Source organism: Dermacentor silvarum, chromosome 9 (genome assembly GCF_013339745.2).
Source record: "Dermacentor silvarum isolate Dsil-2018 chromosome 9, BIME_Dsil_1.4, whole genome shotgun sequence".
Taxonomy (NCBI): Eukaryota; Metazoa; Arthropoda; class Arachnida; order Ixodida; family Ixodidae; genus Dermacentor; species Dermacentor silvarum.
The window spans coordinates 98,358,231-98,641,655 of record NC_051162.1 but is presented as its reverse complement, the minus strand read 5'-3'; the positions used below and the strand labels follow the sequence as shown (position 1 = coordinate 98,641,655).

Genomic DNA, 283,425 nt, shown 5'->3' with positions numbered 1-283,425 from the left:
TGCACCCTCCTCAATTTGATCTGCTCTTCGTCAATTGCTGCAAGGATGTTTCAATTTTTTCAGCATTAGAGCAGTCCAGCGCCTTTTGTCTGCACTCAGAGAGAAAGATGCCAGAGCCAGATTGTGCCTTCTTTATTATTTTTACTTTGCGGTCTGGTATGCTCTTGTTGGATGGTCTTCCATCATTAAAATGTGTGAATAACAAACTTTCTAATGGGGAGCATTCACTTCGTGTTTGCTTTCTTGCCCACTTTGTGGCTGTGTCTTGAATACAGCTTTCATGTGTGCTCTCAATGGCGAATGCGTGCCACCGTCACAAGAGTGAATTCAATTTTTTCCTCTGGTCCAGGTTGCCACCGAACTTGATGAGCTCCTTTGTATGTCTAGGAATGCAAGTAAACAAATGATAATGCCTTCGTCTTTTTGGGCGAAAATTTCGATTTTAGCCGGCAATCTAACCGTTAAGTTTAAAATCGTCCTGACTTCGCTTCCACACCTTAAACAATTACTTAGATGGGAACAACTTGCTGTCTAAGTCCAGCATGGTTCTAGGGAAGGCTTTTTGATTGTCACTCTGCTCATTACCACAAATCCTGATTTTGCCGTTTATAACAAGGAACAAATGCGATTTTTTTTACTTTGCCAAGGCCTTCGATAAAGCGCCTCGATAAATTTCTGTATGAGCTTGACGCAGTCGAAATAGACACCAAAACTTGTACTTTTTGTAAGAGCCTGCCTTGAAAACTGTGTTCAGTACGTCGAGGTCAGGAGTTGTATTTCTCAGAAACTTCCTGTTATATCAGGTGTACCACTGGGGTCAGTGGTACGGTCTTGGGATCCAGTTCTCTTTCTAATTAATGTCAATGACATAGCAAATATAGTTGATTGTGATTTGAAATAAAGCTTTTCACGGTACACATGTAGACAGTAAAGTCAAAAAGCCAACCGAAATAGCCTCAGCAATGACCTTGATAAGGTTTGCTGCTGGTGTGAATAGCGAGAAATGCACTTGAACAATGAGTGCTCTGTTATGAAGGTATGCAGCAAGAAGACACCTTTACACTTTCCCTATTTCATTGGCAACATTGTACTTAATGATGTTTCTGCCTATGATTGCCTTGGGGTAATGGTAATGGAACACATGAGGTGGAACAAGCACTTTGGAAACATTTACCGTATTTACTCGAATCTAGGCCGACTCCGATTCTAAGCCGACCCCCAAAAGTTCGAAGTCAGAAAAAAAAAACTTACCTCGAATGTAGGCCGAACGAAAAAGCGAGGACAGCATTCGCAAAATGAAACAGCATTTATTAAATATGAACATGCCGAGCTCATTCTATGTCACCATCGCTGCTAGCCTCGTCGCTATCTTCCTTACTACTGACATCTTCAAACAGTGCGCTATATTCAGTACCATCCAGCGCATTAGAGATGCTGCATTTTTGGAAGGAGCGCACGTTGCGGCGCACGCAAAAACCATCTCCCGTGGCCCCCTCCAACGACAGACCGATGCCGAAGTTCCGCCCGGCTTGAACGTTTGACGATGCCTCTACGGCTAGCACAACTACTGTATTTACTCGATTATCACGCTTCCTCGATTGTAACGCGCACCCGCGATTGTATTCTCACGCTTCCTCGATTGTAAGTCGCAGTTTCGCCCGAAAGGCGATGCATCGAATGCGGTAGCAAATTAGTAGACCGCTATTAACAAGCACGGTGTCACGCGCGCTCAAGCAAACATGAACACATCTCGCTCGTTGACCGCGGAAACGAACTGTCAAAACGCTGGAGACGAAGCGCGCCTTCGTGCTAGCATGCCTCTCGCTTCAACGCGGCGAAAACACGGCGCGCGGCGGACTTTACCCGTCGCAGATTGCTTTCAAGATAGGGCCAAGGCGATCGTATCGCCGGAGCGGATCGTCGCAGATTACGTCCTGCTTCGGTCCACTGAAACCGTTCCGCATTGCTTTGCTGGCGAAAATCCTCTCCTGTTTGCGCCAGTCCCGCTCGCAAGTTTCGGATTCTCCGAACGCCCGTGATGCGGCCCGATTTCCGTCCGTATCCGCACAGATGAGCACTTTCCTTTTAAATGCGGCATCATGATGAACTCGGTACTTCATGCTGATAGATAGAGCAGACGCTGAGAACGTGAAGACAGACGGTAGACTATTGCCTAAGCACGTGTACTGCAGCACACGGAGGAAGCTTCCGCATGCTACGGTAGCTAGGCTCGACGCGCGTGCGAGGCGGCCATTCTGAAATGCCGACGCAGATTTAGGGTCGTGTTGAACGTGCGCGTTAGACTCGAGTAAATACAGTATTCGTTTAGAAAGCGGCACTATAGTGGCATCGCCCATTTGGTGCCATTACGATAACGCCACACCGCGCGCCGATGCTACACCATACCGATACTACCGATACGACGCAGGTCAAAATGGCGACGTCGCTCGTGTATTTCATTTGGCTACTGGCGGGGCTAGTAGCGGCTGCGATACTGACTTTCTAGATGGCGCTAACTATGCACCATATTTATCAGTTTCAGTTAAAAACTAGCGCGTTTTTTAAAATCCTCGAATCTAAGCCGACCCTGGAGTTTCGTATGTGATTATTTGAAAAAAAACTATCGGCCTAGATTCGAATAAATACGGTACGTGAGCGCTATGCGAACATTATGGGACTTTTGTCGCAAGCCTTCAGGAGACCCCATAGTGGTAAAGTTTACAGCGTTCGCTAGGCGTGTCAGACCTCTCCTCAAATATGCATTAGCTTCGTGGTATCGCTAAGCAAGAAAAAAACAGCTAAATTAGAATGAGTAGAGCGAATAGCAGTTAGCTTCATCTGGTATCACTACAAAACTAATAGTGTGTCATCACAGATGCCGAGTATTCTTCACCAGCCGAGGCACACCAAAGTGACTAAAACTTGTATTTAATATCCAACATTATGAAATCATTTTCCTTGTGTCCTTTTTCTCCTGTGAATGCTCATGAAAACCTGAGACGAATGATATTGGTGCTACAAGCCATGAATGATATAGACATTCATTATTTATTAGGCAATGAATGGAATGAATTGTCTAAGAGCAATGTTCGTAGTAGAAATGTGGATGTATGTACCGTAAAATTCCGAGCAAGCGCCACCCCCCCCCCTCCCCAAGCAAGTCGAAATTGCGGCAAACTGAGGGGGGGGGGGGGGGGGGCGCTGTCCCGGAACGGCACCAAAATTCCAAGATGGGCGACGAAATTTTCACGCCAGGAAAAAAAAAAACTCAGTGTGCATGGATTTAAAATTTTAGTGCACTGAACTTTATTTAGGCCAAATATTTGTTATATATCTTAATCACTTTCAAAACCATCAAAATGCTCTTCGGAGTCAGTCGCAAAGAAAAGATTGCAGCATTCCGCTTGAAGTCCGGCCCGGTCTTCTGGCACCACTGCTCCAACATCTGCCAGTCCGCTATGCAGGTCGCCGTCCTCCGAGCCATCGAGTGCGTTGCTAATGCCGCACCCCTTGAAGGATCGTGCCACTGTCTCGTCGGGTACAGCGGCCCATGCCTCGGCAACAAAATCAAGCACTTGTTTCCGCGACGGCTTCTTCAAGTTTCCCTTTGGGGTTCGCTCTTCCTCACGCATATATTGCTCCCACAAACGCCGCAGGGTAGATTTAAATGGCTTATTCCAATAAACGTCAGCAGGCTGCAGAATGCTCGTGCACCCTGCAGGCACGTAGAGCACGTCGGTATCGTACTCCTCGAAGGCATTTTTTGCAGCTTGCGTTTTGTGAATGGGCGCTTGGTCCAGTACCAATAACCGTCGCACGTCGTCGACGTTTGGGGACCACTCTCGACAGCCATTCTTGCATCTTCACCGATGTCATCAACCCGTTCTTTGTGGCGGTGAGACGAACATTTACTGCGAGTGGGAAAAAAAGTCAGCATTGTGATAGAACGAACTCGGCGAAATTGTGACTAATCGCCCCCATCAATAAAATAAAATTATTCTCACCTGGTATGCGAAGGCTCGCAAAGGCCCTGGCTGGAATTTTCCCGCTTTGCTCCTTGAATATAATGAAGGCTGGGAGCTTGTGACCGGTGGCGCAAGCAGCTAGGCAAACCGTGAAGCCTCGCCGGGCACATCCTGTGTTAGCGATCTGTATGGTGCTTTCGCCGATCACGTTGTTGGTCTTGTTGGCCGGGTTGTCTATTTGGACCATCATCTGATCCATATTGGCCATGTTGTACAAAGTGTAGCCATAGCGTCGTCGCAGGGAGTTCGCGGAAGACCGAAAGGCACTTGCTGCCTCCGAAAATTTCTCCGGCGTCTTCTGGCTCTCGTTTGTAGCGCGGCGCATTGCAACGCCGAACCGCTGCTTCTACCGATTTATATAATGGCTTGAAGCTACGAAGTTTCCCAACTGCATGCTGCTGGCGATCTTGACGGCCTCTTCAGAAAGAAACCGGTTGCTAACGGCACGTCCTGCCCTCTCGTATCTTGCCCTTCATATCAGGTCGCCGTAGTTGGCTCTGCTCAAACCAGCAAGACCAAATATATATATATATATATATATATATATATATATATATATATTAGAAAAACCCACGGAAACTTTATTCGTGAACTGCATGTGGCGGGCCACTGTTGCCGCACGTCGGTGCGGAGCGGTGACAGGTGGGGGGGGGGGGGGGTGCTCTCCCGGAATGGCGCGTATATTTGACATTAGCAGTGAAGTAGGGGGGGGGGGGGGGCTTGCTCGGAATTTTACGGTATGAGTTGGATGGTTTAGCTACGTAATTTTCTTGTCCCATGTTCGTGTTATTTCGTTCCTTGATGTATGCATTTTCTGTATATTCACTGCTGCCTAGGCTCAAGCGAGTCTGCAGTATTGATAAATAAATTTCAAAACTGTAACAGTCTACCACACCACAAATATGGTGAATCCTAGTTCGAGACAAAATGCTGCTTTTGTTATTTTGGTCAACAGGTCCATGATTGCATTACTGAATGTTCAGGCTGTTGCACATGGCTGCAATGGCAGCTTACACTAACACAATACTCCCAGTCCTCTCACTATATTTTACAATTAAATCATGTTTTAAGCTAAATATGTGTAGTTTTCACAAACTTGATCATTGAGCAAGCATAAATATGTTGGGCAAATCAAAATGGTTTTTCTGCTGTTCTCTGATCTGATCTGGAATCACCATCAATACTTATTGAATGAAGTAAAAAATTATCTTTAGCGCTAGTTTCTTCTTTCATTCATTCGGCATTTTGTAATTACATTTTTGTTTTGAAGTGAAAGGTAACATGTCTTTTTTTTTCTTTCTGCAGCCGTGAGACATTCCAGCTGCTCAGCGACTACGGATGGTGCGGTCACATCAAGGATACACCTGCTGTAACTCCTGTGCCTATGAGACAGATAAGCGTGATCGGAAGCACACACCACATTCTATACATGCCAGCGTCTATTTGAATGCCATTTGTGACCTTGGAGCTTCTGGCGAACATTCAAGCTGAAGAAGCACCTGCAACCCACACAGACAAGAGGCTGGTTGAGTGCCCTTTATGCCCTCAGAGCTTCTCACAAAAGGTTAATCTGAAGCAACACACACATCTACACAGGTGAGATGCCATTTCATTGTCCGTTATGCCCCTGGAGCTTCATAAAAACGTCCACACTGAAAAACCATGTGCGCATCCACACAGGCGAGAGACCATTTCAGTGCCCTGCCTGCCCTGAGAGCTTCTCACGAAAGAGTTCTCTGAACCAACACCTGCGCACACACACAGGTGAGAGGCCATTTCAGTGCCCTTCGTGCCCTCGGAGCTTCTCAGACAAGTCTGGACTAAAGAAGCACGTGCGCATCCACACAGGCGAGAGGCCATTTCCGTGCCCTTTATGTCCTCGGCGCTGCTCCCAAAAGAGTCATCTGAACCGACACCTGCGCACCCACACAGGCGACAGGCCATTTCAGTGCCCTGCATGCCCTCATACCTGCTCACAAAAGAGTCATCTGAACAAACACCTGCGCACCCACACAGGTGAGAGGCCATTTCAGTGTGCTTTGTGCCCTCAACGTTTCACCGACAAATCTACAATGAAGATTCATGTGCGCACCCACACAGGCGAGAGGCCATTTCAGTGTGCTTTGTGCCCTCAACGTTTCACCGAAAAATCTACACTGAAGAATCATGTGCGCACCCACACAGGTGAGAGGCCATTTCAGTGCCCTTCATGCCCTCAGAGCTTCTCACGAAATTCTACACTGAAGGATCACCTGCGCACCCACACAGGCGAGAGGCCATTTCAGTGCCCTGCATGCCCTCATAGCTGCTCGCGAAAGAGTCATCTAGACCAACACCTGCGCACCCACACAGGCGAGAGGCCATTTCAGTGTGCTTTGTGCCCTCAGAGTTCCTCAGACAAGTCGACATTGAAGAGTCACATGCGCACCCACACAGGCGAGAAGCCATATCAGTGCCCTTCATGCCCTCGGAGCTTCTCACGCAAGTCCATACTGAAGAATCACGAGCGCATCCACACATGCAAGATGTGATTTCATTGCCCTTCATGATCTCAAAGTTTCTCCCCAAAGAATACTTTGAATTGACACCCACACAGGCAATAAACCACTTCATTGCCCTTCATGCCCTCGAAGCTTCTCGAAAAAGGCTGTACTAAAGAAAGGCTCACCTGTGCATCCACAAGTGTGAGGCTGTTTCAGTGGTTTTCGTACTTTCACGAAGCTCGGTAATGTTTATGTCGCCTAGCCAGTACACACGAGAGATTGTTGAAGCAGAAAAAATTCAATGTTTGCAGTGTTCATCTGTAAAGGTCACTTTGGTGCGCCTTTGACAAAAGAAGTTGAGTTTCCCAAGTGCACTTGCTGCAGAGTAGTGCTGAGTTGTGAGACTTATTATTTGATCGTTTTTGTGTTTTTCTTAGTTTCTTCATAAAACCTCAGTTTATATTCTCATAATATTATTATTAATATTGTTATTTCTCTTAACCCTTTAACTGCCACTACCGAGATAACTCGTGAAACCACCCTCGCACACCCCCTGCTACTCCCGAGTGTACTCGTGTTGCTTTTTAATCTCACTCCCTGCCACTCCCGAGACAACTCGTGCAAAAAAAAATTGCATTCATGTCCCACCATCTATGGAGAGGTCACCTAAAGACATAGAACTTCTAAAATAAATTTTAGACAACAGATAGTGCGCATGTGTTTACACCTGCGTCACCTCGTCTCGGCAGTGTGCAGCAGCCATGGCGAGGCACCACGCCACGTGTGTCCGTGCTTTGACGGACGAAGAAATTCAATAACTGCTGATGAATTCTGAGAAAATATCTTCACATGCCCTGTGGAGTATCATGGTGCATTACTAGCGTGAAATTTCCACTGAACCAACGTGAAAAAATACCTGGCAGGGGGTGAAGAGCAGTCAGAAAAAAATCTGGCAGTGAAAGGGTTAATAAAATACTTGGATTAGCGTTTGTCTGTCTGGTTCCCTGTCCCCTGTGTCAGTTTCGCACTTCAACTCTGCTCAAGGATTACCATCTAGCTCACACCATATTTTTGCTGAGCTTTACACTCACATTTTGTTGCCTGTAGGTTCTATACGTGTGCGAATCTTTGGAGGTCTTGTCATTAATATGTGTAAGTTTTATTTCTTGCATATAAGCGCTTCTTTACTGCATTCAAGTATTTACCTGCTAATTACAAAATCAGTTCTGTAGGTCTGTTTCAGCATACTATATACATCACTGTTTTGTGAATGCGTATTGTTAATTGTTGATATTTCAGTGCTTCCACTAATAGCGTGTGATCATTCACTTCATTACGGTTTTATGTGCTGAATGTTTCAAGATAAAGATGGCACTTGTAAAGTTGTTTATTGCCATTTAATGCAGTTATCACAAATTTTGTTCAATAATTGAAATCATTACACAAATGCTGTTATGTGCATTTTTCATTCCTAGTATGCAAAGAATTTGCTAAAGCTGTGATTAACTGATGTTCTCAAAATGTCGCCCACGTACCACACATAATATGCTCCTTATTCACTCAGAATGTTAACTTTGTGATACATTTAGTTCTTTCATGACATTGGGCAAGCTTCCCGCATCGTTTGTAAAATACACTTGTGACGCTTTCGGTACATGCCACTTATAGCAAGGCCGCCATTGTCTCCAAATTTATAATTGCTCGCGCCTTCAGTTCTTTCGGAGCAGCGGGGAAAATTGACAGGGCTTTAAGGTATGTTCGATTCGCCTGCACCACCTGAACCAGTTGAGGTACTGCACCCTTCCATTCGTTTCAGGAGGCGCTCACTGAACCAAACTGTTTGTTTCAAAAGGCTGGTTCACAATTTTGCTGCACCCACTTCACTGTCGGTGACGCCTTTGTGCAGGCGTACACGTGCGAAGCAGCAGCGCAGCAGATGACACAGCACACGGGGGCGAGTGCCGTTAAAAGCCCGCCTATGCACGTGTGGTGTATCTATGCAAGTGTGGTGTGTATTAAGGCCTTGGAAGCCGATCATACGTGCAATTCAGGACCTCTCAAACTTACACACATTGTGCACATTAGTCAGACATAACGCCTGCACCGTATCTGCACATTGGCATTTAGTTCCGAGTGTCGCACTGTGCCTGCACCTCAGAAATCGAGCTGTGCAATTGCTGAGCTTCTCTTGAGCCACTGTGAACCAGCTCACAGTGGTGCAGGCGAATCGAACGGACCTTTAATAACGCCTCTGCACAGGAAAACAAATAAAGGTTTAGAAATTGGCATTTATCCATTACTTACCCAACACACTTTGAAACATTTCTGTGCATTGCTGCTAACATTTCCATTATTGCCTTGAAGTACAACTTAGTTATAAGCAGCGTACTTGAAGAAACACAGACACGAAAAAGTGATGCAAAAAAAATTGAGCTTTGTAGGTGCCCTGATTCTTTTCTGTGCTTGTTTTGTTTGAGTGTACTGTTAACAACTAAGTTATAAATTATCAATTGGCCCATCAGTCCGCCCTAGAGGGACACTAATGAGAAACACTAAATCATTTTAGATTGATAAAGCCTCTAAATAACTTATTTCGTTTATTCCGTGTTAATACATTAACTATTATAAATGTGGTGGTATATATTGTATATTTGCTTGTTTGCACTAAACGAATTTAGATTTCCCTTTTTGAAGAGAAGGTTTTGTGTGGCGACCCAAGATCTTTTGGGTTTTGCGGGATCTGGGTATGTGGCTGCCACTTTCATTAAAATTAGACAATTTGAGACCGCTAACTGCAAGTACGACAATGAAAAAGGCTTCAACTTGAAGTTTGGAACTTAAATAATGCACCGAGTTAGTATAGAGCCACTTATGAAACATTGTGTAATTAGTGCTAGAAGGCCGAAATTAAACCCAGATGCACTCATTCATTTCTAACTGCGTGTGCATAAATCCGGAACTGGAAGTGTGGCTTTGCTGAACGTACCAGGGCTATTTTTTTACCTACATTGGCTACACGAGTGTAGCTAGTGTAGGAGGTCGCCATTTTTTTTTACTTGTAGAAAAGTGTAGCGCCGCCCACGTACACGAAGCCATTTTTTATAGCTGTAGTGTAGCATGCAAATGGATTTCTACTTGGCATTTTCGTTCAGTGTAGGCAGCGGATGACAAACAAGCAGGTTGGCATTGCAAATGCGTAGCGTGATTTTGTCTGCGACTATCGGTACTGATCTCGCAACAATAGTGAATATTCACTGCAAGGAGGGTAGCGAAGTTGGGCGTCACCATGTGTCACAGACGATGGTGGGCTAACCTTCCGTGAGGATAAAATCTTGCATATGAATGCTGCAGTTTGTTTCAGACTCACTATATTATACGCATTGAAGTTGTCTTCATGCACTGCGCATTCGCTATCCATTTCGCTGCAGTTTCTCTGGATTTACTGATATAAGGAAACTCGTACATTGGCGCTTAGTTTCAGGCAAGGGCATATAGGCAGCCAGTAAGTGCGAAGTGCGGAGTAAGACACTTTTTGTCTGCCAATGCACAAGACGATGCTCTGTCTGCTCTGATTGGCTACTGCCCAGTGAGTTAAGTGCGTAGCGTACGTAGTCAGCCTTTTCCCGGCACTACACTCATCTACACGAGCCTGCACTAAGTGCAGGTAAAAAAAAAACGCCTTAATATGGGCCTATCCCATGTAACTCAAGGCTAGCTAGACATGTAACATGAACTCAAGATAAACATGAGACATGTAACTCAAGGCTAGATAAAAACTCGTCAGACGTGACAATCATTCCTTGTGACAACCCTGAAAATACTGCAGTCTTAAAAATGTGGGCTGATGTCAATAGTAGTGCAGTCTAAACCACATCACACGCTCCTCCTGGAGAGTAGGCCTGGTCTCTACTACGGTCCCTACTGCTCCCCCAGAAAATCAGTGATCTTATTTTTAAGGTAGAGCGCCGTAAAGCGCAAGAAAGGTATAATCCACCATGACTTCGTCGTCACGAGCGCCACTGGCGAGACGAAGTCTGTCCTACGCACCTTTAGCTTCTGGGATTTGTGTACGTTTGATGTTCCTTTACACAGCAATCACCAAATGGGGCATCAGTGCCCACTGCTTCACCTGGTTCACCGCACCAGCAGGCAGCGTCGGAGCGTAAACTAACTCGTGCATGGGCATGGCCAGCGCACAATCTCACTCTACAATGCTGGCACGTGTAGGAACAAGCACATACAAAATGAGTAAAGAAACTTCTCCATAGTACCTCGGCAGAGTCTGTAGTATTCGTTTTATGTGGGAAATAATGCTTAGTAACGCAACAGCATTAAGGGCCCGTGTCGGAGAAGATTCGGCATAAGCATCAACGTCCGTAGCATCCGTGGCAGAGAAATTAGTCCCGAACCACCCCGACCATACAGGTCCGCCCTCCGCGTGGCGCAATGTGTGAGACAAAAATTTAATTTCTTAAAGTAAACTCCGTCGGAAAAATAGTAAAGTATAACTTAACCACAACCTACAGACATGATAGCGTCTGATTGTAATTTGAATATACGAGAAAAAAGCCTGATAAGCAGACAGGCATCTTTGAATGCTATCGCGTTCCATTCTTAAAGGTGAAGCTTTAGCGTCCTCCGATTCTGATGGTGCGTGGCTCAAACAAGCAACGCTCACGCAGAAATTTTTTTTCTGCAGCCCAATATAGAGCATGGCGCAGCGTCGGGAAGTGGCAGATAAAGATTAGAGGAAGGGAGGAGAAGGAGAAGCAGCAGGAGTCTCGTCAGATCATGGAGGAGGCCTGTGATGAAGGCAGTGGTTGGGGGGATGTGGGTGCTTAGAGAACCTGCATGAACATCCGGGCATCGATGCGAGAGCAAAACGCTATCATCCAGGCAACCAGTCAAAACGTAAGAAAATGTGGTCTCTGGCCCCCAGATCCTCGTGCAGGACTGCATTACATACGCTAGTTACTTACTGCCCAAACACGTTACAAAAAATATTGCTTCCCATTCTTCCTGATGTATGTTCATAGTGTCACTCAAGCTATAACTTCTTGTATGCTGAAATTTAATTTGTCATTTCCAATAGTGACGTTCAAAAGGCAGATACAGTGCACCATACACTTGATTGTGATATTTTGGCGCTGAGACAGGGTTGCCTGTACTCTTTCAACGCCAGCGGTCCGTGAGTTACGTGGCACGGGTTTTGCGCCATCTCCTTCGAGAGATGGCACCACACTGCGTGACCAGCGCCGGAGCACTGTGGATGGTTGTTCGGCCAAGACGAGACTTGAAATGGGGTTCAGTGCAAAACAGGTTTATTTCGGCTCAGTAAGCTTTCAGGACTTTGTTGCGGCACCAATCTGCTTTGCCAGTAGCTATTTCATGCTTGCATCTACTCTCGATTACGGTAGAGCTGGCAATATATATATGTATATAATATTGGTCCTTTTTCATTTAAATACACGTCCTGCAAGAATATATATGTAGAAATCGATAGGCGGGAGCCACAGAGCTAGTGAAACAGAAGTGAAGCAGGTACGTCTGACGTATCTTTAGTCTGGCACGAGGGAACATACTGCTCGATTAGGGCAGGCCCCGGTTGCAACTTTACAATTGCTAGTAGGTACAGTGGGGGCGTGGCACTGCAGGTCATGTGACTTCCGCTTAAAACGTGTTGTCATGGCAATCGTGGAGCTCCTAGGTGCCTGGGGACATAATTGCTTAGGGACTTTTGAGGCACTGGTCTGCGCGGCGGCTGCTGTTTGCATCACTGTTTTGATGATCCAAATATAATCTCACTATCAGGGAGGGAGCAGTCTACCTGACTGGAGCAGTATTTCTTTATTTGGGGTGTTGCTACGCTGCGCCTCACAACACCCCAACGACCGCCGCTTCGCGCCGGCACCCGGCACTGCGACTTCCGCCCCGGCCCCGGAGCACAAACGCGAGCAGTATCCGCTTGTTTACACCACCACAGTTCACCGAGATGGGAAGTCGTCATGCCACACCACCGCTACTGCAAGGATTTCCGCCATAAGAACAAACGCTACAATAATAAACCGTGGCTGGCATGGGCCAGACACCGCTAGACATTCAATGAGCCCTAAACGATTCGCTCCCTACGCACGTAGGAGCTGCGCTCGGCAAGGTCACTGCGCCCGGTCCCGGAGATAAGAGAGCCAAGCTCAGCGGAGACGAGTGCCTCAAAAGTACCTAAGCGATTTTGTCCCTAGGCACCTAGGAGCTCCACGCTTGCCATGACAACACGTGTTAAGCGGAAGTCTCCGCTGTACCTACTAGCAATTGTAAAGTCGCGGCCCATTCTCTAATACAGCCCCTACTGCTCCCCCGGGAAAATAAGTGATGTTATTTTGAGGGAAGAGCTCCATAAGGCATGAGATAAGTGTAATCCGGAATGACTTATTCAGCACGAGCACCGCATGCGTGAGAAAGTCTGTCCGACGTACCCTTAGGCACATCATCATCAGCCTATCTCTAAGTCCACTGCAGGACGAAGGTGATCTCCAATTGCCCCTGTGATCTCCTATTATCCCTGTCTTGCGCTCGCTGATTGCACTTTCTACCAGTAAATTTCCTAATTTCATCACCCCACCTAGTTTTCTGCCATCCTCGACTGCACTTCCCTTCTCTTGGCAGCCATTCTGTAACTGTCCCTCGATTATCTATCCTACACATTACCTAGCCTGCCCAGTTCCATTGTTTTTTCTCTTAATATCAATTAGAATATCGTTTATCCCCGTACACTCTCTGGTCCACACCGCTCTCTTCCTGTCTCTTAACGTTACGGCTAACATGGTTCGTTCCATCGCACTTTGTGGTTATATAACTTGGTCTTGAGCTTCTGTGTTAACTTCCAGGTTTCTGCCCCATATGTTAGCACCGGAAGAATGCAATGACTATACACTTGTCTCTTCAATGACACTGGTAAGCTCCCAATCAGGATTTAGGAATGCCTGCCATACGCACTCCATTCCAATATTATTCTTCTGTTCATTTCCGTCTTGCAGCGGACAGCAGACAGTTGTCCAGCAACCTTGCGCTCTCTGCCCCCCCCCCCCCCCTACCGTAGTAAGGTTATAATAAACGGGTTCTAGTGAAGTAGATGCTAGGTTTGCCACAGCGTGACTGGTCTCCCTTGTCTGGTGTGCATTTCCTGACTTGCATGGCTTAGGCCCAGTATCGGCTACATTGTGTCAGAAGTGGGATACACTGTCTAACAACCGTTTCTACAAAACACGGAAGGACTAAGCCCGCCGGACTACCTCGCCTTTTCCGGAAACATTGCTGAAAACTGGCATAAGTTTCATCAGCATTTTGAACTATATCTCAAAGCCATGGAAACGGACAAGGAACACAGTCAGAAGAAGAAGGCGGCGTTGCTACTCCATGTCGGAGGGCCGTAAGCTGTCGAAGTGTTCGACACTTTCAGTTGCACGCAGACAGAAAAGGTGCCCTGTCTGCTTCACAGTTCTGGATTACTGAAGGTGTGTTTAGTGCGTGCCTGACTGCACACGTCACGTAGTCACAGGGATGCGCATGTGCCACTCCTCGTCATCGTCTTCCACAGCTGGCGAACTTTAAAGCTATTGTTTTACGCGAAGGAGGGACGGATGCTGGGACATTTTTCTCATTGGGTAACCATAGAAATGCTTACGAATTTAAAAAGCGCTGGACTCCGCACTTCGCCTGACTTCGCATTTACTGCAGCTGCCTATATGCCCTTACCTCTAACTAAACGCCAGTGCACAGTTGAGTGCAAAAGTACAGAGACCACGAGAGCAGCGACGTAACTAAAGGGGCTTTAGACGAAACTGCATCGCTGCGCCTTTTGACGGCTGCGCACCTAAGTTGGAGAGCGCGTATTGTGCACTCGCGTCCTTTTTTACCTATGAGCCTGCTCGTTCGCTCGCTTTATCCGCGTGCACACTGGAACGGTAGAGAGAGCGCAAGGTGCCACTTCTGCAGTCGCCATGGAAACGCCCGAGCAATGATATTGTGGTGAAACTATTCCTTTGTACTGTCAGGGCTCGGAGCATGCTGCTCTCTACGCCTTGCTTCTGACGATCTGCCTTGTGGAAAACATGCTTTGCATGCGTTACTTTTTTCTGAAATCAAATTATCTGATAAGCTCAGCCAGCAGCGATGTATTTTGCGCTCTATTTCGGGGATTTTACGCATGATGCCATTATTTGTGGTACTCAGTTCAAATATCATGCATGAAACCACTGAATATCGAGCAGCCAGAGCCAGGGAAAACAACAGAGAATAAGCGCCGCTCATTTTTACAGCGAAGCTGTTAAGGACTCTGTCTTCGATGCTCGCGTCTGGATGTAGAAAAAGTCGGCAGATCCCACACCCTGTGGAAATCGATGTTATGCGAAGCAGTGTGCGGGGAGCCAACCAAGTTAACGAAACGACCATGACAGCACGAAGACATAGGTGGCTCTTTCATGACCTGCATGACACTCATGTCATGACGGATGTCATTACTCCTCAGGAGTCTCTTCAGCTACACCGAAGAGACCTTAAGGCGAAAACCTTAGTCATGCTCATAACTATGCTTTCGACCATCAACATTTAACCTTTTTCTTCACTTAGTACCACATCCGAACTCATTCCATTGGTTTTTGAGTATTAACCTTTTTTCGCCGAGTCATTGTCATTTTTGCTGAGTCATGCCCATGATTATGACTTCTACCATCATCCTTTAGCGTTTCCTTCACTTACTGGCCACGTCTGAACCAATTTCAGTGTTAAATGCAAAGCATTTCTTGGTGAACATTTGCTACTTTGACAGTATCTATCTATATATCTATCTAGCTGCCTACGTCTTTGTGCTCTCTTCGTTTTGTTAACTTGGCATGTACCAAAATTGCCATACTATGACAAGAGTATATGACGAACATAAATGATATGTCATGACATGGATTTCATGACATGCGTGTCATGTTGGTTATGAAACAGCAACCTACGTCTTGGTGCTCTCATGGCCGTTTTGTTAACTTGGTAGGTACCCAAATTGGCATAGTATTACTGGAGGGTAATATGAACACAAGTGAGAGGTCATGACAATGACCCAGCGAAATAGATTAACACTCAAAAACCACTGAAATGGGCTCGGACGTGGGTACTAAGTGAAGGAAACACTAAAGGATGCTGGTAGAAGTCATAGTCACGGGCATGACTCAGCGAAAAAAGAATAATACTCAAAAAATTTTTTTTATTTTCTGTTTCTGAGAGCAAATACTCTGCAGTTATTATTCGTTCTTCCCGCAGGGGCGTCTGCGTAAGCAGGCGTTTGGTGAGTTGCACAACCACGTACCCGAGCACACGAGGGTCGGACCCTCCCGCGTGAAGCCGTGCACGGCTGAGCCGTGTCTGGGGAAAGGGGGATCCTGGGGGTTGAGTCGATGCCGGGTTTGTGGACCTTTAAGGCCCCCCGGCAGAGGCAACACACCTCTTCAGCCTCTGCTTCACATAGACGGCACCTCCAGACTGACCCAACTGGAGAAAATCGGCAGTCGCCTTTTCCTGTCCCCCTCTTCAGTCTTTTATCTTTCCCTCTCACTATTCGATCTTTCCTGTCTTCTAGTCACTTCTTCTCACTTCCGAATTTCTGGGCGGCAAGGGTTAACCTTGTGTATTATATCCAGCCTTGGATATATATATTAGGTTATAGTGGCGTTGTATAGCTGGCGTCTGCAGGTAATCTTCAAACCTTGTACCGTCCCCTTGTTAGGCTCCATTATGGGCAGCTACCATCGCTCCCTAAATCAATAAACCTGTATGGCATTCACATCATTCCCTAAACTACCTGATTGTCCTCTCTCAAAAAGAGGGCGCACCGAAGAAACAGCTCAATTCTTTCAACGCAAAGAAACCTTCCCACGATTCCATGTCATTCATAGTGAAAACCCTGAAAAGACCGTAAGAATGATTTCACCTTTCACTGTTGCGAAAAATCTCACCAAAACAATTGGTCTCGGCTACAAAGTTAACAAAGATGGCGAGCGGTGACCTCCTTCTTGAGGTCTGCGACAAACAACAACATGACAAACTCCCAAATCTGGTCTCACTCGGTTCTGTGAAACTGACAGTGACTCCACATCGATCCATGAACACAAGCAGAGGAGTGATTTCCTATGATGATCTGCTGTACCTGACCGAGGAAGAGCTCCTAGAGGGCTGGAAGGAGCAGATTGTTACTATAGTGAAGAGAATAATAATCAAACGGGAAAACAAAGAAATTCCAACTAAACATCTGATCATCACCTTTGCGTCCAGTGTGCTGCCAGAAACGTTAGAAACAGGATACACTAAAGTCCGAGTCCGACCATACATACCGAATCCTCGAAGATGTTTCAAGCGTCAGAGGTATGGCTATGGTTCACGCTGCCGAGGCCGACAAACCTGTGTGAAGTGCGGTGAACACGATCACCCTTCAGATGACTGTGATGGCACACTCCACTGTTCAAACTGTGACGGTAGACATGCAGCTTACTCTAGAGCGTGCCCTACGTGGCAGAAAGAAAAGGATATAATCACCCTCAAAGTAAAGGAAAACATTTCATTCCAGGAAGCACGAAAGTGTGTATCATTTCTTCATACCACAAGGTATGCTGATGCGGTGCACAAGGGGCCAGTGCTGCAGCAGACTCCAGCATCTGCCCGGTCCACAAAAAGTGTGGCCGCGGAAGTGCTACCAGCCCCCCCCCGGTGAAAGCAGCCAGCACTGCTTCGCCGTCCCTAATGCAAGGCCCATCGACCTCCGGGTTGGTAGGCTCTAAGGCTTTGTCTCTTGAGGCGAGGTCTTCACGACGACCACACCGCTCACAAGAGCGAACGTCCAGCACCTCTCAAAAGGCAGTGGACACTAATCCAAGTCAGACGGCGCAGCCAGCGCCGAAGGACCACCGCGAGTCTCAGGACCGGGGCAAGAAAGACAAACTCCGCATTACGGCGCCCAGGAAGGGCTCAGTAAGCTAAGCAATCTTCTTAGACACAGAGCACAAACCTCTTATTTTTTAGACATGAATACTGAAATATTACAATGGAATGTCAGAGGTCTTCTGCGGAACCTTGATGACATCAAAGAACTACTACATAAGTTTAACCTAAAGGTGCTGTGTATCCAAGAGACACACCTTAAATCTAGACACACTGATTTTCTCCGGAAATATGCCATTTACCGCAAAGACAACGACGATGCTGCCGCATCGTTCGACGGTGTAGCAGTTATAGTAGATAAGGGAGTTGCCGCTCAGCAATTGCAGCTGCAAACGCCTCTTGAGGCAGTTGCAGTTAAAGCGGTGATATTTTAATTTAACAAGTTAGTTACAATAAGTTCCTTATATATTCCTCCTGGTTTTCAACTATTGAAAACAGACCTCTGGAACTTTATCAATGAACTTCCTGAGCCCTATATAGTTGCAGGTGATTTCAACGCGCATGGTACCCTTTGGGGAGATTGTCGTTGTGATGCAAGAGGGCGCCTAATAGAAAATTTTCTGTTTTCCTCGGGTGCCTGCTTACTTAACAAGAATGAACCTACATTCTACAGTCTTGCTCACAAAACATTTTCCTCGATAGATCTTACCATAGTGTCAAGTACTCTTATTCCGTATCTGGAGTGGAGTGTTATTAAGAACCCATATGGGAGCGACCGCTTTCCCATTGTTTTAAACTGTGCAAAACAAGATGAAAACACTCCACATGCTCCCAGGTGGAAGGTAGACTCAGCTGAATGGAAGCGATACAGAGAGCTCACGTATTTGACCTGGGATGATATCTGTACACTCAATATTGATGACGCAGTGGCATACGTAACAGCATTTCTAGTCGCTGCAGCGTGGATATGTATCCCTGAAACAAATGGGTCACCTTCAAGACGTCGTGTTCCTTGGTGGAATGACGAGTGTAGGGAAGCGCGCAGGAAGCTAAATAAGGCTTGGAATTGTCTTCGCGACTCACCATCAACAGAAAACCTCATCATCTTCAAGGCAATAAAGGCTGAGGGTAGACGAACACGCTGCCATGCTAAAAGGGACAGCTGGCAAAAATACATTTCTAGTATAAATTCTTACAGAGGCAAGAGGAAAGCTTGGAACAGAGTCAAAAAATTATAAGGCCGGCAATCTCAGCCTCTGCCTTTGGTCAATACCGAGGTAGACACACTCAAAGAACAAGCTGATACTTTAGGAGCACACTTTGAATACATTTCCAGCTCTTCCCACTACTCTGACACATTCTTGAGCTATCAGCGACACGCAGAACGAGTGCCTCTGGTTCAAAAAAGCAGACAGGCTAAACCATACAACCATCCATTCAACATGGCGGAATTTCAAGCTTCACTGAACTGCTGCAATAATTCGGCTCCAGGAACCGAACGAATACTTTATGACATGATAAAACACTTAAACTCTGAAACCCAGAAAACACTATTATCACTTTTTAACGCCATGTGGTCTGCCGGGGACATCCCTTCCTCTTGGAAAGAAGCAATCATAATCCCAATTCTCAAAGAGGGCAAGGACCCGTCTCTGGCCAGCACTTACAGGCCTATTGCTTTGACAAGTTGCTTGTGCAAACCCTTCGAGAAAATGATTAACCGACGCCTGCTTTACTATCTCGAAATTAATAAATACTAGACCCCTTACAATGTGGGTTCAGGGAACGTAGATCTTCAACAGATCACCTGGTTCGCATTGAGGCTAACATCCATGATGCCTTTGTACACAAGCAGTTTTTCCTGTTGGTATTTCTTGACATGGAGAAAGCATACGATACTACATGGCACTTCGGAATTCTCCGTGATCTGTTTGGTATGGGAGTCCGAGACAATATGATGAACGTTATTCGAAGTATCTTTCCAATCGCACGTTTCGCATTAGAGTCGGTAACGCCCTATCCCGTCCATTTACGCAGGAGACTGGTGTACCACCAGGCGGTGCGCTAAGCTGTACCCTCTTTGTCGTAAAAATGAACTTGCTGCATGTCATCGTTCCACATACATTGTTTTACTCAGTATATATGGATGATGTACCAATCGGTTGCAAATCATGAAATCTGGCTATCTGCGAGCGACAAGTACAACTTGGTTTAAATAAGCTGTCTAAGTGGGCAGACGAGAACGGATTTAAACTAAACTCTCGGAAAAGTATGTCCATTCTCTTCTCGAATAAGAAAGGTATATTACCAGACCCCGTTATTCATCTTAATGGAGGACGCCTATCTGTGAGTCGCGAACATAAATTTTTAGGTGTCATTCTAGACTCTAAACTAACATTCATATCCCATTTGAAATATTTGAAAGCGAAGTGCCTGAAGACGAAGAATCTGCTGAAGCTTCTGTCGCGCACAACCTGGCGTTCTGACAGGAGATGTCTCCTTAGCTTGTATAGGAGTCTCATACATTCGCGCCTTGACTATAGTGCCGTGGTGTACCATTCTGCAACACACAATGCCCTAAGAATCCTAGACCCAGTCCACCACCTTGGTATTCGTCTGGCCACAGGTGCCTTTAGGACAAGCTCCGTTGAAAGCCTCTATGTTGAGTCAAATGAATGGTCTCTGCATCTTCAAAGAACATATCTCAGTTTCTCCTACTACATGAAGGTAAAATCAGATACTGAACATCCATGCTATTTAACTATTCAGGACTTCTCCACTGCCACACTTCATCGTAACCGCCCAGCTATCAGAACACCTTTGTCCCTACACTTGCAAGCATTGGCAGAAGAAATAGGTATTTCACTAGCAGAAAATTCCCTTATGCCTCACTCGCCTGTCACCGCCTTGGGAATGTCAGACCATAGAGTGCGATATCTCTTTTGTCGAGATAGCAAAACGTGCACCTGAGGCACACATACGCTCGCACTTCGTTGGACTTCAGGCGAAGTATTCCCGCTCAGAATTTTATACAGATGCTTCCAAGTCATCTTCTGGTGTCGCATATGCAGCCCTCGGGACATCGTTTTCAACGTCCGGTGCTCTAAATCCAAACATAAGTATTTTCACAGCTGAAGCGTACGCAATACTTTCAGCGGTAAAGCATATCAAGCAGACAAATCTCAATAAGGCTATCATATTCACATACTCATCAAGTGTTGTAAAAGCTCTAATGAGCTTCTGAAGACACACGAACTCCGTCTTTAATGAGCTATGCACCTCACTATCCTCAGCATATGTGCAAAACCAAAGCATTGTCTTATGTTGGGTCCCCGGCCACAGAGGAATAAAAGGCAATGTAGCTGCTGATGAAAACACTTCGTTAGTTACTTTTAGTGAGACAGACGTAAATAAACCCATACCAGCTACAGACCTCAAGCCCTTCTTACGCCATAAGTTGAGGAATTATTGATATGGGCAGTGGGATGCTGAAATATTAAATAAGCTACACACCATCAAGCCAAAACTAGGGAACTGGGTTTACCCGCCGTTGTTGCTCAGTGGCTATGGTGTTGGGCTGCTGAGCACGAGGTCGCGGGATCGAATCACGGCCACGGCGGCCGCATTTCGATGGGGGCGAAATGCGAAAACACCCGTGTACTTAGATTTAGGTGCACGTTAAAGAACCCCAGGTGGTCCAAATTTCCGGAGTCCCTCACTACGGCGTGCCTTATAATCAGAACTGGTTTTGGCACGTAAAACCCCATAATGTATGTCTAGGGAACTGGATATCTAAGAGAACAGCAAGACACAAGGAAGTGCTTCTTTGTAGATTAAGAATTTGGGCATACTTACAGCACTCGCTCCTTCCTACTGACTGGAAGTGATCCTCCGACGTGTACTAAGTGTAGGAATAGTCTTACAGTCCTCCATGTTCTTGAGTGCCCTGAAGTAGAAGCAGAAAGGAAAAACTACTTCTGTTCCGCATATCGTTACCACTTACATTTACACCCTGCATTTTTTCTGAGCAATGCACCGCTTTTTGATGTTCAGACAGTACAGAAATTTTTAGCTGAAACCAACATCTTAAAAGTCATTTGGCCCCGATACTTGTAGCACGACCTCCTCTTGGAGGCTGCAGCTACAATACAGTCATATTTGTAAGCACATGCCACCAGCCCTTGCCCCCAAGGGCTCTGTGAGGTACTAGTGCTGCTGTCACCTGCACATGACATGCTAAGTATTCTCCATCGCAAATATTTTATGATCATAGCGCACATCACAAATCATTGCGATCATTTTAGTATATTTATATTCTAACTATTTTACAGCGTTTGATTTTAGGCCCCTTTACAGCCACATTTATCCACCATTCTTAACTCATTTCTTAATTTATTAACAAACCATTAATTGATTACTCATTACTACGTACATGGTGCTCTTTGGCCATATCTGGCCCTTGCACCAATAAAAACTACACATCAATCAATCAATTCGTTCTCCTCCCTGGCTCAACTCTCAGCTGCTTGATATTCAGTGGTTTCACGCATGTGTGTGGGCTCATGATATTTGGATTGAGTACCACAATGAGTACCACAATTAATTGCATCATGCGTAAGTTCCCCGAAGCAGAGCGCAAAAGACATCACTGCTGGCTGAGCTTAGCAGATAATTCTATTTTAGATTAAGTGATGCATGCAAGGCGTAGATAGCAGCACGCTTTGAGCCCTTGCAGTACAAATGAAGTAGTTTCGCCACGATTAGAGTGTACCAGACAATGGTCGAGTGGGCCGAACGGCGCTCTCCCGCTGAGGCGCCGCATGCGGAAAAATTGTGCAAGGGCGCTGCGAGCTAACTGGATTTAGTGTAGGTTCCCTAAATGGATTTAACTGGATGGGACCAGAGAGGAGCTCTGCAGCATATTCAATGTACTTTTGCTGTGGGCGCCGAGGCCGAATGCGCATTGTACGCTCTTAAAATAGTGCTTTATTTCAGCTGCAAATTTATGTTTACACCATTTTGCCGCACATATATATATATGAGGCATGGATTATGCAAACCGATGTCTTCAATTTTGCTGTCGTTGCCAAGCGCGTCGTCTGCGAGCGAGCGCGTGTTCGCTACGCGGATCCTGGCGAACGCCCAGTTTTTCTTGCAGAACGTCTGTGCAGTACATTTTTTTAACCATTTCCGGTGATGCATACATTTCATGGTGCATACATTTTACTACAATGTCTATGTACGTTATTTACCTTTTCAATCCGGAAAAAAATATGCGTCGTTCAGTTTCGGTCCAGTACTGTATTTACTCGAACCTCAGCTCATCTCGATTCAGAAGGTCAGGAGAAAAAAAAGAAACTTCCTTTGAATGTAAACAGGCCAAGAAAAACTTTGTAAACAACAGCATTAGTAAATTAAATTTATTACCAATGACATTTATACCAGCTCCAGCTTGCTCTACGCACCACTGTACTGACACCCCCTGCTCAGTGCTATCGTCACGCTCACTGTATTGGTGTACTTCACTGTAGCGGAAAGCTACTTTTTCAGTTTCGGCGGTCCGAACAGACTGATAAAGTTTGAACTAACGTTGTAGTTGTAACTCGTGCATTTTAAAAATTTGTCACACTAGATTGAAATAGCTAATGGTTTCTTTTTCACTGCAACAGCATAAGCACAGCCTGTACTGTGTTTCGTTGGCATTTTATTTATATTGGGCCATACGACAGACACCATACTATCAGCCCAGGTATGTGAAAACAGTTTTAACTCCATTGATATGACACTAATGTACTAGCGCGAAACTTGGAAAACACACACATACACTAAAGTCTGGTTTTCATTTTCTTTAGTAACAGTATACCATTTCCCACTAATTAAGTGAATGCAGAGTTTTGAGAGAATGCTAAACTAGTCCAAAGTAATTTGTTGTTGTCATTTGGTGTCCCTTTAACTGTTGTCACAATAAAAATTTAAATAACAAAATTGCGCAGTGCAAAACACTACAGCTGATCGGCTCCCATAGCTGCCTACACACTTGCCGCACGAACCTGCTCTGGCTGATCAGGTGCTGCCTGTTCTTTTGGAATCGGCAGCTGGTCTTCCTCGGCCCCTACATAACCAAGACTCACATGAGCCACACACGGTAGGCGAGCTCTCGTGATTCGTTCGTCACCTGGTTGATGGGAGTGAAAGACGTGTTGTTTAGAATTCGTCTCGTGCGTTGGCGCTCAACCGAGTCTTGCCGTCAGCTGGCGTGGTGCATTGTTCGATGGTTTCAATGAGAGGAGACGGTAGGTGAGCTCTTGCCTACCTTTGTGCTTGAAAGGTGTTTTGTTAAGAAAGTAACTGGAACACCAATGCATTTATCCGCAAAGTTAAGGAATTAATATCTCGAAACTGGTGCAATCCTGGAATTCATTCCAAGTGGATTTGCCTTGCGAACTCCATGGCTACAGTTTGGAAATTGAAATATGGGTCATAAGGTATTAGTTAAACACCTAATTAGTAAATTTTTGTCAATTACTCGATTATGCATTTCAATTTTTTTGTGCAAGTAATGCCCGCCTCTTCGAGTAGACCAGCTCATGAACTTGAATTGTGCTATCTGCCATAGGCAACATTTGAAAATTTTTGAAAGAGTTTGCTGAGACACCCTGTATATTCAGTGAAGTTCTCTGTTACGTTCTTATCAGATGTTTGAGCCGCATACAACAGCACAGCAGTGCCCTTAGATAATATTAAGGAACACTTGTATGATCCAAGACACTCCTACACTAGACACGTTTACTACAATTCTAGCATATATATAGGCTCATAGTTTCCCTCTGCTGCATGCATGACAGTCCATGTGCTGCTCGTGGTTTTAAGCATGAAATCGATCCGGACAACATTAACCAGGTTTTAACAAGGGTTTCCTCACAAGTAAGGTATAGTGAGGAACTGTTGCACCTACGAGCCATGTTCGGAATCAAACCTCCAATACCTCACTAAAAACAAATTTAGTTGCAGCAAACAGTCGCAACAGTAGTGCTACAGATGATCAGCTGTTCGGGACAGCTTGAGGGGCCACTGGCTGCAAGACGCACACTGAGCAGCATGTGGAGGTTTGGTGAGGGTAAATAAATGAAAGCAATAGCAACCTTTCATTTAGCGATTCAAAAAGTTTAGTGAAGCAGTTGAAGATATAAATTCAAATAGTACAATGAAAACCAACGTAACAATCCTTGACCTGCGGCATGCCTAGACAAAATGTGAACAAAACATCACTAAAGCCTTGACTTGAGGACATAACGTGAGCTTCTGCAGTAACACAAACAAATCCTCTTAACGGGAACTTGTGCTGGCATTTCCTCCTCAGAAATTCGACTCATCCATGGAACCATGCTGCAGGAACTAGTGATGTTAATGGGCATTACATTCAAGTCAGGGTGGAAAGATGGAAGAAAACAACTTACGAAGTCCTTGCTGCCAGCTTCCCCTCCATAACTGCAAAGTGGTGAAAGGGCAAAGTTCTCGGAGAGATTTTCATAAAGATTCAAGTCCCTGAAACTTTTTATGTGTTTTGTGACAGACCAGGTGAGTGCATGAGTGCCACATCAACATTGCTGAGTTAAGAATTTCTTCAAAATATAGATGAAGAGAGTTCGAGTTGGCACAGCACAGGAAGACAATCTTACGTGTGAAAAAGTCATCACTACTTTTATAGCCATACAAGAAAAACTAGATGAAAATAAAAGCAAGAGTTAAGCATTGGGAAGCAGGCTCTTTGGTTCGGATACTTGTGGGGAAAGGCTCGATAATCGTGAGTTATCTGAAGAACAGGCAACTGCTGGACATTCTTCGTATCTTGTGGTCTGTGCTGAGTTAAGGCAGAACCACGTACTTATTGTGCAAGAAATTTGTGGCACCAGTGCTGCCTCCTGCACCACGAGTGAGTGTGCAAGTTTAGCATAACCCTCTAATTGCACACCCAGATAGTAAAGCCTAAGGGAGAGGGGGGGCATCTAGCTATCAGTCTTGTTCCAAAGCTGGCAATCAAAGCTGTTTTTTGAAGACAACATCCAAGTCAAGAACGATGCGGGCTACTTTGGTATCCAAACAATATGGCAGCTATGCAGCCTGACTGTACATTCACCGGAAAGATTGCTTGCCTTGAGCATGTACACAAGATGCAGTAACATAATATTGTGCACTTGAAGTAAGCCCCAATGTGTTTTTTGGGGGGAGGGGGGTCACACATGCAAGGTGTTAACTACAGCAGGGCCATTTCTATTTTGTAGTTTTTTTTTTTCTAACCTGAGGTGGTGTCAAGCTATAGTGACAGGTTTCAATATTTGGGTCCACAGTTGTCTTCCAACCATCAAAGTAGACTGGCTTCAATGCTGGCAAGGATTGGAGCACACCCTTTCGTGGTGTTTCCCTAATGCTCCTAAAGGGGACACCGAAACGATCTTGACGATATTGTACAAACTTATTGAGTCATTAGAGTAGGTCCTTCTGATCATTAATTGATGCATCTAAGCACTCCATGTAAAGCGTGTAATTTATTATCAGGTTTTAAAAAGGTACATCTCTACCAATTGCAGCACCCCAATCGGCTGAGTTTTGTGACCAAGTGACACGATTTGACGATAACACTTCAGTAGGGCCAGCTATCCGATTGGCTGCCCAGGGCGCGTCATTGATAATTTTTCCAACATTATGGTGAACAAATGTTGTCTGTAGTAGTTTCGATGTTAGTTAATTTGTTTCTATAAAAAGAAAGTAACAGAAAGAGAATGCACAAGGACATGTATCACTACACTGAAAGCACTTCCAGCCCACAGCAAGTGTCATCTGCTTGTGTTAAAATGTGCTCCGTGTTGAGAGCTGGTGGTGTCAGTGTTCGTCTTGTTCTTTTCGAGAGCACCATGGTTCGCCCTTGTTGCATTGTGGGCTGCAAACGTAGTGATCGGCAACATGTCAAGCTGCAACATCTGTGCCCCGCTGCAAGGCAGCAGATGAGCGGAGTGGCTGCAGCACATCGGACTGTCGGTATCCAAACTGCCCCAGCATCTACGCGTTTACGGCGATCACTTCACGTCGAAGGATTGCCACAATAGAGTTTAGCGTGTCCAGTATTCAGGTAAATGCAAGCGCAAGTGTACTGGCCGTTTTACCATGTTTTACGTGTTGAACGGAGGTGAAAACGTGAACTGCTTGCATGGTGCAGCCACCTGGTGACACGAAGCTCAACCAAACACGTAGCTTATGTAGCAGTAACCAACTTTTTTTCTACTTTGCTGCTGGCTCAAATTTTCGGCAGGAGCGTAATCTTGAACACGTTGGCATGTTTAAAATGTTTTACACTTGGTTACAGAAATATTAGCTTTCTATTTGGCTGATTAAACTCAGCGCCACCAGATGGCTGGACTGTGCATGCCGATCAGGCCGCTCACGTACGTCTGAGAAGCTCCTTCATCACAGTGGTATGGAGGGGCTTTAGTTTATGCCTCTGCCTATCCGTCAATACACCCATCTCGCCTGTGGTTACCAGAATACCGGACACGCTCGACGCTGCAACAGAACGCTCGCAACGCACGCTGCTTGATCACTCTCGCTGGGGATCGACGGCCGGGCGGCTAGCAGGGAGGTTGGAGAGCCTTCGCGCGCTGGCTCCAAGACAAACGGAAGTAGACGATAACACGTCACAACATGACGTAGAGCCAGCAAAGGTGGAGCTTAACCACGATCATTTGGCACACAAGTTGAGGAGGAAATGCATGGCTAGGGAGGAGGGTAACTCGTAAACATTTGTAGCTCTCTTAATATGAGACACTTAGCTTAAATTGTGACGCGAATGTTTTACTGTAGCTGTACTCTACGCATCTACAAAATTTATCTGAACCACTTCAGAGACCCATTAAACGGTTCGACGGGCCAAACAAATAAAGCAGGGGATTTAGCAGTGGCAACATGAAACAGGCCTCCATGCTTTTATATATAGTATTTCATTCCAACATTATGACACGCGGCAACCCCTGCGAAATAAAAAATAAAAATAAAACAAGGAGCCAGCTGAGCGTTGTACCCACTGGCAGTTAAGGCGTGTTGCAGTGATGGCTCCCTGGCCTCTTCCAGGCTGTGTTCCTCATGAGCGGATGGCGGCTCCTGCACGGAACGAGGGCGCTGCTAAGTGCCAGTACAGCTTGCACTCATGTTGTCGGCAGTTAAACGTAGCTTCATTCTGAAGGACTGTAAGATTACAAACAAAAAGGTGCGTAAATGAAGGGAGACAGACATAAGGGCCAAATCACAGATGCGGCTTTGCAAGTCATTGCTACGTACTGGTTGCTACGGGTAAACAAATTACAACTTGCTATACCAGTCGTAACATATCTGTTGCAAGACAGGGCTTCCCTTGTGCCCTCCCCGCCTGTGCATGTTTTATTGTGCCTTAAGCCTGCGGACATGCCACAGCGAGAAGGCATATCTGGTCTTTCCAGACAGACACCAATCACAAGGCCCAGCAAATGAATCTCAAGGAAGATAATGGGAGTGAATATCAAAAGAACATCAGAAGTTCACATAGTGTCACTTAGTGCTTGCAGTTTGTCATACCACAAGCCCTGCTCTTCTGGCAGGGCATCCAGGCTACAATCAAAAGCGAGGATAAAATATAGCAATATCATGCAGATCCGACGCACTGTAGGAGTCAATGTTCTATAAAACATTTTGTTGCTGTGTCTTCCTGTGTGAACTCTTCCAATCAGCCTCATGTGTGCGTTTTTTCTGAGTGATGAGTAGCGGCACGCACAGGCAGTTTTCAGCAGTGTTTCAGATAAATGTCATAGATGTTGCCTAAGCGAATGGCAACATGGCGATTCAGTGCCACTTTGGCATTTCTGAGGTTGCTGGTGGTTGCAAAAAGGTATGCAAAAAATGGTGGGTGCAAAAAAAGGCATTGGTGGGTGCAAAAAAGAAAACTGTTGGCTTGAAAACTGAGTGTAATGTCATTGCATGTGCATCGCGCAGTGCATCCACATCATGACGACGCACTTGGCGACTTTGTGCAGGAGCTTCGTGTGGGCTTGCTACTAGTGGCAGTGCCTTTGTAATAATAAATGCATGTCACTGATTTTCTTTGCATTTGTTTTTTTCCGCTTCATCGAAAGGGGTCGACCTATATTCCAATTTATACGGTACATAAGATGAAAAAAGGAAAAACAAAATTAATACTCACAAGAAAAGTAGTTGAAAACATGGCAAGGAAAAAGGGAGTAAACAGTTATAAGACAATACTGCTGGGCAGGCGGTTTCAATGCTAGATGCCTACCAAATGAATGAATATGCAAAATTGTTTGAGCAACAAAAATAAACAACTGACCTTACGTTCACAATCAATTCAAGAAGAGTGATAAGTTATTGACAAATTTAATGCACGAAAGATGGTGGTGATAGATTTTATGGAAACAATACCCCGAGATACAAGTTTACTGCACAGGGATATACATGGTAATTACAAGCTACATGAATTCATCGCTGTCACAATATAACATACGACGACATATTGCGGCTGTTGAAATAAACATCAGAAGTAGGTAGTCGACACTGCATGTTAAATCTGTACCCAGTCTCTGCACTGTTCCTCTGCCATAACAACAACCTGTATATTCACCTGCTTTTCAAGCCTGGCTTGAGATCCCTCTTCAGCCATTTATTTGCTCAGGAACTAACTCGGACACTGGCTCTGGCTCAGTAACTGCATAACAGGAACACAACAGCGTCACTCGCCAGGTGTGAGTCGCTTTAACTGCACACTTGGTCGCAATGTCAAATGCATCTTCTGCAGCCAAGAGCGCAAGATATGCAGTGTAACCGCTTGTTGGCAAGCCCTTGAGGTATACAGTAAAGGGAGCAACATTAAACCAGTTAAGAATGGTAAAGTATTGAAATAATTTTTTTTCATTAAATTAGTAAGATAAGGTTTATTACTAGAGTAAATAAAAAAATAGAGGCCACGTGTCTCTTTCCTGAACTCCAATCTGAAACCCTAGCAGCACGAATGTGCTCGAGACTCGTTGTATGCGTGGCTCCTTTAGAATGCAATCTTGTCCATCTTACTGATAAACATTTATGTAAACTGGAGTATGGACACTGTCAGAATCTGACTTGAAGGTGGCATTACCATGTGTCATGTATCCGTTCTCTCCACCCATATACACCACATTGTACTTGCGCTCAGTGCGCGTCTGTACTCTAAAAACAGTTACTGAGAAATTCATGAAATAAGTTTGCAGCTCAGACTGTGATGCCGTGAAAATGAGCAAAGATAGCACATCTATAGTAATTCACTCCAAGTTGGACGACAGGGTATTTGCCCCTGTATTATATAGGTTGCGGTCACCCACTACACTATTCTCGGTATAATGCCATGTTTTGAGTGCTGCCTGCATCTCACCTCGGACAACAGCAGCCTTCTCGCGGTACAGTACCGAGAGCCACAGGGAGAAGCGCAGCGACCTTTGACCGTAGATGCCGTGGGTGAGCTCGTGCAGAAGTTTGTCACTGCACAAAAATACACATTCTCAGCTCACCTGAGGCAAACAATTTGACTACCAAGTGGACACGACACTGCGGCAAGAGAACTTGTCTTCATATGGCCACAACTACTGCTTTCCTTGGCTGTTTGTCCTTCACTGGCTCGCCATTGGTTTTGTCCTATCTATGGCTTTGTGAGAAACCTAATTATTTATGCAGTTCATCAATCAAGTTAACGGAAATGCACATAAAGAAGCCAAAGAAGATGCCCTAGAAAAGCACATTTACATAGAAACTAGCAGTACTGAGGGCAGTGCCTCTGAACTGTTAGCTAAGAACAAAGTCTTCTACTGGACTTAATTTAAAACCTTTTTCACTGAAACAATGTATATCAAATACAGCCAATGAAATGCAGTACAACACTTTAGTCTTCTTGTTTTTATAGATTGTAAGGGCGGTGCTATTTATTGGGCTTGTCAGTCACTTCGTGGTGGACCTTACAAGTAAAATCTCAATTGTATAATTAACACTACACAGAAGGTTACACTGTTGCATTCTGTGCTTGGCAGTATCAAAGATGCATGTATCTAAGATACCGTTTGGGTATCTTGTATCTGTATCATGATACGTCTGGCAAGACGTGTATCAGTATCTGTACTTCCAATGCAGCAATCGCAACATCACCGTGCGAAACTATGAACATTGCCCGAGCTTCGCTTGTCAACCTGATACTGCTGCCACTAAGCCACCTGGATAAAACTGTTGCAGACCACCTGTATTGGCCAACCTGTGAAACAACCTGTGACATCCTTCCACGTCATTGTATAAAATCAACCACCATGTGTTATATTAAAGAGTTCTTTCTCCACTTTCCTATTGAGCAGACATTACAATTCTTGCTTGCATGGAAGACAGTATGCTTTGGCTGCTAAGACGACAGCTTCGAGCCCAAATGCTTTCACTGGAGTGCATTCACTGTGTCTTTATTTCACCTCATGTTGAAAAGAAAAAGCCCAAGAAAATCACATGGTGATGTTGCATTTATACACCTATGTTCGTACCGGTGGAAAACAGAATGTACCTTGCATTAGGTGCCTGAGAAAACGTGACGTTTTCTTGTGCATAGTCAACGAGACTTAAGGTGGCCGGTGTCTGCTTAGCTGTCCAATGAGCCGTCAATAGTGAGTATGGGAATGCAGCCTACATCTGCTTACCCATGCGTCATCCAGCCTGCGGTGTCTTTCGCTCAGTCATTTGGGCCTCCTAGCCGGACGCGTCGGTGCCACCATATATGATACATCGTTAGAGGGAAATGCTAGCCAGTAATAAAACCGATACAACTCGGACAACACTAATTTATCAATAAAAATGGCCCATAAGGTGCACTGTACTATGTATTTCTTGAGAAATACTGTATGTGCCTTCATATTATAATTCAGCTGTAATCGGTAGTTAAAAACTGACTCGATACTGCCTTAAAAGCGGAACATACTGTTTATATATATTATATGGAAAGAACCCTGCCAGGTGTAGACAGCATTCTCCATACTTTATCTTGGAAGGACACATTAATTAGGGAGTTTGTACACTCTGCTTCCTCTCCGTCTTTTCTGCACTGCTTTATCATGATTCCTAATCACCTAGATGCTGATTCGTCCAAGCTTTGATCCTGGAAAGTGCAGTTGAATTTTCATGTATTGAACTCAAAGAAAAGAAGATAAATGAACACATTAGTGCATTAGTACATTCCGAAATTCCAGGAGATGACTGTTACCCAAGTGCTTTCGAAACACTTCTACGATTTATATAAATATTTGTCCATTTTGAAATATTCCGCTTGAGATTTTTTTTAAAGCTTTGTATGTGTTCTGTCTGTTTCAACTTAAACCTGTTTACTTAAAACATTTGAATGGTGAGGGTTATGATTGTGTCATGGCAATATTCCCTATGTGCAGCAGTGAAATTTATTCACCTACACAGGATGCCTTCCTTTAGTTTGAAGATACATTTAAAAAAATGTATGCAGCTAGCATTTCAGACTATTTAGGTAGACTATCTGAAGAGGTAGACATTACTTGCACACAAATTGCACTGTGAAGGTGCAATTTAAAGGACAGCTAATTAAAAGAAAGACTAATTAGTGTTTTAATTCACTTTCTGGCACATGTTGAAATTAAAAAACTGAAGCTGTACTGTGGTGCTAGTAGCCTCAGGGCATCTGTTAAGCACGCATGACTTCCCTAGTGTATGGCTTACAAATATAATTACATTAGCCTTGAAGTTAACAATTCAAAAGTTTGTGAATTTTTTTCATTTAGCCTGCCCGGTGGCCACAATTTCTTGTGCAAGTAATGTCCACCTTTTCAGGTTATCCACCTAAAGAGGCAAAATTGCGTTATCAGTTGCAGTCAATTTTTGAAAGAACCTGTTTGAACTAAACAAAACTAAACACTTGGTATGAGCGGCCAGAGAATTGTGTTTCTCACCAAAGCAATGCAAACTTCCCCTTACCCCGGTGAACAATTCCGTGCACATAGAACATGGTGTCTGTACGTTAGATGTGCTGACTGAAACAGAGATAGCAGTTAGAGACACGGATTAGATATGGTGGCTGCAGGTGTTACTGATGAAATGCCTTGTAGACAGTGCAAGGCGCAATTGTTCCCAAGTATTTGAACATTTGTGTAACTATGCTCTGAAGTATCCTTCTCTTATAACCAAGGGCTACTTATGCACATGCAATACGCGGGCTGTCCTGTAAAGCAACAGTGGAAATGGCTTACAGCAAACGAATGAAGATCCCAACTGGCCAAGCCCAAGAGTCTGTTTAGGGATTATAATGCAAACTAAGGTAATGACTAAGGCTAGCCAACAAGAATTTGTGACTGCGGGTCCGCCCCTGTGCAGGAGTGCAATTATTCAGAGAAAGTAAGTCACAGGAGAATCTGATTCCTGAGAACAAAATTTATAGAAATAGAAATGAGCTGGAAGCATGCAGCACGCATTATACCAAGTCATGGCTGGCAGCTAACCAAAATATACTTGAATCGAAAAGAACATCGCACTCCTGTTACAACAGCACAACAAATGAGACGTGTGTTATTCTCGCTAATCCCCAGCCATTTGTGGTAGGGAAGGCAGGCTTGTAAACACGGACACAACTAGAGTAAAATGGACCATGCAAATGCCATCCTTTTTGCTCTGTTTTTGTATGTGTTTGCATGCCTGCCCTTCCTACTGTGAATCCCTATTCCAGCTTGCTCAACAATTTCAGCTGTTGCAAGTAGTTTGTTATGTTTATTACTTTCTTGTGTGCTAATCAGCATGCTCTGCTGAGCAGCACAAATATATGCCAATAGGAGGCCTTATATTGCACAGTGCACATCCTAATGCCTTGAAAAACAAAGCAACAATGAGTTATACAGCGGAAGATTGAGGCTTAAAGGGATGAACAGCGGTCATGCAATGGATATGTCACTGCCGCCACTGTCTGGGCAAAACAAGTGCTTTCCTTGAGAGCATCTCTAGCTCACTCTACGGATGTTTCTTTGTCCAAACGTTGGCTACAGAGACGCATCCTTTGTTCGACCGCTGTTGATCACTTTTTATACGGAGATATCACAAATGACTGAACTAAAGAAAAAGGTGAGCACGAGTGTTCATAGAGCTGTTCTAACAGGACAGTGCAGTTGGCTGTCCTGCTATGGAGGAGTGGCACAAGGTTGGCGGAAATTAATGGACAAAATCTTTCACTGCTGCCGAAAATGTATGATAATGATTTAATTCTAATGGCATCCCCTTTGAAACAAGGCGGAGGCAAATAGTCACCTAGCCTGCTTGAGCTAATCAGGTTTTACTTTGTTTATTGCAGTCATGTTGTCTATTTCTATATTATTTACCTTCATTAAAATGTTTGTCTTGTAAAATTACCTACACCTGTAACGACCCTGGCTATATCGCAACCCTGCATTTTTTCCGCTAGTACTCTAGACATCTCTTGCCTGTCTTGACTGCTGACCAGTTAAAACTCTCATCAGCTTTGAATCCCAGCTTTTCTGGAAGGTGGACGTTCCGTGCGGTCTTGGCTGGGTGAACTTCTTGGCAATCCATTACAGCGATAAGAATGATCCTTCTGTATTGCTCCTTTATACAAGAAATACCTCAATGAAATAAATGGAAAATACTGTATTACAAGTTGGAGGAAAGTTCAGGTAGACACTAAGTCTGAAATGCGCCTATCAAGTAAGTAATAGTAGACTTCACTCAGCGACACCGATGGATGGATGGATGGATGGATGGATGAGGCTGAACCCTTTAAATCGGGCGGTGGCATACGCCACCTAGCCATGGCTATTAACATAATTTCTACTTTGTGGTGGGTGAAATTTCACCCCTGCCTTAATTTTATCCACCAATCAGATAACCTCTGTTTGGTTATTTCTACCCGCTTAAAGTCTATTTTGCCTTCACTGTCCCTAAACCCCAATGCTTTGAAAAAATCAGCCCCGTTGCCTTGCACTGTAGGGTTAAGCCCCTTACAGAAAAGTATGAGGTGTTCAGCCGTTTCCTCTTCTTCTCCACACGCACAGCACAACGTGTCTATACCTTGGTACTTGACTCAGTACATCTTAGTCCGCAATACTCCCGTCCTGGCTTCAAACAACAAAGAGCTTCCCCTAGAATTATCGTAGATATTTTCCTTGGCAATTTCTTGCTTGAAAGTTCGGTATGTGCCCAGTGCTGATTTCGTCTGCATCCCTGTTTTCCACAGACCCCTCTCTGTTTCCTTAACCTTTTTCTTAACCGCTGTTTCCTGGTTTGCACCCCTCCTGCAGTCCAAATATTTGATTGACAGTTTTCTGGTCAGCTTCCTCCATTTTGTATCAACATTCCTCATGTACAAATAACTGAAAACTCTCCTTGCCCACCGCTTTTCTGCCATCTCTCTCAATCGCTCCTCAAATTCTATCTTGCTGCTGGCTTCCCTGCCCTCGAATGACGTCCATCCCGATGTCACCCTGTACCCCCTGATTTGGTGTATTTCCGTGTGCTCCCAGAGCCAGTCTACCTACCCCTCGCTGCTTAACTTCCAACCTTGCTCGAACTTCTGATCTCATGCACAGGACCGCATTGCCGAAAGTCAAACTAGGGACCATCACCCCTTTCCAAATCCCTCTCACCACTTCGTACCTATTGTAATTCCACAGTGCCCTATTTTTCATCACAGCTGCATTTCTGCTACCTTTAGCCGTCACATATTTTTCATGTTCCGTTAGGTACTCAGCCCCATTGTTTATCCACACTCCAAGATATTTGTACTTATCCATCACCTCCAGCGTAACCTCCTGTATCCTATGCTCGCTGCCCTGATTATCATTAAAAGTCATGACTGCCGATTTTTCTTTACTAAACTTCAAACCTAAGCTATCTCCCTCTTTACCACAGATGTCCATTAATCTCTGCAAGTCTTCCTTGCTGTCAGCCATAAGTACAATGTCATCTGCATACATCAGTCCTGGTAATGACTGTTTAATCCATTCTCCCTGCTTGAAATAGGAAAGGTTGAAGCCAAGTCCGCTCCTCTCTAATTTTTTCTCTAATCCTTGTAAATACAGCATGAACAACAGAGGTGACAGAGGGCACCCCTGCCTAAGCCCCTGCTGTATCTCTATAGGCCCAGATACCTTGTTTTCCCATTTTATAAGCACCCTGTTACTTTTATAGATATCTTTTAAAAGATTTCTTACTCCATCTTCCACAGTTCCAAAGTTGTCGTTGATCCGCCATCTTGTGGCAGATTCTGCTTTGTTTGCAATTCTCGCCTTCGGCGCACTACCACGCCCCAGTGATCGGACCGAAGGTTTAATCGCGGCGTATACCTTTGCGATACCGTTGCCGAAGTAACTTTGTCCGAGTATTGTACTCTAGCGTTGAAAGGAGTTCATAATGAACTCCGCAAGTTAAAACTGTAAGGCCGGACCCCGGCTTTTCTGAAATTTGTGCATTCTCACTGCACTGCAATAATGCACAGGCGATGACCGGCAGCACACTTTACGCACATAGCGATCTATGGCTAGCCCCTCTGATTTTTATGAGATCACGTATGCTGGTCGTGGCTTCGTTGTGCTTTATTGAACGAGTTTCGGGCCAACGCGCGCCGCGGAGATATGACGATGTCTCAGCACGCCGACGAAGAGGCCAGCAAAGTAGAACGCCATTATGCGTTTAAGTACACCGACTGCGGCCTGAGGTATATTGTTTTCACGGTAAGTCAAGCTTCACGAAAGAAAGTTCTGCAGTGCCGAACTGCAAGCGCGTCGACCGGGCCTGCGTATGTATACGTGCATCAATTTGACGTGCGCGCAGTCGTTCCTCGTTCACTCTTGCATCGCACGCGCCAACCTTCAGTTCCCTGTGACGCTCAAGCACACAGATATCTGCGGCAAACCGCTTCTTTCTCATCTTTCTGCATGGATGTATTACGGAAGTACCCACGTTTCACAAATGCATCGTCCGTTTTCAAGAGCAGGAACACGGCACAGCTGTCACCGACCTGCAAGGTGTTTATGGTGTTTATCGTACGGAGGCATTGATCGTATAGAAGCACAGCGGTTTGTCTCTCATGACACGTTAGCATGAATCCAGCGAAGACGGGAAATATATTCCCACTATGCCCACATCGACGCCTACGTCCGTGGCGTCGTACGTGGTGCAATGCGTGGTGTACGGCTTTGCATGCGCGCTCGTTACGCGCTCTTTAGTTCTTCGACTCCCACCCACCTGACCTGCTGTTCAACCACGTGCGGTTTTTTAACGTCCAACCATGGCGAAGAAAAGTTTTTAAAGAAGTCTTTGCTTTTCTTTATGCGCAACCAATGCACGGTACCAGAGCCTCCGAGATCAGCACGTGCCTGCAGGTGCAAGCAAATCTCAGAGGCCACGAGCGTGCAGGGCAAGACAGCGTTGTTTTTGCATTCCGCTCCCATTGTAATGCGACCGGGATCGGACGCGCGACATCGAGCTCGGCAGTGGAATCCCATAGCGAGTGGTCTATCGTGCCGGGCGTGATAAAGCATGATCAAGTGAGGTCCAGTACCTGGCGTCTATGACGGGTATCCGGCTCCCGAAATCGCTTTTGCAGCATTTTACCAGCAGACGTGCATTTAAAATCTAGAGGGCGCCACCGTATGAGGCGTTGATCCATTGCCCACTAAGCGCAGCGGCTACATCATCATCATCATCGTCATCTGGCCACCATTGTTTAACGAAGACGTCTCGTTTGTTTTGTGTTCCACACGTGTCTTTAGGCGCCCGATTCGCTGTGCCGGGTGGGTTTGCTATCTCCAAGACCAATGCTCCCTACATCCTGTGGGAAATGACAAGCGTGAGTATCGGCAGTGCTAAACGCTACACCTTCTCGCATTACAGCAAGACGATAATGTTATGTTTAGCATCTTGCAAATGATCTCGGTCAGCGAGATAAAGGATGTCGCGCGCTGGTTTCGGGATACACAGAGAGCTCGCTCTCCATGATTGAAGTGGAGATATGCTACCGTCGACTCGCTGAATAAAAGGACAAGTTCCCAGCGGAGGCATGTAAAACGTTACACTTTTCGCGCAAATGGTATGTAATCGAAAAAAAACTTTATCATGCAAGTTCATGGCACGCTGGCCCGTGTTAGGGTAAACGGGGTAATGTGATATCCTCGCGCGTCTTCCGACTAAAAGAATCGGTTGGTGACAGTACTTAGCAAAAGGTTGAATTTCAGTGTAGCGAAATTTTGATATAACGACGTGCCGATTTTGCTGACTTCTTTGTGTCGAGGCTTAACTATCGTCATTCACTGCATCACATATTCATCAGATATTTAAATTTTCAACCATGTGTTAAAAGTCCATTTGCTTATTTCGTTCCTTAATTGGTTCAACTGCGGTACTGACAGTTCTGCAGCTAGCAGTGGATTATATTTTTCTAGTGACGTGTATGAGAATTCATTTTGACTAAAGCATGCTATGACAGCTGCCCTGTGCAAAATGTTATTGCGCAAGGAGATGCATAACTACCCTGGTCGTATTGATGTCTGCATATCCCTGAAACCCCAAAATATTTTGCAAGGAAATTACAAAGAAAGGAAACTTCTCATTCTGCTTGAGGATTTGAACTCACAACTAACAGATTGGCAGTCCAGGATTGTACCTCTCAACTGCTCTGGTGATGCTTCATCAGTGGAGAATATTGATCCTGGAGAGCAACATTGTGGCAGCAGCTGCTATGGTTGTCCCATTTAAAATCTATATTGACCATTTTCGCGGCGATCACGTGGGGACACGTCCATTGCTTGCCTCAACTGCCCCCATGTTTACAATGGAAGTGTATGATGCTTGCACGGATTGGAAAACCTCTGTTTTCGGAGATATTGTAGAGGGTGACTAGGTGGACGACACGAAGCTTTGATCACAGCTTCAGAGAACATGCGAAAGTGCTTTCAGAGCTGATTAAGCAATGTCCAAACGGCGCAAGCAGCGTATATGGTGCTTGTTCTATAAAAGCGGGGCTAAATATGTATTCCAAGCTTTCCGATTATGAATTCAGTCAGGATTAGTGTGTTTTGCTCTTTGTTCTTTATTCGGCAAATATTTTGAAGCAGTTGCTTGTCAGTTTCTGACTGAGTGAAGTTCCTCAGTGCGGCCACTCTGATTATTTTCTGCCTAATCGCTTGCGGGTGTGCTCAGTTCTGATAGATTTGTTCTTTCTGCGCACAAGGCTTGAAACATAGCTGTTTTGTACATTGTAATACCTTGTAGCAAAGATATATTACAGCTAGTAACTCGCTTACTCTTGTGGACCGTCCCGAAACATCCAGCTTCGACCATTCATGCGCCATAGGTGTAGTCTGTCATTTATTGTGTGTATAGACCTTTTCATCGGGCGAGGAGAAAAGGGCGCGCGACGAGCCTTTCCTCCTCTCTGGCTTGTGCGAGCCGGCGCGGCGCGGCTTGAATGTGTTGACGGTCGCGCGCTGCCGGACGATTTGGAGGTGTTTTAGCCAGTTCTGAGTGCAAATTACGGGATTTAAGTTCTTACGTGGTCGTTGAACAACCACTGTGTAGCCTTTAGGTGCAGCAGTAGCTATTGTATCTGGAAATTTCTCTTTGATGTATGCGACGCGCATCATCAGCCGCGGTGTCTGTATGTGTTGTGAACTACGTTGCATGTATCGGCTTTCACTCGACGAAGAGTTGTAAAACATTTTCATCAGCCACCGGCATCATTCTCATGCATTTTAAGTTTCGTAGACTTCAAATCACTGTCTCTGTTCAAGGCCGAAGGCATTGCTCAACACAGCGAGCTTGTGTGTACTGCGGTTGGAAACCAACATGTACACACAAGCTTCGTGCTTCGATCGGCATTGCCTTTTTGCCCTGTAAGGCACAATATACAAAGGGGATCACATAAAGAGAATCCAACAGCTATGTGTAAGGCCACAATTTCCGTATGATGGGTGAATGCATCGTAGATGACTGAACTTACGAGACAAAAAAAAAAAGAGTTCATATATGTCCTCCTTTTGCGGCAAAATAAAACAGAACCCGGGATAACGACGCAATAAGACTTCGCATGGTCGTGCCGCATGCTTGGACCACTTGGAACATGCGCTATATAGAACAGACAGATCTATAACACAGCATTTAGTACTGCTCGGACGCTCGCGCAGTCTGCAGCTAGAGCTTCGACCACTCGAAAAGTGTGATTTACACTGTACGGTATGCGGATATTATTAACCAACTTATTTTATTTGTGAGCTCAAACCTTGCCCAGCAAACAAGGCAGTCGCCCAATGTATCTACAGATAACAACTTGTACGCTTGTCAAAGTAAACAGCACGACTTATTCTCCAGCAGAACGGTACCCATGCTGTTAGGATCGTCAAATGTTTCGTAAGTACTCGTTGCAGCTAAACCAAAGCTTAGAATTACTGTACTGAGAATGCTACAGTAAGGTAACACTCGTGAAACGAATTTTCAGAAACACCTAACTGATATTCGAGGCTCATTGTAAGTTCAAACACGCACACCTCACGCTGGGTGCTCCGTCCGCCCTAACGTCTGCATTAACTCCAGCCGCTTGATTATACTTCAGACTTCCTTCACTACGCCTCACACGACCATTCCCCACGTAGAAGACGCCATTTCATGCTAAATAGACCGCGCGAGTGCGGAAAAAAAACCACCAGAAACTGCCGCCGAGCGCATACCACAGCAACAACACTTATTCTTGATACGTCGGCGATAGAGTGGGCATAAGTTTTCCTGCCATTTGGGACAGATGTGTATGGATAACGTGCACGAACTTACTATGACAGGAAGCGGCGCTACTACCTTTGTCATTGTTTAACGAGTGGTACTCACTCTTGCCAATGTTCTGGGGATGAAGCCCCTTCTTTGAAGGTTAGCAAGGCTGCGGGATGAGCAAATTTCTGTATCCTCGAGGAAATCCGTACATCTGGAAGTGCCGGTTACACGTTCGGACAGTTGCAGCAGCGGTTCGGGAACTTGGCCACACAGATTCATTCTATTCCTGAACATTCCAGTCACTATTTTTGCAGCCAACTACTGCACATGTCTTCAATCCACATGATTCAATCTAGCATGATTGGACCACAGTGTGTTAGCGAAAACTCAGTTGCATTTCCGACAGTTGATCGCACAGAAGCAAGGCAAAAGCGGTAATGGTTTCGTATTCCTGCACGGTCGCTGAGGAGAGGTATGGCGCGCCGCCCTGAGCACCATCTTGTTTTTCTAAAACCAAACTGCTCCGCGAAAAGGGTCAATACTGGAAGAGCTGGTGTGGGTGTATGCTTTCTTCGTGCTTTCACATAGCCTTCCCTGCCGTGGAGGTGGTTCTGAATTATCTTCATTTACATGTAATGACAATTATTGAGTGCATTTACTTCGTCTTCATGTTCTAATTTTTACTAGATGGAACTGACATCTTTGTCTTCAACGTTAGCATGAGGCCTGTTAATGGGGTATCCCAAATATAAACTTTCGAAAAGCTGGACGAATCCAGAAGAAGCTAATGTCTAGTTTTAGTCGAGAGCAGTGGCTATGTCTGGCCAGGAAAGAAGAGGAAAAAAAGCCGAGTCTTTCGACTTCACCACCAAGATGTAAAAATTCCACAAATGAATATAAGACCCAAACTTCTTTTACTTGTTAGGAGATTGCTCGCTGGTATCTGCGAATGGGTGACTTTTGACGCTGCTCGAAACACTTTAAGGCTTACTACAAATAATCTTTGACCAGCTGTCACATCACTGCTTTGCCTAATGGACGAAACAAATGTTTTCTTCTGTCCTGACCAATTCTTTCTTGTGCAACAGTTAGGAAGCAGAAGGTGGCTACCACTCCCGTTCTGCTTGCACAAGTGATGTCACGAAGAAACAGGAATCGACACATACAAGCAGATGACGGCAGGGCTTTATTCATCGTTACTGCCTTCCTGAAATAAGGTGAAAGGAATCGTTCACTGCACAATTACTTCTCACTGCTGGCATGTTTGTGACTGTTGGCGAACATGGTGTCGTCCTCCATGCCACCAAGGTTATTGGACGGGCAGATCTTCAAAAATGTCTGCGACACAACCAAGCACAGCAAAGCCTTTCACTTACTGTGAACCCAGTGATATACGGCATGACTTCACAGACCACTCGATATTCATGCCTGCACAACAGTGCCATTCGTCTTCCTCAAGGTTGCGAATAATATGACAAACGCATTAATGCGGCGTTAACATTATTCTAAATCAGGACGACAAAAAAGGCGTGAAATGCACACTGGCAGCTCTTAGCTTGCGCGCTTTAGCATGAGCCATTGGGCTGTGCTAGAGAAATAACAAGAAAACTGGGAAACAAAAATTCGTGTCAAACTTCTCGAATTGTACCTATACCAAAGTTAGGTCAGCCCTTAAGGGCCCCTCACCAGGCCACATAGAAAATGTTGGTTATACGCTGGAAGTTGTTCTGTGCCATCTAGGGAGCGTTCTACTGTAAGAATCTTCCAAATTGGTTCATTAATAGCCGAGATAGGAATATTTCAGTGCGGGAACCTATGATTTCAGGAGGCGATTGCTACTGCCAAGAGGGACACTCTCTCCTCTTGCCTCATCTAGCCTCCGCAAGCGAAATTCCTTCCCTGCATTCTCCCATGCCGGAGCAGGGTAATCGCGTGATGCATACATCATGGGCCCCAGCTCTTTTTTTTCTTTTTTTTAGCTTTGTATTATTTCGAGCTGTGCGTGAGAACACCCGATTAGGGGTATAAAGTCATTGCCGCACGAACACTGAAGCATAAACAAGGGGATCATAAAGCATGATCGCGCGCTGGAATGCGGTATAAAATTACATAATTTGTCAGCAGGCTCGGCTGCACGACGTGTGAACAAGCAGATGAAACGGAAATACATCTCTCTTGCTGTGGTGCGAAGTAAAACAAAAACACGCCAACATTTCGTTTGTGTGCTCTATGATTTCTCTAAACATTAATTTGTCTATTGAAGCAACAGAATATACAGATAACAAATGTTGCCTTGAATAATTCTCGAAGTGTCACGGTGTCACTATGAGCAACGTCACAGCATATACATGGACGTAGGCGCACTTGTTGATATACGTCATCCACCGGTCTTGGAGCGCGGGCAATGGCAAACGGGGTTTGTTTGAAATTTCAGCTCTTTACGATGTGCGTAGAGTGCGAATTGTATGCACTGCGCTTGTGAGCTCAAAATGGCCAGAGCTGGTGAGGGGCCCTTTCAGAGGGTTGTGGGGCTGAAAATTAACTTTTGAACCATTGCGCGGGTATTTTAAAATTCTTCTTGATTTAAGTACATATTCTAAATTTCGTTAATACATATCAAATAGAAAAGAAGTTATGGCTGTCATACAGACCAATTAGGCATGTCACCTTAGGAAACTATCACTTGACAAATAATGCAGACTTGCTGATTGTTTTTGTTAAATATCTCCTAATGGGTTTAGGGATAAGGCCAGTCGCACATTTTTCATTATGTTTCTCTAACAATGTCATCCCTTTGAGGCAAAGTTCATTTCTTTTCGTTGTCATATGTCTGATATCCAATAATATTTTGTGTTTTTAAAATTAAATAAATATAAAATGTACCTCATCTTGTTCCTGACAAAATTTGTCCCCTGAAACTACTTTTAAAGCTGGCTTTGGCCCCCGCAGGGGCGTCTGCGCAAGCAAGCGTTTGGTGAGTCGCGCCACCACGTACCCGAGCACACGAGGGTTGGACCCTCCCGCGTCTAACCGTGTGCGGCTTAGCCGTGTCCGGGGAAAAGGGGATCCTGGGGGTTTAGCCGACTCTGAGTGTTTGGACCTTTAAGGCCCCTCAGCAGAGGCAACACACCCCTTTGGCCTCGGCTTCACGTAGACGGCACCCCCGGACTGACCCACCCGGGGGAAATCGGTGGTCGCCTTTTCCTATCCCCCTCTCCAACCTTTTGCTTTCCTGTCTCCTTTCTATAACTATCCTATCATCTCTTCTCTTCTGTCACTTCCTAATTTTCATAGGCGGCTTGGGTTAACCTTGTGTATGTGCCCTCCCTTGGGTACAATATATTAGGTTATAGTGGCAATGTACGGTTGGCGCCTGCAGCCTTACGCGTTAAGCACTGCAGCGTCCCCTAGTTGGGCTCCGTGGTGGGTGGCCGCCATTGCCGCCGAAATAAAACAAACCGTTATGGGAACACCAGCATTTCCCCGCCTACTTGATCGTCACACTCTAAAGAGGGGACGCACCGATGAACTTAGCCTGTATTCCAACCGACCAAAAGAAATCTATCCGAAATACCATGTTGCACACAGTGAAAATGCTTCAAAACCGGCCAGATCCATTTCTCCATTCATAGTTGCGAAATCTTTGACGGAAGCTTTAGGCTCAGGTTACAAAGTCATCAAAATGGCTAGCGGAGACCTTCTTCTTGAGGTCCCTCAGAAACAACAGTACGAGAAACTCGGCAACCTTGTGACTTTCGGCAACATACCAATTTCTGTATCACCACACCGATCAATGAATAGCTCACGTGGAGTCGTATCAGAAGCAGACCTCCTAGAATTATCAGAAGCAGAACTCCTCGAAGGGTGGAAAGATCAAAATGTCACCAATGTAAAACGTATCATCATCAGACGGGACAACAAAGAAATCCCCACCAAACATCTTGTCCTCACATTTGGATCTAGCGTTCTGCCTGAAACCATCGAAACAGGATACATTAGGTTAACTGTTCGACCATATGTCCCTAACCCTAGACGGTGCTTCCAATGCCAAAGATTTGGCCATGGCTCACAGAGCTGTCGTGGTCAAATAACTTGTGCAAGGTGTGGAGTACAGGGCCACTCCTCCGACAACTGTACTGGCACTCCTCACTGTGTGAACTGCAGTGGTGACCACGCATCCTACTCGAGTTCCTGTCCAAACTGGAAAAAAGAAAAGGACATAATCACCCTAAAAGTCAAAGAAAATATTTCTTTCAAGGAAGCCCGTAAGAGGTGCTCACTTTTCCACAACACATCTTATGCTGATGCGGCGCGTCGGGGGGCAGCGTCGCAGCGGCCACTGCCACCTGCCCAGCCCGCACACAGCGAGCTGTCGCTTGTGGCCCCTGCCCCCGGGGTGGAAGGAGCTAAGCCTACCCCACCCAACCAGCAAACAAGCCCGGTTACCCTAGGGTTACCGGCACCACAACAGTCCAAGGAAGCATCCTGCGCTTCGCGTAGCGAACCGGCAGGACCGCCAGCAGCGCCCACGGTGGGTCCAGTCAAGGCTGCCTCATCCTCTGAGGCTCCTGCTGCCGCTGGCAACAGCCGGCGCAGCTCAGGCCCAAAGGCAGCCCCATCGACCTCCGGGCTGGTGGGCACAAAGGTCTCGTCCTTCGCGGCGAGACTTTCTCGCGAAATTTCTCGCTCGCAAGAGCGTGTGTCCAGCACCTCACATGAGGCAATGGACACTACACCCATCCCGACGGCGCATCAAGCGCCTAAGGAGCGGCGAGGCTCCCTCGACCGCTTCAGAAAGGACAAATCCCGCGTTACAGGGCCTGGAAAAGGTTCTGTAATCTAAGGCAAAACTTCCTTTTTGTACACACAGCACCAATTTTACTTTCAGTATGGATATACAAATCATACAGTGGAACGTCCGAGGCATTCTTAGGAACCTCGATGATGTGCAAGAACTTCTCCACGAACACAATCCAAAAGTGCTGTGTGTACAGGAAACTCACTTAAAATCGGAACATGCTAACTTTCTTCGACAGTATGTTACGTTTCGTAAAGACCGCGATGATGCTCTTGCATCTTCAGGCGGTGTTGCCATTATAATTCAGAAAAGCATAGCAGTGTCAACGTTTACCGCTGCAAACGCCCCTCGAAGCAGTGGCAGTTCGACTTATTCTCTTAAACAAACTCGTCACCATTTGCTCGCTTTACATACCCCCACATTACCACTTACACAAACATGAATTCCAGTCCCTAATAGACGAATTGCCAGAACCTTATCTTGTTCTTGGGGATCTCAATGCACACAGCGGACTGTGGGGCGACTCTCGCATCGATGCTCGAGGCCGTCTAATTGAAGGCTTTTTTTTCTAATCCGGTGCATGTCTGCTAAACAAAAAAGAACCTACATATTATTGTCTTGCAAACAAAACTTTTTCTTCTATAGATCTCAGCATAGCTTCTCCATCCATATTACCCGAACTTGAATGGGAAGTTATAAAAAACCCTTACGGGAGCGACCATTTCCCAATACTGCTGAGAGCAACAAGACAACACGAATCTCCACCACATGCTCCCCGGTGGAAGGTCGATGCAGCGGACTGGGAGAAATACCAAACACTTACCAGTACGATCTCGTGGGCTGACATGTCTTCGCTCGAAATTGATGGTGCCGTCGAGTATTTTTCTAACTTGATAATTGATGCAGCTTCTAAATGTATCCCCCAAACAAGTGGACTTTCTAGCAAACGCCATGTTCCATGGTGGAATGAACAATGCCGGAACGCGCGTAGGCAGCAGAACAAAGCATGGAGGCAGCTTCGCGATTCTCCTACTGCTGAAAACCTTTTCAATTTTAAGAAAATCAAATCCCAAGGTAGGAGAACGCGCAGACAAGCCAGGAGAGACAGCTGGCAAACATTCTTATCAAGCATCAATTCATACACTGATGAGGCCAAGGTTTGGAACCGGGTCAATAGAGTAAGAGGACGACAAACACATCCGCCTGCCCTGGTAGACACGCAGGGAGACAGCCTGGAGGACCAAGCGAACCATCTGGGTGCACATTTTGAACAAGTGTCCAGTTCATCGCACTATTCTACAGCATTTACAACATACAAATCAGCAATAGAAAAACAAAAACTAGACCGAAAGAGCACCGGGAACGAGTCATACAACTTACCTTTCTCTCTAGCAGAACTGGATGCATCACTCTCCTGCTGCAACCAATCTGCCCCAGGCTCTGACCGCATACTATATGAAATGTTGAAGAACCTGTCCTCTGAAACAAAGAAAACCCTTCTCTGCCTGTACAACTCTATATGGACCTCCGGCGAGATCCCCTCTGCCTGGAAAGAGGCCATAGTAATCCCTATCCTGAAGCAGGGCAAGGATCCATCGTCCGTATCGAGTTATCGGCCCATAGCTCTGACAAGCTGCATCTGCAAAGTCTTTGAGAAGATGATAAACCGCCGTCTGATACATTTCCTAGAATCAAACAAGCTGCTTGACCCATACCAGTGTGGATTCCGCGACGGCCGATCCACCACTGACCATCTGATACGCCTAGAGGCTCAGATTCGCGAGGCTTTTGTCCACAAGCAATTCTTCCTGTCTGTTTTCCTTGATATGGAAAAAGCATATGACACCACGTGGCGATTCGGAATACTAAGAGACCTCGCACACTTTGGAATACGTGGCATTATGCTGAATATCATTGAAAGTTATCTGTCCAACCGCAGATTCCGTGTTCGTGTGGGTAATGCCCTATCAAGACCATATGTGCAGGAAACTGGAGTACCACAGGGTGGTGTGCTCAGTTGCACCCTTTTTATCATAAAAATGAACTCTCTGCGTCTGTACATCCCACGCAACATATTTTATTCAGTATATGTCGACGATGTACAGATAGGCTTCACATCATGTAACCTTGCAATCTGTGAGCGGCAGGTTCAGCTTGGACTGAACAAACTGTCTAAGTGGGCAGACGAGAATGGTTTTCGGCTTAACCCACAAAAGTCCACATGCATCTTCTTCTCCAGAAAGAGAGGTCTGCACCCTGATCCCAACATCGAGATACAGGGTGAGGGTCTACCTGTAAAAACTGAACACAAATTCCTAGGCCTAATTCTGGACGCGAAGTTAACGTTTATCCCACATCTCAAGTATTTAAGAAACAAGTGCCTGAAGACAATGAGCCTCTTGAAAGTGTTGTCTCGCACTACGTGGGGTAGTGACACAAGATGTCTATTGAATCTATATAAGAGCCTCATTCGTTCACGTATAGACTACGGTTCCGTTATATATCACTCCGCGACGCCGAGCGCCTTGAAGATGTTAGACCCTGTCCACCATCTGGGTATCCGCCTCTCTACGGGTGCGTTCAGAACAAGCTCCGTAGAAAGCCTTTATGCCGAATCAAATGAATGGTCGCTACATCTACAGAGAACTTACTTATCCTTTGTATACTTCCTAAAAGTGAACTCAAACAATACGCACCCTGCCTACACAAGTATAAATGATCTGTCCAGTGCCCAAACCTTTCTGAACCGCCCTTCCGTGAGAAAGCCTTACGCACTGCGAGTAAGAAGTCTTGCCGAAGAAATGGATGTGTCGCTCCATGAGCACGATGTCATGCCCCCTCCTGTAGAGCTGCCGCCATGGCAGTGGCAGCTGATTGACTGTGATCTGTCCTTCATTGAGGTCACAAAGCATGCGCCGGTCGCACATATCCGTATGCACTTCCTCGAATTGCAGCACAAATACTCTTGTCCGGAATATTTTACTGACGCCTCAAAGTCACACACTGGCGTGTCTTACGCGGCGGTCGGTCCATCCTTTTCGGCTGCCGGAGTTCTACACCCAAACACAACCATCTTTACAGCGGAGGCCTACGCCATCCTGGCGGCGGTTAAACACATCAAACGGTTAGACATACCCAAGGCAATCATCTTTACTGACTCTTTATCCGTGTTGAAATGTTTAAAAACTCTCAGTAGGCACAGAAACCCCGTCATTATAGCTCTTTATTCCATAATTTGCACCGCGTATGCATCCAAGCAACAAATTGTGCTGTGCTGGGTGCCAGGGCACCGCGAGATCGAGGGGAATGAGTTGGCCGACAAGCTAGCCACATCTGCTCATACAGACGCTGCCACTTCACCCATAGCTGTCCCTGTAATGGACCTAAAACCCTTTCTCAAGAAAAAGGTCAGGGCCTACTGGCAACGTCTGTGGGACAGAGAAACGAGCAACAAATTACACACTATAAAGCCTCAACTCGCTCATTGGCCACCAGAATCGAAGACACGCCGCACACAAGTTACACTTTGCAGACTCAGAATAGGACACACATACAGTACACACGCATACTTATTGTCCGGTGGTCATCCGCCTGTCTGTGATGAATGTGGCGAGCCACTTAGTGTACTTCACGTCCTCCTGCAATGCCCTGAACTAGAGCCTCAGAGGAAAATACATTTTTCATTATCGTTACGGCAGAATCTACCATTGCATCCATGTATGTTTTTGGGCAATGAACCTCTTTTTAAATACCAATCCGTTATCGCGTTTTTAAAGGATATACCTAACTTTCGTGTTATATATCCAGGTGACTTGTAGCACGGTCTCTCTGGAGAGGCCGCTGCTGCGGTATTTTATTAAAGAAAGCACGTGCCTCCTGGTCTTTGTCTACAAAGGCTTCCGGTAGGCGTCGTGCTACTTTTATACTCTTAATACTCTAAGCACCATGACCATTTCTCATCCATTCACTACCCATAGATCATTCCACACGTCACTGCCATAATTATATTCGATATATGTTTTACGCTTCTATACCGCGATTTGTTCTTAGGCCCCTTTACAGCCACATTGCATCCCGTCATCGGAACTCACTGATCATGGCAAACATACCATTCATTGTCTTGGCGCTCTTTGGCCACACTTGGCCCTTGCGCCACAAAACACCAAATATCATCATCATCAGCTGGCTTTGGCGGAGCAGTTTGGAAATGACAGATTTCCTAAAGGTTTTGTTCATCCAAAAAGGGCAAACTGAGGGAAATGAGCTCACACAGGGCTATTTAATTAACACATCAAATAATTAAAGTGCTCTGCTCCATATGTTGCACCCTCTTCTCAATTTGAACCTGCTCTGCGTCAATTGCTTCAAGCGCCTTCAATTTTTTTCGGCATTAGAGCAGTCCAGTGCCCTTGTCGCCACTCACAGAGAAAGATGCCACAGCCAGATTATGCCTTTCTTTATTAGTTTTTACTTTGCGGTCTGGTATGCTCTTGTTGGATGGTCTTCCATCAATAAAACGTGTGTATAACAAACTTTCTAATGGAGGGCATTCACTTCATGTTTGCTTTATTTTTCTTGCCCACTTTGTGGCTGTGTCTTGAATACAGCCTACATAGGTGCTCTCAATAGCAAATGCGTGGCACCGTCACAAGAAGAAAATTCAATTTTCTTCCTATCGTACAGGTTGCCAACAAGCTTGATGAACTCCTTTATATGTCTAGGAAATCAAAATAAACAAAATTATAAAAATGCTTTCTTTTCTGGCGAAAATCGCTATTTTAGCTCCACATCTCCTCTAAAGTGTAAAATCGTCCTATCTCACTGACTTCACTTTGCTGCAAAATGTTGAAGCAGATGATCTTTCCGCACCTTAAACAATACCTAGATGGGAACAACTTGCTGTCTGAAGTCCAGCATGGTTTTAGGGAAGGCTTTATGATTGTCACTCTGCTCATTACCACACATCATGATTTCGCCATTTATAACAGGGAACAAAAGCATTTTTTTTACTTTGCCAAGGCCTTCGATAAAGTGCCTCATGATAAAGTTCTGTATGAGCTCGACGCAGTCGGAATAGACACCAAACTTGTACATTTTGTAAGATCCTGCCTTGAAAAGTGTGTTCAGTTTGTCGAGGTCAGCAGTTGTATTTCTCAGACACTTCCTGTCATGTCAGGTGTACCACTGGGGTCAGTGGTACAGTCTTGGGACCCATTTTCTTCCTAATATCTGTCAATGACATAGCAAATATAGTTGATTCTGATTTCAAATAAAGCTTTTTGCGGACACGGCACACAAGTAGGCAGTAGTTAAGTCAAAAAGCTAACCGAACTAGCCTCAGCAATGACCTTGATAAGGTTTGCTGCTAGTGTGAATAGGGGGAAATGCACTTGAACAATAAGTGCTCTGTGTTGAAGATATGCAGCAAGACGACACCTTTATACTTTCCCTATTTCATTGGCAATATTGTACTGAATGATTCTTCTGCTTATGATTACCTCGGGGTAATGCTAATGGAACACATGAGGTGGAACAAGCACATTGGAAACATTTTCGTGAGCGCTATGAGAACATAATGGGACCTTTGTCGCAAGCCTTCAGGAGCATAGAGGTAAAGTTTACAGCGTTCGCTATGCTTGTCAGACCTCTCCTCAAATATGCATTAGCTTCGTGGTATCCCTACGCAAGAAGAAAATAGCTAAATTAGAATGAGTAGAGTGAATAGCAGTTAGCTTCATCTGCTATCACTAGAGAACTAATAGTGTGTCGTCACAGATGCTGGGTACTCTTCACTAGTCGAGGCACACCAAACTGACTAAAACTTGTATTTAATATGACGTCCAACATTTATTAGGCAATGAATGGAATGAATTGTCTAAGCGCAATGTTGGAAGTAGAAATGTGGACGTATTTATGGGTTGGATGGTTTAGCTATGTAATTTTCTTGTCCCGTGTTCGTGATATTTCGTTCCTTGATGTATGCATTTTCTGTATATTTACTGCTGACTAGGCTCAAGCGAGTCTGCAGTATTGATAAATAAATTTCAAAACTGTAACAGTCTACCAGAACACAATTATGGTGAATCCTTGTTCGAGACAAAATGCTGCTTTTGTTATTTTGGTCAACAGGTCCATGATTGCATTACTGAATGTTCAGGCTGTTGCACTTGGCTGCAACGGCAGCTTACACTATCACAATACTCCTAGTCCTCTCACTATGTTTTACAATTAAATCATGTTTTAAGCTAAATATGTGTAGTTTTCACAAACTTGATCATTGAGCAAACATAAATATGTTGGGCAAATCAAAATAGTGGTTTTGCTGTTCTCTGATCTGATCTGGAATCACCATCAATACTTACTGAATGAAGTAAAAAATATCTTTAGCCCTAGTATCTATGTTCCTTCATTCATTTGGCATTTTATAATTACATTTTTGTTTTGAAGTGAAAGGTAACATGTCTTTTTTTTTTCTTTGTGCAGCAGTGAGACATTCGAGCTGCCCAGCAACTGCAGATGGTGCAGTCACATCAAGGATACAACACCTGCTGTAACTCCTGTGTATGAGACAGATAAACGTGATCGGAAGCACACATCACATTCTATACAGGCCAGCATCCATTTGAATACTATGTGACCTTGGAGCTTCTGGCGAACATTCAAGCTGAAGAAGCACCTGCAACCCGCACAGACAAGAGGCCAGTTGAGTGCCCTTTATGCCCTCAGAGCTTCTTACAAAAGGTTAATCAGAAGCAACACACACATCTACACAGGTGAGATGCCATTTCATTGTCCGTTATGCCCGTGGAGCTTCGCAAGAACGTCCACACTGAAAAACCATGTGCGCATCCACACAGGCGAGAGACCATTTCAGTGCCCTGCCTGCCCTGAGAGCTTCTCACGAAAGCGTTCTCTGAACCGACACCTGGACACCCACACAGGCGAGAGGCCATTTCAATGCCCTTTATGCCCTCAGAGCTTCTCCGTTAAGTCAACCCTGAAGAATCATGTGCGCATCCACACAGGCGAGAGGCCATTTCAGTGCCCTGCATGTCCTCAGAGCTTTTCGGATGGGTCCACATTGAAAAATCACGTGCGCACCCACACAGGCGAGAGGCCATTTCAATGCCCTAAGAGCTTCTCACAAAAGGGCAATCTGAACCAACATCTGCGTGCCCACACAGGCGAGAGGCCATTTCAGTGCCCTTCGTGCCCTCAGAGCTTCTCAGACAAGTCTGTACTTACGACGCATGTGCACACCCACACAGGCGAGAGGCCATTTCAATGCCCGGTATGCCCTCAGCGCTGCTCCCAAAAGAGTCATCTGACCCAACACCTGCGCACCCACACAGGCGACAGGCCATTTCAGTGCCCTGCATGCCCTCATACCTGCTCACGAAAGAGTCATCTGAACAAACACCTGCGCACCCACACAGGCGAGAGGCCATTTCAGTGCGCTTTGTGCCCTCAACGTTTCACCGACAAATCTACACTGAAGAATCATGTGCGCACCCACACAGGCGAGAGGCCATATCAGTGCCCTTCATGCCCTCAGAGCTTCTCACGAAATTCTACACTGAAGGATCACCTGCGCACCCACACAGGCGAGAGGCCATTTCAGTGCCCTGCATGCCCTCATAGCTGCTCACGAAAGAGTCGTCTGAACGAACACCTGCGCACCCACACAGGCGCGAGGCCATTTCAGTGTGCTTTGTGCCCTCAGAGTTTCTCAGACAGGTCTACATTGAAGAGTCATGTGTTCATCCACACAGGCGAGAGGCCATATCAGTGCCCTTCATGCCCTCGGAGCTTCTCACGCAAGTCCACACTGAAGAATCACGAGCGCATCCACACATGCAAGAGGTGATTTCATTGTCCTGCATGATCTCCAAGCTTCTCCCCAAAGAGTACTTTGAATGACACCCACACAGGCAATAAACCACTTCGTTGCCCTTCATGCCCTCGAAGCTTCTCGAAAAAGTCTACTAAATAAAGGCTCACCTGCGCATCCACAATTGTGAGAGGCTGTTTCAGTGGTTTTCATACTTTCACAAAGCTCGGTAATGTTCATGTCGCCTAGCCAGTGCACACGAGAGATTGTTGAAGCAGAAAAAAATTCAATGTTCACAGTGTTTATGTGTAAAGGTCACGGTGCGCCTTTGGCAAAAAAAGTTGACTTTCCCAAGTACACTTGCTGCAGAGTAGTGCTGAGTTATGAGACTTCTCATTATTTGCTCGTTTTGCTGTTTTTCTTAGTTTTTTCATAAAACCTCAGTTTATATTTTCATAATATTATTATTGATATTGTTATTTCTCTTAAACCTTTAACAGCCACTACCGAGATAACTCGTGAAACCACCCTCGCGCACCCCCTGCTACTCCCAAGTATACTCGTGTTGCTTTTAATCTCACTCCCGAGACAACTCATGCAAAAAAAAATTGCGTTCATGTCCCGCCAGCTATGAAGAGGTCACCTAAAGACATAGAACTTGTAAATAAAATTTTAGACAACAGGTAGAGCGCATGTGTTTACACCCGCGTCGCTTCGTCTCGGCTGAGCACCTCAGCCGTGGCGAGTCACCACGCCACGTGCGTCCGCACTTTGACGGTCGAAGAAATTCAATTAGTGCTGATGAATTTTGACGAAATATCTTTACATGTCCTGTGGAGTATCATGGTGCATTACTAGCATGAAATTTCCGCTGAACCAACATGGGGGGAAAAAAATACCCGGCAGGGGGTGAGGAGCAGTAAAAAAAATGCGGCAGTGAAATGGTTAATAAAATACTTGGAAGTTAGCGTTTGTCTGTCTGGTTCCCTGTCCCTTGTGTCAATTTCACATTTCAACTCTGCTCAAGGATTACCATCTAGCTCGCACCCTATTTTTGCTGAACTTTTTCTGTTATACTCACATTTTTGTTGCCTGTAGGTTCTATACGTATGCGAGTCTTTGGAGGTCTTTTCATTAATATGTGTATGTTATATTATTTTCTTGCATATAAGTGCTTCTTTACTGCATTCAAGTATTTACCTGCTAATTCCAAAATCAGTTCTGTAGGTCTGTTTCAGCACACTATATAGATCACTGTTTTGTGAATGGGTATTCTTAATTGTTGATATTTGAATGCTTGCACTAATAGCATGTAATCTTTCACTTCATTATGGTTTTATTTGCTGAATGTTTCATGATAAAGTGATGGCCCTTGTAAAATTGTTTATTGCCGTTTAATGCAGTTATCACAAATTTTGTTCTATATTTGAAATTATTACACAAATGTTGTTATCTGCATTTTTCATTCCTACTATGCAAAGATTTTGCTAAAGCTGTGATTAACTGATGCTCTCAAAATGTCGCCCTCGTATCATGCATAATATGCTCCTTATTCACTCAGAATGTGAACTTTGTGACACCTTTAGTTCTTTCATCACATTGGGCAAAGTTCCTGCATCGTTCGTAAAATACACTTGTGACGCTTTCGATACATGCCACTTATAGCAAGGCCCCCATTCTCTGCAAATATAGAATTGCTAGCGCCTTTGCTTCTTTCAGAGCAGCGGGTCAATTTTGAGAGGGCTTTAAGGTATGTTTGATTCGCCTGCACCACCTGAACCAGTTGACGAGGTATGGCATCCTTCAATTCGTTTCAGGCGTGCAGCAATGGCGCCCGCTGAACCACACTGTTGGTTACAAAAGGCTGGTTCACAATTTTGCTGCACCCACTCCACTGTCGTTGACGCCTTTGTGCAGGCGTACAGGTGCAAAGCAGCAGCGCAGCAGACGACGCAGCGCACGGGCGTGAGCGCCGTTAAAACCCCGCTTATGCACGTCTGGTGTATCTACACAAGTGTGGTGTGTATTTACGCCTTGGAAACCGATCATACCTGCAGTTCAGGACCTCTCAAACTTACACACTTTGTGCACATTAGTCGGACATAACGCCTGCACCGTATCTGCACATTGGCATTCGGTTCGAGTGTTGTGCTGTGCCTGCACCTCAGAAATCGAGCTGTACAATTTCTGAGCTTCTCTTGAACCACCATGAACTGGTGCACGGTGGTGCAGGCTAATCGAACGGACCTTTAGCCCTTTCAGGCCCAAATAATTCTGTTCAACGTAAAAAATTTATCTTGTAAAGGGTTTATTAGAGATCGGGAGCAGCGCAGCGTCGACAGTCAAACGAGACGGCTTTCAAGCACGAGCGCCGTTGCGAGCAAAAGCGCTGGACCCACTAGCGTCTTGCAGACTAGAACTTGACCCACTAGCGTCTCTTCGCTACAATTACCCCGGGAGTGATAAGGGAGCCGTCCGGCGACCTAACAGCTTGTCAGGATGACAGGATCGTAGTATGGCTTGAGGCGGTCGACGTGGACAATGTCTCGTCCACGACGGCGCTGGTCCGAAGACGGTTTAACTGGCTCGATAACAAAATTCACCGGAGATGTGCGTTCAACGACGCGGGTAAGGGCCTTTATGTTTTGGGAGTAGTTTCGATGAGAGGCCAGGGGTGGTGAACGGGACAGAGAGCCACACAAGCGCGCCAGGAAGCAAGGCGACCTCGGTGGTGGAGTCGCCGCGAGTGTTCTTCTGGCGCTCTTGGTCGTTGGAAGTAAAGGAACGTCCGAGGTATAGTAAGAAAAAAAAAATGACAGCAGATCCACGAGGTGAATGATGATGAGTGGGCGAAGCTCCGGAGGGAATCATCGGATCTCCCGCTTAAGGGGACGCTAGCACAAACGCGTTAGAAACGTGCAGTACTCTCTAGTAAGGGGGAGCGGCCACAGCGTCTTACGCAGCCATTTACACATGCCGGAACGTGCACCGCGTTTGCCGACGCCATCACATGACTGCTGAGAGAGTATACCCCCCGTATTCATAAACGCTCCTCGACTTAAACTTGACTTGCCACCGCTTTGGGCAGCGCGTTCGAAACGCGTTGAAGGTAAGGTGGAGAGGCCACAGCGTCTTACACCAGCTTCTTACACGGGCCGTAACGCGCTAGCACAAACGCGTTAGAAACGCACTAGAAATGCGGCCTTTCGTTAATACCCAATAAATACCCACAAATGCTGCACAATGCCGTATACTGCTGCGTACCGCACTGCAAATCATGGAGCGGCCGGAAAGAAACCGGAGTATCATTCCACGAAATTCCCAGTGACCAAGAACTTCGCGAAAAGTGGCTTAAGGTAATCTCGAGAGACAACTGGACCCCAAATAGCACATCTTGTTATTCCACTGTTTGTAGCCGACACTTAATTCGTCCCGTCCGACTTTAAAGAAGGGTGCACGACACGAAGACTGAAGGAAGGCGTTGTGCCCAGCGTCTTCCAAGAGTATCCATCATATTTGCAGCCTCGAAAGCAAACCGAAAGAAGCGATGCAGCCCTCGGGAAGCGTACCACGACCCTCGAGGAGCATCTCGACAGGGGGAAGACGTTGCTCCCAACAACAGATGTTGCTGCACTAGCAATGGTTGGTGGATATATCGCACGAAAAATCCACGAAACCATTTCCTGTGATGAATACTTCACTCTAGTAACGAAACCAAACACTTCTACGCCATCGGATACCTTAATTAGGCACCAGGACAGAGGTGGACTCCTCTATCCGTCTGCTGAGCTTGTAATGGTTCTGCATTCGCTAAAGAAGTACCTGGAAGTTTTCCTCGCAAAAGCGAGAAAGATGAAGCAGCCACTAAAGGCTGCCGTTGACAACGCCGCGAAAGTACTTAATTAAACGTGAACAACTCAAGTGGTCAGCCCCAGGCCATCATGAAAAACTCTTGGACGTTGTGTTTATGAAGTTTCTCCGTCCACTTTTTGTGAACTTCGCGACGAGCGTGACTGACAAACACGACTTTGCGAAAGATTTCCACGCCAAACCGTTGTCTCGAAAAGTGCTGAAGCTATGAGCGCGAAATCAAATATAAAAGTTCGCATTGCATTCCGCATACAGTGTTTGTGTTCAAAATTTTATGTGTGCACCCTATTTAGCGTATACGCATAGTCTAATGCCATGAAGACGTTTCTAGACGATCACCAATGCAAGCGTGCACATAGGCCACGTCGTCTGCTGTTATTGTGGGATCGGAGCGGCTTCTAGCGGCAAGCACCGGAACTATGAGGGACGGACGGCGCCTGTGTATTCCGCGCCAACGCGCGGGCACGAAAAGTATAGAGGAGGCTATGGTTGGGTATTTATAGCCATCGTGGTGCGTTTGTCCATGTCCGCTTCGTGGCGTAGTGGGCTAACGCCGCGCGCTCGGAAGCGAGGGGTCCCTGGTTCGATTCCGCGCTATGGACACAACTTCGGAATGTTTTTCTCATTTTTCTCAGACTGGTTACACACTACTACTACTACTACGACGGGGACGGAACGGGTGCCGCTATAAGGAGCTTCGCCCCTAAAAGGGCGAAAAGCCAGTGGTGCTCTGAGTAGCGGTGTTGTACGCGTAGGTGACGAAGGGCAGAATGACGTCCCAGTTCGTGTGGTCGGAGGCGACGTACATTGAAAGCATGTCGCCGAGCGTGCGGTTGAAGCGTTCTGTGAGGCCATTGGTTTGTGGGTGGTACGCCGTAGTTGTGCGATGAATCACGTGGCACTCGTTAAGAATGGCTTTAACCACTTCCGACAGGAAGACACGTCCGCGATCACTGAGCAATTCCTGGGGTGGATCATGCCGCAGGATGAATCGGCGAAGCAGGAATGAGGCAACATCGCGCGCTGTAGCTGCTGGGAGAGCGGCGGTTTCGGCGTATCGTGTGAGGTGATCTACTGCCACAATAGCCCAGCGGTTACCAGCCGACGTCAAGGGAAGTGGCCCATACAAATCAATTCCAACTCGCCCGAACGGCCGGGTAGAGCAGGGTAGAGGCTGCAGACCAGCCGGCGAGAGCTGGGGTGAATATTTCCGGCGCTGGCAGTCGGGGCAGGAGCGAACGAACTGTTGAACGTAGTTGTACATTCCTCGCCAGTAGTAGCGCTGTCGAAGGCGCTGGTAGGTTTTAACCACTGGCGGCCGTCTGCGGCATAACTGCGTCGGTGAAGCAGGTTGTCGCGAACCGCGAAATGGCGAGCCTGACGACGTAACGTACGAGTGGTTGACTGCAATCCACGGGTCCTTGCGCTGCTCGGAAGCGATAAGGTCGATTGTAGAAACAGCTAGCTGGGATAGTGAGCAGCAGGTATTGTCGTCAGGCAAGGGAGAGCGTTATAGGGCGTCGGCATCAGGAATGTTGGCGTCCGTTGCGGTACAGCACGCGGATATCGTAGTCCTGCAGGCGAAGTGCCCAGCGGGCAAGACGACCGGAAGGATCCTTCAACGATGACAGCCAACATAGTGCATGGTGGTCGGTGACGACATCAAATGGGCGGCCATACAAGTAAGGCCGGAACTTAGTAAGAGCCCAGGTGATCGCCAGACATTCTTTTTCCGTGACAGTGTAATTGGTCTCGGCTTTCGTAAGAGTGCGACTGGCATAGGCCACGACATATTCAGGAAAGCCAGGCTTTTGCACTGCGCAATGACAGCGCCGAGGCCAACACCGCTGGCATCTGTGTGTACTTCTGTAGGGGCCGTCGGGTCGTAGTGGCGCAAAATTGGGGGAGTCGTCAGCAAACGACGGAGATTTGCGAACGCTTCCTCGCACTCTGAAGACCACGAACGAAGGGGTCCGTTGCATCCAAGGAGCTTCGTCAGAGGTGATATTATGGCGGCGAAATTTCGAGTGAAGCGTCGGAAGTAAGAACACAAACCGACGAAAGTTCGCAGTTCTTTGATGGACGTAGGTTTAGGGAATTCGGCGACGGCACGAAGCTTGGCTGGATCGGGGAGAATTCCATCCTTGGAAACAACGTAACCCAGTATCGTCAGCTGCCGGCGCTGCAAATCGGCACTTCTTTAAATTCAGTTGTAGGCCGGCGTTTCTCAAACATGTCAAAACACGCCGGAGGCGTTGAAGGTGCGTGGAGAAGTCCGGAGCAAAAACAACGACGTCATCAAGGTAGCACAAACACGTGTGGCATTTCAAGCCGCGCAGAACGGTATCTATCATGCGCTCAAAAGTTGCTGGCGCATTACAAAGTCCAAACGGCATGACGTTAAATTCGTACAAGCCGTCGGGCGTGACAAAGGCTGTCTTCGGTCGATCGTCATCTGCCATAGGTACTTGCCAATAAATACCCTGAGCGCAGATCGAGAGATGAAAAAAATTCTGCTCCTTGTAAGCTGTCAATAGCGTCGTCGATTCGCGGAAGCGGGTAAACGTCCTTACGAGTGATCTTGTTGAGGCGCCGATAGTCCACACAGAACCGTACAGAACCGTCTTTCTTCGTAACAAGAACGACGGGAGATGCCCATGGACTGTGGGAAGGTCGGATCACTTCACGACGGAGCATATCGGCCACTTGTTCATTAATCACGCGACGTTCTGTAGCCGATACACGATATGGTAGTTGCCGCAATGGCGATTGGGAGCCAGTATCGATGTGGTGCGTAACAGTTGACGTCCGGCCCAGGCAAGGTTGCCCGACGTCGAAAGAAGCACGAAATTCTTGTAGGAGGCACAGAAGCTGTGATCGCTGGCCCGGTGTAAGGTCATCGGCAACAGAAGAATCGAACACATCTATAGGCAATGGGCCAGACGTAGAAATCGAGCCGAGCGTATTGTAAGGGGCACAGTATGAGTCTTCGGGAACGTCCGTAATTTGTACGTCTGCGATAGCTTCGACACTGCCCAGACATTCTCCGTGGAGTAGCAACACAGGGTACGAGAACGGGTTACTAATAAATATAGCACTAGAGCCCTGTGTAATGTTCACCGTCGCAAAAGGTAGCAGGAGACCTTTTCGAGTGGAAAAGCGACCAGACGGAGAAAGTAGTGCGACGGCGTCGGAGAGGCTGCTGCAGTACATAGAGACAACCACTGACGAGTTAGGAGGAATGGTGGTGTCGTGTCTGACGAGGAGTTTGTTCGGAAGCGAAGCATCGTCGGCGAGCGTCAAATCTGAGAGCGGCGACAGTTCTAGTTCGGCCCGTGCGCAATGAATGACGGCATTGTGGCGGGAGAGAAAATCCCAGCCAAGGATAACGTCATGGCACGACGAAATTACAACAAATTCGATGGCGTATACAACGTCCTCAATCACAACACGAGCTGTGCACGCCGCTAACGGGTGAATACGCTGTGCGCCGGCTGTGCGGAGGGACAGTCCAGTAAGGGGCATCGTGACTTTCCGAATCAAGCGACAAAGTTTTGCGTCCATAACTGATACGGCGGCTGCAGATGTGTGAACACCATCAACAAACAAGTCTATCACATTCGTCGGGCTACCCTGAGGACTTTCGCGTTTCTCCGGCGTCGCAACCCTTGCCTCGTGGGCTGCGACGATTAGTTTTCCTCTTCCCGAGCTGCGGGACGGGGCCGCATCGGTGATAGCGAGCGTCGGCGTGGAGAAGGTGAGCGGCGTGTATTGGGCGTTGGGCGGAACGTCGGTGACGATGCCGATGAAGGGTCGTCGTAATATGGGCGGGGAGAGCCGACCATACGACTTGGCGCAAATGTTGGAGCGCTAGGTGACTGCACGCGATTACAGTAGCGTGCGACGTGACCGGCGTAGCCGCACGCAAAACAGATAAGTCGGTTGTCAGATGTACGCCACCGATTCGCTGTGGTGGGCCCCGTCCATGTAGGAGGACGCGTTGTGCGGGGCGGCTGGTGATATGGTTGCATCGCGGGCTGTGGTCGGGGCACAGTCAAGACGTCGGCGTATGTGAGAGGCCCACCTTGAGGGAAGGGGTGGGGCCTGGCGACGACTTCCGCGTAGCTGAGTGGTGCAGCCGGAGGGATCTGTTGGGGCCTGGCGGCGACTTCAGCGTAGCGGAGAGGTGCGACCGCAGGAACATGGTGATGGCGCTCAGGCAAAAGCTGGTTGAGTTCGTGCGCGATGGTGTTGCGGAGCGGGGGCTCAAAACTTGACGTTGGCTCTTGTACTGGTGGTGGTTGTGCAAAGGCCATCAATGAGAGCTGGCGTGCAATTTCCTCGCGCACGAAAGCCTTCATTTCTGCCATCAACGCTGACTGATCAGAAATGGCCGTCAAGCCAGCGAGGTGTTCGTCGCGCGATGTAGGGCGACGGGTCAATGACCGCTGCCTGCGTAGCTCCTCGTAACTTTGGCACAGTGTAGTTATCTCGGCCACAGTGCGAGGATTTTTGGCAAGGAGCATGTTGCAGGCATTGTCTTCTATGCCTTTCATAACATTCCTGATCTTATCAGACTCCGACATGGTCACGTTGACTTTCTTGCATAAGTCCAGGATGTCTTCGATATAACTTGTGAAGGATTCGCCTGCTTGCTGAGCTCGTTCCCGCAAACGCTGTTCGGCGCGCAGCTTACGAACAGCAGGGCGACCAAAAACCTCGACAAAAGATGTCTTGAAGTCTGACCACGTCGGAAAATCCGTTTCATGGTTGTTGTACCATAAGCTGGCCACACCCGCGAGGTAGAATAGCACGTTGCTGAGCTTAGCTACTTCGTCCCATTTATTGTGGGCGCTTACCCGCTCGTAGGTCGTAAGCCAATCCTCAACGTCGGTGTCGTCCGCGCCTGTGAAGATAGCAGGGTCCCTGTGGCGCGGCACACCAGAGCGCGGTGCCGGTGCAGGGGGAGGTACTTGATGGGAGGCTTCTTCAGGCATGGTCGACGGTACGGTGCGGGATCGAAGTTTCAGGTTGCAGGTTTTGAGGGCGCAGCACCTCCACCAATTGTAAAGGGTTTATTAGAGATCGGAGCAGCGCAGCGTCGACAGTCAAACGAGACGGCTTTCAAGCACGAGCGCCGTTGCGAGCAAAAGCGCTGGACCCACTAGCGTCTGGCAGACTAGAGCTGGACCCACTAGCGTCTCTCTTCGCTACAGTCTTTACAATTTGAGCTGTGCATGATCGTGGTAGGTAAAAAATTAAAAAATCTGTGCTCACACTTTTTAATCAAAACTTATTTAATGATTCCAAATGGAATCAGTGGGACTTGGTGGACTTGAAATGCGTCAGTTCAAGCAATACGTGAAAAGTCTATTTTAGATGAAACTCTTTGAAGCAATTCTATTCTTTGTTGAGGCAGAGGTGTGCGCCACACTTCTCGCACCAAATGCGGGAGTAAGAGTACATTCTTTATTTTGTCTAGTTTGCGCGATGACTTCTTTTTCATCGGACGAATCAATGTCACCTCGAGGGATCAGCACAAGCTACGGGACTTTTCTTTTTCCCATAAAACTCGCATGTGATGATTGTCGCTATCTGTTCCAAAAGAAAATCTTTCCGTTTTACGGAGGGATTTCCTCCAAAAAAGTTTATCTACATGGCATAAGCTCATAACAGCATAAAATCGCAAAAAGCAGAGCAAGGCTCCACCAACAATAGATGCTCCAGACGCGATAATGATCCATAAGGTAACACGCGCCCAAAACATGGCCAAGTACGGCACGAAAACGCCGCTTGCGCGCGAACAAACACGCGATTTAGCCAGTGAGGTAATGTCAATCGAAAATGTATCGCGTGAGTAGTCGGGGCCGCTACGTCCTAACAGTAGCGCACCCAGGATCTCTGCCAGGGGGGGGTTGACAGTTTGCCAATACCATCTAAACAGCACTAATTTTGATTTCTTCACGGGAAATTGTAAAACAAATGCGCTTTTTGCAAGTGTGCAGACGATTGCGCGTCTTACATCTTAATTGCAGTACTCAAATGCGTAAGGAAAGAAAATGGGTTAAACAAAAGGGGGGGTTAGGTCGGCCTCAGGGGGGGGTTACAACCCCCGAATCCCCCCCCGTCGGTGCGCCACTGCGTCCTAATGATCCCATTTGGAATCATCAAGATTCGCAAAGTTCTCCGGTACCCGCAAATACTTTTCGCCAAATAAATCTACTGCGAAGGGATAGCATAACACCTCATAGTCAAAGTCCAAATAAAAAATAACATATTCCTAACTCTGCACGGGGAAAAGGAGAGGGGATCTCAGCGAATGGCCGGAACAGTGCAAGCGATCCTTTTATTTTTTGTTCAGAGGTGGCAGCACTTCCTTGAGTCGACCAGCTTGCCAGCATATGTAGAGCAAAGGCTAAATATGAGTTGTAGCGTAAGAGCAACCTATTTTTTAAACTCGGGGTTGGCCACTGAGCTACAAAATTGATGATTCCATTTGGAATCACTGGGCCTTAAAGGGTTAATAACGCCTCTGCACAGGCAAAAAATGAAGGTTTAGTAATTGTCATTTATCCATTAATTACCCAACACACTTTGGAACATTTCTGTGCATTGCTGCTAACATTCCCATTATTGCCTTGAAATAAAACTAGTTATAAGCAGCGTACTTGAAGAAACACTGACACAGAAAAGTGAAGCAACCAAAAAAAAAAGTGCTTCGTGGGTGCCCTTAATTTTTTTGTGCTTGTTTTCTTAGGGTGCACTAGACTTAGAGTGGGTTAGAGTGCTAACAGCTAAGTTATGAATTATCAACTAGCCCATCAGTCCGCCCTAAAAGGACACTAAAGAGAAACACTAAATCAGTTTAGATTGATAAAGTCTAAATAACTTATTTCGTTTATTCTGTGGAAATACATTAATTATAAATTTGGTGGTATGTGTTGTATATTCGCTTGTTCGCACTAAACGAACTTAGCTTTCCCTTTTTTGAAGACAATGTTTTCTTTGGCGACTACAGATCGTTTGGGGCTTGCGGGATCTGGGTATCTGGCTGCCAGTTTCGTCAAAATTAGACGACTTGAGGCCTTTTACTGCAAGTACGACACCGAAAAAGGCTTCAACAGGAAGTTTGGAACTTAAATAATGCACCGAGTTAGTATAGAGCCGCTTACGAAACATTGTGTAATAAGTGCCAGAAGGCCGAAATTAAACCCAGATGCACTCACTCATTTCTATCTGCGTGCGCGTAAATCCGGGACTGGAAGTGTGGCTTTACTGAAAGTACTAGGGATATTTTTTTTTTTTTTTTACCTACACTGGCTACACGAGTGTAAGAAGTCGCCATTTTTTTTTCTTGGTGTAGAAAAGTGTAGCGCCGCCCAGATACACGAAGCCATTTTTTTATAGCTGCAGTGTAGCATGAAAATGACTTTCTACTCGGCGTTTTCGTTGAGTGTAGGCAGCGGGTGACGAACAAGCAGGCTGGCATTGCAAACGCGTAGCGTCATTTTGTCTGCGACTGTCGGCGCTGATCCCGCAGCAATAGTGAATATTCACTGCAAGGAGGGGAGCGAAGTCAGGCATCACCATGTGTCACAGATGATGGTGGGCTAACCTTCCATGAGGATAAAATTATCTTACTTACGAATGCTGCAGGTTGTTTGACTTCGCGCTATATTATACGCATTGAAGTTGTCTTCATGCACTGCGCATTCGCTATGTATTTCGCTGCAGTTTCTCAGGATTTATTGATATAAGGAAACTCGTACATTGGCGTTTAGTTTCAGGCAAGGGCATATAGGCAGCCAGTAAGTGCGAAGTCAGGCGAAGTGCAGAGTAAGGCGCTTTTTGTCTGCTGATGCAGAAGGCGATGCTCTGTCTGCTCTGATTGGCTACAGCCCAGCGAGTCAAGTGCGTAGCATACGTAGTTATAGGCTTTTCCCGGCACTACACTCATCTACACGAGCCTGCACGACGTCGGCTTTGGCGTAAGCATCGACGTCCGTGGCATCCGTGGCGGAGAAATCCTGAACCACCCCGACCACACAGGTCCTCGCTCCGCATGGCGCAAGGTGGGAGACAAAAATTGAATTTCTTAAAAGTAAAATCCGTCAGAAAAATCGTTAAGTACAACTGAAGTACAACTTAACCACTACCTACAGACACGATAGCGTTGGATTGTAAATTGAATATACGAGAAAAAAGCCTGATAAGCAGCCAGGGATCTTTGAATGTTATCGCGTTCCACTCTTAAAAGCGAAGCTTAAGCGTCCTCCAATTCTCATGGTGCGTGGCTCAAGCAAGCAACGCTCACGCAACAGTTTTCTTCTGCAGTTTTTTTCAACAGTCTTTTTTTTTTCTGGGGAAGTGGCAGATAAAGATTAGAGGAAGGGAGAAGGAGAAGCAGCAGAAGTCTCATCAGTTCATGGAAGAGGCCAGTGATGAAGGCAGTGGTTGGTGGGATGCGGGTGCTTATCGGTAGGCGGTGATCCAGTTCACCTCCACAAACTCCCAAGAGGCTCAGGGGAGAGCTCGGAGGTGGAGAGGCGATGTGAACAGGAGGTCGCTGGGTGTTGCAGTAGTTACACGCCCAGTTGCCTGTAGACAGGGATGACGTACTCTTGAGCGTTCCTGTGCCTGCGCTGGGCAGCCACTGAGAAGGCGCTAGGGTTTCGGGTTGGCCGCAACGTCCGCAGGCCGTTGAGGTCGAGCGTCCCTTGGCATGCAGCCGCGCCGCCGTCCAGACGCAGCCCATGCGGAGTCGAAGAAGCGTTGAGGGTTCCCTCCCGTTGAGGCAACGCCTCCTATAAAGGCGTTGGTTGAGGCCACGCTCTGCAAGTGGCCTGGAAGCCTTGCTGTCAGATATTCAAGGAGCACAAGCACCCAGATTTTCCCTCTCGCAGCCGATTTTACTCGCGCTTGCGCACAAACGTCAGGCGATTCCTGAAATGACATGAAAACGAGACCGTCATTTCAGGAATCGCCCGATGTTCATGCGCATGCGCGAGAAAATAAAATATGGGGGCTTTTGCTTCTTGAATATCTGACTTCAGTGGCGCACCGACGGGGGGGGGATTCGGGGGTTGTAACCCCCCCCCTGAGGCCGACTTAACCCCCCCCCCCCCCTTTTGTTTAACCCCTTTTCTTTCCTTACGCATTTGAGTGCTGCAACTAAGATGTAAGATGCGCAATCGTCTGCACACTCGCAAAAAGCGCATTTTTTTACAATTTCCCATGAAGAAATCGAAATTAGTGCTGTTTAGATGGTATTGGCAAACTGTCAACCCCCCCCCCCCCCCCCTCCCTGGCAGAGATCCTGGGTGCGCTACTGTCTGACTTTGCCTACTACGGAGGCGAAATTTCTTTGCTCGTTTGTATGGTTTTGTATGCGTTGTGAAGTCGTGGGCCTGTGTGTTCATGCCGTGCGTCGTCCACAAGTTTTCCTCTTGTGTCTCCTTGGATGTGGCCGGCGCAATGCAAATGGCGTGGACGATTGTTGGCGTGATTGCGTGAGTTTGTTTACGCTCCGACGCTGGCTGCTGGCGCGGTTAATCAGGCCAAGCAGTGGGTGCTGATGCGCAATTTGGTGATCGCTTTGCCTAAAGGTACAGAGGTCAACACTCATGTCTAGAACAACGGAGCGTCGCGCACGGGACTGCACGAGCGACATCTGCAGTTTGAAATAGGCCACATCTGAGCATGCGCGGTGCCAATGACGCGCCTGCCTCGCATTTTCTTTCCTTGTTTATCACCGCGGCTGCAACAACTGCTTTGGCCGGCAGAAGCGCTGTCAACGGTGTAGCGCCGCCAAAAAAGGAAACCGCGCGGAATCGCCCGGCTCGGCGCCCTTATACTGCAGGCTTATTCTCAGTTCGCGGTATCGTCATACCGCCATTCCATCGCACATATATCTCGCGCATCACGCCGTGGATTTTGCATAAATGCAATTGTTCATCACTAATTCATCAGATATAGAAATTTTGAACCAAGTGTTAGAAATTCATTTGCTAATTTCGTTCCTTAATTTGTCCAACTACGGTGCTGGAAGTTCTGCAGCTAGCAGTGGAGTATACGAGGTGCCGTCTGTTAGGAGTGAATTTTACAAACCTACTTTCATCGTTTATTGGTCGTCAACCCGCCAACGTTAATCACGAATAATTGTAGGTTTCGATCGCACTTACAGAAAAAATGCTGCCTAGATATCTTGAACTTATGAGATTTATTGAAATCAACACATGTAGTTACCTCAAGAACGCTGTCAAATGCAAACACAACATACATGAGTGGTATAGCGGAGGCACTTCCATATGCGTTTCGTGAGTGAACATTGTCAATAATAACATTGTCAATAAGAATAAGCTTAAAGCATTTGCACCGGGCGCCGAAAACGATTCACTGCGTTTTTTGTTTGTTTGTCTTTGTTTTTGCGTTACACCGTTCACAGCGCTTTTGACGGCCAAAGCAGTTGTTGCAGCCGCGGCGATAAACGAGGAATATAAAGGCAAGGCCGGCGCATCATTGGCACCACGCATGCTCAGATGTGGCCTATTTCAACTGCAGATGTCGCTCGTAGTCTCGAGCGCGACGTTCCATCGTTCTAGACATGAGTGTTGACCTCTGTACGTCAGACAGACTTTTTCGCGCCTGCAGTGCTCGTGCTGAATCAGTCATGGCGGAGTATGCCTATCTAGCGCCTTACGGCGCTCTACTTTCAAAATAACATCACTGATTTTCCGTGTGGAGCAGTAGGGGCCGTAGTAGAGACCGGACCTGCTCTTTTGGAGAAGTATCTTCGTTTTGTGCCAGGATTTTCGTAGAATGCTTTCCGTGACTTTTCTTCAAGAGCATTTTATTGCCATAGCAATTATATGGACACACCAGGCGCATTTCTGCCATCGCCGTGAGGTTCCGTATAAAATCCGAGAACAAAAAATCGTCGAGTCGCCGCGCGCTGTATGCTTATACGCCAGGCGGCTTGTACGCGCGACACCATGATTGTAAATTTAGTGATTATGCATATGTTAACAAGCTTATACGGCCGATAAAACTACTATCCTTGCTTCGTATAGCTGTCCACTAATTTGCTATCGCAATCGATGTTTCGCCTTTCGGGCGAAAGTGCTACTTTTAAGCATGAAATGCTTTTAGCTCCTGTTGTCAAAAACCTTCAAGATACCTTGAGCGATAATCCAGAGCCGTTATCCGGGCACTCGAGACGAGAATGGGTGCGAGAACCAAACGATAACCTGCGTGAACATCCGGGCATCGTTGCGAGAGCAAAACGCGATCATACGGGCAACCAGTCAAAACGTAAGAAAATGCGGTCTCCGGCCCCCAAATCCTTGTGCAGGACTGCATTACATATAGGCTAGTTACTTACTGCCCAAACAAGTTACAAAAAAATATTGCTTCGCATTTCTTCCTAATATATGTTCATCGTGTCACTCAAGCTGTAACCTCTTGTACGCTAAACTAGAGCACTGCATGGGCCTGATTTTTAACACGAAAGTGTTTTATGCCGGGGTCCACCAAGACTTCACTGACGTTTTTCCGTCACGGAAATACGTCACACGAACATACACGAACATAATACAAAGAAAGAAACCAGAAGAAAAAGTTCCACAAACATGCAAAATTTGGAAATCGAACCCACGACCTCTCGGTCCGCGACGATAGATCGCCGAGCGTTTAACCCATTGCGCCACAAACGCATTTGCAGAGAGCTACACAGACGCGCCTTATATATCTAACACTCCTCCGTGTACCCGCGCTCTTGCTCGGGGCGGTGCCGCCGCCTACGAGCAGAAAAGAGAAGTACTGCATTATGACACTAACGCGCACCGACAGTGAACGCTTCGGTGGTCTCAGCACTACGACGCCTCGATGCCAGCATTCGAAGGGACGCTGGCATCAAGAAGCACTACCAACGCGTTCTCGCAGAAGCACTACTAGGTGGCGTTCACCGTACTCAGCACAGCGGAGCGTGGCCTCCGCAATTAGCTCTGAAAATGTTTCTGAAGTTGATCGCGGAGGCTGCAATTACGACGCGCTGTACGCGCTGATTTGACTCGGTGACGATTCAGTTACGTGCTTTGTCTTGCGCGTTGTATTAGTGTGTCAGTTACGTGCTTCGTCTTTCGCGTTGTGCTAGCGTGTGCAGCGTAGTGCAGCTTCCATATGCACGACGGTTGCTCATGGTCATCGACGTTGGTAGTCGTGATGGAGGAGACGTGCCACCAGGCGTCAGCGTGGGTGCATCAACGCCTAAGGGCGCTTTAGCCACAAAACACCAATAGACATTATATATCAATGTGCAATAAACATTACACTACTTCTGTGAAGACACGTTTCACTTTCGTGTTCTATACCGATTCCTATATAAGAGGGATCAACCACATTTTTTGGCCCGAGCCCGGCCCGGCGGCCCAGCCCGGGCCCGTAATACAAAGCCCGGCCCGGGCCCGGGCGTACATGACCTAGACCAGCCCGGGCCCCGCCCGGGCCCGGGTTTTCATTACTAAGCTTAGCTAGGGCCTGTGTGTGCATGACCAGACCCGGCCTGTAAGAAAAAAAAATCTTTTTTTTTTACTTACAGATTCTATCGTATCTGTCAGCCTCACCTTCTCGAGGTTTAATCAGCTGCAGTATATAAGCAATAAAAGGCCGAAATCTTTATTTCTCCCACGGGAACATCAGTAATTCGGCCCTTTGCCTGTGCTGCTATCTTTCCGCTGGTGCGCATGTACTTACCTTGATTTGTACGATGTGGTTCTATGATGTCATTTAGCATGCAAATATACAAGGTGCTTCATTTTAGCTGAACCAAACGTTTAGAGATTGCCTGTGGCAGATAGCACAATTATAATCCTTGATCAAAAGTACTCGATGAGGCGGCGATTACTTCCACGAGAAATGAAAATGCCTAATTGAAGAAATAACATGATTACGCTAATTAACTTCTAATTACTTTACGGCACATCTTTCAATCTACGAATTATAGCCGCCGAGTTCGCAAGGCGATATGTATCCACTTGGAAAGAATTCTCAGGTCTAAACCAGTTTCGAGATAATCATTTTCAAAGTGTCCGACGAAATCAATCAAATCAAATCAATTTATTCTCCAGTTTAAATGCTGGACGTTCATTTTGGACTAAAGGCTACATATGTAGCTTCAGGTGACCCAAAAGACCAGGCAAGGCAATAGTACAGCAAACAGTGTGCGCACATGCACAATAATTCAAATATATTTACAGCTTTCACTGGAATTCCTCATAGACGAAATAGCTATGAACGGAAAGACAAAGAATATTTCCGTCACGACGAGTTACCAGAATTAGAAAAAGTTTTGACAGAATGCATTTTAAACAACACTACAATAGCAATACTAGCTATGCAAAACAACGCAACACCAGCTATACAACACCGCATGAGACCGAGTTTTACAAGATTATCATTTGCTAAGAAAACGAAACAGGATGTACATTCACATAAGATGATCAGATACATTACAAGTGACCAAAATATGAGCTGAGTTGTTTCTTACTGAAATTATCGACATTTTTGTATTTGTTCAAAGTGAATGGTAGGTTATGTATTAACGACTGATGCTTATAGAGTGTTCTGAAGTATGGAATTGACCATATCTCAGGATTTCTTGTGTTCGCATTAATGCAACGACGCTCTAAGGAGGCTAATTGCTTTATATAGTTCCAAGCTAATTCTGACATGGATGGCCCAATGGATGGTCAAAACGTCTAATTGAATATTTAATATAATTACGCTAATTAACTTTATAATTAATTATCTTACGGCACTTTCAATCTACGAATTATAGCCGCTGAGTTCGCAAGGCGTATCCACTTGGAACGAATTGTCAGGACTGAACCAGTTTCGAGATAATAATTTTCAAAGTCCGACGAAATGCATGGCCGTTCCAGTTAACTTTTTGAGGAAAACGCGGTTTTATGCATTGAAGCACAAAAGTAACTGGCCTTAGCGCTAAAATAATGTAATAGTATCGACACTGGTAATAGTGCAATCGCAAAAGCGGTAACATGGAAATGGTCTGAGGAGTGGTTTTTTGTATAATTTATTTTTCTTACGCGGAAACAATGTTCGTTTATGCGGAAAAGAAAAAGAAAAGTAGCGTAGCTTGCACTGGCGGCGCAATGCTAAAAAGACAGAGGAGCTGATGGGCACCTAGCTAGTCCTGGCTTTTGGGCTAGGCTTAGCACTACCAAGTCATCCCCAGCATTACCCGAAATTTATTTATTATTGATTTATTATCGATTAGCTATTGATTGGCTATCGATTGTCTATCGCAAGATATTGGTCACGTATTTGGGCTAGGCTAAGCACTACCAAGTTATCAGAATTTATTGATTATGCATCAATTATTGATTAGCTATTGATTGGCTATCAATTGCCTATCGATGACTAAGTTTAAGTAGTCCCCACCATTCTTAGCTAGATTTATCCAGGCTCAGCTTCGCTAGTTCACAGGTGTATGTGCCATTGCGCGTGGAACCTTTCTTCACTGTTGCCAGGTTCGGCTCACATTTTTGGATTCAGCAGATACATTACGCCCGGCTGCTAAAAATGAGAACTTCATCTGTTTTACTATTTTCTTTGATAAGATATACAGTCATTTGATAAGATATACAGTGAAGAGAACAGTGTGGATCAGAGAATAAACGGGTATAACCGATATTCTAGTTGACATTAAGCGGAAAAAATGGCGCTGGGCAGGCGATGTAATGCATAGGATGGATAACCGATGGATCATTAGAGCTACAGAATGGACACCAAGAGAAGGGAAGCGCAGTCGAGGACGGCAGAAAACTAGGTGGGGTGATGAAGTTAGGAAATTCGCAGGCGCAAATTGGAATCAGCTAGCGCAAGACAGGGTTAATTGGAGATTGCAGGGAGAGGCCTTCGTCCTGCAGTGGACATAAATATAGGCTGATGATGACTTTCATCTTGCACGTGTCACTTCAGCTTGGCACAGAATGCATGGAACCATGCAATGCATAATGGTCGCGTCTGCTCAAATGCCTACAATTAGGCCCTTCAATGAGCGGGCCCGAGTCTGGCCCGGGCCCGTGGCTTCAAGCCTGAGTCCGGCCTGGGCACACGGACTCAAGCCTGGCCCGGGCCCTCGGCTTTAAGCCCGGGCCCGGCCCGAGCCCACCGACAAACGCTTCGGGCGGCCCGACCCGGTTCGCGGGCCGGGCCCGGGCTTTCGGGTCGGCCCGGGCCCGTGCAGTGCTCTACGCTGAACTTTAATTTGTCATTTCCAATAGCGACATTCAAAAGGCAGATACAGTGCACCATACACTTGATTGTGATCTTTTAGCGCTGAGACAGGGTTGCCTGTACTCATTTCGACGCCAGCGGTCCGTGAGTTCCGCGGCACAGGTTTTGCTCCGTCTCCTTCGAGAGATGGCGCCACGCTGCGTGACCAACGCTGGCGCACCGTGGAGTGTTGTTTGGCGGAGACGAGACTTGAAATGAGGTTCAGTGCAGAACAGGTTCATTTCGGCTCAGTGAGCTTTCAGGACTTTGTTGCGGCACCAGTCTGCTTCGCCGGTAGCTATTTTATGCTTGCATCTACTCTCGATTATAGTAGAGCCAGCAATATATATATATATATATATATATATATATATATATATATATATATATATATTATTGGTCCTTTTTCATGTAAATACACATCCTGCAAGAATATATATGCAGAAATCGATAGGCGGGAGCCACAGCGCCAGGGAAACAGAAGCAAAACAGGTACGTCTGGCACGAGTGAACATACTGCTCCGTGAGGACAGGCCCGGTCTCTACTACAGTCCCTACTGCTCCACCGGGAAGATAAGTGATGTTATTTTGAAGAAAGAGCTCCGTAAGGCGTGAGATAAGTGTAATCCCGAATGACTTATTCAGCACGAGCACCGCATGCGTGAGAAAGTCTGTCCGACGTACCGTCGTAATTGATCACGAAAAGAAGTGCAAAACATGCGTTACTGCAAGCACAGTAAACATCGAGATTGCGGAGGAGATAGCTATTGCGCTAGCACTATCACAGACCGAAGCGGACGTAATAGTCAGTGACTCTCAGGCGGCAGTACGAAATTTCGCTAATGGCCGAATCTCTCCTGAAGCACTACGAATCCTGATGGCAGGCACCAAAAGTCAAGAAAAGAATGCTTATTTAATATGGACACCCGCTCACACCTGCACCTCGCCAGGAGACAGCAATAATTATAAGACGGCGCATGACGTGGCTCGAGGGCTTACGGACCGAGTCACGGCCGAAAATAGGGCCGGTACTTTAGTCTCTCCTGAGAACGAAGATGGAGAGGAGTGGGAATGAGAGGATCGTATGACCAGATTTAGTGACATCACACAACACTGCAAATTGCAAAGGTGCATTTTCCCACCACCTCACGAAAAGCTCAGCAAAAAGCAGTCTGGCGAATGGCGGCAATTACAGACCAGAAGTTATCCGAACCAGGCGATCTCACATCTCATTTACCCAGACATGCATGTGCAAGACAGATAAATGCAAAAACTGTGGTTCTAGAGCCAATCTAGAACATATATTACTATGGGAATGTCGAGGCATAAAAAACAATAATGAGGATGCAGCCTCTCGCGATCGCCTCCGCGTGCGCTGGGAGACTGTGTTGCTCAGCTCTGCCCTTGACGATCAACTTTGGCTGTCCAGAGGGCCGAAGAAGCCGCCAGGACTCGAGAGTTCCGACCTAGGCGGGACAATTTGCCCGTCCCACAAACTCGCAGGGCCTTTAAATAAAGTTCTTTGACTGACTTCTTACACTAGCTACGCTCGTATAACCAGTGTAGGTAAAAGAAAAATGGAGGATGCTTAAGCTTCGCCTTTAAGAGTGGAACGCGACACCACTCAAAGAACCCTGACCGCTTCTCACGCTTCCCGGCAGCGACTTTCCAATTGCTAGAAGATACAGCGGGGGCGTGGCACTGCGGGTCACGTGACTTCCGCTTAACACGTGTTGTCATGGCAATCGGGGAGGTTCTAGGCGCTTAGGGACATAATCGCTTAGGGACTTTTGAGGCACTGCTCTGGCGCGGCGGGTGCTAGTTACTAAGCGTGGCTCTCTTTCTCCCCAGGACCGCGCGCAGCGACCTTGCCGAGCGCACCTCGTACGTGCGTAGGGAGCGAATCGTTTAGGGCGCGTTTAATGTTGGGCGGTGTCTGGGCCACGCCGGCCGCGCTTTATTATTGTAGTGCTTGTTCTAGTGGCGGAAATCCTTGCAGTAGTGGTGGTGTGGCATGACGGCTTTTGATCTCGGTGAACTGTGGTGGTGTAAACAAGCGGATTTACAGGGTGCGAGAGAGAAACGATGATATTCCTAAAAATGCATCACTGTTTTGATGATCACTGTTTTGATGATCCAAATATAATTTCACTATCAGGGAGGGAGCAGTCTACCTGACTGGAGCAGTATTTTTTATTTGGGGTGTTACTACGCTGCGCTCCGCAACACCCCAACAACCGCCGCTTCGCGTCGGCGCCCGGCACTGCGGCTTCCGCCGCAGCACCGAGGTTCAAAAGCGAGCAGTATCCGCTTGTTTGCACCACCACACTTCACCGAGATCAAAAGCCGTCATGCCACACCCCCACTACTGCAAGAATTTCCGCCACTAGAACGAACGCTACAATAATAAAACGCGGCCGGTGTGGGCCAGCCACCGCCAGACATTCAACGCGCCGTGGCACCATGCACCGTCGAGGTCAATGCAGCGTCCGCAACCGTGTTCGCGCCCTTTCCGTTCGTGCTTCGACGCCGCAGTGCTCGCTGTGCATGTTTGCAGTGTCTCTTTGCATATATTGCAATATGCGCTTTCTCTGGGGCACACCAGGCGTCGCATCGTCGAGATCAATGTTGCGTCGTTTCCAAGGTGACATCGGTGGCTTGGCGCGCCTAAAGTACCTAGATGTTCTGCTCTTTTTTTAAAGCAAAAGAAATATCTAGGGACTTTAGGTGCGCCCTGCGCTGCTTAGCCCACTGCCCTTATATTCTAGTACACTGTAGCAAGGGAAAGTGCGGAGGATGTGCGCTGACCGCGGGATTCCACCTTGAGGAAAGTCTAGGTGGTGTTGAGCGAAGCGGGGAAGGAGAAAGGAGGCGAAGCGTCGCGCAGGTGCAGGGTATATGCGGGGTCGCGCTAGGTTCACCTCCTCTGGTAGTTGCAATGCTACAGGTTCTGCATGTGCTGTGGACGTGCCGTGTTCGTCGCGTGATCGAGAGGCCGAGCGAGAAGGACGGAGCAGCGACGCAAGCGGCGGCAGGCCAAGGACGAGTCGTCGCCAAGCGCCGGCCACGAGCTGAACAAGCCCGGCAAAAGGCGTGGGCTTGGCGTGCTCACAAGACTCCCGATGAAGGTGCTAGGTGGCTTGCCACAATGTAAACATTCTGAGAGCAATGCACAAAAAACTTGGAGGACACCTAAGCTTCTACTTTAAGCGATATCATTCAAAGATCCCTGACTGCTTCTCACGCTTCCCGGCGACTGCAGCTGATGTAACCGTAATATTCTTCTCCTTAACGTCCCATATCACGGCAACATGTGCACGGCACGGAGAGGAGGCGAAGCACACGCCGCTCCGCGAGGTGGTTGCTAGGCTACGCGCGGTGACGTCATCGCCAGGAGCAGTTTTTGTTCGCACTACGCGGCGCAACCAAGAGCTTAAAACAGCCCCGCTTTTGAAAGATGTGTGGGACGCCCTTTCGGATAACAAACGCGCACCGCATCACCAACGAGGCAACGCGCAGAGCTGCTGCCGACGCCGTCCGCGTTTCCCCGCGCTCGCGCCGGTGCCCTGGCGGTGTCCGTGACTGCAGCGGATGCCTCTGGCGGCGGCTTGGCTGGTTTCGACCAGAGAAACGCATAGCGCGAGAGCATAGCGCGCGGCGCGCTGCGCGCCAAGCGGCCAAGGTGGTGTTGGCTATGCCCGCGAGGAACCTGGTCATTGACGTCATAGCTTCGCCGAGCACGTGTTCAGCAGAGTCATGAGACTGCGCTAATGAAAACGTGCGCGCGGCGGCGTCCGGGCATTTCACCGCTCTATCGAGATATGGCTCGACTAGAGGCCCCTAGAATATGGTTGAGTGGGACGAGCGGCTGGGGCGGCGTATGCTTTGCAGTGAGGCGCCGACGACTAAAAATACTGTGACGGCGATGCGATCGAAGTGGATTGGGCCGCATCAAGGTCGCGCCGCTGGAAACTGCTGGCGATACGGCAGGGGTCATTCGTACTACTTCGCGCGCTTTTATTTGCGTTCAGACCGCTCAAATGGTGTTCATAATTGCATATCACATGCATATGCATGCCTTAAGAGTTAATTCCTATCTTTATCTTCTTTATTATATTTTATTTTTTTTGATGCCGCTCGGTGATTGCGCGTGCATTGCGGCCAGCAGTGTCAGCTTTCATTTCGCATTGTACAGTTCCCTTTGGAGAATATTTTTCTCGTTTTTCAAGCAGCATGTATCTCGTGTTTATTGTTGCGCAATAAAGTTTTTCATCAGTAGGTCCTGCGAAACGCAGAAGGAGGAAACATATGTAACCTTCCTGCTTGCCGCTTCAAACAATAAAAGATAGCTGCCCCATCCGGCGCCTTGCCCTCAGATTTACGGGAAGTATTGTTATAGAAAAAAAAAATTGTCGCAGTTTCACCCGAAAGGCGAAGCATCAATTGCGATAGTAAATTAGTAGAGTGCTATACGGAGTACGGATAGTAGTTTTATCAGCTGTACCATAGCCTCCTATATTTTTTACAAACTTGGACATGCAGCAGCAGCAGCAACGCGCAGAATTGTTGTCGACGCCGTCGGCGTTTTGCCCGCGTTCGCAACGAACGCGCGCGGCGTTGGTGACTGTTGCCGGTGCCTCTGGGGGCGGCTCGGAGGTTTTCGACGAGATCAGAATGAGACACTCGTCGAGCAGCGTCGTAAATCTTACCCACCTTCTCGCCTCGCAACGTTTTTATATAAATACGCATTTGGTGCCGCAGTTAAACGTCGCCTCCCCTCCCTCCCTCCCTACCGTCCTCCCACGACCTTTTGCGCGACCGAAGAAGTCGCGTTTGCTCTCTATATATGGGATTGTAAAGGAGGAAAGAAACGCTTAATTCTGCATCCCCTTCTTTCGCTCCCACTTACCCCTCCCGTTGGCGCTGAGCCGTGCTCCCTCAAGGGCTGCAGAGATAGCGCCAACCTTTCCCTTTCCCTCAAGAACCACTTATCATATCATCAGGGAGCACGGCGCAGAACGCGCGTTTGCTCTCCGACGTGCGTTCGCTCCCCATGAAAGCTCGCGTCCCTCGCGCCCTTTCACTCGCACATACAGCGTCCGGAGTGCCGCGACGATTTCATCGCCGTTCACGTCATACGGAACCGGAAGGCGACGACGACGCCGATGGCAGAAATCCGCTTTGGAGTGTCCATATAGTTGCTATCGCAATAAAAGCTGCAGTGCAACATTCCACTCAAGTTTCCGCCTTCCTTGCGTAACGGAATGCGGAATAATTGGTACGGGGTCATTTATGCGGTCGGACCTCGAGCACCAAAAACGGTTTTAGCTAGTCATTCTATATGTTAATCTTTGGCCGTAAGCCGTGCGTGAATTTTTTTATTCCTATCGATACTTCGAAAAAGAAAGAAAGAAATCCGGCGCGGCGGCCTAATTAGTGGCACGGCCGCTACATAAAAAAAAAAAAATTGCGGCCTGCTGCGTTGCGGCCGCCGTTTTTGGTGAGGACGCCACTGATGATAAGTGGTTCTGAGGGAAAGGGAAAGGTTGGCGCTATCTTCTGCAGCCCTTGAGGGAGCACGGCTCAGCGCCAACGGGGAGGTCGTCGGGCGGACGCAACCCCTCTCTCTTCTTGACAGTCAGGGCGAACTCCTACAATGTGCGTGCACATTCTCGTGTGTGTGTGAGAGGATAGAAGAGATTAAAGAGATAGAGGAGAGAGCAGTTGCCGGATGTTTCCTGTGCTTGAGTACGGTTCTTTGGTGTGCGCGTGTGTGGCAGACGGTTTTTTCTAGCGGTATGATGCCGCGAAGCTGTTGTGTCGCTGTGCGCTCGAATGCGAGAAAAGACGCTACTGGGCCTCTTCGTTATCCGTTTCTGACAGTCCCGGACCGCGTATTTCTATTTCGGCCCCCGTACAGCACTCGACGCTGGCGCCGCGCTGCGCCGCTCGCGCGTACCACGTTTCTAGCCGCCGCCGTTGGAACGGAGGAGGCGTTGACGAGAACACGCTGGGTTGGGGGTGACTAGCCTGCGGTTAGGGGATCGGTGGTATTCCTAATAAACGCATCACTGTTTTGATGATCCAAATATAATCTCACTATCAGGGAGGGAGCAGTCTACCTGACTGAGCAGTATTTTTTTTATTTGGGGTGTTGCTACGCTGCGCTCCGCAACACCCCAACGACCGCCGTGGCGCCCGGGGGTTCAAACGACCGCGCTGGCAAACACAGAGGAAAACAAAAGGAAAAGCGTGATATTAAGATTTAAAAAAAGAACTAAAACCGAGCTAAGGCAGGATTCGAACCCGCCTATACATACTCCCGAAGCGAGCGCCGTAACCACTCGGCCATACAGCCACACTTGCAAAGACGGCAAGCAAGCGAACCATATGATTGCGTTCGAGCGCCCTCGGCGAAAGCAACCACCTAAAAACGCGGTACGCGCGAGCGGCGCAGCGTGGCGCCAACGGTCGAGCGCTGTACGGGGGCGCAAATAGTATACGCGTCCCGGACTGTCAGAAAGGCTGCATACGCAACGCTCATTGGCTGAAAGCACCGTCTCGGGCAGTCCGGGACTGTCAGGAACGAATAATCGAAGAGGCCCACGTGGAAGTAGCACGAATTCCCCTGCAATCTACAGCGTCGGAAAGCGTGGCTGAAGAATATTTCTCCCAAGGCCGTCAGGGAAATGAAGCAAGTGGAGTCAAGCGACATGTCGCTGGTGTGTTCATTACATTTTATAGACACGAAGAATAGGCTTTTGCTTCCGACTGCGGTCCCGACTGCGGTCCCGACTGTGTTTCCTGGTTATCCGCAGTCCATGCCAAAAAAAAAAAAAAAAAAAAAAAGAACGCGCAGCCCAGGAAACGCCGGCGAATGAATCCAGCTGATGACGCAATAGGGCACGTGATTTTGAAAGCTCAATGGAAAGCTCAAAGCTCGATAGTTAATTGTTGGACTAGTTGGTTCTGCATAACTGAACAAGTAACTCAGCGCAATATAAAAGACAGAAACAAGAAAGGGAGAAACAAGGACAAGCGCTTGTCCTTGTTTCTCCCTTTCTTGTTTCTGTCTTTTATATTGCGCTGAGTTACTTGTTCAGTCAAAGCTCAATGTTCGTCGAATCATTTAACACGTCTGTCGCCTGCCCATAGAGTTATCAATTTTCCACGCGCTCACGTACGTTCATGTCTGGTTTCAAATTCGTCACTTAAAAACGTACATGCAGGCACGTAACCAAAGCTTTTTTTTTTGGGGGGGGGGGGGGGGGGGGGAGGGAAGGGAGATGGGTAAACAAGGTGAGTTTCATACCAAGCACGTAGGTGAGTGGAGTTGTTGGGAGAGACATGCCCATTAGAAACACGGGCAAGATCTAAGATGAGCAGCGCGTAAAAAAAGAAAGAATGGAGACAGAAGGAAGAAACGTACACAGGACAAACGCTTGTCATTTATGCGTATCTTAATTTGTCACCGTTTCTTAACGCGCTACTCATCCAGCATGCCATTTACGCAGATGACATTACAATCTGGGCAACCAAAGGATCAGACGGAACCATTCAGGATGCTCTCCATGCAGGGAGCTGCATCTGTTGTACACAAGGAAGATAAAAAAAATGCATTTTTTAAAATCCTTCTCGGTTGTACAAGACTATGCTGCCACCGGGAGCCTTACGTGCTCAGTCGAAAAGTCAGATTTGTTAGCGGTACACAAGTGGCGCCGCAGAACCGACGATTCTTCTGATATTTCACTGTTCCTTGATGGCCGTCGTATCCCTCAGGTACCTCGACTCCGCATTTTAGGCCTCCACATTCAGGCTGATGGCAAGGCCTCACACACTACGCACCTTCTGACTCAGCAGATAACACAAATTACAAACATGATCCACCGCATCACCAATCGCAGGAGATGCCTTCGCGAGAAGGATGTCCTCCGCATAGCACAAGCTGTCATAGTTAGTCGGCTCACCTATCACCTTCCCTATCATAATCTCGCGCTTACTCAAACCGAAAAGATGGACGTCCTTCTACGGACGGCGGTGAAGGCGGCTCTCGGCTTACCTCCACACGCTTCTACACGACGCCTTCTTCAGCTTGGTGTCCACAACACCATAAACCGAACTGCTCGAGGCCCAGCACAACAGTCAGCTCCAGCGTCTTAGGCAAACCCGTCAGGGTTACGCCATCCTCTCTCGTCTTGGCTACCCCATTCCTGAAAAACCCACACAGGTACCGCCACATAAACTCACTCCTAATATTCGCGCTCTCATTAATGTGGCTCCGATTCCACGCAACATGAATCGCCACGGCCATGCCGGCCGTCGACGTGCCCGAGTTCAGGCCATGACACGCGTCTTTGGCGATGGCACTACAGACTTACAAGTTCTTTAGACTGATGCAGCACGCTACCCAGAGAAGCCCGCCATGTGTCTAGCGGTGATCGACAACACAGACGCGCTCGTCGCGTCTGCCACACTTCGCACTACGGACGGTGGTGCGGCAGAGGAGGGAGCTATTGCTCTGGCCATTGTCCACGCCTCGACATTACCCCCACAGGACGCCTCTGTCACCATAGTGACAGACTCACAGGCTGCTTGCCGTGTCTTCGCGCAGGGACTTGTGGCTGCGCATACTCACAATATCCTGTCTTCTGTCTCGCCGTCCACGTTACGTATGGTGCGCATCGTCTGGGCTCCTGGACACGCCTCTCTCCATAGAAATGAACGCGTTCATGCGGTTGCCCGAGGTCTGACCGGCCGGGCTCCATTAGGAAGAGCTGTCCAATTCAGACGGCGCACTGACAGAACCACTAAGCTACAACGCAATGCTGGAGTACTACCGACAGAGCCGTTATACGTATCATCCTCCTCATCCTTCACTTAACAGAGCAGATGCCTCGCTTGGCGGCAACTGCAGACTAATTCATTCCCTTGCCTCTATATGCTTCATCTCTTCATCCCACTATATTATACCCTCTACTGCCCTTACTGTGGATCCAAACCAATAGTCCTATCATACCACGTGGAATGCTCTAGTCAACGGGGCGTTCCTCCTATCCCCAACCCCACCCCATCCTCTTGGGAGTCTGCACTGCTCGCTTAGGCCGACAGGAACAGCAACAGCTGGTCCAGCGGGCTCGCAGGTTGTGCAAGGCAATGGAGCCCTGGACTGAGGGCCCCACCCAACGAGGAAGAATTACCTTGCCTTTGTGAATAAAAGTTTTATTCTCTCTCTTGATATTGATTTCAAGTCAGACATCTTTACTAACCTGCCCAACTTGCCGAACTTGTCAGATTGCGGAAAACAGAGAGATAGAGGAAAAGTTAAATTTCAGGAGAAAATGCGTCACGGCTGTTTGGCCACCCTCCTCAGTGCCTGCATCACTCACTGCTTCGTCTTGAAGAAACATTAAATCTACTCCCGATTATTCGTAATAGAGCGCTTCTTTTCATTTCAGGTGAGTCGAGCGGGCAACCTTCATGGGGAACATTGAGGCCCACTCCATACCAAAGATTGGCACTCCTAGGGCAGACTTTTCACATATGTGGGGTAATCGGCACTTCTAATAACGACTTCAGTATTCAACATGTAAATGTGCAATTATAAGAAGCGTTGTTTACAGCCTCATTAGAGTCACTGTCGCGCGTACCAACGCGGCTATGGAAGCGCTTCTACGTGAACGGCTGTACCAGAGCAGTGGCGCCAGAGCGGGCGCGAGGAGAACTAGGCCCGAGACGCCGTTTCGGCGCCAGGCAACGGGCCGCACCTTTTTTTTTTTTTTTTTTTCTTTTTTTTATGTAGCGGCCGTGTTAGTTGCTATATAGTGGATACGGCGTTGCGCTGTTAAACTGGAGGTCGCGGAATTCGGAGTGAACGAAATGGAAATCACTCGTGTGTTTCTATTTAGGTGCACGTTAAAGAACCCCAGGTGGTGAAAACTAAACTGGGTGCCTCATAATCATATCGTGGTTTTGCCACGTAAAATTAAGAATTTGTTTAAATTAAAAAAAAAGAAGAAAGCAGGTGGCTGCGTTCTTCGGCTTTTTTTCTAGGGGTGTAAACAAAATAAATTATTCTCGAGTCTGATTTCTGAGAAAACCATATGTTACGCTTATCCTATATTTCATACATAAACGTAATGCCGTTCCCAAATGTATGTCCGCTCAACAGCTTGTGTATTATAAACGGCAGCTTTCAGTTATCCGGTGCATTGTTACAACGGCAATAATGAAGCAATTAAAGGAATGGAATATCTCAGATACACGTAGAGGTATGTGTACATCTGCTGCGTCCGTTGAAGTATAAGTGTCGTACCACCGGAGAGCACCCAGTTTTAATGGGTTGCAAACATGGTGAGACTGTCAAAAAAAGTTTTCGTTGCCTGAATCAAGTTAGCAGCTCTACAGGATATGCCCCAAAACGGGGCGTTATATTGAATGACCGCTAGGAACTTGTTAGGCAGGACTCATTAACAACGTTGGTTAATTATCTCGGGAATTGCGCCTCTGCGCAACAGCCACCGACTCCCCGGCAGCACAATCAATCGGAATAACAGTCCTCACTTGCATCAGTCACTGACTTTTGAGACTTCAATAGTGCTGTTATGCGTTACATTCAAACGGAAACGACTATTCGGTGTCGTTAAGTATATCAGTAACACTTGCATATATATATATATATATATATAATATATATATATATATATATATATATATTGTTACGGAGCGATCCACACATGGATCAACGCGATGCTTGGTGGCGCGACAAAGACGACGATGAAGATGCTAGCTAGCTCTTGGGCCGGATCGGACATCTCAATATTAATTTGGAATAATCCACCATTTCTTGGCCAATCCCCCTCCGTGGGTAGGAGCCACAGGCGTGATAGGCTACAACAACAACAACAACAACATCTCTTGCCCTAGCCTCCTCTGTATAAATTTTGTAAATATATCCTTCGCCTCCATCTCGCTTCCGTCACACTTTGGTGGTGGTGCGGGGTACGTCTCGCCTCGCAACGGAACTTCGCAGCGGCCGTCGTTTCGGACATCTGTCTGCAATGGCGGAAGACACAGCGTCTACATCAGCACCCGCCACTTCAACGGTCGTGCTTGTGCAACCCCGGGATCCTGGCACGTTCTCCGGTTCCGGTGACGCGGATGTTGAAGACCGGCTGGTGCAGTACGAATGCGTGAGTAAGAACAACCGATGGGACCCTACCATGATGTTGGCAAATATAATCTTCTACCTGACAGGCACTGCGAAGGTATGGTTCGATAATCACGAAGCTGAGATTGGGAGCTGGGACACCTGCAAAGAAAAACTCTGAGAATTGTTTGGGAAGCCCATTGGCCGGAAGATCGCCGCGACGAAGACGCTCGCGTCACGTGCGCAGACGGCCACTGAGTCTTACGTCGCGTACATAGAAGACGTATTAGCGCTATGCCGAAAGGCCGACGCCGAGATGCCGGAGGACGACAAGGTGGGCATATCTTGAAAGGGATCGCCGGACGACGCCTTCAACCTTTTAATGTGTAGAAACTGTTCTACAGTCGACGCTATTATAAAGGAGTGCCGGCGCTTTGAGCAGGCTAAAAGCCGGCGCATTGGCCACTCATTTGCCCGGCTTCCCAACACGGCGTCAACGTCCTCATTGCGAAGACCGCACAGCTGCACAACCGTCAGTTCCACCAGATCAGCTGACGCGTATTGTACGCCGCGAACTTGAGGCCATGACCCCTGCTCCAGTTCACGCCGGTGACTCGAGCTCGATTACGGCTCCATTCGTTCAAGCCATTGTCCGGCAGGAGCTCGCCGACATGGGCCATTCACTCGGTGTGCACCGTTGCCAGCCCAACACAAGCTTCGTGGCATCCGCCCTCTTCCTATCAAGAGCAGCGATACGCTACTCGATATCGCGACCCTGCTGCGTGGCGAACCCCTGACAATCGACCGATATGTTTTACTTGTCACCGTATCGGCCACGTAGCCCGTTATTGCGCCACCCGCTGGTCCTCAGCGCCTCTCACGCTGTCTACCCCTTACCGCCGTCCCGAGGCACCCGCTTTCCGCCTTCAACCCAGTCCTATTTACCCAACGCCGATGTTTCCCCCAGGATAAGTAGCCGCTCCCCGTCGCCGCGTGGTCACCAGTCACGCTCGCCTCCAAGCCGTCGCCCGTCGTCTCGCTCACCACAGACTCGCCGCCCGTCGTCCCCCTTCAACCCTGCTCGTGCCTATCAGGAAAACTAAACAATGCAGCGCCCAGAGGCGACGCTTGCATTGACGACTGCCACCACAAATCCTCTTCTGACGCTGCCGACAAGACGAAGCTCGTTAGATGTTGATGTTGATGGCGTAACTGTTTCTGCACTCATCGATACTGGAGCCACATCTCTGTAATGAGTGCAGATTTTCGTCGACGGCTTCATAAAGTGCTCATGCCTGCCGCCTCCCGCATCCTCCGCGTCGCTGATGGAGGGACTCCTGCCGTTCTGGGATGTGCACCGCCCGCGTCTGCATTGCTGGCCATCCCACTTCTGTCGAATTGGCCGTCATCGAGAAGTGCCCCCATGACCTTATCCTCGGCTTAGATTTTTTGTCCACCCATTCTGCCCTCATTGATTGTGCGACCGGTGCTCTTCAGCTTGAGCTGCCCCATCCTCCCGACAGTCCAGCCGACATAACGCCACGCTTATGCTCTCGCCACCACGTTCGTTTGCCGCCTCAAGCTGCTACATACGTTACTTTGACGTCTTCACGCGATATTCCCGATGGCGACTATGTCTTGTCTCCGATTATCGACGTCCTGTTAGCCCGCGATGTCGCCCTGGCTCACACCATTGTTTCCGTTGCTGACAATACGGTGGTCGTGCCGCTTCTCAACGTCAGCCTAGCTGTTGACTCAGGTTATCCCGCAAGGCATGTCGCTGGCCACCATTTCCGCGCTTGACCCCTACGAGATTGCCACTTTGGATGCCGATGTTTCACCGCCTTCTTGCTCGGCTAACTTCGCGCCTTCGTCTCTCGACGACATTAACAAGATGATTGCTCCCGATCTGACCCAGGCGCAAGCCAAAGATCTCTACCGGGTCCTGCATGGCGTCCTATCGTGACATCTTTTGATTTTGACGGCCATCCTCTAGGCCAAACATCAGTCGTGGCTCATCGCATCAACACTGGTGACGCCACTCCTATACGCCGACATCCATATCGCGTATCGCATCACGAACGTCAAGTCATCCAGAACGAGGTCGACAAAATGATTACAAAAGACGTCATAGAACCTTCATCTATCCCGTGGGCCTCCCCTGTCGTTCTCGTGAAAAAGGATAGCAGCTGGCGTTTCTGCGTTGATTATCGAAATTTGAACAAAGTCACTCATAAAGACGTCTACCCTTTGCCTCGTATCGATGACGCCCTTCACTGCCTTCATGGAGCCCAATATTTTTCTTCCATCGACCTTCGGTCTGGCTATTGGCAGATTTCAGTCGACCCTATGGACCGCGAAAAAACTGCCTTTATTACGCCCGATGGCCTATACCAATTCAAGGTCATGCCGTTCGGACTGTGTAATGCCCCAGCAACTTTCGAACGTATGATGGACTCTCTGCTGCGGGGATATAAGTGGTCCATCTGTCTATGCTATTTAGACGAAGTGATTGCCTACTCGCCTACGTTTGAGAGCCACCTCACCCGTTTATCGGCTGTTCTTGCCGTCTTCCGAAGAGCCACCCTTCAGCTGAAGTCCGCCAAGTGCCGTTTCGGGCGGCGCGAGATAACAATGCTCGGTCACCTTGTCAGTGCTGCCGGTGTTCAACCAGACCCCGACAAGGTGCGAGCAGTGCAACAATTTCCCGTGCCGCGTTCAGCCAAAGACTTCCGCAGTTTTGTAGGATTATGTTCCTACCTTCGTCGCTTTGTCCGGAACTTCGCGGACATCGCCCGCGCTCTTACGGAACTCTTGAAGAAGGACGTTCCTTTCGTGTGGGGACCCGAACAAGCAGCTTCGTTTTCTGCCCTCGCCCGCCTACTCACTACACCACCAATACTGGCCCATTTCGACCCTCATCGCCTACGGAACTTCGCACTGATGCCACTGGTCATGGAATTGGGGCTTTTCTTGGCCAAACACAGCACGGCAAGGAACGTGTCATCGCCTACGCCAGTCGCCTTCTGTCCTCGTCCGAACGAAACTTTTCCATCACAGAATGCGAGTACCTGGCTTTAGTGTGGGCTGTCACCAAATTCAGACCTTACTTGTTTGGCCAAACTTTTTCTGTAATTACAGACCATCATGCTCTATGCTGGCTTTCGTCGCTCAAGGATCCGTCTGGACGTCTCGGCCGCTGGGCATTACGGCTTCAAGAATACTCGTTTGCTGTGCACTACAAGTCTGGACAATTGCACCAGGACGCTGATTGCTTATCACGTCACCCTGTTGATGCTCCCGACCTCACTGACCCTGTCCATCCGTACTGTCCATCCTTGCTTTGGATGATATCCCCACCGAACAGCGACGAGACGCGTCCTTACGGCTCATCGTCGACCGTCTTACCTCTCCATCACCAGACCATTCTGTTCGCCTGTTTGAGCTACACGACAACGTTCTGTATCGTCGTAATCTCAGCTCAGATGGCCCAGAGCTTCTGCTTGTCCTACCTCGCCATCTTCGCTCCACTGTTATTCACCAGCTTCACGACGTACCAACTAGGTCACCTAGGTGTCTCGCGTACTTACGCCCGCATCCGACGCCGGTTTTTCTGGCCTGGCATGTACCGTTTTGTGCTCCGCTACGTCGCTGCTTGTGAACGCTGCCAACGCCGCAAGTGCCCTTCAGCGCTGCCTGCAGGTCAGCTACAACCTATTGATATCCCTGCAGAGCCATTCTTCCGCGTCGGCCTTGACCTTCTAGGCCCTTTCCCTACGTCCATCTCGGGAAACAAATGGGTTGCAGTCGCGACAGACTACGCCACGCGCTTCGCAATCACCAGGGCTTTACCGACAAGCTGTTCTACAGACGTCGCTGACTTTCTCCTACACGACGTAATTCTACATCATGGCGCCCCTCGGCAGCTCCTCACTGATCGCGGGAGGTACTTCCTATCAAGAGTGGTAGATGACATCCTTCGTGCTTGCTCCACTGAACATAAGCTCACCACCGCTTATCATCCGCAGAAGAATGGATTGACCGAGCGCCTGAAACGAACTGCTAACCGAGATGCTGGCCATGTATGTTTCCCCAGATCATCGTGACTGGGACAGCACGTTACCCTTTGTTACCTTTGCGTACAATTCCTCGAGGCATGACACCGCCGGATATTCACCGTTTTATCTGCTGTTTGGCCGACATCCTGCATTACCCTTCGAGACTCTCCTTCCTTCGGCTCCTCATTCGCCTACTGAATACGCCAGTGACGTCGCAGCTCGAGCCTGTGCAGCTCGTCAACTTGCCCACGATCGACTTTCTGCTTCGCAAGCAGCCCAGAAGTCCTGTTACGATAGCCGACACAGAAGCGTGCACTTCACGCCTGGCTCTCTGGTCCTCCTATGGTCGCCATGCCGCCGCATCGGCCTATCAGAGAAGCTCCTCTCACGTTACACCGGGCCCTACAAGGTCCTTCGTCAACTCGGTGACGTAAATTACGAAATTGCAACTCCTGGATCCTGCTTCTTCGACCTCATCGCTGCGAACTGAAGTTGTTCATGTTTCCCGGCTGAAGCCATACTGCTCTTCTAGCTCCTCGCCTTCATAACAAGCGCCAGGACGGCGCTTCAGCCGCCGGAGAGTGATGTTACGGAGCGATCCACACATGGATCAACGCGATGCTTGGTGGCGCGACAAAGACGACGATGAAGATGCTAGCTCTTGGGCCGGATCGGACATATCTCTTGCCCTAGCCTCCTCTGTATATATTTTGTAAATATATCCTTCGCCTCCATCTCGCTTCCGTCACAATATATATATATATATATATATATATATATATATATATATATATATATAAGGTGTTTTCGCCTGCTGTGAATATTATTTCTGTGAATGAGAGTTTTATGTGCAGTATTCACTAATAAGTGTGTTTGTTACTGCAAACCACGTGCGCTTATCCCGGTAGGGAGTTCTCGATCACTTTTTCAATTAGTGCATTTAGAATATTTCCTATTTTTCTCTTACGTATATATCGTGAATATTTGTATCTACGTACCCTTTGATTAATTTCCTAGACATGCGTTGGTCATTCTTCGCGACACGCAGGTAATAAACCTGGTTTAGTTCACTCCAATATTGCTGCATACTATAATTGTCCCTGATCAATATACCACCAACAAGAAGGGCGCGTAAAATGTCACAATATCAATAAATTTTCTTACGTAGCTTCATGTTGCATATATATGAGGCTTATTACCAGTTAATTTTACAAGACAGTGTTAAAAACAGCAGTTCACCTGGCTAAAGCTACATTTGGTACCAGCCGAGAAGAATCATGGGCGCACCAAAGTAACTAAAACATTAAAAATTTGGCCATTATGGACGCCTTTCTTGCTGTTTTAGTTTTTATTGCAGTTGGCACGAGTTAAGTCGTAGGCTTGGTTTGAGCGGTTGACAGTTGACAGTTGACAAGAACTTTATTGAAAGGTCCCGAGGAAAAAAGATTGGGGGAGCCGAAGGCACCCCAATCAAGTTGGTGGCTCCGCCCATGACGGAACCGGGACGTGGGAATTAAATTTCATGCGTAAGTGTCAAAGGACCCATTGAGCGAAATGCAGCTCCGCTAACGTGAAACTTGGGGAGGTGCGAAGCATGCAGTGAGGCACCGCTAATGGGCTCATACTGCCTTAAGGAATGGCTCATAACCCCGTAAACGGGGCCTCCCCATTACGACGACAGAAGTGGAATTTACGCTGGAATCACGAGCGGCAACGCAGACAGCCGTATAAGATGACGACGACGACGACGACGAACGCGGGAGCAGTGGCACGAGCGCATGCCGAGCGCGAGCACGAGCCGCTTGCTTACCGTGCCTACGACAGGAGACCCCGACAGTCCGAGCGCATAAGGTGCTTCGCACCTAAAAAAAAATGTACTGCACAGACGTTCTGCGAGAAAAACTGGGCGTCCGCCAGCGTCCGCGTATCGAACGCGCGCTCGCTATAGCAGACGACGCGCTTGACAACGACAGCAAAATTAAAGGCGTCGTGTTGTATAATCCATGCCTCAAATATATATGTTTGGCAAAATGGTGTAAAAAAAAATTTCAGTTGAAATAAATCTCTATTTTAAGAGAGTACAATGCGCAATCGGCCTCGAAGCCCGCAGCGAAAGTACGTTGAATATGCCGCGGTGCGCGTCTCCGCCTCAATCCAGTTCGCTCGCAGCGCCCTCGCACTCTTTTTTCACATTCGGCGCCTCAACGGGAGAGCGCCGTTCGGCCCACTCGACCATTGTCTAGTGCACTCTAGGCTCGACCTAAGCGCACCTTGACGCCGGAAGAAGAGGCTGCTCGACGAGAGAAGCTCCTTCAAGTCACGGGGGGAAATGAATCGCGTCTTCGTACCGACCCAGCGTATACCTCGCCAACAAAGCCGCCGATAAGCGACGTCGCCGATCCGGAATACCGAGAACGCGAGAATCAAGCCAAGCTTCAACGCCCAGTCTTGCAATGATAGCTATAGCCTTGCCTTACGCTAGAGTGTACTAGATTGTACACTCTACCTTACGCCCTGATAGCCCAACCTTGCCTAGAAAAAGCCAAGATAAGCCACGTTAAGCCTACATCAACTAGTTGCTAATTAAGGGACGTCGCCCAGCTCCGCTGTTTCTTCAGACTTGGCACCGCTAGTGTCAAGCTGGCCGCATTTCCTTTTCTCACTATATTATAGTGAGAAATTCAGTGGTTTCCATGACCAGACCTCACGGCGAGCTACAATCTCTGCTGGTATGGGTTCCAAGAGCTCGCCGTTTATGCACCTCCTCAACCATGGCATGCATATGTGTGGTATCTGCGGGGTCTCTGCCAACGAGGGGACGAGCGCCGGCAGCTGCAGGTGGTGAAAGCCACGTCGCCGTCGGTAATGACCTCGCCGACGCGTTAGATGCCTGGCATGCCATGTGTCCCAGGAGTCTTTGACGCGGAACTCTGAACCCTAGCTGCCTTGACTACGCCGAGTCACAATCGACGTGGATGTAGAGCCTAGATGTTAGTGGCACATACCCACTCATGGTGGGATTGACCAAGAACCTGGTAGTTCAATATAACGGCACGAAAAATAATTATAATTTAACAAAATGCGTGAATTGACCTAGATAAACGTACTCCCTCACAGACTGGCAGGCCATGTAATGCGTAGCATGGATAACCGGTGGACCATTAGAGTTACAGAATGGATACCAAGAGAAGGGAAGCTCAGTCGAGGACGGCAGAAAACTAGGTGGGGTGATGAAGTTAGGAAATTTGCAGGTGCAAGTTGGAATCAGCTAGCCCAAGACGGGTGTATTTGGAGATCGCAGGGAGAGGCCTTCGCCCTGCAGTGGACAGAAGTATAGGCTGATGATGACTAACTTATCGACGTGTCACCACCGCCTGTCCTTCCGTTCTCTGCCCTTCTCCTCTTCTTTCGTCATCTAACGCCAGCGTGCTTTCTTGTCATTGGTCGATAAGTGCTGTTTCGATTGTGTTTTGTTATTGCGCCCTCGCGCGCGTTCAGGCCAAGGAAAACCGCTCGTCTTCGTCGTCATCTTCTAACACATCGGGTGTCGGCCGCACTTCACCACAAGCGCATTTTACACATTACAATACACTCCCTCAGCCTTCAACTCCCCCCTAAATAAAAAAAAGAAAAAAAAACGAGGTTGGGGGACAGCACCTGACATGGACAACTAAGACTTGCTAAGATCAGCAGTATTTCTATTTTTTTTTTTTTTATGAATGACGGAGCATTTATGTGGGATGCTAGACAGATGCTCGCACGCGATGAGTGTGGGTGTGTGAGCAGTATAAAGAAAACTTACACAAGACGAGACAGACCTTGTTTCAACATTTCCACCCACAAAAAAAAAAAAAAAAAAAAGAAATAGGGCTGCATAAACGTTACTATATAACCATCACAAAGCATCGTTGGGCGTACTTAACATACCCCCCCCCCCTTTCCTCCTCCCCGTGTTTAGGGCATATAAAAACAGATTTACAAGACGCAAAAAACAAACCGTAAATATATTACTTAATAGCAGTGCGCTCACCTGCTTGCAGAATTTTCTCCCAATCCGTCATCCGTTTGGCAAACGCATATACATTGCAGTCACCCGAATTCAATTGAATACAAACTTTTAGTTTTCCCAAGCACTGCGGCACTGCAATTTCGTCTAAGGCACGGATTTTAGAGCTCATTCTAAGATGAATCGTGAGAAGAAAGGTCGAGTTGTACGCTGCGAGGTTGGACATTTTCGCGGCTGGACGGCGTCGGAATGTGGAAGCTCAACGTAAGAATAGGCGCAGACCTTCCAACGGCGTCACGCTCATTTGTGAAACAGCGCCGCTGAATATCTCCCTTTATTGCCATCGGTAAGGTTAAGATGTCCCATTGTGTGTATACCTTAACCGTATGCATACAAGCACAGAGTTCGCTCTCTGTCGTTATTCAAACGTAATTCGCGATTTCTTTGTGCAGTCAGATTTCCAGTTATTCGCGAACTCGTGCTTAACATACCTATATGCCACTTCGTGTGTCAGTCCATCCACTCTCTACACGATATTACGTCGCATTCACGCCGGATTGCGTAAACATCCGCGTAGATATATTCTTCATATCGACTTGCTCCATGGAAGAAACCCACGGCGAGGCACCGGTTGGAATTCCCATTCCATTTCAATAGTACAGAGCAGGACTGGCACTGCGAACGAGAATTCTTGGTGGCTGTGGAGCTTAGCAGGCCAGCCAACTTGCAGAGCTGTGGATTCGGAAGAGAGAAGTTGTCCTCTACGCAAGAGTACAGCTCGGAGCTTCGAGGAAACCCTTCACGGGATTTCTCGGAAGGGAAGGCTAAAGAAAAAAAAAAGAAAAAAAAAAAACCCTCGCCAGTGGTGGTCCACTGGTGCGATTTCTTTCACACACTGCAAGGCTTTGACTTATTTATTTTATTGCGAAATTTCTAAAGTGCTTCCATGTAGCTTCGCACTTTACAAAAATGAAAGAAGGGGAGCTGGGAACAGTTTTTCTCTGAGCTTGAGAAAAATCCTTCTCTTTAAGGATGTTCGCAATAGTTATATTTACATAAAACTGCCGAAAGTCAAGTTATATTACTTCACTTTCGTACCGCGCGTTACTTGTTTCGCGCAATGTCTTCTGCCGTCCTACTACTGGTCGTCGTCGCATTCGTCGTTGTGACGAGCGCGCACGTGTCTTCTCACTTTTGTTATGTTCGGAAACCCCTTGCCGCAGTGCGGGCAGTGAAGCGGGTAATGGCGGCGGTGGACGACCTGTTCGTGCTTCCTGGCATTGCTGCGCAGTGTGAACCTCTCCCCGCACTCCGAGCAGGCGTGCGGCTTCTCCCCCGTGTGGGTCAGCAGGTGTGTTGTGAGACTAGACCTATGCGTGAACTCTTTTCTGCACTCTGGGCAGGCGTGCCGTCGAGCGCGGTCGCCCGAGTGCTGCGCCCTCCGGTGAGTCGCCATGTTTGACGCCCGTGTAAATCGCTGGCCGCAGTCTTGGCACTCGTACGGCTTCTCCTTCGTGTGCACAAGCAGGTGGCTGTTGAGAAGTTCTTGCCGGTTGAATCCTCTGTCGCAGACGTGGCACACGAATTGCCGCTCGCCCGTATGTATTATCTCGTGCCTGGCGACGTTGTGCCTGCGAAGTTGGGGATGAAAAAACGAAAGTGAACAGAGCTGCATTTTGATGCTGGCAGTAGACTTATCCTGCCACATTTGCACCACATCCGATGGAGCGCTTTAAGATGACGTAACTTAAACAAATTTCAACCGGTGCTCAGGGTTAAAAATAATAAAAACGAGAAATATTATGAAATGATATTTTGGAGGTGCTATACAGACGACGAATTTCTACCGAGCCTTTTCTTTCGTATGCATTAAGTTGTCTCTATTCGCGAAGGTAGAAAATAGTAATACGCAGGAATGCTATTTCAAGTGCACTCGGAATACATCGTATACCGTTTAGGAAAATGCAAACTTTTACGTGCGCATAAATAAGCGTTTAAAATTATTCTAATGCCAAAAGTGCGCATTATTTTGAGTAAAATTTACAGAGTCAACAATATATCTGCGGTACTGTGTGTCACCGTAAATCATGTACATGACGTCTACATTGCTCAAGCTGTGTGCTTGCTTCTGTAAATTTTCATAGCACTGATGTTATCTGGAGAGCTTACGAAAAAGAATCAGAACCACCTAAATTGCGAGGATCTTGCTGTTTCTTTTTTTTTGTGTGTGTGATGAGCGCCGTTTAGCTATATAAATAAATGAAAATAGCAATAAGAAGTTTTTAAGAGTTAGCGTGCGTAGAGTGTATGGGCTACGCTTCGATTTGTCTATTCAGGTGCGAACTTGGAAATATCTCCTCTGTACGATCGCCTAGTCGGCTCCCACGAAACTTCCTGCATCTAAATGAACAGATAACGTTGTGTCTGATAACGTGCAACAGAAATTTCATGCCTGTTTTGTGTATGAAAGCTACAAAATGTTAAGGCATACCGTGCGAACTTGTAAACTGCCATGTTTAAAATTTGTTACTTTTGTTTAGGGCGAACAAAACATGTTTTCTGGGTTTATTAGAAGTTAAAGTATCACGACGGCTAAACTAATAGGCAAAGGAACCAGTTTTCATACTAAAGATATGACACTGCAGTGCTAAATTGCACAGAAAAAAATTGAAATTGACGATTTATGGAACTCTCTGAAAGCTTGTGCATGCTCGAATATCGCAGGTAGTTTTCTGAAGCACTATAATGTTCATGTTCAAGTCATAATGTCACCATTGTTCCATATCTGTGCGCATAGTTTCCAACATCGCTCCCTTGTAGACAGCAACGACTGTTGAACGTTGCCCGCACTTCCGGACTATTTCCACCCGTAAGCGTCTTTCTATGCTATTATATGCCAGAATACTTGAGGAAGTATGCCTACAACACAAGCATGTATGACATTTGTGCATTCGAAACATACGATAGTGAAAACAAAGGAATACTTATTTCTCATCAGCCAGCGAATAACACCCAACAAAAAACACAGCAACATACCCCCCCCCCCTCTTTTTTTAGTGTACGTAAAGATTATTATTATTATTATTATTATTATTATTATTATTATTATTATTATTATTATTATTATTATTATTATTATTATTATTATTATTATTATTATTATTATTATTATTATTATTGGCCAATATGGCCAATGGGTTGCCTGTTCAAGCCGTTCCGTGGTGTGCTACACGATGACATGATTCATGCTACTGAAATAACAACCCCCAAGGAATAAAGTGGCGTGTAATTTGGACATTTTTAACCAAAACGATCGTGGACTTCGCACCAAAGCACGTGAATTTTTTTGCAATGTAATATCATCTTCTTTTCCTATTTTTGTTATTTCTGAAACTTGGCTATGTGGTGACATTTCGTCTTCAGACTTCTTTCCACCGCTCTACAACGTCTTCCGCAGAGACCGGAAGTTCAGTGGATCTGAACAAAAAGGTGGTGGCGTGCTGATTTCAGTTAACAATTCACTGAAATGTGTACGGCGCATCGATATAGAAAGTGTACGGGAGTCGATCTGGCTAGAAGTCAGCCTAGCCCGATGTGAAAAATTGTTGATTGGATCGTTCTATGTACAGCCGAATATTTCCCCTGTTTTGTATGATGAGGTCATCTCTTCCATTGAAAGTGTAATATCCTCCCATAGTAAGCACAAAGTAATTCTTCTTGGTGATTTTAATACACCAGGTATTGATTGGAACACACTTAGATATTCTCATTACAATCATTACACAGAGAAGAAATGCAGCCTGTTGTTGGACTTTCTGTCTTTCTGTTCCCTTCAACAGCATAACTTAATCGCCTATTCCTGTGGCAACGTCTTAGATCTTTGCATCTCGAATGCTCAGGTTTTAGATGTCTCTCGTTGCGAAATTTTCCTTGTGCGTACCGATAAGTTTCATCTGCCACTAAATATAACTGCCTCTGTGTCAGCACTGAGGCAGAGCTCCTCCAGTGGTGTAAATGAATCCCCACGCTTTGCTTTCAAGCGTGGTGATTATCTTGGTTTATATAATTCCTTGTCCACCACCGACTGGTCACTGGTTACGAACAAAAGCAATGTTAATGACCAAGTAGATCAGTTTACAGAGCTTGCTTTGAGCAGTGTGCGCAAATACATTCCTCAGTACAGGCCTAGACGCTCTAGATATCCCCACTGGTTTTCGTCTGAACTCATAATTGCCCTAAAGCATAAAGATCACGCACACCGAAAATCCAGAATTCCGTTGCCTAATGAGTACAGAGAAGAATTCAGCTTTTTTCGGGCTCTCTGTAAACGTCTCTATAAGCGGGATCAAGATTCATATATGGCATTCTTGGAAAATAGCGCCTCCGACTGGCCGGCGGAATTTTGGAAGTATATCCGTAAGCGATCCAATGAACATGGAGAGGGTTTTCGTTTACTTGACTCTAGAGGGGCAGAAGTCCAAGCAGTCGCGGACTGTTTTGCAGCCCATTTCTCTTCCTTATGTAAAGGTGCAGGTTTCAACGCTGGTGTCAGTCAGCAGCACACGACGGTTCCTACATCTAGTGCGGTGTTGTTTGATGAAAAGCTTGTCCACGAATGCCTTAAGCGCTTGAAGCCTTCCCTATCCTGCGGCCCTGATGGCATCCCCTCCGCAATTGCAAAAGCTTACGGCAGTATATTTGCTCCAGTATTGACATCTATATTTAATAACTCTTTGACTACTTCCACTTTCCCTCACATGTGGAAAACTGCTCGTGTTTTTCCTGTATTTAAGTCTGGATGTAAATCAGATGTCTCGAATTATCGCCCAATTTCTCTTCTCTGTGCTACGCCCAAGATTTTCGAGCTCGCTCTTCACAACATATTGTCTTTTACTGTGAAGAACTCGCTCATTCCGAATCAGCATGGATTTCTCACCGACCACTCCACTATCACAAATCTCCCAAGTTTCCATGACACAGATCTCCACGCCGGTACTTCAAAGGGGGCAAGTTGACACCATTTACTGTGATCTCAGCAAGGCTTTTGATGTAGTCAGCCACTCGCTGCTTCTGATCAAGCTTACGCACTTTCATGTTGACTCGTCAGTTGTGAATCTCTTGCGCATTTATCTTCTTGATAGATCGTGTTATATTAACGTCAATGGCCAAACGTCTTCTTCTTACTTGGCAACTAGCGGCATCCCTCAAGGGTCAGTATTAGGACCACTCCTTTTTAAAATTTTTATTAATGACGTTTTTTCTGCTATTCGGAACTCTTCTTTCCTTCTATATGCCGATGACATCAAGATTTTAAAGAAAATTCACACTGTTGATGACTGTCGCGCCCTGCAGTCTGACCTCTTTTCCTTTTCTAAATGGTGCAAGGATAATAACCTTACCTTGAATGCTGCTAAGACCAAAGTCATGACTTTCACACGCAAAACAGCAAGTATTTCTTTTTCTTATTCTGTGGATTCTGTGCCGTTGTGTAAGGTCTGTGAGATCAATGATCTCGGTGTACTTTTTGATGCAACCTTACACTTTTCGGCTCACACTAAACGTGTTGCAATGCGGGGTATGCGCTCTCTTAGTTCTGTATGCAGACTATCGAGGGAATTCAAGTCTCCTACACCGTTCCGAAAATTATACACAACCATCTGTCTTCCTCAACTCGAGTCTCGAATATGCGTCGGTCGTCTGGAATGGCTCTTCTAGATCCAGCAGTGACATTATAGATCGTGTCCAGAAAATGTTTCTAAGCATATATAATCACCACTTTGCAAACCTGGACATTGCACCCTGTACTAGCACTGTTGGATTGTTGTCATTGCCCTCACTTCGCGCTGACCTTCTGTTTCTCTTTAAACTCCTTCACGGTAACCTCACATGTCCTGAACTTCTCAGCTGTGTCATGTTCCGTATCCCACGCAAGATCATCAGAGAACATAGACCTTTCCATGTTCCTGCCTGTCATCACGAATACTCAACTGTCCACAGAATACAGAATCTTTATAATGCTTACTTTCGTGAACTTGATATCTTTCATAACTCCTTGTCATCGTTCTTTTCCGAGTTTTGCCTTGTGTTATAATTTCATGTATTGTTCAAGTGCCCTTCTCCTCATTTTTATTTTGTATTTACTTTGCGCTTTGTTGTCGGTAGTCTCTTCTTTTCACAATTTTTATTTTTATTCATTTATTTTTTGATGATTTTTCCCTGAGTGTTTTGTTTTTGGTTTGTAATGTATGGGTGTGCGCCAGCACTCAGACCTTAGGGTTGTTCCTGGGCACGTTAAATAAGCATGATTGATTGATTGATTGATTGATTGATTATTATTATTATTATTATTATTATTATTATTATTATTATTATTATTATTATTATTATTATTATTATTATTATTATTATTATTATTATTATTATTATTAGTCTATCAAGTGCCTGCCACATCTTCGCTCACCTGTTGTTGCTGGAGTAGGGGCAGTGGGCGCATTGGTGCTTTCCTTGGGGCCTTTGCATGTGCTTGCGTCGCCGGTGGTTGTCCAGCAACTCCTTCACGGTGAACTGATCGCCGCATTCCTCACAGGAGAAGACCTCAGATGCAGCAGCGACGTCCACCTCGGCCGCTTAAGACAGACAAACGAAGAAACAAACATTGTGAATCACGATAACCGAGGTACATTTTTATTTATGTATATCTTTTTTTTATTCATTTCTTTTTTAGGAAAGTTCTCTTAAGAAGGTAAAAAATGCGAGGACACATAAGCACTTCTTATGAGTTGTCCATGCGAATGCATTCATGTCCAATTGAACGCCGCTGAGCGGTCCTTCGAGTTATGGACTCCTCGCAGGCAAGCGAGCGCGTTGAGACGCTTGGCCAAAGTCTCCTAGGCAGCACAAGGCCAGTGCACTTCGATCCGTGACGGCATGCTACCCCGCCCGAATGCCATGGAGTCTCATGGGGACAATCCCGAGTAAGCCGCAGCGATTTCGACGTCATCGCTTTCGTCACGCCGGTCTTGGCAATGGAAATTTCGGTCCAAGTAGCATGATGTCATAAAAGCAGAGTGCAAAGGCGTGCTATCCAGGATGCACTGGCTTAGCTCAGTGGGTTATAAGACACTCGGCTTCAGAGCGTGCACGCTTGGCGCGAGGTCGTATATAGGCTCGAAATTCACTACCGCCAACGTTTTTTCATTCGAATTTATTCTATTGTTATGCGCTACTTTCTTTATAGCGATTACCGAGGCGTAGTTAGAACGCAGACGAGAGCTAATTGCGCCAACATCGGAACGCACGCGCGGACAACATAGTTTTCCGTTGCATTATCCCGGCCTAGGTCTTAGGAAATACTTCGTTGGATACTATGTTAGCTTCTCTGAAACTTTACCAATTAAGCTTGTGCCCTAAAATGCATATTTTAAATCTTGCCTTCTTTAACTTAGCGAAGTAGCTAAATATAGCGCTTCAAAAAACCTCAGAAAACTCCTTGAAAAAAAAATTCGCATGGACCACTAAGACCACAATGTCGTTGATTTCATTTGCCTAAAAAGAACAAGTTTCCGTAAAGGCTCGGTTCAAGTTAAATAAAACAGCCGGTATAGAAACGAACGACGACGCACCTTGGTCTTGTGCCCCTGCCTTGCCGATGAGACCCAGCTCCTTGGCGAAATCGTCACCGTACCACACGAACAGCTCCTCTGCGGCGTTCACCACTTTGCACGTTCTGTAGTATACGGCTCCCTGGCGCACGAACGCCGCCAGGTTCTGCTGACTTTGCTCTGGAGCACAGTTAACGTAGCGCATCCAGTTGGAACGGTCCAGGGGGCGACCGTCCACCAGGAACACTCGGCCGTTCTGACGGATCTGGAACGGGCCACAACGCACGAGTGGTCTAACTCTAGCTCTGATCAACTGTCAGCCGACGGCGCTGCACAAGACACAGCACGAAGGGACGAGACACGTCACTGCATGTCCAGTCCCTTCCTTCCGTCTTGTTGAGTTATACATAGAGTCAGCAGTTTATCATTACACTCGTTGCACTAGTATCTATCGGGTGCCTGTGATTTGCGCGATACGCGGATCACACATAACACGCACCTGCCAAGTGTAGCCGTTTGCTGCGCTGCTGTCCACCTTGACGCCCTCGTACGGCCCAAAGCACAGCCTCTTCGGCAGCCGCTTCAAGGTGAACACGCCGTACTGAACGCCTTTGATGGTTGAACGGCGCACAGACAACCCATCGGGCACGGTCTTATTTGCGCGCTGGGGGTCACCCAGAGGAACCTGGAATAGATTTACATAGCAAATATTTTCTAGGTCGTGCCTATACTATATACAAATAGTCTATCGTCTGGGCACAGCTGCTTTCTGGCAGCGTTTAGTCGCTTCTGCTTCGCAGTGCCGATTGAGCCGGCAGATCCCGGCCATAGCCTTGACAAACGTCGTTCAGGTAGCGTTTCCAACTACTTCTTTCACGACATATTTGGGACGAGATATAGCGGTGCAGCTCCACAACTAACGGACTGGCAGCGTGTAAAACATTAAACGTCGCACAATCGAGGCGCAATAGTTACCCACCAAGCACGCGGAATGATTAGTAATGACCTGCAGTGACGAGAACAAAAATGTAGTTCTTCTAGAAACCTGACCTTCACAGGTGACCGTACGAAACGTACATTAGCGAAACAAACGGTAGCTTTTGCGATACCCTTGTACTTCGTCAGTGAAACAGGAATACACCAAATGTTTGTGTGCATGACTTCGCCAGTGAGCTCACGTCAAGCTGCTTCGACAAAAGTACAGTGCCAGCAGGTACAAAAAATAAATAAATAAAGGCTTACTAAGTGTCAGTGCTAAAGATGACAAGTTGGACGGGCAGCCGGCCACAAAATATTACCGACCATGAAATCTGAGAAAAAGCTGAATATCTCCGCCGCATCACAACGCAGCCTGGTATTTGCATTTCAGGCCTCCCTAGAATATGCTAACACTGCCGTATACAGTTGTACTGGCTACTCGTACAGGCTGCTCGGTAATTGAAGGTTTTCTTAGATCCCGTGGTCCGTAAACTTTTGTGGCCGGGTGTACAAGGCGGTTCCTATGATTCGATGACTGAATGGTCGATTACATCATAATCTCAGTTTCATGCGCATTATTCACTCATTTCATGTCTTATTCTTATTGTATTTGATGTGGAATTACTACTAGCTTGTCTTTGCGACGGCACGAGGTTGACCCTTTTTTGTCTTTATATATATATATATATATATATATATATATATATATATATATATATATATATATATATATATTGCTCATGAGGCCAGGTGCGCCGATCTCGGAGATAGGGCAATGTATGGTGCAGTGTGGTAATTTTCGAACGTAATGACGCTGATTGCACCCGTACTGTTAATTTTTCCTACTTAAACTAATCCTCGCTTCATGTGGGTACCGGTGAAGCCGCCTTCCTGACACCATTGCCTCGCGCGAGCCCATACTCATTCCAAGCAAACTTGCCCCATTTTACAAAAGTATTCTGTAAGGTGGCTTTTCCTCAGCATCTCTATATCTTCGGTGGTGCACCCTTTACAGAGGTAAAATACTTCTTCTTTCTGGGGTTTTACGTGCCAAAACCAGTTCTGATTATGAGGCACGCCGTAGTGGAGGGCTCCGGATTAATTTTGACCACCTGGGGTTCTTTAACGTGCACTACAACGCAAGCACACGGGCGTTTTTGCATTTCGCCTCCATCGAAATGCGGCCGCCGCGGCCGGGATTCGATCCCGCGATCTCGAGCTCAGCAGCGCAACGCCTTAGCTGACTGAGCTACCCCGGCGGGTGAGAGGTAAAATAGAATGTGGTTGTTTACGAATCTATTGGCGCTAATCACGCTCGTACTGCTAACATTACCTACTCTATGACTGATTCTCCGTTATAGAAGTTATAGTCATGTTATGTCCTATATTTTGATGCATATTGCAACTCGTTACCATGCTATGTAGATACAGAATGGTCCTTTTTTTTTTCTTCTGGAAGTGGTTACAAGTTAACCAGATCCCAGATGCGTCTACCACATCTGAAATCAACCAAGGCGACCTTGTCCTCGAAATTATGCACAGTACGCCGGGAGGCCTTTCCACAGTCACTGCAAACAACCGCGACGTTGCCTCTCATGGATGTATAGTTATAAGGCCCATTCGGTGCAGTGAAAGCAAAAGAAATTCAACGAGCACTTGGTTATCCCTACGTGGATCAATGCGAAAGCATTGCGGCCACGTCTGCAGAAGCGCGGCGACGTCCAGTGTCGCCACTGGCGGAGTCACGTGATTCGGGCTGCCACTTCAGCAGAAGCGCCGCGACGTCACGTGACCCATGGTGTTCCTTAAACGGTGCGCACGATGCAAGGTCGTGGGTTCTACACCCACCAAAGGTCGAGGGCGCGACTCCCCCCCCCCTATAAAAAAGGTCGTGGGTTCTAGTTCGTTAATTAACTCTACCTTAATTAATTTCGCCTTAATTGACACTAAATTTCATTGGTTCGACTCCCACCAATGGTTGAGGGTTCGTAGCCTTTTTAGACCATCTTATGTGTGGTCACGCCAACGCCGGAGTTTCCGGCTCATGAGCCACATAATGCTTTCGCATTAAAATTTCTATCCCGTGAGTTTACGGGGTGCACATGATGTCCAGGAGTTTTCGGGACATGCTCCTAAACATGTCATGATCATGCATGGAACGGAATGGTCTTGTCGCAGGTATACATATTGTTACGGGCCGCCTCGATCCTTGCATTAAGGAAGAAGACGACGATTGCCGAAAAACGCCGCGCGTGTTCAGCCATCTTGGCCATCTCTGCCAACAGTCCCTGTACATAAATACTGTCCCTCTTTTATCTATTTGACGCCCCCTCACAATATCATGTGCACCCCGTGTCTAAAAGGAATTTCCTGGTGAATCTACATGCGTGCCCGTGACATTAAGTGGATGATATGATGTGTACAAAACAATCAGTACGAATGAGTAAACCGCACTCCTAGTAGCATCGCGTCACAGTAAAGTAAAACGCTGGACATACAAGTGATTGGTGTCGGTGGTTGTATAAGTGGTCCAACGTTGATATACTGAATTGTATTCTGGGGTTTTACGTGCCAAAACAGCGATCTGATTATGAGGCATGCCGTAGTGGGGGAGTCCGGACTAATTTTGATCACCTGGGGATCTTTAACGGGCCCCCAATGCACGGGACACAGGCGTTTTCGTATTTCGCCCCCGTCGAAATGCGGCCTGCGCGGCCGGGATTTGATCCCGCGACCTGGTGCTTAGCTACGAAACAACATAGCCTCTAAGCCACCACGATGGGTAACCGTTGATAAACTTCGTCGCAGTATGTGCAATGTCCGCATCGTACATCACTTGCACCAACTTCCATAACCCCGTTCAGAACGGCGACATTGCCGGGAAGGCCTTGATGACAAGCGACACATACTAGGTTCAATGCAGCAGCATGGAGCGAGGAACAATGATGCGTTAGATTGTCAAGTTGAGTGAAGCATGAAAATATATGGAGTATCCTCTCTCAAAAAATTCAGTTCCTTTACTGCAGCCGTGGCTTCGTGGTTGAAAGCCCTCTGTTCCATACGGGAAGTTCAAAACCAAAGCTGCTATGTCACCGGATATTCACGGGTATAAAACTGGGTACGAGCGCGTATACCCAGTACGGCACTCGCCTAGTAAACGAGAGTTGACGAAAGCCCGTCTGGTCGGGGATGAAACACGACAAAGAAGGACGTACACCAACAAATAGACCAAAATACACTGACCAAAAGTTTTATTTGGTCGACGTACGTCTTTCTCTGGCACTGGCCTTGAAATTCCCGGTGAAATTCATTAGCGACAGCGGTTCACGTGTCGAGCAAGAAGGCACCGCGAGTATGAACACACAGACACCCAACTCTCGTGATAAGTAACAAGATTATACTAACATCAGGGCGCTTCACTTACCGGAGTGTCCCTCACTTGCGTTAGGGGTCCATGGACGGGACAGTCTCCCGGGTAGTCCATCTTGCAGTCATCACAAACTGGGAGCAGAAGAGTTCAGAACCAAGTTGGGCTGCGGCTACGGCTAAGAACTCGTGACATTTGTGCTGGCTATAAATTATTCTATTTTGGCAAAAATACCTCCCCAATTTATAAACATTCATTATGGTCAAGTAGGGGGCGTCGAATAAATCATATGGTATGCGTCTCGTGTGTGTCAGCGTAAGCCGCACCATCGAAAAACGTTGCTTGCCTACTTGTCTGCTATGACACCTTACAAAAAAGAGTGAGTATTAGAAGGTGGCCTATGTTCACTAATATTTCGACCGTAGTCCATCACTGTTATTGTTTAAGAAGGAATTGGCTTAAATTAGCAGATCGCTTATTGGTTGAAAACTCCAGAATCCCACAATCAGAAAAAGAAAACACGTTCTTGCAGAAATCATGAAGGCCGAACACTGAATTTTATAAAGTTTTGCTCCCAACCAGGGTGCCTATGATGTCATGATGACGTCATGGTGCATTTTCATAATGTGGCTGCTCTCTTCTCAGGAAAATTCCAAGAAATTGCCGGACTCACTGACTCCTTGCTTACATTTGCTCTCAGTGCAATAACTTTTTTTTCTTTCAATATTGATAGACAGCTACTGCCGAGCATACGCTGTAAAAATTTGTTACATCTCGATGAGATGGTACGTGACATGCAAGGCACCGTCGCACCCTGTTCCGCTTTTTTTTTTTCAATCTCTACTCAGATTTTGACCACGAGGAAAGTGCACTTACACCCTTATTCATTCAAACTTGGCTAACTTATAAATTTTAACGTTCGCCTCAAGTTCACAATTGCAGTTGGCGGTGCAACGAGAAATTTCTAAGCCTGTATAGAGCAAATAAAGTGAGTAAATAAAGGTAAGCTGCAGAAAACTGCCAAGTTCAGAAATGACACGTGTGTCCCTAATTCTTCCACTGGGCTATGTGCAAATAACGCACTCGCGGGCGGGAAAGAGCGTGACACAATGTGTGCGTGTTGTGTGTGCGTGTGTGTCACTATGTGTGCGTGTGTTTTCAAAAAAATTCGGCAGGAACCATCCCACGATGAGGGCAGTCGATGGTAATGCGTTTATCATTGAATCAATATAGGCACACGACGTATTGCCACCGTCGAAACGAGTTATGCATGAAGGGTGTACCGCAGCGGGACGCCACTTTCGCGCTTCCCTGAAAACAATCGGCGCCATCTAGTAGCGTGGCCGTGAAGCCTGCTCGTGGCCTCCGAAATGCATGGCGCGCCGGTGCGTGTGAACGCTGAGAAACGCGTCATGCGGTTTCCGGGCTCTATGTAATTTTCTTTTCTTTTTTTTTTACTTTGTTAACATGAGCCCTAACTTGAATCGTTAGTGTAAGGCAGTATTGATTTCAATATATGTCCATGTTGTGCTGTTTTTTTTTCCGTTGGTGTGTCTACACTTATTGCAAATATTGTCTATCCTACATATTAGACATTTTATTATATAGATGGACACTCCAGGCGCATTCCTGCCTTCGGTGACGCCGACGCCGTGAAGTTTCGTATAAAGTCTAAGGGCGATTAAGTCGTCACCGGGCGCCATATGCTGTATGAGTGAAAGCGTGCGTGGGTGAGCCGGAGATTGCGGTTCAATCTCGCGCTTGCAAGGGAGCAAAGCGGGCGGTAGAGCGCCGTCTTCCTTCGCGCGCAAGGCTCCGTGGGAAGGGTATGAAGGTGGAGGTGGGGGGGGGGGGGGGGGGGGGGGGGGCTGCGTGTTATTTTGGGTCTCTACTCCGGGTGGCTTGGGCGGCCGCGCGCGTCCACCTGGGCCGCTGTATCTCCCACCAGCTGCGGCTGAGCTCCCAGAGAGGCTGAGCTCCCACCAGCTGCGCGCTACGGCGCATGCGCCGTGACGTTATCCCGGCGTTTCGTCTGCTGCGCTCCGCCCATACACTGTGCCTCCGAGACTCCCATGTCCACTTCGCCAGCCGCCCGACAGATGGCAGCACCTGTCTGGCGTTCTCCCCTGCTTAAGCTTGGAGAGGAGACCTGAGTGAGTGTCTGCCCTGCTGCCATGTAGGACTGTTGTGTTGAGTCGCGCTGGCGCGCGCTAGCCCTTGTATTGTTCTGTATGCCTAGCCAACATTAATAAAGACGTCAACCTGCGTCGACGTTACTGCCTTCATGCCTAGCCTCAAGCATCTCGCCCCAGCCTCGCCCTCACATTTGGCGCAGTCGACCAAGAATCTCGCCTCGCCGTTTGCTCATGCCGTGCTCCCGCCAAGCCCGCCTAGTCGCCGCCATTGTCTACCTCCCTGCTCCCGCCAAGTAAGCGCCATGCCGGGATTGAATTGGGCCGAAGTCGACGCTGCCACCGTCGCATGCTTCAGCACTGAGTTTCTGCAAACTGAGCTCATTCGGCGCGGAATCGATTCTACCGGGTCAAGAGACGACCTGATTTAACGTTTGACAGCGTGCCTGGAGGAAGCTCGTGCAGCGATTCCGAAAGCACCGACACCGGCCTCAGCGCCAGTTTCATCGACCTGAGTGCAGTTCCATGCCTCGCCCCTGACTCCGACGGTTTGTCAAGCAATACCAGGTGCAACGTCGCAAGTGTATGCGCCCGCCTCGTACGTCCCCCCGCCACCGTGGTCCTACCCCACGCCGCCGCTCGTTTGCGACGCCGCAGCCGTGCCAACGCAAGTTTTTTCGCCGCCACAGGAACCGCAGCCTTTTGTAACAACACCAAGCTTTGTAACGGCTCCACGGTACCCCCAGCCACCATTTGGAGTGCCATTTTCGCCAATGTCACCGCAGTACCAGGCCCCTTCCTTGCCACAGCTGCAAGTGACAACCATGCCCGACTTGTCGTCTACCCTGCCATTGTTCGAGAACTGCCACAAGCAAAGTGCGCGTTTGTGGATTCAGGAGATTGAACGAACACAGCAACTAACTTCGTGGTCGCCAGAAACAACCCGCCTCATCGCCGCAAGCAAGTTGAGAGGCACTGCGAAAAACTGGCACCTGACTCTTGGAGCGCAGTTCCCGACTTGGGATACGTGGCGTACAGCTTTCCTGGACGCATTCGCCGACGAGCTGACTCTACTGCAATGGCAGCAGCAAATTATGTCCCAAGTACAGTCTAGCTCTCAGTCACTTCGAGACTATGCCTATGCAAAGCTTCGAGTAATCGAGAAATGTCCAGCGCCACTGACGGAGCCTCAGAAGGTGGAATATCTCCTGCACGGCATTCAGTGCGCGGGAACCGCAACAAGCATAGCAGCGCAACGCCCATCGTCAATATCCAACTTCATTGATATATGCACCCAGCTTGACAGGGCTATGCAACATATGCAGATCGCAAGCAACCTGGCTGATCGTCCTGAGCAGACCCTTCGCAGTCAAAATAACGGGACTACGCCGTCCAGACAAGTCTCTTCTGCGTCATTAATGCCTTCAACGGCACCTCAAACAGTCAGCAGTTTCAAGAAAAGCCGTGTGCCCCCGTCTCGGCCTGCCAGTCCTCCACATAGCCGTCGCATAGCAGATCTACCGCCTGCTGAACAGGAAGCTCGGTACTCGGCTCTGTCACAGCATTATGGTGTCCCTGCGTTTCGCCCAGGACAGTCATTGAGCGAAGCTGTTTGCTTCAAGTGTCACGAAAAGGGCCACCTAGCATCAAAGTGCCCAACAAAGCAAGAGACTGTCACACAGCAGCCAGCCACAGCTTCAACATCACTTCATGCAGCAGCCCCTGCATTGCACACAAGCCCTTTGGACGACGTTCATGGCTCCCATCTGGAGAGTTCATTCTTTACAGCTGACATTGCACTCTTGGGCTCCTACGACGCGTTCCCGGACACAGGGTCCAAGATAACTATAGTGACCAAGTCTGCCATCAAGCATCTTCCACTGATGCCCTGGACACGCGAGCCCCTAACCGTTGTTGGTGGATCAAGTGTGCATCCCGAAGGCACGGTCTGCCTGAAGATTACAGTGGGCCCCATAACAGCTCTAGTGGAAGCCGCTGTGATCAGCAATAATGTCTTGCCAGTTAGACTGGGTGAAGATTGGTTTCGTGCCAGCAATACAAGACTTGCATTTGAGCCTCCAAATCCAGCCAAAATCCATCATCTGGCCTCTGGTACAGTGATACAGGCGCACCAGAAGCTGTATCCACGTGCCTCATGCACAGTAATTCTTCGGCAGTCTTTCCTAGCTCAATGTACTGAAGTGCCATGTTCAGGCGGTCTCCAGGAAGCACCTCTCCCAGGAATGGAGCCCATTTGGAAGCCTTTGTGCAAAAGCCTGCCAGAACAAGCCACTGTTGCTCAAGAAGGTACAGTAGCCATAACCATTCATCCTGACTTTCCTCCCGCTTTTGTTGCAAAGGACCTATCAGAGATACAAGCAGCTCTGGCTACGGCCCTTTCGGATCATCATCGCACATTTGTACAACCTTTGGTCCATGCTGATGATATTATGCAAGACGCCGCTGGAGCATCATATTTTGCATGTCTGGACCTGAAATCTGCCTACTGGCAAGTCAGCCTGCGTCCTGCAAATTATGTCAAGACAGTCTTCATCTCGTACATGTGGACACGTATGCCCTTTGAACTCAAGAATGCTCCTTCAACATTTCAACGTGTCATGCAGCTCATCCTGCAAGACCTTCAACCTCCTATAAGGTCGGGCATCAGAGTCTACTTGGATGACATCCTTGTGTTTGCGTCCACCTTTGAAGACTTCTCGCCGGGCGTTACTTAGCTCAGAAACTGCATCTGCTTTGCCGCTGAACGCTCAGCGCCAAGTCAGACAGCGCAGACCGCCCACCCATCTTCAGGACAATGAAGTGGACTTTTGAAAGTGCTGTGCTTGTGCCTGTTGCAATTTCTTTAGAGTTTGTCTTTGCCTTTAGAGTTTGTCATCGCAATTTTGACTTTAATCCATGTAAAACATTTATTGCCTTGCCTCGTCTGTTACTATTTACCTGTCATATGCCTCTGTTTTACTGCCTCGCCCATTCATGCCTAGTATTGCTATACATTGCCTGTTGACCATGTCTAGCCTTTTCAACCCTTTGCCTAGCCTTACTTCACAATTGTAATCAAAGAGGACTTTGATCATAAAAGTGGGGCCGGATGTGAGGTGCCTCCGAGACTCCCACGTCCACTTCGCCAGCCGCCCGACAGATGGCAGCACCTGCCTGGCGTTCTCCCCTGCTCTCCTGCCTTAAGCTTGGAGAGGAGACCTGAGTGAGTGTCTGCCCTGCTGCCATGTAGGGCTGTTGTGTTGAGTCGCGCTGGCGCGCGCTAGCCCTTGTATTGTTCTGTATGCCTAGCCAACATTAATAAAGACGTCAACCTGCGTCGACGTTACTGCCTTCATGCCCAGCCTCAAGCATCTCGCCCCAGCCTCGCCCTCACAGCATAGCATTCATCCCATGTGCCCTACGTGTGCTCGGACTGCAAGTGATTCGCGAGGCATTCCCCGATGCCACGGACCACGAGGAAATGCTTATACACTTCGCATAGCCATGACCGGTTAGGAAGCGATCAGCTCCGCTGTGTCTTTAGCCTTGCGCCACTAGTGCAAGCTAGCCCGGTTCTTTCTTTATTGCATATGAAAAAAGGGTCGCCGTTTCTCCCGAAACGCGAAGCATCGATTGCGATAGAAAATGAATAGTAAGCTACACGAAATAAGGATAGCAGTTTTATCGGCCGTATAAACTTGTAAACATAGGCACACTATCCAAATGAACAAGCATGGTGTCAGGCGCGCACAAGCAAACATGAACACATCTCACTCGATGACAAGGGAAACTCGCTGTCAAACCGCTGGAGTGAGGAAGTGCGGCTGCAGCAGCGAGCGAATTGACCTCCGTGCAGCGTCCCGTATCAGCGCGAACTAAGCCGCGAAAACATAGCGCACGGGGCGGACTCTCTCCCCGTCGCAGATGGCTTTCAAGATACAGAGACCCAAAATACACCCCCCCCCCCCCCCACCTCCATACCCTTCCCAGGGGCGGATCCAGGTTTTTTCTGAGGGGGGGGGTCAGCTTCTGTCAATGATGATGATGATGGTAGTAGCCTTTCTTATTTACCGTTTTTGCACACGATAAACCCGCGTTTTATACGGCTAGAGCAACACCTGTAGCCCTCCGTGGTGGCTCAGTCAGCTCAGGCGTTGAGCACGCGATCGCGGGATCAAATCTCGGCCGCGGCGGCCGCATTTCGATGGTGGCGAAATGCAAAAAACGCCCGTGTTCTTTCGTTGTAGTGCAGGTTAAAGAACCCCAGGTGGTCAAAATTAATCCGGAGCCTTCCACTACGGCGTGCCTCATAATCAGAATTGGTTTGGCACGTAAAACCCCAGAAAGAGGAAGAAGACCTGTAGCGGAAGCCAGGTATCGGTTTCTCCGAGCTTATAGGAAAAGGACGTTACCCAATACAACCACGTGCTTGGCGGCTGCGCCTGATAATACAAGGTGTTCAAAACAAAGCTTTATGGTTTTCTTAAAAATTAGGTACTGGGAGGCACGCGAGGACCACCTGTGCAAATAAGTTATGTGGCTAAGGGGGACAAAGTGAGATGATAATTATCGCTGTGAGCTGCCCAATTACCTACAATATTGAACAATTATTTTTGGTTGACTGCAGTAAGTGGGTATGTTTGTATTGAAAACTTAGAGACAGTCGTGTTTCTAAACAGTATCAGTCGGAAGAATTATTTTAGCGTGTCCGTGCTCCGGGATATCCGACTCCAAATTTCAATTGTCGTACTGCGCAGAATAATCGAGTCGACGCGAGAGCGGTTTATGCTTTGCGTTGCTGTGGAAGGGAGGCATTTTGGACATCTTTAGGGCATTGACTTCTTGATGGGTGAAATGTTGTCATGAGATTTGTGCATGACAACACCAAACTCAAAGCGGCAGTATGAAATATTCGTTAGCATAGCTAAAAAGGTTTCTGCTGTTGATGGTGCAGTTGTTACTCTTGATTTCAATAAAACTTACAATACTTGGTAATCAGCAGTCACTTTATTTGCGTAGCCCAGACAAGGACCATGCCCGGTCGTCTAGTCACCATTACGCACGCGTACTGCCCTCCGGCTTCTCCGCTCGCGCCATTATCTCGGCATGGCAGCTGCCGCCATCTTTACAGGCTGTGTGGTCACGTGTTACGACAGCGGTTACGAGTTCTTAGATTTTTTTTTTTTCATTTCGCCAGCCGTGAGGGGAAGGTGGACAGCTATTATCTTTGCCAATGCCTCCGCCCCGTTGTCAGACTAAACGCCGCAAGCAACAGCCGCGTCACATCAGGGAGGAGCTTTGCGCCGATACTCACTCTCTTGCATGTGTAATCATGCGAACGACAATTAAAATTTGGAGTTGGATATCTCGGAGCACAGACACGCTAGAAGAATTCTTCCAAGTGAAACTGTGTAGAAACACGACTGCCTCTAACTTTTGAACACAAACATACACACTTACTGCAGTCAATAAAAAGTTAATTATTCAGTTTTTGTTAATTGGGCTGCTGACAGCGGTAATTATCATCTCACTTTGTGTCCGCCTAGCCACATAACTGATTTTCGCAGGTGGTATGCATGTGCCTCCCAGGGCATAATTTTAAGAAAGCCATAAAGCATAATTGTGAACACCCGGTATATCTAGCCTGTATTGTTTCTTAAAATCAAATTTGGGATGATCTTTTGCAGGTTCGTTATAAATGCGTAAGCACGGGTCCGTCTTTGGAGTTCTGTTGGGACACCTTGATTTCCTTAAGGAGATTCTTTGTGTTCGGCTGAGACACCTTCGTTTGCTTTGGAGGACTAACTACCGTATTCTCAAACAGCCCTCGACTCGAAGCTCTTACTCCACTCTACCTTGTTGAGCACAGCGCCGCTTCTCGACTGATAAAGACACAACAATTCTCAAGAATTCCCGTGAATGATCATGAAGCTCAGTGACTACTTCTGTGGAGGGATGGCGGTGCCATCTTCTCTCTTGAGTCGTGGTGGTGTGTTGACTAGAGGAACGTTCTTGAACACGGGCGTAACGCTCCGCTCCAACGCAGCAACCACTACGCTGGGTGTTTACGATATGCGAATCACCGCGTATGAAGACTCACGACGCCACCTACAAGAATAACGATGTGGCGTAGTAGCCGAGAGCGTGAGCCAGCGTCTTCACGTTTTGTTTCCCACGCGACGTCATCCTTTTTGCACAAGGCGCGCATCTGCTCCCGTTTCTCTAACCACGCGACGCCATCCTAGGCCCGCGCACTGGCGTTGGCCGCTGACGTCACGCTCCCCCACTTCGCAGCCGCGACTCGAGGCTTCGCCCCGCTCCGCGAGAACGCCCACTCAGATAAACGGATCCGGCGGGCTTGAGCCTCCTATGCTTAATGTACGACAGTAAAACTGCGAAGTTACAATGAAAAACTTGTAACGTACGAACGGCACTGTGCTCGTACTGGATATTGTCAACGTGTAACTGTGATCACAATGAGTGCTACAGTTAAAAAGTTGCTATGCGTAGTTCTTAGTTTAGCTGTTGTTATGATTTATATATGAACACTTCAGCGAGAGATCTCTTTCATTAAGCGGGTTGGTCGGGGAACCGATGACAGCCAATGAGGCAACCGGTGACACCCCAAGGGGAAACTAAGTTAATCAGGCGCGAAGGCGCTCGAGCGGACCTCGGCGTGTTTGGCAAAAGGGACGTCCCCTTGTTCATTCGACGCCACCGACGGAACGAGTAAGGCACGATAGGCGCCAGGAGGTCCAAGGTGTTCATGAGAAAAAATAACTACGGCAACTTCGCGACACCACACTCCTACGGAATACAAGTAAGCTTGTGAGCGAGCTAGCTTTACTTCTACATGGCTGATACCACTGGTACTCGCGAAAAATGCTTTTGAAGAATGCTGGTGGCCATACCTTTTTTTTTTTTTTTGCAACAGGGCCATCCCCCTGTCAGCGAGGGGGCGATGCAGAAGTCTGAGGGGGGGGGGGGGGTCAGGACATCCGGACATCCCCCCTGGATCCGCGCCTGACCCTTCCCACGGAGCCTTGCGCGCGAAGGAAGACGGCGCTCTTCCTTCCCGCTTTGCTCCCTTGCGTGCGCGAGATTGAACCGCGATCTCCGGCGCACCCTCGCACGCTTTCAATCACACATACAGCATACGGCGCGCGGCGACGACTTTATCCCCATTAGACTTTATACAAAACCTCACGGCGATGGCGTCACCGAGGCAGGAATGCGCATGAAGTGTCGATCTATATGCTATAATTGCTATCGCAATAAAGTTTCTAATATGTAGGATAGACAATATTTGCAATAAGTGTAGACACACAAACGGGAAAAAGACAAGCACGACATGGACATATATTGAAATCAATACTGCCTTACACTAACGATTCAAGGTAGGGCTCATGTTAACACAGTAAAAAAAAGAAAATTACATAGAGCCCGGAAACCGCATGACGCGTTTCTCAGCGTTCACACGCACCGGCGCGCCATGCATTTCGGAGGCCACGAGCAGGCTTCACGGCCACGCTACTAGATGGCGCCGATTGTTTTTAGGGAAGCGCGAAAGAGGCGTCCCGCTGCGGTACACCCTTTATGCATAACTCGTTTAAACCTGGTTGATTTAATCAGGTATACTACACATGTTTTTATTTTAACAATCTTGTATCATCATCATCATCAGCCTATATCTGTGTCCACTGCAGGACGAAGGCATCTCCCTGGGATCTCCAATTACCCCAGTCTTGCGCTAGGTGATTCCAACTTGCGCCTGCAAATTTCCTAACTTCATAGTCTTCTGCCATCCTCGACTGCGCTTCCCTTCTCTTGGCACCCATTCTGTAACCCTAATAGTCCATCGGTTATCTATCCTACGCATTACCTAGCCTGCCCAGCTCCAATATGTTTCTTAAGATCAATTAGAATATCGGTTATCACCGCTCGCTCTTTGATCTACACTGCTCTGTTCCTGTCTCTTAGCGTTAGGCCTGGCATTTTTCGTTCCATCGCTCTTTGTGCAGTCCTTAACTTGTTCTCCAGCATTTTTGTTGACCTCTAAATTTCTGCTCCATATGTTACACCGGTAGAATCAAATGATTGTACCCTTTTTTTTCAGTGACAGTGGTAAGTTCCCAGTCAGGATTTGGCAGTGCCTGCCGTATGCACCCCATGCAACGCAATTTTATTCTTGTGTAAGTTTCTTTCTCATGATCAGGGTCCCCTGTGAGTAATTGACCTAGATAAACGTACTGCTTTACAGACTCTAGAGGCAGACTGGCGATTCTAAATTCTTGTTCCCTTGCCAGGCTATTGAATATTGTTTGTCTTCTGCATATTAATCTTCAACCGCACTTTTATTCTCGGTTAAGGTCCGCAATCATTTGCTGTAATTCGTCTCCATTGTTGCTGAATAAGACAATGTCATCTACAAACCGAAGGTTGCTGAGATATTAGCCGTTGATGCTCACTCCTAAGCCTTCCCAGTGTAAGAGCTTGCATACTTCTAAGCATGCAGTGAATAGCATTGGAGAGATTGTGTCTCCTTGCCTCACCCCTTTCTTGATAGGTAACTTTCTACTTTTCTTGTGGAGAACCAATGGAATCTCTGTAGATATTTCCCAAGATATTCACGTATGCCTCCTGTACTGTATTACGCAATGCCACTGTGACTGCTGGCATCTTTACTGAATCAAATGCCTTTTCTTAATCTATGAAAGCCAGATAGAGAGGTTTATGGTACTCCGCTGAGTTCCCGATTACCTTATTGATGACATGGATGTGATCCATTGTAGAATGTCCCTTCCTGAAGCCAGCCTGTTCTCTTGGTTGATTGAAGTCAAGTTGCCCTGATTCTATGGGAAATTATCTTGGTGAATATTTTATACAGTACTGAAAGCAAGCTAATGGGCCTATAATTTTTAAATTCTCTAACGTATCTCCTCTTATGCACTAGTATAATGTTGGCATTCTTTCAGTTCTGTGGTAACCTTGAAGTGATGTGGCATTGTGTGTAAAGGGCCGCAAGCTTTTCAAGCATGATATCTCCTCCATCTTTTTTTAAATCAACTGTTATTCCATCTTCTCCAGCCGCTTTTCCCCGGGTCATGCAAGCCCCTTCTAACTTCATCGCTAGTTATAGAAGAAGCCTCTGTATCCTGTTCATCACTATTTCGAATGAAAGAAGCTTGGCTGTTTTGGGCACTGTACAGGTCAGTATAGAATTCGTTCGTTACGCTTACTATGTCATCGAAATTGCTGATGATATTGCCCTGCTTATCTTTCAGTGCAAACATCTTGCCTTGTCCTATGTGAAGTTTTCTTCTCACTGATTGCATGCTGCGTCCATATTTTACGGCGTCCTCAATTTTTACCACCTCATATTTTCGAATATCCCTTACTTTGTTCTTGTTGATCAGTTTTGACAGTTCAGCGAATTATATCTGATCTCCTGCATTTTTGTATACATCTTGTTAATTTTCCATTTCATCCTAAAGCGTTCTCTGTCTGCATTGTACCGCTACCTATGCAACTGCTACATGACGTGCCGCCTGGTGTTATAATATGGAACTGCAATGCAACGTGCGCGCGTATCGACGCTACGCGGCGCGCACCTCACAAGTGGCACGATGCGATGCTAATGGTGATGATGATATTTATTGGCATCCCCTTTGAAATGTGGTGGCGTCAAACAGTCACCTAGCCTGCTTTATTTATTCAGGTATTCCATACATGTTTTTCATGTATGTATGGCGCAGGCCTGTCACTTTTTATTGCGATAGCAATTATATGGACACTCAAAAGCAGATTTCTGCCGTCGGCGTCGCCGTCGCCGTCGCCGTGAGGTTCCGTATGACGCCAATGGAGATGAAATCGTCGCCGCGCGCCGCCGAACGCTGTATGTGCGAGTGAAAGGGCACGAGGGACGCACGCTTTCACGGGGAGTGAACGCACGGCGGAGAACAAACGCGCATTCTGTGCTGTGCTCCCTTAAGGGCTGCAGAAGTAGGCGTCTCTTTCCTCCTTTACCAACACCATATATGTAGAGCAAACGCACCTTCTTCTGACGCACGAAAGGCCGTGGGGGGGAGGAGGAGGGAAGGGAGGCGACGTTTAGCTGCGGCACCAAGTGCCTATTTATATCAGAGGCTCCGGCAACAGTCACCAACGCCGCACGCATTTTGTGCGAACGCGGGCAAAACGCCGAGGGCGTCGACAACAGTTCTGCGTGTTGCCGGTGCTGCTGCATGTCCAAGTTTATACAGCTGATAAAGCTACTATCATTACTCCGTATAGCTGTCTACAAATTTGCTATCGCAATTGATGCTTCACCTTTCAGGTGAAACTGCGACAACTTTTTTTTTCTTCCTCAAGACAATCCAACCATTTCACGGCCAATAATCCCCCATAGTGGATCGGAGAATGGCGATAGCTGTGACGGACACCGGCGGCGGACAACATCGCCAACCGAAACGTGCTATTGGAAAGAGCTCATAATAGCTTACGCTGTAAAAACGCGATAGGCTTGCTTACACAGGTAGTCTTCGTCCGGTCCCTCTTCACATTCCATGTAGTTAACCTCCTTCCGTTGCCGTCTAGGGTAACGGATATCGCCGGGAGAGTCGCTGCCTGTAGAAGCTGCAATGAATCGGATATTAAAAGGGTGCAGAAAGGCTTTCCTTTCGTTTCGGTGTCATAACACCCGCCAAAATTTTGAGTACATAAAAAAATACAAACCAGTTGCGAGCTCCTTATGAATCATTATTAGCGTATGTGTCAATGTTCTCGATGGAAGCGTATACATACAATTCAAAGATTAGCTCTCATTGTTTATGGCATACGTTGCTTGCGTGATAAGCAACTAGATTTAGTTGCGTGAGTATTAGAAGTTAATGAAATGCTACAACTTAACTCTTTTTTTCTATTGCTTTAGGGCACGTGTTGTATACTCGCACAGTTGAAACGAGCAAGTCTCGAGGCTGGTTCCTTTTAGTATAGAGTCATCAGCTTAGCACAAGATTCGATGCAGCGGTCACGTTTATTTATCGTGGATTATATTGGGTGCCCCATTCACATTCGTCCCTCAGTGAGCAAAGAAGGGTATTCCGGAAAGTATTGTACGAGTGTGAAACGCCAATGTATTTTGACTCATACGCTGCCACGGGTATACATGTCTGATAAATATCACATGTATGGCTCTATCAGGTTTTAGTCAAATTCAATAGGCCTTTTACAGCTGACTGACTACAGCCGCGCACTTGTTGGATGTATCCTAAATATATTGTTACGTGTGGAAAGGTGACTTGGCGAATTTCTCGTTACATAACTGCTCGTTTTTATTTGTTGCGCAACTGGTATTTGTTTTAGGTGGTTCTTCCGAATGTACTAAATTCCCTCAATGCCACATACGAAGCGTGGACATTATGTACAACTTAAATTATCAAAAGAAGCAGCTGTTATAACAGCTATAGCTCTGTGGTATACGCATCTGTGCTCTTTTTTTCACCCCGTACAAATAATAAGCTGTTACTCGTGGACACCAAGCAGCAGTTTGCGGCTTCGAGTCTAGGCTGAGGCCGCAGCACTGCGAATGGGCCAGGCGTATTTGGCCAGGATGCCAAAACGCTCGTTTACTTATTGCTTCAGGCACTCGTTAAAAAAAAACATTCCAGGCGGCCACAATTAACCAATAATGTTCTACAAATATAGCTCGTTGCCAAGCTTTGTGATGTAAGGACCAAATTCCCAATCAATAAATCGCTCAAGCAATCAATCAAATTTATGACGTCAAAGTGGTGCTGCTTCAGCGGCACACACTCACAGATTGGCTTGTTGGTCGATTCTCCGTCACTGTCATCGCACTCGGCGTAGTTTATCTTCTTCTGAGCGCGACTGGGGCGCTTGGAGCCAGCGTCGTTTGCGTTAGCGCCTGTAACGAAGCGCGCACTTGGAATTAGTACTGTGCAGGTAAACTCAAAAGTGTTTTAGCACGCGTCAATATACCATAACTCCGATGCAGCCACCGTCTAGCACGTCCGCACGCGTTTTGAACGTGTCATATTTGTTGTGCCGCGAATGCACCTGTCGCAGTTTAGCTGCACAAACCTGATATGCGACAGAGACTGTAACAGTTTATGCTAAAACACCCGCCGCGGTGGCTCAGTTAGCTATGGTGTTGGGCTGCTGAGCACGAGGTCGCGGGATCGAATCCAGGCCGCGGCGGCCGCATTTCGCGAAATGCAAAAACGCCCGTGTGCTTGCGTTGTGGTGCACGTTAAAGAACCCCAGGTGGTCAAAATTAATCCGAAGCCCTCCATTACGACGTGCCTCATAATCACGACTGGTTTTGGCACGTAAAACCCCAGAAAGAAGAAGTATATGCTAAAACAATCTCAGATTATATTAGTTTAGGGTGAACTATCGCACAACACAACACCCAAATATACAGCCGTGGACTTGATATTTTAAATTTTCAGAGGAAGATGAAGATTTGAAGCAAATAAAAACGGACCAGTGTGGCAAGCTATACTGTGGGAATGGACAGTAGTTAATGGGATCTCTTGCATGAACACTGGAGCAGTTACCTTTCTTCGGGGACAGTCTCGCTCTGTTTTAGACCTCACATTCTTTGGAACAAATGCTGTCATGTCATCATGGTCAACCGTTGACTGCGCCACACACAGTGACTCTTGTTTTTGAAGTAGTAGGCCCGCTAACCTTTCCGGAGCTTCATAAGAGAAGTTTTACTAATTATGCCCGTTTTAAGACTTGTTTGAAAGCAGCGTTTCATTCAATGAGGCACATGATATGGAGTCAAAAGGCTGATAGTTTATGCTCGGTATTGGAGGACCCTCGAAAATGATCTGAATTTGCAATGCATTCGAGTTAGAGTAATAGCCCTAGTAAATGGTGGTGGAATGATGGCTGCACTAGATAATATTGGCCGAGAAAAGCTGCGTGGAAAAAGCTTCTGCACAACCAGTGTCCGACTAACTGGAACGATTACAAATGCATAAGCGGCCGCCTTTTAATGCACAGTTTCTAAAGCGAAGGATGAGTATAACATCAGGCATTTTGATTTATATTGTCCCAAACACGTAACAGAGGGGCATTGTTCCGCTTTCTGAGATCACGGAAGATGATTCAACCATCAAATAATTCTGACTCACTTGTTCTCACGCCAAGTGAAATTACTGAGTTCTTGGAACCAATTGGCAAAAGGCTTGAGAGCCGCTTTTCATCTTGCCTCCCGTGTCGGTCTTTTTTGATTGGCTCTGTTTCAGATTTTGAGGAGGTGTCATTGACGGAATTGGTCTCAGTGGTTGTAAGTTTACCCACTGCTGCCCCCGGTCCGGATGGAGTTACCACCGCAATGATAAAAATGATGTATAAGGAGTATCCTGATGACTTATTGGCTCTTCTTAATAATTCTATCGAGATGGCTTGGATACCATTTCAGTGGAAACTCGCGAAAGTAATATTATTGCTCAAACATCAAGGTAGCGGGTATACACTAGCCAATATTCGGCCTATTTCATTAACGTCAAACCTTGTTAAGCTAATCGAAAGAATATTACACGTCCGAATCATGAAGTTCAGGAACACCAGAGAACTGCTGAGCCCTTCCCAAATTGGTTTTAGAACAGGCTTGTCCATCTGGTGTGCGCACGCAGACATAGAGAGCCGAATTCATCTTGCACGGCGTCAGGGGAAATGTGCTGCACTGGTCACGCTAGATGTCGCCAAAGCTTATGACAGTGTCGAGCATTTAATATTGTTGGATAGAATGAATGAACTAGATCTTCCTGAATACTTTATAAGATGGACAGCCGAGTTCTTGAGGGGGAGAGAATTCTTCTGTGTTTGGAATGGTCTCACTTCTAGAAGATTTAGACAGACCTGGGGTGTGCCTCAAGGCGCCGTTTTGTCTGCCCTGTTTTTCAATATGTTACTTAGTAATATTCCTTGTCATGCTGACGTAAACACACACGTTTACGCAGATGATATTGCATTTTGTGCTTCTGCAGACGACATTCAGTGTCTTTACAGAACATTGCAATCTGATCTCAATACACTTGAACAATGGCTGGAAGGAATTCACCTATCTCTCAACGTTAACAAGAGGGCTGTACTGGTCTTTCCGATAAGGAGTCCAGTGTAACTATTTCTCTGTTATAGGAATGAATTAATCCCCCAAGTGGAACATACCAAGTACCTTTTGGTGATTTATGACAGCAAACTCAATTGGCTACCGCATTTGGAGCATGTTGCTGCAAAAGGGGGCCGTGCTCTTGGAATATTGCGACAGCTGAGCAATAATCGGTCAGGAATTCGAAGAGACACGCTACTAATGATATACAGCATGTATGTAAGGCGAATATTATAATTTGGGTGTGTTCTCTTCTCTGGAGACCGGTGCCGCTTACAAAATCCCTCCTTATGTTTCAATAGAACGGGATGCTCCCCGCCTTTGCCCCGGGCCTCTACAAATTCGTATCGAACGCTCTGCTGTATGTGCAAGCGCGAGTGCCGTCGTTAATGGCTAGGTTTCGACTACTAACAGTGCAAACCTCTCTGCGACTGCGTGGGTCACGCTTTAGTACACACCAGACAGTGTTTGTTAGTCAGCCCACTTTATTTTTAATGTCTATTGGCTCCGTTTTCATACGTCATTGGTGGTTCTTGCGCAGCCACTACTCGAACCCTTGAATGTTAAACTCTATATAAAATACCTCCATCAAAGCCTACTACCGTCTCTCTAGAAATTATTTTCGATAACCGCATACCGACACTAAAGTTTTATACACGTTGGGCTGGTCTGGCGGCATCTCCTTTGTGTATACAGTGTGGGGAACCAGAAACTATTGATCACTTCCTCCTTGCACGCCGACGATTCTCCAAAGTAAGAAAAATGCTACTCGAGACCCCTGTCGATATGCTTGGACTCAGAATGAACGTCGCCGTCTTGCTTTCGTTTGGAGCTTCCACAATGGGGTTACAGCCACCAGAATGTTTGCACTGCAAATGCAAAACTTTATTCGTGATTCTAATCGGCTGCCTTCCTAAAACTGTAAAAAACAATGATTAATTAGCTATTTTTTCGATTCACCTTACCATGAAGACTGTTCCACTTTGAACACAGATCAGAATAAATCTTTCCTTAATATTTCTGTTTTTTTCTAAACTTTTCTAATCCATTTTCTCCAAACCGCCTAATTCTTAGACGATCCCCCATGGTTGGTATGTGCTATTTGCACAGATGATCATCATAATCAGAAATATATATGGTCTCACACTATAGCCAACGTCTCGACAATGGGACTTGTATCCGTCAAGTCGGTCGTAAGTGACGTGAAAGGATGATCTTGAAACTTGAAGGTGAAAAGCTTTCCTTATAATGGCTCTTTCCGCCAATATCGTGGTCGGCCAAAATTTCTCCGCCGATAGAATCAGGTGACGTTAGCGTTGCAGGGAAGAGAAGAGGGGTTGCCACGGAGGTGTACACAGCGGAGAGGAAGCTGGTCAACGAGGCAGAGGGACAAACGATCGTTAAAGTATCGAGGTGCAAAGTATCGTTAAGGCCTCCAGATGTTAGAAACAACCAAAGTCTTTTCACAACGATCAATGCGCTACAAGAGACATTCAGAAGTGCCAATTTGTAAATGCTGCTATGGGGAATACTTACTCTTGTGGTCGGTTGCAGCGCCAGCTGCGAGCTGCTTGTTGTCCGTGAGGACGGCGCGGTCTTTGACGGGAGCCGTCCAGGTCTTCTTGCGTGGAGCGAGTTTTACTGCACCGCTGTTTTCTTTGCCTTTTGCGCCAGTTTTGAGTGCCTATTATTAAGGACAAAAAATAACCATGAGTAATAATAGGAAGAAGAAACACATACATTAACGTTCGTAAGTATGGCGTATCAACTGAAGGAGACGCACGATGTCTTCCGAAAGCGGTATACATATAGTAAAAATACAGGCCAGTGGAGGGGGGCACAGTGCAGTCATGTTTAAAGGGTTCATCGGAGTTCAAAGATATTCTATATACACTGCATGTAGCTGCTACAAAACGCCAGCCTTTCTGATTCGTATTCACGGAATAAACATCCATGTGGCACTGCGCGCTACCAAAAAAGTTGACAGTCGTGGGTTTGAGCGCCTTAACTCTATCTTATAATTAAGGTACAGTTAATTAAGGCACTCTAACACACGACCTTTGTTGCTGGCACCATGTGGCATGTTGGCACCATGAATTTCGGTGTCATTGAATTTTGGTCCCATAACGCCGGACGTCGGATTTTTTCGACCCATGAGCCATCTAAGGCTTTCGCGCGCGAGCTCGACACCAGGTTATGTATACGCCTTTCCACCGTTTACATATACACAGCCTGCTGCAGCAGCTGCTTTTCGTAATGTTGCGATCAGGCGCAGAAGGAAGTTCCTGCATCATGAGCCCTCTTGTGCTCTTGCAACAGCCCAGCGTGAACTACGGCGACGTCCGAGAAATACAGCTCTGATTGGAAATGCGGTTGCTCCAGGCGCATGTCTGTTAGTAATGCGCCGGACTTGTGCGTACGTTACATGTGGCCGTATCGTTCACTGTGCTGGAATCTGTATTGTATTGTCTAAAAATCAGTTATTCCACAGAATGAATTAATTCTTGGTGGGTTCATTGCATTGTATGTGTCTTATTCTTTAGTCGGATTTCCACTATAGATGTGTGCTTAAATCGTTGCACAATGTAGACATTTTTTCCCTCCTGCCTCGGCCAATGAGACCTGCCGTATTGCACAAATAAATAAATAAATAAATAAATAAATAAATAAATAAATAAATAAATAAATAAATAAATACATCAATAAAACAAGTAAGGTTTGTGGTCCTATCGGCCATTTAAGCTGCAGTAAACGTTCGCTTACTAATTAAATTAACAAGCATCATGTCAATTAAGCGTGCACAGGCGAACATGAACAGATCTCACTCGACGACTGCGAACACTCACTGTGACACCGTTTGCATGATGATGAGAACCAGCAGCTGGGAGCGAACGATTCGCGCTGCCTCTCGCTCATAACGCCTCTCCAAAACTTGAGCTTACGCGACCTCCAACTCTAGGCTCCCGGGAAGACAGCGCACATGAATCGACCAGCCATCTATGGTATCCCAGTGCTTTGCACCTGCCGCTGATCACTTCCAAGATATGGCGCGCGGGCCACGATGCGCTCAGCCACTCGGACAGCTATGCGCAGCGACGTCCGGACTAGAGGAGGAGACGCTCGCTTGGCTGCTCCCCCCCTCTCCTTTTCGCGAGCTTCATCACGTTACTGCGTGTTTGACTTGATGACGTCACACCCGCTTGATGACGTCACGTCCAACATTGGACAAGCGAGAGGACTGCGCGCATCAACCCACCGTCTTTCTCGGCTCACGTACCCACTCACGCTTTCCATAGCAGACAACGCATGCGGCGTGGGACGTAGTCTTACCGCACTTGGACTTTATACGGAACCTCACGGCGACGGCGAGAGTTCACCTTAAAGGGCCCCTAAACCACCCAGAGGTCGAAATTTAGTTGTGGTGTTGCAGTTGCGCACGTGTCTACAACGAACACGTAGCCGCAAGAATTTTTCGAAATGGGGCCGTAATAGCGGAGTTACGCGCGTTTCATGATCGAAACACGGTCCTCGCTCGTTTCGCTTTTCCTTCGCTACTCTCCTCGTCGGCTGGTCTCTCCTCCTCGCCGAGTGCTCCTCCAAATTTCACGTTACATACGTCATCGCCAACGTGCTCTTCAACACATCTTCCGGTTAAGGCACGTCCGCGCTAACGGATATACACGAGACGGTCTTTGGAGGGACCGCCAGTAGTTTGTGCGCAGGCGCGAGTACAAGCGGGTGCGAGAGAGAAAATCTGGGGGCTTTTGCTCCTTGAATATCTGACTTTGCCTTGGTACTACGGCGGAGAACTTTCTTTGGTCCATTTTGTACAACTGTGGCTGCTGTTAAGGGATCGATGCTATTCCTAAATAAACGCATCACTGTTTTGATGATCCAAATATAACCTCACTATCAGGGAGGGAGCAGTCTACCTGACTGGAGCAGTATTTATTTGGGGTGTTGCTACGCAGCGCTCCGCAACTCCCCAACGACCGCCGCTTCCCGTCGGCGCCCGGAACCGCGGCTTCCGCCGCGGCACCGAGGCACAAACGAAAGCAGCATCCGCTTGCGCAGACAGAGCCACCTACAGGGTGCTAAATGTGTTTCAACACATACAAGTGCTTTCGTTCACGCGAATCTCCTGAGCGGTGCAGTATGCACTGATGACCGATACATGACCATGGAGTGCTTTGGAATTAAAGTTACCCGATTCGTCGTCAATCTCACAGTTTCGATGATCCCCTCGGGACTATCGCACGATTTCCTATGTTACCGTTGGAACAAAAAACGCAGCAAACTCTCTAGAAACATCGTAGGAGCCCAAGAGAAAAACTTGTGCACGTCGCCATCAACGCAAATGCACATGCCGGCTAGCCTAGGGACAAACGCATACAAAACGAGCAAAGGAAGTTCAGATATGCAAGGAGCAAAAGCCCCAGATTTTCTCTCTCGCACCCGCTTGTACTCGCGCCTGCGAGGGTCCCATTCTTCCACTTTTCCTACTTTTTATACCCCTTTTCCCGCCCCTTAGATGCCGAGCCGTGCTCCCTATAAGGGCTGCAGAAACATGCATCTTTTTCTTTTTTCCTCCACCTCTACTACTACTACTACTACTACTACTACTACTACTACTACTACTACTACTACTACTACTACTACTACTACTACTACTACTACCACAAACTACTGGCGGTCCCTCCAAAGACCGGCTCGTGCGGATATACTAGCGGCAAATATACCGACGGCAACCGGCCTTCAGTGCCGCAGAACGTCTGCCGCGCGAGAGGTGTCCAAAGTAGACGGCAGTTCAGCCGGCGCACCGCCCAACGCACGATCCACGGGCCAATCGACGACGCGCGAAGCTGCACGCCTCCTCCACAGGCGCCGAAAACATCGGCTGCTGCTTCTGTTCCAAGCAAAATAATTTCCGCTAGATAAAGCGATGCATAAATTGTACATTTTATTAAAAACGATATCCTCTGTCAAACGTAAAACACGAACGAGAGCTCCGATACTTGTCGAGCTCAGCTGCAGTGCACGGCTACCGACGGCAGACGACCGGCCCGGCTTAGGGATGGTAATATCGATGAACGATTAATCGATTAATCGACGAAAAGTACGCCGCAAAACGATTAATCGTCATCGATGTCTACCTTTAATTTAATCGGTTTAATCGATGAAAGCAGTTCGATTAATCGTTTTCCAGACAGTGAACTAAAGTGGCGTGAAAATTTTGAAATCGTACTATAGAATGCGGAGCACGAGCAACGACAGCGCGGCTGCGAAGACCGAGAGCGACTGTCAACTGTTTTCCCCGAGTCCTGCCGAGATTGCCAAGCGTTTCCCCGCTTTAAGCACACGTCACACAGGCTGCCTGGGGCCGGAGAGAGGCCGCCCCCCGTGGAGGAATAAATGAACTAGGAGAGATCATTACGTGAGGCAGCAAGTCTTGGAAAGCGAACTCATCGACAAGCCATTTCCTTTGCTGTTTACCTCGCAGTATAGGGTCAACACGTGACCCTGAGAGACAACGTATTGGCCGATAATGTTTGGTTCGCAGTAGTTTCAAATCGGTGCGCACCCGTTCAGCTGCGCTGCTGCCCTGCACCCGGCTGCATTAAACCTACCGCGCGCTCTGATGTGGCGATCACGTGTTGGGCCGTTACTTCTTGATGTCAGTCGTGCTGCAATGCTCTCTTCTAATTTCTCCTTCCTCCACGCCCACCCTCCTCAGTAAGTGCCATTTTTAACATACAGGGTGTTCCTTTTTAAGTTTTATGGAATTTTTAGAAATCGCCTGTGGCAGGTAGCATAATTGTTATCATTGATGAGGCGGACATTATTACGAGAAATTGAAACACATATTCGACTAATTAATAAATATTACTAATTAACTTCGTAGTTAATTAATTTACGACGTATATTGAAATTTACCAATTGTAGCCGGTGAAGTTATTTATTTATTTATTTCACGTACTTTCCAGGCCCGAACGCGTTACAGAAAGGAGTGGAGTCAAAAACAAAAAATAATGCAGCAAAAATACAAACCAAAAATATTAACAATATGCATTCGAACAGTGGTCTTGAAGTTGGTAGAGTCGGTGATGAGTGCGACTGATGCGGTAACGCGATTCCAGTCCGTGCTTGTCCTAGGGATGAATGAGTCACTGTACCGGTTTGTGCGGCACAATGTCACCCCGATTTTAAGGCTGTGGTCAGTGCGGGACGAAATATAAGTAGAGTAGCTGTCTGGGTCAGTTGGTACATACTGAATAGTAAAAACCAGTCAAAAGACGAAGGACAGAGAAGAGACGTGGCACACACGACGACTGGAAAACCAGTCGTCGTGTGTGCCACGTCTATTCTCTGTCCTTCGTCTTTTGACTGGTTTTTACTATTCAGTACGAAATATAAGACGGAGGGGCAAGAAGGGTTTCTTTTAGAAGGGGGTTCAAATGAAAAACTTTGTGAAAAAGGGAAAGACGGGAACATTTGCGGTGTGACGAAAGATCACGTAAGTTAGGAGTTCATTTCATTGATGAGATACTTGCATAGCGAGAATAATTAGATAAGACAAAGCGTGCACCGCGGTTTTGAATACTTTCTAGAGTAGAAACTAATGAAGACTGAGTCGGATCCCAAATGGCTGAAGCATACTCCAATTTGCAGCGAACTAAAGTTTTGTAAAGAGTTAGCTTCAGGGACGAAGGGGCAGAGCTTAAATTACGGCGCGAGTAACCAACCATACGGTTAGCGTTATTAGCAACATAGCCAATATGCGAATGCTAAGAAAGGTTATTTGATATGTGAAGGCTGAGATGCTTGTAAGAAGTAACTGACGTCACAGGTGCACCATTAATAAAGTACGTGTGCATGACAGTGTTACGAGATATTCGCATGACCTTGCATTTATTTTAATTTGTTTGCATGCACCAATTAGAGCACCACTCAGTTACGCGGTTAAGGTCGTCCTGCAGTTCTTGGGAATCGGAAGAATTAGGAATTTTACGGTAGAGAACACAGTCACCTGCGAATAGCTTTATGGAAGAACAAAGAACGCAGTTCGGAAGATCGTTAATATAGATAAAAAAAAAAAGTTGTCGCAGTTTCACCTGAAAGGTGAAGCATCAATTGCGATAGCAAATTTGTAGAGAGATATACGGAGTAATGATATTACCTTTATCAGCTGTATAAACTTGGACATGCAGCAGCACCGGCAACGCGCCGAACTGTTGTCGACGCCGTCGGCATTTTGCCCGCGTTCGCTCAAAATGCGTGCGGCGTTGGTGACTGTTGCCGGAGCCTCTGATATAAATAGGCACTTGGTGCCGCAGCTAAACGTCGCCTCCCTTCCCTCCCCCTTCCCCCCCTCCCCCACGGCCTCTCGCGCATCGGAAGAAGGCGCGTTTGCTCTACATATATGGTGATTGTAAAGGAGGAAAGAGACGCCTACTTCTGCAGCCCTTAAGGAAGCACGGCGCAGAACGCGCGTTTGTTCTCCGCCGTGCGTTCACTCCCCGTGAAAGAGCGCGTCCCTCGCGCCCTTTCACTCGCACATACAGCGTTCGGCGGCGCGCGGCCACGATTTCATCTCCATTGACGTCATACGGAACCTCACGGCGACGGCGACGGCGACGGCGACGCCGACGGCGACGGCGACGCCGACGGCAGAAATCTGCTTTTGAGTGTCCATATAATTGCTATCGCAATAAAACATCGCCCAAGCACTCCGTACAGATGGTTAACCAGAGAAGCTGAAACGTGCGGCCCCGATGTTTAGCAGTGGGTTAATGCCGACGATGTATTGAAGAGTTTCTCAAATATTGGCTGCATGTTTGTGTTTCTAGTGGAACGCAAGCGCCAATGGCGGGCGGACGCTGCTAACCACGACGCCGAGCTAACTCGAGATATCGAACGCATGCGACAACGGCGAGCCGAGGAGGCGGCGTTGCGGCCATAGCAGCGTCAACGTGGCAATGGCGGGAACGCGTTCGCCGGGGCAACGCCCGCTTTCGGCGGGAGTTTCTCGGGCGGCATTTTGGCTTCGGCTGCGACGAAACGTCCACGTTGAAATCACGAGGTGGAACGCAAGCGCCAATGGCGGGCGGATGCTACGCCGAGCTAACTCGAGATATCGAACGCATGCGACAACGACGAGCCGAGGAGGAGGCGTTTCGGGCAGAGCAGCGTCAACGTGGCAATGGCGGGAACGCGTTCGCTAACGATGTAACAACGGCGCTAGCTGCCAATGGCGCGCGCGCTTGGGTGCGACGTAGAGAACGACGTAATGACGGCGCAGCCAATGGAGACGTTTATCGAAACATGGGACGAATGGTTCTTCGTTTCGCCTAGCCATATACAGCTTTCGCTGTAAAAGAGAAGTGGACCGAGGACTGAGCCTTGATGAACACCTGCTGGTACATTAGAAAACAGGCGTATTCACTTGTCAGGCGTATCCACTAGGAATTAATTTCCAGATTTTGGAACTGAGGTTTGAACAGCGAAAAAAAAAAAACAAGGACACGAAGAAACAAATACCACAAACAAGCGCTTGTTTGTGGTATTTGTTTCTTCGTGTCCTTGTTTTCTTCGCGCTGTTCAAACCTCAGTTCCAAATTATGAACTAACTAGCCCTCATCAAGAACTTACTGAATTTCCAGAATGACACCAGTTCGGAGATATGCACCATCAAACTCGCCGTAAAGAAACGCTGTTGTTCCACTTACATTTTTACCAAAATGCCTTGAAGTACAAACGTAACTGGAATGCCCATGTATTTCGTCCCACACTTTGAGAAATAATATCTCGAAACTGGTGTCATCCTGTAAATTCCTTTCAAGTGGGTCTTGCGAACTCATCGGCTACAATTCATAAATTGTAATATGTTTCGTAAAGTAATTAACTAAGAAGTTCATTACTCAATGTTTGTTAATTAGTCAAATATGTATTTCAATTTTTCGTGCTACTAATGTCCGCCTCTTCGAATAACCCAGCTCAACGATAAGAATTATGCTACCTGCCACAGGCAATTCTGAAAAATTCCGTAAAACTTAAATATGAACACCCTGTATATTGTTTATTCCTTCACTAGTCCCTAGTGGCAATTATAGTTGGCCTTCAAGAAGTCAAACATTATTCTTTATCAAAGGTTATACCCTTGTATTTCTTATCCTGGTTCCACCTTTCAAACGTTATAATGGGTACTTACGTGAGTAGATAACTGTGTTTCAGCCTTTTTAAAGCGCCGGAAAAAAAGTCGATTAATCGATTAATCGACGAAAAGCCCCGCATCGAAAGCGATTAATCGATGATAGGCTAAACCGACGAACGATTAATCGTTAATCGATTAAAATATTTAATCGACCATCCCTAGTAGGGATGGTAATATCGATGAACGATTAATCGATTAATCGACGAAAAGTACGCCGCAAAACGATTAATCGTCATCGATGTCTACCTTTAATTTAATCGGTTTAATCGATGAAAGCAGTTCGATTAATCGTTTTCCAGACAGTGAACTAAAGTGGCGTGAAAATTTTGAAATCGTACTATAGAATGCGGAGCACGAGCAACGACAGCGCGGCTGCGAAGACCGAGAGCGACTGTCAACTGTTTTCCCCGAGTCCTGCCGAGATTGCCAAGCGTTTCCCCGCTTTAAGCACACGTCACACAGGCTGCCTGGGGCCGGAGAGAGGCCGCCCCCCGTGGAGGAATAAATGAACTAGGAGAGATCATTACGTGAGGCAGCAAGTCTTGGAAAGCGAACTCATCGACAAGCCATTTCCTTTGCTGTTTACCTCGCAGTATAGGGTCAACACGTGACCCTGAGAGACAACGTATTGGCCGATAATGTTTGGTTCGCAGTAGTTTCAAATCGGTGCGCACCCGTTCAGCTGCGCTGCTGCCCTGCACCCGGCTGCATTAAACCTACCGCGCGCTCTGATGTGGCGATCACGTGTTGGGCCGTTACTTCTTGATGTCAGTCGTGCTGCAATGCTCTCTTCTAATTTCTCCTTCCTCCACGCCCACCCTCCTCAGTAAGTGCCATTTTTAACATACAGGGTGTTCCTTTTTAAGTTTTATGGAATTTTTAGAAATCGCCTGTGGCAGGTAGCATAATTGTTATCATTGATGAGGCGGACATTATTACGAGAAATTGAAACACATATTCGACTAATTAATAAATATTACTAATTAACTTCGTAGTTAATTAATTTACGACGTATATTGAAATTTACCAATTGTAGCCGGTGAAGTTATTTATTTATTTATTTCACGTACTTTCCAGGCCCGAACGCGTTACAGAAAGGAGTGGAGTCAAAAACTTAAAAATAATGCAGCAAAAATACAAACCAAAAATATTAGCAATATGCATTCGAACAGTGGTCTTGAAGTTGGTAGAGTCGGTGATGAGTGCGACTGATGCGGTAACGCGATTCCAGTCCGTGCTTGTCCTAGGGATGAATGAGTCACTGTACCGGTTTGTGCGGCACAATGTCACCCCGATTTTAAGGCTGTGGTCAGTGCGGGACGAAATATAAGTAGAGTAGCTGTCTGGGTCAGTTGGTACATACTGAATAGTAAAAACCAGTCAAAAGACGAAGGACAGAGAAGAGACGTGGCACACACGACGACTGGAAAACCAGTCGTCGTGTGTGCCACGTCTATTCTCTGTCCTTCGTCTTTTGACTGGTTTTTACTATTCAGTACGAAATATAAGACGGAGGGGCAAGAAGGGTTTCTTTTAGAAGGGGGTTCAAATGAAAAACTTTGTGAAAAAGGGAAAGACGGGAACATTTGCGGTGTGACGAAAGATCACGTAAGTTAGGAGTTCATTTCATTGATGAGATACTTGCATAGCGAGAATAATTAGATAAGACAAAGCGTGCACCGCGGTTTTGAATACTTTCTAGAGTAGAAACTAATGAAGACTGAGTCGGATCCCAAATGGCTGAAGCATACTCCAATTTGCAGCGAACTAAAGTTTTGTAAAGAGTTAGCTTCAGGGACGAAGGGGCAGAGCTTAAATTACGGCGCGAGTAACCAACCATACGGTTAGCGTTATTAGCAACATAGCCAATATGCGAATGCTAAGAAAGGTTATTTGATATGTGAAGGCTGAGATGCTTGTAAGAAGTAACTGACGTCACAGGTGCACCATTAATAAAGTACGTGTGCATGACAGTGTTACGAGATATTCGCATGACCTTGCATTTATTTTAATTTGTTTGCATGCACCAATTAGAGCACCACTCAGTTACGCGGTTAAGGTCGTCCTGCAGTTCTTGGGAATCGGAAGAATTAGGAATTTTACGGTAGAGAACACAGTCACCTGCGAATAGCTTTATGGAAGAACAAAGAACGCAGTTCGGAAGATCGTTAATATAGATAAAAAAAAAAAGTTGTCGCAGTTTCACCTGAAAGGTGAAGCATCAATTGCGATAGCAAATTTGTAGAGAGATATACGGAGTAATGATATTACCTTTATCAGCTGTATAAACTTGGACATGCAGCAGCACCGGCAACGCGCCGAACTGTTGTCGACGCCGTCGGCATTTTGCCCGCGTTCGCTCAAAATGCGTGCGGCGTTGGTGACTGTTGCCGGAGCCTCTGATATAAATAGGCACTTGGTGCCGCAGCTAAACGTCGCCTCCCTTCCCTCCCCCTTCCCCCCCTCCCCCACGGCCTCTCGCGCATCGGAAGAAGGCGCGTTTGCTCTACATATATGGTGATTGTAAAGGAGGAAAGAGACGCCTACTTCTGCAGCCCTTAAGGAAGCACGGCGCAGAACGCGCGTTTGTTCTCCGCCGTGCGTTCACTCCCCGTGAAAGAGCGCGTCCCTCGCGCCCTTTCACTCGCACATACAGCGTTCGGCGGCGCGCGGCCACGATTTCATCTCCATTGACGTCATACGGAACCTCACGGCGACGGCGACGGCGACGGCGACGCCGACGGCGACGGCGACGCCGACGGCAGAAATCTGCTTTTGAGTGTCCATATAATTGCTATCGCAATAAAACATCGCCCAAGCACTCCGTACAGATGGTTAACCAGAGAAGCTGAAACGTGCGGCCCCGATGTTTAGCAGTGGGTTAATGCCGACGATGTATTGAAGAGTTTCTCAAATATTGGCTGCATGTTTGTGTTTCTAGTGGAACGCAAGCGCCAATGGCGGGCGGACGCTGCTAACCACGACGCCGAGCTAACTCGAGATATCGAACGCATGCGACAACGGCGAGCCGAGGAGGCGGCGTTGCGGCCATAGCAGCGTCAACGTGGCAATGGCGGGAACGCGTTCGCCGGGGCAACGCCCGCTTTCGGCGGGAGTTTCTCGGGCGGCATTTTGGCTTCGGCTGCGACGAAACGTCCACGTTGAAATCACGAGGTGGAACGCAAGCGCCAATGGCGGGCGGATGCTACGCCGAGCTAACTCGAGATATCGAACGCATGCGACAACGACGAGCCGAGGAGGAGGCGTTTCGGGCAGAGCAGCGTCAACGTGGCAATGGCGGGAACGCGTTCGCTAACGATGTAACAACGGCGCTAGCTGCCAATGGCGCGCGCGCTTGGGTGCGACGTAGAGAACGACGTAATGACGGCGCAGCCAATGGAGACGTTTATCGAAACATGGGACGAATGGTTCTTCGTTTCGCCTAGCCATATACAGCTTTCGCTGTAAAAGAGAAGTGGACCGAGGACTGAGCCTTGATGAACACCTGCTGGTACATTAGAAAACAGGCGTATTCACTTGTCAGGCGTATCCACTAGGAATTAATTTCCAGATTTTGGAACTGAGGTTTGAACAGCGAAAAAAAAAAAACAAGGACACGAAGAAACAAATACCACAAACAAGCGCTTGTTTGTGGTATTTGTTTCTTCGTGTCCTTGTTTTCTTCGCGCTGTTCAAACCTCAGTTCCAAATTATGAACTAACTAGCCCTCATCAAGAACTTACTGAATTTCCAGAATGACACCAGTTCGGAGATATGCACCATCAAACTCGCCGTAAAGAAACGCTGTTGTTCCACTTACATTTTTACCAAAATGCCTTGAAGTACAAACGTAACTGGAATGCCCATGTATTTCGTCCCACACTTTGAGAAATAATATCTCGAAACTGGTGTCATCCTGTAAATTCCTTTCAAGTGGGTCTTGCGAACTCATCGGCTACAATTCATAAATTGTAATATGTTTCGTAAAGTAATTAACTAAGAAGTTCATTACTCAGTGTTTGTTAATTAGTCAAATATGTATTTCAATTTTTCGTGCTACTAATGTCCGCCTCTTCGAATAACCCAGCTCAACGATAAGAATTATGCTACCTGCCACAGGCAATTCTGAAAAATTCCGTAAAACTTAAATATGAACACCCTGTATATTGTTTATTCCTTCACTAGTCCCTAGTGGCAATTATAGTTGGCCTTCAAGAAGTCAAACATTATTCTTTATCAAAGGTTATACCCTTGTATTTCTTATCCTGGTTCCACCTTTCAAACGTTATAATGGGTACTTACGTGAGTAGATAACTGTGTTTCAGCCTTTTTAAAGCGCCGGAAAAAAAGTCGATTAATCGATTAATCGACGAAAAGCCCCGCATCGAAAGCGATTAATCGATGATAGGCTAAACCGACGAACGATTAATCGTTAATCGATTAAAATATTTAATCGACCATCCCTAATTTGGCGCTTGCGTTGCGGGCTGTAATTAAGACTTCGCAAGTGCGCAAAACCAAGCAAAACGACGTAACGACGAGGAAGAGCAGGGAGCGCGCGTACCTGCTAGCAGACTAACCGGAAGTCGTAGGTTCTTGCTCGACCAATCGACATCGTCGCCCCGGTTGACATCACCAGATGCACCCTGGTTACGTCACGACGACTGTTGGGATACCGAAAAGGCCAGGAGAGGAGGGCGGCATTGTTATATATATATATATATATATATATATATATATATATATATATATATATCTATACACATATATACATATATACACACATATATACACACACACATATATATATATATATATATATATATATATATATATATATATATATATGTGTGTGTGTGTGTCTGTGTGTGTGTGGTGCGCCCGCGGTGCTTAGCACTGCAGCGTTTGGCATCGTTGATCGTGACGGCATTTTGAACTCGATGCGCGTGTTTACTTGAAATCTTCAAAAAATATCGAAGGTGGTTTGGGGCCCTTTAAGTGTTCATACAATTGCTATCGGAATAATATTTTTTGTTTAATCTGAATTTCCTTCTCTCTTGCCCACACAAGCGGAATATAGCATAGCCCGGAACCAAAGCTTCTCTTTTAACACGAAAGTGTTTTATGCCGGGGTCCACCAAACTTCACTGACGTATTTCCGTCACGGATGTGACGTTCTTACAATGTACACGAACATAATACAAAGAAAGAAACCAGAAGAAAAAGTTCCACAAACATGCAAAATTTGGGAATCGAACCCACGACCTCTCGGTCCGCGACGATAGATCGCCGAGCGTTTAACCCATTGCGCCACAAACGCTTTTGCAGATAGCTACACAGACGCGCCTTATATATCTAACACTCCTCCGTGTACCCGGGGCGGTGCCGCCGCCTACGAGCAGAAAAGAGAAGTACTGCATTATGACACTAACGCGCACCGACCGTGAACGCTTCGGTGGTCTCAGCACTACAACGCCTCGATGCCAGCATTCGAAGGGACGCTGGCATCAAGAAGCACTACCAACGCCACCTAGATGGCGTTCACCGTACTCAGCACAGCGGAGCGTGGCCTCCGCAATTAGCTCTGAAAATGTTTCTGAAGTTGATCGCGGAGGCTGCAATTACGACGCGCTGTACGCGCTGATTTGACTCGGTGACGATTCAGTTACGTGCTTTGTCTTGCGCGTTGTATTAGTGTGTCAGTTACGTGCTTCGTCTTTCGCGTTGTGCTAGCGTGTGCAGCGTAGTGCAGCTTCCATATGCACGACGGTTGCTCATGGTCATCGACGTTGGTAGTCGTGATGGAGGAGACGTGCCACCAGGCGTCAGCGTGGGTGCATCAACGCCTAAGGGCGCTTTAGCCACAAAACACCAATAGACATTATATATCAATGTGCAATAAACATTACACTACTTCTGTGAAGACACGTTTCACTTTCGTGTTCTATACCGATTCCTATATAAGAGGGATCAACCACATTTTTTCGAATCTCTCCGCGCCTTTCTCTTCAATAAGGTTTGCTGTTTGGTTAGCTTTGGTTATCGGCGTTATTCGAATAAACTTGGAAAAATCTTGAAACTGCGGAAGCTTTCAGGCAGAGAATTTCCATTAACCAAACACACAATTCTTTCAAATCAAGTACTCGTAATTTTGAACTGTTGGAAAAAGCAAACTTCGGAGCCTGCGTGCGCCCAAGTCCGAACATCAAGCATAGACCACCGCCTTCGATGCCTATAGTAAATCAAAAAATACGGATGTCATTCTCCGCGAGCAACTGGGTGGTCTTCCCGAGGAATTCGATTAGTCCGCCGCTTCAAGCTTTTCAGTGCTATCGCTTGTCATAAAATTTGAAAGATAATATCAGTTTGGGAAGGGACGAGGTTTACGGGATTGCTAATTTCCACATTTACCCGCCGTGGTGGTGTATAGTGGCTTTGCTGTTGCGCTGCTAAGCACGAGTTCGCGGGATTGAATCCCGGCCGCTACAGCCGCAGTTCGAGGGGGGCGGGAAAAAAAAAAAAAAAAACTACCAGCCCTTCCTCTGTCGGGAAAATGGGGGTAAGCGAAGCTTGTCGTTTGTGTATCTGACCTTCGTGGTGAATTTCTTTCTTTCTCTCTATCTTTCTTTCTCTCTCTTTATTTATTTCTTTCTCTATTTCTCTAAATAAAGCTCATTGTCTGTCTGTCTCTCTATTTCTCTTTCTTTTTTTTCACACACTCTCTCTATTTCTTTCTCTCTTTTTCTTGCTTTCTTTCTCTCTTTCTCAATTTCTTTCTCCCTTTCTCAATTTATTTCTCTCTATCTCCTTCTCTTTCTCTCTTTCTTTTTTGTCCCTGGTATGTGCCATTGAGCTTGGACCCTTTCTTCACTATCGCCAGGATCGGCCCACTGCAGGTGGCCAAAATTAACCCGGAGTTCCCCCACTACGGCGTGCCTCATAGTTATATCGCGGTTAATTTTGGCATGTAAAACCCCAGAATTTAATAATAAATAATTCCCCCCACTTTTGCTAACAGTTCATACCAAAAGGCAGAAGAAAAACGCGCTTAAAAACCGTGTGCCTTACCTGTGCGGTGTTGGCTGGCTTCTTCGTCTGTTCCTTTTCGCTGCGGGATTCTGGAACCAAACAGTCCTTTCACGATACGACAAAAAACACAGGCGGTATTTGCGCCGCGTTTACTGCAAGTTCTTCATAATTATATCTGTATTTACGCGCGGGCACTTGGAGATATGTCTGACAGGTGTAGCAGGGCAGTGTAAACAAAACAAAATTACGTTAACTACCTGTACAGTGGATGTGCAAAGGATATTCAGTGAATGTCACTGCAGTCACTGGGGTAGGAATATATTTAATCGAGAGAAAAAAGGTTGCCGTGGCCGTGATTGCCGGACATTAATCTATACGAAGCCCTTACAGGTTCCTGCATAAAAACTCAATGATTGAATAAATACATTTATAAAATCCCCGGAGCATATGAAAAGTTTGCCATAATCAGTGTGGACGAATTTCCTAAGAGCCCGTTGGAATTTTGGGGCGACATGCTAGAAAGGCATCGGTGGCAAGCTTTAAACAGCTGCGCGAGAGCTAGGGGTGCACATTCACATTTTCGAAGTACAGGAACGCACGAGAAAAAATACTCACGAGCTCTTTTCTTGGCTACGGGTTTTGGTACCACCGGCTTGGGCCTCATAAATTCCGGCATGGCCGGTTTGAGGTCTGAAAAGTTCAATGTTATGAGTAAAAAAAAAAAAAAAGCAAATTAAAAAAAAAAGCAAATTGATAAGACTAGAGTTCCAAGCATGGCATTCCATGGGGAGGGAGCTCCTTAGAATTCGCTTACCCAGCGCGACCATGACGTCGTAGTTCCTTTTGATGTTCGCGTATCGCTCCCTCGTCAAATCCGGCATCTCTGCCCACTCTTGGTCAGTGAAGTAGCCGCGGACTTGGCGCAAATATTCGTTTTCGGACATTGCTTCGCAGATCTAAACGCACGGAACAGGAGCACTGACGGGAAGCTGCTCTAAAGTGTCGTCTGCTCGGAAGGTTTGTCCGTTCGTGCTAAATATACAACGGCCATAATCACATTTATACTGAACAAAATTTGTTATTAGGTTTCATACAGCTACTTTTTTAACAACTTCAATACTTTAATACTTTAAAATTATTAGCGCTAAGTAGTTCTCGTTGTAGCCACTAGGACAGGTATCGGCAGTCGCAAGCAAACAGGACGCGGCAGTTTCGCTTTTGCCTGGACGTAGCGATGTGCTAGAACTCAGTGCTACTAGAGTGCACTAGATAATGGTCGAGTGGGCCGAACGGCGCTCTCCCGCTGAGGCGCCGCGTGTGGAAAAATTTTGCGAGGGCGCTGCGAGCGAACTGGATTGGGGCGGAGACGCGCTCCGCGGCATATTCAACGCACTTTCGCTGCGGGCGCCGAGGCCGATTGCGCATAGTACGCTCTTAAAATAGTGCTTTATTTGAACTGCAAATTTATGTTTACACCATCTTGCCAAACATATATATTTGAGGCATGGATTATACAACGCGTCGTCTTCAGTTTTGTTGTTGTTGTCAAGCGCGTCGTCTGCTAGCGAGCGCGCGTTCGCTACGCGGACGCTGGCGGCGCCCAGTTTTTCTCGCAGAACGTCTGTGTAGTACATTTGTTTTTATGTTTTAGTTGCTTTGGTGCGCTCATGACTCTTGACGGCGGGTACCAAAGGTAGTTTCAGTCAAGTGAACCATTGTTTTTAACACAATGTGTGTGTGTGTGTGTGTGTGTGTGTGTGTGTGTGTGTGTGTGTGTGTGTGTGTGTGTGTGTGTGTGTGTGTGTGTGTGTGTGTGTGTGTGTGTGTGTGTGTGTGTGTGTGTGTGTGTGAAAGTGTTATTGATATGCTGTACGACGCCGAACAGTCGTTTCCGTACGAATGAAACGCATAACCGCACTATTGCAGTTTCAAAGGTGAGAGACCGATGCAAGTGCGGACTGTTATTCCGAATGATTGTGCTGCCGGAGAGTTGTGGCTGTTGCGCAGAGGCGCAGTTCCTGAGAAAATTAACGCAGGGGTGTTAATAAGTGCGGCTAATAAGCTGCTAATAAGCCCTGCTAATAAGTGTAATAAGCTGTCATTCAATATAAATGCCCCGTTTTGGGGCAGCCTGTAAATCTGCTAACTTGATTCAGGCAAGGAAACCTTTTTTTTTTTTTTTTGACAGTCTCACCATCTTTGCAACCCATTAAAACTGGGTGCCCCATGTGGTACCACACTTATCTTCTTGAACGAACGCAGCAGATCTACACATATCTGTTACGTGTATGTGAGGTATGCCGTTTCTCTAATTGCTTCATTATTGTCGTTATGATAGTGCGTCTAATAACTGAAAGCAGCCGTTTATAATATACAAGCTGCTTATATAGTTGAGCGGACAGACATTTGGGAATGGCATTACATTTATGTATGAAATATAGGATAAGCGTAACATGTTTTTCTCGGAAATCAGACTCGAGAATAATTTATTTTGTTTACACTCCTACCAAAAAGACGAAGAACGCAGCCACCTGTCTTTTTTTTTTTTTTAGTTCAAACAAATTTGTGGGTTTTACGTGGCAAAACCACGATATGAGTATGAGGCACCCGGTTTAGATTTCCCCACCTGGGGCTTTTTAACGTGCACCTAAATAGAAGTACACGAGTGTTTTCCATTTGTTCCCATCGAATTCCGCGACGGATTGAACCCGCGAGCTCCAGTTTAGCAACGCAACGCCGTATATCCACTATACCGGGTGTTCGAAATTAAGGTTTAGGGGATTTTTAAAAATCTCCTGTGGCAATTAGCACAATTCTCATTGATGAGCTGGGTCATTCGAAGAGGCGGACATTAGTAGCACGAGAATCGAAACACCTATGCAACTTATTAACAAAATTGATTAATGAACTTCTTAGTTAATTACTTTACGACACATATTGCAATTTACGAATTGTAGCCGGTGAGGTTGCAAAACGCATCCACTTGCAATGAATTTCCAGAATGACACCAGAATGACACCGACCGCGATAAATGACCCCGTGCCCATTACTCCGCATTCTGTTACGCGAGTAAGGCGGAAACTTGAATAGAATGTTGCGCTGCAGATTTTTTTTTTTTTTTCAATAACGATGCTTCCCGTAAATCTGAGTACCCGCCGCGGGGGCTCAGTTAGCTAAGGCGTTGCGCTGCTGAGGACGAGTTCGCGGAATCGAATCCCGGCCGCGGCGGCCGCATTTCGATGGAGGCGAAATGCAAGAAGCCCGTGTGCTTGCGTTGTAGTGGACGGTAATGAACCCCAGGTTGTCAAAATTAATCCGGAGCCCTGCACTACGGCGTGCCTTATAATCATAACTGGTTTTGGCACGTAAAAAGCCCCAAAAGAAGAACGAAATCTGAGTACAAGGTGCCGGATGGGGCAGATATGCTTTACTTATTTGAATACATGTCATATTCGATTATGAACACCATTTGAGAGGTCTGAACGCAAATACCAGCGCGCGAAGTAGTGCGATTGACCCTGCCAAGCAGTATCGCCAGCAGTTTCCAACGGCGCGACCTTGATGTCGCCCAATCCAGTTCGATCGCAGCGCCGCCACAGTATTTTTCCACGTCGGGCGCCTCACTGCAAAGCATGCGCCGCCCCAGCCGCTCGTCCCACTCGACCATATTCTAGTACACTCTAGTGCTACCAACTGTCGTGGTCAAACCCATCTATTTCCTTCTTTGTTCTTTATTTTACAAGTAAAGGAACCCGTCTGCATTCTGGTTGAAGAAATTTTTTACTCCCATTTGGACATCGCTACTGGCAGCAGCGCCACCGCATAATACCGTCCTATCATCATCGTCGTCTTGTTTCTTGTATTTGCACGTGTGGCCCTCGCAGATGTTTTGATTTTGCAGTTCCGAGCCGGGGGCACCGGCGAATCGCGACTTTGAGTGTTCGTTCTTGGGAGTTCCTTCCGCATCACCTAGCACTACCTGAAACAAAACAAATGAAAGAGCGTTTGCGATTCCCCGTTCCAGTGCATATTGTGGGGTGCTAACGACGAGGCTCCGAACACGGAGAAATGCCTACTCCTACGCGTAGCGCGCCGACTGCGCTGTGGCCGCGCGTTCCAGCCTTGCACGACGTCGCTTCAGGATGCTCTTGACAACTAGCGCAGCTGAAGCGGGCGATCGACTGTTGTGTTGTTGATGAGCTTGTCGCCCGGGCCGCTCTATGAAGAGTGCTAATTTGGGCCATGGTGCCAGCGAACATCTGGGAGCCTCGCGAGATGACTTGCCCGTCGCCGCCTTTGATGCCGGCTGAGGACGGTTGCAGGTATGTCAGCCTCGTAAGTTTCGATCTGTATCAATAGCCAAGGCCCGTGGATTGCGGTCCAGTGCTATACCAAAGAGGCAAACTTTGTAGATGCTCGTGTGTCGATCGTTCGTAATTCACATCAAACGCATGCGCTGCAACTCGGGTCTCGAAGCTCCTTGCGTAGTTCGACGTTCACGAGTACGACGCGCTGTTAATTAAATGTGTGACAGTTACGTGTGCGCGAATTGTTTTTTACGCACTAGCAGTTAAGCGAGTTCTAAAATGTGCACCGCAATGAGTGTGTGCAAAAAAGACGTTACGTGAAGCTTCAAGATTAAGCCTGGCATGTTCTCTAGCTTTGTTTCCCGTCAATGTCAGTGTTTAAAAATGTATTGCATTGGCGTCCGCGACCAAGAAATGGCCCGTTTCTTACATAATTTGCGTAATTCCGTTAGCTTTTCGTTTAGAAAATGGCTTCCTTGTTACGGCTATCCGCGCGTGTATGCAATACATTGAAAATGGTGTTAAAGTATGACAGATAATGTGTGCTTTTGATCACTTGAACCTGAAGCACGGAATGGTAATTTATTCATTTGACAGATCCCCTGACGAGCATGGAGCACAGCCAACCTTGCAGCCACACCACAGGTAAGAGTGCTTTGCCCGGACAACTGCGTGTTGCCTTGAAGCTTGCTCAGGCAGTTGAAGAAGAAGACAAGACTATCAGCAGTAAAGGGGCCGGAGGGCAGAAGACAATAAAGAAGTTACAAATGGCGACGTGAAGAGTATTCTGTCTGTTTATTATGTGCAGGCTTGTTGCATATTTGAGGCAGAAGAGAATAAAAAAGTTACAAATGGTGCAAACGTGCAAAAACACCAGCCTGCCCCAGACCCAATTCTTGGTTGAGCAACTGGATTGTTGCATGCTTGCTGTGATGCTTCTGCTCATATTTCATACATATATTTTTCAGTGTGGCGACCTTGTATCTGCACTATCACAAATGGGGATGTTTTACTCAATCTGAAGCTTTTGTTTCAGTTGCCCGCTAAGCTGTATTCAATGCAACATCATAATTCTCACAGGTTTTTGGAATTATCGTGTGTTATCTTGGCATGGGGGAGGTGCAGTGGCTCTAGATGGTCAAGCACTTGCCTCTGCATGCTATCATGTTTTTTTTAACATTTAGGAGCATCAGTTGGCCTGGTAGAAGCCATCTTTGAAATACAGGCGGGAGATGCCAAAAAATCGAGCTTGACCTATGCAGAATAACCAGGGTTCGTACACATCCTTGAAATTCTCAAAAATCTTTAAAGTAGGAATTAGAAGTAGGGATGATCATAGGCACTGCCATTTCTTGTTTTTCAATTCTGGTCAGTTTGACATCACATGCTCCTCACATCAACCAGACTCACCTGGTTCACAGACATCACCTTCTTGCAGTCGCAGATCTCGAAGACTGACCTTGACAAAGCTGACTTTATTGATTTTCCAAGTGAACCTCTAACACAGTCTAAGCAGCACAGACAAGCATTCTTTCAGCCATAAGGTCACTGTTACACATTTCATGAATCTTGCGGCCACTTCTGAAAAGACATGAGCCTCCTAACAGATTTCAAAAAACTCGTGTATAGTTTCAGAATTACCACAATGATTGCTGGTGTCTGTTAAATTCTCAATCATGAACAACACTCTGTTCAATCAACGACCATTGTTTGTGGTAGTCACTACCATTTAGTGACTTGCTTTGTTTTGCAAGGCACAAGCTCACCCACAGCTACAGTTCCGGCCTTCCAGATTTATCGTCTCTTGTGTGCGCAGCAGGTCGCCGACGTTACATGACAATGTGTGAAGCTGTTTGCTTCGGATTCAACGCTCAAAGATGTAAAGTAGAAGAATGCGACAAAGCAGTAAGCATAGTAGTTCTTTATTAAATAAAATAAAAATAAAATGAAGCTTGATGCCTTGAAGCTCTGCAAATATCACAGGTGGGTCCCATGTTGAGGCAAGTCCACATGACTAGCTCCAGTGTGTAGTATCACAAGCGAATTGAGGTAAAAAATTACACCATCTTCCCGTAGGAGAACCCTGAGTAGTATGCGAAGCAGCCATGGGGTCGACTCAAGGTAGTTTTATCAGCTGTATAAACTTGGACGTGCAGCAGCACCAGCAACGCGCAAAACTGTTGTCGACGCCGTTGGCGTTTTGCCCGCGTTCGCACTGAACGCGCGCGGCGTTGGTGACTGTTGCCGGTGCCTCTGGGGTGCCTACCGTCGCACCTCTAACCTAAGGTGCTTCGCATTATCGCACGCGGAGCCGCAGGTGTTGCCATTCGTTGCGCAATCCGGAGAGGAGAGGAGTAATGCCGAGAGGACAGGGGATGAGACTAAAGCCCCTCAGATGAGACAAGGAGAGGAGGATGCGCAGTAGGGGTGTGGACGCCGCACGGCGGATGGAGGGAGCCAGGGAGTGACATTCAATAAACAAGACAGTTCTCAAGCCCCTTAAGTAGCATTGTCCACTGAGAACTATCAAGGAAATGATATGATGAGAACATATTTATTGTCACTGTTGCTATGACAAACAGACTGTTTTTGTGAACAGAAATGGGATGAAGGAACAGGTAGCCACTCTGAAATGAAGGAACCCCAAGAAAAATGTCCGGTGTGCAGACAATGAGCAAAAAGCTTGTGCTTTGCACAAAACTACTTAGCACTTTAGCATTTGCCCACACAGATAGTTACAGTACCTGCTTAATGAAGCATTTCCTAGCAGGTAACAAGGCACACAGTTTGACTAACGTTGTATTGTTGGCTAGGCTGTGTATCATTAGGCTCGACTTAAATACGAGCTTAAACAAACCAGCTCACAAGCTTGAATATCTCTGCATGGCAGCGTGAAACAACACAGTTATTTCTTTCTTTTTCACTTTCACACATTAGTACTGTGCTGTTTCCTAGAGTTCACGCTTTTTCCGTCTTTATCTTGTGCTTCTGATTCTTGTTATCTTTTGTCTACTATGTCTAGCTTTTTTATTTCTTTTTTTGTGTGTGCTATTTTCTAACGGTTTTCGATTATGTTGCCCTTGTGTGAATACCGCTCTATTTCCATTTATTTCTTACTATTATGCCGCCTTACCCAATGCTTCGTGCAACTTACGAGGCCTGTAAGAATTTTTTTTAAATGAATGAATTAATAAATAATGGGGCTTATCCAATGACCACAGGAAGAAACAAAAAAGCAAATAAACAATAAAACAACAGAAATACAAAGATGGCTTTGTGTTTCCCTTTTAGGTGATGAGGTCGATGCAGGAAATAGTAACAGAAAATATCTGAAGATATTGGTGTGTCATCAAATGTGTCAAGAGGGGACAGGGCTGCCCTGTCAATACAGGTACAAAGACAATTTTGTCCCAATTAAATAATTGCCCATCCTTCATTTAAGGCCCCCTGCCTGGGGGTTTGAGGTATTAATTAATAAAACAAAAATAATAAATGTTGGCCCAACAATGGTGCTGTTTGGAGGGCCGCTTAAATAATGGTTCCTCAGTGGCTTGGCTGTCGAGCCATTTGCGGCGTGGCCACTTCTAGCTGGTTCATTTCAGTGACGAGTAGGCCGTACGGCCGATCCTGGCTGAGATGCACCAGCTGGTGCTTGTAAAGACCTGCGCGAGAAGCAGCAACCATTAATTTGAGAGCAAGAGGTTTATTATAACCACAACGCCTCTTGGTTTGTGATGTGCCAATCAAACTATGCATGTTCCATGCATCATCAAAATCTGCAAAAGAAACTAAATACTTAGGCGGCATTCACGTCGGCGACATACAGAAGTCGGGCAACCGACTGGCGACTGGTGTTCACACCAGCTAGCGCAACTTGCTCATTGACACACTCAACTGTGTCATCATTGGTGCTATTAGCATACGCTCCACTGCCATCTCTCCATGAAATAACCGTCTGCATATTCTGATGTCCTGCTCATGTGCTGCTGATTGGTTTACACGAATGGTGAGGGGGGGGGGGGCGGTTATAGTAACAATTTTATTTTAAACCTTGCCCCGAGCACAAGTAGCAGTGGGAAACATGGTACAGCACACACGGACAAGCAACACATTCTTTTTTAGATCGCAGTTACCTTCGAATTTCCTGTTGCCGAATTAGCCAGCTCGAGAAACTTCTCTCTATAAGCTTTCTTGAGGCAAGTACAATTCTGACGTCTTTTCCACATCGGAAGACTTTCAAAGGGAAGTTCCGAGTTTGATGAAGGAATCTTTTTCGTGAGCATGATTAGTGTTACGTAAAACAGTAAACCAAGCCTGAATTCCCAGACTCCACCAACTTTTCGACTATCTCTGTTCAGCTTACTGCAAACAGCAATTATGAGCCTCTGACTTGTCGATATGTTTATTATTACTATGTGACCTTAAAGGAGTATTAGAGAACATTTCTCTTTCTTTATTATCATAATTACACTTTTTTATGTTATGTTCGTCAACATGAAAGGGAAAAATTGTCATCCACCTGAATGTAGCACGAAGCAACAAAGGAAACACGTACGGTGTTCTCAGAAAGAACGCTTCGGAGGCGAGGAAAAATTCCGGACCAGAACAAATTTTTCCTCGATTGTGAAGTGTTCTTTCTGAGGAACCCGTATGGGTTTCCTTTGCACCTTCGTGCTACGTTCGGGTGGATGACAATTTTCTCTTTCTTGATACTTCCTCCATCTTGCGTGATTCCGCAGAACTAATTTGCCATGTTTGGCTACATGCGCCATCACAGCCGCATCCCACACCTGTCACAAAAAAGCACTATTTCTACTGCAGCTACAAAATTTGCTTCGCAATCAACCATGTTGGAGCTTTTCATGGCTATGGGCTATGAGACGGGCCACTCTTTGATTCACTAATCTGATTCTAATGCACCAGTGAGAGACAGGCCATGGCTGCCAAAAATGGCTAACTGATTTCTGAGGGCTAGGTGATGGGACATTGCGAATATTTACAGTGGTATGAAAAAGTCATTGGAACTCGGGAGCTGTGGCCAAACTGCACCCCAGTGCCCTCTACATAGTATGATGGCACTGATAGCAAAGCTGTTACTGAGTTTGCAAGTGCTAGACATGCCGTCGCAACGAATGCGAGTGTAGCTGTGTCATCAGCACAGAGTAAGATAAGACAGGAGTGCCGACTCCGCTCGTCTGCAAGGGACACATTCTGCAACGCCGGTTCCCGCTTCGCAGCTTGCTCGCCAGATGGCGCTACGGATTAGGAAAAACTGTGGAGCGGAGAGGCGGGCCCAACAAACTGAAGCAGCAGAGGCGCAGGCAGATCAAGCAAAAAAAAAAAAAAAAACAAGCTCGGGTCTGTCGGTCTTAGTCATTGCTACAGTTGCTATACCAACGGCGCCTGCTTGCCTATCCGTTTTGTCGTCTGCTCTACTCATGCCCTGACGCCTGTAGCGTGCATAGCTGGCATAGTTCTTGTGGTTCACGGAGTGACGTTAGCAGGAGAACTAAGTCATGTATCATTTTATTTCATTTATTTTGTACAAGCCAAATGCAGAGCATTTGTCTGGTGGAACTATACAAGGCACAGGAACAGAAAATAAATGAATGATGGAAACAGACGGAATGAAAAACTAGGCAAATGGTAAGGAGATATAACGGCAGCTCGTGCTGTCTCAAGCAATGACAGATGACAGCGAAAAGAAGCTTTTACTACAAAGGTCACGTTTATCACTCTTTTTATCTGAGTCCTAAAATGCTTGCTTCTCAAGATGCTTTTCATGTCGCCCGGTTCTCATGCGAGCAAAATTGCCACATTTTTATTAAAACATAATAATTGGGAATTCCTGCCAGTGTTTCCTGCTTATGAATTTCACAAGGGAAGCTCAGATTATGTGTCTCCATAACCGGGGGAATCTTCTCGAAGGAAAGGCTGAGAATTAACATTATGGCACGCCTCTGGACAAAGAAAGGCACCTGCACTGTGTGTAGTTGTAGACGAATTGAGCTCCTCCCATCCTTCCACAATGGCGTCTTCTGGTTCCTCCTGGCTTTCAGCATCATTGAGCTATGCCATATTCCCTTAAAAAAAGAAATGAAGGAACGGCTCCGCTTCGAAGTCGAGGCACTTTCTTTACATCTAGTAGGACATTGCCTGTGTGGTCGCTGAAGTAACCATAAAATATTAGGTGCTTCTCGAAGTGTCACGCACATATTTCGCCAATTGCGCTTATTTCAGGAATTGTTTTGTTGGCACTGGTGCAGTAGCTGAAGATCAGATGGCGCGGCGAAGAGCGAAAACTTCTTGCGTCCTTTGCCATACCCAGATTTACAGCCGGGAACAAAACTGTTCTGTTGCTCAGTCTCTTCACGCACAAGTATAAAGATACCTTGTTCCGTCGGGCATGGATAAACATACTGCAGACATGGTAAACAAAGCGAGGAAGAGGAAAATTTCGAACCTTCGCTTCGGTGCAGACGTTGAGGAATGGAAAAACAAGTACTTCTGTTGTGTCTTTTTGTACAGCATCATTTATCGTCTGTTTCCTTTAAAGACATCTAAAAATGTTTGCATATGTGCGTAAAAGTGGTACCATTTGTTTATTTGCGCTTTTATTATTTGTGCAAAAATTGAGACAGCCAAAGGCCCACGTTTCGAGCAGACGACAAGCTCTACGCGTGCCGCCCTGCCCGTTCCGCGCCGCCGGTCTCCGCCACTCAGCGAATGCGCACATGGAAGCAAGCTGTTGAGTGGTTTCCATGCGCCTCGACAGATGGCGCTACGTGATGACATTAGTTAGAGTTACTGTATATGCTACCAAAGGTATATACAGTAACTCTAACATTAGTAGAAGGGAAGAAGAAAGCACTCGCGAAAGCGTGAAGAGGAGTTGAGGGAGAGAGCAAAGGCATGAGCTAGGCCCCCGGGGTCCGCGTTCCACGGTTTGTCCCGAGTGAATGCATTGCGCGGCGGCGGAGTCGGCGCTCCTGTTTATCTTACTCCGTGGTCATCAGCGACATGACTCTAGCGACTGTTCAGACGAACTGGCTGTTCCTGCTGGCCTGCACGCATGCGTGATCTGATTTCTAGTTTCTGCTCGAGGGTGCTAGAAGGTGCTCGTGTGCAGTTCGGCCACAGCTTCAGTGTTCCAATTACATTTTTCCTAACCTATACAGTGCTGATGAGAACGTACAGTGCAAGAACAAGACAAGACGTCCCATCTGACTCTCGTCTCTGTGCTCTCGTTTGTTTTCGTTGCACACGCAGCACTTGCAATGCCAAAAACAGCCGAAATAGGGATGGAACCTACAGAGAAGTACACCAAAGGTGCTGGCCACAGTTGTTCAGTTGAAGGCGTCTGGTGTGACCAGAGACTCCATAGTGCACATGCCCTGTTCGTCAGTGAACTGCTTTGAAGCCGACCCCACACCCACAACAGCGGGCCTTGCTCTGCCGGGAGGGCTGCAATGATGCAAGTATGCAATCGCACACATCAGGGGGATGCCATGATTGAGATATAAAAATGTGGCTGAAATATAATAATTAGATTTCATTAAATAATAATATTGGGCTGGCATCTTTGAATGGCATGAATGAGACCTTTTTTTTTTTCAGTAAGACTATATGTTAAGAGAAACAGAAAACACCAAGGACCTAGCTTTGCAGTGCAGCAGCCATTTTCGTGCGCCATGCATTCTTTGAAAATATGCAGGTGATGTAAAACATGAATTACATGACTATAAGGAGTAATGCAGCAAAATGTAGACAAACCCAGGGTGGTTTCAAGTTTCTTTGAAATGAGGTGTATGCCCCATATGTTAGCACCAGTAAATGCAATTATTGTACAACATATGGGGCAGAAACTTGGAGGTTAACAAAGAATCTCGAGAACAAGTTAAGGACTGCACAAAGTGCGATGGAACGAAAAATGTTAGGCCTAACGTTCAGAGACTGGAAGAGAGCGGCGTGAATCAGAGAGCAAACAGGAACAGCCGATATTCTAGTTGACATTAAGAGGAAGGAATGGAGCTGGGCAGGCCATGTAATGCGTAGGATGGATAACCGGTGAACCATTACAGTTACAGAATGGATATCAATAAGAGAAGGGGAGCGCAGTTGAGGACTGCAGAAAACTAGGTGAGGTGATGATGTTAGAGAAATTTGCAGGCGCAAGTTAGAATACGCTAGCGCAAGACAGGGATAATTGAAGATTGCAGGGAGAGGCCTTCGTCCTGCAGTGGACATAAATATAGGCTGATGATGATGAGATGATGTTGATCATAAAAATTCTGGATAGGCGGAAATTCTTATATGTTGTTATATGAAAACAAATAGCTTTCTTTGGCTCTTTTTAAACATTTTTACCTTCTGAGGATAAAGGCACTGCACTTTTTAATTTGGCGGGTTTCATTTGTGCAAATGCCCCTTATTGCAATAAAAGGATATTTTGGGCCCATACCAAAAATACATAGGTATAGATCAGTTTTCAGAAATAAATTCAAACTCGTGGTGCTCTTTCATGCAGATGGAAATATGCTCACCATATGCTGAACGCACCGTAGTTTCCTCAGGAGGTGCGCTGTGCAATAAAAAAGATGCTTGACTGTGGACCGAATGTTGTGTAAATTAGAGCGCCAGGCATACATGACTCTTACGCCTAAGCTGCTGCCTTGCCTTTTGCACAGAGGCCAACATTTCATGGTGCATACATTTTAATACCATGTTTATGTGCATTATTTGCCTGTTTAATCCAGAACAAACCTGAAGTATGTGTCTGTTTTTCGTTCAATAACCTTGCTTGCTGCAACAGTAGTAGCGCAGCATGCACTGTGTTTTATTCTACCAGTGACAGACAATGCCGCTAATTCACTGTAGTCGAGTCAACATGTTTGTCAACGTTTGTATGCGTCGTCTTCGCGACAGACGACCCATACTTCTGGTTTGTTCTGGGATAAACAGGTAAGGAATGCACATAAACGTGGCAGTAAAATTTCATGGTGCCTACACTTTACTACAATGTCTATGTACGTTATTTACCTGTTCAATCCGGAAAAAAACAAACAGAATATGTGTCATTCAGTATCGGTCCAGTTCTGTATTTACTCGAATCTAGGCTCATCTCGATTAAGAAGGTCAGGAGAAATACAAAAAAAAAAAAACTTCCTTTGAATGCAAACAGGCCAAGAAAAACTTTGTAAACAACAACAGCTATAAAAAGTGAATGAAATTTATTACCAATGACATTTATACCAGCTCCGGCTTGCGCTAGGCACCACTGTACTGACACCCCCTGCTCAGTGCTAGCGTTACGCTCACTGTAATGGTGTACTTCACTGTAGCAGAAAGCTACTTTTTCAGTTTCGGCGGTCTTAACAGACTGATAAAGTTTGAACTAATGTTGTAGTTGTAACTCATGCATTTTAAAAATCTGTCACCCTAGATTCAAATAACTAATGGTTTCTTTTTCACTGCAACAGCATAAGCACAGCCTGTACTGTGTTTCGTTGGCATTTTATTTATGTTGGGCATTACGACAGACATGATATTACCAGCCCAGGTATGTGCAAACAGTTTTAACTAAATTGATATGACACTAATGTACTAGCGCAAAACTTGGAAAACACACACATACACTAGAGTCTGGTTTTCATTTTCTTTCGTAACAGTATACCATTTCCCACCAAATAAGTGAATGCAGAGTTTTGAGAGAATGCTAAACTAGTCCAAACTAATTTTTTGTTGCCATTTAGTGTCCCTTTAACTGTTGTCACAATAAAAATTTAAATAAAAAAATTGTGCAGTGCAAAAAAACTAAAGCTGATCGGATCCCGTAGCTGCCTACACACTTGCCGCACGAACCTGCTCTGACTGATCAGGTGCTGCCTGTTCTTCTGGAAGCTGGTCTTCCTCGGCCCCTACATAACCAAGACTCACATGAGCCACACACGCTAGGCAAGCTCTCGTGATTCGTACGTCACCTGGTTGATGTGAGTGAAAGACGTGTTGTTTAGAATTCCTCTCGTGCGTTGGCGCTCAACGGAGTCTTGCCGACAGCTGGTGTGGTGCATTGCTCGATGGTTTCGATGAGAGGAGATGCTAGGCGAGCTCTTGCCTACCTTTGTTAAGAATTTCTTCAAAATATAGATGAAGAGAGTTCGAGTTGGCACAGCACGGGAAGACAATCTTACGTTTAAAAAAGTCATCACTACTTTTATAGCCATACAAGAAAAACTAGATTAAAATAAAAGCAAGAGTTAAGCATTGGGAAGCAGGCTCTTTAGTTTGGATGCTTGTGGGGAAAGGCTCGATAATCATTTATGAGTTATCTGAAGAACAGGCAACTGTGGGACATTCTTCGTATCTTGTGGTATGTCCTGAGTTAAGGCAGAACCACGTACTTATTGTGCAAGAAATTTGTGGCACCAGTGCTGCCTCCTGTACTTCGAGTGAGTGTGTGAGTTTAGCGTAACCCCCTAATTGCACACCCAGATAGTATAGCCTAAGGGAGAGGGGGGACATCTATCTATCGGACTTGTTCCAAAGCTGGCAATCAAAGCCGTTTTTTGAAGACAACATCCAAGTCAAGAACGATGCGGGCTTCTTCCATCCAAACAAGATGGCAGCTATGCAGCCTGTCTGTACATCCACCGGAAAGATTGCTTGCCTTGAGCTTGCACACGAGATGTAGTAGCATGATATTGTGCACTTGAAGTATGCCCCAATGTGTTTTTTGGAGGGAGGGGGGTCGCACATGCAAGGTGTTGACTACAACAGGGCCATTTCTATATTGTATTTTTTTTTTTTCTGACCTGAGGAGGTGTCAAGCTATAGTGACAGGTTTCAATATTTGGGTCCAAAGTTTTCTTCCAACCATCAAAGTAGACTGGCTTCAATGCTGGCAAGGATTGGAGCACACCCTTTCGTGGTGTTTCCCTAATGCTCTTAAAGGGACACTGAAACGATTTTGACGATTTTGTACAAACTTACTGAGTCATTAGACTAGGTCCTTCTGATCATTAATTGACGCATCGAAGCACTCCATGTAAAGCATGTAATTTATTATAAGGTTTTAAAAAGGTACATCGCTACTGATTGCAGCACCCCAATCGGCTGAGTTTTGTGACCAAGTGACACGATTTGACAATAACACGTCAGTAGGGCCAGCTATCCGATTGGCTGCCCAGGGTGCGTAATCGATAATTTTTCCAACGTTATGGTGAACAAATGGTGTCCGTAGTAGTTTCAATGTTAGTTAATTTGTTTCTATAAAAAGAAAGTAACAGAAAGAGAACGCACAAGGACATGTATCACTACACTAAAAGCACTTCCAGCCCACAGCAAGCGTCATCTCTTTGTGTTAAAATGTGCTCTGTGTTGATGAGAGCTGTGTGGTCAGTGTTGGTCTTGTTCTTTCATTTCGCGAGCACTATGGTTCGCCCCTGTTGCGAACGTAGTGATCGGCAACATGTCAAGCTGCGACATCGTTCCCCACTGCAAGGCAGCAGACGAGCGGAGTGGCTGCAGCACATCGGACTGTCGGTATCCAAACGGCACCAGCATCTACATGTTTACGGCCATCATTTCACGTCAAAGGTTTGCCACAATAGAGTTTAGCGTGTCCGGTATTCAGGTAAATGCAAGCGCAAGTGTACTGGCCGTTTTACCACGTCTTACGTGTTGAACGGAGGTGCAAACGTGAACTGCTTGCAAGGTGCAGCCACCTGGTGACACGAAGCTCAACCAAACACGCAGCTTATGTAGCAGTAACCAAGTTTTTTCTACTTTGCTGCTGGCTCAAATTTTCGGCAGGAGCTTAATCTTGAACACGTTAGCATGTTTAAAATGTTTTACACTTGGTTACAGGAATAATAGCTCTCTATTTTAGCTGATTAAACTCAGCGCCACCAGATGGCTGGACTGTGCATGCCGATCAGGCCGCTCACGTACGTCTGAGAAGCTCCTTCATCACAGTGGTATGGAGGGGCTTTAGTTTATGCCTCTGCCTATCCGTCAAAACACCCAGCTCGCCTGTGGTTACCAGAATACCGGACATGCTCGACGCTGCAACAGAACGCTCGCAACGCACGCTGCTTGATCACTCTCACTAGGGATCGACGACCAGGCACCTAGCGGAGAGGTTGGAGAGCCTTCACGTGCTGGCTCCAAGACAACCGGAAGTAGGCGATAACACGTCACAACATGACGTAGAGCCAGCGAAGGCGGAGCTTAGCCACGATCACTCAGCAAACGAATTGAGGAGGAAATGCGTGGCTAGGGAGGAGGGTAACTTGTAAACATTTGTAGCTCTCTTAATATGAGACACTTCACGTAAATTGTGACGCGAATGTTTTACTGAAGCTGTACTCTACGCATCTACAAAATTTATCCGAACCTTTTCAGGGACCCTTCAAACGGTTCGACGGGCCAAATAAATAAAGCAGGGGGTTTAGCAGTAGCAACGTGAAACAAGCCTCCATGCCTTTATATATAGCATTTCATTCCAACATTATGACACGCGGCAACCCCTGCACAATAAAAAATAAAAATAAAACAGGGAGCCAGCTGAGCGTATATATATACGCTATATAGCATACTGTATATATATATATATATATATATGGAAAGAGCCCTGCCAGGTGCAGACAAAGCGTTCTCCATACTTTATCTTGGAAGGACACATTAAATAAGGTGTTTGTACACTCTGCTTCCTCTCCGTCTTTTCTGCACTGCTTTATCATGATTCCTAATCACCTAGATGCTGATTCGTCTGAGCTTTGATCCTGGAAAGTGCAGTTGAATTTTCATGTGTTGAACTCAAAGAAAAAAAGATAAATGAACACATCAGTGCATTCCGAAATTCCTGGAGATGACTGTTACCCAAGTGCTTTCGAAACACTTCTATGATTTATATAAATATTTGTCCATTTTGAAATATTCCACTTGAGATTTTTTTTTAAACTGTGTATGTGTTCTGTCTGTTTCATGTTAAACCTGTTTACTTAAAACATTTGAATGGTGAGGTTTATGATCGTGTCATGGCAATATTCCCTATGTGCAGCAGTGAAATTTATTGACCTACACAGAATGCTTTCTTTTAGTTTGAAGATACATTAAAAAAAATTGTATGCAGCTAGCATTTCAGACTGTTTAGGTAGATTATCTGAAGAGGTAGACATTACTTGCACGCAAATTGCACTGTCAAGGTGCAATTTAAAGGACAGCTAATTAAAAGAAAGACTAATTAGTGCTTTAATTCACTTTCTGGCACATGTTTAAATTAAAAAACTGAAGCTGTACTGTGGTGCTAGTAGCCTCAGGGCATCTGTTAAGTACGCGTGACTTCCCTAGTGTATGGCTTAGAAATATAATTACATTAGCCTTGAAGTTAACATTTAAAAAGTTTGTGAATTTTTTTCATTTAGCCGCCCGGTGGCTGCAATTTGTTGTGCAAGTAATGTCCACCTTTTCAGGTTATCCACCTAAACAGGCAAAGTTGTGTTATCAGTCGCAGTCAATTTTTAAAAGAACCTGTTTGAACTAAACAAAACTAAACACTTGGTATAAGCGGCCAGAGAATTGTGTTTCTCACCAAAGCAATGCAAACTTCCCCTTACCCCGAAGAACAATTCCGTGCACGTAGAACATGGCGCCTGTACATTAGATGTGCCGACTGAAACAGAGATAGCAGTTAGAGACACGGATTAGATATGGTGGCTGCAGGTGTTACTGATGAAACGCCTTGTAGACAGTGCAAGGCGCAATTTTACCCAAGTATTTGAACATTTGTGTAACATGCTCTTAAGTATCCTTCTCTTATCTCCAAGGGCTACTTATGCACATGCAATACGTGGGCTGTCCTGTCAAGCAACAGTGGAAATGACTTACAGCAAACGAACGAAGATCCCAACTGGCTAAGCCTAAGAGTCAGTTTGGCTAAGCCTAAGAGTCGGATTGTAATGCAAACAACTAAGGTAATGACTAAGGCTAGCTAACAAGAATTTGTGACTGCTAGTTAGCCCCTGTGCAGGAGTGCAATTATTCAGACAAAGTAAGTCACAGGAGAATCTGATTCCTGAGAACAAAATTTATAGAAATAGAAATGAGCTGGAGAGCATGTGGCACGCATTATACTAAGTCATGGCTGGCAGCTAACCAAAATATACTTGAATAGAAAAGAACATTATACTCGTGTTACAACAGCGCAACAAATGAGACGTGTGTTATTCTCGCTAATCCGCAGCCATTTGTAGTAAGGAAAGCAGGCTTGTAAACACGGACACAACTAGAGTAAAATGGACCACGCAAATGCCATCCTTCTTGCTTTGCTTGTGTACGTGTTTGCATGCCTGCCCTTGCTACTGTGAATCCCTATTCCAGCTTGCTCAACAATTTCAGCTGTTTCAACTAGTTGTTTGTTATGTTTATTACTTTCTTGCTTGCTAATCAGCATGCTCTGCTGAACAGCACAAATATATGCCAATCGGAGGCCTTATATTGCACAGTACACATCATAATGCCTTGAAAAACAAAGTAACAATGAGGTATACAGAGGAAGATTGAGGCTTAAAGGAATGAACAGCAGTGATGCAATGGATATGTCACTGCAGCCACTGTCTGGGCAAGCGAACTTGTCTTCAAGACAAGTTCTTTCCTTGAGAGCATCTCTATAGCTCATTCTACGCATGTTTGTTTGTCCAAACGTTGGCTACAGAGACGCATCCTTTGTTCGACCGCTGTTGATCACTTTTTATACCGAGATATCACAAATGACTGAAATAAAGAAAAAGGTGAGCACGAGTGTTTATGGAGCTGTTCTAACAGGACAGTGCAGTTGGCTGTCCTGCTATGGAAGAGTGGCACAAGGTTGGCAGAAATGAATGGACAAAATCTTTCACTGCTACCGAAAATGTATGATAATGATTTAATTGTAATGGCATCCCCTTTGAAACAAGGCGGAGGCAAATAGTCACCTAGCCTGCTTGAGCTAATCAGGTATAACTTTGTTTATTGCAGTCATGTTGTCGATTTCTATTATTTCCCTTCATTAAAACGTTTGTCTTGTAACATTACCTACACCTGTAATGACCCTGGCTATATCGCAACCCTGCATTTTTTCCTCTAGTACTCTAGACATCTCTTGCCTGCCTTGACTGCTGACCAGTTAAAACTCTCATCAGCTTTGAATCCCAGCTTTTCTGGAAGGTGGATGTTCCGTGCGGTCTTGGCTGGGTGAACATCCTGGCAATCCATTACAGCGATAAGAATGATCCTTCTGTATTGCTCCATTATACCAGAAATACCTCAATGAAATAAATGGAAAATATATTTATTACAAGTTGGAGGAAAGTTCAGGTAGACACTAAGTCTGAAATGCGCCTATCAAGTAAGGAATAGTAGAAGCCCTGATGTCACTCAGCGACGCCGAAAGTTGTCGTTGATCCGCCATCTTGTGGCAGATTCTGCTCTCCTTGCAATTCTCACCTTCGGCGCGCAACCACGCCCAAGTAATCGGACCAAAGGTTTAATCGCGGCGTATACCATTGCGATACCGTTGCCGAAGTAACTCTGTCCAAGTATTGTGCTCTAGCGTTGAAAGGCGTTCATAATGAACTCCGCAAGTTAAAACTGTAAGGCCGGTCCCCCACTACTATTTCCGGCTTTTCTGAAAATAAATTTGTGCATTCTCACTGCACTGCAATAATGCACAGGCGATGACCGGCAGCACACTTTACGCACATCACGATCTATGGCTAGCCCCTCTGATTTTTATGAGATCACGTATGCTGGTCGTGGCTTTGTTGTGCTTTATTGAACGAGTTTCGGGCCAACGCGCGCCGCGGAGATATGACGATGTCTCAGCACGCCGACGAAGAGGCCAGCAAAGTAGAACGCCATTATGCGTTTAAGTACACCGACTGCGGCCTGAGGTAGATTGTTTTCACGATAAGTGAAGCTTCACGAAACAAAGTTCTGCGGTGCCAAACTGCAAGCATGTATGCGTGCGGCTAGCGCGTCGACGGGACCTGCGTATGTATACATGTATCAATTTGACGTGCACGCAGGTGTATATTGCCACCAGGTCACGAGCTGCGGCGAGTGCGAGCCAGTATTCAGGCAAGGAGAGAAGAAGTTTTTCGTTTTTGGGGTCAGCCATCTTCCTGGCTAGTGCTTGTCTCAGCCGGTGCAGTACTTCTTGCTCTGAAGGCCTTCTGTTGCACGTGACAAACTGGTGGAGGTGCTGGGTAGTCCCAGCAAATGTCCTACACGCTTCCTGGTAGCCCTGTGCCTACAGTGACAACACCTGTTCACCGGGCCAGCCGAAGAGTCCGAGGATTGCCCCCTGAGCTTGGACCTCTTCTCGAGACTACGTCAGTGATGCACCAAAGCGGTATGGAAGGCACTACTACTGCTGCTCACTATACGCTACAGAAAGTGTCAAAAATCTTCCATGGTTCCATGCTTGAGGACGTCGAAGACTGGTTGGCTCAGTTTGAACGCGTCGCTGATTTCAATGGGTGGACCGATGCGAACAAGCTGAAGAATGTGTACTTTAGCCTGGAGGATGGTGCTCGCACCTGGTACGAGAACCGCGAACCCTTCTCGTCGTGGAGCGACTTTTGTCGTCATCTGCGGGCAAGTTACGCCAATGCTGATCGCTGTGAATGCGCCGAGCGGGCCATTCAGTCGCACATCTAAATGCCCAACGAAAGTGTGATGATGTACGTTGAGGACATGACACGCCTCTTTCATCGAGCTAACCCGGACATGGTAGAAGATAGGAAGCTCCGCCACTTAATACGAGGGGTTAAGGAGCAGCTTTTCGCTGGCCTTGTTCGGAGTCCCCCGACGACTGTGGCCGAGTTCTTAACGGAAGCCACGACAATGGAAAAAGTGCTTCAGCAGCGGTTAGCAGTGTACGACCGGCAAATCAGCGTCGCGTCATAGATGGATCAGGTCGGAGCTGCCGGAGGTAGCATCAACATCGACTCCCTCTGCGACCTCATCCGATCAGTGGTACGCGACGAGCTGCAATGAATCCACTGCCCGCCTCAACCTACTGCAGGATCCATATCCAGCCTCATCAGGAACGAGGTGCAGTATGCTCTGCAAGTCCCGCTTGCCAGGGAGGTCACACCACCTGTGCCGACGGAGCTTTGGCGCGCATCATACGTGGAAGCTGCAAGCCGGTATATTCCTGCTTCTCCTTGCCTCACGATACACTTCCATCAGTGCAACCAGTCCAGCACTTGGAGAACCGCCAACCGCTTCAAAGAAAATTGGACGTCTGGCGCACACCGGACAGGCGACCGCTGTGCTATCACTGTGGCGAAGCCAGACATGTATACCGTGAATGCCCGTATCGCCGCCTTGGACTTCAGGGTTTTACCGTCGACACTCCAAGGCCAAGATTCGGCGAAAGACCAAGAGCCATTGAGGAATACCTGTCTCAACAGTGCATGCCACTGCCCTTGCGACGGCAGTCACGGTCACCGTCGCCGAGCAATTTTCCCCAAATTCCCGGAGCTCCCCAGTGGCGGCGCAGGGGCGTTCGCCAAGCCCTAGACGGGAAAACTAAAGACAGCGACCTTCGGGGGCGAGGCCGCTGATAATCGACGCAAGCAAGGCCTCCCAGCGACGCGACCTGGTACCGGCAGTGATTCGACGACAACTGAACTCGGAAGCCGACTGTCTTTGGTTATACCTGTGGTGCTCGACGGTCACCATGAAGTCAGTGCGTTATTGGACACAGGGGCTGATTACTCGATCGTGAGCTGAAAACTAGCGACACACCTGAAGAAAGTAGTTACGCCTTGGTACGGAACACAAATTAGTACTGCCGGCGGACATGTAGTCACCCCACTTGGTATATGCACACTCCAAGTTAGCATTCGTGGACGTACGTTTCTCTCCAGTTGCCTTGTACTTCGCGAATGTTCCCGAGACATCATCCTGGGAATCGACTTTTTACGGGAATATGGCGCTATTGTCGACCTGCGGGAGTGCACCGTGACCTTCTCGACAGAGAGAGCAGCAGACAAAACCGACGACAGCCATCTCAGCACATTTCGCGTTTATGCCGACAAAGTCACGTTACCCCCGCGTTCGAGTGTCCTCGTTGATGTCGTGTGTGACAAGTTACGTGACGGTGAGGCAGTCGCTGAAGGCAACATGTCGCTCTTGCTCACACAAGGTCTCTGCACCGCTCACAGCCTCGTCACGCTTCGTGACGGACGTTCTATGCTGCTTGTGACGAATTTTAGTAATGAGTACCGTCACCTTTTTCGTCGCACTGCCATCGCTCTCGCCTACCCCATAAGGGAGATTGCTGAATATTTTACGTCTGCATCACTGGACAATGCTCTCCAATTGACACCGGGGGCTGCGACGGCATCACTAGGCAAAGTAGACATTACTTCGACTCTACCGGAGGAACAACAAATAGCGCTGCATGAATTGCTGTTTCAATTCCAAGAATGTTTCGCCTCGTCCTCTAAGGTGCATCAGACGCCCATCACGAAACACCGAATTATTACGTATACCGACGTCTCGCCCATAAAACAAGAGCCTTACCGAGTTTCGGCCAAAGAACGGGACGCGATACATACGAAAGTCGAAGAGATGCTTCAGGACGATGTTATACAGCCTTCCAAAAGTCCCTGGTCATCGCCGGTCGTCCTCATGAAGAAGGACGGAACGCTACAGTTCTGCGTTGACTACAGGCGGCTAAACAGCGTGACTAAAAAAGACGTCTATCCACTGCACCGCATCGATGATTCACTCGACAGACTGTGGCGCGCCAAGTATTTTTCATCTATAGACTTGAAAAGCGGATACTGGCAGATTGAAGTTGATGGACGAGATGGCGAGAAAACTGCCTTTGTTACACCGGATGGCCTGTATGAATTCAAAGTGCTCCCTTTCGGCTTGTGTTCTGCACCTACGACATTCCAAAGAATGATGGACACTGTTCTCACCGGTTTGAAGTGGCATACTTGCCTCGTTTATCTTGATGACATTGTTGTATTTTCGCCGACCTTTGAGGAACACCTGAATCGTCTGAAGACTGTGCTGGACGCTCGCCGCGCTGCTAACCTCACGCTGAAGCCAGAGAAATGCCACTTCGGTTATAAAGAACTTAAGTTTCTCGGCCATGTTGTGAGCACGGATGGCGTTCGGCCTGACCCTGACAAGACCACCACCGTAGCCTCGTTTCCTGTTCCCCGTGACAAGAAAGCAGTCCGTCGCTTTCTGGGGCTCTGCGCATACTATCATCGCTTCATCGCCAATTTTTCTAGGATTGCCGAACCTCTGACTCGCCTCACACGAGAAGATGTACCATTTGTCTGGAATGAAGAGCAGGACGCGGCTTTCACCGAGCTGCGGGAGCGTTTGCAGACACCACCAGTTCTTGCTCACTTTGACGAGGACGCTGATACTGAAGTCCATACCAACGCCAGCAACGTAGGTCTTGGCGCCATCCTGGTCCAACACCAAGAGGGCATAGAGCGCGTGATAGCTTACACCAGCCGTACTCTTTCACGCGCAGAAGCAAACTATTCCACCACAGAGAGAGAGTGCCTTGCAGTGGTATGGGCGACCATGAAGTTTCGGCCTTACCTCTAGGTCGCCCCTTTAAAGTAGTGACCGACCACCATTCATTGTGCTGGTTGACCAATATACGAGACCCCGCTGGGAGACTCGCACGATGGAGCCTTCGTCTGCAAGAATTCGATCTGACCATCGTATACAGATCAGGCCGCAAGCACGAAGATGCGGATTCGTTGTCGCGTGCACCCACCGATGTTTGTGATCCGGCCGCTGAGGATGACAGCGGATTCCTTGGGGCCCTCACCGCAGCGGACTTGATTGCACGACAGCGCGAGGATGCCGAAATCCGCGCAATAATCGAAAACCTAGAAGGACGCAACTCTCCCATACCTCGACGCCTTTCTCGCAGTCTCTCGTCCTTCTGCCTTCGAAGTGGTGTCCTGTATAAGAAAAACTCGAACAGCAACGGCAAACCCTACCTTCTCGTCATACCTGCTGACATGCGTGACGACATTCTTCTTGCCTGCCCTGACGAGCCCACATCTGGTCACTTAGGCTCCTGACGAACTCTCGCCAGAGTTCGACAGGCGTACTACTGGCCCAAACTTTCTACATCTGTAAAGCGCTACGTCAAGAGTTGTCGTGAATGTCATCGCCGCAAATCCCCGCCACTGAAGCCCGCAGGGCTGCTGCAACTGATCGCACCACCCAGGGCACCATTCGATCAAATAGGAATGGATTTACTCGGGCCTTTTCCACTATCATCAGCCAGGAACAAGTGGATCGTAGTTGCCACAGACTACTTAACCAGATACACCGAGACAAGGGCTCTAAAATGCGCTACGGCTGCCGATGTTGCCCAGTTCTTTATAGACCAGATCGTTCTTCGACATGGAGCCCCGTCTTACGTGATCACTGACAGAGGCACAGCTTTCACGGCCCAGCTGATTGACGACGTATTCAAGCTAATCTACACGAGCCATCGCAAGACCACTGCATATCATCCGCAGACCAACGGGTTGACGGAACGATTGAACAAAACCATCGCCGACATGTTATCCATGTATGCTGATGTACAACACAAGACGTGGGATCAGGTTCTACCGTACGTAACATTTGCGTACAACTCTGCCATCCAGGAGACAACGCGATTCACGCTGTTTCGTCTTGTCTATGGACGTGAGGTTCAGACCATGCTGGATGCGATGCTTCCACACGATTACGACGCGTTGCTCACCCCTGACGCTGAGCAATTTACGCAGTATGCCGAAGAAGCTCGCCAATTGGCACGCCTACACATCACGCAACAGCAGAGTGTAGATGCACGCCGCTACAATCTTCGCCATCGCCAAGTGGTATACCACCCGGGCGATCAAGTTTGGGTGCGGACGCCGGTGCGCCGCCAGGGGTTGTCAGAGAAACTGCTCAGTCGCTACTTTGGACCCTACAAAGTGCTGCGTCGCGTTAGTGATGTGAACTACGAGGTTCTCCCGGATAGTGCCATATCGCCCCAGCGTCGAAGGCACCACTCGGAGATTGTGCACGTTGTACGACTCAAACCTTATTTCGCGCTGCGACAGCGTCTTAACTTTATGACGTACTTCATTTTTTTCTCCCTCACCCCCCACTTGTGCATACTTTATGTTCGTTCCCTCTGTTCTTTCCCTCTACCTACGTCGACTAGCGCTAGCATCGGGACGATGCCCGTTTTTTTTTTTCTTCTTTTTTTTTTCACAGGGGGAAATGCCACCAGGTCACGAGCTGCGGCGAGCGCGAGCCAGTATTCAGGCAAGAAGAGAAGAAGTTTTTCGTTTTTTGGGTCAGCTATCTTCCTGGCTAGTGCTCGTCTCTGCCGGGTGCAGTACTTCTTGCTCTGAAGGCCTTCTGTTGCACGTGACAATACACGTTCTTCTGTCGATCCTCGTTCACTCTTGCATCGCACCCGCCAACCTTCAGTTCCCTGTGACACTCAAGCACACAGATATCTGCGGCAAACCGCTTCTTATCTTTCCGCATGGATGTAGTACGGAAGTACCCACGTGCCACAAATGCATCGTCCGTTTTCATGAGCAGGAACACGGCACAGCTGTCGCCTACCTGCAAGGTGTTTATCGTACTGAGGAATTGATCGTACAGAAGCACAGCAGTTTGTCTCTCATGACACGTTAGCATGAATCCAGCGAAGATGGGAAATATATTCCCAGATCCATAGAGTTTCTCACTATGCACACATCGACGCCTTCGTCCGTGGCATCGTACGTGGTGCAATGCGTGGTGTACGGCGTTGCATGCGCGCTCGTTACGCGCTTTTTAGTTCTTCGACTCCCACCCACCTGACCTGCTGTTCAACCACGTGCGGTTTTTTAACGTGGAACCATAGCGAAGAATTTTTTTTAAAGAAGCCTTTGCTTTTCTCTATGCGAAACCAAGCACGGTACTAGAGCCTCCGAGATTGGCGCGTGCCTGCAGGTGCAAGCAAATCTCAGAGGCCACGACGGTGCAGGGCAAGACAGCGTTGTTTTTGCATTCCGCTCCCATTGTAATGCAACCAGGATCGGACGCGCGACCTCGAGCTCGGCAGTGGAATCCCATAGCCAGTGGTCTGTCGTGCCGGGCGTGATAAAGCGTGATCAAGTGGGGTCCAGTACCTGGCGTCTATGACGGGTATCCGGCTTTCGAAATCGCTTTTGCAGCATCTTACCAGCAGACGCGCATTTAAAATCTAGAGGGCGCCACCCTGTGAGGCGTTGATCCATCGCCCACTTCTACGCGCAGCGGCTACATCATCATCATCATCGTCATCTGCGCACTGTTGTTTAACGAAGACGTCTCGTTTGTTTTGTGTTCCACACGTGTCTTTCGGCGCCCGATTCGCTGTGCCGGGTGGGTTTGCTATCTCCAAGACCAATGCTCCCTACATACTGTGGGAAATGACAAGCGTGAGTATCGGCAGTGCTAAACGCTACACCTTCTCGCCTTGCAGCAAGACGATAATGTTATATTTAGCATCTTGCAAACGATCTCGGTCAGCGAGATAAAGGATGTCGCCCGATTGTTTCGGGATACCACAGAGCGCTCGCTCTTCATGATTGAAGTGGAGAGATGCTACCGTCAACTCGCTGAATAAAAGGACAAGTTCCCAGCGGAGGCATGTAAAACTTAACATACACTTTTCCCGCAAATGGTATGTAATCGAAAAAAACTTTATCGTGCAAGTTCATGGCACGCTGTCCTATGTTAGGGGAAAAAACGAATGGGAAAACGGGATAATGTGATATCCTCGCGCGTCTTCCGACCAAAAAAAAAAAAAAAAATGTCACAGTTTCGCCCTAAGGGTGAAGCAATGAATGCGATCGCAACACAGCAATGTCATACGAAGTAAGGTGAGCGGCTTTGGTAGCAATATGAATTGTAGTAAACATGCGCTGATTAAGTAAGCAGGTGTGCGGCGGCGTAAGTAGTCCGACATGAAGAGACTCGATGACCACGAGAAGGCGCGTGTGAAACGGTGGTATTGATGAGAAGCGCTGCCCGTGGGCAGCGCGTGCGAAGGGACACACCTGTAGCGCTGCACTGCCGATCCGGGCAGCATTGCATGTGTAGCGCGCGTTGGAAAATGTGGCCCGACTATTACTAACTGTGGTGTGAGCGCGCACAAACATGAATAGATCACACTGAATGACTGCAGACAACGACTGTCAAAACGCTGGCAGCAAGCGCATATACGCCGCAGCGGGCGAAGGTACGTGCGGTCTATCGCTTCAACGGAAACTGAGCGGCGAATGCACAGCGCATAAAGGTCACAGCCGTGTGGAGATAAGAGACGGTGCGAGCAAGCGACGAGCGCGGTTGTTGGCAGAGTCGAAATGCGCCCCCCCACCCCCGCTCCCTCCGGCGCTCACTTCCCGCTGCCTTGCTTGCGCGTGGAAGATTGAGTACGTTCGCTCTCCGTGACAGCGTGCGTCCCCGCACGCTTCCGCTCGGGCATACGGCGCGCGGCGAAGATTTTATCTATACGGAACCTCACGGCGACGCCGACAGCAGAAATCCGGTGGAAGTGTCCATATAATTGCTATCGCAAAAAAAAAAATCGATTGGTGACAGTACTTAGCAAAAGGTTCAATTTTAGTGTAGCGAAATTTCGATATAACGACGTGCCGATTTTGCTGACTGTGTCGGGGCTTAACTGTCGTCATTCAATGCATCACATATTCATCAGATATTTAAATTTTGAACCATGGGTTAAAAGTTCATTTGCTTATTTCGTTCCTTAATTGGTTCAACTGCGGTGCTGAGAGTTCTGCAGCCAGCAGTGGATTATATTTCTCTAGTGATGTGTAAGAAAATTCATTTTGACTAAAGCACGCTATGACAGCTGCCCTGTGCAAAATGTTATTGCGCAGGGCAGCTGTGGCACATTGTGGCAGCAACTGCTATGACTGTCCCATTTAAAATCTGTATTGACCATTTTCGCGGCGATCCCTTGGGCGCTTCCATGTTTGATCACATGGGGACGCGTCCATTGCTTGCCTCAACTGCCTCCATTGCCTCCGTGTTTACAATGGAAGTGTATGATGCCAGCGCGGATTAGAAAACCTCTGTTTTCGGAGATATCGTAGATGGTGACTAGGTGGACGACAAGAAGCTTTGATCACAGCCTCAGAGAACATGCAAAAACGCTTTCGGAGCTGATTAAGCATTGTCCAAATTGCGTAAGCAGCGTATATGGTGCTTGTTCTATAAAAGCGGGGCTAAATATGTATTCCAAGCTATCCAAGCTTTCCGATTATGAATTCAGTCAGGATTAGTGTGTTTTGCTCTTTGTTCTTTATTCGACATATATTTTGAAGCAGTGGCTTGCCAGTTTCTGTCTGAGTGAAGTTCCTCGGTGCGGCCACTATCTGATTATTTTCTGCCTAATCACTCGCGGCTGTGTTCAGTTCCGATAGATTTGTTCTTTCTGCGCACAAGGCTTGAAACATAGCTCTTTTGTTCATTGTAATACCTTGTAGCAAAGATATATTACAGCTAGTAACTCGCTTACTCTTATGGACCGTCACGAAACATTCAGCTTTGACCATTCATGTGGCATAGGTGTAGTCCGTCATTTATAGTGTGTTTGCAGCGCGCAAATATTCAAGTGTGCGCCCATTCACTTATTCTTGATACGTCGGCGATAGAGTGAGCATAAGTTTTCCTGCCATTTGGGACAGATGTTTATAGATAACGTGCGCGAAACTTACTATGACAGGAAGCGGCGCTACTTCCTTTGTCATTGTTTAACGAGTGGTACTCACTCTTGCTGATGTTCTGGAGATGAAGCCCTTTCTTTGAAGGTTAGCAAGGCTGGCAGATGAGCAAATTTCTGTATCTTTCAGGAAAGCCGTACATCACGAAGTGCCAGTAACACGTTCGGACAGTTGCAGCAGCGGTTCGCGAACTTGGCCACACAGATTCATTCTATTCCTTAACATGCCAGTCACTATTTTTGCAGCCAACTACTGCACATGTCTTCAATCCACATGATTCAATCTAGCATGATTGCAGCACAGTGTGTTAGCGAAAACTCAGTTGCATTTCTGACAGCTGATCGCACTGAAGCAAGGCAAAAGCGGTAATGGTTTCTTATTCGTGCACGGTCGCTGAGGAGAGATATGGCGCGCCGCCCTGAGCGCCATCTCATTTCTCTAAAACAAACTGCTCCGGAAAAGGGTGAATACTGGAAGAGCTGGTGTGGGTGTATGCTTTCTTCGTGCTTTCACATAGCCTTCCCGGCTGTGGAGGTGGTTCTTAATTATCTTCATTTACATGTAATGACAATTATTGAGTGCATTTACTTCATCTTCATATTCTAGCGCTCTCCTTTTTATAATTTTTACTGGATGGTACTGACATCCTTTTGTCTTCAAGGTTAGCATGAGGCCTACTAATGGGGTATCCCAAATATAAACTTTCGAAATGCTGGACGAATCCAGAAATAAGAAGCTAAAGTCTAGTTTTAGTCGAGAGCGGTGGCTGTGTCTGCCCAGGAAAGAGGAGGAAGAAAAGCCGAGTCTTTCGACTTCACCACCAAGATGTGCAAATTCCACAAATGAATATAAGACCCAAACTTCTTTTACTTGTTAGGAGATTGCTCGCTCGTATCTGCGAATGGGTGACTTTTGACGCTGCTCGAAACACTTTAAGGCTTACTACAAATAATCTTTGACCAGCTGTCACATCACTGCTTTGCCTAATGGACGAAACAAATGTTTTCTTCTGTCCTGACCAATTCTTTCTTGTGCAACAGTTAGGAAGCAGAAAGTGGCTACCACTCCCGTTCTGCTTGCACAAGTGATGTCACGAAGAAACAGGAATCGACACATACAAGCAGATGACGGCAGGGCTTTATTCATCGTTACTGCCTTCCTAAAATAAGGTGAAAGGAATAGTGCATGCACAATTCTCACTGCTGGCATGTTTGTGACTGTTGGCGAACATGGTGTCGTCCTCCATGCCACCAAGGTTATTGGACAGGCAGATCTTCAAAAATGTCCGCGACACAACCAAGCACAGCAAAGCCTTTCACTTACTGTGAATGCGGTGATATACGGCATGACTTCAAAGACCACTCGATATTCATGCCTGCACAACAGTGCCGTTCGTCTTGCTCAAGGTTGCGAATAATATGACAAACACATTAATGCTGCATTAACATTATTCTAAATCAGGACGACAAAAAAGGCGTGAAATGCACACTGGCAGCTCTTAGCTTGCGCGCTTTAGCGTGAGCCGTTGGACTATGCTAGAGAAATAAAAAGAAAACTGGAAAACAAAAATTTGTGTCAAACTTCTCGAATTGTACCTATACCAAAATTAGGTCAGCCCTTAGGGCCCCTCAGCAGGCCACATAGCAAATGTTGGTTATACGCTGGAAATTGTTCTGTGCCATCTAGGGAGCGTTCTACTGCAATAATGTTTCTAATTGGTTCATTAATAGCCGAGATAGGAATATTTCGGTGCGGGAACCCATGATTTCAGGTGGCGATCGCTACTGCGAAGAGGGACACTCTCTCCTCTTGCCCCATCTAGCCTCCGCAAGCGAAATTCCTTCACTGCATTCTCCCATGCCGGAGCCGGGTAATCGCGTGATGCATATGTCACGGGCCCCAGCTCTTTTTTTTCTTCTTTTTTTTAGCTTTGTCTTATTTCGAGCTGTGCGTGAGAACACCCGATTAGGGGTATAAAGTCATTGCCGCATGAACACTGAGGCATAAACAAGAGGATCATAAAGCATGATCGCGCGCTGGAATGCGGTATAAAATTACATAATTTGTCAGCAGGCTCGGCTGCACGACGTGTGAACAAGCAGATGAAACGGAAATACATCTCTCTTGCTGTGGTGCGAAGTAATACAAAAACATGCCAACATTTCGTTTGTGTGCTCTATGATTTCTCTAAACATTCATTTGCCTATTGAAGCAACAGAATATACAGATAACAAATGTTGCCTTGAATAATTCTCGAAGTGTCACGTATGACTATGAGCAACGTCACAGCATATACATGGACGTAGGCGCACTTGTTGATATACGTCATCCTCTGGTCTTGGAGCGCGGGCTACGGCAAACGGGGTTTTGTTTGAAATTTCAGCTCTTTACGATGTGCGTAGAGTGCGAATTGTATGCACTGCGCTTGTGAGCTCAAAATGGCCAGAGCTGGTGAGGGGCCCTTTAAGAGGGTTGTGGGGCTGAAAATTTACTTTTGAACCATTGCGCGGGTATTTTGAAATTCAAATAAAGTTCTTGTCATGTCATGTCTTAATTTAAGTAGATATTCTAAATTTCATTAATACATATCAAATAGAAAAGAAGTTATGGCCGTGATACAGACCAATTAGGCATGTCACCTTAGGAAACTATCGCTTGACAAATAATGCAGACTTGCTTGTTTCTGTTAAATATCTCCTAATGGGTTTAGGGATAAGGCCAGTTGCACGTTTTTCATTTCATTTCTGTAACAATGTCATCCCTTTGAGGCAAAGTTCATTTCTTTTCGTTGTCATATGTCTGATATCCAATAATATTTTGTGTTTTTAAAATTAAATAAATATAAAATGTACCTCATCTTGTTCCTGACATAATTTGTGCCCTGAAACTACTTTTAAAGCTGGCTTTGGCAGAGCAGTTTGGAAATGACAGATTTCCTAAAGGTTTTGTTCATCCAAAAAGGGCAAACTGAGGGAAATGAGCTCCCACAGGGCTATTTAATTAACACATCAAATAATTAATGTGCTCTGCTCCATATGTTGCACCCTCTTCTCAATTCGAACCTGCTCTGCGTCAATTGCTTCAAGCGCCTTCAATTTTTTTCAGCATTAGAGCAGTCCAGCGCCCTTGTCGCCACTCGCAGAGAAAGATGCCACAGCCAGATTATGCCTTTCTTTATTAGTTTTTACTTTGCGGTCTGGTATGCTCTTGTTGGCTGGTCTTCCATCAATAAAACGTGTGTATAACAAACTTTCTAATGGGGGGCATTCACTTCATGTTTGCTTTCTTGCCCACTTTGTGGCTGTCTTGAATACAGCCTACATAGGTGCTCTCAATAGCAAATGAGTTGCACCGTCACAAGAAGGGAATTCAATTTTCTTCCTATCGTACAGGTTGCCACCAAGCTTGATGAACTCCTTTATATGTCTAGGAAATCAAAATAAACAAATTTATAAAAATGCTTTCTTCTTTTCTGGCGAAAATCGCATTTTAGCTCCACATTTCCCCTAAAGTGTAAAATCGTCCTATCTCACTGACTTCACTTTGCTGCAAAATGTTGAAGCAGATGATCTTTCCGCACCTTAAACAATACCTAGATGGGAACAACTTGCTGTCTGAAGTCCAGCATGGTTTTAGGGAAGGCTTTATGATTGTCACTCTGCTCATTACCACATATCATGATTTCGTCATTTATAACAGGGAACAAAAGCATTTTTTTACTTTGCCAAGGCCTTCGATAAAGCGCCTCATGATAAAGTTCTGTATGAGCTTGACGCAGTCGGAATAGGCACCAAACTTGTACATTTTGTAAGAGCCTGCCTTGAAAATGTGTTCAGTTTGTCGAGGTCAGCAGTTGTATTTCTCAGACACTTCCTGTCATGTCAGGTGTACCACTGGTGTCAGTGGTACAGTCTTGGGACCCATTTTCTTCCTAATATCTGTCAATAGCAAATATAGTTGATTCTTATTTTAAATAAAGCTTTTTGCGGACACGGCACGCAAGTAGGCAGTAGTTAAGTCAAAAAGCTAACCGAACTAGCCTCAGCAATGACCTTGATAAGGTTTGCTGCTGGTGTGAATAGTGGGAAATGCACCTGAACAATAAGTGCTCTGTTATGAAGATATGCAGCAAGACGACACCTTTATACTTTCTTTATTTCATTGGCAATATTGTACGGAATGATTCTTCTGCTTATGATTACCTCGGGGTAATGCTAATGGAACACATGAGGTGGAACAAGCACATTGGAAACATTTTCGTGAGCGCTATGAGAACCTTATGGGACTTTTGTCGCAAGCCTTCAGGAGCCCCCATAGAGGTAAAGTTTACAGCGTTCGCTATGCTTGTCAGACTTTTCCTCAAATATGCATTAGCTTCGTGGTATCCCTACGCAAGAAAAAAATAGCTAAATTAAAATGAGTAGAGCGAATAGCACTTAGCTTCATCTGCTATCACTAGAGAACTAATAGTGTGTCATCACAGATGCTGGGTACTCTTCACCAGTCGAGGCACACCAAACTGACTAAAACTTGTATTTAATATGACGTCCAACATTTATTAGGCAATGAATGGAATGAATTGTCTAAGCGCAATGTTGGAAGTAGAAATGTGGACGTATTTATGGGTTGGATGGTTTAGCTATGTAATTTTCTTGTCCCGTGTTCATGATATTTTGTTCCTTGATGTATGCATTTTCTGTATATTTACTGCTGCCTAGGCTCAAGCGAGTCTGCAGTATAGATAAATAAATTTCAAGACTGTAACAGTCTACCAGAACACAAATATGGTGAATCCTAGTTCGAGACAAAATGCTGCTTTTGTTGTTTTGGTCAACAGATCCATGATTGCATTACTAAATGTTCAGCCTGTTGCACTTGGCTGCAACGGCAGCTTACACTAACACAATACTACCAGTCCTCTCACTATGTTTTACAATTAAATCATGTTTTAAGCTAAATATGTGTAGTTTTCACAAACTTGATCGTTGAGCAAACATAAATATGTTGGGCAAATCAAAATAGCGGTTTTGCTGTTCTCTGATCTGATCTGGAATCACCATCAATACTTATTGAATGAAGTAACAAATATCTTTAGCACTAGTATCTATGTTCCTTCATTCATTTGGCATTTTATAATTGCATTCTTGTTTTGAAGTGAAAGGTAACCTGTCTTTTTTTTTTTCTTTGTGCAGCAGTGAGACATTCGAGCTGCCCAGCAACTGCAGATGGTGCAGTCACATCAAGGATACAACACCTGCTGTAACTCCGGTGTCTGTGAGACAGATAAGCGTGATCGGAAGCACACATCACATTCTATACAGGCTAGTATCTATTTGAATACTATTTGTGACCTTGGAGCTTCTGACGAACATTCAAGCTGAAGAAGCACCTGCAACCCGCACAAACAAGAGGCCAGTTGAGTGCCTTTTATGCCCTCAGAGCTTCTGACAAAAGGTTAATCAGAAGCGTGAACACACACATCTACACAGGTGAGATGCCATTTCATTGTCCGTTATGCCCATGGAGCTTCGCAAGAACGTCCACACTGAAAAACCACGTGCGCATCCACACAGGCGAGAGACCATTTCAGTGCCCTGCATGTCCTCAGAGCTTCTCAAATGGGTCCACATTGAAAAACCACGTGCGCACCCACACAGGCGAGAGGCCATTTCAATGCCCTCAATGCCCTAAAAACTTCTCACAAAAGGGCAATCTGAACCATCACCTGCGCGCCCACACAGGCGAAAGGCCATTTCAGTGCCCTTCGTGCCCTCAGAGCTTCTCAGACAAGTCTGTACTTAAGACGCATGTGCGCACCCACACAGGTGAGAGGCCATTTCAGTGCCCGGTATGCCCTCAGCGCTGCTCCCAAAAGAGTGCTCTGACCCGACACATGCGCACCCACACAGGCGACAGGCCATTTCAGTGCCCTGCATGCCCTCATACCTGCTCACGAAAGAGTCATCTGAACAAACACCTGCGCACCCACACAGGCGAGAGGCCATTTCAGTGCGCTTTGTGCCCTCAACGTTTCACCGACAAATCTACATTGAAGAATCATGTGCGCACCCACACAGGCGAGAGGCCATTTCAGTGCCCTTCATGCCCTCAGAGCTTCTCACGAAATTCTACACTGAAGGATCACCTGCGCACCCACACAGGCGAGAGGCCATTTCAGTGCCCTGCATGCCCTCATAGCTGCTCACGAAAGAGTCATCTGAACGAACACCTGCGCACCCACACAGGCGAGAGGCCATTTCAGTGTGGTTTGTGCCCTCAGAGTTGCTCAAACAAGTCTACATTGAAGAGTCATGTGCGCACCCACACAGGCGAGAGGCCATATCAGTGCCCTTCATGCCCTCGGGGCTTCTCACACAAGTCCACACTGAAGAATCACGAGCGCATCCACACATGCAAGAGGTGATTTCATTGTCCTGCATGATCTCAAAGCTTCTCCCCAAAGAGTACTTTGAATCGACACCCACACCGGCAATAAACCACTTCATTGCCCTTCATGCCCTCGAAGCTTCTCGAAAAAGTCTGTACTAAATAAAGGCTCACCTGCGCATCCACAATTGTGAGAGGATCTTTCAGTGGTTTTCGTACTTTCACAAAGCTCGGTAATGTTCATGTCGCCTAGCCAGTGCACACGAGAGATTGTTTAAGCAGAAAAAAATACAATCTTTACAGTGTTCATCTGTAAAGGTCACGTTGGTGTGCCTTTGGCAAAAAAAGTTGAGTTTCCCAAGTACACTTGCTGCAGAGTAGTGCTGAGTTGTGAGACTTCTCATTATTTGATCGTTTTCCTGTTTTTCTTAGTTTTTTCATAAAACCTTAGTTTATATTTTCATAATATTATTATTGACATAGTTATTTCTCTTAACCCTTTAACAGCCACTACTGAGATAACTCGTGAAACCACCCTCGCGCACCTCCTGCTACTCCCAAGTATACTCGTGTTGCTTTTTAATCTCACTCCCGAGACAACTCGTGCAAAAAAAAAATTGCGTTCATGTCCCGCCAGCTATGAAGAGGTCACCTAAAGACATAAAACTTGTAAATAAAATTTTAGACAACAGGTGGAGCGCATGTGTTTACACTGCGTCGCTTCGTCTCGGCTGAGCACCTCAGCCGTGGCGAGTCACCACGCCACGTGCGTCTGCACTTTGACGGTCGAAGAAATTCAATTAGTGCTGATGAATTTTGACGAAATATCTTTACATGTCCTGTGGAGTATCATGGTGCATTACTAGCATGAAATTTCCGCTGAACCAACATGGGGGGAAAAAATACCCGGCAGGGGGTGAGGAGCAGTAAAAAAAATGCGGCAGTGAAATGGGTAATAAAATACTTGGAAGTTAGCGTTTGTCTGTCTGGTTCCCTGTCCCTTGTGTCAATTTCACATTTCAACTCTGCTCAAGGATTACCATCTAGCTCGCACCCTATTTTTGCTGAAATTTTTCTGTTATACTCACATTTTTGTTGCCTGTAGGTTCTATACATGTGCGAGTCTTTGGAGGTCTTTTCATTAATATGTGTATGTTTTACTATTTTCTTGCATAGAAGCGCTTCTTTACTGCATTCAAGTATTTACCTGCTAATTCCAAAATCAGTTCTCTAGGTCTGTTTCAGCACACTATATAGATCACTGTTTTGTGAATGGGTATTCTTAATTGTTGATATTTGAATGCTTGCACTAATAGCATGTAATCTTTCAGTTCATTATGGTTTTATTTGCTGAATGTTTCAAGATAAAGTGATGGTGCTTGGAAAGTTGTTTATTGCTGTTTAATGCAGTTATCACAAATTTTGTTCTATATTTGAAATTATTACACAAATACTGTTTTGTGCATTTTTCATTCCTACTATGCAAAGATTTTGCTAAAGCTGTGATTAACTGATGCTCTCAAAATGTCGCCCACGTATCACGCATAATATGCTCCTTATTCACTCAGAATGTGAACTTTGTGACACCTTTAGTTCTTTCATGACATTGGGCAAACTTCCTGCATCGTTCGTAAAATACACTTGGGACGCTTTCGGTACATGCCACTTATAGCAAGGCCCCCATTCTCTGCAAGTATAGAATTGCTAGCGCCTTTGCTTCTTTCGGAGCAGCGGGTAAATTTTGAGAGGGTTTTAAGGTATGTTGGATTCGCCTGCACCACCTGAACCAGTTGACGAGGTATTGCACCCTTCCATTCGTTTCAGGCGTGCAGCAATGGCGCCCACTGAACCACACTGTTGGTTACAAAAGGCTGGTTCACAATTTTGCTGCACCCACTCCTCTGTCGGTGATGCCTTTGTACAGGCGTGCAGGTGCAAAGCAGCAGCGCACGAGCGTGAGCGCCGTTAAAACCCCGCTTATGCACGTCTGGTGTATCTACACAAGTGTGGTGTGTATTTACGCCTTGGAAACCGATCATACCTGCAGTTCAGGACCTCTCAAACTTACACACTTTGTGTATATTAGTCGGACATAACGCCTGCACCGTATCTGCACATTGGCATTCGGTTCGGCCTGCACCTCTGAAATCGAGCTGTACAATTTCTGAGCTTCTCTTGAACCACCATGAACTGGTTCACGGTAGTGCAGGCTAATTGAACGGACCTTTAGTAACGCCTCTGCACAGGCAAAAAATGAAGGTTTAGTAATTGTCATTTATCCATTAATTACCCAACACACTTTGGAACAGTTCTGTGCATTGCTGCTAACATTCCCATTATATCCTTGAAATAAAACTAGTTATAAGCAGCATACTTGAAGAAACACTGACACAAAAAAGTGAAGCAACCAAAAAAAAAAAACTTGTGCTTCGTGGGTGCCCTCAATTTTTGGGCTTGTTTCATAGGGCGCACTAGACTTAGAGTGGGTTAGAGTGCTAACGGCTAAGTTATGAATTATCAACTAGCCCATCAGTCTGCCCTAAAAGGACACTAAAGAGAAACACTAAATCAGTTTAGATTGATAAAGTCTAAATAACTTATTTCGTTTATTCTGTGGAAATACATTAATTATAAACTTGGTGGTATATGTTGTATATTCACTTGTTCGCACTAAAGGAACTTAGCTTTCCCTTTTTTGAAGACAATGTTTTCTTTGGCGACTACAGATCGTTTGGGGCTTGCGGGATCTGGGTATCTGGCCGCCACTTTCGTTAAAATTAGACGACTTGAGGCCTTTTACTGCAAGTACGACAATGAAAAAGGCTTCAACAGGAAGTTTGGAACTTAAATAATGCACCGAGTTATTATAGAGCCACTTACGAAACATTGTGTAATAAGTGCCAGAAGGCCGAAATTAAACCCAGATGCACTAACTCATTTCTAACTGCGTGCGCGTAAATCCGGCACTGGAAGTGTGGCTTTGCTGAAAGTACTAGGGATATTTTTTTTACCTACGCTGGCTACACGAGTGTAGGAAGTCGCCATGTTTTTTTCTTGGTGTAGAAAAGTGTAGCGCCACCCAGATACACGAAGCCATTTTTTATATCTGCAGTGTAGCATGAAAATGACTTTCTACTCGGCGTTTTCGTTGAGTGTAGGCAGCGGGGTGCTAAACAAGCAGGCTGGCATTGCAAACGCGTAGTGTCATTTTGTCTGCGACTGTCGGCGCTGATCTTGCAACAATAGTGAATATTCACTGCAAGGAGGGTAGCGAAGTTGGGCGTCACCATGTGTCACAGAGGATGGTGGGCTAACCTTCCATGAGGATAAAATTATCTTACTCACGAATGCTGCAGGTTGTTTCAGACTTCGCGCTATATTATACACATTGAAGTTGTCTTGATGCACTGTGCATTCGCTATGTATTTCGCTGCAGTTTTTCTGGATTTATTGATATAAGGAAACTCGTACATTGGCGTTTAGTTTTAGGCAAGGGCATATTGGCAGCCAGTAAGTGCGAAGTCAGGCGAAGTTCGGAGTAAGGGGCTTTTTGTCGGCTGATGAAGAAGACGATGCACTGTCTGCTCTGATTGGCTTCAGCCCAGCGAGCCAAGTGCATAGCATACGTATAGCATAGGTCGGGCCTTTGCAGTACTTCCGGGAAGCCGTCCAGGAGCTGCTGATCCGGAGGCGCAGCAGGAGTAGACTGCTCCTGCCTTGTGAGGCCGCAATCAGGAAGTGGACAGGGAGGGCGACCGCTGGCGACGCGCCAATCCGGGTGGAGCGAGCGCCGTTAGGTGCCGCTGCAACATGTGCCTTGCGTAGTCAAAGGCAGTTACAGCGGTGCTGAATGGTACAGGAGCATGTTGTGCTGTCTTTGCCAGGGCGTCAGCCTCCTTGTTGCCCTGGACGCCGACGTGAGAGGGCAGCCACCGCAGCGACAGCTTCAAGCCACTCGAAACAAGGGTGCGAAGCTTTACCGCCAGCAGGGCCACGCCAAGGCCGGCAGTCTCCGTTCGACGTCAAGAGCCAGGAGCGCCGTTCGCGAGTTGCAGAGGATCACAGCCGGAGAATCCGGGGAGTCCTCCGCCAGCAGTTCCACAGCCAGATGGAAGCTGGCGACCTCAGCGGTGATGGAGCTAGCTGCGAAAGGCAGCCGGCGCACTCCCGAGCACTGGAGGGCAGGGATCACAGCAGGAGGCTGCGGCAGATCCGGAGTCTGCATGGACGGAGCCGTCAGTGTAGATGTGCACATGTCCGTCCAGCCAGTCCTTTAGCAGGAATGTCGACGCCTGGAACAAGGCGCAGGTTGGGGATCGCCTTTTCGTGAGGCCCTCCAGTCTAGTACACACCTCCAATGGCAGATGGTGCGTAGGAGGTGGCAGGTCGGCTAGTGTGGGTGGGCGACCAACAACGTCCTCGTAGAGCTGACACAAGCTGCCCATGCACGAGTGAGGTCGGCTCCGCAACCTCGACGGCAGAGCCGCGCTACCCGGGGCGTGATGTAGCCTGTCAACGTGATGGAGGCCACGTTGTAGCAGCAGCAGGGACAGCGGCCAAGCCTTTGCCTCGGCTAGGGTGGCAGCGATGTGCGAGGTCCCTGGCAAACCAAGAATCATCCGGATGGCTTTACAGTGCTGGAGCTCCAGGCGGTCTACATGAGCCCCTGGGAATGCCACGAGGGGGAGTGCATACAGAAGCCTTGACGTAGACTCAGGCGAGCTTCCATGACAACTGCAGAAGTGGCACCTTGCGCTCTCTTCCCGTTCTGGTGCGCACGCGGTTGAAGCGAGCGAAGAGCAGTGGTACACGTTCAATGCCGCTCGCGTGGTCTCTAGACTTTTGCACTCGACTGTACGAGTTTCCTGTCATCAACAAATCTAGACAAACTGCAGCGAAATACATCGCGAATGCGCAGTGCACAAAGACAACTTCTCTAGGTATGCTATTATACAGCGTGGAGTTGAAACAGCCCGCAGCATCCGTGAGTAAGTTAATTTTTTTCTTGGAAGATTAGCTCACCTTCCTCTGTAACACATGGTCACGACAGCACTTCGCTACCGTCCATGCAGCGAATATTCGCTATCGTCGCTATATCAGCGCCGACATCTCACAGACAAAATGGTGCCACGCTTTTGCAACGCCAAGCCTGCCTGCTTGTCATCTGCTGCTACACTCATCGAAACCGCTCTGTAGAAATTGGTTTTCGCGCTACAATACATCCATAAAAAAATGTCTTCGTGTAGGCGGGCGAAGCTACACTTATCTACACCAAGTAAAAAAATTGCGGCTTCTTATACAGCTACGCTCGTGCAGCCAGTGTAGGTAAAAGAAAAATGGAGGATGCTTGACCTTCGCCTTTAATAGTGGAACGAGATACCACTCAAAGATCCCTGACTGCTTCTCACGCTTCCCGGCAACTACAGGTTTTTTTTTGGCAATCGCTGCTGTCACGCACGGAAGTGACGTCGGAGTTGTGGCCACGTGATCATGACGTTGTTTAAACAAGTATGGCACGTTCCGGTTTGTAATTTTGCGCACGGTGCAGGGCATGCTGCTGGAGCTGCTTCAATTTTATGGTTTCTTACTGTAATGTGTGCTAGAATATTCTTCTATCTAGTTGCGTTAGAAGAGCTGGATCGTGTCCGAGCTTGCGATCACGAGTGGCACAAGGGCGCAACCCTGGAGCAGCTAGTTTCTTTATGCCTTGCAGTGCGTTTATGGTTGATATCGTGTGGGCTTGTGCATTCCGTTTTTCAGTACTGTTGCTCTTGTTTGTTGAATTTGCTGTTGTGAATTAGGCGCATGTGTGCTCTCAGCTAGGCAGCACTTTTTTGTCTGATGGTGTAAAGGTTTAAACTCGTTTTAAACGCTTGTTGTCGCCGTTGCCGCTTAGTTTTGTGCATCGATCGGGAAACAATTTCGTTTCTTCCTTCGTGAGACTTGTACGTTGCAGATAATGCGCGAGTAAGTGAGCTGTTGCATACTTCTTTATGGCACTCGATGTAGTGTTTACCTCTACTGTTGCTTGCCTTGCATGTTCTTACTGTTTCTCTGTTTATCTCGGATTTTGGTTGCTAGCGAATCACGACTTGCTTGAGCAAGTCTCGCCACAGTTCAAAAAGGACATGTTGAGTAACTCGAATGTAAGCGATGAAGACAAATGTTGGGGAACGTGGCCCAGCCGCTGATAGTTCTACTCAGGCTCAATTTTGCTGTATAGTTTAGCTGCCTTGAAGACCAAGAAATTTTCTTTGATTTATTCCAGCTAGCTTGCTAAGCTGCCATCTAGTATTGCTTCTTTTGGTGCTATGCGAGGTACTCTGTTTGTAGAAATATACCTCGCATCTTGTATGCAAACACGACGTAGGTTTATTGCAGAAACCTGCACTATGTTGTAGATGTAATATGCATGCAAATATGACCGGTGTAGGTTTGCAGGCTCATGCCACTCTCAAGCAAATGGCAAGTTTCCATTGTATGAATCTTCCTTCACTTTGCTGCACTTCACAGGGCTTGTTTGGTTATTCCCTTGATCTGTACAATAGAATGCTGATAAGTCTTGAGCCTTACCCTGATCCTCTTGTCTAACAAAAACGTTTTAGGCATTGCATTAGTACATCTATCTGAGTGACAATGTGACAATTTTTGCCTCTATAACCTTTCTTTTCTACCATCTTTATCAGTAAAGTTGTCAACCACTCGTGACTTTGTTCAGAGTGCCGTGAAGTGACAGAATTTCTTTCGGAAAAGGAAAGCCCGTGAACAAAAATTTTGAGACTCAATAGGACTTCCTCTTGGGCAAGTTGGTGAAGTCTGCTAAGCAATGTTCTTGTGTGCAAAAATATATTTACACAGGAAGAACACATGCACACAAAAGTGTGAACTACCAACTGATTTAATTATTTAAAGGATGGAACATACGGTGCAAATTTTGTGCACACACAAGACATGAATGTTGTGACAGTGCTAGTTTGTCTTGTAATGCTACAAATCAGCCTTAAACAAGTGCATCTCTGGGGAATATAAGGTAATTGAAGTGTTACTAACATGTGCAGGATCTTTCTGATAACATATGCCTTCATGAGCTCATGTGCTGGTTTGGTGCTGCTTGTGCCCAGGATCATAATGTGCGAAAGCACGGTTCACATGAGCAGGCCTTGCAACGTACGTGGCACCACCCAGTTTATTTCAAATAAATTGTTTGAATGAATGCTCCCTCTAGTCATTTAAGCATTGGCCCGTTTAGCCCACATAGAACTTGCCACAGCTGAGAGGTATCTCATAGACCACAGCACAGTGCACGAAATGGTTGGCATGATTTTTCATACACCCTTGTCTCGTGGTACGAGAACACATTTGGGCTAATTTGACGGGCATAAAAAAAGAACTGGGACACCGTACCGAGCAGGCACGATCTGAAATCTGTGGCTAAATTTGTGTACATATTGTCACATGCCTTGTGAGAGAACGGGCGACGCGACGTTTATTGAGGGTAGCGGCTCCTGAAAAACACGGCGCTGGGAGCTGGCTATTGAGCGGGCGGAGAAGCACGCACACTTCTTCCTTCTTGTCCGTGCCTGCCTTTTAGCACTGTACCCACTACTGCTGGTGGCAATATGGCAACCTCAGGTCTTGTGGCGTCTGTTCCTGTTACATCTGATTGGCAAGTCCTTGTCAAGCTGCTCTTCAGCTTTCAAAGAATGGATCCAGCCATGGCATGCATGATCTATAGGGTAAACCGGCTTTTAAAAGGCTGTCCATCGGATCTACCTCATTTTGTTCATCAGTGATAAATTGACAGCTGTTACTGTAGCACCCACTTACTACAGATAGTTCAAGGTGATCCCTTTTTGGTCACTTTACCTGCAGAAATTTGGATTTTCTTAGGCCGAGGGAACAAATGTCTTGAGATTGTACAAAGATAAGCGTGTGTCAATTCATTAAGAGAAGCCCACAAAAATAATTTGCCTTCATAATAGCATATACGTTCTTGACACTGCCAGGGCAGCGCGTCGGAGCAAGAACTATCAGTGCCTCGCGCAGCAAGTTGAGTCAACACTGGCATGGACGGACTGTTCTGCCAGCATTGTGCTAGCATTGAACCTGCATGCGCGCTCTTGCATATGGGAACAGAAATGGAGCGAAAAGCCAATAGCAAAATTATTCGCTTTCACGTATGACAAATGTTGTATGCCGCTGCACACGTTCTTGGCATGAAAGAACAGGTCTCTTTTTTTTTTTTGCTGAACAATGCCACATTCGAAGCAATGGAAACACTCAAAAAGTTTTTTTTTAGGATATTGCCACGCCGCACATGAAGTTATGCTTTGACATAGCAATTCAATACAGTCTTCTAGCATGACTCAGCTTGGTGTTCGAGTAGCTCGCTCATTCGTGGCACTGCTTTGACGTTTTAGCGAGCCTTCAATTTTCGCTAACATTAGCATGCTCAAAGTGATTAGCCGCTTCTCGAGCTAATGCACACAGGTGATGATGAAGCTGGATTTGCTATTGCGGCCACAGTTTGAAAAAAGCGAAATGGAGAACTAAGATTTAGGGGCGTGTTAGGGTAGACATAAATCCAGATTTTTGTTATAGGGCCGCCTCACGGTGTACTTCTGGCGCATTAGTATTATGCATTGCAGCGCTATCGCAAGTTCATGACAGGAATCGCTATCCAAACGGAATTGAAAAATACAAATGGAATTAACTCGTCTCAAGTTCCAAATCAGAGTGAATGAGTCTAATTATCCAGACACCGCCGAGGCGCATACCTTCACCGGATGCTGAAATAACAAGAGCCTGCCCTGGAGACCAGTGTGAGAACAGAGAGGCAATGAAGCCTATGAAGCATCGGCAGGGGAATCGAGCGAGGCATCAGATCGGACGGAGCAACGATCTAAAGAAGACATGTATTTTATGTTAATCTCAATTTATTACACAATTTTTTCAACCTAGCATCACGAAGAGAACATCTTAACCAAGCTTCTATACGGACAGGCAGAAGAATGACATTGTTGGTTGCTAGCGCGGGCGAAGAGCAATGAGACCGTGAGCGATGAGTTCCAAACAAAGACTAAACTTTTTTATTCTCTCACGAGACACTGGGAGGCGCGTGCACCAACAGACTTGCCTTTCAGGTGCACAACATGGTGTTCAAGAGTGGTGCTATAAGCTAGCCATTTAAGCGCGCGCCAATTATAGCAGCGCGGCAGATGGAGTTCTACATCACTTCTTCCCCAGTGAGCTGCCGAACGTTACAGGTCCAGTACAACGGGAACAGTCGCTCGCGTCCCACTGCGTTTGTGCTGCACTGTTCGAGAGGAAGTTGCAGTTGGTTCTTTCGTTGCTCTGACAAGAGTCGTGACAGCTGCGGGTTTCACGCGGTCAGTAGAGACTACCTCACGTTGACCACGAATGTTAACAGTAAATTGCTTGTTTGTACGTTGGAAGACTTTGAAAGGGCCGTCGTACGGTGGTTGAAGAGGTCGCTGCACTGCGTCATGCCGCACAAACACATCGGAGCAGGATCACAGCTCTGGGTGCATGTGGACGGGTCGCGCCGCTGGCTGACGCGGTGGTATGGCGTGAAGCTTGCCCATGATATCGTGCAGCCGGCTGGCGTAGTCGCCAGTAGCTACAGGGCTTTCATCTCCACAGCATGTAAAAAATTCGCCAGGCAATCGCAGTGTTGTTCCATACACCAGCTCGGCGCCAATGAAAGCCAATGTCGGCTTGCAGCATTGTGCGGATACTAAGAAGGACGAGCGGTAGTGCTTCAGTCAAACTGTGCCCTTCCGTCGCCATGAGAGCCGCTTTCAACTGGGGGTGGAAGCGCTCTACCATACCGTTGCTCTGAGGATGGTAGGCAGTAGTTCTGATGCGAGAGGTGCCGATCAGCCGTGTTATGCAGGCGAAAAGAGCCGACTCGAACTGCCTGCCACGGTCAGTCATAACTGTGGACGGCGCACCGAAGTGAGCCACCCAGTGGTACAAAAAAGCATGGGCAATTGTGTCAGCGGTGATGTCTGCGATAGGCACAGCTTCAACCCAGCGTGTAAATCTGTCCGCGCAAGTGAGTAATTAAAAAGTGGTAGCGGTCCGACAATGTCCCAGTGTACATGCTCAAATCATTCATCTGGCGCTGGGAACCTCGCCAATGGCGTCATGGTGTGGCACTGGACATTGGAGCGCTGGCAGGCGGTGCACTGTCGTGTCCACTGCCGGATGTCTCGATTTATATATGGCCAGACGTACCTTGCCGTCACTAGCTTTTGTGTCGCCCGAACACCCGGATGCGCCAGCTTCTGCAGCGACTGGAAGACGGTACGACGAAGACCAGAAGGAACAAAAGGATGAGGGTTGTCCCTTGTTAAGTCGCAGCACACTCAGTCCTTTGAGCCGGACACATGTAGTCATTTCAACTTCAGCGCGGTTGTTGTCAGTAACTGACCAAGTTCTTGATCTGCTTGCTGAGCTGCCACCAGCTGAGTCAAATCAGTTCCCTTTATAAAGGCTAAGGGCGTTGACATGACTTCGTGACAGGGCATCTGCGACCACATTGTTGACGCCGCTTACGTGCCTGGTCTGTAGTGAACTCGGATATGTAAGACATTTGACATAGCTCACGGGCTGTCTGCATTCCTCTGTCCGATGTCGGGAGACTCGGGGCGTACGTCATAGGTTTGTGGTCTGTAAGCACAAAGAAATCCACGCCTTCCAGATAGTGACGAAAATGTCGAATGGCGGCATAGATGGCAAGCAGCTCTCAGCTGAAAGTGCTGTAGTGCTCTTCTGCAGGGGTCAGCTTTCTCGAGAAGAAAGATGTCGGGCGCCAGATTACGTTGCTCAGCTGCTGTAGTAGTGGGCTGATGGCTGGGTCTGAGGCATCGACCATGATGCACTGCGGTATGCCTGGTTGTGGATACACGAGCAAATCAGCATTTGACAAAGCTTCCTTGGCTCAATGAAAAGCTTCTCGATGAAAAGCTTCATCTGTCCAAGTGAGGGTCCTCGCTGTGCTCGCCGCAGTTGCTAGTAGTCTGTGTAGAGGGTGCAAGATAGCCGTGCACTGAGGTACAAAACGGCGATAGAAGTTCACAAGTCCTAGAAACTCGCGGAGCTGCCGCTTAGTGTTAGGTTTCGGGAATTCTTGCACAGCTTTTACCTTTTTCGGGTGGGGGCGAATTCCGGCACTCGATAAGGTATGGCCCAGGAAGGTGAGCTCGGGCACACCAAGCTGGCATTTTGCTGCAATGACAACGATGCCATGTGCAGAGAGACATCAAAAAACGGTTCGCAGGTGTTCCTCGTGTTCAGATGGAGGGGCACTAGCGATAAGCAGATCGTCCAGGTAAATGTCAGCTGGAGACATAGGGATAACGCTCACCTCTGTGCCTGTGTCCACAAGGAAACAGACACCGCAACTACGTTCGGTGATGAAGAACACTGAGGGGCGACTTTCCGTCGATATTGCCGCATTGGTCGCCCTCAATGCTGGCCTCTGACGTTTACCGGATAGTCACAGGGCGCAACACATTTGCGTGCAGCATCGCTATGTTTCCTCTGGTACCAGCACCAACAGAGTCGCGGCTGCTGTGGCAGTGCACTGCGCTGCTCCAAAGGGCACGAGGTGCGTGCCTGCAAAGCTGCCACTGTTTCGGTGAGGCGCACAATCTCTTCGCGAAGCTCGAGGAATTTGTTGGAAGAGGGGGCAGAAGCACTCGCCACTTGCACGTTAGTGACGGAGGCGGAGGGGTTTGCCGCTGCCATGATGGTGTCAGCGATGGCGGCCATCTTGCCGAGATCCTTTTCAGTCACTGTAGCAAGCACCACGCGCACGTTGCCGGGGAGACGCTAAAGAAATATCTCGCACAGCGACGTGCTGTCAAGATCTATAACGCTTCCCACAAGACGCTGCATGTGGCGCAGTAGTTGAGATGGTGTGCAGTCGCCAAGGATCGTGTCGTTCAGGAGCTGCTGTAACCGTTCGGGTTCGGATAGTGTGATGCGTCGAATGAGTGTCGCCTTCAAAGTTTGGTAGGTGTTCTCCCCAGGTGGGGCGAGAAGCAAATCGCGGACCTCGCTGGCTGTAGCTGGTGGCAAGCTACTCACGATGTGATGGTAGCACATGAGGTCAGCTGTGATGCGCCGGGCGGCGAATTGCGCCTCGACTTGAATAAACCAGAGCTTGGGGTCAGTGGCCAAAAGGGGGCAGCTTCAATTCGACTGCAGACACGGTAGGCGCGTCTGTGTTGCTGTGCATTTTCATGCTGGGTCACCACTGTTGATTGCTAGTGCGGGTGAAGAGCAATGGGACCGTGAGCAATGAGTTCCAAACAAAGACTAAACTTTTTTATTCTCTCACGAGACAACAGACTTGCCTTTCAGGTGCATAACATGCTGTTCAAGAGTGGCGCTATAAACTAGCCATTTAAATGCGTGCCAGTTATAGCGTCGCGCGGATGTCGCGGATGACTACAACACAAATGACCAGCGATGTCATTAGGAATGCGAACATGCGGGCACCGAAAACATACTCGCCGTTGATTTGAGGATCGACGACTTAACAAGAACCACAATGCAGAATGGGAAGCATAAGCGTCAGCGCCCATCTTTCAAAAAGATTCATTCTTTTATTGAACACGCCAATACCATGCTGTGCCCTGACTGTTTTCAAAGCCGTGAACTGCGCTGTTCGACAGGGTGCCTTTTTGCCATCTGTCCCATAGTTGCGCTTCTGCTGCGACATGTCAGGAATGTATACTTGCAATTATTTTCAGCAATTGGGGCACACTTAGCTATAACGTTCATGTTTAGTTCACTAGTGAGTATTTATCCTAAGTACCTTTACAACAAATCAAGTGTCTGTGCTACGCATTTAGCTGAAAACTTTCTATTTTTTTTAAACTGATTCTGAACAGTATCCACAATTGTCCAGCAGGTCACTTCCTTCGGCCTCCTCAGCCGTTCTTATCTTCCAAGCTGAAGTAGCCTGTATCAAGCTGAGCCATCATTCTTTTGACCAGATGATTAAAACGGACAATTAACTCGGAGAAAGCACAGGGTAAATTAATTGTGATTATTTGGAATTTATAAATAATATGAAAAAGGGAAATGAAAGTGGACGAAAACACAACTTCCTGTAGGTGGGAGCTGAATCCACATCTTTAGGCATGGGGTGCTTTACCAATTCAGCTACTGTGGCCCTCGCCCTCCCATCCACTTTAAGTATTTGTGTGTGTGTGTAGAATAGCAGCCCTGGGAGTTAGCCAGTACCACTCACAGCCATGGCAGTAGACGTAGAAGATTCTTTTAACTGCAGGTGTCATGTAATACATGAGCAGGCAACTGCTCGAGGGCCCCAACTTCAGCTTCCTTGATGCCCTAAAATAGCATACAATGGTTTATTGGCCATTTGCCTTGTTGGGGGTAATGATGTGATTTCATCAAATGATTAGGCATTTAAAAGTCAGCTTCACTCAATTTTTCATGCATGCTGTGACCAAATCCGTTCTTTGAAAGGTGAAGAGCAGCTTGACTAGGACTTGCCAATCAGACATAAAAGGAACATACATCACTAGACCTGAGTTTGTGCCATGTGTTCACAGAATTAGCCACAAATTGAAGAACTTGGCTGCTAGATATGGTGCTACAGTCATTTCTCCCACACCCAACAGATTAGCCTCACTGTGTCTGTACCACAAGTACTGAGAGACAAGGATGCATGAAGAGCCATGCCAAGCACTTTGTATGTTGTGCTGGGGGGGTTACCTACATGATACCTTTCAGCTGTGGCAAGTCCTATGTGTGTCAGAGAGACTAGTGTTTGAAAGGCCATATTAAGGGAGCCCTCAAACAAATCAAATTAATTTGATGGTGCAGGTCTTAGCACACTTTGCAAGGCCTGCTAATGTGAACCGTGCTTCTTGTGTGTTATGATCTTGGGCAGTGCGTGAGCTCATGGAGGCATATTTTATCAGAAAGATACTACACGTGTTAGTAATACTTTAATTACCTTATATTTCACAGAGGTACACTTGTTTAAGGCCGATTTGTAGCATTACGAGACAAACTAGCACTGTCACAATATCAGTGTTTTGCATGTGCACAAAATTTGCTCCCTATGTTCCATCCTTTGAATCAACAAATCAGTTGGTAGTTGACACTTTGTATGTGTCCTTCCTTTGTATGTCTGTGTTTGTGCCCCCAAACAATGTGTAACATTTCTGATATTGTGAGCAGTAGGGTACGGTGCCCCTTTCCATGCTAGTCAAAAGAAGCGAGAACAATAAGGGGATCCATCGAACTCAATTCTTTATTAGTTACAACCACATGAAAAGAAAATGGACAATGAAGCCAGAGAGCATAGGAGAAAGTAATTATGTTTAATTTTAATGTATAAATAATAAGTAAAATTGAAGTGCCGCAGCTTAGAGCGGACCCACATCTACCACATTGTGCGTGCATGTGCTTTACCATTAAGCTACCTTAGCAACCATCCTGTCAACTTCCTTGTATATTTGCATATGTGTACAAGGTTAGCCCTGGGAGTGTTAACCAGGACTGTGTACAGCCATGTTGGCAAATGTGAAACATCCTTTTAACTGCAGGGATAATCCCAGCCGCATTTCGATGGGGGTGAAATGTAAAAATGCACTACGGCATGCCCCATAATCCAATTGTGGTTTTGGCATGTAAAACCCAGAATTTATTTCATTTTAATAGCATGTGGCCTTAGAAACAGTCAAGTTGCCCAAAATTACTAGGGGTTCCTTCTGCTACAACTAAGACGACTTGTAGGCATAAGCCCTTGCGCCGCTAACTGAAGTCCTTATTTCACCAAACTAAAACTGTGACTCGGCACTTTTTTTTTTTTGCTGGGTCATCGTCACTCTGAACCTATATTTTGCAGTCATTTTTGCAAGTCATCCTTTATTCAGCAAACTCGGACCGTGACTCAGCACTTTTTTCGCTGAGATATCATCACTCTGAAACCACAATTTACCATCATTCATGCAAGTAATATTTTTTTGCAAAGTTACCCTTTCTATGATTCACCAAACTCGAACCGTGACTCGGCACTTTTCTTGCTGAGTCACTCTCACTTGTACCCTAAAATCTCGCATATATTTTTTGCAAGTCACTCCCCCACTTCATAACCCCTTGATTCACGCTTAACTCACGCTTGATTCATTCTTTTGATTCACCCTATCACTGCTTGGTTCACTTTCATTCATTCTGTCATCTCGGTTTTACTTTCATCACACTTGGTTTGCTCTGTTACTCCAAATTTCCAATTTTCATCACCCTTGATTCACGCTATCACCACTTGAGTCACCTTCATTCACTCTGAATTCACTCTCATTTACTCTTCATTATCTTAGCCCCCTTTATCTCATCATCACCTTTCCTTTGACTCCTATCACCCGACTAAACCCCTTTAATTCACCCCTCTGTACACCCATTATCACTTCAGTTCACTTGCTTAATAATTCTTCTAGCCTTAATCGCGGTTTTGTGCGCATTATTGCCTCTTAGCCTAAGAGGACCATTTCGTGTCGATGACATGGTTTTGAAACTGCCTTGAAACGGAGACCTCATCATGGAACATATAAGGCTTTCGTCTTAATAAACTCTTGTACGCTATCCCACTGCATCGAGGCTGTCAAAGTCAGGGCCGTCTACCATTTGCCTGCTCCTAAGCTCAGGTATTGGCAAATCATTTCTGTAGAAGCCCACAAGGTGAAGGAGCGTTCACGAAAGGTCTATTGTCATCAACCTGACTTTAGCACAATGTCCCAGGTTCTATCCCCAGACCAGGAGAAATTTTTTTCTACTACGAAGCTTTCTTTCCGAGAAACCCATATGGGTTTCTAAAGAACTGCTTTTAGCTGAGAAACCCATGAAGCCATAGGTACGTACGATTGTGTAACACACAGTCACTGAGGACTTCACAATCCAGGCTTCTCTTGCGTATGCTCGTCCAGTGCATGTGTAGAACCAAACCATCAGCATGTCGTAAGCTCACGTCGAATCATGCCATCAGTGTCACACGAAAGTGGTCACTGCCGTCTTGTCGCTGTCGTTACATAGGTTGTTGTTCATTGTACACAAACATGTTGGTCCGCCTGGTAACGCTTCACGTTAACCATAACAATGCATGGGAGCTGCTTCATTTTGATTTCCAACTTGTATAATTGTTTAACCTTCTTGCTTAAATGCACATTCACAAGGCTTCATGGTAAATTACGTGACTGCAATAATGACTTGCAGGCTAATGCAATGTTTTGTGACTTCTGACAGAAGCATTATGAGCAGAGGCGTATGTACAAAGAAGTATGAAACGTGTTTAATGCTTGAACATCTCTGAATTGCATGAGCTATTGCACACTGCAAAGCATTCACCGCACACAATAAATAAATAAAATGGCTACACTTGTGGAATGGGTGACAAAAGGGATCTCTTGGCTTCATGGGGGTACACCAAGCATGCTCGAACAGGTTCTCGGTCACACGGGTTGCGAGAGCGGAGGAAGTTTTCCAGATGCGTTAGTTGTGTAACAACCGCTGACTCACTTTAATAATAGCGAAAATTAGGAGCAGCAATTAATAAACGTTCGAAGTTATCAAGTGGGAAATCTTACTATGCAAGTTTTACTGGCGAGTTTTACAATACAGCAAATGAGAAAACACGTAACCATGCAAACTTGCTCACTTGTGCGTGAAAGACAATACCTGAACAAAGACAAGAAACGCTTTATAATCGTCATCGTCATCACCCTACTTTTTTTAGGTCTACTGCAGGACGAAGGCCTCTCTCGGCGATCTTCATTACCCTTGTCTTGCTCTAGCTCATGCCAGCTTTCTTAATTCTATCACCCCACCTATACTTCTGCCATCCTCGACAGCGCTTCCCTTCTCTTGGCACACATTCTGTAACGCTAATGGTGAACCAGCTATCCGCCCTACGCATTATATGACCTGCCCAGCTCCTTTTTGTTTCTCTTAATTTGAACTAGAATATCGACTATCCCCATTTGCTCTCTAATCCACACCGCTATCTTCTTGTCTCTTGATGTTACACCTGGCGTTTGTTTTTTCTTTCCATCGCTTTTTGCGCGGTCCTTAACTCGTTCTCGAGCTTCTTTGTTCACCTCCTAATTTTTGCCTCTTTTGTTAGCGCCGGTAAAATGCAATGATCGAACACTTTTCTTATCAACGATAGTGGTAAGCTCCCGTTCAGGATTTGGTAATGCCTGCCGTATGCACTCCAACCCATTTTTTTTTGTGTGTAAATGTCCTTCTCGTGATCAGGGTCACCTATGACTAGATAAACGGAGTCACCTGTGACCTAGATAAACGTACTTCTGTAGAGGCTCTAGTGGCGGATTGACGATCCTGAATTCTTGTTCCCTTGCTGTCTATTGAACATCATTCTGCGTATTAATATTCTTTATAACTGTACATGTGACGAAATACCACGTTACGTTCATCAGTTGCGCAGGCCACTGACATACTCATGGTTAAAAAAGCCGTGCTATTTCTTGAGCAGCCGGCTCACGTGTCGTTGTTTGACTAATATCCAACACAGCGGAGCAAACAGCAAATATTACCCCCAGAATTGCGTTACAGGCGACAACGTATGTTACATGCAATTACCTTTTATTTAGACTTAAGCAACATTGATATAACTTGCAAAGTTATCAAAGGCTTATGATATTATACATGCCATTGAAGAAATTAACTTTCTATGCTTGTGTCTTTATGTCAACATGAAGAAGTAGCTGTGACATCTGCGCATCTTTGAAGTATAAAAAAAGATGAAACGCCGAAAAGGCTCGATGACATTATATATTCTCAACTATATATTCCGTGAAAACCGTCCATGAAAAAATGAAAACACAGTACAAGATTAAATCATCCTCATCATCATCAGTATTGACGGTACACGCGCGACCCGCACGTGGATGTTTAGAAGGCCTCCAGCACGTCCAGTCTGCAAAAATGAAGCCAGGTGAATGCAACCTGTGCGCCGCAAGATGCAGAAAAAGAAAGGTCCCTTTAATTACTTATCTCCACCTAGCGGATTTCCGCTGAAATATTACGTCAGAAAAAGAAAGAGGACAGGCGGAGCACAGACCGAACTTGCAAACCATAGTTGCCTGAGACTTTGACTTTTGACATAGGAAAGAGCCCCCATAACTAGAAATATGTTACAATAATGCTTTCTTACGGACGGAAGGTTCATACTTGCATTATAACCGTGATGCGAAAGATGCACAAGAAAAGAAGGAAAAAGAGAAAGAGAGAAAAAAGATTTTAAAAAGGTATGAAAGAGAAGGAAAAAAATAAAGGAAAAAATGAAGGAAAAGAAAGGAAGGAAAGAAAGAATTGTTCTCTCTCTTTTTTTTCTTTTCTTGTGCATCTTGCGCAGCACGGTTATCATTCAAGTATGAACCCACTAGTTCGCAGGAGATTATTATTGCATCATCACTGTCTGAGAGCAACGATTAGCGCACGTCAAGCTAATATTATTTAATAACATTGTTGGGCGCTCAGAAACGCCGAACGTTTTTTGGCGGTCTCGTCTACAGAAGGGAGCGACGCCTGCAAGCTGCTGCAGGCGTTTCTCCGAACCTTGTGAAGCTGGAACCTGTTTTAGGCAATTTGCATGCCAGCGTTAACATGCAGCGCGCGAGACGACCTACTCCGTCCCAAACTCGCATCAGTGCAATTCGCTTTCCTCACGCATTATCGCCGTTTACAAGAATGCGATGTACTGCGAAAGCAATGGCATGTGCAACTCGTCGCGCTGTGTAAACACGGCTTCTTCATCCACGAGGCGCGCAAATTTCATGGTTCATTTCATGGTTCGGCTTTGAAGAAGTGTCAGTGTGCTGATTGCTTGCTGTGTAACTCACGATATGTCAAAGAGAACTGCGATCATGACTGCTGTCACTGGAGTCAATGCCCGCTTAACATACGCTGACAGCCATGCAGGCCCTCCCTAGCTATGCCACCATCCACACCCCAAACCTGCCACCGGACTGCTTAGCGTTTTTGTCATCTTCTGCATTCTTCACGTGTCGGCGTTTCGTATGCCTGTCTTTTCATACGTACCTTGTATGTTTGATACCTTTATACACGTGGAAGTTAATCTTTTTTTCTGTATGTTCTGACGCTGTGATTAAACAGTTGGTAGTTTGGCGCTTCACTGTCTCCTCTCTTCTGTCCCCTTTTTACGAAATGTATTTCGCGCCACAGTCAAGTATACCTAGGAAATCTCAGCACCAACTTGCCCAAGAAGTAGTTCTTTTGGTTTTCATACAACTTGCAGCAGCATGGTGTAGGGCTGCTGCTGCTGCTTGTGCGTCTGTTTTCTACAGGCGTTTTCTAGTATTTCGGAATGCGGACAGGAGGCCGCGCACAAATATGGCAGACGTTGCTTAAACATTTTCAAGATGGCAGAAAGATAGAACGTGACGTGTTTTCGCTGGTGATCATGAACAGAAGCAGAACGCTGTCATTCGGCTGCTGAGCACGAGGTCGCGGGATCGAATCCCGGCCACGGCGGCCGCATTTCGATGGGGACGAAATGCGTAAACACCCGTGTACTTAGATTTAGGTGCACGATAAAGAACCCCAGGTGGTCCAAGTTTCCGGAGTCCCCCACTAATGCGTGCCTCATAATCAGATCGTGGTTTTGGGACGTAAAACCCCATACTTTAATTTTTTAATGCTGTCATTCAGTTAATGACTTTGTGCTTTTTGTATCTGATTTATATAACTTTTTTTTTTCTGATGGCTGTGTTCACGAGACTTCGCTCATATAAATTTATTTGCTGTCTCCTTGCGAGACTTCGCATGGGTGGACATATAAGATTATTTTGAACGAGGGGAGAATGTCACCCCAAGATATCTGAGTTCTTTGCATGGCTGACGTAAACTGTTTTGTTATCTGGGCAAACTACAGCAGTGCATTCCTTTCGCTTTCAGGAGGTCGTTGACTGATGATGAAATTATTGCTAGCTGCCACGCGCAAAGCTTGGAAAGGAGGAAAAACGCAGTGATAAAAATTACGCATAGCCCACTGTCAGATGCTGCCCACCTGTCAAAGTTTCGTCTCTCGGAGAAAATAAAACTGTGTAAATTATTAGACTTGTGAGCATCACGCAATATTCCCCAAAGTCGCACGAAAGCCGTAACCTAACTTGGATCACGCAGATGCTTTAGAAGAGTATGAATTACATTGCGCGTGCATCAGACTACCAATTTTACTTATAAAAGCAAATTAAAAATAGTAAATAAACTGATTGCTGGACAAATTAAAACACAAAAACCTGCAACCACGTCAAGAAAGTGACTATGCAGGAGAGCTGTCAGCGTTTGCTTTTATTTCCACTTTTTGAATCAGCGAGCAAGGCTCGCTAATTGTTTGCAGCTAATCCGATCGTTCAACTGACGTCGCGTAGAATGGTCAAGCGCAGTATCCTGCCACACACATCGCACCTCACCACGTGGGGAAAGCAAGTTTCCAGATATTGTCGTACGAGCCTGCAAAATAGCAGGACGCGAGGGCAAAGCCAGATACAAAGGGCAAAGCCAGATCATCATCATCAGCTTGTGAGGTTTATTATTTATTGAAAATCTTCTGTTTAAAGCACTCCATAGTAAAACTCGTGAGTGCTAGTAACTAGAAGATACTGTGTGACTCTAGTAATGTGCAACAGTCGTTATGAATTAGCTTGTACATAAAAAAGAACGCCAGTTTGCCACGGACCTGGCCAGCAGAAAAATTTTCTAAATTCGCTGCTCCCCTCTAGATTCCCTAATTTACATAACACAATTTTCTCTTCATAGAATCCGAGAGAAGGGCTTGCTGTTTGATTATTGAAAATTCCCCGCAGGGGCGTCTGCGCAAGCAGGCGTTTGGTGAGCTGCGCCACCACGTACCCGAGCACACGAGGGTTGGACCCTCCCGCGTCTAACCGTGCGCGGCTTAGCCGTGTCCGGGGAAAAGGGGATCCTGGAGGTTGAGCCGAAGCCGGGTGTTTGGACCTTTATGGCCCCCTGGCGGAGGCAACACACCTCTTTGGCCTCGGCTTCACGTAGACGGCACCCCCGGACTGACCCACCCGGGGGGAATCGGTAGTTGCCTTTTCATATCCTCCTCTTCTTCAATCTTCGTCTTTTTCTCTCACTTTCAATCTATCCTGTCTTCTTTTCACTTCGTTTTACTTCCCAATTTCCTGGCGGCAAGGGTTAACCCTGTGGAAATGAACTCTCTTGGTCAGGACTATAGGGTTATAGTGGCGATGTATGGCTAGCGTCTCTATACGTTCCCTAGTTGGACTCCGTGGTGGGTGGCCAGCATAGCTACCGAATAGTTTTTTGTTTTCATGGCATTAAGAACCCCCCCTTCCAGAAATGATCGGCCCCTGAAAAGGGGACGCACCGAAGCAAGTAAAGAGTTTTTCATTAAGAAGAATGAATATACGAAGTTTTTCGTCATCACATCTATGAGTGAAACCAAAATCCAGGACATGTCGCCTTTCCCGATAGGCAAAGCAATTCAAGAATGCATCGGCAGCAACTACAACGCGAAAAAGATGAATTCAGGAGATCTACTCATTGAAGTAGAAACCAAAGAGCAAAGCAACAAGATCAAACAATTAGAGAAAATCGGACAACACCAGGTCTCAGTAACCGCGCACCGATCACTGAACAACACACGAGGAGTCATATCCGACAGAGAACTACTTAAATGCTGTGACGAAGAAATTGAGGAGGCTCTCGCAGATCAAGGTGTACTCGCTGCACGAACGATCATCATTCGCAGAGACAACAAAGAAATCCGGACAAAGAATGTAGTGTTAACGTTTGCCAGCACAACTCTCCCTACAGCTGTCAAAGCCTCATACCTGTATCTGCGTGTTAGGCCCTACATACCCAACCCTCGTAGGTGCTTCCGGTGCCAGAGTTACGGGCATGGGTCACAGTCTTGCCGTGGGAATCCAACCTGTGTAAAGTGTGGCCAGAACGATCACGATGATGAACAGTGCACGAACCCATTGCAATGCATCAATTGCAAGGGCCCACATGCTGCATACTCTCGTTCTTGTCCTGAATGGAAAAAAGAAAAGAGATAATCACGCTCAAGACAAAAGAAAACATCTCTTATCAAGAAGCTCGCAAACGGATGGCTTTCACCCAGAAGGGTAGCTACGCTCAAGCGGTGCAGAGGGGGCAGGCACCGCAAATGGTTTCTGTGGGCACACAGGTCCAACTCCAGGACATGGTGGCCGCAGTCCGTCCCTCAAACAAACCCACAAAACAGGCACCAAGTGCCTCTTCCCAGGGAGGTCCGGAAGCCTCGACAAGCGTTGGTGGCAGCCAACACAACATCGAGGTAAAACAGACCTCAGTGACGGTGCCGAGGAGCCAGCCTCCTCTTAGGAGGCCAGCAGCCTCGCAGAGCACCAATAGTGATGAGCACCCTAGTGGTGCCGATTCAATGGAAGTGTGTCCATTGGACACTGAAGGCATGGGTGACCCTGCTCCTGTTAGCAGGCCACCCAGGCAACCCGTCGTCCCTCCCCAAGGAGGAAAAGGGGGTCGAAACCCAGTTTCGGCTCCCAAGAAAAGTACTTGAAAAACACATTCGTCGCCTTCTAGTCTGAGGAATAGTCAACTAAAATAACCGTTCATTTTTTCGCTACACATTTTTTTCGTATCATGGCGTACATTATACACTGGAACAGCAGAGGTCTCATACACAACTTAGGCGACATTAAGGACATTCTAACCGACTTCTCTCCTCTGGCTTTATGTCTGCAGGAAACCAATTTAGGTCCAAAACACACGAACTTTTTAAAAGGCTACACAGTCATACGTCGCGACCGTGCCCAGGCTAACCGACTATCGGGCGGTGTTGCAATCGTCGTTCAAAGCGGTATCGCCACCAGAGAAGTAACCATTAACAGTTTTTTAGAAGTCGCTGCTGCCACCATTTTATCGCACAAAACTATCACCGTATGTTCTATATATATCCCACCACACACGCAGTTCACTGTCAAAGATCTAGAGCTCATTGTCGGACAGCTTCCCGAACCCTTTGTCATAGCAGGAGATTTTAATGCACATAACACACTATGGGGAAGCAGTAAGACTGACCTTAGAGGGCAGGTACTCGAAGATTTTATTATAACTAACAATGTATGTCTTTTAAACACTGGCGCTGCTACGTACTGCTCTCCAAGCACAGGGACTACGAGCTGTCTAGACTTGGCGCTGTGTTCCAGCTGCTTGCTTCTCGACTTTACATGGGAGGTGATAAACAATCCTTATGGTAGTGACCATTTTCCTGCCGTCATTAAGCTAACCTCTCCACTCCCAATCATACCCTCTCGACCGCCGCGTTGGAAACTACATCTAGCTAACTGGTCTCTATTCACAGAGAAAGCTACCCTTCAGAACGAGCTTCTTGACCAGCTAACAATAGACGAAATAAATGACAGGTTTATTCATTGCATACTCTCAGCAGCAGAGCAAGCTATTCCTCAGTCCACGGGACTAGTAGGAAAAAGGCTCAAACCCTGGTGGACCAGCGAGTGCACAATTGCTAAAAAACTGCAAAATAAGGCCTGGTGCATCTTCAGGAGGTACCCAACGCAAGATAACCTTCTGGCCTTCAAACAAGCGAAAGCTAAAGCAAGGTATACCCGTCGTCAAGCAGAAAAGGTATCCTGGCAGAAATACATATCATCAATAAATAGCTCAACCACGTCGAAAAAAATGTGGGATAAGGTTCGGAAGTTCAGCGGTGACTACTCCCCATACACAATTCCTATACTCTCAGATCCGGGCACTCAAACAACCCTACAGGCACAAGCTGACATACTAGGACACCATTTTTACACGATATCCAGCTCTGATAATTACACGCAATCCTTTTTAAAGTACAAACAGACGGCAGAAAAACAAAAACTACCGGTAACCGGAGGCTCAGATGAACCATACAATCTCCCTCTAACACTCCCTGAGATAGAGTACTTTCAGCTGGAAAGAAGACAGCAGTTGGTCCGGACAAAATTCATTACGCAATGCTTGCCCACCTATCCCAGGCTGCTGTAGAGGCAGTGTTTCATTTCTTTAACATGATTTGGGAAACAGGCAAAATGCCCGCCAAATGGAAAACAGCTATCATAGTTCCCTTTCTAAAAGCTGGAAAACCACCAACGTCACCAAGCAGCTATAGGCCTATAGCGCTTACAAGCTGCTTGGCAAAATCATTTGAGAGCGTAATAAACATCAGGTTAACACACATCCTTGAAGCAGAGAACTTACTAGACATCCACCAGTGTGGTTATAGGAAAGGTCATTCAACAACAGATCATCTCGCGCGTCTTGAGCACACAATACGGGAAGCATTCCTACATAGACAACACTGCTTAGCGGTATTTTTTGACCTAGAGAAAGCCTACGACACCACGTGGAGGTATGGTATTTTGAGAGACCTGGCAAATCTGGGAATCCGTGGCAGGATGCTTAACTGTTTGTCGGATTTTCTGTCAAACAGAACCTTTCAGGTACGTTTGGGCTCCGAACTCTCACGTGTATTCGTACAAGAAAATGGTGTGCCACAAGGTTGCATTTTAAGCACAACGCTCTTCGTGGTGAAAATGAATTCAGTAAACACAGTAATTCCGCCTTCCATCATGCATTCATTGTATGTTGACGACCTTCAAATTGCATGCCGGGCCTCAAGTATATCCACGTGTGAAAGACAGCTCCAGTTAACGGTTAACAAACTGACAAAATGGGCAGATCAAAATGGATTTCGGTTTTCTGCCCAAAAATCCGTCACAGTTCTGTTTTCGCAGAAGCGCGGCTTGTACCCAGATCCGGTTCTAAAATTAAATCAAAGCTCACTACCACTTAAACCGGAACATAAGTTTCTAGGACTGGTTTTCGACAGTAAATTAAACTTTATTGCCCACATTAATAACATTAAAAAGAAGGCCAACAAAGCGATTAACATCCTGAAAGTTCTATCGCGGAAACATTGGGGCGCCGACCGAATGTGCCTTTTACGTATCTACCGCTCTGTCGTGCGAAGTTTACTTGACTACGGCTGCATAGTTTATGGGTCAGCAAGACAGTCCTATCTCAAACGTCTCGATCCCATACATAATCACGGGCTACGCTTGGCAACTGGTGCGTACAGAACTTCACCCGTCGAAAGTCTATATGTCGAAAGCAACGAACCTTGCCTGGAACACCGAAGAGCCCTGCTCACAGTCTCTTATGTCCTAAAAACTAGAGCTAAACCGAATCATATATGCCACACCATTGTTTCCTGTATCACGAACAGAACACACTACATGAATAAACCGCACACTATAAGGCCACTTTTTCTCCGGTTTGAAGAAATATGCAAAGAATATAAAATACCAAACGAGGCGCTCAACATTGCTCAAACACCGAACAGATTGGCTCCATGGTGCGATTTCACACATTTCTGTGACTTTGCGCTGACACATCACAAAAAGAAAGAAACACCGCGTGAGCACATAATGCAGGATTTCCTAGCACTACAAGAAAAATATAATGACCATATTGAATTCTATACGGATGGCTCAAAACACACGAACACACTGGAAGTGCCGTTGTATCGAAACACTCGGAATCTTGCTTTAGACTGCCACAGTTCGTCTCTGTGTTTACATCTGAAGTATACGCCTTGTTTATAGCCGTAAAAGAAATAGTATCAGGGAATTACAAAAAGGCAGTTATATACACAGATTCTCTAAGTGCACTAAAGGCCCTACGTCTAAAATCTGAATGTGAACCTTTTCTAGGAGACATTTTGCGGATGCTACTAGGAGCAGAGGAGCATGGCAAGATAATCCGCCTGGCCTGGCTGCCGAGCCATACTGGTATCCCAGGAAATGAAAGGGCAGATAAATTAGCAGCGGCGGCGGCACACAAAAGATCAATAGCTATGAAGGTACCTATAAAAGATTCTATCCACAGATGTCGCACAGCTTTTAACGCAAAGTGGCAGGACGAATGGGACTCCAGGGTACACAACAAACTTCAAACCATTAAGCCTATTCTACAAGAATGGAAGTCGTGTTACCACCAAGAACGTTTTATTGAAGTGATTTTATGTCGTCTTCGTATAGGACACACACACTTGACTCACAACTTTTTACTAAGAGGAGAACAACAAGTGGAGTGTGAACAATGCAAGGAACCTCTCAGTGTGAATCACATTTTAATCACATGTCCGGCGTTCGAAAAAGAAAGACAGCATTATTTTCGCGAACTATACAAAACACTAACACCACTTCATCCACGTTTACTATTATCAGAGCATGCACTAGTATCCATTGATGACGTTTTTAGGTTTTTAGAGGCCACGAGTCTTGTAAATAAACTGTAAAGGAAGGTCTTAATCTTTTTATTCATTTCATTGATTGAGCTCTGCATTGTATTGATTGAGCACTACCCTGTGGCTGGCGCATCATAGCCATAGTCGCTTTTGCGCCATAAAACCCTACATAACTAACTAACTAGCATTTATACATGCATAAGTGCTGGTGATGGTGGGAATACACAAACTTGACTAGACCCACCTACCCTAGAAGCCAGGTCACACGCATGCTCTGCTAGTGTCTTAGTGCATTTGCTGTGGCAATTTCCATGTCCTATGTCACCTATGATATCGTGCTAGCAGCGCAGGTGTGGTTCCCCACAATGCGATGGGTAGAATAACTTAGCATGTTCGCAAGTTGTATCGTGAGTGCGTCGTACTCTAGTACAAAGTGAAAGAGGTGACGAAGAAGAGGCCTTGACTGCAGGAGCTACAACTTATTTGTTGAGTCTTGCCATACTATTAGATTCTATCTGAGCAAACTACACAAAAAAAAGAAGCAAATGAAGAAACATTACATACTGCTATATCTGATATACTCGTGTTGTGTTCCTATGCGGTTATCTAGCATGGCCGGAGCATGACCTTGCAAACACTTAATTTGCCCATGCCATAGGGTCAGCTTGTCATGGCCAGCGATGCCTGGCATCTCAACTGTTGCTCAAGAAATACGAAAGTCACGTTTCATTGGATGAGTGATGTGGCTCGTACAACGATGCTGCAGCTAGTGCATGTGAAAAATGGATAATTAGCCATTTTGAACACTGTTGTACACATGCTTTCAATTATCCCAGCTGGCAAATTAAAGCTGCCGCACTTGGAACAGTGGGAACGGCCACGCAATGGCCATGTTCAGTGTAGTCTGTGCAATGAATGCTGCATTGAATGTTATGCACTTACCATGCACCCTGCAACAGGAACTGTCCTAGTAGACACAATGCTTGCTTAGTAGCATGCAGCAGTAGGTTGGCATGTCAAAGATCAATGAAGGTACATTGCAGAAACAGCACATAACATACAAACACACAGCCTAATGCAGCCTTCCAGCGTCTGTGCCCCAAGACTGGCTGCTGAAAACCCACCTCGCCGGACACAGGCTTGCGCTAGTCCCCTGTCATGTGTGCCAACTTATATTACACAGGCCATATATGTTTAGGTTGTACGTTTCCTAGAATATAGAAATAACATGGATTTCAAGAAGTACACAGTGCAACTGTGAGAAGTGCTATAAACAAGTTTAAACCAGCAATTATTTCAAAACCTCTCACTCTCGTTAATTCAGTGAAAAAGGTGTGATGGAGAAAATGAAGACTACTTTTCCCCTTTTCAGTGTCTTTTAATTTTGTGCTGAAAGCTCGGACATCAGTGCGTTACAAATTTTCAAATTATTTTCTGACATTTTGACTGTTTCAGCAATGTAAAAGTTATCTAAGCCTCTCACGTTATGTCTTTGGTTCTTTTAGAACGCAGTATATAATTTAGTACTTCTTGCCAGCAGATATAAAGTTAAACTAAACTGGCCTTAGATGCTGTAAACATTTATAGCATCTGAGTGGACTGGTGTGGGAACATCATGGCAATGTTTCCAACTGTGTTTCATTTTTACATCTTCCCTTGCTTGCCAAAGCTTCCTCTCATGGTAAGGATTGGCTACTTTGCACAAGTGCAGCTCTCAAATACTTCATTTATTATTACTTTGCATGTGCACCTTTTAAGCATCAGACTTCTAAAATAAATAGATAATAAATAAATACATGTCAAATTGTAGCGACAGTGAAGGAAAAACAACACAGTAGCAAAATTGTTAGTCATGAATTTATTTGGCATAATTATGTCCAACAGAACAATTGACGTTCAAAGCATGATAGTGGTGAGCACAATCGTTGAAATCTGGTTTATAGGTCAAACTCGTCGGCTACTTATAAATGACTCATCATAGATTCCAGTGTAATCTCTGGCGCTATGTTTATCACAGAATGCAAACCATTATTTCTTTTGCGCACGCAACCTGGTTAAACAAGATTCTTTGGCTGCTGAACTGTCGACAGCATTCGGGAAAGTTCTGGTACAGCTAGGCTCATTTCATGCCAAGCAGTAACTGCAGAGCATGAGAGCACCAGATTTCCCTCAACATTCGGTGACAAAGGAAGAATACAGCACCAGCTCCACCCACATACACCACATTGCACTTGCACTCAGTGTGCGACTGTACTCTAAAAACAGTTCCTGAGAAATTCATGAAATAAGTTTGCAGCTCAGACTGTGATGCCGTGAAATTGAGCAAAGATAGCACATCTATAGTAATTCACTCCAAGTTGGACGACAGGGTAGTTGCCCCTGTATTATATAGGTTGCGGTCACCCACTACACTATTCTCAGTATAACACCAAGTTTTGAGTGCTGCCTGCATCTCAACTCGGACAACAGCAGCCTTGCAGTACAGTACCGAGAGCCACAGGGAGAAGCGCAGCGACCTTTGACCGGAGGTGCCGTGGGTGAGCTCGTGCAGAAGTTCGTCACTGCACAAATACACATTCTCACCTCACCCGAGGCAAACAATTTGTTTACCAAGTGGACACGACACTGCGACAAGAGAACTTGTCTTCATATGAGCACAACTACTGCTTTCCTTGGCTGTTTGTCCTTCACTGGCTCACCATTGGTTTTGTCCTATCTATGGCTTTGTGAGAAACAATTATTTATGCAGGTCATCAATCAAGTTAACGGAAATGTACATAAAGAAGCCAAAGAAGATGCCCTAGCAAAGCACATTTACATAAGAACTAGCAGTACTGAGGACAGTGCCTCTGATCTGTTAGCTAAGAACAAAGCCTTCTATTGGACTTAGTTTAAAACCTTTTTAACTGAAACAATGTATATCAAATACAGCCAGTGAAATGCAATACAACACTTTAGTCTTCTTGTTTTTATCGATTGTAAGGGCGGTGCTATCTGTTGGGCTCGTCAGTCACTTTGTGGTGGACCTTGCAAGTAAAACCTGAAATGTATAATTAACACTACACAGAAGCTTACACTGTTGCATTCTGTGCTTGGAACATCACCGTGCGAAACTATAAACATTGCCCGAGCTTCGCTTCTCAACCTAATACCCAAGTTTACCCAAGAACAAGAAGAGGCGTCCGAGGAAGAATTGGGACAAGCTGAAAGAAAACAGACCTACACCGAATGGGTGTGAGACCAGATGAAGGCCCTCCAAAAATTTACCCAAGAAATCGCAACGACGTCGCAGACACCGTACGTGGACTCCAGACTGACCCACCCCCGCAGGGGCGTCTGCGTCAGCAGGCGTTTGGTGGTTTGCGACACCACGGACCCGAGCACATGAGGGTTGGACCCTCCCGCGTGTAGCCGTGCGAGGCTGAGCCGTGTCTGGGGAAAGGGGGATCCTGGGGGTTGAGCCGATGCCGAGTGTTCGGACCTTTTGGGCCCCCCGGCAGAGGCAACACACCTCTTCGGCCTCTGCTTCACATAGACGGCACCCCTGGGCTGACCCACCCAGGGGAAATCGGCAGTTGCCTTTTCCTGTCCTCTTTAATCTTCGTCTTTCTCTCTCACTTTCAATCTATCCTGTCTTCTGTTCACTTCCATTACTTCCAATTTCCCAGGCAGCTAGGGTTAACCTTGTGTGGGTACCCAACCTCGGATACTCCATATTTGGTTATAGTGGTGACGTACAGCTGGCGTCTGCAGGTCTTGTGTTTACAGGCCCTCCAGCGTCCCCTTGTTGGACTCCATGGTGGGTGGCTGGCGTTGCTGCCGAAAAATCCATATATACTTATGGCAAGTTCATTCCCCCCACTATCCGATCGCCGTCTGAAACGAGGGCGCACCGATGAAGTCTTCCAGTTTTTTGGTCGCCAAAGAGAAACTTTTCCCCGATTCCATGTGATTCACTCAGAAAAAACAGACAAATCTGTACGAGCAATCTCACCTTTCCTTGTGTCAAAGACTTTGACTGATATTTTTGGACCAGGCTATAAAGCATCTAGGATGGCGAGCGGTGATCTCCTCTTGGAGCTCCGAGACCAGAAACAGTACGAAAAACTGCCCAATCTAGTATCATTTGGAGATACGCAATTAACAGTAACCCCGCACCGTACAATGAATACCACCCGTGGCGTTGTCTCAGATGACGATCTGTTGCAGCTGAGTGAGGCTGAACTCCTGGAGGGTTTCAGTGAGCAGAATGTCATCAATGTAAAACGGATTAAAATGAGCGAGATGGCAAAGAACTCCAGACCAGGCATCTGATACTTACTTTCAACTCAAGTGTTCTGCCCGAGTCTATCGAGGCCGGGTACATCAAGCTTCGTGTTAGGCCATACGTGCCAAATCCTCTTCGATGTTTCAAATGCCAGCGGTTCGGCCATAGTTCCCAGAACTGCAGAGGCCGCCAAACTTGTGCGAAATGCAGTAGTCATGAACACTCCTCTGAGTCATGTGAAAGCTCTCTACATTGTGTGAACTGTGATGGGGAGCATGCCGCATACTCGCGGTCGTGCCCATCCTGGAAAAAAGAAAAGGAAATAGTGACAATTAAGGTAAAAGAAAACATAACTTTCAAGGAGGCACGCAGGCGGGTATTGCACCTGCCGAAAACCAGCTTTGCCGAAGTGGCGCGTCAGGGGGCAGCGCCACAGCGGCTTCCGGCGGCTGTCCGGCTCACACACAGTGAGCTGCCAGCGACGCCATCCGCCCCCTCGGCGGCTGCAGCTAGCGCTGCTCCGCCACCCCAGCAGAAGGGGCCATCAACCTCCGGGCTAGTGGCCTCCAAGGCCTTGTCCCTCGAGACGAGGCCTTCACTGCGAACAAACCGCTCTCAAGAGCGGGTGTCCAGCGCTCCGCAAGAGCCAATGGACACATCTTCCAGCCAGACGGCGCAGCCAGCGCCAAAGGAGCGGCGAGAATCACTCGACCGCTCCAAAAAAGAAAAAGCCCGCATCACAGGGCCCGACAAGGGCTCTGTAAGTTAAATTAGTCTCTTTTTTAAACACACAGCACAAAAAAAACACTTCCAACATGAATACACAAATAATACAATGGAACGTCAGAGGACTCCTACACAACCTCGATGACGTCAAAGAAATCCTACACAGGTTTAATCCTAAGGTGCTGTGTGTTCAAGAGACACACCTTAAACCTACACAATCAAACTTTCTCCGGCAATACGCCATTTTTCGTAAAGACCGCGATGACACAGTCGTGTCTTCCGGTGGTGTGGCTATTGTAGTCGATAGAGGTATTGCCTGCCGGGAATTAAAACTTCGTACGCCCTTAGAGGCAGTTGCTATCCGAGGGGTGTTGTTTGACAAGCTGATCACTATCAGCTCTATATACATCCCTCCCAATTATCAACTACATAAAACTGAATTTCAAAACTACATAAATGAACTTCCGGAGCCATACATAGTTCTCGGAGATTTCAATGCACATAACACCTTGTGGGGAGACTCGCGTTGTGATGGAAGAGGTCGCCTAATTGAAAACTTCCTTTTTTCCTCGGGAGCATGTTTACTTAATAAGAAAGAGCCAACGTACTACAGCGTGGCGCATAATTCATACTCCTCCATAGATTTGAGTATCGCGTCGAGTACACTAATTCCGTACCTGCAGTGGTCCGTTCTGAAGAACCCCTTTGCGAGCGACCACTTTCCAATTATACTAAGCTTAACAAAACAAGATGGTTGCTCGCCACATGTTCCCCGATGGAAGGTTAACTCTGCTAACTGGCAACTTTTTAAAGAAATAACATATTTAGGCCGGGATGACATTGCCTCTCTTAACATAGACGATGCTGTGGCGTATATAACACGTTTTATCACTGACGCTGCAGAAAGGTGCATACAACAAACTAATGGACTAGCTAATAAGCGTCGCCTGCCTTGGTGGAACGAGGAATGCCAAAAAGCACGTAAAAAGCAAAACAAGGCCTGGGGATTGTTTCGCAACTCCCCAACAGCCGAAAACTTGATTAATTTTAAACAAGCAAAATCGCAGGGCAGGAGAACGCGCAGACGTGCTAAAAGAGAGAGCTGGGAAAAGTACATCTCCAGCATAAACTCGTATACAGATGAAACGAAAGTCTGGAATAGGGTAAATAAATTAATAGGTCGGGAGTCACATCCCCTACCCTTAGTAAATAGCCAAGGTGATAGCCTGGAAGACCAGGCGGATAGTCTAGGCAAACACTTCGAATATGTATCGAGTGAATCGCACTATACACAATCTTTCCTGAAGTTCAAAGAACGCGAAGAGCGGCAGCCCCTTAATCGCAAAGGTTCATCAAATGAGGCTTACAACCGACCATTCAGCTTAGCCGAACTTAAAGCATCTCTCGCTTGTTGCAACAACTCAGCGCCAGGTGGCGACCGTATCATCTACGAAATGATTAGGTACTTACACCCCAAAACACTGACAACACTCCTCTCTCTCTTTAATGCCATGTGGGCGGCTGGATATATTCCTTCCTTGTGGAAAGAAGCCATAGTCATCCCGATTCTTAAACAAGGCAAGGACCCGTCTTTAGCTAGCAGCTACAGGCCAATAGCGCTAACAAGCTGCCTGTGCAAGTTGTATGAAAAAATGATAAACCGGCGCCTAATCTGTTTCCTAGAAAATGACAAAATACTAGACCCCTTCCAGTGTGGCTTCCGAGAAGGTAGGTCAACAATAGACCACCTTGTTCGCATCGAGGCAAACATCAGAGATGCGTTTATACACAAACAGTTTTTACTTTCGGTCTTTCTAGATCTAGAGAAAGCGTACGACACGACATGGCGCTTCGGAATTCTGCGAGATCTTTCTGCGATGGGGGTCCGCGGAAATATGTTAAACACAGTCGAAAGCTACTTGTCTAACCGGACGTTTCGCGTAAGAGTGGGCAATGTTTTATCTAGAACATTCACCCAGGAGGCGGGCGTGCCACAAGGGGGTGTGCTTAGTTGCACACTCTTTATTGTAAAAATGAACTCCCTGTATACAGTTATTCCACGCAGCATGTTTTATTCTGTGTATGTCGATGATGTACAGATAGGTTTCAAATCATGCAACATTGCTATCTGCGAACGACAGGTACAGCTTGGATTAAACAAACTGTCTAAATGGGCTGATGTAAATGGATTTAAAATAAATGCAAAGAAAAGTACGTGCATACTTTTCTCAAACAAAAGAGGCATGACACCAGTGCCAAATCTCACGATTAATCAAGAGGAACTATCCGTGAGCAGTGAACATAAATTCCTGGGAATAATTCTAGACTCAAAGCTTACCTTTATCCCCCATCCTAAATATTTGAAGGCAAGGTGTCTGAAGACGATGAACCTTTTAAAAATTTTGTCGCGCGCAACATGGGGTAGTGACCGAAAATGCCTACTGAACTTGTACAACAGTCTTGTCCGCTCACGCCTTGATTACGGAGCTATAATTTATAATTCCGCAACGCCAAGTGCATTAAAAATTCTAGACCCCGTTCACCATCTGGGCATCCGCCTCGCGACCGGTGCTTTTCGAACAAGTCCGATCCACAGCCTCTACGTAGAGTCGAATCAGTGGTCACTTCATCTGCAGCGTTCATATAATAGTTTTACATATTTTCTTAGAGTACACGCGAACATTGAACATCCCTCTTATTCAACCATAAACTACATGACCACTGCCACACTCTTCCAAAATCGACCGGCATCGAGAAAACCGTTCTCTTTGCGTGTGCGGAATCTTAGTGAGGAAATGGGTGTTCCGTTGCTTGAACACTGTCTTATGGCTCCAGCGAAACTGTTACCGCCGTGGCAGTGGCAGCTCATAGAGTGTGACACATCATTCGTGGAGGTCACTAAGCACGCACCAGAGGCACATATCAAAATGCATTTCCTTGTACTCCAGTCCAAGTACACATGCACAGAGTTTTATACAGACGCTTCTAAGTCACGTGACGGGGTGTCGTATGCAGCTGTCGGCCCATCCTTCTCAGAATCCGGTGTACTCCACCCGGAAGCAAGTATCTTTACGGCTGAGGTCTATGCGCTATTGTCAGCTGTGAGGCATATCAGGAAATCTAAACTTCAAAAATCAATCATATTTACAGACTCTCTAAGTGTCGTAAACGCTTTAAAGTCACCCTGTAAACAGAAAAATCCTATACTCATTGAGCTCTATTCCGTACTGTGTAGAGCGTATGTATCTAACCAGCATATCATTATATGCTGGGTGCCTGGCCATAGAAGCATTGAGGGTAATGTGCTAGCTGACCGAATGGCTACGTCAATAACATCGCACGCTACTAATCCTACAGCTGCTGTTTCTGCAACAGATTTGAAACATTTCTTCCGTAAGAAATTGCGAAGCCATTGGCAACGTCTGTGGGATGCACAAACAAATAATAAGCTTCACTTGATTAAGCCACAGTTAGGTTTCTGGCCCTCCGCAACGAGAACACGGCGAACTGATGTCCTGTTCTGTCGTCTCAGAATAGGTCATACATTTGGCACCCATAGTTTTTTGTTGACCGGGGATGAACCACCAACCTGTGGTAGATGTGGTGAGAGGCTAACCGTCCTCCACGTTCTCCTGGAGTGTCGGGATGCCGAAGCAGATAGAAAAAAACATTTACCTTTAGCTTACCGCTATCATGTCCCTCTGCATCCCAGTATGTTTCTTGGTGAGGAACCGCTGTTTAGCACTAAAGCAGTCCTCGCTTTCTTAAATGACGTGGTACTGCATGTTATAAGCCCAATAAATTCATAGCGCATCCTCTCTCCAGAGGATGCCGCTGTGATGGTAGTTTTGTATAAGCACATGCCTCCAGGCCCTTGTGGTTCAAGGGCTCTGTTTAGGCAGTAGTGCTTCTTTCCAACTACTACATCTTAAATATTTTAAACATCGTGTCATTCTTTCTCAGTGCATTCTTCATTTCATAGTACACCTCATTAGTCATTTCCATGATTTTAGTGCATGTATATTTTACGCATTTTACAGCGATTATTTTTAGGCCCCTTTACAGCCTCACTTCATCTACTTCTCAGAATTCATCGCTCCACTGCACACTCACAAACACTGGCATGGCGATCTTTGGCCATAACTGGCCCTTGCGCCATAAAACACCACACATGATCATCATCATCCAGACTGACCCACATGTGGGCGGCCCGGCACTCACTAACGCGGCGGTGGAAACGTCAGAGACACAATAGAAAGCTGGCCAAGCGCATAGCAGTCTTGAACAAACAGATCGCCGAGCACGCGGCCAAGCTATGCAGGGAAAATTGGCTGAAGACCTGCGATGGCCTGCAGGGCAAGCTCTCGACGTGGAAGACGTGGTGTCTCTTGAGGCATCTGATCGACCCGCTGAGTAGCAAAACTGCGACCAATCGCAACCTTACCAAAGTATTGAACACGTACAAGGGAGACGGCCGCAGGCTCCTGGAAGACCTGAAGGCGAAGTACCTAAAGACAGAGAAGGGCCAGTACCCGGTGCCCGATAGGTACGAAGGACCCGACAACGAAGAGCTGGACCGGCCGTTTACCATGACGGAACTGTGGACAGCGATAGATGAAAGCAACAAGAGAAGTGCACCCGGCAGGGACGCCATAACTTACAAATTACTCGGTAATATGAGCGGTGCAGTGGCCCGCGGCCTCCTAGATCACATCAACGAAGCCTGGGAGAACTCGCGGTTGCCGAAGGAATGGAAGGACGCAGAGGTCCGCTTCATTCCAAAGCCCGGCAAGGCCCTCACGATAGACAACATGCGGCCAATCTCCCTCACGTCCTGCGTGGGGAAGGTGATGGAGTGCATGGTCCTTCGCCAGTTGCAGAAGCGCCTCGAAGAAACGGATCAGATGCCGAAGACGTGATGATCCAACTCCACGAACTGGTTGTCAAGCAGGCAACGAGGCACGCGCCGCGCGAGATACTCGCCCTCGATCTGAAGGGAGCGTTTGACAACGTGTCCCATGCGAGCGTGTTGCAAAATCTGAACTAGACCAGGTGTGGCCAAAAGACATTCGGTTACATAAAAGATTTTTTGTCAAACTGAACGGCTACCATCAGGATAGGCGAGGAGAAGTCGGACCCTGTCGAGCTCGGCGATAGGGGCACCCCTCAGGGATCGGTCTTGTTGCCCCTGCTCTTCAATCTGGCCCTCCTGCCCCTGCCCGATCTACTCAACCAAATCGAAGGCGTGGACCACGCGTTCTACGCCGACGACATTACGGTATGGACGGCCCGAGCCGGGTCCGATGCTTGGATGGAGGAAGCCTTGCAGCAACCGTGCACGAATATGCCAAGTCGTGCGGACTGAGCTGCGCTCCCCAGAAATCGGAGCTGCTCATGATCCAACCGGGAAAACCAAAGAAGGAGCTGCCGCCGAACGTGATCATCACCATCGACGGAACGGCCATCAAGCCAACACAGCAGATTAGGATTCTCGGCCTACTGCTTCAAAGCGACGGGAAGGCACACGCCGCCATCACAAAGATCAAAACTACAACCGAACAGGTACTTAGTATGCTTCGGAGGGTGTCCAACAGAAACCGAGGCCTTAAAGAGGACGATGCCATGCGCTTGGTACGCGCGTTCGTCGTGTCACGGGTTACCTACTCCGCCCCGTATCTCCAGCTGACGAAGGCGAATAGGGACACTCTAAACACGATGCTTCGTAAGGCAACAAAGCAAGCACTGGGCATGCCCATATACTCGTCCACGCAAAGACTGCTAGACATGGGCGCTCACAACACGGTGGAGGAGCTCATCGAAGCCCAACTCTCTAATCAGAGAATCCGGCTCAGTCACACGGAACACGGACGAGCCGTCCTACGCAAGATAGGATGGCAGATCGAGCCAGTACCCCTCAAGGCGGCCCTTCCGGAAGACTGGAAGATGACCATTGACACCAAACCTCTTCCTCGGAACATGACGCCAGGCAAGGACGATGAGAGGCGCACCGCGCGGGCTAAAGCCATGGCCCGGAAGCTGGAAGAGAACCGCAGGGTCCTCTACGCGGACGCCTCGCTCCGAAAACACAGTGACCAACCGCACCCCAAACTCACCAGGCAACAACAGACCATCCTGCGTCGAGCGCAGGCAGGATTGCTTGCGCATCCCGTACTGATGAACCGCATATACCCCGCGGAACATGATATGCTCTGTCCTTTTTGCAAAAAGGAAAAGGGCACCCTGCCGCACATCTTGGCCGAGTGCACAGAACTCAAGACCCCCCCTCCTGCCCTTCCCGCCAACACCCCCAATCCCCAACCCCTTGAGTGTTATCCCCAACCCCTTGTTATCCAGCCCCGCCCTACCGATTCAGCTCGCACTGACGGACAGGGGCCAGGAGCTGCTGGGAACATATGGGTCCCATAACTAGGGAACCACCCCTTCTGGTGCCTGTGGGCACCACCAATATATTTTGGGCCCAATAAATGTTTATTCATCATCATCAACCTGATACTGCTGCCACTAAGCCACCTGGCTAAAACTGTTGCGGAACGCATGTATTGGCCAACCTGTGACATCCTGCCACGTCATTGTAGAAAATCAACCACCATGTGTTATATTAAGAGTTCTTTCTCCACTTTCCTATTGAGCAGGCATTCCAATTCTGGTTTGCATTGAACACAGTATGCTTTGGCTGCTAAGACGACAGCTTCGAGCCCAAATAATGAAATGAATTGGAGTGCATTCACTCTCTTTATTTCGCCTCATGTTGAAAAGAAAAAGCCCAACAAAAACACATGGTGATGTTGCATTTATACACTTATGTTCGTACCGGTGGAAAACAGAATGTACCTTGCATTGGGTGCCTAAGAAAACGTGACGTTTTCTTGTGCATAGTCAATGAGACTTATGGTGGCCGGTGTCTGCTTAGCTGTCCAATGAGCCGTCAATAGTGAGTATGGGAATGCAGCCTACATCTGCTTGCCCATGCGTCATCTAGCCGGCAGTGTCTTTCGCTCAGTCATTTGGGCCTCCCAGCCGGACGCCTCGATGCCACCATATATGATACATCGTTGTAGGGAAATGCTAGCCGGTATTAAAACCGTTACAACAACACTAATTTATCAAGAAAAATGAGCGATAAGGTGCACTGTGCTATGTATTCCTTGAGAAATACTGTATGTGCTTTCATATTATAATTCAGCTGTAATTGGTAGTTAAATACTGACTCGATACTGCCTTAAAAGTGGAACATACTGTTTATATATATTATATGGAAAGAACCCTGCCAGGTGTAGACACAGCATTCTCCATACTTTATCTTGGAAGGACACATTAATTAAGGTACTTGTACATTCTGCTTCCTCTCCATCTTTTCTGCACTGCTTTACTATGATTCCTAATCACCTAGCTGCTGATTAGTCCACGCTTTGATCCTGGAAAGTGCAGTTGAATTTTCATGTATTGAAGTCAAAGAGAAAAAAAGATAAACACATTAGTGCATTCCGAAATTCCAGGAGATGACTGTTACCCAAGTGCTTTCGAAACACTTCTACGATTTATATAAATAATTGCCCATTTTGAAATATTCTGCTTCAGATTTTTTTTAAAGGTGTGTGTGTGTTCTGTCTGTTTCAAGTTAAACCTGTTTACTTAAAACATTTGCATGGTGAGGGTTGTGATTGTGTCATGGCAATATTCCCTATGTGCAGCAGTGAAATCTATTCACCTACACAGGATGCTTTCCTTTAGTTTGAAGATACATTTTAAAAAATTCTATGCAGCTAGCATTTCAGACTGTTTAGGTAGATTGTCTGAAGAGGTAGACATTACTTGCACAACAAATTGCACTGTCAAGGTGCAACTTGTCAAGGTGAACAGCTAATTAAAAGAAAGACTAATTAGTGTTTTAATTATTCACTTTCTGGCGCATGTTGAAATCAAAAAACTGAAGCTGTACTGTGGTGCTAGTAGTCTCATGGCATCTGTTAAGCACGCACGAATTCCCTAGTGTGTGGCTTTCAAATATAATTACATTTGCCCTGAAATGAACAATTAAAAAGTTTGTGAATTTTTTTCATTTAGCCGCCCGGCGGCTGCAATTTGTTGTGCAAGTAATGTGCACCTTTTCAAGTTATCCACCTTAACAGGCAAAATTGTGTTATCAGTCACAGTCAATTTTTAAAAGAACCTGTTTGAACTAAACAAAACTAAACACTTGGTATAAGGGGCCAGAGAATTGCGTTTCTCACCAAAGCAATGCAAACTTCCCCTTGCCCTGGTGAAGAATTCCGTGCACATAGAACATGGTGCCTGTACGTTAGATGTGCCGACTGAAACAGAGATGGCAGTTAGAGACGTGGATTAGATATGGTGGCTGCAGGTGTTACTGATGAAACACCTTGTAGACAGTACAAGGCGCAATTCTACACAAGTATTTGAACATTTGTGTAACATGCTATGAAGTATCCTTCTCTTATCTCCAAGGACTACTTATCCACAATACGCGGGCTGTCCTGTCAAGCAACAGTGAAAATGACTTGCAGCAAACGAATGAAGATCCCAACTGGCCAAGCCCAAGAGTCAGTTTGGGGATTATAATGCAAACAACTAAGGTAATGACTAAGGCTAGCTAACAAGAATTTGTGACTGTGGGTCCGCCCCTGTGCAGGAGTGCAATTATTCAAAGTAAGTCACAGGAGAATCTGATTCCTGAGAACAAAATTTATAGAAACAGAAATGAGCTGGTGAGCATGTGGCACGCATTATACCAAGTCATGGGTGGCAGCTAACCAAAATATGCTTGAATAGAAAAGAGCATCGCACACCTATTGGAACATAGTGCAAGAAATGCGACGTGTCTTATTTTCGCTAATTCGCAGCCATTTGTAGTAGGGAAGGCCAGCTTGTAAATACGGGTGAAACTAAAGTAAAATGGACCACGCAAATACCATCATTTTTGCTCTGCTTCTGTATGTGTTTGCATGCTAGCCCTTCCTATAATGTGAATCGCTATTCCAGCTTGCTCAACAATTTCAGCTGTTGCAAGTAGTTTGTTATGTTTATTACTTTCTTGTGTGCTAATAAGCATGCTATGCTGAACAGTGCAAATATGCCAATTGGAGGCCTTATATTGCATAGTGCACATCATAATGCCTTGCAAAACAAAGCAACGATGAGGTATACAGAGGAAGATTGAGGCTTAAAGGGATGAACAGCGGTCATGCAATGGATATGTCACTGCCGCCACTGTCTGGGCAAAACAAGTGCTTTCCTTGAGAGCATCTCTACCTCACTCTACGCATGTTTCTTTGTCCAAACGTTGGCTACAGAGACGCATCCTTTGTTCGACCGCTGTTGATCACTTTTTATACGGAGATATCACAAATGACTGAACTAAAGAAAAAGGTGAGCACGAGTGTTTATGGAGCTATTCTAATAGGACAGTGCAGTTGGCCGTCCTGCTATGGAGGAGTGGCACAAGGTTGGCAGAAATGAATGGACAAAATCTTTCACTGCTACCCAAAATGTATGATAATGATTTAATTCTAATGGCATCCCTTTTGAAACAAGGCAGAGGCAAATAGTCACCTTGCCTGCCTGAGCTAATCAGGTTTTACTGTGTTTATTGCGGTCGTGTTGTTCATTTCTATATTATTTCTCTTCATTAAAACATTTATCTTGTAAAGTTACCTACACCTGTAACGACCCTGGCTATATCGCCCCCCTGCATTTCTTCCTCTAGTACTCGACATCTCTTGCCTGTCTTGACTACATGACCAGTTAAAACTATCATCATCTTTAAATCCCAGCTTTTCTGGAAGATGGACGTTCCGTACGGTCTTGGCTGGGTGAATATCCTGGTGATCCATTACAGCGTGGAGAGTTGTCCCTAAATTCTTCTTGCAGCAAATACTTCTACTCGCTTCTTCCCGAGAAATTTTACATAAGAATGATCCTTCTGTATTGCTCCTTCATACAAGAAGTACCACAGTGAAATAAATGGAAAATACTTTATTACAAGTTGGAGGAAAGTAGTTTAGGTAGATACTAAGTGTGAAATGCCCATGAAGGAAGAGAGAAACGAAGAAGGAAAGGTAGGGAGGTTAACCATCCCATGAAGGAAGGGGAAATACTAAGTAGAGGCCCTGTCGTCACTCGTTGTGAAGCCCAGTGAGGCCGGAAGTTGTCGTTGATCCGCCATCTTGTCGTGGCAGATGTTTACATTTGTCGCCTTTGGCGCGCTACCATGCCCTAGTGATCCGACCAAAGGTTTAATCACGGCATATACCATTGTGATACCGTTGCCACAATCATTTCGTCAGAGTATTGTGCTGTAGCGTTGAAAGGAGTTCATAATGAACTCCGCAAGTTAAACTGTAAGGCTGGTCCCCTGCTATTTTTGCCGGTTTTTCTGAAAGTAAATCTGTGCATTTTCACTGCATTGCAATAATGCACAGGCGATGACCGGCAGCACACTTTACGCACATCACGACCTATGGCTAGCCACTCTGATTTTTATTAGAACACGTATGCTGGTCGTGGCTTCGTTTTGCTTTATTGAACGAGTTCCGGGCCAACGCGCGCCGCGGAGATGTGACGATGCCACAGCAAGCCGACGAAGAGGCCAGCAAAGTAGAATGACATTATACGTTTAAGTACACCGACTGCGGCCTGAGGTATAGGGTGTATGCACTTGACGTCATCCGCGAGGAGCGCTACCGTCGTCCGCAGTTGCCACCATGTTAGCGGTTGCCGTCCTTAGGCGGCCTATAGGCCTAGGCGCTGGCAGTAGCGCAATGGACGATTCAGCGGAAGGTTGCACATAAGTATTTATAGTCAGTTGGTGTGTTTGGTGACTATAATGCACTTAAGTGCATACGCACGTGGTTTAGATAAAGCTGAGTGATTGCGCTACGAAGAAAATGTGCGCTTGTGCAGCGGCGTTGACCCACTTGAGCTGAAAGACACTGAACTTCCGCGCGATGTCGGGCTGCTGCTTTGCGTGGATTTCACCGACATCAAGGACTATCTTGTGCACAGAACAAGTTTTGTGTCGCGCGATCAACTAAAATCATACAAATGCATCGAAGGCCATAATCCGCCTTTTTCACGGCGCTACGGCGCATGCGCCCTGCCCTGGCGGATTAGTCGCGAAACGTTTTGGAAGGGTCGCGCGCGCAGCCGTGCGGCCCCGTCTCGGGGGAACGTCCCCCGAAAAAAAAAAAAAAAGCGCTCGCACGCGCGCTACTGCAAGTGCAAACTCGTGCTGTGTACCTCGTTGAAACTTGACTGGTAGCTCGACGTCGGTGCGGTTCCGAAAACGTGCGTTGCGTAAGACTGCAACTCCACTTTTAAGAGGAAGCGGTGAGGGCTTCGTCTAGACTGCACAGGGAACCACGTAGTTGCCGCCTTGCATTGATGGCTGTAATAGCAAATTTATCGATAAACCCCTGCGTTACACTTGGACGACACTTAAGAACACGTTGCTGACGAAGACTTCTTGCAGCGTCGATCCTCGCTTGCTGGTAGTGCCAGCGTGTGCGCGACTTCACGTACTCGTTCAAGGCGCGGTAACACTGGGTCGATACGAGACCGACAAGACGCGCACGCCTACGATTGGCCGACCATTCAGCAATGTGTCGCTGAGACCATTTTATCATACCAGGCCTACAAGACGTAACCGACGAGCGCGAGTTGTCGTACTGGGACGGGCTTTCTTGTCGACGGCACCGATAAAATCAGCGTTCCGACCATCATTCGATCGAACCCCGCGCGATCGGCCGTCGAACCGATAACGTGATAGCCGCAACGGCTTCGTTAGTATATAAATAATCGCGCTCAAAGTGAGTCAAGACATGCCTACGAAGTTGAAATGCACAAGATTCGACCCTCTCAATCCGTGCACATAAGTTTGAGCCATGTTGACCTGTTCAGCGAAGGTTAGGCCTGGCACCGTCGAGTTCGCGCACCCGCTACCGGCGGACCGGTACTGAAAAGTAAGCAAGTTATAATGAAGGAAACTGCTTTTATAGTCCAATTCTAACCTTAGCGATTTGAAATAAACTACCCTTCGCTTCGATCGCCGCGTACACAATAAGCTGCAAGCGGGGACACAGCGCTGTGCCCAACGCCTGTGCCAACATCGGTACGTCACCGTTCCCGTAGGCTGCCGGTCGTATTCGCAACGTAGATGGGTGGGTTTTTACGTGTCGGCATGCTGACACATTTCTTAATTCCTGAGATGTACTCTTTATCTCTGCGTCAAACCCGAAACAAGAGACGGTACATTCGGTACAGCAGCATAAACAGCCGCTTCGCTCAGTTATATACCAACGGTGTCAGCGATGGCATCCGCGTTTTTCCAGGAGAACAACACGGCCTTTAAATGAGCACTTATGCGAGCACAGTTTGCTCTAATAATGCTTTATGACACGCGCAAACTAACTATTGCGAAGTTAAAGAAAAGCGAGAATCAGTAATAAATTAACAGCCCAATATTTGTAACTGGATCACAGCCGCCATTGTTTAAGTGGCTCAGTCGCTTATACTGACTCGTCTCACGATGGAACAACGCGGCTCATATGAGCAGATATGTGTGTTTTATTCTACGTTTTGACATTCTTTCATATCAGTGCCTTTTCATATATGCACCTTTCCCCCATTTTTTGACGCTAACAACGATCTGTGGCTGTAGATGCCGATGTAAACAAGTGCATCGCTTTGCTAAACCGACGTGGAAGGCTGCGCACTCGAAAACATCTTATTTATGCGAAATGTCTAAAGAATGTGTAAAACGAATTACAAAAAAGCGAGGTGCAAGTGCAGGAGTTAGGGCCAACAAACTCCAAAGCAGCCGCGACGGCAGAAGGAACTCAGCGTGCCTTTATCGGCCGCACTGTAAACAAAACAGCACACTCAGGCCTGCTCACCCTACGTGTATATAGCTGGTGAGTGCTACATGGCTTCCAGGAACGACATGCTGCCCCCCAGAAGCCAATTATTCGCGATCCACGAAACGCACAACCGATGCGCACTTAACACGGGCGCAGGTTCACAAATCAACCGGCGAAAGCCCCAGCACCCTACCAAAACGTTTCCAGCGGCCCGCGGCAGAGGGCAGCACAGGAAAATGAAAAAGGCGGATTATTTGACAAGCGGCTGGGTGCAGCAGCCATTCGTCAAATTGTTGTTATCGTTGTTGTCGGAAAGGTGAGCAAGGTTCAGTCGTTCATTTTTGTTCGCGTTTTCTCTTTTTTTTTTTTGGTGAAATAGCCATATGAATTGTGTGCATCACATATTCACGGTAATGGGATGTCGCGGTCGGAGAGGGATTAGATGCAGCAGTTGCCAGCGGTTGTTTTCAAATGTTTTTTTAGACCTCCACAACCACTGCGTGCCGTGCATGTGTTTGTTTAGTGCTGGTTGTAGACGCGCATCTTTCGGAAAGAAACCAGTATAATGTATTTGTAACTTCCTTCCTCTTTAATGACCGTAAGCATTTACGCAGTCCCGGAAATGCCATTCATTGATGTCGTACAAATTAGCGTTTACGTTGTTTTACTTTGAAAAGTAGTAAGAGATCCAACTCGATCTGCAGCCGCAACAATTTTCAAATTGAATTCAAATTTTTAGATCTCGACGCTTAAGCTGTCTGTTTGTGCTCGCAGGTTCGTCATTCACAGTCATTCAATGAGAAGTCGCTCGCACCGTGCTTTTCATAAAAGAAGACGGCGACACCGCGCAGTTCACCTTTATGCCGCTGCTGCATTGGCGTACAATCGCGGCACGCATAGTCTCTCCGTGCACGCAGATACACTAATTGAAGTACTTTCTACGTAATAACACGCACTCACGGCTACGCGCACAAAACACTGCTGTGTGCGAACTCCCAACAACGGCTTGGACGATAGCGATCTCCAATACTTCCGCGACGCACAGATTCGCACGGACGAACCAACGACCGTCAACATGGCGCGGCTGCCCGGCGATGCTGTCGACGCCTCGTGGATCAAGGTTCAGCGAAGTTTCACGAAACAAAGTTCTGCGGTGTCAAACTGTAAGTGCGTATGCGTGCGGCTAGCGCGTTGAATACGCGCGTTGAGCGGACCTGCATCTATATACGTGCATCAATTTGACGTGCGGGCAGGTGTATGCCTTCTTCTATCGAGCCTCGTTTATTCTTGCACCGCACCCGCCAACCTTCACTTCCCTGCGACGCTCAAGCACACAGATATCTGCATAGATATCTGCGGCAATACGCTTTTTTCCCATCGTTCCACATGGGTCTATTACGGAAGTACCTACGTGCCACAAATGCATCGTCCGCTGTCAAGAGCAGAAACACGGCACAGCTGCCACTGACCTGCACGGTGTTTATCGTCCATATACTAAAGCACAACAGTCTGTCATGACACGTTAGCATGAATCCACGGGAAGACGGGAAATATATATTCCCAGATCGTCCTTCGTCCGTGGCGTGTTTACGTGGAGTACGGCGTGGCATACGCGCACGTTACACACTTTTTCTTGGAGTCCCACAGGTCCCACCTGCTGTCCCACAATTTGCGGTTCTTTAACATGCAACCATATATAAGATTTTTTTAACATGTCTGTTTTCTCTTTGCGCAACCAACGTTTGGCCTCCGAGATTTGCACGTGCCGGCAGGGGCGAGCAAATCTCAGAGGCCATGACTGTGCAGGCCAAGAAAGCATTGTTATTGCATTGGACGAGTGACCTCGAGCTCGGCGGTGGAATCCCATAGCCAGTGGTCTATCGTGCCGGGCGTGATAAAGCGTGATCAAGTGGGGTCCAGTACCTGGCGTCTATGACGGATATCCGGCTCCCGAAATCGCTTTTGCATCAATTTACTGCATTTAAAATCTAGAGGGCGCCACCCTATGAGGCGTGGATCCGTCGCCCACTTGTAAGCGCAGCGGCTACATCATCATCATCGTCATCTGCGCACCGTTGTTTAAACTTGTTTTGTGAAGACGTCTCGTTTGTTTTGTGTTCCACATGTGTCTTTCGGCGCCCGATTCGCTGTGCCAGGTGGATTTGCTCTCTCAAAGACCAATGCTCCCTACATCCTTTGGCAAATGACAAGCGTGAGTATCGGCAGGGCTAAACGCTACGCATTCTCGCCTTACAGCAAGACTATAATGTTATATTTAGTATCTTGCAAACGATCTCGGTCAGCGAGATAAAGGATGTCGTCCGCTGGTTTCGGGATACCACAGAGAGCTCGCTCTCCATGATTGAAGTGGAGAGATGCTACCGTCGACTCGCTGAATAAAAGGACAAGTTCCCAGCGGAGGCATGTAAAACTAAACATACACTTTTCCCGCAAATGGTATTGTAATCGAAAAAACTTTATCATGCACGTTCATGGCACGCTGGCCCATGTTAGGGAAAAAGGTGAACGGGAAAACGGGGTAATGGGATATCCTCGCGCGTCTTCCGGCTAAAAAAAATCGGTTGGTGACGGTACTTAGCAAAAGGTTGAATTTCAGTGTAGCGAAATTTCGATATAACGACGTGCCGATTTTGCTGACTTCTTTGTGTCGAGGCTTAACTATCTTCATTCAATGCATCACTTATTCATTATTTATTTAAATTTTGAACCATGTGTTAAAAGTCCATTTGTTCATTTCGTTCCTTAATTGGTTCAACTACGGTGCTGGCAGTTGTGCAGCTAGCAGTGGAGTATATTTCTCTAGTGACGTGTATGAAAATTCATTTTGACTAAAGCATGCTATGACAGCTGCCGTGTGCAAAGTGTTATCGTGCAAGGAGATACAGAATTCCCCTGGTCGTGTTGTTGTCCCCTACTGCCTATCACTGAACCCAAAATCTTTTGCAAGGAAATTACAAAGAAAGGAAATTTCTCATTCTGCTGGTGGATTTGAACTCACAACCAGCAGATTGGCAGTCTAGGATTGTACCTCTCAGTCACTCTGGTGATGCTTCATCAGTGGAGAATGTTGATCCTGGAGAGCAACATTGTGCCAGCAGCTGCCATGATTGTCCCATTTAAAATCTGCATAGTGGATAGAGCTGGTGTGGGTGTATGCTTTCTTCGTGTTCCAGCACATAGCCTTCCCGGTTGTGGAGGTGGTTCTTAATTATCTACATGTAATGAGAATTATTGAGTGTGTCTACTTATACCCCTGTCACACTGGGCGTTTTAATGTCATTCGAATAGAATGACATTAGCATCTAATGACATTATTCGGCTGCTACACAGCGACATTTAATGCCATTAGAATCGAATGACTTCCACAATCGAATGAGTTCAAGAAACTCATTCGCCTTCGAACGCGAACCGAATGTATACTCTCCACCCCAGAGACACTGTAAAATGTGACAATGAGTTTTTGTAATTTGAGAAGCTTTCATGCGAAAATGTAAATAATTTTGTGTATTTTAAGGTATGTATTATTTTAACGAGAGAACACCTGTACGACAGGCGGTCACAAGATGCTTTTACTCGTTTATCTGAGTAGCGCCTCACCGCCTTCGCCACTTGGATGCGCTGCTCAATTTCCTGACCGCAGTCTTACTTCAGCGTCTATTTCCCGATCAAGCCTTTTTCTCTTATTAACGCGCTTTGCTCGCCATGCAAGGCATACATCAACTAAACGCTTTATCTGCTGCAACTGATCGTCGTTGTTCAGCGCTGCCATGTCAGCCATATTGCTTGTGTTCACTGAGTCCGCTATGGCTTCTGGCTACGTGTTGTCTTGGCTTATGAAGGACAGACATTCTGAAATAAGAGTTTTCTATGCGTGTTTTCTCAGTGAAGCGACGCCGCATATTTAGTTTAAAATAATTAGATTAAGTTCTTGGCACTGTACTTCTCTCTTATTCAACTTTACTGGTGAATTTCTTTAAATTATCAGTCATCAATATCATGAACGAATGACATTATTTTTTCCTGTCTAGCACCATCACGGATCGAATGACATTCGTTGCACCGAATGTCATTCACACATAATGACATTAGAACGTCCAGTGTGACAGGGGTATTAGTCTTCATGTTCTAGCGCACTCCTAACTTTTACTGGATGGTACTGACATTCTTTTGTCTTCAAGGTTAGCGTGAGGCCTGTTAATGGTGTATCCCAAATATAAATTTTTTTAAAGCTGGATGAATCCAGAAGTAAGAAGCTAAAGTCTAGTTTTAGTCTAGAGCAGTGGCTATGTCTGGCCGGGAAAGAGGAAGAAAAGCCGAGTCTTTCGACTTCACCACCAAGATGTGCAAATTCCACAAATGAATATCAGACTCATACTTCTTTTACTTCTTGTTAAGAGATCACTCGCTCGCATCTGCAAATGGTGACTTTGATAAACGCTGCTCAAAACACTTTAAGGCTTACTACAAATAATGTTTCACCAGCTATCACATGACTGCTTTGCCTTATGGACAAGACAAATTTTTTTCTTCTGTCCTGACCAATTCTTTTTGTGTAACAGTTGGGAAGCAGAAAGTGGCTACCACTCCTGTTTTATGTTTACACAAGTGATGCCACGAAGAAACAGGAATCGACACATAGATGGCCGTAGGGCTTTATTCATCGTTACTGCCTTCGTGAAATAAAGTGAAATGAATAGTGCATGCACAATTACTTCTCACTGTTGGCGAACACGGTGTCGTCCTCCATGCCAGCAAGGTTATTTAACAGGCAGCTCTTCAAAAATGTGTGCGACATAACCAAGCACAGCAAAGCCTTTCACTCACTGTGAATGCAGTCATATACGGCATGACTTCAAGGACCACTCGATATTCATGCCTGCACAACAGTGCCGCTCGTCTTGCTCAAGGTTGCGAATAATATGACAAACACATTAATGCGGCATTAACATTATTATAAATCAGGAAAACAAAAAAGTCGTGAAATGCACAGTGGCAGCTCTCAGCTCGCGCGCTTTAGCGTGAGCCGTCGGGCTGTGCTAGAGAAATAAAAAGAAAAATAGAAAAAAAAATTGTTATAATTGCGTGATGAACCCGAATGTAACGCGAGGGCGCATTCTGTTGGCTGAAATTTAAAAAAAGAAAAAGCTGATGGGGGGGGGGGGTATTTATGCAAGCACAGTGTGTCGGTTGTAGGCTTCAAATTGAGCATGCTTTAGCACTTTAGAGGGCAGCATATTACACACACGATACAAATAAAGTCTGAGAATCAATTTTTGCTGTAAACAAGCTACACGATATGGCACACGGCCGCAACGTTATTACACTGGGACTTTATACAGAAAATAACGTCAGTGAGAGCCTTTGTTTCAAGTGCAGGCTATCTGGAAGCGCTACATGCCCCTATAACACGTTAGTTCTGGCATAAAATTTTCAATTTTATGTAAACCATCTCGCAGCCACGTATATAATAGTTTGTACACTGAAAGAAACTCCATCTGCTGAACGGAGAAGCCATGGAAACTTGCATGCTGATGTTGCAGCTGGGTTTGCTGCTGGACAGAGGCTGTCGCGTTACAGTGGACTAAGCAATGCAGCTGAACACCAAGGGAATGAAACAAGAAACCAAACTATTGCAGGAGAAGGCAACAACAAGTATTGACTGTATCAGGCAAAGGGTTCAGCTGTGTCCCAATAGTTCTCACTTGCATAAAAAATATTTCTTTTGGCTACAAGGACTCGCACTTGTCAATGGTACGCAAAACACTCGCTTGACAAGTGTACGCAAATTTTACCTGGAAAACATACGAACATTTCAAAGATATTCACTGACATTTCAACGTGTTAGTCCACCATAACTGCTTTTAGCTTCCTACAGTCAATCATGTCTCAACAATATTTGAACACAACAAAAATACAAAATTAAAAAAAACACACAGAGATAACATTCATAGTACTACAGTACCTGCTAAATTGACCCAGGGTCATTCAACCTCCCACTCAATTTGAACGTTCGGGAAAGTTTGGGCAAGAGAAAATGCATTGCCATGGCATGTAACCTCGTTTAGTTCGAATGTGAAAGCATGCTGCTTTGGGTAATTCGACCCTCGTCAGAATCTGCACATGTGCCGAGCGGTTAAAAACGAGTTCAAGATGTGGAAAAAAAATACCTGCTAATGGCGCTGCCAGATACCCTGGGCCATGACAGTGACTGCAACAGCCCATATTTCAGTAATGATAATGACTTGCACTGTGCCCTGGGCAACAAACAGACAGACAATGAACTTTTATTGAGGTCCTGAGGGACTAGCCGGCGGAGACGCGTTGGGGCCCCCGGCTTGCCACTGGCTGCTCCCATGTCGGAATCGGGAGGCCAAGCCTCTCTGCTCGTTCACGGGCCCTCTGGACGGCCATGGACTGGAGCTTGAGTTCCGTACTAGAGATGGCCTCGTCCCAGTCCTGTTCGCTGGTGAGTGACGCATCCCGTCATGCAGGACACTGCCAGAGCATATGGGCTAGAGTGCTAAACTCCTCCCCACAATCCGGGCACTGTGGGTCAATTTCTGTATTAATCCTGCTTAGGAAACCTCGTGAGGGATATGACCTCGTCTGAAGCATCCTAAGCGTGATCGATTGAGCTCTACATAGATTTGGGTGTGGAGGCAGGAAGCGCCTGCGTTCCTCTTTATAGTGGGAGATGATCTCATGGAATGTTAATAAGGGGTCGCTGTGGCCGAGCTCCTCCAGTTCCAATGAAGCCTCACCACCGTCGCGGCGCGTGAATTCTCGCGCACGGCGGTGAGCAATCTCATTGGGGTTCGGGCGGCCCGGCAGCACGTTGTCGCCCATGTGAGCAGGGAACCACATAATATAATGGACCGAGTCAGAATTAGTTCTGGACTTGCTCTTCAGAAGCGCCTCCGCCTGTCTCGCAACCATTCCCAAAGCAAAAGCCCTGACGGCCGCGCGTGAGTCAGTGTAGATATACGGCCTTTTGGAATCCTGCATCGCCAGCGCAACAGCCACCTGCTCTGCCATGTCTGCCGTGACAGCGTCTACCGAGGCCGCAGATAGGAGCTCACCCTTCTCGCTGACCGCCACGACCGCGAATTTACCGGAGCGCCCATATTGAGCTGCGTCCACAAAGGTTTCCATGCCGACTGTTGCCTGGGCAATGTTTTTTTTGGGGGGGAATTTTGTCAGCGCCGGCTATAGGGTTGAGGACTGTGGGTCGAAGGACGAAAGTATGTACTATCGGCCAAAAAAGTAAACGGACCACTGCTCCGGTGGCCGGAGCGGCTGCCTGGCCACAACGGGGCGCTGCTGTTTCGCTCCATGCGCTTGGGTCGAGAGTGCCGTGGGTGACGTTAGGCTTCTCCCTCACTCTCGCGCTGTGTCTTGTCACGCTTGATAAAATGCCTAGTGCGTCATCCGGTTGCTCTGCTGCTGGCGGTCGCGATGAAAGGGATCGTGCATAGCCGGTATTCAACACATGGCGCTGTCGCGCGCAGGGGCTGCCGTCTAAAGGGGGGAGGTTTCTAGTCATTACACCCTCCTCTAACGACATTTCGGGCGAAATGAAGCTATTTCTGTCTCTCTCTCACTTGTGCAACATGAGGCAACGTGAACGTTTTTGTACAAGTGGCCAGAGGATGGACCAGTCCCGTCTCTTGCATCTCGGATCGATTCTTCTCTAATTGCACTTGGGCCAGTCTCTCATAGGAGAATTTCTGAGGCTGCTTTCGTTGCCTTGTTGTTGTCATGATTTTTCAACCTCACTTGCCAGCCATCTTCAGCAGCTATCAACCATTCTTGAGGTGTTCTGCTAAACACGCCCGAATGATACTGAGGTAATCAGGAAATTACTATGCTTGGTCACCGTGTCAACAATGCTGGCAACTGACCTGATACCGACAAAATCCACGCCAAGGAGCATTTCCCTGTGCTCTCGATACATAAACAAGATGGCTGTCGAGACTGAGTCCACCTCTACCCGTCAAATCACCTTCTTCTGACTGGTGCCACTCTTGGTGTCACCGTAACATAACCCCCCCCCCCTCCCCTTCCTGTAAAGGCACCGTCTCGACACTAACTATAAGGCACGTGAACTCGTGGCAAAGTAAGGCCGGGACACAGGCACAGCGTGAGTGGGGCCATACAAGTCCAGCAGAGCGATCTTGTAGTTGCTGACACAATATCGTGTAAGGCCCTGTGAACCAGCATCAGCTTTTCAGACAAACCAATACAGTGACATGAGGTCCATAGGAGGACAACGGAGCCAGGAGGAAATTGAACATCTCGGAAGGCGGCTACTGTACCGGATCTTCTGCGCGGCTTGAGACTCTGTAATCTGGGAGCCGGTAATCTGGCGTGCTGTGTGAGCCCGGGTGAAGATGTCTTGAGCATATTCAGCGGGAGTGTTCGTCAATGAAGGAAGCAGTGTGTCAAAGGGTAAAGTTGGGTGGCGGCCAAACAGAAGGTAAAAGGGTTAAAAGCCAGCAGTCTCGTGACGGGACGAATTATAGGCGAAGGTCACGAAGGGTAACGTGCTGTCCCAATTGTTGTGGTTGTCAGAAACGTACATAGACAGCATTTCTGTCAACAAGTGATTGAGCCACTCTGTGAGTCCGTTTGTCTGTGGGTAGTAGGCGGTGGAAAGCTTGTGCTCGGCAGAACAAGAGCAAAGGAGGTCTTCGGCATCCTGGGTCAAGAAGGAGCTGCCGGGGTGCGCGTGATGCCACATGACGTCATGTTAAAGGAAATCCGCCGCCTTTGTTGCACAGCTTCTTGGCAAAGCTCATGTGATCGCGTACCGGGTCGCGTAATCGCTCGCGACGACATCCCACTTATTGCCAGGTTTTGACGTTGGATAAGGGCCGGGAAGATTGAGACCAATGCAAAAGAATGGTTCTGAGGGCACATCGAGGGGTTGAAGGCATCGAGTGAACAGCACAGCAGGTTTTTTGTGGCGCTGACAGAGCACCCAGGCTGCAACGTAGCTGCTCACAGAGCGGTACAGGCCTAGCCAGTACAAGCTGCGCCGTATGCAGGCGTAAGTACAGGAAGCACCGAGGTGGCCTGCAGTAGTAGCATCAAGCAACTGCTCACGAACAGATGTCCGGAGATGGCACGGGAGAACGAGTAAATCCTTCAGGTGCAAGCTCTGACGATAGAGAGCGTCGTTGCGGAGTACGAACATGTGCAGCGTGTGCTCCGAATGTCCAGAATTGAGACGATCGATGAAAACACGTAAGGAGTCATCACGAAGATCAGAAATGGCTAGGACACAAGCGTCGCTGTGTCCTAGCCATTTCAGCCTAGTATTCAGGGTGGCCGACAGGATGGCGGGAGAAACAGTTGGCGTCCTTGTGCAAGCGGCCTGACTTGTATAAAACAGCAAATGAATATTCTTGGAGCCATAGCACCCACCTACCCAAATGTCCAGTGGGGTCTCGAGTGACGAGAGCCAGCATAAGGCGGGATAATCGGTAACCACGGAAAATGCATGGCTATAGAAGTAGGGGCGGAGTTTGGCTACTGCCCAAACTAACAAGTACTCCCGTTCAGTAAGTGAAAAACTCCTCTCCGCGGATGACTGGAGGCGACTGCCGTATGCGATTACGCGCTCTGCGTTCTGCTGCCATTGAATGAGTACAGCCCCAATTCCATGGCCACTGGCATCCGTGTGAATTTCAGTGGGAGCCGATGGATCATAATGAGCCAGTAATGGGGGAGCCATTAGCAAGTGTACGAGGGCAGCAAAGGCTTTGGTCTGAGTGAGGCCCCATATGAAAGCAACGTCCTTCTTGATTAAGTTGGTGAGTGGGCGAGTGGTCTCAGCGAAATTCTTGATGAAATGACGGAAGTACGAGCATAGCCCGAAAAAGCTTCTTACGTCTGCAGTGGAAGACGGAACAGGAAACCTCTGGACCGCGCAAATCTTGTTAGGGTCGGGTTGAACGCCAGCGGCACTGACGAAATGGCCAAGAAAGGTAATTTGAGGATGGCCATGGTAGCACTTGGATGAGTTCAATTGCAGGCCGGCGCAACGGGAAAACTGCAAGAATGGCCGATTGATGCATTAGATGACTCGCCAAAGTTGGCAAAAGGACTATCACATTGTCTAGATAACACAGGCATGTAGACCATTTATAGCCGTGAAGTAAGGAGTCCATTATTCTTTCGATGGTTGCCAAGGCATTACAAAGGCCGAACGGCATAACCTTGAATTGGTCGAAGCCGTAAGGTGTGACGAAGTTTTCTCACGGTCCATGTCATCTACAGAGGTTTGCCTATAGCCTGATCGAAGGTCTATGAATGAAAAGTTCTTGGCTCCGTGCAAGCAGTTCAAAGCGTCATCAATACGCGGCAAGGGGTAGACATCCTTGCGTGTGATTTCGTTGAGGTGTCAGTAATCGACACAGAAGCTCTAACTGCCGTCCTTCTTTTTGACAAGAACAGGAGACGCACACGGACTGCAAGATGGTTCGATGGTGCCTTTAGTCAACATATTATCCACATCTGGTTGTATCACTTGGCATTGAGCATGTAAAACACGACACGGCCGGTGGTGTATCAGATTAACATCTCCGATGTAAATACAATGGGTGCCACTGATGTTTGGGCTAAAGGGCGGCTGTCAAGGTGCAAAATGTTGCTATAAGTTTCCAAGAGATGGTGGAAATCAGCAGCTTGTGCAAAAAGAAGGTTAGGTGCAATCATCTTGCTAAGATTGTCTGTGACAAGAGTAGGTGAATCGGCGATTATTGTAGAGGGCGACAGAATTTTGTCATCAAAAGCCAATACCTCGCTATCGTTAATAGGCAAGATGGTGCCCAAAGACGTACCTCTGGGAAGTAGTTAAAACTAAGGAGAGGGAGCGAAGTCCGATTGCGTGTGATAGAGTGCACGGTATGGGGATTGGCCAAATTCTTTTCAAGCAGTATGTCAGTGGTGGGACATAGCACATAGATGCCGTCGTGATGAGATGGAAATGACAGTTCAGTGACGTATGTAGTGGCTTGTGGAGACAGGCGGAATTCTGCGGGCGAGCATAACTGTGCCGGTGTGAATGGTTGACGATAGCAGCTGTGGGGCAGTTCAAGTTGAATGACACTAGACGTGCAGTCAAAGAGGGTGGAATGGGACGATAAAAAGTCTAAGCCGAGTATGTCATAGGGGCATTGTTCCAAAACGGCAAACATTGCAGTGGTTAGACGCCCCACGATGCCAATGCGAGCAGAGTACATACCAAGCACGGTAGGTGTTCCTTTGTCGGTGACGCGGAGGGTGCGTGATGCAGCGGGTGTGAGAACTTTCTTTCGTGAGTGAGTGAGTGCTCATCACGAGATGTACGGAGTGTCAGTGAGTGCTGGGGCACTAACGCCATGGACTACAACGTCCATCAAGTTCTGTTTGGTCGCCAAAGTGATCAGAGGGTTTTGCAGTCGAGTTGTCAATGAACCATCATCAGTGTAACGAAAGGATCTGGATTAATTTTGTCCACCTATAGGGTATCTTACCATGCTCCTAAACCAGAGTAAAAAGTATTTCTGCATTTCTCCCTCATCGGAATTTAGGCGGCGCTATTCAAGGGAACAAGAATTCAGGATCGCCAGTCAGCCTCTAGAGTCTGTAAAGGAATATGTTTATCTAGGTCAATTACTCACAGGGGACCCTGATCATGAGAAAGAAATTTACAGAAGAATAAAATTGGGTTGGAGTGCATACGGCAGGCATTGCCAAATCCTGACTGGGAGCTTACCACTGTCGTTGAAAAGAAAAGTGTACAATCATTGCATTCTACCGGTGCTAACATATGGGGCAGAAACTTGGAGGTTAACAAAGAAGCTCGAGAACAAGTTAAGGACCGCACAAAGAGCGATGGAACGAAAAATCTTAGGAGTAACGTTAAGAGACAGGAAGAGAGCGGTGTGGATCAGAGAACAAACGGGGGTAGACGATATTCTAGTTGACATTAAGCGGAAGAAATGGAGCTGGGCAGGCCATGTAATGCGTAGGATGGATAACCGGTGGACCATTAGGGTTACAGAATGGATACCAAGAGAAGGGAAGCGCAGTCGAGGACGGCAGAAAGTCAGGTGGGATGATGAGGTTAGGAAATTCGCAGGCGCAAGTTGGAATACGCTAGCGCAAGACAGGGGTAATTGGAGATCGCAGGGAGAGGCCTTCGTCCTGCAGTGGACATAAAATATAGGCTGATGATGATGATGATGACTTGGTACGGCTCCACTGAGTCCCCCGTGTAGTTGTAGACGAAGTTCATGTGGTATATCGTTTCAAGCTACAGTGTAAATGGGGCACAAATCAGTGCATTCACAGCAATGCAATGCAAATTTGTGTTCGAAGACCAGTCATTTAGCGAAGTAGCACTTTGCCACCGCAAAAATGTGCACAATCCGTGATAAAATGTTCGTTCTCTAGTAGTAATACATTTTTGTGATGTTTGATCTACGGAAGAGGCGCACTTTTACGAAATCACCACACGCTGACTTACGGGAACCATGCAGTCGGAAACAATGCTACGTTGTACCGGTAAAATGGGGACGATTATACTTCATAAGCACAGTTCGGAAATGCTGTCACCTCAAAAAATCGCAATATGCTGGACTTACGATTGTGGCAGTTGATATACAAGCAGCGCTCTTCTGCAGAGAGAAGAGGTCGCATGAACGTTTTTTGCCAACCAGCGCCTGCTTCGGAGGCACGGCAGAGGGCAGGGGCCCCCGCATTGACGTCACACTGTTTGCAAACAGGGAGAGGTCTATTCTTTCCTGTGCAACAGTTAGGAAGCAGAAAGTGGCTACCACTCCCGTTCTGCTTGCACAAGTGATGTCACAAAGAAACAGGAATCGACATATACAAACAGATGGCTGCAGAGCTTTATTCATCATTACTGCCTTCGTGAAATAAAGTGAAGGGAATAGTGCATGTAGGAAAAACTAATGATACGCGAAGAAACCAGACAGAGAGCTTCTCATCGTTTCAACTTCTTCGCAGTGCCCGCCTGCTTCACGTTTATTCGTCTTTTTCTATAGTGCATGCACAATTACTTCTCACTGCTGGCATGTTTGTGACTGTTGGCGAACACGGTGTCATCCTCCATGCCACCAAGGTTATTGAACAGGCAGATCTTCAAAAATTTCCGCGACACAACCAAGCACAGCAAAGCCTTTCACTTACTGTGAACGCAGTGGTATACAGCATGACTTCAAAGACCACTCGATATTCATGCTGCACAACAGTGCTGTTCGTCTTGCTCAAGGTTGTGAATAATATGACACATTAATGCGGCATAACATTGTTCTAAATCAGGAGGACAAAAAAGGCGTGAAATGCACAGTGGCAGCTCTCAGCTCGCGCGCTTTAGCGTGAGCCGTTGGGCTGTGCTAGAGAAATAATAAGAAAAATGGGAAACAAAAATTTGTGTCAAACTTCTTGAATTGTACCTATACCAAAGTTAGGTCAGCCCTGCAGTAGGCCATCAGCAGGCTGTCACATGTTAGAGGTCGCCTGTGGCGAGAAAAGAAGACAAAGAAGTTTGCGGAGTGTTCGAAACCGGGCAAGCGCTCGAGGCACGCGAACCGAGGTGTGGTCGAGGGAGAAGCGAGGCGAAGCAGCATTATCGACGTGGCTCTTGAGCTGGAAGGTCGCTTCGTCAGCCATGCTCTGACGACGGGAGAACGGAGGACCCGGCCACGAAGCTCGTGAAGCTGGCAAGGCCCAGGTGTCGCTGTAGTCCTCGGAGACGTCCAGGCGAAGCTCTTGGGACCGGCTGCTGCTGCTCACGGTGGTTCCGGTCTTCTCGAGAATCCCTCTTTCTCAGCCAAGCCCGTTCGACTGATAATCACTGTGACACCGGGTCGCTGTGCCGATCGACGTAAGGCGAAAAACGCTTCACGAAGCCTAACCCGGCGAGTGAGACGTCAGCGGCGGCTACCGGGGCACCAGCCACGCACTCGGTCAGGTCAATGGAACCGCGAGGCGTCGGCATTTAAGGCACCCGCAACGCTTCGGACGAGCTCGATGTGGACTCAACAAGAACTTCAAACCGACAGTCCATAAGAACCCGCACTTCCATATTGCGACGCAGTTAGGCCGAATTCAGGGTGGCCAGACTTCGACGAGTCAAGGCTAGGACTGACTTAGAGACTCTAAGACGGAGCTAGGCTCCGAAACCGAGACTGAGATAGTATCTGTTGGTAGTTTTGGATTTAGTCCGAGTTTTGTATTTTTCGCTGAGCGAGCATTTTTGTTGAATTATGGTTTGAGTTTTGTGTGCCTTGTGCCTTTACCGTCCCTGTACATATTAAATCCTCGTTTGCTGTGCTGCCAGTCGTGTCTCTCCTCCATCGAGAGTAGCGCATGTACGCAACTCTCCGGCTCCCAAGCAAGTAGAAGGTGACAAAATATTGGCGAGCCTGCCAGGATAAGGCCCAGTCACCGATACTTGAGAGTAGCAGAGATGGAGTGGGGTCGTTTGGCGGCGATAGCGAAGGATTTCAATATGTCGAAGGATGAGGCGATGGCATTTTTTTAGTACTCGCAACAAGAGAAGGAAAAACAGCAGAAAAGCGAAAAAGAAATTTTGGAACTTAAGGTAAAACTAGTGGAGATAGGCGCGGGCGCTCGTGACGGCACGAGTTCACCTGGATCGGCGTAGTCCAACTCGACTTCGCCCAGGCCAAAACAGATTTTCCCCAGGAAATTGATGGCTCCGTTTGATGAGCATAGAGATGATTTAGATGCGTATTTGCATCGCTTTGAGAGTAGGGGTCGGGCAAGGCTGGGCAAGGAATGAGTGGGCTAGCGCCTTAAGCCGGTGTCAAGTAGGTGAAGCGGCTAGATTAGTGGAGCATGCTGCAGCTAAGAAAGCGTATGAGGAACAGAGACAGTCTCTTGAGAAAGAGATAAGAGATGCTGCGAGAGAGAGCACACGCATTGAAAAGGAAAGAGTGAGGCCGAGATAGAGATGGAAAACAGGTGTGATAGCGTAGCAGGGTTCCAGGACATGAGAGAGATGCCAGAAGTTGGCGGATTAGAGAGCACCTGTGACGTCGTAGAGGAGAAGTTTGCGACAGGGGAAGTCTTGAGTCAGAAGGATAAGGATAAGAGGATGACTGCCATCTCGATAGAGGCTTGCGGAATCGAAGAGCAGAATGTAGCAGAGGAAAAAATAGCTACACCTCGGAAAGACAGGGCGTTGGTAAATGAAACCTCTATCAGGGTCACCAGGCACCAGATATGATAAGGCATTTAGAGTCCGGGAAAAAAGGAAAGTCCGATAGATACCCGAATCGGCCCTAGACGTGTAACACAGGTCGCATAGCAAATGTTGGTTATTATGGATGGATGGATGAGGCTGAACCCTTTAAATCGGGCGGTGGCATACGCCACCTAGCCATGACTATTAACATATTTTGTACTTTGTGGTGGGTGAAATTTCACCCCTGCCTTGATTTTAGCCACCAATCAGATAACCTCCGTTTGGTTATTTCTACCCGCTTAAAGTCTATTTTGCCTTCACTGTCCCTAAACCCCAATGCTTTGAAAAAATCAGCCCCGTTGCTTTGCACTGTAGGGTTAAGCCCTTTACAGAAAAGTATGAAGTGTTCAGCCGCTTCCTCTTCTCCACACGCACCGCACGTTTCTATACCTTGGTACTTGACTCGGTACATCTTAGTCCGCAATACTCCCGTCCTGGCTTCAAACAACAAAGAACTTCCCCTAGAATTATCATAGATATCTTCTTTCGCAATTTCTTGCTTGAAAGGTATGTATGTTTCCAGTGCTGATTTCGTCTGCATCCCTGTTTTCCACAAACCCCTCTCTGTAAGTTGTTCGTGGAAGTTGTTCTGGGCCATCTAGGGAGCGTTCCACTGCAAGAATGTTTCAAATTGGTTCATTAATAGCCGAGATAGAAATATTTCAGTGCGGGAACCCATGATTTCAGGAGGCGATTGCTACTGCCAAGAGGGACACTCTCTCCTCTTGCCCCATCTAGCCTCCGCAAGCGAAATTCCTTCCCTGCATTCTCCCATGCCGGAGCCGGGTAATCGCGTGATGCATACATCATGGGCCCCAGCTCTTTTTTTTCTTCTTTTTTTTAGCTTTGTATTATTTCGAGCTGTGCGTGAGAACACCCGATTAGGGGTATAAAGTCATTGCCGCACGAACACTGAAGCATAAACAAGCGGATCATAAAGCATGATCGCGCGCTGGAATGCGGTATAAAATTACATAATTTGTCAGCAGGCTCGGCTGCACGACGTGTGAACAAGCAGATGAAACGGAAATACATCTCTCTTGCTGTGGTGCGAAGTAAAACAAAAACACGCCAACATTTCGTTTGTGTGTTCTATGATTTCTCTAAACATTAATTTGTCTATTGAAGCAACAGAATATACAGATAACAAATGTTGCCTTGAATAACTTTCGAAGTGTCACGTGTCACTATGAGCAACGTCACAGCATATACATGGACGTAGGTGCACTTGTTGATATACGCCATCCACCTGTCTTGGAGTGCAGGCCCGCGAGGAGAATGGCAAATGGGGTTTTGTTTGAAATTTCAGCCCTTTTACGATGTGCGTATGTTGCGCATTGCATGCACTGCGCTTGTGAACTCAACATGGCCAGAGCTGGTGAGGGCCCTTCAAGAGGGTTGTGGGTGTGGGGCTGAAAATTAACTTCTGAACCATTAAGCGGATATATTTTAATTTCTTCTTGATTTAAGTACATATTCTAAATTTCATTAATACATATAAAATAGGAAAGAAGTTATGGCTGTCATACAGACCAATTGGGCATGTCACCTTAGGAAACTACCACTTTAGAAATAATGCAGACTTGCTGTTTGTTTTTGTTAAATATCTTCTAATGGGTTTAGGGAGAAGTCCAGTCGCGTGTATTTGATTACATTTCTGTAACAATGTCATCTCTTTAAGGCAAAGTTAATTTCTTTTCGTTGTCATTATATGCCTGATATCCAATAATATGTGTTGATAAAGGTTATAAGGATGTTTATTGGACGGTACTCGAAGCAGCGCAAGGGCGACAGTCCAAAAAGCGTAGCACGGTCTTTTAGCACGAGCGGCGGCAGAGAGCGCTCGGAGTGCTTCGCACTGCGGCGTCGGTGGGCGCTACAGATTCATTGCTGCCAGTCTGCAGCGACTCAAGCGAGTCTGCAGTATTGATAAATAAATTTCAAAACTAACAGTCTACCACAACACAAATATGGTGAATCCTAGTTCGAGAAAAAATGCTGCTTTTGTTATTTTGGTCCACAGGCCCATGATTGCATTACTGAATGTTCAGGCTGTTGCACTTGGCTGAAACGGCAGCTTACACTGACACAATACACCCAGTCCTCTCACTATGTTTTACAATCAATCATGTTTTAAGCTAAATATGTGTAGTGTTCACAAACTTGATCATTGAGCAAACAAAGATGTTTGGCAAATCAAAGTGGTTGTCCTGCTGTTCTCTGATCTGATCTCTCTCATCTGATCTGGAATCACCATCAGTACTTATTGAATGAAGCAAAAAATTATATTTAGCACTACTATCTATGTTCTTTCATTCATTTGGCATTTTGTATTAACATTTTTGTTTTGAAGTGAAAGGTAACATGCCTATTTTTTTCGCAGCAGTGAGACATTCCAGCTGCCCAGCAACTGCTGATGGTGCGGTCACATCAAGGATACAACACGTGCTGCAACTCCTTTGCCTATGAGACAGATAAACGTGATCGGAAGCACACGCCACGTTCTGCACAGGCCAGCGTCCATTTGAATGCCATTTGTGACCTTGGAGCTACTGGTGAACATTCAAGCTGAAGAAACCTGCAACCCAAACAGACAAGAGGCCAGTTGAGTGCCCTTTATGCCCTCAGAACTTCTCACAAAAGGTTAATCTGAAGCAGCACGCACATCTAAACAGTTGAGATGCCATTTCATTGTCCGTTATGCCCGTGGAGCTTCACAAAAGCGTCCACACTGAAAAATCATGTGCGCATCCACACAGGCGAGAGACCATTTCAGTGCCCTGCCTGCCCTAAGAGCTTTTCACAAAAATCCATTCTGAACCAACACCTGCGTACCCACACAGGCGAGAGGCCATTTCAGTGCCCTTCGTGCCCTCAAAGCTTCTCAGTTAAGTCTAACCTGAAGAATCATGTGCGCACCCACACAGGCGACAGGCCATTTCAGTGCCCTGCATGCCCTCATACCTGCTCACGAAAGAGTCATCTGAACAAACACCTGCGCACCCACACAGGCGACAGGCCATTTCAGTGCGCTTTGTGCCCTCAACGTTTCACCGACAAATCTATACTGAAGAATCATGTGCGCACCCACACAGGCGAGAGGCCATTTCAGTGCCCTTCATGCCCTCAGAGCTTCTCACAAAATTCTACACTGAAGGATCACCTGCGCACCCACACAGGCGAGAGGCCATTTCAGTGCCCTTCATGCCCTCAGAGCTTCTCACAAAATTCTACACTGAAGGATCACCTGCGCACCCACACAGGCGAGAGGCCATTTCAGTGCCCTGCATGCCCCAAGAGCTTCTCACAAAAGAGTAGTCTGAACCAACACCTGCGCACCCACAGAGGCGAGAGGTCATTTCAGTGTGCTTTGTGCCCTCAGAGTTTCTCAGACAAGTCTATATCGAACAGTCATGCGCGCACCCACACAGGTGAGAAGCCATATCAGTGCCCTTCATGCCCTCGGAGCTTCTCACGCAATTCCACACTAAAGAAGCACGAGTGCGTCCACACATGCAAGAGCTGATTTCATTGCCCTGTATGCTCTCAAAGCTTCTCACCAAAGAGTGTTTTGAACCGATACCTGTGCACCCACACAGGCATAAACCACTTCATTACCCTTCATCCCTCGAAGCTTCTCGAAAAAGTCTGCACTAAAGGCTCACCTGCGCATCCACTAATGTGAGAGGCTGCTTAAGTGGTTTTTGTACTTTCACAATGCTCGGTTATGTTCGCCAAGCCAGTGCACAATGTTTTTTTAGTTTTTTCATAAAACCTCAATGTATTATTATTACACGTCTTAATATTATTAATATTGTTATTTCTCCTAATAAAATACTTGCAAGTTAGCGTTTTATCTGTCTGGTTGCCTGTCCCCTTTGTCAATTTCGCACTTCAACTCTGCTCATGGATTACCATCTAGCCCACACCCTATTCTTGTTAGACTCATATTTTTTTTGCCCGTAGGTTCTAAACATGTGCAAGTCTTTGGAGGTCTTTTCATTGATATGTGTAAGTTTTATTATTTTCTTGCATATAAGCGCTTCTTTACTGCATTCAAGTATTTACCTGCTAATTACAAAATCAGTTGTGTAGGTCTATTTCAGCACACTATATAAATCACTGTTTTGTGAATGGTTATTGTTAATTGTTTATATTGCAATGCTTGCACTAGTAGCATGTAATCTTTCAATTCATTACCGCTTTATGTCCTGAATGTTTCAAGATAAAGTGATGGCACTTGTAAGGTTGTTTATTGCCGTTTAATGCAGTCATCACAAATTTTGTTCAACAATTGAAATTATTACACAAATACTGTTATGTGCATTTTTCATTCCTCTATGCAAAGATTTTGCTTAAGCTGTGATTAACTGATACTCTCAAAACGTCGCCCACGTATCACGCATAATATGTTCCTAATTCATTCAGAATGTGAACTTTGTTACACATTTAGTTCTTTCATGACATTGGGCAAACTTCCTGCATGGTTTGTAAAATACACTTGTGACGCTTTGTGTACATGCCACTTATAACAAGGCCCCCATTCTCTGCAAATATAGAATTGCTACCACCTTTGCTTCTTTCGGAGCAGTGGGGAAAACTTGAGAGAGTTTTATCCCTTTGTCAGGCGCGAGAAATCTATCCATGGTTTCAGCTATACCTTTTCCCATTTAAACTGTACCACATGGAAGAACAGCAAAAAAATATATTCTTGTACAAGAATATTATCTAAAAAATCTGCGGGACAACACCTTTCCCACAGATAACTTGAGGACATGAGCGAAGCTGGGCCATACGTCCCTCTGTACACCTTGGGCTTCATCCTTCCAGACTCTGAGGTGATTACGGCTTCTTATGGAAGTGTTCAAAGCACGCAATGCAAAAAGGCACTTGGCAGGCTTTACATACAAGCTTTGTGCGTGTTTTCTACAAAGTTCTTGAGCACCATTGGCACCTTTTGTGCCTAGGGGTGGTGCACGGGTAGTGCCCTTTCCTGTTGAACCGAACCTCTGTTGGCACCGCTGTCATAATTGAGTTCTTGCTTCCTCTCTTGTGATATACTACACGAAAGCTCCTCCCATTGATGAGCTGTCTGCAGAGTATCACCCAAAATAACAGGTAAGAAATCATCTACCCAAAAACTAATCTCTGACTACCGGAAAGGTAACTATGAGGTGGACTAGAGTTATTTTTGCAGAATTTTCAGACCACTCTCTTGTCACGCCCAGTCAACTCCAACTGTGAGCTATTCAGAAACACAATGTTAAACCTAAAGGATAAGTACATACCCACTATTGTAGCAAAATCTGATTATAACAACCCTTGGTTCACTAAACGTGTAAAAATCTCTTCTCAAACGTAATAAACGTCTCTACAGAAAAGCTAATCAAAGTAATAACACTGCAGCGTGGGAAAGGTATCGCGCGTGCATAAAACTGTATACTCAGGAGGTCAGTCAAGCCAAAGATAAATTTAACAGTCACGATCTACTGTCTATTCTCCAATCAAATCCAAATAAATTTTGGCGCATGCTCTCCACGAAAGACAGATCTAACACCATCGAACTCGTTGACCTCGATGGTGAACCTATTCCTAATGATGAATGTGCAACCGCCCTAAATAACTACTTTTCTTCTGTATTTACTGCTCCCATTCATGACCCTGACCTGCCCACACTCACTGCTACAGTGCATGCTATGCCAGACCTAGAAATTTACGCGGAGGGCATATTTAACCTAATCAATAGTCTTATACCATCACAGCCAGCAGAAGATGATGGTTTAAGTAGTAAACTTCTGAAGAACACCTCTCATGTATCAGCTCAAATACTTTGCTTATTATTCAACCAATCGCTAGAAACCGGTGACTGGAAGAAAGCTAATATCTTGCCTATATTTAAATCAGGTGACCGCTCGAACCTTGCCAATTACCGCCCAATCTCCCTTACAAGCATCCCCTCAAAATTACTTGAACACATCATAGCCTCAAGCCTAATGAAACACCTTGAGGCAATTAATTTTTTCTACCCATTTCAGCATGGTTTCCGAAAGCACTTAGCGTGTGATTCCTAACTCGCCGAATTCACCCACGACATTCTGCTTATCATGGACAGGAACCTGCAGATCGACGCTGTTTTCTTAGATTATTCAAAAGCTTTCGATAGGGTGCCTCACAAGCTCTTACTGCACAAACTATCTGGACTTGGAATCTGCAATAACTTACTCAGATGGATTGAACAATTCCTATCCGGGCGCACACAATACACTTCCACAAACAATCACCGCTCACCTCTTACCGATGTGACTTTGGGTGTCCCCCAGGGTGCCTGTCTGTCGCCTTTATTATTCCTAATCTATGTGAACAACTTGCCTACTAACATAAATTGTAAACTACAACTTTTCGCAGATGACTGCGTAGTTTACAACACCGTTAACTCCTCTGACGATGTTCTTTACCTGCAGCGTGACCTCGATGCCATCTCGCCATGGTGCGAAAAATGGCACATGCCTCTCAACTTATCAAAATGCAAATCGATGTGTTTTACCCGAAAGCGCAGCCCCTTTCAGTCCACTTATCACATTAGCTCAGTAAACATCAGCGCCACTTCATCCTACAAGTACCTGGGTCTTATTTTGACGTCATCACTCTCTTGGATAACACATATCGAAACAAGTACGTCGCAAAGCTGCGCGCTCACTCGGGTATCTACAAAGGAATTTAAAAAAGGCATCCCCGGAAGTGAAGAAGCTGGCGTACGTGACATTTGTCCGTCCACAACTCGAATTTGCTTCCGCTGTCTGGCATCCATCTCAAGATTACCTAGCCGCATCATTGGAATCCGTTCAAAACCGAGCCACCCGCTTCATCACTTCAGATTATTCACGGTACACTAGCGTCACTTCCTTGAAGCAAGCAATAGGTCTGCCAACACTGAAGTCACGCCGCATCATATCTCGTCTTTGTTTGCTGCACTCCTTCTATTACAATCCACTGCTCAAGGCACCACCTTCTTAAACCACCATTGCGAACTTCCTCTCGCATAAGTCACAGCTCTGCCATAGCACGTTTACCCAGCCGCTCATCCGCCATGACCACTTCCTTCTTTCCTGATGCAATAGTTTATTGGAATGCGCTCCCTGACCACTTCGTTACCTGTACTGACCGCAAAAAATTTCGTGAATACCTAACAAATCACTTTGAATAACTTTCTGTTCCCAGTGTACATCGTTCATGAACCCATCACAAAACACTCGTAATAGTCTACCCTTGTCAGACCTTCCACCTAGTGTATTTTTTTGTTTGGTTCACGAACGTATTGCCACGTTGCTTATTTAAATTCGTAATTTTTGTTTGATTGTTTAAAGTCATACAAAATCAGCAATGTTTCTTTTTTGTAGTTGTTTTGTACTTAACCACTTTTACACATGTTTGTATTGCCCCCCCTTGTGTAATGCCTTCGGGCCTTCAAGGTGATAATAAATAAATGAAATAAAGTATGTCATGCCGTTTCAGTAGTAGTGCTGGATGTCATCAACCACTACGTTCAGAATATTTGCAGGCAGTGGAAAACAATGGCTCACTCTCATGCCAAAGCTGTCTACAATTGATCTAACTGCATCACTGGAGTGCAAGAAAAAATTTTTGCACTTACTGGGGAACTTATTCGTGGCGCATGAGCAAGGAAATTCTTGAAGAGCGACGACAGCCGAAAAACATAAGAAAAAGGAAAACAACTTGAACTATTAGTGCCCCCTACCAATTCAAATGAAAACGTAAAATTATATTTGCTTTATCTTCTAAGAGATAGCGCTACCTGTTTCTGTGGGGCTACGTATGTCCCGCTGCGCACTTGGTTCAGCTGTCGCTTGTGGTTGCAGGTGGGACATATATGTCCCAGTGACCAACAAAAGGTTAAGGTACGTTCGATTCGCCTGCACCACCTGAACCAGTTCACGAGGTGCTGCACCCTTCCATTCGTTTCAGTGGCGCAGCAGTGGCGCCCGGCTGAATCACACCGTTCATTACAAGAGGTGCAGGGCTGGTTTACAATTTTGCTGCACCCACTCCACTGTCGGTGCCGCCTTTGTGCAAGCGTACAGGTGCAAAGCAGCGGTGCAGCAGATGACGCAGCACACGTGCACGGAGCGCCGTTAAAACACCGCATATGCACGTCTGTGTATCTACACACGTGTGGTGTGTATCTAAGCCTTGGAAGCCGATCATACCTGCAGTGTAGGACCTCTCCAACTTAGCACTCCGTGCAAATAGTCAGAACATAAACGCCTGCACCGTATCTAGCACACTGGCATTTGGTTCAGAGTCAATGAACTGGTTCACAGTTGTACATGGCAACAATCGTAAAGACCTCTAATGAACGCTGTCTGCACAGGCAAAAAATTAAGGTTTTGTAGTTGTCATTTATCCATTAATTACCCAACACACTTTGAAACATTCTGTGCATTGCTGCTAATATTCCCATTATTGCCTTGAAATAAAACTTAGTTATAAGCAGCATACTGAAGAAACACTGACACGAAAAGTGAAACGACCAAAAAAATTTCGCTTTGTGGGTGCCCTCATTTTTTCGGTGCTTGTTTTTTTAGAGTGCACTGCCAACAACTAAGTTATGAATTATCAACTAGACCATCAGTCTGTCCTAAAGGGACATTAAAGAGTAACACTAAACCAGTTTAGATTGATAAAGTCTGTGAATAACATATTTCGTTTATTTCATGGTAATACATTAATTATTATAACTGTGGTGGTATATATTGCGTAGTATTCGCTTGTTCACACTAAACGAATTTCGGTTTCCCTTTTTTGAGGACAATGTTTTCTTTGGCGACTACAGATCATTTGGGGCTTGCGGGATCTGGGTATCTGGCTGCCACTTTCGTCAAAATTAGACAATTTGAGGCCTTTTACTACAAGTACGACAACGAAAAAGGCTTCAACGTGAAGTTTGGAACTTAAATAATGGAATGAGTTAGTATAGAGCCACTTACGAAACATTGTGTAATAAGTGCCAGAAGGCCGAAATTAAACCTAGATGCACTCATTCATTTCTAACTGCATATGCGTAAATCCGGGACTGGAAGTGTGGATTTGCTGAATGTACTAGGGCTATTTTTTTTTACCTACACTGCTACACGAGTGTAGCTAGGGTAAAAAGTCGCCATTTTTTTTTACTTGTAGAAAAGTGTAGCGCCGGCCCACATACACGAAGCCATTTTTTATAGCTGCAGTGTAGCATGAAAATGACTTTCTACTCGGTTTCGTTCAGTGTAGCCAGCAGACGACAAACAAGCAGGCTGGTGTTGCAAACGCGTGGCGTCATTTTGTCTGTGACTGTCGGCACTGATATAGCGACAATAGTGAATATTCACTGCAAGGAGGGTAGCAAAGTGCTGGCGTGACCATGTGTCACAGACGAAGGTGGGCTAACCTTCCATGAGGATAAAATTATCTTACTCACAAATGGTGTGTTTCAGACTCCGCACTTTATTATACGCATTGAGAAGTTGTCTGCATTTGCTGTGTATTTCACTGCAGTTTCTCTGGATTTATTGATCAAAGGGAACTCGTACATTGGCGTTTAGTTTCAGGCAAGGGCATATAGGCAGCCAGTAAGTGTGAAGTCAGGCGAAGTGCGGAGGTAAGGCGCTTTTCGTCTGCTGATGCACAAGCCGATGCGCTGTCTGCTCTGATTGTCTACAGACCAGCGAGTCGAGTGCGTAGCATACGTAGTCATAGCCTCTTCCCTGCACTACGCTTGTCTACACGAGCCTGCATGAAGTGCAGGTAAAAAAGAAAAATAGCCCTAATATGGGCCTATCTCGGAGACATATAACCCAAGGCTAGATAAAAACTCGTCAGGCGTGACAATCGTACATTTTGACAACCCTGGAGATACTGCAGTCCTAATAATGTGGGCCGATGTCAAAGGTTGTGCAGTCTAAACCAGATGGTAAACTCCTCCTGGAGAGTAGGCTTGGTCTTTACTAGGGTCCGTACTGCTCCCCCGGGAAAATCTATGATGTTATTTTTAAGGTAGAGTGCCGTAAAGCGCGAGAAAGGTATAATCCGGCATGACTTTGTCGGCACGAGTGCTGCAGGAGCGACGAAGTCTGTCCCACGCACCTTTAGCTTCTGGGATTTGCTTACGTTCGACATACCTTTACACAGTGATCACCAAATGGTGCGTCAGTGCCCACTGCTTCACCTGGTTCACCGCGCCAGCAGCCAGCGTCAGAGCATAAAAAAAATCGTGCATGGGCATGGCCAGCGCGCGACCTCACTCTGCAATGCTGGCACACGTAGGAACAACCGCATACAAAATGAGCAAAGAAACTTCTCCGTAGTACCTCGGCAGAGTCTGTAGTATTCGTTTTATGTAGGAAATGACGCTTAGTAACGCGGCAGCATTAAGGGCCCGCGTTGGAAAAGGTTTGGCGTAAGCATTGACGTCAGTAGCATCTGTGGCGGAGAAATGAATCTCGAACCACTCCGACCACACAGGCCCTCCCTCCGCGTGGCGCAAGGTGAGAGACAAAAATTTAATTTCTCTAAGTAAAATCTGTCAGAAAAATCGGGGATCTTTGAATGCTATCGCATTCCACTCTTAAAGGCGAAGCTTAAGTGTCCTCCAATTCTGATGATGCGTGGCTCATGCAAGCAACGCTCACGCAGCAATTTTTTTCTGCAGCCCAATAGAGAGCAGGCGCAGCATCAGGGGAAGTGGCAGATAAAGATTAGAGGAAGGGAGGAGAAGCAGCAGAAGTCTCGTCAGTTCATGGAGGAGGCCAGTGATGAAGGCAGTGGTTGGCAGGATGCGGGTGCTTATCGGTAGGCGGTGATCCCGTTCACCTCCACAAGCTCCCAAGATACTCAGGGGAGAGCTCGGAGGTGGCTAGGCACTGTGAACAGGACGTCACTGGGTGTTGCAGTAGTTATACGCCCTGTTGCCTGTAGACAGTGATGACTCTTGAGCGTTCCTGTGCCAGCACTGGGCAGCCACAGAGAAGGTGCCATGAGCCGATAGCGGCTCCTGCACAGAACGAAGGCGCTGCTAAGTGCCAGCACAGCTTGCATTCATGTTGTCAGCAGTTAAACGTAGCTTCATTCTTAAAGTCTGTAACAGTACAAACAAAAAGGTGCGTAAATGAATGGAGACAGACATAAGAGCCAACTCACAGATGAGGCTTTGCAAGTCAGTGCTACGTACTAGTTGCTACGGGTAAACAAATTACAACTTGCTACACCAGTCGTAACATATCCGTTTCAAGCCAGGGCTTCCCTTGTGCCCTCCTAACCTGTGCATGTTTTATTGTGCCATAAGCCTGCGGACATGTCACAGAGAGAAGGCATCTCCGGTCTTCAAGACAGACACCAATCACAAGGGCCAGCAAATGAATCTCGTGGAAAATAATGACACTGAATATCAAAACAACATCAGAAGTTCACATAGTATCACTTAGTGCTTGCAGTTTCTGTCATATCGCAAGCCCTGCTCTTTTGGCAGGACATCCAGGCTACAATCAAAAGCAAGGATAAAATATCATGCAGGTCCGACGCACTGTACGAGTCAATGTGCTATAAAACATTTTGTTGCTGTGTCTTCCTGTGTGCACTCTTCCAATCAGCCTCATGTGTGTACGTTTTTTGTGAGTGATGAGTAGCGGCACACACAGACAGTTTTCAGCAGTGTTTAAGATAAATGTCGTAGATGTTGCCTAAGCAAACGGCAACATGGCGATTCATTGCCACTTTGGCATTTGTGAAAAAAGCTCGCCATCAATATTGGTGGGTGCAAAAAAAGAAAACTGTTGGCTTGCAAACTGAGTGAAATGTCATTGCATGTGCATCACGCAGTGCATCCATGTCATGACGATGCACTTGTGCAGGAGGATTATGTGCAGGAGCTTCGTGTGTGCTTGCTACCAGAGGCAGTGCCTTTGCAATATTAAATGCGTGTCACTGATTTTCTTTGCAGTTTTTTTTTTTCCCACTTCATCGTAAGGGGTCGACCTATATTCCAATTTATACGGTACATAAGATTGAAAAAAGGAAAAACAAAATTAATACTCACAAGAAAAGTAGTTGAAAACATGGCAAGGAAAAAGGGAGTAATCAGTTATAAGACAATACTGCTGGGCAGGCAGTTTCAATGCTAGATGCATACCAAGTGAATGCATACCAAGTGAATGAAACACTTTTGTGTTTGAGCAACAAAAATAAACAGCTGACCTTACGTTCACAATCAATTCAAGAATTGTGATAAATTGTTGACAAATTTAATGCACTAAAGTTGATGGTGATAGACTTTATGGAAACAATACCCCGAGATGTAAGTGTACTGCACAGGAATATACATGGTAATTACATGCTACATGAATTCATTGCTGTCACAATTAACATACGACATATTGCGGCTGTTTCAATACACATCAGAAGTTGGTAGTCGACACTGCGTGTTAAATCTGTATCCAGTCTCTGCACTGTTCCCCTGCCATAACAACAACCTGTATATTCTCGTGCATTTCAAGCCTGGCTTGAGATCCCTTTTCAGCCATTTATTTGCTCAGGAACTAACTCGGACACTGGCTCTGGCTCAGGAACTGCACAACAGGAACACAACAGCGTCACTCGCCGGGTGTGAGTCGCCTTATCTGCACACTTGGTCACAATGTCAAATGCATGTTCTGCAGCCAAGAGTGCAAAATATGCTGTGTAACCGCTTGTTGGCAAGCCCTTAAGGTATACAGTAAAGGGAGCAACATTAAACCAGTTAAGAATGGTAAAGTATTGTTTCAACAAACTTTTTTTTTCGTTAAATTGGTAAGATAAGGTTTATTACTAGTGTAAAGAAAATAGAGGCCACATGTCTCTTTCCTGAACTTCAATCTGAAACCCTAGCAGCACGAATGTTCTCTAGACTTGTTGTGTGCATGGCTTCTTTAGAATGCAATCTAGTCCATCTTACTGATAAACATTTATGTAGACTGGAGTATGGACGCTGTGAGAATCTGACTTTAAGGTGGCATTACTACGTGTCATGTATCCTTTCTGGCTTATCATAATCCCTCTCACAGTGGCCACTTTGCGAACGTGCAATTGTAGTTCACTAACACAGCACGACTTGGCGTTCCCGCTTACCATGTATCTGCATTGAAGGGAGGGCTGCACACTACATGCACAAACTAAGTACAAAGAGGAACCTGATATCTTTGATTTGAAGAAACGAGGCGCGTTGGTCAGTGTGAGAGCCTTTTTGTCATGCAATGCACACAACACCGACATAATTCAGGAAATCGCTGGAGTCACTTTTTGCGATTTAAAATGCAGATAGGTAGAGTCAAGTATTTTATATTTCACCACAAAAGTGCATTTACATGCATAAGTGCTGGTGATGGTGGGAATACAGTAAATTGACTAGACCCACCTACCCTAGAAGCAAGGTCAAACGCATGCTCTGCTAGTGTCTTAATGCATTTGCTGCAGCATTTTCCATGCGCTATGTCGCCTATCATATCGTGTTAGCAGTGCAGGTGTGGTTCCCCACAATGGGATGGGTAGAATAACTTGGCATGTTGTCACGTCTGTACCGTGAGTGCGTCATACACTAGTACAAAGTGAAAGAGGCGATGAAGAAGATGCCTTGACTACATTAGCTACAACTTATTTGTTGAGTCTTGCCGTGCTGTTATATTGTCACGTAGTAGTGACGCTGAAGTAAACAGTCGTGAAACTGCGTATGACGAAACTTATTCTTTATTGGGCGAACCTGTGCCCACAAAAGTAAGCTACACTTGAAGCACAACCAAACCAGCGAACACAGTCGACGATTGGCGAAATCTGATCAGTGGTGAAACGCGCCCGCTTTTATACATGAGTCATCGAATGTTCCAGATTAATCCCTGGTACCTGCAGTGTCTTCCAGAAAGTTCTAGACAATTTGCGTCGGTGAAAACAGGCAACGGAAAGAAGCATCGATAATGTTGGAGATGCTTCCCATGCAGGCGCGTCCTGCGCTGAGCGATAACGTTTAACATTTGTTAGCCGGTGGAAAGCGGCCACTGGTGAAAGATAAACATGTATACGTGTCAATACCCTTCCCTTAAAAAGCATCGTCCCGATGCTACAAACAAATGTGAAAGCGAAAACAAAACCACGCGTAATAAAGAAAAAAAAAACAAAGTACCTAAGTTCGTCAGCGGGCATAGAAAAGCTTAAGACGCACCACGTGGATGACTTCAGGTCGTGCGCGGCGCCACTGTGATTGCGAAATGCCGTCTGGCACGACCTCATAGGCCAGTGCGCCAATACGTCGGATGATCTTATATTGTCCAAAATAGCAACGTAACAGTTTCTCGCTAAGTCCTCGTCGGCGTATCGGAGTCCAGACCCAAACACGGTCGCCGGGCTGGTACTCGACGTAGCGTCGTCGAAGATTGTAGTGTCAGCTGTCGGTCCTCTGCTGGTTCTTGATGCGCAGGCGGGCGAGCTGTCGACCTTCTTCGGCACGCTGCAAATAGGTGGCAACGTCGAGATTTTCTTCATCGATGACGTCCGGTAGCATGGCGTCAAGCGTCGTTGCCAGGTTCCTATCGTAGACCAGGTGGAACGGCGCCATATGCGTCGTTCCTTGCACGGCCATGTTGTATGCGAAGGTCACGTACGGAAGGATGGCATCCCACGTTTTGTGTTCGACGTCGACGTACATTGCTAGCATGTCAGCAATGGTCTTATTTAGGCGCTCGGTGAGGCCATTCGTCTGCGGGTGGTAGGCAGCGGTGCGGCGATGGCTTGTCTGGCTGTATCGCAGGATGGCTTGAGTTAGTTCTGCCGTAAAGGCCATACCTTTGTCGGTGTTGAGGACTTCTGGGGCACCGTGATGCAGGCGGATGTTCTCAACGAAGAATCGGGCTACCTCGGCGGCACTGCCTTTGGGAGAGGCTTTTGTTTCAGCGTAGCAGGTGATGTAGTTCGTAGCTACGACGATCCATTTATTCCCAGACGTCGACGTCGGAAAGGCCCCAGTAAGTCCATCCCGATCTGCTGGAACGGTCGGTGAGGTGGTTCGATTGGCTGTAGAAGTCCGGCTGGTCGTTTCGGCGGTGTTTTGCGTTGCTGACAGTCACGGCATGTCCTTACGTAATGGGCGACGTCGGCAGAGAGGCGAGGTCAGTAGTATTTTTCTTGTATGCTCGCGAGCGTGCGGGAAAAACCGAGGTGTCCTGCCGTTGGGTCGTCATGGAGAGCTTGCAGAACCTCTGGATGCAATGCTGAGGGTACCACGAGGAGGTAGTTGGCTCGGAGAGGCGAAAATTTCTTAAGGAGAATGTCGTTTTGCAAGAAAAACGACGCCAATTCTCCCCTGAACACCTTGGGCACAATGACGGTCTTGCCGTCCAGGTAGTCTACAAGGCTCCTTAGTTCCGGGTCGGCTCGCTGTTCGGCGAATTCGTCGGCGCTTATGGGTCCCAAGAAAGTGTCGTCATCCTGGTCGTTCTGTGGTGGCGGTTCGACGGGGGCGCGAGACAAGCAGTTGGCATCAGAGTGCTTTCGCCCGGACTTGTAAACGACGGTAATATTGAATGCTTGAAGTCTGACTCCACCGTGCGAGACGACCTGAAGGATCCTTCAAGTTAGCTAGCCAATACAAGGCATGGTGGTCGCTCACAACTTTGAAGGGCCTACCATAGAGGTAGGGGCGAAACTTTGATGTAGCCCAGATGATGGCGAGGCACTCCTTTTCGGTTGTGGAATAATTTGTTTCCATCTTCGACAGCGACCGGCTAGCGTAACTTACAACCCTTTCTCGTCCGCCAGTCCTCTGCACAACCCTATACTGCTTGCCTCGGTGTCCACTTCGGTATTGGCGTTTTTGTCGAAATGTGCAAGTATTATCAGTGATTGCAGGCATCACTGTAGTTCTTCAAAAGCTTCGACTTGCGGCGTATCCCACTTGAACTCGACGTCAGCCTTCATGAGATGCGTCAATGGCTCAGCGATCCACGAAAAGTCCTTGACAAAGCGCCTGTAATAGGCGCACAGTCCAAGAAATCTACAGACTGCCTTCTTCTCGGCGGGCAGAGGAAAGTCAGCGATGGCCGCAGTTTTCTGTGGATCAGGGCACACTCCAGACCTATTGATGACGTGGCCCAAAAATAAGAGCTCCTCGTATGCGAAGCGGCACTTCTCTGACTTTAACGTGAGTCCGGAGGTCTTGATTGCTTGAAGAACTGTTTCAAGGCCCTGAAGGTGTTCCTCGAAGCTTGAGGCAAACGCAACGACGTCGTCCAAATAGACGAGGCAAGTCTGCCACTTCAAGCCTGCCATTACTGTATCCATGACGTGTTGGAAAGTCGCAGGTGCCGAGCAAAGGCCAAACGGCATGACCTTGAACTCGAACAGTCCGTCTGGTGTTATAAAGGCAGTCTTCTTCCAATCCCTCTCATCGACTTCGATTTGCCAGTAGCTGGTTTTGAGGTCCATCGACGAAAAATACTTTGCGTTGTAGAGTCGATCCAAGGCTTCTTCAATCCGTGGGAGAGGGTATACGTCCTTCATGATTTTGTTGAAGTGACGATAATCGACACAGAAACGTAGGGTTTCATCCTTCTTCTTCACTGACACCACGGGGGATGCCCACAGACTCTTGGACGGCTCGATGATGTCGTCGCATAGCACTTTGTCAACTTGTTGCCTTATGGCTTCACGTTCGCGCGGCGAAACTTGGTACGGACTCTGACGGAGTGGGCGGACATATTCGTCGGTTATTATGCGGTGTTTGGCGACTGGGGTTTGTCGAACTTTGGACGACGACGAGAAGCAGTCCTTGTATTGCAGGAGCAGAGCTTTTAGCTGTTCTTTCTTATGCCTGGGAAGGTTCTGATTGACGTCGAAAGTTGGTTCAGGTACTACAGTCGTCGTTGCAGGTGCACTAGAATTCGTGAAGGCGAAAGCACTGCTGGCTTGTACTATTTCGTCGATGTAGGTGACCGTGGTGCCTTTGTTAATGTGCTTGTATTCGGGGCTGAAGTTCGTGAGCATCACTCTTGCTTTCCCTTCACATAGCTCAGCTATGCCTCTAGCGAAGCAAATTTCACGGTCGAGCAGTAAGTGATGATCACCCTCGATGACGCCCTCCATGTCTGCAGGCACTTGGGTACCGATGGAAATCATTACGCTGGAGCGAGGCGGAATGGTGACTTGTTCTTCTAGCACATTCAAGGCATGGTAACTGATGTTTGTATCCGGTGTTATCGCGTTGTACGTTGAAAGCATTATCGACTTGGACCTTAAGTCGATGACTGCACCGTGTTGGTTTAGAAAGTCCATGCCTAGGATGACATCCCTGGAGCAGTGCTGCAGGATTACGAAGTTCGCCGGGTAAGTGCGGTTGTTTACCGTGACTCGCGCTGTGCAGATTCCAGCCGGCCTTATTAGGTGGCCTCCCGCTGTCCAGATATCGGGTCCTTGCCAAGCTGTCTTCACCTTCTTCAACTTGGCGGCGAACGCGCCACCGAAGATGGAATAGTCGGCGCCGGTGTCGACGAGAGCGGTAACGTTATGACCATCGATGAGCATGTCTAGATCGGTAGACCGGCGTCTGGCGTTGCGGTTAATTCGTGGCGTCGGATCACGGCTGCGTTGGCTTGCTCTGCTGCTGCTACGTCGCGTTGGAAGGTCTTCTTTCGTCGGCAAAGTGTGGTCAAAGCTGTTGCTAGGCGGCATGCTGATATCTCGTCGTGATGATTCGCGAATCATCGGCGGCGGCGGAGGATCTTTGGCATTGCGTCGTACAGCAACCGCACCTCTATTGGTTGCTGCCTTTAGTTTCCCGGGTAAGGGCTGGGAAATCAGCCCCGGGTGGGACCAGTATGGTGTACTGACAGCGATGGGGCAAGATGTAGCGGCCTGGTGACGGCGAGCGTGAGGGTCGTCGTGGTTGTCGGCGATGTCACGCGGTCGTTCATCTCGCACTTTACGCGGCGCGCTGACGGCGAACCCTTGTAGGCCCATCTCGCGATATGGGCATCAGCGGTAGACATGGCCGGCTTCCCCGCATTGATAGCAGAGCGGGCGGTGGTCGGGGGTGCGCCAAATGTCCGTTTTCCTTTGGTGACTGCGCTGGGCGACAGGCGGGTGTGCTGGCAGCGGCGGTGGTGGACGACGGAACTGCAGCATTACGGGGCCCTGGTGCGAGCGTGGAGGGGGGCCTTGACGACGGCGGTGTAGGTCATCGCTTCCGGCTGGGGTTGCGGCGATTCGGGAAGTCCTAGCTATTGCTAGATTTCCTCCCGCACAATATCGGCGATGGAAGCAACTTGAGGCTGCGACGACGGTAGCAACTTCTGCAGCTCTTCACGTACTATCGCCCTGATGGTGTCTCGTAGGCCCTGGGAGAGTCCTTGGACTTCGGCGTACTGTGGCATCGAACGGCGATTGTATTGCCGGTTGCGCATGTCCAGTGCTTTCTCGATCGTCGTAGCCTCCGAGAGAGTCTTGGACTGTCGTTGGTGGATTCCACACCAGTCCGGCGAATAGCTCCTGCTTAACTCCCCGCATGAGCAAGCGAACTTTCTTGTCTTCTGGCATACCGGGGTCGGCGTGCCGGAATAATCGAGTTATTTCTTCAGTGTACATACCGATGCTCTCATTCGGGAGCTGTACACGGTTTTCCAGCAAGGCTGCAGCTCTTTCTTTACGGATGACGCTCGTGAATGAGTCCAGGAATGCAGCTCGGAAGAGGTCCCAGGTTGTTAGTGCACGCTCCCTATTCTTGAACCAGGTTCTGGCGCCGTCTTCAAGCAAGAAGTAAACATGGCGCAGCTTGTCGTCGCAGTCCCACTTGTTGAACGTAGCGACCCGGTCGTATGCCTCCAGCCAGCTTTCGGGGTCTTCACATGGCGAACCGTGGAAAATTGGCGGCTCCCTGGGTTGTTGCATCACAATTGCAGATGTTGGCACAGGGGCTGTCATGGCAGCTGCTGCCGAGGTCATGACTTTTGTCCTCTTGGTCTTGTTGGGTAGGGGTTCGTACTCCGGTAGCAGGTTCAATAGCCTACGGCTAGGTCGCTGGTCGGGGTAGGCGTCGACGTCTTCTGGGCGGTTTGGGCTTGGCTCATGGCTGGACGGGGGAGTCCGGTACAAGGACATAAAAGCACCTCCACCAGATGTCACGTAGTAGTGACGCTGAAGTAAACAGTCGTAAAACTGCGTATGACGTAACTTATTCTTTATTGGGCGAAGCTGTGCCCACAAAAGCAAGCTACACTCGAAGCACAACGAAAGCGGCGAACACAGTCGGCGATCGTCAAAATCTGATCATCAGTGAAATGCGCCGGCTTTTATACATGAGTCATCTAATGTTCCAGATTAATCCCTGGTACCCGCAGTGTCTTCCAGAAAGTTCTAGACAATTCGTGTCGGTCATATAATCAGATAACATAAGCCTCGGTGAAAACAGGCACGGAATGCCGATGCAGCGACGGCCAGCGATGCCTGGCATCTCAACTGTTGCTCAAGAAATACAAAAGTCACGTTTCATTGGATGAGCGATGTAGCTCGTACGACGATGCTGCAGCTAGTGCATGTGAAAAATGGATAATTAGCCATTTTGAACACTGTTGTACACATGCTTTCAATTATCCCAGCTGGTAAATTAAAGCTGCTGCACTTGGAACAGTGGGAATGGCCACGCAATGGCCATGTTCAGTGTAGTCTGTGCAGTGAACGCTGCATTGAATGTTACACACTTACCGTGCGCCCGGCAACAGTAACTGTCCTCGTAGACACAATGTTTGCTTAGTAGCATGCAGCAGTAGGATGGCATGTCAAATATCAATGAAGGTACATTGTAGACTGCCAGCGTCTGTGCCCCAAGACTGGCGGCTGAAAACCCACCTCACCGGACAGAGGCTTGCGCTATTCCCCTGTCATGTGCGCCAGCTTATATTACACAGGCCATATGTGTTAGGTTGTACATTTCCTAGAATATAGATAATAACATGGATTTCAAGAAGTATACAGCTCAACTGTGAGAAATGCTATAAATAAATTTAAACCAACAAATAATTATTTCAAAATGTCTCACTCTCGTTAATTCAGTGAAAAGGTGTGATGGAGAAAATGAAGATAATTTTTGCCCTTTTCAGTGTCTTTTAATTCTGTGCTGACAGCTCAGTTGTCCGTGCGTCGTCACAAATTTTAAATTATTTGTTGACATTTTGACTGTTCTGGCAATGTAAAAGTTATCTAAGCCTGTCACGTTATGTCTTTGGTTCTTTTAGAACGCAGTATATAATTTAGTACTTCTTACCAGCAGATATATAGTTAAACTAAACTGGCCTTAGACGCTGTAAACATCCCTAGCATCACAGTGGACTGGTGCGGGAACATCATCGCACTGTTTCCAACTTTGTTTCATTTTTACATCTTCCCTTGCTTGCAAAAGCTCCCTCTCACGGTAAGGATTGGCTCCTTTGCCTGTGCGCCTTTTGAGCATCAGACTCGTAAAATACATAGATGATAAATAAATACGGGTCAGATTGTAGCGACAGTGAAGCAAAAGCAACACAGTAGCAAAATTGTTAGTCATGAATTATGTCATGAATTTATTTGGCATAATTATGTCCAACAGAACAAGTGACACTCAAAGCATGATAGCGGCGAGCACAATCGTTGAAATCTGGTTTAAAGGTCAAACTCGTCAACTATTTTACATAACCCACCATAGATTCCAGTGTAATCGCTGGTGCTATGTTCATTACAAAATGTACACCATTATTTCTTTTGCGCACTCAACCTGGTTAGACAAGATGGTTTCACTGCTGAACTGTCGACAGCATTCGGGAAAGTTCTGGTACAGCTAGGCATGGTTTCATGCCAAGCAGTAACCACAGAGCATGAGAGCACCAGATTTCCCTCAACACTCGGTGACAAAGGAAGAATACGGCACCAGCTCCACCTACATACACCACATTGTACTTGCGCTCAGTGCGCGTCTGTACTTTAAAAACAGTTCCTGAGAAATTCATGAAATAAATTTGCAGCTCAAACTGTGATGCCATGAAAATATGCAAAGATAGCACATCTATAGTAATCCACTCTAAGTTGGACGACAGGGTATTTTCCCCTGCTTTATATAGGTTGCGGTCACCCACTACACTATTCTCGATACAACACTATGTTTCGAGTACTGCCTGCATCTCACCTCGGACAACGGCAGCCTTCTTGCGGTAGAGTAACAAGAGCCACAGGGAGATGCGAAGTGACCTCTGATTGGAGATGCCGTGGTTGAGCTCGTGCAGAAGTTTGTCACTGCACAAATACACATTCTGACCTCACCCAAGGCAAACAATTCAACTACCAAGTGGACACGACATTGCGGCAAGAGAACTTGTCTTCATACGGGTACAACTACTGCTTTCCTTGACTGTTTGTTCTTCACTGGCGGTCCATTGGTTTCGTCCTTTATATGGCTCTGTGAGAAAACGTGTCTATTTATGCAGGTCATCGTCCTATTTAACGGAAACGTTCATCAACAAGCCCGTGAAGATGCCCTAGCAAAGCACATTTACACAGAAACTAGCATTTGTGAGGACAGTGCCTCTGAACTGTTAGCTAAGAACAAAGCCTTCTATTGGACTTCATTTACAACCTCTTTAACTGAAACAATGTATATCAAATACAGCAAGTTAAATGCAATACAACACTTTAGTCTTCGTGTTTTTATAGATTGTAAGGGCAGCACTATCTATTGGGCTTGTCAGTCACTTCGTGGTGGACCAATTACAAGTAAAACCTGAAATGTATAATTAACACTACACAAAAGCTTACACTGTTGCATTCTGTGCTAGGCAGTATCAAAGATGCATGTATCTTAGATACTTTTTGGGTATCTTGTTATCTGTGTCATGATGTGTCTGGCAAGACCTCTATCAGTATCTGTACTTCCAATGCTGCTATCGTAACATCACTGTGGGAAACTATGAACATTGCCCGAGCTTCGCTTGTCAACCTGATACTGCTGCCACTAAGCCACCTGGATAAAACTGTTGTGGAACGCCTGTATTGGCCAACCTGTGAAACAACCTGTACGTGACATCCTTCCACGTCATTGTATAAAATCAACCACCACGTGTTACATTAAAGAGTCCTTTCTCCACTTTCCTATTGAGCAGGCGTTACAATTCTGGCTTGCATTGAAGACAGTATGCCTTGGCTGCTAAGACGACAGCTTCGAGCCCAAATAACGGAATGAATTGGAGTGCATTCACTGTGTCTTTATTTCACCTCATGTTGAAAAGAAAAAGCCCAAGAAAAACTCATGGTGGTGTTGCATTTATACACACATGTTCGTACCGGTGGAAAACAGAATGTGCCTTGCATTAAGTACCTAAGAAAATGTGACGTTTTCTTGTGCATAGTCAACGAGACTTAAGGTGGCCGGTGTCTGCTTAGCTGTCCTAATGAGCCAACAATAGTGAGTATGGGAATGCAGCCTACATCTGCTTACCCATGTGTCATCCAGCCCGCAGGCTCTTTCGCTCAGTCATTTGGGCCTCCCAGCCGGACGTCTCGATGCCACCATATTTGATACATCGTTAGAGGGAAATGCTAGCCGGTAATAAAACCGATACAACTCGGACAACACTAATTTATCAATAAAAATGGCCCATAAGGTGCACTGTGCTATGTATTTTTTGAGAAATACTGTATGTGCCTTCATATTATAATGCAGCTGTAATCGGTAGTTAAATACTGACTCGCTACTGCCTTAAAAGCGGAACATACTGTTTATATATATTATACGGAAAGAACCCTGCCAGGTGTAGGCACAGCATTCTCCATACTTTATCTTAGAAGGACAGATTAAATAAGGTGTTTGTACGTTCTGCTTCCTCTCCATCTTTTCTGCACGGCTTTATTATGATTCCTAATCGCCTAGCGGCTGATTAGTCCGAGCTTTGATCCTGGAAAGTGCAGTTGAATTTTCATGTATTGAACTCAAAGAGAAAAAAAGATAAATTAAACACATTAGTGCATTCCGAAATTCCGGGAGATGACTGTTACCCAAGTGCTTTCGAAGCACCTCTATGATCGAGTTATAAAAATAATTGCCCATTTTGAAATATTCCGCTTGAGATTTTTTTTTAAAGCTTTGTATGTGTTCTGTCTCTTTCAAGTTAAACCTGTTTACTTAAAACATTTGAATGGTGAGGGTTATGATTGTGTCATGGCAATATTCCCTATGTGCAGCAGTGAAATTTATTCACCTACACAGGATGCTTTCCTTTAGTTTGAAGATACATTTAAAAAATGTACGCAGCTAGCATTTCAGACTATTTAGGTAGACTATCTGAAGAGGTAGACATTACTTGCACAAAAATTGCACTGTCAAGGTGCAATTTAAAGGACAGTTAATTAAAAGGAAGACTAATTAGTGTTTTAATTCACTTTCTGGCACATGTTGAAATTAAAAAACTGAAGCTGTACTGTGGTGCTAGTAGCCTCAGGGCATCTGTTAAGCACGCATGACTTCCCTAGTGTATGGCTTTCAAATATAATTACATTTGCCCTGAAGTGAACCATTAAAAAGTTTGTGAATTTTTTTCATTTAGCCGCCCGGTGGCCACAATTTCTTGTGCAAGTAATGTCCACCTTTTCAGGTTATCCACCTAAAGAGGCAAAATTGCGTTATCAGTTGCAGTCAATTTTTGAAAGAACCTGTTTGAACTAAACAAAACTAAACACTTGGTATGAGCGGCCAGAGAATTGCGTTTCTCACCAAAGCAATGCAAACTTCCCCTTACCCCGGTGAACAATTCCGTGCACATAGAACATGGCGCCTGTACGTTAGATGTGCCGACTGAAACAGAGATAGCAGTTAGAGGCACGGATTAGATATAGTGGCTGCAGGTGTTACTGATGAAACGCCTTGTAGACAGTGCAAGGTGCAATTCTACCCAAGTATTTAAACATGTGTGTAACGTGCTCTGAAGTATCCTTCTCTTATAACCAAGGGCTACTTATGCACATGCAATACGCGGGCTGTCCTGTCAAGCAATAGTGGAAATGACTTACAGCAAACGAATGAAGATCCCAACTGGCGAAGCCTAAGAGTCAGTTTAGGGATTATAATGCAAACAACTAAGGTAATGACTAAGGCTAGCCAACAAGAATTTGTGACTACCGGTCAGCCCATGTCCAAGAGTGCAATTATTCAGACAAAGTAAGTCACAGGAGAATCTGATTCCTGAGAACAAAATTTATAGAAATAGAAATGAGCTGGAAGCATGCAGCACGCATTATACCAAGTCATGGCTGGCAGCTAACCAAAATATACTTGAATCGAAAAGAACATCGCACTCGTGTTACAACAGCACAACAAATGAGACGTGTGTTATTCTCGCTAATCCCCAGCCATTTGTGGTAGGGAAGGCAGGCTTGTAAACACGGACACAGCTAGAGTAAAATGGACCTTGCAAATGCCATCCTTTTTGCTCTGTTTTTGTATGTGTTTGCATGCCTGCCCTTCCTACTTTGAATCCCTATTCCAGCTTGCTCAACAATTTCAGCGGTTTTAAATAGTTGTTTGTTATGTTACTTTCTTGTTTGCTAATCAGCATGCTCTGCTGAACAGCGCAAATATATGCCAGTCGGAGGCCTTATATTTCACAGTGCACATCCTAATGCCTTGAAAAACAAAGCAACAATGAGTTATACAGCGTAAGATTGAGGCTTAAAGGGATGAACAGCGGTCATGCAATGGATATGTCACTGCCGCCACTGTCTGGGCAAAACAAGTGCTTTCCTTGAGAGCATCTCTAGCTCACTCTACGGATGTTTCTTTGTCCAAACGTTGGCTACAGAGACGCATCCTTTGTTCGACCACTGTTGATCACTTTTTATACGGAGATATCACAAATGACTGAACTAAAGAAAAAGGTGAGCACGAGTGTTTATGGAGCTGTTCTAACAGGACAGTGCAGTTGGCTGTCCTGCTATGGAGGAGTGGCACAAGGTTGGCAGAAATGAATGGACAAAATCTTTCACTGCTACCGAAAATGTATGATAATGATTTAATTCTAATGGCATCCCCTTTGAAACAAGGGGAGGCAAATAGTCACCTAGCCTGCTTGAGCTAATCAGGTTTTACTTTGTTTATTGCAGTCATGTTGTCTATTTCTATATTATTTACCTTCATTAAAATGTTCGTCTTGTAAAGTTACCTACACCTGTAACGACCCTGGCTATATCGCAACCCTGTATTTTTTCCTCTAGTACTCTAGACAACGCTTGCCTGTCTTGACTGCTGACCAGTTAAAACTCTCATCAGCTTTGAATCACAGCTTTTCTAGAAGGGTGACGTTCCGTGCGGTCTTGGCTGGGTGAACATCTTGGAATCCATTACAGCGTGGCGAGTTGTCCCCGAATTTTTCTGCAGCAAATACTTCTACTCGCTTCTTCTCCAGAAATTTTACATAAGAATGGTCCTTCTGTAATGCTCCTTTATACAAAAAATACCTCAATGAAATAAATGGAAAATACTTCATTACAAGTTGGAGGAAAGTTCAGGTAGACACTAAGTCTGAAATGCCTATGAAGTAAGGAATAGTAGAAGCCCAGACGTCCTTCAGCGACGCCGGAAGTTGTTGATCCGCCATCTTGTGGCTGATTCTGCTGTCTTGTTTACATTTCTCGCCTTCGGTACGGTGGCTAGAAGGGGGCACACCGTACCTTCGGCGCGCTACCACGCCCTAGTTATCGGACCAGAGGTTTAATCGCGGCAGTATACCATTGCGATACCGTTGTCCGAAGTAACTTTGTCCAAGTATTGTGCTCTAGCGTTGAAAGGAGTTCATAACGAACCCCGCAAGTTAAAACTGTAAGGCAGGTCCCCCGCTACTTTTGCCGGCTTTTCTGAAAACAAATCTGTGCATTCTCACTGCACTGCAATAATGCACAGGCGATGACCGGCAGCACACTTTACGCGCATCTAGCCTCTCTGATTTTTATGAGATCACGTATGCTGGTCGTGGCTTTTTTCGGGCCAACGCGCGCCGCAGAGATGTGACGATGCCACAGCACGCCGACGAAGAGGCCAGCAAAGTAGAACGCCATTATGCGTTTTTTCCCCTGTGATGCTCAAGCACACAGATATCTGCAGCAAACCGCTTCTTTCCCGTCTTTCCGCATGGCTGTATTACGGAAGTACCCACGTGCCACAAATGCATCGATGCCACAAATGGATTCTGTTTTCAAGAGCAGGAACGTACGGCACAGCTGTCACCGACCTGCAAGGTGTTAATGGTGTTTATCATACGGAGGCATTGATCGTACAGAAGTACAGCAGTTTATCTCTCATGACACGTTAGCATGAATCCAGCGAAAACGGGAAATATATTCCCAGATCGATAGATCGCCCTACGTCCGTGGCTTCGTACGTGGAGCAATGCGTGGTGTACGGCGTTGCATGCGCGCTCGTTACACGCTTTTTAGTTCTTCGACTCCCACCACCTGACCTGATGTTCAACCACGTGCGGTTCGTTAACGTGCAACCATAGCGAAGAATTTTTTTTTTTTTTTTTTTTTTTAAGAAGTGTTTGCTTTCTCTATGCGCAACCAATGCACGGAACCAAGGAGGCATTAGGGCCTCCGAGATCTGGACGTGCAGGCAGGTGCGAGCAAATCTCAGAGGCCACGACGGTGCAGGGCAAGACAGCGTTGTTTTTGCATTCCGCTCCCGTTGTAATGCGACCGTGATCGCACGCGCTACCTCCAGCTCAGCTGGGTAATGCCATGCAAGTGTTCTATCGTCTCGGGTGTGATGAATTGGGGGTCCAGAACGATTCTATGACTGGTATCCGGCTCTTAAAATGGCTTTCGCAGCGTATTACCTGCAGAAGTACAGCCTTAGAGAATAGTGCATTTAAAGTCTAGAGGGCGTCACTTCATGAGGCGTGGATCCATCGCCTACTTCAAAGGGCAGTGGCTACGTCATCATCACTATCATCTGTGCCCCGTTGTTTTGTGTTCCACAGGGAGGTACTGTCCACACGTGTATTTCGGCGCCAATTTGCTTTGCCGCGTGATGTTGCCGTCATCAGGACCAATGCTCCCTACTTCATGTGGGAAATGACATGCGTGAGTATCGGCAGTGCTAAACGCTACACCTTCTCTCCTTACAGCAAGTCTATAATGTTATATTTAGTATCTTGCAAGCTATCTTGATCGGCGCGATAAAGGATGTCGCCCGCTGGTTTCGGGATACCACAGAGAGCTCGCTCTCCATGACTGAAGTGGAGAGATGCTACCGTTGACTCGCTGAATAAAAGGACAAGTTCCCAGCGGAGGCATGTAAAACTTAACATACACTTTTCCCGCAAATGGTATGTAATCGAAAAAACTTTATCATGCAAGTTCATGGCATGCTGGCCCATGTTAGGGAAAAAGGCGAATGGGAAAACGGGGTAATGTGATATCCTCGCGCGTCTTCCGACAAAAAAAAAAATCGGTTGGTGACAGTACTTAGCAAAAGGTTGAATTTCAGTGTAGCGAAATTTCGATATAACGACGTGCCGATTTTGCTGACTTTGTGTCGAGGCGTAACTATCGTAATTCAATGCATCACATATTCATCAGATATTTAAATTTTGAGCCATGTGTTAAAAGTACATTTGCTTATTTCGTTCCTTAATTGGTTCAACTGCGGTGCTGGCAGTTCTGCAGCTAGCAGTGGATTCTATTTCTCTAGGGACGTGTATGAAAATTCATTTTGACTAAAGCATGCTATGAGAGCTGCCATGTGCAAGATGTTATTGCGCAAGGAGATGCATAATTCCCCTGGTCGTATTGATGTCTGCATATCCCTGAAACCCCAAAATCTTTTGCAAGCAAATTACAAAGAAAAGTTCTCATTCTGCTGGAGGATTTGAACTCGCAAATAACAGATTGGCAGTCCAGGATTGTACCTCTCAACTGCTCTGGTGATGCTTCATCAGTGGCGAATATTGATCCTGGAGAGCAACATTGTGGCAGCAGCTGCTATGATTGTCCCATTTAAAATCTGTATTGACCATTTTCGCGGCGATTCCGTGGGTGCTGCCATGTTTGATCACGTGGTGACGCGTCCATTCCGTGCCTCAACTGCCTCCATTGCCTCCGGGTTTACAATGGAAGTGTATGATGCCGGCACGGCTTATAAAACCTCTGTTTTCGGAGCTATCATAGACGGTGACTAGGTGGACGACAAGAAGCTTTGATCACAGCTTCAGAGAACATGCAAAAATGCTTTCGGAGCTGATTAAGCATTGTCCAAATTGCGTAAGCAGCGTATATGGTGCTTGTTCTATAAAAGCGGGGCTAAATATGTATTCCAAGCTATCTAAGCTTTCCGATTATGACTTCAGTCAGGATTAGTGTGTTTTGCTCTTTGTTCTTTATTCGGCAAATATTTTGAAGCAGTATACTGCATAATCTGTATACTGGATAGAGCTGGTGTGGGTGTATGCTTTCTTCGTGTACCAGCACATAGCCTTCCCGGCTGTGGAGGTGGTTCTTAATTATCTTCATTTACATGTAATGACAATTATTGAGTGCGTTTACTTCGTCTTCATATTCTAGCACTCTCCTTTTTATAATTTTTACTGGATGGCACTGACATCCTTTTGTCTTCAAGGTTAGCATGAGGCCTATTAATGGGGTATCCCAAATATAAACTTTTGAAAAGCTGGAAAAATCCAGAAGTAAGAAGCTAAAGTCTAGTTTTAGTCAAGAGCAGGGGCTATGTCTGGCCAGGAAAGAGGAGGAAGAAAAGCCGAGTCTTTCGACTTCACCACCAAGATGTGCAAATTCCACAAATGAATATAAGACTCAAACTTCTTTTACTTCTTGTTAGGACATTGCTCGCTCGTATCTGCGAATGGTGATTTTTGACGCTGCTCGAAACACTTTAAGGCTTACTACAAATAATGTTTCACCAGGTATCTCATCACTTCTTTGCCTAATGGACGAAACAAATTTTTTCTTCTGTCCTGACCAATTCTTTCCTGTGCAACAGTTAGGAAGCAGAAAGTGGCTACCACTCCTGTTCTGCTTGCACAAGTGATGTCACGAAGAAACAGGAATCGACACATACAAGCAGATGGTGGCAGGGCTTTATTCATCGTTACTGCCTGCCTGAAATAAGGTGAAAGGAATCGTTCATGCACAATTACTTCTCACTGCTGGCATGTTTGTGACTGTTGGCGAACACAGTGTCGTCCTCCATGCCACCAAGGTTGTTGGACAGGCAGATCTTCAAAAATGTCCGCGACACAACCAAGCACAGCAAAGCCTTTCACTTACTGTGAACGCGGTGATATACGGCATGGCTTCAAAGACCACTCAATATTTATGCCTGCACAACTGTGCCGTTCGTCTTGCTCAAGGTTGCGAATAATATGACAAACGCATTAATGTGGCGTTAACATTATTCTAAATCAGGAGGACAAAAAAAGCATGAAATGCACACTGGCAGCTCTTAGCTTGCGCGCTTTAGCGTGAGCCGTTGGGCTGTGCTATAGAAATAACAAGAAAACTGGGAAACAAAAATTAGTGTCAAACTTCTCGAATTGTACCTATACCAAAGTTAGGTCGGCCCTTAAGGGCCCCTCACCAGGCCACATAGCAAATGTTGGTTATACGCTGGAAATTGTTCTGTGCCATCTAGGGAGCGTTGTACTGCAAGAATGTTCCAAATTGGTTCATTAATAGCCGAGATAGGAATATTTCAGTGCGGGAACCTATGATTTCAGGAGGCGATCGTTACTGCGAAGAGGGACACTCTCTCCTCTTGCCCCATCTAGCCTCCGCAAGCGAAATTCCTTCCCTGCATTCTCCCATGCCGGAGCTGGGTAATCGCGTGATGCATACATCATGGGCCCCAGCTCTTTTTTTCTTTTTGCTAGCTTTGTCTTATTTCGATCTGTGCGTGAGAACACCCGATTAGCGATAGGTATAAAGTCATTGCCGCACAAACAAGCGGATCATAAAGCGTGATTGTGCGCTGGAACGCGGTATAAAATTACATAATTTGTCAGCAGGCTCGGCTGCACGACGTGTGAACAAGCAGATGAAACGGAAATACATCTCTCTTGCTGTGGTGCGAAGTAAAACAAAAACACGCCAACATTTCGTTTGTGTGTTCTATGATTTTTCTAAACATTAATTTTTCTATTGAAGCAACAGAATATACAGTTAACAAATGTTGCCTTGAATACTCGAAGTGTCACGTGTCACTATGAGCAACGTCACAGCATATACATGGACGTAGGCGCACTTGTTGATATACGTCATTCGCCGGTCTTGGAGCGTGGGCCCGTGAGGAGAACAACAAACAGCGTTTTGTTTGAAATTTCAGCTCTTTACGATGTGTGTAGGAGTGCGCATTTTATGCACTGTGCTTGTAAGCTCAAAATGGCCAGAGCTGGTGAGGGGCGCTTTAAGAGGGTTGTGGGGCTGAAAATAAATTTTTGAACTATTGCGCGGGTATTTTAAAATTCTTGATTTGAATACGTATTCTAAATTTCATTAGTACATACCAGATAGAAAAGAAGTTATGGCTGTCATACAGACCAATTAGGCATGTCACCTTAGGAAACTATCACTTTCGAGATAATGCAGACTTGCGAATTGTTTTGTTAAATATCTCCTAATGGGTTTTGGAATAAGGCCAGTCGCGTGTTTTTCATTACATTTTTGTTACAATGTCATCCCTTTGAGGCACAGTTCATTTCTTTTCATTGGCATTATATGTCTGATGTCCAATAATATTTTGTGTTTATAAAAGCTAATAAATATATAATGTACCTCATCTTGTTCCTGACAAAATTTGTGCCCTGAAACTACTTTGAAAGCCGGCTTTGGCGGAGCAGTTTGGAAATGATAGATTTCCTAAAGGGGGTTTTGTTCATGCAAAAAGGGCAAACTGAAAGAAATGAGCTCACACGCTATTTAATTAAGACAAAGAATAATGAATGTGCTCTGCTCCATATGTTGCACCCTCCTCAATTTGAATCTGCTCTGCGTCAATTGCTTCAAGCGCCTTCAATTTTTTCAGCATTAGAGCAGTCCAGCGCCTTTGTCTGCACTCAGAGAGAAAGATGCCACAGCCAGATTGTGCCTTTCTTTATTAGTTTTTACTTTGCGGTCTGGTATGCTCTTGTTGGATGGTCTTCCATCATTAAAATGTGTGAATAACAAACTTTCTAATGGGGAGCATTCACTTCGTGTTTGCTTTCTTGCCCACTTTGTGGCTGTGTCTTGAATACAGCTTTCATGTGTGCTCTCAATGGCGAATGCGTGCCACCGTCACAAGAAGAGAATTCAATTTTTTTCCTATGGTCCAGGTTGCCACCAAACTTGATGAGCTCCTTTATATGTCTAGGAATGCAAAGTAAACAAAATGATAATGCTTTCTTCTTTATTGGCGAAAATTTCGATTTTAGCTCCGCATCTAACCTTTAAGTGTAAAATCGTCCTGACTTCGCTTCCACACCTTAAACAATACTTAGATGGAAACAACTTGCTGTCTAAGTCCAGCATGGTTCTAGGGAAGGCTTTTTGATTGTCACTCTGCTCATTACCACAAATCATGATTTTGCCGTTTATAACAAGGAACAAATGCGATTTTTTTTACTTTGCCAAGGCCTTCGATAAAGCGCCTCGATAAATTTCTGTATGAGCTTGACGCAGTCGAAATAGACACCAAACTTGTACTTTTTGTAAGAGCCTGCCTTGAAAACTGTGTTCAGTACGTCGAGGTCAGGAGTTGTATTTCTCAGAAACTTCCTGTTATGTCAGGTGTACCACTGGGGTCAGTGGTACGGTCTTTGGATCCATTCTCTTTCTAATTAATGTCAATGACATAGCAAATATAGTTGATTGTGATTTGAAATAAAGCTTTTCATGGTACACATGTAGACAGTAAAGTCAAAAAGCCAACCGAAATAGCCTCAGCAATGACCTTGATAAGGTTTGCTGCTGGTGTGAATAGCGAGAAATGCACTTGAACAATAAGTGCTCTGTTATGAAGGTATGCAGCAAGAAGACACCTTTACACTTTCCCTATTTCATTGGCAACATTGTACTTAATGATGTTTCTGCCTATGATTGCCTTGGGGTAATGGTAATGGAACACATGAGGTGGAACAAGCACTTTGGAAACATTTACGTGAGCGCTATGAGAACATTATGGGACTTTTGTCGCAAGCCTTCAGGAGACCCCATAGAGGTAAAGTTTACAGCGTTCGCTATGCGTGTCAGACCTCTCCTCAAATATGCATTAGCTTCGTGGTATCGCTAAGCAAGAAAAAAACAGCTAAATTAGAATGAGTAGAGCGAATAGCAGTTAGCTTCATCTGGTATCACTACAAAACTAATAGTGTGTCATCACAGATGCCGAGTATTCTTCACCAGCCGAGGCACACCAAAGTCGACTAAAACTTGTATTTAATATGACAATGTCCAACATTATGAAATCATTTTCCTTGTGTCCTTTTTCTCCTGTGAATGCTCATGAAAACCTGAGACGAATGATATTGGAGCTACAAGCCATGAATGATATAGACATTCATTATTTATTAGGCAATGAATGGAATGAATTGTCTAAGAGCAATGTTCGTAGTAGAAATGTGGATGTATGTACCGTAAAATTCCGAGCAAGCGCCCCCCCCCCTCCCCAAGCAAGTCGAAATTGCCGCAAACTGAGGGGGGGGGGGGGGCGCTATCCCGGAACGGCACCAAAATTCCAAGATGGGCGACGAAATTTTCACGCCAGGAAAAAAAAGGCAGTGTGCATGGATTTTAAATTTTAGTGCACTGAACTTTATTTAGTCCAAAGATTTGTTATATATCTTAATCACTTTCAAAACCATCAAAATGCTCTTCGGAGTCAGTCGCAAAGAAAAGATTGCAGCATTCCGCTTGAAGTCCGGCCCGGTCTTCTGGCACCACGGCTCCAACATCTGCCAGTCCGCTATGCAGGTCGCCGTCCTCCGAGCCATCGAGTGCGTTGCTAATGCCGCACCCCTTGAAGGATCGTGCCACTGTCTCGTCGGGTACAGCGGCCCACGCCTCGGCAACAAAATCAAGCACTTGTTGCCGCGACGGCTTCTTCAAGTTTCCCTTTGGGGTTCGCTCTTCCTCACGCATATATTGCTCCCACAAACGCCGCAGGGTAGATTTAAATGGCTTATTCCAATAAACGTCAGCAGGCTGCAGAATGCTCGTGCACCCTGCAGGCACGTAGAGCACGTCGGTATCGTACTCCTCGAAGGCATTTTTTGCAGCTTGCGTTTTGTGAATGGGCGCTTGGTCCAGTACCAATAACCGTCGCACGTCGTCGACGTTTGGGGACCACTCTCGACAGCCATTCTTGCATCTTCACCGATGTCATCAACCCGTTCTTTGTGGCGGTGAGACGAACATTTATTGCGAGTGGGAAAAAAAGTCAGCATTGTGATAGAACGAACTCGGCGAAATTGTGACTAATCGCCCCCATCAATAAAATAAAATTATTCTCACCTGGTATGCGAAGGCTCGCAAAGGCCCTGGCTGGAATTTTCCCGCTTTGCTCCTTGAATATAATGAAGGCTGGGAGCTTGTGACCGGTGGCGCAAGCAGCTAGGCAAACCGTGAAGCCTCGCCGGGCACATCCTGTGTTAGGTGCTTTCGCCGATCACGTTGTTGGTCTTGTTGGCCGGGTTGTCTATTTGGACCATCGTCTGATCCATATTGGCCATCTTGTACAAAGTGTAGCCATAGCGCCGTCGCAGGGAGTTCGCGGAAGACCGAAAGGCACTTGCTGCCTCCGAAAATTCCTCCGGCGTCTTCTGGCTCTCGTTTGTAGCGCGGCGCATTGCAACGCCGAACCGCTGCTTCCACCGATTTATATAATGGCTTGAAGCTACGAAGTTTCCCAACTGCATGCTGCTGGCGATCTTGACGGCCTCTTCAGAAAGAAACCGGTTGCTAACGGCACGTCCTGCACTTCTTTCACGCTCGAAGAACTCAAAAGAGCGCATCGTCCACGTATTCACCAAACACTGGTACGCCGTTACTCAGCTTCCGTCGAAGTTTTGCCTTCCCGTAGTTTTGCTCCAGCAAATTGTCGAAATTCTTTTCCCATTCCTGTATCCGTTTCCGGTCGAGCTTGAAATGTCGAGACGTCTGGTGCACGTTTTTTCCGTTTTCACGATGCCATTGAATGACCTCGACTTTCTTGGCCACCGTGTAGGAATGCATGGGCATAGCTGACCAGGCGCAGCAAACACAAAACAACAAATGGCGTGTAGCATGCGCGTAGCTACAATCAGGCTGCAGGATTGAATTGGATGATGACGGTAGTCCTGCCCTCTCGTATCTTGCCCTTCATATCAGGTCGCCGTAGTTGGCTCTGTTCAAACCAGCAAGACCAAATATATATATATATATATATATATATATATTAGAAAAACCCACGGAAACTTTATTTGTGAACTGGATGTGGCAGGCCACTGTTGCTGCACGTCGGTGCGGAGCGGTGACAGGTGGGGGGGGGGGTGCTTTCCCGGAATGGCGCTTATATTTGAAATTAGCAGTGAAGTAGGGGGGGGGGGGGGCTTGCTCGGAATTTTACGGTATGAGTTGGATGGTTTAGCTACGTAATTTTCTTGTCCCATGTTCGTGTTATTTCGTTCCTTGATGTATGCATTTTCTGTATATTCACTGCTGCCTAGGCTCAAGCGAGTCTGCAGTATTGATAAATAAATTTCAAAACTGTAACAGTCTACCAGAACACAAATATGGTGAATCCTAGTTCGAGACAAAATGCTGCTCTTGGTATTTTGGTCAGCAGGCCCATGATTGCGTTACAGAATGTTCAGGCTGTTGCACATGGCTGCAATGGCAGCTTACACTAACACAATACTCCCAGTGCTCTCGCTATGTTTTACAATTAAATCATGTTTTAAGCTAAATATGTGTAGTTTTCACAAACTTGATCATTGAGCAAGCATAAATATGTTGGGCAAATCAAAATGGTTTTTCTGCTGTTCTCTTATCTGATCTGGAATCACCATCAATACTTATTGAATGAAGTAAAAAATTATCTTTAGCGCTAGTTTCTTCTTTCATTCATTCGGCATTTTGTAATTACATTTTTGTTTTGAAGTGAAAGGTAACATGTCCTTTTTTTTTCTTTGTGCAGCCGTGAGACATTCCAGCTGCTCAGCGACTACGGATTGTGCGGTCACATCAAGGATACACCTGCTGTGACTCCTGTGCCTATGAGACAGATAAGCGTGATCGGAAGCACACACCACATTCTATACATGCCAGCGTCCATTTGAATGCCATTTGTGACCTTGGAGCTTCTGGCGAACATTCAAGCTGAAGAAGCACCTGCAACCCACACAGACAAGAGGCTGGTTGAGTGCCCTTTATGCCCTCAGAGCTTCTCACAAAAGGTTAATCTGAAGCAACACACACATCTACACAGGTGAGATGCCATTTCATTGTCCGTTATGCCCCTGGAGCTTCATAAAAACGTCCACACTGAAAAACCATGTGCGCATCCACACAGGCGAGAGACCATTTCAGTGCCCTGCCTGCCCTGAGAGCTTCTCACGAAAGAGTTCTCTGAACCAACACCTGCGCACACACACAGGCGAGAGGCCATTTCAGTGCCCTTCGTGCCCTCGGAGCTTCTCAGACAAGTCTGGACTAAAGAAGCACGTGCGCATCCACACAGGCGAGAGGCCATTTCCGTGCCCTTTATGTCCTCAGCGCTGCTCCCAAAAGAGTCATCTGAACCGACACCTGCGCACCCACACAGGCGACAGGCCATTTCAGTGCCCTGCATGCCCTCATACCTGCTCACAAAAGAGTCATCTGAACAAACACCTGCGCACCCACACAGGTGAGAGGCCATTTCAGTGTGCTTTGTGCCCTCAACGTTTCACCGACAAATCTACAATGAAGATTCATGTGCGCACCCACACAGGCGAGAGGCCATTTCAGTGTGTTTTGTGCCCTCAACGTTTCACCGACAAATCTACACTGAAGAATCATGTGCGCACCCACACAGGCGAGAGGCCATTTCAGTGCCCTGCATGCCCTCATAGCTGCTCACGAAAGAGTCATCTAGACCAACACCTGCGCACCCACACAGGCGAGAGGCCATTTCAGTGTGCTTTGTGCCCTCAGAGTTCCTCAGACAAGTCGACATTGAAGAGTCACATGCGCACCCACACAGGCGAGAAGCCATATCAGTGCCCTTCATGCCCTCGGAGCTTCTCACGCAAGTCCATACTGAAGAATCACGAGCGCATCCACACATGCAAGATGTGATTTCATTGCCCTTCATGATCTCAAAGTTTCTCCCCAAAGAATACTTTGAATTGACACCCACACAGGCAATAAACCACTTCATTGCCCTTCATGCCCTCGAAGCTTCTCGAAAAAGTCTGTACTAAAGAAAGGCTCACCTGCGCATCCACAAGTGTGAGAGGCTGTTTCAGTGGTTTTCGTACTTTCACAAAGCTCGGTAATGTTTATGTCGCCTAGCCAGTGCACACGAGAGATTGGTGAAGCAGAAAAAATTCAATGTTTGCAGTGTTCATCTGTAAAGGTCACTTTGGTGCGCCTTTGACAAAAGAAGTTGAGTTTCCCAAGTGCACTTGCTGCAGAGTAGTGCTGAGTTGTGAGACTTCTCATTATTTGATCGTTCTTGTGTTTTTCTTAGTTTCTCCATAAAACCTCAGTTTATATTCTCATAATATTATTATTAATATTGTTATTTCTCTTAACCCTTTAACTGCCACTACCGAGATAACTCGTGAAACCACCCTCGCACACCCCCTGCTACTCCCGAGTGTACTCGTGTTGCTTTTTAATCTCACTCCCTGCCACTCCCGAGACAACTCGTGCAAAAAAAATTGCATTCATGTCCCGCCATCTATGGAGAGATCACCTAAAGACATAGAACTTGTAAAATAAATTTTAGACAACAGATAGTGTGCATGTGTTTACACCTACGTCGCTTCGTCTCGGCAGAGCGCAGCAGTCATGGCAAGGCACCACGCCACGTGCGTCCGTGCTTTGACGGACGAAGAAATTCAATAACTGCTGATGAATTCTGAGAAAATATCTTCACATGCCCTGTGGAGTATCATGGTGCATTACTAGCATGAAATTTCCACTGAACCAACATGAAAAAAATACCTGGCAGGGGGTGAGGAGCAGTCAGAAAAAAATCCGGCAGTGAAAGGGTTAATAAAATACTTGGATTAGCGTTTGTCTGTCTGGTTCCCTGTCCCCTGTGTCAGTTTCGCACTTCAACTCTGCTCAAGGATTACCATCTAGCTCACACCCTATTTTTGCTGAGCTTTACACTCACATTTTTGTTGCCTGTAGGTTCTATACGTGTGCGAATCTTTGGAGGTCTTGTCATTAATATGTGTAAGTTTTATTTCTTGCATATAAGCGCTTCTTTACTGCATTCAAGTATTTACCTGCTAATTACAAAATCAGTTCTGTAGGTCTGTTTCAGCACACTATATAAATCACTGTTTTGTGAATGCGTATTGTTAATTGTTGATATTTCAGTGCTTCCACTAATAGCGTGTAATCATTCACTTCATTACGGTTTTATGTGCTGAATGTTTCAAGATAAAGATGGCACTTGTAAAGTTGTTTATTGCCATTTAATGCAGTTATCACAAATTTTGTTCAATAATTGAAATCATTACACAAATGCTGTTATGTGCATTTTTCATTCCTAGTATGCAAAGAATTTGCTAAAGCTGTGATTAACTGATGTTCTCAAAATGTCGCCCACGTACCACGCATAATATGCTCCTTATTCACTCAGAATGTTAACTTTGTGACACATTTAGTTCTTTCATGACATTGGGCAAGCTTCCAGCATCGTTCGTAAAATACACTTGTGACGCTTTCGGTACATGCCACTTATAGCAAGGCCGCCATTGTCTCCAAATTTATAATTGCTCGCGCCTTCAGTTCTTTCGGAGCAGCGGGGAAAATTGAGAGGGCTTTAAGGTATGTTCGATTCGCCTGCACCACCTGAACCAGTTGACGAGGTATTGCACCCTTCCATTCGTTTCAGGCTTGCAGCAATGGCGCCCGCTGAACCACACTGTTCGTTACAAAAGGCTGGTTCACAATTTTGCTGCACCCACTCCACTGTCGGTGACGCCTTTGTGCAGGCGTACAGGTGCGAAGCAGTAGCGCAGCAGACTACTAAGCGCACGGGTGCAAGCGCCGTTAGAACCCCGCTTATGCACATCTGGTGTATCTACGCAAGTGTGGTGTGTATTTACGCCTTGGAAGCCGATCATACCTGCAGTTCAGGACCTCTCAAACTTACACACTTTGTGCGCTTTAGTCGGACATAACGCCTGCACCGTATCTGTACATTGGCATTCGGTTCGAGTGTTGTGCTGTGCCTGCACCTCAGAAATCGAGCTGTACAATTTCTGGAGCTTCTCTTGAACCACCGTGAACTGGTTCACGGTGGTGCAGGCTAATCGAACGGACCTTGAATAACGCCTCTGCACAGGAAAAAAATAAAGGTTTAGAAATTGGCATTTATGCATTACTTACCCAACACACTTTGAAACATTTCTGTGCATTGCTGCTAACATTTCCATTATTGCCTTGAAGTACAACTTAGTTATAAGCAGCGTACTTGAAGAAACACAGACACGAAAAAGTGATGCAAAAAAAATTGAGCTTTGTGGGTGCCCTGATTCTTTTCTGTGCTTGTTTTGATTGAGTGTACTGTTAACTAAGTTATAAATTATCAATTGGCCCATCAGTCCGCCCTAGAGGGACACTAATGAGAAACACTAAATCATTTTAGATTGATAAAGCCTGTAAATAACTTTATTCGTTTATTCCGTGGTAATACATTAACTGTTATAAATGTGGTGGTATATATTGTATATTTGCTTGTTTGCACTAAACGAATTTAGATTTCCCTTTTTGAAGAGAAGGTTTTGTGTGGCGACCTAAGATCTTTTGGGGTTTGCGGGATCTGGGTATGTGGCTGCCACTTTCATTAAAATTAGACAATTTGAGCCCGCTAACTGCAAGTACGACAATGAAAAAGGCTTCAACATGAAGTTTGGAACTTAAATAATGCACCGAGTTAGTATAGAGCCACTTACGAAACATTGTGTAATTAGTGCTAGAAGGCTGAAATTAAACTCAGATGCACTCATTCATTTCTAACTGCGTGTGCATAAATCCGGAACTGGAAGTGTGGCTTTGCTGAACGTACCAGGGCTATTTTTTTTACCTACACTGGCTACACGAGTGTAGCTAGTGTAGGAGGTCGCCATTTTTTTTTTTTACTTGTAGAAAAGTGTAGCGCCGCCCACGTACACGAAGCCATTTTTTATAGCTGTAGTGTAGCATGCAAATGGATTTCTACTTGGCATTTTCGTTGAGTGTAGGCGGCGGATGACAAACAAGCAGGTTGGCATTGCAAACGCGTAGCGTGATTTTGTCTGCGACTATCGGTACTGATCTCGCAACAATAGTGAATATTCACTGCAAGGAGGGTAGCGAAGTGCTGGCATGACCATGTGTCACAGAGGATGGTGGGCTAACCTTCCATGAGGATAAAATCTTACATATAAATGCTGCAGTTTGTTTCAGACTTCGCACTATATTATACGCATTGAAGTTGTCTTCATGCACTGCGCATTTGCTATCCATTTCGCTGCAGTTTCTCTGGATTTATTGATATAAGGAAACTTGTACATTGGCGCTTAGTTTCAGGCAAGGGCAATTAGGCAGCCAGTAAGTGCGGAGTAAGGCGCTTTTTGTCTGCCAATGCAGAAGACGATGCTTTGTCTGCTCTGATTGGCTACAGCCCAGTGACTCAAGTGCGTAGCGTACGTAGTCAGCCTTTTCCCGGGACTACACTCATCTACACGAGCCTGCACTAAGTGCAGGTAAAAAAACAAACAAAAAAAAAGCCTCAATATGGGCCTATCCCGGAGACATGTAACTCAAGGCTAGATAAAAACTCGTCAGACGTGACAATCATTCCTTGTGACAACCCTGGAGATACTGCAGTCTTAAAAATGTGGGCTGATGTCAATAGTAGTGCAGTCTAAACCACATCGCACGCTCCTCCTGGAGAGTAGGCCTGGTCTCAACTACGGTCCCTACTGCTCCCCCAGAAAATCAGTGATGTTATTTTTAAGGTAGAGCGCCGTAAAGCGCAAGAAAGGTATAATCCACCATGACTTTGTCGGCACGAGGGCCACTGGCGAGACGAAGTCTGTCCTACGCACCTTTAGCTTCTGGGATTGTGTACGTTCGATGTTCCTTTACACAGCAATCACCAAATGGGGCATCAGTGCCCACTGCTTCACCTGGTTCACCGCACCAGCAGGCAGCGTCGGAGCGTAAACTAACTCGTGCATCGGCATGGCCAGCGCGCAATCTCACTCTACAATGCTGGCACGTGTAGGAACAAGCACATACAAAATGAGTAAAGAAACTTCTCCATAGTACCTCGGCAGAGTCTGTAGTATTCGTTTTATGTGGGAAATAATGCTTAGTAACGCAACAGCATTAGGGGCCCGTGTTGGAGAAGATTCGGCATAAGCATCAACCTCCGTAGCATCCGTGGCGAGAAATTAGTCCCGAACCACCCCGACCATACAGGTCCGCCCTCCGTGTGGCGCAATGTGTGAGACAAAAATTTAATTTCTTAAAGTAAAATCCGTCGGAAAAATAGTAAAGTATAACTTAACCACAACCTACAGACATGATAGCGTCTGATTGTAATTTGAATATACGAGAAAAAAGCCTGATAAGCAGCCAGGCATCTTTGAATGCTATCGCGTTCCATTCTTAAAGGTGAAGCTTTAGCGTCCTCCCATTCTGATGGTGCGTGGCTCAAACAAGCAATGCTCACGCAGAAATTTTTTTCTGCAGCCCAATATAGAGCACGGCGCAGCGTCGGGAAGTGGCAGATAAAGATTAGAGGAAGGAAGGAGAAGCAGCAGGAGTCTCGTCAGTTCATGGAGGAGGCCTGTGATGAAGGCAGTGGTTGGGGGGATGTGGGTGCTTAGAGAACCTGCATGAACATCCGGGCATCGATGCGAGAGCAAAACGCTATCATCCAGGCAACCAGTCAAAACGTAAGAAAATGTGGTCTCTGGCCCCCAAATCCTCGTGCAGGACTGCATTACATACGCCAGTTACTTACTGCCCAAACACGTTACAAAAAATATTGCTTCCCATTTCTTCCTGATGTATGTTCATAGTGTCACTCAAGCTATAACTTCTTGTATGCTGAACTTTAATTTGTCATTTCCAATAGTGACGTTCAAAAGGCAGATACAGTGCAACATACACTTGATTGTGATATTTTGGCGCTGAGACAGGGTTGCCTGTACTCTTTCAACGCCAGCGGTCCGTGAGTTACGTGGCACGGATTTTGCGCCAACTCCTTCGAGAGATGGCGCCACGCTGCGTGACCAGCGCTGGAGCACTGTGGATGGTTGTTCGGCCAAGACGAGACTTGAAATGGGGTTCAGTGCAAAACAAGTTTATTTCGGCTCAGTAAGCTTTCAGAACTTTGTTGCGGCACCAATCTGCTTTGCCGGTAGCTATTTCATGCTTGCATCTACTCTCCATTACGGTAGAGCTGGGAATATATATATGTATATAATATTGGTCCTTTTTCATTTAAATACACGTCCTGCAAGAATATATATGCAGAAATCGATAGGCGGGAGCCACAGAGCTAGTGAAACAGAAGCGAAGCAGGTACGTCTGACGTATCTTTAGTCTAGCACGAGTGAACATACTGCTCGATGAGGGCAGGCCCCGGTTGCAACTTTACAATTGCTAGTAGGCAAAGTGGGGGCGTGGCACTGCGGGTCATGTGACTTCCGCTTAAAACGTGTTGTCATGGCAATCGTGGAGCTCCTAGGTGCCTGGGGACATAATTGCTTAGGGACTTTTGAGGCACTGGTCTGCGCGGCGGCTGCTGTTTGCATCACTGTTTTGATGATCCAAATATAATCTCACTATCAGGAAGGGAGCAGTCTACCTGACTGGAGCAGTATTTCTTTATTTGGGGTGTTGCTACGCTGCGCTCCACAACACCTCAACGACCGCCGCTTCGCGTCGGCGCCCTGCACTGCGACTTCTGCCCCGGCCCCGGGGTACAAACGCAAGCAGTATCCGCTTGTTTACACCACCACAGTTCACCGAGATGGGAAGTCGTCATGCCACACCACCGCTACTGCAAGGATTTCCGCCACAAGAACAAACGCTACAATAATAAACCGCGGCTGGCATGGGCCAGACACCGCCAGACATTCAATGCGCCCTAAACGATTCGCTCCCTACGCACGTAGGAGCTGCGCTCGGCAAGGTCGCTGCGCCCGGTCCCGGAGATAAGAGAGCCAAGCTCAGCGGAGACGAGTGCCTCAAAAGTACCTAAGCGATTATGTCCCTAGGCACCTAGGAGCTCCACGCTTGCCATGACAACACGTGTTAAGCAGAAGTCTCCGCTGTACCTACTAGCAATTGTAAAGTCGCGGCCCATTCTCTACTACAGCCTCTACTGCTCCCCCGGGAAAATAAGTGATGTTATTTTGAAGGAAGAGCTCCGTAAGGCATGAGATAAGTGTAATCCGGAATGACTTATTCAGCACGAGCACCGCATGTGTGAGAAAGTCTGTCCGACGTACCCTTAGGCACATCATCATCAGCCTATCTCTAAGTCCACTGCAGGACGAAGGTGATCTCCAATTGCCCCTGTGATCTCCTATTATCCCTGTCTTGCGCTCGCTGATTGCACTTTCTACCAGTAAATTTCCTAATTTCATCACCCCACCTAGTTTTCTGCCATCCTCGACTGCACTTTCCTTCTCTTGGCAGCCATTCTGTAACTGTCCCTCAGTTATCCATCCTACACATTACCTAGCCTGCCCAGTTCCATTTTTTTTTCTCTTAATATCAATTAGAATATGGCTTATCCCCGTATGCTCTCTGGCCCACACAGCTCTCTTCCTGTCTCTTAACGTTACAGCTAACATGTTTCATTCCATCGCACTTTGTGCTTATATAACTTGGTCTTGAGCTTCTGTGTTAACTTCCAGGTTTCTGCCCCATATGTTAGCACCGGTAGAATGCAATGACTATACACTTGTCTCTTCAATGACACTGGTAAGCTCCCAATCAGGATTTAGGAATGCCTGCCATACGCACTCCATTCCAATTTTATTCTTCTGTTAATTTCCTTCTTGCAGCGGACAGCAGACAGTTGTCCAGCAACCTTGGGCTCTCTGCCCCCCCCCTACCGTAGTAAGGTTATAATAAACGGGCTCTAGCGAAGTAGATGCTAGGTTTGCCACAGCGTGACTGGTCTCCCTTGTCTGGTGTGCATTTCCTGACTTGCATGGCTTAGGCCCAGTATCGGCTACATTGTGTCAGAAGTGGGATACACTGTCTAACAACCGTTTCTACAAAACATGGAAGGACTAAGCCCGCCGGACTACCTCGCCCTTTCCGGAAACATTGCTGAAAACTGGCATAAGTTTCATCAGCATTTTGAACTTTATCTCAAAGCCACGGAAACGGACAAGGAACACAGTCAGAAGCAGAAGGCGGCGTTGCAACTCCATGTCGCAGGGCCGTAAGCTGTCGAAGTGGTCGACACTTTCGGTTGCACGCAGACAGAAAAGGTGCCCTGTCTGCTTCACAGTTCTGGATTACTGAAGGTGTGTTTAGTGCGTGCCTGACTGCACACGTCACGTAGTCACAGGGATGCGCTTGTGCCACTCCTCGTCATCGTCTTCCACAGCTGGCAACTTTAAAGCTATCGTTTTACGCGAAGGAGGGACGGATGCTGGGACATTTTTCTCATTGGGTAACCATAGAAATGCTTACGAATTTAAAAAGCGCTGGACTCTGCACTTCGCCTGACTTCGCATTTACTGCAGCTGCCTATATGCCCTTACCTGTAACTAAACGCCAGTGTACAGTTGAGTGCAAAAGTACAGAGACCACGAGAGCAGCGACGAAACTAAAGGGGCTTTAGACGAAACTGAATCGCTGCGCCTTTTGACGGCTGCGCACCTAAGTTGGAGAGCACGTATTGTGAACTCGCGTCCTTTTTTACCTACGAGCCTGCTCGTTCGCTCGCTTCAACCGCGTGCACACCGGAACGGGGGAGAGAGCGCAAGGTGCCACTTCTGCAGTCACCGTGGAAACGACCGAGCAATGATATCGTGGTGAAACTATTCCTTTATACTGTCGGGGCTCGGAGCATGCTGCTCTCTACGCCTTGCTTGACGATCTGCCGTGGGGAAAACATGCTTTGCATGCGTTACTTTTTCTGAAATCAAATTATCTGATAAGCTCAGCCAGCAGCGATGTACTTTGCGCTCTATTTCGGGGATTTTACGCATGATGCCATTATTTGTGGTACTCAGTTCAAATATGCATGAAACCACTGAATATCGAGCAGCCAAAGCCAGGGAAAAGAACGGAGAATATGCCAGCTCATTTTTACAGCGACGCTGTTAAGGGCTCTGTCTTCGATGCTCGCGTCTGGATGTAGAAAAAGTCGGCAGATCCCACACCCTGTGGAAATCGATGTTATGTGAAGCAGTGTGCAGGGAGCCAACCAAGTTAACGAAACGACCATGACAGCACCAAGACATAGGTGGCTCTTTCATGACCTGCATGACACTCATGTCATGACATGGATGTCATTACTCCTCAGGAGTCTCTTCAGCTACACCAAAGAGGCCTTAAGGCGAAAACCTTAGTCATGCTCATAACTATGCCTTCGACCATCAACATTTAACCTTTTCCTTCACTTAGTACCACATCCGAACTCATTCCTTTGGTTTTTGAGTATTAACCTTTTTTCGCCGAGTCATTGTCATTTTTGCTGAGTCATGCCCATGATTATGACTTCTACCATCATCCTTTAGCGTTTCCTTCACTTAGTGGCCATGTCTGAACCAATTTCAGTGTTAAATGCAAAGCATTTCTTGGTGAACATTTGCTACTTTGACAGTATCTATATATCTATGTAGCTGCCTACGTCTTTGTGCTCTCTTCATCGTTTTGTTAACCTGGCATGTACCAAAATTGCCATACTATGACAAGAGTATATGACGAACATAAATGATATGTCATGACATGAATTTCATGACATGCGTGTCATGTTATTTATGAAACAGCAGCCTACGTCTTGGTGCTCTCATGGCCGTTTTGTTAACTTGGTAGGTACCAAAATTGACATAGTATTACTGGAGGGTAATATGAACACAAGTGAGAGGTCATGACATGTCATGACATGCGTGTCATGTAGGTCATGACAGTGACCCAGCGAAAAAGATTAACACTCAAAAACCACTGAAATGGGCTCGGACGTGGGTACTAAGTGAAGGAAACACTAAAGGATGCTGGTAGAAGTCATAGTCACGGGCATGACTCAGCGAAAAAAGAATAATACTCAAAACATTTTTTTTATTTACTGTTTCTGAGAGCAAATACTCTGCAGTTATTATTCGTTCTTCCCGCAGGGGTGTCTGCGTAAGCAGGCATTTGGTGAGTTGCGCAACCACGTACCCGAGCACACGAGGGTCGGACCCTCCCGCGTGAAGCCGTGCACGGCTGAGCCGTGTCTGGGGAAAGGGGGATCCTGGGGGTTGAGTCGATGCCGGGTTTGTGGACCTTTAAGGCCCCCCGGCAGAAGCAACACACCTCTTCGGCCTCTGCTTCACATAGACGGCACATCCAGACTGACCCACCTGGAGAAAATCGGCAGTCGCCTTTTCCTGTCCCCCTCTTCAGTCTTTTATCTTTCCCTCTCACTATTCGATCTTTCCTGTCTTCTAGTCACTTCTTCTCTACTTCCGAATTTCTGGGCGGCAAATGTTAACCTTGTGTATTATGTCCAGCCTTTGATATATATATTAGGTTATAGTGGCGTTGTATAGCTGGCGTCTGCAGGTTATCTTCAAACCTTGTACCGTCCCCTTGTTGGGCTCCATTGTGGGCGGCTACCATCGCTCCCTAAATCAATAAACCTGTATGGCATTCGCATCATTCCCTAAACTACCTGATCGTCCTCTTTCAAAAAGAGGGCGCACCGAAGAAACAGCTCAATTCTTTCAACGCAAAGAAACCTTCCCATGATTCCATGTCATTCATAGTGAAAACCCTGAAAATACCGTAAGAATGTAGCCGAGACCAATTGTTTTGGTGAGATTTTTCGCAACAGTGAAAGGTGAAATCAAAGTTACAAAGATGGCGAGCGGTGACCTCCTTCTTGAGGTCTGCGACAAACAACAACATGACAAACTCCCAAATCTGATCTCACTCGGTTCTGTGAAAGTGAGAGTGACTCCACATCGATCCATGAACACAAGCAGAGGAGTGATTTCCTATGATGATCTGCTGTACCTGACCGAGGAAGAGCTCCTAGAGGGCTGGAAGGAGCAGAATGTTACCATAGTGAAGAGAATAATAATCAAACGGGAAAACAAAGAAATTCCAACTAAACATCTGATCATCACCTTTGCGTCCAGTGTGCTGCCAGAAACGTTAGAAACAGGATACACGAAAGTCCGAGTCCGACCATACATACCGAATCCTCGAAGATGTTTCAAGCGTCAGAGGTATGGCCATGGTTCACAAAGCTGCCGAGGCCGACAAACCTGTGTGAAGTGCGGTGAACACGATCACCCTTCAGATGACTGTGATGGCACACTCCACTGTTCGAACTGTGACGGTAGACATGCAGCTTACTCTAGAGCGTGCCCTACGTGGCAGAAAGAAAAGGATATAATCACCCTCAAAGTAAAGGAAAACATTTCATTCCAGGAAGCACGAAAGCGTGTATCATTTCTTCATACCACAAGGTATGCTGATGCGGTGCGCAAGGGGCCAGTGCTGCAGCAGACTCCAGCATCTGCCCGGTCCACAAAAAGTGTGGTCGCGGAAGTGCTACCAGCTCCCCCGGTGAAAGCAGCCAGCACTGCTTCGCCGTCCCTAATGCAAGGCCCATCGACCTCCGGGTTGGTAGGCTCTAAGGCTTTGTCTCTTGAGGCGAGGTCTTCACGACGACCACCGCTCACAAGAGCGAACGTCCAGCACCTCTCAAAAGGCAGTGGACACTAATCCAAATCAGACGGCGCAGCCACCACCGCGAGCTTCAGGACCGCGGCAAGAAAGACAAACTCCGCATTACGGCGCCCAGGAAGGGCTCGGTAAGCTAAGCAATCTTCTTGGACACAGAGCACAAACCTCTTTTTTTTTAGACATGAATACTGAAATATTACAATGGAATGTCAAAGGTCTTCTGCGGAACCTTGATGACATCAAAGAACTACTACATAAGTTTAACCCAAAGGTGCTGTGTGTCCAAGAGACACACCTTAAATCTAGACACACTGATTTTCTCCGGAAATATGCGATTTACTGCAAAGACCACGATGATACTGCCGCATCGTTCGACGGTGTAGCAGTTATAGTAGATAAGGGAGTTGCCGCTCAGCAATTACAGCTGCAAACGCCTCTTGAGGCAGTTGCAGTTAAAGCGGTGATATTTAACAAGTTAGTTACAATAAGTTCCTTATATATAGCCCTATATAGTTGCAGGTGATTTCAACGCGCATGGTACCCTTTGGGGAGATTGTCGTTGTGATGCAAGAGGGCGCCTAATAGAAAATTTCCTGTTTTCCTCGGGTGCCTGCTTACTTAAACAAGAATGAACCTACATTCTACAGTCTTGCTCACAAAACATTTTCCTCGATAGATCTTACCATAGTGTCAAGTACTCTTATTCCGTATCTGGAGTGGAGTGTTATTACGAACCCATATGGGAGCGACCACTTTCCCATTGTTTTAAACTGTGCAAAACAAGATGAAAACACTCCACATGCTCCCAGGTGGAAGGTAGACTCAGCCAAATGGAAGCGATGCAGAGAGCTCACGTACTTGACCTGGGATGATATCTGTACACTCAATATTGACGACGCAGTGGCATACGTAACAGCATTTCTAGTCGCTGCAGCGTGGATATGTATCCCGGAAACAAATGGGTCGCCTTCAAAACGTCGTGTTCCCTGGTGGAATGATGAGTGTAGGGAAGCGCGCAGGAAGCTAAATAAGGCTTGGAATTGTCTTCGCGACTCACCAACAACAGAAAACCTCATCATCTTCAAGGCAATAAAGGCTGAGGGTAGACGAACACGCTGCCATGCTAAAAGGGACAGCTGGCAAAAATACATTTCTAGTATAAATTCTTACAGAGGCAAGAGGAAAGCTTGGAACAGAGTCAAAAAATTAAAAGGCCGGCAATCTCAGCCTCTGCCTTTGGTCAATACCGAGGTAGACACACTCAAAGAACAAGCTGATACTTTAGGAGCACACTTTGAATACATTTCCAGTTCTTCCCACTACTCTGACACATTCTTGAGCTATCAGCGACACGCAGAACGAGTGCCTCTGGTTCAAAAAAGCAGACAGGCTAAGCCATACAACCATCCATTCAACATGGCGGAATTTCAAGCTTCACTGAACTGCTGCAATAATTCGGCTCCAGGAACCAAACGAATACTTTATGACATGATAAAACACCTAATCTCTGAAACCCAGAAAAAACTATTATCACTTTTTAACGCCATGTGGTCTGCCGGGGACATCCCTTCCTCTTGGAAAGAAGCAATCATAATCCCAATTCTCAAAGAGGGCAAGGACCCGTCTCTGGCCAGCACTTACAGGCCTATTGCTTTGACAAGTTACTTGTGCAAACCCTTCGAAAAAATGATTAACCGACGCCTGCTTTACTATCTCGAAATTAATAAAATACTAGACCTCTTACAATGTGGGTTCAGGGAACAGATCACCTGGTTCACATTGAGGCTAACATCTGTGATGCCTTTTTACACAAGCAGTTTTTGCTGTCGGTATTTCTTGACATGGAGAAAGCATACGATACTACATGGCGCTTCGGAATTCTCCGTGATCTGTTTGGTATGGGGGCCTGAGGCAATATGGTGAACGCTTTTCGAAGTTATCTTTCCAATCGCACGTTTCGCATTAGAGTCGGTAACGCCCTGTCCCGTCCATTTACGCAGGAGACTGGTGTAGCACCAGGCGGTGTGCTAAGCTGTACCCTCTTTGTCGTAAAAATGAACTTGCTGCATGTCATCGTTCCACATACATTGTTTTACTCAGTATATGTGGATGATGTACAAATCGGTTGCAAATCATGTAATCAACATCGTCCGGGCTATCTGCGAGCGACAAGTACAACTTGGTTTAAATAAGCTGTCTAAATCCGTTCTCGTCGGCCCACTTAAACTAAACCCTCGGAAAAGTATGTCCGTTCTCTTCTCGAATAAGAAAGGTATATTACCAGACCCCGTTCTTCATCTTAATGGAGGACGCCTATCTGTGAGTCGTGAACATAAATTTTTAGGTGTCATTCTAGACTCTAAACTAACATTCATATCCCATTTGAAATATTTGAAAGCGAAGTGCCTGAAGACGAGGAATCTGCTGAAGCTTCTGTCACGCACAACCTGGGGTTCTGACAGGAGATGTCTCCTTAGCTTGTATAGGAGTCTCATACATTCGCGCCTTGACTATAGTGCCGTGGTGTACCATTCTGCAACACGCAGTGCCCTAAGAATCCTAGACCCAGTCCACCACCTTGGTAATCGTCTGGCCACAGGTGCCTTTAGGACAAGCCCCGTTGAAAGCCTCTATGTTGAGTCAAATGAATGGTCTCTGCATCTTCAAAGAACATATCTCAGTTTCTCCTACTACATGAAGGTAAAATCAGACACTGAACATCCATGCCATTTAACTATTCAGGACTTCTCCACTGCCACACTTCATCGTAACCGCCCAGCTATCAGAACACCTTTGTCTGTACGCTTGCAAGCATTGGCAGAAGAAATAGGTATTTGACTAGCAGAAAATTCCCTTATGCCTCACTCGCCTGCCACCGCCGTGGGAATGTCAGACCATAGAGTGCGATATCTCTTTTATCGAGATAACAAAACGTACACCTGAGGCTCACATACGCTCGCACTTCGTTGGACTTCAGGCGAAGTATTCCCGCTCAGAATTTTATACAGATGCTTCCAAGTCATCTTCTGGTGTCGCATATGCAGCCCTCGGGACATCGTTTTCAACGTCCGGTGCTCTAAATCCAAACATAAGTATTTTCACAGCTGAAGCGTACGCAATACTTTCAGCGGTAAAGCATATCAAGCAGACAAATCTCAATAAGGCTATCATATTCACATACTCATTAAGTGTTGTAAAAGCTCTAATGAGCTTCTGAAGACACACGAACTCCGTCTTTAATGAGCTATGCACCTCACTATCCTCAGCATATGTGCAAAACCAAAGCATTGTCTTATGTTGGGTCCCCGGCCACAGAGGAATAAAAGGCAATGTAGCTGCTGATGAAAACACTTCGTTAGTTACTTTTAGTGAGACAGACGTAAATAAACCCATACCAGCTACACACCTCAAGCCCTTCTTATGCCATAAGTTGCGGAATTATTGACATGGGCAGTGGGATGCTGAAATATTAAATAAGCTACACACCATCAAGCCAAAACTAGGGAACTGGATATCTAAGAGAACAGCAAGACACAAGGAAGTGCTTCTTTCTAGATTAAGAATTTGGGCATACTTACAGCACTCACTCCTTCCTACTGACTGGAAGCGATCCTCCGACGTGTACTAAGTGTAGCAATAGTCTTACAGTCCTCCATGTTCTTCTTGAGTGCCCTGAAGTAGAAGCAGAAAGGAAAAACTACTTCTGTTCCGCATATCGTTACCACTTACCTTTACACCCTGCATTTTTTCTGAGCAATGCACCGCTTTTTGATGTTCAGACAGTACAGAAATTTTTTGCTGAAACCAACATCTTAAAAGTAATTTGGCCCGGATACTTGTAGCACAACCTCCTCTTGGAGGCTGCAGCTACAATACAGTCATATTTGTAAGCACATGCCTACCAGCCCTTGCCCCCAAGGGCTCTGTGAGGTACTAGTGCTGCTGTCACCTGCACGTCATGCTAAGTATTCTTCATTGCAAATATTTTATGATCATAGCGCACATCACAAATCATTGCGATCATTTTAGTATATTTATATTCTAAGTATTTTACAGCGTTTGATTTTAGGCCCCTTTACAGCCACATTTATCCACCATTCTTAACTCATTTCTTAATTTATTAACGAACCATTAATTGATTACTCATTACTACGTACATGGCGCTCTTTGGCCATATCTGGCCCTTGCGCCAATAAAAACTACACATCAATCAATCAATTCGTTCTCCTCCCTGGCTCAACTCTCCAGCTGCTTGATATTCAGTGGTTTCACGCATGTGTGTGGGCTCATGATATTTGGATTGAGTACCACAATGAGTTCCACTATTAATTGCATCATTCGTAAGTTCCCCGAAGCAGAGTGCAAAAGACATCACTGCTGGCTGAGCTTAGCAGATAATTCTATTTTAGATTAAGTGATGCATGCAAGGCGTAGATAGCAGCACGCTTTGAGCCCTTGCAGTACAAATGAAGTAGTTTCGCCACGATTAGAGTGTACCAGACAATGGTCGAGTGGGCCGAACGGCGCTCTCCCGCTGAGGCGTCGCATGCGGAAAAATTGTGCAAGGGCGCTGCGAGCTAACTGGATTTAGTGTAGGTACCCTAAATGGATTTAACTGGATGGGACCAGAGAGGAGCTCTGCAGCATATTCAATGTACTTTTGCTGTGGGCGCCGAGGCCGAATGCGCATTGTACGCTCTTAAAATAGTGCTTTATTTCAGCTGCAAATTTATGTTTACACCATTTTGCCGCACATATATATTTGAGGCATGGATTATGCAAACCGACGTCTTCAATTTTGCTGTCGTTGCCAAGCGCATCGTCTGCTAGCGAGCGCGTGTTCGCTACGCGGATCCTGGCGAACGCCCAGTTTTTCTTGCAGAACGTCTGTGCAGTACATTTTTTTAACCATTTCTGGTGATGCATACATTCATGGTGCATACATTTTACTACAATGTCTATGTACGTTATTTACCTGTTCAATCCGGGAAAAAATATGCGTCGTTCAGTTTCGGTCCAGTACTGTATTTACTCGAATCTCGGCTCATCTCGATTCAGAAGGTCAGGAGAAAAAAAAAAAAACTTTGTAAACAACAGCATTAGTAAATGAAATTTATTACCAATGACATTTATACCAGCTCCAGCTTGCTCTACGCACCACTGTACTGATACCCCCTGCTCAGTGCTATCGTCACGCTCACTGTATTGGTGTACTTCACTGTAGCGGAAAGCTACTTTTTCAGTTTCGGCGGTCCGAACAGACTGATAAAGTTTGAACGAACGTTGTAGTTGTAACTCGTGCATTTTAAAAATCTGTCACACTAGATTCAAATAGCTAATAATTTCTTTTTCACTGCAACAGCATAAGCACAGCCTCTACTGTGTTTCGTTGGCATTTTATTTATATTGGGCCATACGACAGACAACAAACTATCAGCCCAGGTAT

General features: G+C 46.5%; 2 protein-coding genes, 1 long non-coding RNA gene and 1 pseudogene across 3 annotated transcripts; 1 reads left to right on the top strand and 3 right to left on the bottom strand.

The window, feature by feature from the left end:
* Nucleotides 1–3,335: 3,335 nt before the first annotated feature.
* Nucleotides 3,336–4,233, bottom strand: LOC125939868 (uncharacterized). Its single transcript, XM_049655375.1, has 2 exons — nt 4,005–4,233; nt 3,336–3,841 (listed from the first exon to the last, which is right to left on the bottom strand). Exons 1-2 carry the CDS (start codon nt 4,231–4,233, stop codon nt 3,336–3,338), a joined length of 735 nt encoding a protein of 244 aa, XP_049511332.1.
* Nucleotides 4,234–51,672: 47,439 nt separating this feature from the next.
* LOC119464862 (zinc finger protein 84-like) lies at nt 51,673–171,326 on the top strand (the record flags this gene model as incomplete). Its single annotated transcript, XM_049656016.1, has 3 exons — nt 51,673–51,808; nt 51,893–52,898; nt 171,232–171,326. Coding segments are annotated over 3 exons (1,146 nt in total), but the record flags the coding sequence as incomplete, so codon positions are not given.
* A 62,440-nt stretch (nt 171,327–233,766) lies between these two features.
* On the bottom strand, nt 233,767–267,135 carry LOC119464861 (uncharacterized). Its single transcript, XR_007463437.1, has 3 exons — nt 267,063–267,135; nt 233,956–234,039; nt 233,767–233,787 (listed from the first exon to the last, which is right to left on the bottom strand). It is a non-coding gene; the product is annotated as an uncharacterized LOC119464861 (long non-coding RNA).
* On the bottom strand, nt 263,700–265,088 carry LOC119463766 (uncharacterized; annotated as a pseudogene).
* Nucleotides 267,136–283,425: the final 16,290 nt, after the last annotated feature.

Excerpts from the sequence above, each read along its gene's own strand:
- LOC125939868 (XM_049655375.1), bottom strand. The coding sequence starts at position 4,233 with ATGGCCAATATGGATCAGATGATGGTCCAAATAGACAACCCGGCCAAC. Across the intron at positions 3,842-4,004 it reads TGCGAGCCTTCGCATACCAG|AGTGGTCCCCAAACGTCGAC; the intron begins GTGAGAATAATT and ends ATGGCTGTCGAG.